The sequence below is a fragment of the Typopeltis vanoorti genome, chromosome 13 (genome assembly GCF_054136105.1).
Source record: "Typopeltis vanoorti isolate ZY-2024b chromosome 13, IOZ_Tvanoo_1.0, whole genome shotgun sequence".
Classification (NCBI taxonomy): domain Eukaryota; kingdom Metazoa; phylum Arthropoda; class Arachnida; order Uropygi; family Thelyphonidae; genus Typopeltis; species Typopeltis vanoorti.
In genome coordinates, this window is record NC_143561.1 from 29,029,695 (window position 1) to 29,257,546 (window position 227,852).

At 35.8% G+C, this 227,852-nt stretch overlaps 1 protein-coding gene across 3 annotated transcripts; it reads left to right on the forward strand.

Moving 5' to 3' along the window:
* Positions 1-22,737: 22,737 nt before the first annotated feature.
* On the forward strand, positions 22,738-227,220 carry LOC150100019 (uncharacterized). 3 transcript variants are annotated; one of them, XM_090402543.1, is made up of 17 exons: positions 22,738-23,112; positions 24,413-24,607; positions 30,232-30,492; positions 33,202-33,459; positions 36,183-36,440; positions 187,386-187,589; positions 190,927-191,130; positions 195,837-196,040; positions 198,207-198,329; positions 198,573-198,770; positions 212,354-212,509; positions 214,932-215,054; positions 215,488-215,613; positions 216,854-216,976; positions 221,076-221,285; positions 226,120-226,316; positions 226,414-227,220. In XM_090402543.1, exons 3-17 carry the CDS (start codon positions 30,420-30,422, stop codon positions 226,438-226,440), a joined length of 2,484 nt encoding a protein of 827 aa, XP_090258669.1. In that variant the 5' UTR covers positions 22,738-23,112; positions 24,413-24,607; positions 30,232-30,419; the 3' UTR covers positions 226,441-227,220. The 3 variants fall into 3 exon arrangements, with proteins under 3 accessions (XP_090258669.1, XP_090258670.1, XP_090258668.1); XM_090402544.1 differs by lacking the exon at positions 33,202-33,459; XM_090402542.1 differs by lacking the exon at positions 30,232-30,492 and having other exon boundaries at positions 226,414-227,219.
* Positions 227,221-227,852: the final 632 nt, after the last annotated feature.

Sequence of the window (227,852 nt, forward strand, 5' to 3'; positions counted from 1 at the left end):
TTAAAAAAATCAATAGTGTACTTTGTTATCTTGATTAAACCCTGTAAATTAAAATAAAACGCCTTTATTTAAAGGCGTTTTATTCTGATGAACCACCTTTGCAACCAGCTGCCCTGGTATTGTACTACGTACTAGGATCACTTGCATTGGCTAACGCTAGTGTCGCCGATACTTTATAGTTTACTATATTCGGCAAGAAACTCTCTGATTCCAATCTTTGAGTTTCTTATTCGGTTTTAAAACTATGTGGGATTTAATATCCCTTTAATTTAAGTAATAAAACGCCTCATTGATGAGTTGAGTAACGTATAGTTGTATAAGGTACGGCCTTTGGCGTTGATTGACGAACTGAACCAGGCCTTATGTTTGGAGTTAAGGTCTCCAGCTATAATTATGGAATCCGTGGATCCGAGGATGGAGTCTAAGTCTGCTGTCAATAGTGGAATACTGGGAGGGTTGTACGCTGCGTAGATTTTGAATTTGCCTGCGTTATTAGTGTGCACCTCCACACCTCAAGGTTTAGAGTTTGGAGGTTGGTCAGCGAGTTGTGGCTTAAATAATGTTTGATAAAAATAGCTGTGCCTCCTCCACTAGAGTTAAATCTGTTTGTCCTGTATAAAATATAACCTCTTAGTTTTGGATTGTTTAATGGTCTGAGGTGGGATTCACTGATCAAGATTATGTCTAGATTGTATCTTTTTGCGAATTCTTGCAGCTCGAGAATTTTATTTGTTAAGCCATTGGCATTCCATGCTGTTATCATGAGAGAATTTGGTTTAAATTTTATAAACATTATAGAGAGCTGTTAATATGGATTGGGTTTCCATTTAGAATCTTTTTCTGGAGGATGGTGAGGTGCTTGCTTTGCTGAATTCATGCAGCATTGTTGCAAGTGACGAGGTTAAAGCTGATGTGAGATTACAGCTTGTTCGCTCTTGCGATGAAGTTCTGGGTTCTTACCGCTTCCGCATATGATTTGGACATGGATGAGGGTCGAGTGCCTTCCTGTGTTGTCGAATGTGAGGTTTTATGATCTGGAAGGCGAACTGCTCGGTTGTGTATTGTGTCATTACTTGGAGGAGCGTGGTTAGTTCTTGTTGATCCACAGTTTTTTGGATGGAAAAGGCAATCCTTGTAATTAGAGGGATGTGGTCCTCTACAATTAGCACAGCAGGCAGGTGTCGACCTGGGTTTGGTGCAGGAGTTGTTTTGATGACCATCACCGCATTTTAGGCATCTATATGCAGCTCTGCACAGTTTTTGGGCATGCCCGATCCTCTGGCATTTGTGACACTGCCCTGCCGATGCCTTCTTCCTTAGAGGTTCGGTTGTGATTTTAAGCTAACAAATGTCCGTAACTTTATAGAAGCTTTTTTGTGTTTTGGAGATTTCGACCAACACCAGTGGCATTGATGTTTTATCTGACCTCGACATTCTACTGACTTTGGTTGGAGTCAGTCCTTGATTGATGAGGTCAGCTGTGATCTCATCAGTTGTGATGCCTTCAGCCACTCCTCTTAGAACTACCTTTAAGTTCTTCTCGCTTGCTAGCGCAAAGGTGTGGGAGGGTTTAGAGTTGTCAAGCATTTTCGTCATCAAGGGACAATGAGTGACAGTGGTAGGGTGGATCTTTACACCCTCTTCAGTATTTCTTGCCCAGGAAAAATTGATATTTTGTTCTCCTAGGGATCTAGAGACAGAGGTCCGTTTGTCTTTATCTCGAAGGATAACTGGAGGGACCTTTTCTTTTCTATCTTGGGAGATCTGATTTTGTTCAGTTGTTACATCATCTTCCAATTCACCTCCAGATGTTCTGCTTCTTTTATTAGATTGTTCCTCCTGTGAACAATCGAACTGTCCGGGAATCATTGTAGGTAGAACAGGTGTAATGTCCTTTTCGATGTCCAAATTATCATCTTCAGTGTCATTTAGTTGAGTTAAGAGATTCAAGCAACCAGAACAGTCTGTATCAAATTTCTTAAGGATGAATTTGAGAATGTCAAGTGACATCTTTGCTTAACTGTTGAATGGCGTTCTTGATGTTGTTTACATTCTCCATTCTTGTGTAGGAAATATTATGATATATTTAGGATAGCTATGATGGCGAATAGAACGGGCTAGGGCCAGAAAATTGTATCAAAAGTCAAATTCTTACCTCGTATTCCGCAAACAAAGCAGATTCACAATATCTAAAACTCACTAATCACCACTGAAATCAAAAACATTCTTCGCAACAACAACCATTATGCGAGCCGCCATCTTTTTTTTCACCCTCAAGTCCTTAGTCCTTATAAGGACTGGCTTAAAGGGGCGAAGCAAGAATGCTTTTCATCTTCCCCGTTATCTGCAGAGGAGAGTGTAGGGATAAGGTGTTATTGAACTATTAAAGCTCTGATCAGAGTAGGAGGGTAACAGCAATATCCGAACCTCAGTTAGAAGTTCATTGGCTACAGCATTGCAATCCATTATCCTCCAAGAGTATTGAATGAAACAATCACTGCATTTGACGGTCGATTAATTCCATTCACTCTCAAGTCCTTAATTTAGTGCTTATAAGGACTGGCTTAAAGGGGCGAAGCAAGAATGCTTTTCATATTCCCCGTTATCTGTAGAGGACAGTGTAGGGATAAGGTGTTATTGAGCTATTAATTAAAGCTCTGATCATGGCAGGAGGGTAACAGCAATAGCCGGGCATCAGTTAGAACTTCATTAGCTACAGCATTGCTATCCATTACCCTCCAAGGGTATTGGATTGAAAATCAATCACCGCATCTCACGGTAGATTGATTCCAATCCTCATCACACATACATTTCATTTTATATTTAAATTATAATATTATCTATTATAATGAATGGTGTACTTTGTTATCTTAATTAAACATTGTAAATTAAAATAAAAACGTCTTTATTTAATTTATAATTATAAGTTATTATAATTAACAATTTTTTTTTATATTTAAGATTATTATAAATTAGAATACATATTTGGATATATAAATTGACAAACAACGGATTCATTATTATTATAAATTCTGGAAAGTAATCGAACAGTCAAAATGATCATTTAAAATGTAATTGATAATATTCTCCTAAAACATAACACCAGAAGAATTAATAAAGCATTAACAGAAATTTTTAAACAAATGGGAAATCAACAGGAGAATACGAACTCCCAAAAAACTTATAAACATGCACGAAATAAAGAGATAATTAAAATTTAAAAAAAATGTAAATTTAAATTAAAAATAAAATTAATAAAATAATAACTAACTAAATAAAGGGAAAAAAATTAATTCTCCACATTAAAGTCTACATTTCTTTCAAATAATCTCACAGAATCTTAAATCATGAGGTTGGTAATTGAATTTCACGATAGATGGCACGACTACCACCTATCAGATGTCAAAAAACCCCTGAAAGATTTGTGATTTTTGTTGATTTATTAAGTGGTTTCTTAGATTTAATTGTGTATTTTTAGTATATTATTGAAGTTTTTTAGCGTAATTATTGCAATAAAGCATTTTATAACATAACTTCAGAAATATTATTATTTTTACTAATCTTAAAAAAATGGCTCCAAAAATTCGTCGTAACATGCCAGTGACTGAAGCCAAAGTTGTTGCTACTGAGGAGCGCGTTTATCCTGAACAAAAGCACTGCTGTAGTGACGATAATAATTTATCTGAGGACATTGACATTGGAAATAGCTCGGTTAAAAGAAATTATTAGGAAATCGACCAGGGAATTGGAAACGGTGGACAAACATTTGTCTAAACTTCGACAGGATAAGAAAAATGATGAGAACAAGAACAGGCAGAGAAATACTGAACATGGAAATCAAAATATTAATAACAACAAGGTAAGTCAGTTAATATCTACGAAAAAAGAGGTAATATGGTATGGTGACTCAATTCTAAAATTTGCGCTTGCCGAGGGAGTCACCACTTCAAGTTTCTCTGGAGCGAAAATTAAAAATATGACAAACGTAATTGAAAACCAAAAAAACAAATGTAAAAGAAATGGTAGTGCTGGGAGGTACTAATAATTTAAGTAGTGACAAATATAGTATAAGAGAAGATATGAAAGGTCTGTTGGAAGAAGCGAGAAAGAAATGCGAGAGAGTAAAAATTGTAGGATTACTACCTAGATATGATAGTACTGAGTTAAGAAGGAGGGCGATGATAGCAAATGATTTCACGCGCAAGCTATATAGAAGATATGGATGTGAGTTTTTAGATGTGTGGGGTGAGTTTGATGGTAGAATAGATTTGTATAAGAAGGGTGATCTGTACGTGAGTCCATTTGGCAACAGACGTGAGTCATTACTTCTTGGTTATGAGACCTAACTCAGAGAGTCAGTGCAACAAGATCGCCAAAGGAGAAATTGGAAAAATATGTGTGAAAGTTCAGCTGTGGTATGCAAACGTGATAAAGATATGAATGCCTTTGAACATGATTATGTATGTGGCGAAGGAGTGGAAAAATATGGTTTGGTTTCCGACCTTTTTAATATGTCTGGGGAGGGAAAAGAGAAAATACTAGAACAAGACTAAATAGATCGCATATCTAATTATAAGAATAGGCTAGGTCGTAATTTATTATGTCTATACAAAAATGCCAGGAGCATTAGAAACAAAGGGGTTGGGTTTTCTGGTTTATTGAATACGATGTGGCCTAATGGCATTAGTGAAACCTGGCTATCAGAATCAGATATGGTAAGTGGGATCAAGTGTAATGGGTATACTATTTTTAGGAATGACAGAAGAGATAGGAGAGGAGGATGCTACTAACGATATCAGATGACTTAAGTCCAATTAGCGTAGAAATACAAGAAAACAATGATAGTAACAGTGTCCCATGTAGCAGTGAGTTTGAGTCTATCTGGTGTGAAGTGGAGGTTAACAGAATGAAATATGTGGTGGGTGTTGCTACGGACCTGGCGGCTCAGTTGTAGGGGACGAAGAAATGCATCTTCAATTTAGCCTTGTGGGTACCAAGCGAATGATCATTATGGGTGACTTTAATTTTCCAAACATTGATTGGGTAGAGAAGAAATCTCATGATCAGAAAGAACAGGAATTTATTGAATTGTTGCAAGAAAACTTTCTCAAGCAGCATGCGAAAGAAGGAACTTGAGGTGAAAGAGTATTGGATTTGCACATACCGCCAGAAGGGGTCTCTGTCAAGAATATTGCTATTTACCACCACTTGGTGACAGTGATCATGCTGTTCTTTCTTGGGAAGTATCTACTTGTATTGAAGCTCCGATTAAAACAGGCTACATGCTGAACTACAAAGCTGGAAATTATGAACGATTTAGAAGACCTTTGGTGCCATGCTATCAGTTACTGAATGGAAAAACTGTCAGCAATGCATGGGAATCTTTGAAAAAGTGCTTGAATGAGGCGGTATCTCAATGTATCCCTAGTGTTCGAAGAAAACATAGGTTGAGAGTGAAATGGATGTGCAGCCTTATTAAGCAAGAGATGCACAAGAAGAAGATGATGTGGAAAGAATATCGTGAGAATAAGTCAGAGGAGTTATGAAATATATGAAACTTAGGCCAGCAAAGTAACGAGTATTGTAAGAAAAGCTAAAACGGAGTATGAAAAGAAATTGACCAGGCAAGAAGCTAAAGGAAATTTAAAAGAATTTTATCGTTATGCGGAAAGCAAAAGAAAGAATGAATGAATGTGGAAGAATAACTTTATTTACAGATGGTACTCGAGTATCGGAAACTAATGAGATCGTTCGGTTAATGAGTGCTCACTTTGCTAAGATATATCAACCAGGTGCATGATGCTACTGGTACACTGGATGAAGAGTTAGAGGTCCATGAAAATAATGAGGTTGAAGAGCTGCTGCATAAGAATTTTTCAATAGAAACAGATGGAATATCAGCCCATTTGCTAAAGGAATGTTCAGCTTGGCTAGGCCTTTCAAATGTTTGTATAGCTTGAATCTCATCTCCGGAATGATACCACAGGAATGAAAGGAATGTATGATATACAAAAGATTGTGCAAAAGCTGATGTGTCTAACTAACGACCTATCATTATCTCTAGTGTGGTAGTCAAGATTTTAGAGAAGTTGGTAAGAACTCGCGTACAGAAATGGGTAAACAAACAAGCTATACTCTTCGAGGAGCAGCATGGAGTTACAAAAGGAAGGTCATGTTTTAGAAATTTGCTCATATTTTACAACAATGTCATGGGAGAGTTGAATCAAGGGAATGGATACACTATGATAATCTTGGATTTTTCTAACACATTTGATAGGATACCACATGAAAGGCTGTTGAATAAACTGGAGAATATGGGATTGGAATATGAATTCTTAACGTGGATCAGGTGATGGTTGACAGATAGATATCAAAAAGTGGTATCGAGTGGGTGTGAATCTGCCATATTTAAGGTGACCAGTGGTGTACCTCAGGGTTCAGTCCTTGGGCCATTATTGTTCAATCTATACATTAACGACATCAAGCATGGTCTATCATCACGTTTGCCATTATTTGCTGATGATGTGAAGATAGGAAGGGCAATCAGGGATGCTACTGATATTCAGCACTTACATAATTATTTGAATAGGCTGAAAATCTGGGCAAACGAAAATGGCTGTCAATTTAATGTTAGTAAGTGTAAGTTATGCCCTTTGGCGTGATTAGAGTTCCAGCGGCATATTACATTAGCGAGGTTATGCTACAAGAAACTGAAGAGACAAGGGATCTTGATGTATTGGTGGATTAAAATTTAAAATTCAAAGGTCACATAGCAAAAGTTGCAAATACAACACAGAGGATAATTGCTATGTTGAAACACCTTCACATGTTAGGATAAGGAAGTAATTTTGCCTCTTTATAAGGCTTTGATAAGACCACACCTGGATTATTGTGCGCTGATTTGGTCTCCCAGGTTCCAAGGGGATAAAGAAGCTCCGGAAAGGGTGCAAAGAAGAGTTACAAAGATTATATCCGGATTATGGGATTTAGATTATGATGACAGATCGCAAGTATGTGGATTGCAGTCTCTGGTCAACAGGAGAAAGAGGGGTGATATGATAGAGGTCTATAAATGTTTGAATGGGTGTTATAGGATATTAACTGATGAAAGGTTTCGTTATATGGAAGGCGGGGAGAGAAAACGGGGGGCATCCATGGAAGTTAAGGTTGTTCTCAGTCAAGAAAGGGGTAAGAGCTAGGTTTTTCTCCCAGAGAACAGTGAGTAAGTGGAATAATTTGCCCTTAGGGATAGTGATTGCATGTAGTGTGAATGAATTTTAGGGAAGGTATGATAGCTGGATTGGGGAATTTACAGCTTCTCTCGATGAGTCCTTGACTACTGGAGGTCTCAGATAATAATAATAATAATAATAATAATAATAATAATAATAATAATAATAATAATAATAATAATAATAATAATATTCTTAGATTCTTGGGTTGAATCTGAATTGTTCTGAATCACCAGTCAAATTTTTATTTATATGATATCTTGTTTTGAGTGTGGATCAATTATGTGAATAAAATAATAATAATAATAATAAATCCGATTAAAAAAAAAAGACCTGAAATACAAATACATGGTATCTAGAGATAGATTTGCATTTTAGCACAGAGTTCGTAATTTTACTATGAACCACCAGTTCGTATTTCAATACTGAAGTAATTTACAGTACTTTATAAAGTTATTATAGTATGTAAACTGCTTTTAAACTAATTTAAAAGCAATTTAATGAGATATGGGAATCCGGCATTAACTATACGAATGACGTGTATATTTGATTGCAATCTTGCAACTGCAACTTCACAAGCTTTTAATTTATAAACAATTGAGCACGCATCCTACTTCGATGTTGTTTTCAATGATCTCATTAAGAATACGTAAACTCGTAATAACAAGATATAAAGCAAATTATGTTCATTGCACGCAACCAAGCGTGCGATAAGTAATCAAGGTTTTTTATTTATACTGTATTATGTACGCATGCGTAATAGAAACGGAAAAAATATGAATTTAAATAATGAAATTGCGCTTCGCTTTCTGTATAAACAACATATGGTCTATAAATTGGAAGATTTTTCATCGCTGAAATGATGATTAGGAACAGATGGAATGTCTATGATGGTTCTCAGTTTAGTTTGCGTCGTTACTGTAATCGATAAAATACTGTAGATATTTCTGAACACTTGTGTGTGAACGTAATTTTTTTTTTAACCGTAATTTTTGTCTGAAACGTCATCAATGTGCAGAAGGAACAGATGGGTTTATTTTTTATTCTCCTTCCTAAGTTTATGTAACTTAGGAAGGAGAACTTCCTTAGGATATATAAAAGAATACAAACTGTATTTTTGCTTTCGTCTGTATTTTTATTAAAGCATATCCTCAATGTGTCTTTTGATCTTGTTAGATTTAAACTAATATTATGCACACAAAATATTTTTATGTAAATATTTGTATATAATTTCTGGTATTTTCTAGTATCCTAATTAATTAATTTAAAAAAGTGTTTTATATTTTCTGAATTTCAGAAATTAATCAGAATGTATTTATATACTACTTTGATTTTTATATACAAATACATGATTTCGATTCTTTTAGGCAAAATAGGAATGTGAATAGTAAGAAGTCCTTTTTAGGACTTCCAGGGTAACAAATGGCAATGCTGTAGCCAGTGAAGTTTTAACTGAGGCTCGGCTATTGCCGTTACCCAGCCATGACTAGAGCTTTTTAGCTCAATAACACTCCATCCACACAGATCCTCTTCATTCAGATGACGGGATAAAGAGTCAAGGACTCAGTCCATCGCCCAGTTCTTTTAAGAAATAGGAATGAGTGTATCAGGGATGGAATAAATCAGTCGACCGTGAGATGCGGTGACTAATTCATTCAATCCAATACCCTTGGAGGATACCCTTGGAGGAAAATGGATGGCAATGCAGTAGCCAGTGAAGCTCTAACTGAGGATCGGCTATTGCTGTTACCCTCCTGCCATGATCAGAGCTTTAATAGCTCAATAACACCTTATCCCTACACTGTCCTCTACAGATAACGGGGAAGATGAAAAGCATTCTTGCTTCGCCCCTTTAAGCCAGTCCTTATAAGGATAAGGAAGGAGTGTAACAGGGTGAAGTTAGGTGATTAATATCCTTGGAGGGTAATGAACGGCAATGCTGTAGTCAATGCAGTCCTAACTGAGGCTCGGCTATTGCTCTTACCCTCCTGCCATGATCAGAGCTATAATAGCTTAATAACACCTTATCCCTATATGTACCTATATTGACCTCTACAAATAACGGGGAAGATGAAAAGCATTCTTGCTTCGCCCCTTAAAGGCAGTCCTTATAAGGATAAGAGTCAGGATTGCTGGTGGTAATCTGAAGGAAAAGATGGCGGCTCGTGTGTTGCTGTAATCAATGAAGCTCTAACTGAGGCTCGACCATTGCTAATATGAGTACGATCTCTTAAGGTTTTTGCCTTAAGGGAGCAATTTGAGTCACCGGGGAAACTGTTTTCCAGCACGGCCCGGTGAGAGGCTTTGTTGGTGAATGTTTTTCTTCGGAATATGACCGGTTCTGCTCGGTGGTGGAGGTGGTGGTGGGTGGAAGGCCATCACTGAGTGGAGCCAATGCAGAAATGGACGAACTTTCGCTCACAACTGAGTGGCCTAGGGATCGTCCGAATTTTTAGAGACAGCTTTACTTATTCATAAGGCTCGTGTTAGTGTTTCGTGTCGTGTATTATCGATGATGAATTGTGAATTTGATTGATATGTTTTTAGCTATTTATTTATGTTTATTCATTAGTAATAGTAGTTAATTGCTTGCTACCATAAACAGTCACTTTCTTTTCCATAGTACTTTATCCAGGTAAGTCATTTGTAATTACAAAGGCAATACGCTAGGCCTACTGCCGCTAGTATCGCCTTTGTTTCTTTTAGTGACATTTTATTGCTGGTTGACACCTAAGAGTGTCTACGGGATTTGCTAGTGGACCCTCAAAAGTCCACAGGATTATCTTTACCTGCTCGGGACACCTGAGAAATCTCTACTCTTTCTCCATCTGTGTTTTAACACATTTTAAATTATTGAAATGGAATCGAGGAAGTATACATGGAATTCCTCCGACTAGGAAAGCTGTTGAGTGATAATTGGCCGGGAAAAGTGAAATTGTGTGACACGTTTTCCCCGAATGTGTCTCAGACGTTGTCGCTGAAGCTCATTTAGAATCGGTGCCTTCTACTCGTTCAGACTTTGTAGAAGTGCGAGCACGCAAAAAGCGAAGAACAACAGATGAACCACACAATGACAGTACTGAAATGGAACAGGATTCTCAGGGTTGGAAGCCGCTACTTCTCCCAAAGAAAAGGTGCCTCCGATCATCCTTAGAGAAAAGCATAAGTGGGTAGCTTTAAGATCCACAATGTCCAATCTGAATATTGGCTTCATTAATGCCAAATGTCATGGATGAAGGCATAAAGATCCAGCCAGCAACACTGACACACTATGGAAGGTTGACCAAAGAACTGGACGACAGAGGTATCCAGTATCATACCTTTGCGTTCAGCTTCGAAAAATAACTTAAAAGTGGTCCTTCGTGGTGTCCGTGAAGGCATTGACACAGCAGAAATAGCTTCTGACCTAAATTCTTAGGATCTGCCTCCAGTCAAAGTCAGCAGAATGTACAAAGCAGACAAGACTCCCATGTCATTAGTCCTTGTTGAGATTCATAAAATATACAAGGATATCTACAACTGAAAAACAGTCTGTGGTATCATCATCACACCGGAACCACTCTGTAAAAGATCATCTTCTGGGCAGTGCCACAGGTGCCAGAAGTTTAGCCATGCCCAAAATCTATGCATAGCTGAATATAGATGTTTCAAATGTGGAGACAGCCACCCAACCAATACCTGCACAAAGCCAAGGACCACCTCGTCCAAATGTGCCAACTGCAGTGGCCCTCATCCTGCGAACTACAAAGGATGTAATTAGCACCCAAAGAACAGACGGATGGAGGCAGTCAATCAGCCCTCCTCCTACAGTACAAAAACACCAGAGGCCCAGACATCAAAACCGGAGACTCAGCGGCCACAGTCGGAGATCTCCAATAATAGAGACACCCATAAGCAAACAAGAAGTTATGCCGATGTGACCCGTACAATTACACCAATTCCAGAACAAAATCAACCAACAGCACCTAAAAAACTAACAGCTGTTATTACGGCCTCACTAGCAAACATGCTACAAAATTTCAGCCTATCAAACACTACTAAAACCTCCACTAAAAGATTTCTTTGTGAAACGCAGGTCATCCTCACAGCTCTCTGAAATGTGAAACTCCGAGATTTCACATATAGGTATCAACCAGATGTTATTTTAATCAGTGAAACTCATTTAAGACCCTCAGACAACCCTACAATAAGGGGCTATCACCTATACAGAAATGACAGACTACTCTACAGACCACTCTGTGAGCAATCCCTCAACAACTAACCTTGAGATCACAGGAGTGGAAGTAGTCACCAGCTCCACTGGCAAACTGATAATCTACTCAGCTTACAACCCTCCCCCAAAATCTCTACTTCACTCTGATCTAAATGCCATTTTATGCACCAGAGAGCCCACCATTATTGCCGGAGATCTGAATTCCAAGCATCCTGCGTGCAATTGTACAACCACAAACAAGAATGGTTGTATCCTTTACAATTACTTTGGATCAAGCAACGCTGTTGTGGCAGGCCCCACCGAACCAACTCATCCCAGTACGTTCGGCACTACTGCCATCCTGGATATAGCTACCCTGCAGGATATTAAACTTCAATACAGCATCATATCTATGGATGAACCATATTCCGATCACAATCCAATTCTACTACAGCTGGGAAATCAAGAATACCCGTGTCCTCCTTCTCACTCCTACATTGCATGGGAAAGGCTGTCAGCAGCACTCAATGATTATATTGGACGTGTTCCTCACATACGCACAAAAGAAGAAGTAGAAACTGCAGTTACAAATCTCACACAACAAATCAATTCTGCTATAAAGGTAGCTTCCTCCTACAAATCTGCCCGCAAACCAGATCGTTTGCCTGAAGCCATCATGAACTTGATCAGAGACAAAAACAGAGCTAGGAAAAGATTCCATAATACGTGTGCATCACAAGATAAAATAAATATAAACAGATTAAATGGGGCAGTAAAAGATGCGCTCAAAACTCATAGAGACCAAAAATGGGAAGAAAAGTTAGCCTCCATTTCACTTACTGATCACTCCATCTGGGGACTACTGAAAAATATCAAAAAACAGATCCCTTCCCCCAATATTCTATGACCAGGGCCTTGCTCACACAGCTGTAGACAAAGCAGAAGTTATAGCATACAACTTAGAGGAGCAATGCAGGCATTCGTATGGAAACCTTGACTTTGACCACATATATAAGATTCACAGCAAGGTCAGACACTCACTCAAACTTCCTATCACCAGCACTGACCATATTGCACCAACATCACCTGCTGAGATATATGACATTATTAAAAAATTAAAGAACAATAAAGCTCCTAGGCCAGACGGCATTACTAATCGGGTGATTAAACTTCTGCCCCGAAAAGCAGTAGTGAACCTGACGAATATAATAAATGCAATCTTAAGATTTCACTATTTTCCTTCCACCTGGAAACTGGCTGGCGTAATTCCTATACATAAGCCAGGCAAAGACCCACACCTAACACAATATTATGTCAAATCAGTCTCATCTCAAATCTGGATCAGGTTGCCGAGAAGGTCATCCTCTCACGACTCCAAACCTCAGTAAATTACCTAAACATCCTCCCTAAAGAACAGTTTGGTTTTAGGCAACACCATAGTACTACCCCGCAAATCCACAGAATTGTGGAATACCTCACCACAAGATACACCTGGCTCCATTGCCCAAGCGCTGTTTTCCTAGACTTATCCAAAGCATTTGACAACATCTGGCATTTTGGACTCTGCACAAACTTATCTCAGCCGGTACCTCACTAAAAATGGTACATTTAATCCATTCATATCTTCAGAATAGATCAGTGCAAGTAAATATCAACGGCTCTACATCCTCCCATCCTTGCAGGATTGTCGCAGGGATCTCTACTGGCTCCATTGCTGTTCTCTATATACATGTCAGACATCCCGCACAATCCGATGACTTCCATTTTGGCCCTGTATGCGGACAATACGGCAATACTCACCAGATCTCTCAGACCCCATTTCATTACCAGAAGCTTCAAGAAAACCTTCTAAAGCTGGAGGGTTGGTTCTCCAAGTGGAGATTGGAAGTCATCCCCCTGAAAAGCTCAATGGTTCTTTTCTCAAAAAGGCCAATGTCTCCTGCAGGAGATGAGTTACTATTTAATACTAAAATTCCCTGGCAGACAGAAACAAATTACCTGGGTGTGATTCTCGACAAAAAGCTATCTTTCAATCAGCACACCAAGTCTGGGTGCACAAAGGCACCTAAAGCCATCGCTCAGATCTACCCGATAATTAATAGAAATAGCCAGCTCAGGAACAGAATGAAATTGCAACTATACAAGATGACGATTCGTCTTATAATCACCTATGCTTCTCCAGCCTGGAGCCATACCTGTAATACTAATATTATCAAAATACAGCGAGTGCAGAACAAGTGCTTGATAATGATTCTGAACGCCCCGTGGTATGTTAGAAACAACCAACTCCACAGAGACACAAATATTCTCTATATTTTCTCTTTTCTACAACCCTTAGCAACCAAGTTTTTCCTAAAGACGTCCACACATCCCAACGATTTGGTTCAGCAAGCTGCAGCATACGATCCAACGGACATATTCAAATATAGAAGACCAAAAGCTATATTAGCCTCTTATAACGATGCATAATCTCCATGCCCTTTCAGGGCGAGCAACCTACTCATAAATCGTACCCTCAATGTAACCACAACAGATAGCAGGGAACATGAAAAGCATCTTTCTTCACCCCTAAAGACCTAAATGTCAATTGTCAATTGTAGTGTATCAGAATTTTGCTGTCCTTTGTATTGGTGTTAGTTTGAGTGTTCAGGTGTTAGAGTCGAGGATGGCGTATCAATGGTAGTGAATTTGAGTTCGATTAGATGCAAATTAATTGCTATTGCTTTATTTAGCCTACGATTGATATTGCTGGCAGTCCTTTGCAGCTGCAGGATATTCTACAAAAAAAAAATTCTGCGGGATTTTTATTAACGCACGTACGCAGTTAAAACGATATGAGCGTACCTGAACTAGATGTATTCACTGATTTGCTCGATAAAGAGCCGGCTCTTGTACGTATTGATAAACTCCAAAAGAAGTTCAAGCTGACATGGCCTACTGGCATGATCGACCCCGGCATCATTATCGAGTCATTAGATAAAAGGCTAGCACTCACTTTTAATAAAAAGCTTCTCAAAAAGTTTGAACGGAATTGGCCCGGCTACTTAAACTTATATTCTTCACCTGAAGTCGACATTGAGGAAAACGAAGACTCTCCTCAAATGGAGGAAAAACTCAATTTGGTTGTCTCTACCTCTAATTCTTCTGATCAAGGAGAAATCCACGCTCGAAAGAAGAGAAAAACTCTCGTTGCTGAGCCAACAAATGATGTTGGTATGGACGAGGATGTTCCCATTATAGATCCCTCTGCCTCCCCCAATGAATAGTTGCCGCCGATTATCCTAAGGGAAAAGCAGAGATGGACAACACTTAGAACCATCATGGCTAACTTACAAATAAGCTATCGATCTGCTAAAAATGTAGACGAAGGCATAAAAATTCAGCCCACCACGGTGGCTGATTATAGAAATCTTACAAAGGAACTGGACGATAGAGGAACTCAATATCACACATTTTTACTTGCCTCCAAAAAATACCTGAAAGTGGTCCTACGAGGAGTCTCCGAGTATATTGACACGGATGAAATAGTTACTGACCTTAACTTACACGATCTACCTCCCATAAAGGTCACTAGAATTTTTAGATCAAATAAGACATCTATGCCTTTAGTCTTAGTAGAAATTCATAATATTTACAAAGACATCTATAATCTAAAATCAATCTGTGGACTCAAACTAATCCCAGAACCACTGAGAAAGAAAGCATCTTCTGGGCAGTGCCACAGATGACAAAAATTTGACCATTCCCAGACGCCATACAAAGCTCAGTTCAGATGCCTAAAATGTGGCGAGAATCACCCCACAAACACCTGTGCTAAGCCAAAATCCACCCCGGCTAAGTGCGCTAATTGTGGGGGTCCTCACCCTGCTAATTATAGAAGGTGTATACATCACCCCAAAAACAGATGAAGCTATCCAAATAATCAATCTACCTCGTCATCTAGTGCGAGAGTTCCTGACGCTGAGGCTCCTCAGTCCTCTAAGAGTGAGAACATGACAACAGGTGCTCGCCCATCATTAACTGAGCCCCTTAAGAAAACGAATCTTCAACATCAAGGGAGAACATATGCTGATGTGGCTCGCTCCAAACAGATAGTACAAACCCAGAACCTGACTAATCCACATTCAAATCTATCAGCTATTATCACCTCTTCTCTTGCAAACATGCTGCAGGATTTCAGCAACTCAAATCCATCCTTTAGTGTCACAGAAAAATTCTTACAGCAAACCCAATCCATATTATCTGCACTCTCTGATGCATTGATTCGCCCCAAATTCTCTTAGGATTATTGCTTGGAATGCCAACGGTATCAAAAATAAACTGTTAGAAATCCAGAAATTCAATAATAGATACAACCAAGATATATTACTAATCAATGGAACTCACCTGACGCCTGCTGACACCCTAAAAATCAGAGGGTATCAGTTTTACAGAAACGACAGACTTGGGTATAGAGGTGGAGGTACAGCCACCCTTATCAAAAACTATATCAACCCTCATTCAATAACCAACCCAATAAACACCAACCACGAAATCACAGGAATTAATGTCCTTACAAACTCAATTGGAAACCTAAAACTTTTTTCTGCTTTCTGCTTAAAACCCTCCATTAGAGACATTATTCACCTCAGATCTGGATGCCATCCTTGGAGTAAATGGACCGGTTGTCATCGCTGGAGATTTCAATGCAAAACATCCTGCTTGAAACAGTTAAACTACCAATAAAAATGGTCGCCTCCTTTCTAGCTACACAACATCAAACTATGCTGTTGTGGCTGGGCCTACCGAACCAACTCATCTCAGAACGTCTGGCACTGCTGACATCCTGGATATAGCTATCCTGCAAGACATTAAAGTACAGTACAGCCTTAAATCACTAAACGAGCTGTCGTCGGAACACAACCCAATTCTACTCCAATTGGGAGAACAGGAATGCCTGTTCGCTCCCTCTCATTCAGACATATCGTGGGAGAGATTGTCTAAAGCACTCAGGGATCAAATTGGACCTGTCCCTCACATATGCACACCAGAAGATGTGGAATCTGTAGTGACTAGCCTCACCCAACAGATTAAGTCCGCCACAACGGTTGCAACCTTCCACAAACCTGTTCCCAAACTTGGTCGTTTACCTGAGGATATTATGGGACCTGATCAGAGAGAAGAACAGAGCCAGGAAGAGATTTCGTAACACTGGCCCTCCGCAGGAAAAGACAGTGCTTAATAGATTGAATGGAGCAGTAAGAGATGCATTTAAATCTCATAGAAACCAAGTTTGGGATAAATGTTTAGCCTCTATCTCACCTATTGATCACTCTATCTGGTGGTTACTGAGAAACAGCAAAACTAAAAAACAGATCCCCCCCCCCATAATCTCAAACCAAGGATTAGTCCACACAGATGCAGATAGGGTAGAAGCCATACTAATGAATCTTGAAGAGTAGTGCAAACCTTCCTATAACAACTTAAATTTCAATCACTTGTACAAAATCCACAGACAGGTCAGGCATGCATTAAATCTCCCAGATACCAGTGCTAACCATATTGCACCCGCATCACCTGTTAAATTATATGATATTATTAAAGAACATAAGAACAATAAATCTCCTGGACCAGATGGCATCTCAAACAGGGTGATCAAGCTGCTGCCTCGAAATGCTGTGGTGCACCTGACCAGTATAATAAATGCAATCTTATGACTTCACTATTTTCCTTCCACCTGGAAACAGGCTGATGTAATTCCTATACATAAGCCAGGCAAAGACCCACACTTACCGTAAAATTATCGTCCAATCAGTCACATCTCCAATCTGAGTAAGTTTGCGGAGAAAGTCATCCTCTCACGACTCCAAACCTCAGTAAATGACCTAAACATCCTGAATAAAGAACAGTTTGGTTTTCGGCAACAACATAGTACTAGTATTATACTATGTTGTTGTACTATGCAGTACTATGTGTAGTACTATGGGTAGTACTATGTGTGTAGTATTCAAAATCATTAAAAATGGTTCATCTAATCCATTCATTTCTTCAGAATAGATCAATGCAAGTTAAAATCAACGGTCTACATCGTCCCAGCGCCATATCTTGATGACTTCCATTTTGGCGCTGTATGGGGACGATACGGCAATACTAACCAGATCTCTCAGACCCCATTTTATTACCAGAAAGCTTCAAGAAAACATTCTAAAGCTGGAGGGTTGGTTCTCCAAGTGGAGATTGGAAGTCAACCCCCTGAAAAGCTCAGCCGTTCTTTTTTCGAAAAGGCCAATGTCTCCTGTAGGAGATGTGTTACTATTCAGTACTAAAATTCCCTTGCAGACAGAAACAAATTACCTGGGTGTAATTCTCTGCAAAAAGCTATCTTTCAACCAACTCATCAAGTCTGCATGCGCAAAGGCATCTAAAGCCATAGCTCAGATCTATCCGCTAATTAACAGAAATAGCAATCTCAGCTACAGAATCAAATTTCAACTATACCAGATGTCAATTCGTCCTATAATCACCTATGCCTCTCCAGCCTGGAGCCACACCTCTAATGCTAACATTATCAAAATACAGCGAGTGCAGAACAAGTGCTTGAGAATGATTCTGAACGGCCCGTGGTATGTTAGAAACAATCAACTCCATAGAGACACACATATTCCCTATATTTTCTCTTTTCTGCAATCCTTAGCATCCAAGTTTTTCCTAAAGACATCCACACATCCCAACGATTTGGTTCAGCAAGCTGCAGCATACGAGGTAACGGACATATTCAAATATAGAAGACCAAAAGCTCTATATTAGCCTCCTGTAGCGATGCATAATCTCCATGCCCATTCAGGGCGAGCAAACTGCTCATAAATGTTACCCTCACTGTAACCACAACAGAGAGCGGGGAATATGAAAAGCATTTTTCTTCATCCCTAAAGAAAATGTCAATTATCAATTGGTAGTGTATCAGTCAGCAATCACATAAAATTCGAAGATAACTCTATCCATGATCAATAGCAGAAGTAAACTGGATATACGTAACAAACTACTTATATATGGTATATAAGTATACCATCTCGTTTACGCTTTTTATTATTCATCTTCTTATTCTTACTTCCTTGACCTCTCTGAAGTAATCGGCTCTGAGCTTTATCAGCAATGGTTTTCCCAGCTTCAGATGCTCTGTTTATAATGGCTCGACGTACAGGTACCGCTTCCAATCCATCTCCTATCATATGCTGACCGACGTTTAAGGCTTGACGACCGACAAACTGATCTGCCGGTTTTAAAAGTGGACTTAGAAAGGAGAAGGCACTTCTGAAAATGCTACCTAATCCGTACCCACGCTGTATCGGTTGACCCTGTAAACATTTGAGCCCCACCTGCCTGCATTGGGTAATATCTGAGATAATCAGTCATCCTTCACTTGTCGTAAGTGTAATTTAACTCTTGTCTTGCCGCCACAAAATTGGAACAACTAGCCACTGTCAAAAGGAATTTCAATGCTAATTGACTGAATGTTTGTTTTCGTAAGCAGGGTGAGCAAAAACGAAGGAATACTTGGTGCTGCACGAAACAACTCGTACCAATGGCGCACGTGTATCACCAACTATCTGTTCTTGGATTAAATCAGAATAAACAAATATGCGGCTACACCCCTCTTTATATCAACTGGATATTTCCCTGTGATTGTGCCTTTCAGTTTCACAGCAATCTGATTAAAACTCAGAAGAAGGCCCAAACCCGGGGCCTCCTTGGGAAACAAAAGGTTATAATTTTTGGAACAGTCAGAAAAATGGTGTTGTTTGGGTTCTTTTTTCCGGTAATCACAGAACTCACATCAAACACTGCTTGAAGAAGTTCAGAGGGTGAATTGTAACTACCACAAATTCTAATACTACAGGGTTTCTATTAATAACCTGTGCAATAGTGACCAATTCTCGTGTTCAGTTACCCCAACATCTCTTTTCTAAATTTGTGAGTATCATCGCTTAAAACTAAATTATCGCCTATGTGAAAATTTGGTTTGGTAGGCTTCTCTTGGGTTCTGTACAAATATTTCCAAACACGATCCTCGCTGTGAACGTTAACTTCCCAAGGAGCCATACCGATCGTGTGATGTGGTGTGAGGTTATAAGTACGTACAAGAGTCGGCAAAACGTTCGTATAACTTTTACTTTTAGTATACGTCATCCATTTGTTGATCTTTGTTTTCAATGTTCTGATATGCAATGGGTGCTTTCATTTCGCTCCTGGTCGTGTAGAAAAGAATATTATGATTCTTAAATAATGCACGAACTTTCTTGTTGCAAAACTCTTTTCTTTGATCTGTGTTTATGTAAGATGGTCACTTCTTTAAAAATAGACTCGAAAGCATTAGCAACAGCATCTGCTGATTTCTTCTTTAGTGTTCGGACCCACGCGAATCGGGAAAAACAATCGATGCATACAAGAAGGAAACACGCCCCCATTCTCTTTTGCATGGGATGACATATCTGCCAAATCGCTTTGAAATGTTTGTAAAAGTGTCGGGACTTTGGCTTTGATTGCGTTTAAACTTTCTTCTAATGGGTTTATGTCTCACCCAAGTAGGCTGTGTTGCTAACCAATTTTTCACAGTTTCATGTGGTAATTTTGTATGTTTCTGTAAAGCTTTGATACTTCCAAAACTACCTATTATATTAGGATTATAGTAATCTGCTAACTTTGACCATCACTAACAATAAGATTTTTTTCTTTGCAGGTGAAAATCAACGACCATCCCCAAAACGCCAGCTGATTTTTTTTTTATAGTACTACTGCTCATGTTAGTGAAATATGCATTCTCGTATGGGAAGACGCAACAAAAACAACCAATAGGACATGTCTCATGAGTTAAATGTTACGACAAGAAAAACATCACAGGCAATGGTGATGTAAAAAAAAAACCCTATTGCTATGTTAGCCGGTCTTGAACGTGGCTGAAGAAGATCCTTAAGCTCCTCACGAATCGAACTTAGGACACTCCTTCCCCAGGCATATGGTTGTGAAGCGCACAGCCACTAGGCTAACCGTGCGTACATAAAGTTAACATTTAATTAGAAAAAGTAATGAACTTTTTACGATCTTAAACATGACGTAGAAGCATTGATTATAGACAAATCAAAATATTTGGATGAGTTATTATTATGTGACACCTCCAGGGATTCCAAAGACTCATCGAGGGAGAGTGTGCCAACAACATCGAACAAAAACTCCTTCCAACTACTAAGCGCGTTCAAACTTGCTTAACTTTTTGCGTGAGTCATTAGTATCCGAGGCTCTACCAATCGACCAACGTTTGTTTTATATATATATAGGATAATTGGAAACATATAGATTTCCGGTTAATTATGCATGCAAAAATGGAGAAAACAGATATTCCAGTAACTAATTATTATTTTAGAAAATCCACTGCTAGCTATCGATAAGAAAACGCTGAAAAATGAGTGTATGCGTGTGTGTGGGGGAGGACACCACTGAAATCCAGCAGTTAATTATTTTAGAAAATGTCTAATTGGTACCTAATGACAAGAAACCTGTGAATGTAAAGAAAAAAAAACATTGCTGGCGCCATCTCTTGACTCTAAACTAAAAATTCCCATAGTCAATATTAGGAACGAAATACCACACACATTTATACTGGAATATTCGTGCTACCATGTATAGACAAATATTCTTACATAGTTCCACAATCGAGTCAAAGACTCTAACACTTCACCAAATATCTTCCTAGAATTCCAATCTCTAATCATTACCCATAATGCCACACTCGAACCGAAGGATCACCTCATGTCACTTACGGCACATCTCAGAACTCCACGCTCTGACCATTACCCAGAATTTCATGCTCGAACGAAATAAACAAAGTGACGTCATCGGCAACTGGGTTCAACAAACCATCACTTATGTGATATATGTGCGGAATTAGACGTTAAGACCATTATTTCTAATTTTGTGAATATGAAATCAAAATTCCTAAAATTTTAATTTAAAAAAATTTCAAGTATATTTATGTAATTGAATTTATTTTCTGTATTTCTGTAAAGATGTCATTTTTTGAATACTTATATTAAATGTTCTAATTATTTCTGAATTCTTTTCTTATTTTCTCATCTATCTTGAGTTTCTTTTATTTTCCTAAAAGATAGTTCCACTTATAAAAATTGTTAAAAAATTTTTTACGAGTTACTAAGAATTTAGTAACTTGTAAAATGCAAAAATTTTTACAACTTTAGTTCAAATAAATTTTAACTTTAATTAAAATTTATTTTAATTTTGTTAGCGATTCGGGTCGGTGAGAAGGCTATAATCCCCGTATTATTATATTCAACGATTAAAGTGAAGTGGCTTTATCAAAGTTTGCTTTAACGTTTGAGAATTTTTTGAATATTCGGGTTTTTAACGATTATCCTGCCTAGTCAACATCCCCTTGTTCGTTACATTTAGCAAACCAACGTGTGGCTGTTCTGTCAAAATATATTTAATTTTGGTTGGAAAGACCTGGGTTCGAATCCCTTGTAGGACGCAAAAAACCTTTATCAAGCTTTTCATCTGGAGGAAAGCTATAATTTAAAACATTCAATTTCGAAACTAAGATTTATAGCTTTACCATGTTAATATATATATATATATATATATATATAAATGTTTGCACCTCTCAAATGTTTGCTCTCAATCACTATCTTATGATAAAGTATTTACACGAAAAGTATTAAAACGGAATTCAAAATCACGCCTTTTATTGTATGTTAATCGAGTCATATTTAAAATCAATATTTATCAATTATTTTTTTTCTTATATGATTATAAATTCTCTTATTCCAACAGTGTCGATCAGAAGTATTCATCGTCAAAGCTATGAAACCAGATTTGCCAATTCAGTTAGCAATAACAAATCTAAAGGTTAGATTAGGTCGAGATGTGGACAATATAAACACTGATAAAGAACGATTGGAGATCATGTTTCATTTTCTGGAGAAGGAAGGAAGTGCCACTTGGCTTTCTTTTTAATAACATTCGTAATGTCCCGTGACGAGCCACCAACGGTAGTTCAGAGAAAACATAGATACGTTCGTCGTCAGCTTTCAAATTGTCGGAATCGAAAACAATTAGCTAAAGCCTCGGTTGATCTCAGGATTGAGAATGAACTAAAATGAATTCTGTTGCTATTGTTAACCCTGTGTAAGAACACGATATAATGCATCAATTAGAAAAGAAAAAGAGAGAGAGAGAGAGAGAGAGAGAGAGATTTAATTAAAATAATTTGAATTACATCTCTCATTTAAAATTAATATTAAAAGTGAGCTGGGTGGTCGATCTGTCATGTTCTCGTGGTGATGAGAGATGTGTCGTAGAAGAAACGGAAAAGAAGCACTGTTAAACCATACAAGGCTGTTATATGGTTTAACAGTGCTGACCTGCAGTGCCCCGACCAATGTCTATGAGGTCGTAGGGTCAAGGACAGAGATTACGCCAAAAAGACACCGAGAAGAGCAATAAGCTTCAGTTTGCGGCCCACTCACTAGCGTTTCATTTAATCAGGACGTTTGCCAACAGAAAACAGAACACCTAAATATCATCTCTTCGGTTCGTTAGAGAAAGTAACCTCACTGATTGTCAACTGTTGCAGTGCATGCGCTAATTACAGAATGAAGACGATGGCAGTCTTGATCCTGTGGCTAAGCCTTGCCTATGGTAAGCATGTGTTCCATTTCTTACTTAATATCTGCTGCATTATTGAGTGTTTTGTCTGTTAAAATGGTCCAACTTTATCATCTTAATATTCATTAAGATGTAATTCAAGCGAGAATGCACTATTTAAATGTTTTGTTTACATTTTATATTGTTCATCTGAATTATTTTTTGAAAATTTATTTTAACTGTTTGTCTGCGCTTATAAACCAGCACCAATCAAAATGAAATAACAGTCGAACTGACTTATTAGAAAATGAGTTATCTTCTGCTGTTGAAATTTCAACAGCAGAAGATAGGCAGTAAAAGCTTATAGCAGCTTATTGCGTAGCGTATTATAATGAACTTAGTGAATTAATTTAGTAAAAAAAGTGGCAGCTATGTTTATTTTGTAACATTTGAGGGGAAAGCTTTTGAAAAATAGGCTATGTATTTAGAATATTGAAATAATACATAAATGAAATTACAGAGTAAGTCTTTAATGATTTCGAAAGCTATTATTTATAACATTCGACTTTGAAACTAAGAATTACTTACAATGTTAATATTCTACTTACCCGTATGGCACTTTACATTGTTACAATAATAATATTTGCAAACTAAGTTTAATATTTACTTTTTTTCAAAATTCAAAAACTATCGTCTGTTCAGAGACTAAATCTTGTATCTCTCGTTAATCGCATTAAAGCGAATTCTAGTTTAAAACAATGTGAAGTGTAAGGTTAAAATGCGTTTTATTTGACAATATTATAGTGTGCAAAGTATTTTATGGTTTATAGTTAGTTGTTATTCTGCTATTATGTCTGTTAACTGCGCCAAACTGCAATCTACTGTTTGTTTTGCAGAGGGGGAAGGGCACCTCAGTTGTCGGAAGAGCAAACTCTTCCACTACCATCTGAGAACGGCTAACTTCGACTCGCATAGAAAATTTCTCCCGACGCACGTAGCATTTGTGCCTATGTATCACGATCTGTAAGAGATACAAACCAACCTTATAAAACCAATCTTAGCAGAATAATATGAAGACATCAACGCTGATGATATTATCATGATCAGTGTCGTAACTGACACTGAACAGTCTTTGCTATTTCGTGTGAAATATTTAGAGGGTTAAGCCAAATCTACATTATAGTTAATGCCTAGATAAGCAAAATTTTAATTATGTAGATTAAGCAGAATTAGTCTTTTTTTTTTTTTTTTTCTTTTCCGGATTCAGACAACTTTTAACAGCCCTGAAAACGAACGTTTCTTAAAAATAAAATAAAATAGATCAAACCAAAAAAAAAATTGTTTTAACTTACAGATTCTGTTATGGGAGAAGACGACTGTCCTGCACCCAGGTCTCCAGAAAACGGACAAGGCTTTCTGTTCGATCGTGGAGCAATGGTTAAATACATATACCAATGTAACCCGGGATATATCCTCAAAGGAAAAATGATTGTAGTCTGTAGAGGCAAGAAATGGAGTCATCCACCTCCTCAATGCGTTCTTTCTGAAGGTAAGTGTAAAGTATGCTTAAATTTATATGTATGGTAGAAAAACTAAGTTCTTTTAGAACTAGATTGGCTTCTCAGATAATAACACAAGAAAACATTATTGTGCTTTCGACGGTAATTAAGAAGCTTTTGGCAAAGCATGTTCCACGGAAATGAAGCCTTTGAAAATGTATACCCACAGCCGTAAATTAAAGCAATAGCGGATGCTTGTGGAAAAACCCTGTCGCTGCAATCCATCTTTAGGACGACAGATTAAACAGTTCGCTAAAATTTAAAAATGACATTACACCACTGCTTAATTTCGCTATTAAATCTCAACCAACAATGACTATTTAAAAATAGCGAGTAAAGAATATATTAAATAAATCCTGAATAAATAAAACTGAACTAACAATATACTAAACAGGAATTAAAAGGTTGGACCTAAACAGAATGCTAATTATAATTTAGTAATTAAAAAACGTAATAAAGCATTATGTTAAATTATAAGAGATATTAATACTATAATTACTCCATTTAATGTTTCTTTTCTATTCTATAATACATTTTAAGTCGGTGTAAAAATGCGCAGAATCCTCTTTTCTGTAATTTGGAACTTTACTCAACAGTCATCGTTCGTTTATATGAATAAAACACAATTAGGTAATCCAACAAATTGCTTATACAACATTATAGTTAGTTAGCTGTTTATAGCACTTTTTTTTTTCTATATAAATGTACAGATCATTCCGATAATTTCTGTATGAATTCCAAGACTAAAAGCGAAATGTGAAATGTTATTGAAAAAAAAAAGTCTAGAAGAAACTCACGAATTTTAATTAATCAATTTTAATATTTTATTATTAAACTAAGAATGAATAGCAACTACATACATCTCACAACCTTTGCTTATTCGAGATTACTATAAAAAATAATTTACATATTATAAAATTTTAATAATTTTAATAAACAGAACTAAAATTGAGCGACTAAATAGATCTAAACTGCTAATTAAAATCTTAGGTTGCTGAACATACGCATTATACATACATTAAAAAAAATAAGCTTTTACCTTCGTGTCAGAAGCCTTTTGCAATATTTGGTTTAAAAACGAGATATCTCATTGAGAAAAATACCAATTATTAAATGATAATTCTAAAAGTGAAGGTCTGATAATGTTCACAAATGATTTGAGTGATTTAAGCTAGTTAGCTTTGACACAGTGCTAACTAGCTTATCATAGAATTATGGTTACGATATCCAAGAATACTTGGAAGGTTGTGGCAGCTTAATTGACTGTTGGAACAACGGATGTTGATGAATACTGATGACAGACTGGCTGGGGAAAAGAGAAGAAGAAATTATTTTTTGACAATTACAGAAAATACAAACTTTCGCTAACTGTAGTCATAGTGCCGTATATAAAGCATAGATAGTTCGATACAGTTAAGGGCTCGTTTTGCATATGGTCTAATATGCAGGACGAACTTGGGGGTAGGGATTTATATACTCGTATATAACATTATAAGAAGCAGTCATGTGTTGCTCAAACAAAATCCCTCCTTAGTTGTTAGAAAATGCCAAGATCAAGGAGTGTACAAGAAAGATTACTATTTGTAGAAAAACAGTAGGATTTCAATGCACACAAATCCTTCAGATACCACTAGTCTGGGATTGCTAGATTCTTGCAGAATTTTTAATCAACGAATGGAAACATGTTCTGTGGAGAGATATTCTAACCACCTGTGATTTAACCTGCAGAAACATTCCTAGTGGACTTTTATCATGTCAGGTGCTAATGACGCAATAAATTTTGTATAGAAGATGGGCGGGTGAATCATTGCTCGTTGTAGAGGAAAACACATGCCAATTAGCAGTCATTCGTTTTTCCTTCACAAGCGTAATAGAAGTGTAGAGCGAAGACTCATATTTGTTTTTCAGCACCGACTGAAATATGTGCAGTGTTCATGGAGGTCAAATTATTTTCCTGAATCTTCAAAAGGTTGCATATTTCATTTGAAGTTGGTCAAAGGTTTACTATAAGTTATATCTTTGCTGGGTCCTTAATGCCAATTAGGCATTTGCTTTGGTGGTTCAGTACTTTGTGCTAAAAACAGTGTAGACATCTTTGTGTGATGGCCATTTGGAATCCCATTTTTTAAATTTAAATGAACGAAAATATCAGATTTATGAATAGGCTTCTTAGTCAGAGGACCGTGATTACAATTTTCAATATCATATAGCATTTATATGATAAAAGATGACAATTATCGCAGATGTATCATCACAGGGAAGAATCGAACCAATGGCTATTAGGAGACAATTTCGCAGCAAGTGCTTTTTTTTAGTAGAAAAATAAACATAGAGCTTTGGAAATAAATAGCAGAGAATTCAAGGAGAGGGACCTTCAAAAAATAGAATTTATTGTTTTTATTATTATTATTATTATTATTATTATTATTATTATTATTATTATTATTATTATTTACAGTCTATTAGCGATAAGCAATAAAATTGCTTAGTACTACTGAAGAAACATTTCCAAATTTTTCTCAATCAGATATAAAATTAAGTTGAAAAGATTACAGGCAGGTTTTCTGCAACTTCGGTTTACTGTGTGAATTTTCTTTATTCTTTTTTTTTTAATGAACATTTAAGCTAGTGTTTCAAATTTATTAAACGTATCTTCAGCAAACCTAAGGTCAATTATCCTAAACCAAGTCTTAATCCATCATTTTGATTTTTCTTTCTAATATACTTTCTTTTTCATCGGACTCCGATAAGTCTGAGGACGAAGAAGATGAAACTAAAAATGAAAATATTACTGGCACTCCAAGACTCCCTTTTTAGTTGGGAAAAACAAAGAAGACGAAACTGAAGCGATGCAACAAGATCGTCCCGTGCAGGTTGTTCTGTATCCGAATCACAGACGGAGTCGAGTGCCTACGACTAGATCTCCAGCAAGGAGAGGAGAGGTAGAAAAAAACAAAGAAAAGAAAAGTGAAGCAGCCGTACTTCCTTCTACCACTTATTTACCACAGGTATTTTACACCCCTTCTGCAAACAAAGTGATTAAGACCGAAGATGCGCTCATGAATCGCTACAGACTTGCTCAAATACACGAACTCAACGATCCAAACGTTGTCGTCATCGAACCACACGTAGATGAAGACGACAAACGGTCTCAAACCAATGAAACCTTAAGACAAACATACATCTTAGCCGAAAAGAAACGACAAGAGGAAGCCCGGCGTAGAACAACCACCGTCACTGAACTCACTGAATATCGCCGAGCTGCAGATCCCGTGGTCCTGAACTTGTCTGAATTCCAACTAACATGGATCAACAGTCTCTATCCAGAACTCCGAGATAGATATCTACGTGATCTTTACGTTTCTCGGGCTAAGGAGATTGAAGATGCTGTAAGGGCTCGTCAGTTCTTAGAGAGATATGAGGATGCCTACCGTTATGTGTATGAACCGCATTAGGGCGACCTATCAGATGTAAATATGACTCATGATAACATTAGTGAACTAAAATTATTCTTTATAATTAATGGATATTAGACAGTCACAAGTACTTCTAGTGCTAGTATAATTTCTCGATTTACAAGATGGGGGGATGGAAGAAAGTTCCTGCAATATATCATTATGAGATTAGATTCGTAACACACAAGATTCTATTTTAATAGCATCTCTTCACTCAGCACCTTAATCCTTTGAATCGTACAGTCTGGAAAACCAACCTCATTAGCTGGATATGCATCCGAAATATCGCGTTTCCAACCTAACCATTTACCAGCATTAACCGTGGGTGGGGAGATGAAGCAGCCAGAAGGTACACTCGCATTGTTTGTATTAATGACATCTCTACGGGTCTAGTGCTAAATTAGTGCAATCATGGTCCTGAAAGATGGGAAGTCCAAGGTTCAAAAGGTTAAAAAAAAAACACTAGGTTGGACCGAACCAGAACAACGAAGTTATATGAAGTACTTCATATTAAACCAAATACCACAGAGGAAATAGGTGTTCTTATTCGAAAGAGCTTAATAAAGTATACCAAGATTCGAAAGAGATTTAAATGATGTTCCAAGGAGGAAATCTTACTGTTTCAGGTCTTGTATGCTTCAAAGAAAATCACTCTTTTCTTCTATACGATGTGTTCTATACGTAGGATTTCTGCCTAGTCCCTGACGAGAATCAGCAGTTGAAGCAACTATCTGGACAGCGAAACCCTAATAAATATGCAGGTTCCTGGGAAGAATTAGTCATCTTTTAGCTAATGCAATGCCAAGGCAACTCACATGCCATTAGACTATTACGGTTTCAGAGACGAAAATTTTCTACTTTGTGTCAAGCGATACTGGACATTTATTATTCTTTCTTTCACTTATTCTGTTTTCTGAATTTTCAGATATAATCATGATTGAAGTAGCAAAAACCGATCTGTAGAGTTCCGATTTCGTTGGCATATCGAAAATTTTTTGCTTTCATTCTTGATTTACTGCTTCAGAGCTGTCACCAAGTAGGCTTCATTTTCATTGTGACCTCATAATTATTTCAATAAGTTACTCCGTTTTTTATTTTTTTTTAGTTTTTTCGTTTTTTTTTTAATCATTGAATGCAGTGTGGGTGTGGGTGGATGGACAGTTCAAGTTACTTTTACATCGCTCGAAGTTCACACAAAAGTTGAAAAGTGACATTGTTTTATGTGAAATGGCTATCTTTTCAACAACACTGAAGAGATACGCCCGATTTTCAGTATGGCTCTAACAGCAGATTGATCCAGTTGATATTACACCATGTTTGGTTCAAGTCGACGTGAATGTCCTTTTCCCGTTATTCTATAATCGATCTTTAATTTCGCAAATGAGCGCAAAAGCTTATTTTTATTAATATTTTTCGAGTTTTATATACTGACGGGTTTCTACACTCTCTCTCTCTCTCTCTCTCTCTCTCTCTCTCTCTCTTCTGAGATTTGATATATTTATTTCTGCCAAAAGAGACTGATAAAAATAAACGAAAAAGTACAAATGCATCATTTTCATGAAATTTTATATTAAAACCATTTAATTTCATCACTATGTTTTTTAAAAGTAATAAATTCTATTTTCAAATTCCCAGCATATTGTAGAAAACATCAGATGGCTTATGATAAACAGAAAGAAACAGTGACGACTGTTATAGTTACTTAAATTACAAATTTAAACGAAATAAATCCTCTAATGCCTTTTATTCACAACGGGGTAGGCAGAGCTCTTCTATTTAACGAACGGAAGATTGTTTGGCAGCCAGGCTCTGCCCGTAGCCGTTGCTGATAACTGACGTGATTTCACTGCTCAGCTATCATTGACTGCTAAGAGTTGCTTATGAATTCACCAATAGCCCTACAAGGCTATTGGTGATTTTATGGGCATCAAGATAGAGAGTACGACGAACATCTACCGCCACCTTATGCTCCTAAATCCTAACAGCTTTATATCGCCCGAAATAATGTGAGTTCTATGGTCGCATTTAGTTTGGAATATTCAGAATTAATTTAAGTTATCTGACATGTATACTGACAATGTTTTGCATGCGTAGCTTTAGAAACTATGTAGGTAGTAACTTATTAGTTTTGCTGATATGATTGCTTTCTATTTGTGTAGTGGAGGAAAGCGAAGTTGCCGCTTATGATTCCTCCTGTCTGGATAGATCAAATCATTTCAACAAACCACCGAGAATACCCAACGCAAGAGTTTCACTCTACCGACGTCACAACTTTAACTATCCAAGAAACGAATACATCGTTGTTGGCTAGGAATGCATCCCACGATTCCGACTGAAAAATTTGCGGATGAAGGAACTGTACTGTCAAAATGGAAGCTGGGTAGGCGAACTGTCGTATTGCATCCGTGAAGGTTGGCAAAGTAAGTGAATAACACACACACAACAGAACAAAATATCCTGGAAATCACACAACGAAATGGAAATATTTTATATCAACGCACAATTTTCTATAAAAGCTTAATGAAATTTAGTATTTCTCCCCTTAAATCTTGATTCTAAGATGTTCCACATGTCTTCTTTTACTTGTTCAAACTGACATCTAGTCATTGAAGATACGACAACAAAGAAGAAATCTTCAACACACTTAATATATTTGTTTATCCTTTGCTTCTACTCAATTATTTCTTCCAAGCTATTTTTCTAACGGTTTTTTTTTTGGAAAGCATCAACGCACAACATACGGGTCACTGGAAGAGATGTTTAAATGAAAAACATCCCACAAAGTCTGCTATTAATTTTTGTTATATTTACAATTGTTTCAGATTATTTTGTTCTGTTGAAGCCAATTAATATTTTATAATGGTCGTTAAATCAGCAATATTAATTAACAATAATTAACAATTCCTTATTTTCAATTAAATAATTCAACTGGTCATAAAACGAATTGCATGGTTCTTCAAAATCAGGTGTACAATTAATATCGAACTTAGTGTTTAATTTTATTGTTTCTATCATGTTTATAGCCTAATTAAAAACATTGAAGAAATGATAATGCTCTACTCCCGCTTGCCTAATGCAATTTTAGTCACGCTATCATACTGGCTAATTATTAGCTATCCGTAGCAGTATATCTGGTTTTGGAGAACATCATATTTTAATCTTGAGAACTAAATAAGCACTGTGGTTCTTTAGCATAATTCCGATGAAATGCTTTAAAATTTTTATAATTAAGAATGTATAGTCTTAATTAAAATAAGTAGGTTATATACAGCTGCTTATTTTTTTGTTCAAAATGAAGGATCGTAAAGGCGATTCATTATGCTGAAATTTGATAAAAAAATATGTCTCTAAACCTGGTTTTTTTCGTGCAATAGCATATGCGGAATTAATCTTGTACCATAGTTTCATCCGATGTGTTGTTTACTAACATCTTCGCTGTAAATTTGTACTTAAGTTGAAATTAAAGCCTTTAAAAATGAACTAAATGTGTTTTTGTGATCAGCTAAGCTAAACTAACGCCTATGTTGTTCCCGTATAGGCAGTAGGCGAGGCCGTTTACTCTATCTAACTTGAAGAGAGGGCAGTTCAATCTCCACTGGTAGCCGGCCCAAGGCTATCACTGATTCATCGGTACACAGTGAAGAAGGCGACAAGCTAGTGCCGCCATGTCCTGGTCTCTAACCCTAACAAAATATTTTTAATGTCTGAAAATAGTGTTGGTTCTACGGTCCATTTTTCTTGTGTTTATGGGACAAAAAACCCGAGTTTCCGGGAGAAAAAACCCTCTAGTCCGTGCCAAAGATTGACTAACTCGGGAACCGGACGAAAAAATGCGATTAATCTCTAAAATTCTAAACTGTTGTACAGTCAACAATAAATTTTTCACTAAATCACATTCCAAATCATACTAAACTAGTATAAGCAAGATAAACGAGAAAAAAAAGTAACAATTTTTATTCAGGTTAATTCGAAACCAAATAAAAGGGATATTTATTAAAAGTGGATTATTGTATTTCTAGATGGAACTTGCATATATCGTCTGATGACATAGGATCACGTGATACTAGGACTCAACGTGTAATGCCACGCTAAATAAAAATGAAAGCCTTAATACCTTAAATAAGGACTAGGAGAATTTCACTGATATGAAGGAGAATTTTAAGGAATATCTCTTATTTATCTGTTTCGTCTCTCATTTATCATAAATGCAAAACACAACAAGGCAATCCGAAACGTTTACCCCTCCCCCTCTCCCAATACAGTTAATACTTTTAGTGCAAAGTGATGCTGTAATAACAGAAAAAGTAAGTCGTACATTGATGGAGGAGACGTAATCAGAAGGCGAAACCTAAAAACAAAACAAAAGCAAAATAAAAGGGAAGGACGTTTCTGTTCGATAGTGAAACTCAGCTCAATAGCGAATCTAGATTTCTCTCTCTCTCTCTCTCTTCTGAGATTTGATATATTTATTTTATGCGAAAAGAGACTGATAAAAATAAACGAAAAAGTACAAATGCATCATTTTCATGAAATTTTATATTTAAACCATTTAATTTCATCACTATGTTTTTTTAAAGTAATAAATTCTATTTTCAAATTCCCAGCATATTGTAGAACACATCAGATGGCTTATGATAAACAGAAAGAAACAGTGACGACTGTTATAGTTACTTAAATTACAAATATAAACGAAATAAATCCTCTAATGCCTTTTATTCCCAACGGGAGTAGGCAGAGCCCTTCTAGTTAACTAACGGAAGATTGGTTGGCAGCCAGGCTCTGCCCGTAGCCGTTGCTGATAACTGACGTGATTTCACTGCTCAGCTATCATTGACTGCTAAGAGTTGCCTATGAATTCACCAATAGCCCTACAGGGCTATTGGTGATTTCATGGGCATCAGGAGAGAGAGTTCAACGAACATCTACCGCCACCTTATGCTCCTAAATCCTAACAGGTTTATATCGCCTGAAATAATGTGAGTTCTATGGTCGATTTTAGTTTGCAATATTCAGAATTAATTTAATTTATCTGTCATGTATATTGACAATGTTTTACATGCGCATCTTTAGAAACTATGCAGGTAGTAACTTATTAGTTTTGCTGATATTATTGCTTTCTATTTGTGTAGTGGAGGAAAGTCCAGCTGCCGCTTATGATTCCTTGTGTCTGGATAGCTCAAATCAAAGGCATTTCAAGAAACCCCCGAGAATCCCCAACGGAAGAATTTTACTGTACCGACGTCACGACTTTAACTATCCAAGAAACGAATACCTCGTTGCTGTCTACCAATGCCACCCAGGATTCCGACTGGCAAATGTGCATATCAATGAACTGTTCTGTCAAAATGGAAGCTGGGTAGGCGAAATGCCATATTGCATCCCTGAAGGTGGGTAAAGTAATTGAATAACACACACACAACAGACCAAAATTTACTGGAAATCACACAACGAAATGGAAATATTTTATATCAACGCACAATTTTCTATAAAAGCTTAATGAAATTTAGTATTTCTCCCCTTAAATCTTGATTCTATGATGTTCCACATGTCTTCTTTTACTTGTTCAATCTGACATCTAGTCCTTGAAGATACGACAAAAAAGAAGAAATCTTCAACACACATAATATATTTGTTTATCCTTTGCTTCTACTCAATTATTTTTTCCACGCTATTTTTGTAACGGTTTTTTTTTTTTTGGAAAACACCAACGCACAACATACGGGTCACTGGAAGAGATGTTTAAATGAAAAACATCCCACAAAGTCTGCTATTAATTTTTGTTATATTTACAATTGTTTCAGATTATTTTGTTCTGTTGAAGCCAATTAATATTTTATAATGGTCGTTAAATCAGCAATATTAATTAACAATAATTAACAATTCCTTATTTTCAATTAAATAATTCAACTGGTCATAAAACGAATTGCATGGTTCTTCAAAATCAGGTGTACAATTAATATCGAACTTAGTGTTTAATTTTATTGTTTCTATCATGTTTATAGCCTAATTAAAAAGATTGAAGAAATGATAATGCTCTACTCCCACTTGCCTAATGCAATTTTAGTCACGTATTCATACTGGCTAAATATTAGCTATCCGTAGCAGTATATCTGGTTTTGGAGAACATCATATTTTAATCTTGAGAACTAAATAAGCACTGTGTTTTCTTTATCAGAATTCCGATGAAATGCTTTAGAATTTTTATAATTAAGAATGTATAGTCTTAATTAAAATAAGTAGGTTATATACAGCTGCTTATTTTTTGTTCAAAATGAAGGATCGTAAAGGCGATTCATTATGCTGAAATTTGATAAAAAAATATGTCTCTAAACCTGGTTTTTTTCGTGCAATAGCATATGCGGAATTAATCTTATACCATTGTTTCATCCGATGTGTTGTTTACTAAAATCTTCGCTGTAAATCTGTACTTAAGTTGAAATTAAAGCCTTTAAAAATGAACTAAATGTGTTTCTGTGATCAGCTAAGCTAAGCTAACGCCTATGTTGTTCCCGTATAGGGAGTAGGCGAGGCCGTTTACTCTATCTAACTTGGAGAGAGGGCAGTTCAATCTCCACTGGTAGCCGGCCCAAGGCTATCACTGATTCATCGGTACACAGTGAAGAAGGCGACAAGCTAGTGCCGCCATGTCCTGGTCTCTAACCCTAACAAAATATTTTTAATGTCTGAAAATAGTGTTGGTTCTACTGTCCATGTTTCTTGAGTTTATGGGACAAAAAACCCGAGTGTCCGGGAGAAAAATCCCGCTAGTCCGTGCCAAAGATTGACTAACTCGGGAACCGGACGAAAAAATGCGATTAATCTCTAAAATACTATACTGTTGTACAATCAACAATAAATTTTTCACTAAATCTCATTCCAAATCATACTAAACTAGTATAAGCAAGATAAACGAGAAAAAAAAGTAACAATTTTTATTCAGGTTAATTCGAAACCAAATAAAAGGGATATTTATTAAAAGTGGATTATTGTATTTCTAGATGGAACTTGCATATATCGTCTGATGACATAGGATCACGTGATACTAGGACTCAACGTGTAATGCCACGCTAAATAAAAATGAAAGCCTTAATACCTTAAATAAGGACTAGGAGAATTTCACTGATATGAAGGAGAATTTTAAGGAATATCTCTTATTTATCTGTTTCGTCTCTCATTTATCATAAATGGAAAACACAACAAGGCAATCCGAAACGTTTACCCGTCCCCCTCTCCCAATACAGTTAATACTTTTAATGCAAAGTGATGCTGTAATAACAGAAAAAGTAAGTCGTACATTGATGGAGGAGACGTAATCAGAAGGCGAAACCTAAAAACAAAACAAACGCAAAATAAAAGGGAAGGGCTTTTCTGTCCGATAGTGAAACTCAGCTCAATAGGGAATCTAGATTTCTCTCTCTCTCTCTCTCTCTTCTGAGATTTGATATATTTATTTTCTGCGAAAAGAGACTGATAAAAATAAACGAAAAAGTACAAATGCATCATTTTCATGAAATTTTATATTTAAACCATTTAATTTCATCACTATGTTTTTTTAAAGTAATAAATTCTATTTTCAAATTCCCAGCATATTGTAGAACACATCACATGGCTTATGATAAACAGAAAGAAACAGTGACGACTGTTATAGTTACTTAAATTACAAATATAAACGAAATAAATCCTCTAATGCCTTTTATTCCCAACGGGAGTAGGCAGAGCCCTTCTAGTTAACTAACGGAAGATTGTTTGGCAGCCAGGCTCTGTCCGTAGCCGTTGCTGATAACTGACGTGATTTCACTGCTCAGCTATCATTGACTGCTAAGAGTTGCCTATGAATTCACCAATAGCCCTACAGGGCTATTGGTGATTTCATGGGCATCAGGAGAGAGAGTTCAACGAACATCTACCGCCACCTTATGCTCCTAAATCCTAACAGGTTTATATCGCCTGAAATAATGTGAGTTCTATGGTCGATTTTAGTTTGCAATATTCAGAATTAATTTAATTTATCTGACATGTATATTGACAATGTTTTACATGCGCATCTTTAGAAACCATGCAGGTAGTAACTTATTAGGTTTGCTGATATTATTGCTTTCTATTTGTGTAGTGGAGGAAAGCCCAGCTGCCGCTTATGATTCCTTGTGTCTGGATAGCTCAAATCAAAGGCATTTCAAGAAACCCCCGAGAATCCCCAACGGAAGAATTTTACTGTACCGACGTCACGACTTTAACTATCCAAGAAACGAATACCTCGTTGCTGTCTACCAATGCCACCCAGGATTCCGACTGGCAAATTTGCATATCAATGAACTGTACTGTCAAAATGGAAGCTGGGTAGGCGAAATGCCATATTGCATCCCTGAAGGTGGGTAAAGTAATTGAATAACACACACACAACAGACCAAAATTTACTGGAAATCACACAACGAAATGGAAATATTTTATATCAACGCACAATTTTCTATAAAAGCTTAATGAAATTTAGTATTTCTCCCCTTAAATCTTGATTCTATGATGTTCCACATGTCTTCTTTTACTTGTTCAATCTGACATCTAGTCCTTGAAGATACGACAAAAAAGAAGAAATCTTCAACACACATAATATATTTGTTTATCCTTTGCTTCTACTCAATTATTTTTTCCAAGCTATTTTTCTAACGTTTTTTTTTTTTTGAAGGCATTAACGCACAACATACGGGTCTCTAGAAGAGATGCTTAAATGAAAAATATCTCACAAAGTCTGCTATTAATTTTTGTTATATTTACAATTGTTTCAGATTATTTTGTTCTGTTGAAGCCAATTAATATTTTATAATGTTCGTTAAATTAGCAATATTATTTAACAATAATTAACATTTCCTTATTTTCAATTAAATAATTCAACTGGTCATAAAACGAATTGCATGGTTCTTCAAAATCAGGTGTACAATTAATATCGAACTTAGTGTTTAATTTTATTGTTTCTATCATGTTTATAGCCTAATTAAAAAGATTGAAGAAATGATAATGCTCTACTCCCGCTTGCCTAATGCAATTTTAGTCACGCTATCATACTGACTAATTATTAGCTATCCGTAGCAGTATATCTGGTTTTGGAGAACATCATATTTTAATCTTGAGAACTAAATAAGCACTGTAGTTCTTTAGCAGAATTCCGATGAAATGCTTTAAAATTTTTATAATTAAGAATGTATAGTCTTAATTAAACCAAGTAGGTTATATACTGCTGTTTATTTTGTGTGGAAAATGACGGATCGTAAATGCGATTAATTATGTTGAAATTTGATAAAAAAATATGTCTCTAAACCTGTTTTTTTTCGTGCATTAGCATATGCGGTATTAATCTTGTACCATTGTTTCATCCGATGTGTTATTTACTAACATCTTCGCTGTAAATCTGTACTTAAGTTGAAATTAAAGCCTTTAAAAATGAACTAAATGTGCTTCTGTGATCAGCTAAGCTAAGCTAAGCTAACGCCTTTGTTGTTCCCGTATAGGGAGTAGGCGGGGCCGTTTTCGCTACCTAGCTTGGAGAGAGGGCAGTTCAATCTCCACTGGTAGCCGGCTCAAGGCTATCACCTATTCATCGGTACACAGGGAAGAAGGCGACAAGCTAGTGCCGCCATGTCGTGGTCTCTAACCCTAACACAATATTTTTAATGTCTGAAAATAGTGTAGGTTCTACGGTCCATTTTTCTTGAGTTTACGGGACAAAAAACCCGAGTTTTTGTGAGAAAAATCCCGAGTTTCTGGGAGAGAACACCAGCTAGTCCATGCCAGAGTTTGACTAACTCGTGAACCGGACGAAAAAAGCCGATTAATCTCTAAAATAGTACACTGATGTACAGTCAACAATAAATTCTTCCCTAAATCACATTCTAAATCATACTAAACTAGTATAAAGAAGATAAACAAGAAAAAAAAGTAACAATTTTTATTCAGGATAATTCGAAATCAAATAAAACGGATATTTATGAAAGGTGGATTATTGTGTTTCTAGATGGAACTTCCATATATCGTCTGATGACATAGGATCATATGATACTAGGACTCAACATGTAACATCATGCTAAATAAAAACGAAAGCCTTAATACCTTAAATAAGGACTGAGAGAATTTCACTGATGTGAAGGAGAATTTTAACGAATATCTCTTATTTATCTGTTTCGTCTCTCATTTATCATAAATGCAAAACACAATAAGGCAATCTGAAACGTTGACCCCCCCCCTCTCCCAATACAGTTGATACTTTTAAAGCAAAGTGAAGGAAGAGTCTGCATTAAAAGGTAATACTTTTAATGTGGACTCTTCCTTCAAAAGTGAACCATTTGCGCAGGTGACTCAACGACATGTTTTCGCATGGTGTTGGATATACCATTGGTGTGTTTTTATCTTACTTTGTGTGGGGAAAGGTAATGTTTGTATTTGTGTTATCTGGAGAGTACAAATATTTTTTCTATACCAAACTTTAATTGTTTGTAGGGTTTCGGGGTTAATTATCTGCTGTCACTCTCTGTAAAACATTTAAATTCTAACAGTTCGGATTTTCGATTATGTGAACGAATTGTTTTCAGATAACTCAAACAATGTCAATAGATAGCATTAGACAATTTCAAAAATAACCAATACATGGATATCAGTTTTCAACACTTTTTTCTCCCATTTCTGGCATTAATTTCACAGTAGTGATTTTTTTTTTACAATAATTATACAGAATTTCATTAAGGTATAAAGTTGTGGATTTAGATATCAATTTCTAATCAGAATAATAGTAAAAATTCACTGTGGAAAAACACAACAACAAAAGCACACATCTTTGTTCATTTAAGTTTACAAATGCGTATTTTATTTTGCTGAAATACTTTTTACAAATGTAATTCACAGAGAAAAAATCGAAACATGTACTTACATAAATATTTCACAATATTTAGTTTAGACTCTTAACATTTTCCAAAGAGTTCAATGAATAAAATTTTTGTTATGCACTGTTTCTTGGTTACATTACATCAAAATAGCTGGTCATGCAAAAGAGTTTTTAAAGAAGATACCATGGTAACCACACTTCCATACGTTTGATATTGTGTCAGTCTGGAAATGACACCATGCCTCCCTAAACATTCTGTGTATTCTTTTGTCACCAAATATACAGAAATCATTTTCGTAAAATGTTCCTAATTGTCCCAAAATAAAGAATCTTTATCAAATTGGATAAAACCTTGAAAGACTAATTTTACCATTGATGAATTTAAATGATTAGCAATAATTTTCCCCATTATACGAACAGATGGTAATTCAGTTTCCAAAAATAGTAAATGATTATCAATGTTGTACATTTTTGGTGAAAATCTCTCATCTTCTTCACAACTAATAGAAAAACTTTACTTCAATCAGCTCCTGTATCATCAAGAATTAGTTCCCTATCTTGGCATTTCAGAATATAACACTCACTGAGGTCCATTTCGTAGTCAACTCTTCTTTGCATGTAGCTGAGAATATCAGACCACTTCCTGCTTAACTTTTCCCAAGTGGTCCTGGATAAATACATCACAATATACGTGCCTTCTAAAATAATAATCAGTTTCCATCCCTTTAGAGCTATGTGAAGAGTTTTGTCTCATGCTATTTTCCTGAAGAAAGAAAATTTCAATGAATTTTGTGGCTCACCCATTATTTTACTTTACTTTCCTGGACACAAAACACCATAACACAATACGATAGCTGCACTATGAATGAATTGCTGTAACTGCAAAGACAATTGACTCGTTTGTTTTTTTCTTATAGTACTGTTTACCTGACCCTTAACCCTGACCATTCCTTCCAAAATGAAACTTTCACACAGATGATTCATGGACATGTTTCTATATGATGTTGATATGAGATTATCTTACTTTGGGACATCATAGGACAAATCTTATCTCTGTGGCTCGAAGAATATTCTATAATATTTGTCCTTATGTTAAGTATTTTATCCTCAAAAAGTGTTTTTGATGTTAGACCATGTGACTAGTTCTCTTGCTCGTATATCCGAAATTGTTGTGATGGGGAAAAAAATAGCATTATGAGATGGAAGTGAAAAGATAGTCAAGAGGTAGACAGAGGTCTTCCCTGCAATGCTCCCCACCCCACCCCCGAACCCCATCATCCCTCTATTCTCCCCCTCTCCTCCAGAAGATGTCTGCTCAGGCTAGTGGAGATGAGCGAGCTCATCATTTGCGGATATGTTTTAGTGATGTCACCTCCAACTGACTGATAACTTTGGAGGGAAAAAAAACGTGTTTTTTTTCCATTAAATTCTTACGTTATATTTAAGATTTCATTAAATGTTATGAAGAAAGTGTGGAATGATTAACATCGGTTCGATACTTTTGTCATTAAAAATGTGCCGATCTAAACCCAAAATTAAACCACTGAGATATTTTCTTGCGTATACGCTCGTATTGCTATGGTATTTTTATTTTTTTATATGTTATGGTACTTTTATTAAAATTAAATTTAATAAAATTTTACTAAATTTTATTAAATTTATTATATTATTTAACCAGACTAAAGTGACTTGAAATTTCGACACATTTTGCTCCTTTGTGTGTCGGTAAGTGGTCAGATTAAAAAGCTGTGAGTTGGAATTCTTACAATATTGGACGACAACTTTAATACCTCAACCAAGTAAAGGTTTTTAAAAATGTTTCTATACCTGTAGTCAAAAAAAAAAAAAAAAAGAAATGTTTCATACAGCATTGAATAACCTCTAGTATAGGATTGATTATACTGTATGGTATAGAATTATATCATTATAGTCGACTGAAAGTTTATCCATATATAACATTTTTAATATAATATTTTAAACTTACGAATATTTAAATTTATGAATGGTAAGCATATTAAAGGAATAATCACGAGCTGAAAATCATCGACTCTGTGTATGTGCATGCGCGCGTGCGTGGTTGAAGCAGAGTGAAATTACGGTTTTTTGGAAGTATGATACGGAGTCGCTTGTTTATAACTGCGAATTTTTTTTTTTGTTTTTGTCCTTGAAGAAATATGCCCAAATTATACTATTTCTTTAATATAAACATTTCTTTCTTATAGTCACTTCACATATTAGGAGAAATAGACTTCCAGCTTATTTATTTGATGAATTTTGATTTTTCCATTAATTGACTTTCAATGAATTGCTTTTTTTCGGTTAACAGCTGTTCGAATCGTCTTATCAGTTAAATTTTCTTCGCATCTTATTTAATTTTTTTGGTAAATTAATATGAAGAGTTAATTTTCTACAACTATATACACACTGTATGTATATTCCCTACCTCGCAGAGAAGATCTGAACAAGAAGAGTAGGTGGCGCTGCTAACGAGTATAGCAAAGTTCACCGGCAGCAATTGGAAATGACTTCAGTTACAAAAATTCTTATTACCCGAATTCGTTTGCTCCTAACGTATAACAGAACTTCATACGTTCTTCTAAAGCAAACTTTAGAAAAAAATATAATAAACAGCTTGAATTTAGCATACAAATACTATGCTGTAACATTTCAAACCGCTTTCTCAATAAAGATAAATATTTTTTTTTCTCGCAAAAGTTAATTAGCTGAAGATATTTTAGATGTCTGGAGTAATTACTTTGAAAGACTGTTAAACGAACCAAGCAGTGACAGAACAATACTAAATTTGTTGAGGTTTGGGGAGTTTCTTAGGGCTGAGGCTGATTCCATAAATATTATTTCGAATTTGTATTTGCTCCGGTGTATTATTGTAGCTTTCTTCCACCGTATTCTGTGGCGAGTATCCAGAGGATGGTCTGCAAGACCAGAATGGCTGTACTTGTGAAACCGGAATGTAGTCCTTGTGTTCAGAAATTCTGATATTCACTGTCCTGCCTGTTTGGCCAAAGTACGACAGATTACAACTACAAGGGACCTGGTATACACCGGGTAGGTTTAGGGGAAGTGGTATGTCTTTGATGGAGCGGATAAAGGATGCCAATTTTCTGTAAGGCCTGTAACAGGTGGTGAGGTCATGTTTTTTTAAAATTTTGGTAATTTTTTCCGAGGTGCCTCGGATGTTGGGAATGGTGATGGATTTAGAGTAATCTTTGTTGTGGAGGGGGGGGGTGAGCTGTGGTTTGTAGGTTTAAATATTTTTTGGATTTTTCGGGGGGTAGCCATTGGCTGAGAAAGTGTTGAGGATGTGATTTAGTTCAGTGTTTAGGGCCATGCGGTTAGAACAGATTAGTTTAGCTCTGTTGTATAGTGTTTTCACCACTCCATATTGTTGTGAGGGGGGGGGGTGAATGTATCTGCCTGTATGGGTGGGTTTTCTATAAAATGAGAAAACCAAGGTTCCATCAGGCTGGCGGGTGACTAGTGTGTCTAGGAAAGGGAGGCTGTTGTTTTCCTCTTTTTCCAGGGTGAACTTGATTCTGGGGTGTTGGTTGTTTAAGTGTATTAAGAAGGAGAGGAGTGTTTCAGAGCCATGTGGCCAAATAGCGAACACATCATCAACGTAGCGGAGCCATATGGTTGGTTTTTGTAGGACAGAGGCTAAGGCTTTTTCTTCAAAGGTCTCCATAAAGAAATTGGCCAAGGGTGGGGAGAGTGGTGAACCCACGGCTGTCCCCTCTATTTGTTTGTAGAATTTTCCTTGCCAAACGAAATAGCCTGAGTTCATTGTGAACTGAAATAGGGCTGAGATATCGTGTGAAAATTTAGCTTGGATTAGCTCTAATGTTTTCTTGAGTGGGACATTTGTGAATAAGGAGGAGACTTCAAAGCTGACCATTATGTCAGTATGTCGAGTGTAAGGTTTTCTATGCTTTCTTTGAAGTGGGCTGAGTTTTTTATCTGTGATGGTTTGTTGCCAGTATAGTGTGTGAGCTCTTTGGCCAAATGTCTGGCTAATTTTTATGTTGGGGAATCAATGCCATCCACTATGAGAAGTAATGGCAGATTTTCTTCATGTATTTTTGGGAGTCCGTAAATACGGGGGGGGGGATATAGAGTTAAACGGCTTTAATCTGTTGGTAACTTCTACAGGCCAAGAAGTAACTTTCTTAAGGGGCCTGTGAAGTTTTCTGATTTGTGAGTTGGTGGGATTATATTCGATAGGGAGGTATGTAGCCCGATTTAATAGAAGAGCATTAAGCTTTTAAGTACTACAGTTGCATTTCCCTTATCCGTTTTGGTGATAACTAATTCTTTATTATTCCTCATTTCCTGCAGAGCTTTAAATTCCTTGTTGGATATGTTGGTTTTTGGTGGTCTTGTTTTGGAAAGGACACAAGCTACAGAGAGTCTTACACGGTTGGCGGTTTGATGTGGAAGGTGGCGGATTCCCCTTTCGATCTGGATCATAATATCCTCACTGGGTTTTTTTTTGGGAGCAATGGCGAAGTCGTGGCAACGTGCAAGCGCGTTGAGTGTTTCAGGCTTCAGGGTTACTGAAGAAAGGTTGATTACGGTGTTGGTTGCAAGTTTTGGATTGACGGTAGAATTCTTTTTTAATTTTTCGAATTTTTTCATCTGTCGGCCTCGTATTTTTTCAAATTCTTTGAAAAAAATGGAAATATGACAAAGCAAGAATATACTACAGTAAATCAAAAAGTAAAAAAGGGATCAGCTCCTGCTGTTAGCACTAAAACAATCTGCAGTGACCAATATCAACAGTAATTTATCCCACTCTGATTTTTAGTAGTTAATCTAAATAATGATCTTTTACATTTCATAAAGAAGTACATTAAAAACACCCAGAAGTTAAACTCCGTGAAAGAGAAAAGCGACTTAAGAGAATTAGCTAACTATATTTAAATCATAAATACAAGATGCCATTTAAATAAGAATACAAAGTATATGACATTTCCGTGGTAACGCTATCACGAACTCTAAAACAGTTTCAAATGCCTTGCAGACGACAAGAAGTCTTGTGTGGGTAAGTCCACTTCCTGTTCAGCTATCAAGCTATAAATCAAGCAGTTATTAACGTCTATTTATTTCATTTTATTTTTTTAATAACTCAAAAATATTAAAAACATATTTAGTTAGCGCGATGACAGTTGTTAATTAAATCTCGACTGATTTATAGTTTTATGTTTAAAAGTTTTTTAAAATCCTATTATTGAATCAAGAAGCGAGTATTCTAACTCTGGAGGTGAATCATCGGTAAAGACACAGCAACCTGATCTCGGAGATGACAAGCAACAAAAGCAATCATGTTTGGTGAACAATGGGAAGTGTACTCACCAATGTAAGTTGGTGGATGATAAAGTTAAATGCTTCTGTAGGCCTGGATATGAGCTTTCAGAAAATGGGAAAACTTGCATTGGTAAGTTGATTAACACTAAATACAGGAATGAGTCAATTTACTATTGCAATTTGCCAAATCTGTGTGATCAAAATCCCCTCCCCCCGAACGAATGGTGTTTAGCTATCCTCCTACATATTCACCCCCAGCAGTAGAAAATGCTTGGCCCAATTAAGATCATTTTGGCAGGACTCCTTATTTAAGATAATTAAGTATCGGGAATGTATGCTGTTACACAATATTACATATTAATATTGTGATTAATAGTATAATTATAAGTAAAAAGTATAATTAATATTATAACAAAAATGAAAAGCCAAACGGCTATTTTTCTGGCGACCTTAATTAAAATTAAGGAGATAAAAATGCCATGTTGTTTTATAGCCAGTAAGCGAGACTCTAAGATCGAGAACTACGATCTATGAGTTTCATGCCGAACAGCTATCGGCGAATCCAAGTGTAAGTGACCACTTGGTACAACACCAAGGCATCTCGAAGCAAAGGTGAAGCAAGATCCCTCACTGTCTTTGATATTTTCTCATAATGTATAAACACAGCTCGTAGGAGATGTAATACTGTCATTACATTATGAGAAGAGGTCACTACCCAGACCGGTTTCAACCTTTTTTGAGGTCTCATCAGTGAGTAGGTAGACCTGGTGTTGTACCAAGTGGTCACTTACACTTGGATTCGCCGACAGTTCTTCGGCATGATACTCATAGATCGTAGTTCTCGATCTTAGAGTCTCGCTTACTGGCTGTAAAACAACATGGCATTTTTATCCCTTTTAATTATAATTAATATGATTTTTTAATTATACTCTTACCAAAAAAAACCCACCTAATTATAAAAAATCTTAAATTTCTTGTTTCATCAGAAGGCAAGAGATGATTGAGATCACTTTAGTTTCGGGGCGAACTATTTAACCACCTAGCACAGTTCGCTTCCGGGTCAGATCTGGGAAGTACGAGGGTTTAGAAAACAAATCGCGACGTTTTTATCAACGCGTTGGATGTTAAGATCGTATGTTAAAATGCTTCGACAGGATCGAAATGAGATTTCCAAATCATCTAACTCATCTTCATACCTTCGTTTATGTATATTTATTATGATGCTAAGATCTCTCTTAGCATCATAATAAATATTCTTCTGTGAAGGACATTTATGTTAAAATGTCCTTCACAGAAGACACTGGCTCTATTCTTGAAAACGTAGGAGGTATTGCATAATTCAGAAATATTGCATAATCTCCGGCTTTTATCTTCCTAGTCTACTCTTACAAGTCCGAATCTATAATAGGAGCAACACCTCAGCCATCATACGTCAATGTAAGGACGATGCACTAGAGTATTCTCTGTATCCACACTCCTCCTTCAGACTGGTAGGTCATATTCGTCGTTCCACATCACGATGTTCTTTACATGTTGATGGCCATGGTTTTTGTATGACTTATGTGCAGCTGTCCTTTTGCAGCAACCGAGACTGCGTAGATTTTTACTTGACCATTAACCTGAATCCTGTTAACTCCTCGAACTGTCACTCTCCATACTGGCTTGCCGAGATTTCCGTACTAGCCAAGGAAGTTCACACAAAAGGTCATTGGTGTTAAGATCCTGGGTCTTCCTTTACATTCTTAGGCTGAAGCAGCACACTCTCATATTTCCATGTTAATCATGTTGCCTATATGAAACAAGAAATGCAAATATCTTGTTTCATTCTAAACGTGTTTTCCCAATACTCATTTCCACAACACAGTTTATTTCGAGATTATGTTTCCTGTTGCACGAATTTTTCTTTTAATTTTTTCCGTTTATTTATTTTCAGATATAAATGACTGTGAGAAGGATAATTTCGGATGTTCGCATATATGTCAAAAAGTGTATGGAAGGGCATTTTGTGCATGCAAACAGGGTTATAAATTAGCAGACGACAACGAAACATGTATAGGTAAGAAGGAAAAATTATAAACTTTATGGCTTCCATGAATATAAATGTTGTCTTTTTAAAAAATATAATTTTAATTTTTTTGTTATTTCTATTTTGAACTGCGACAGATAATTGTAGTCGAACTGAAAAATATTCATACATAAGATATCAAAATTTAACTTGTTCTCGAATGTACCGATAGCACTACTATCCTTTATGTTTAGTGGATCTGACTCTTACTATCCTCTTTCTCCCTCTTTACAGATTACAACGAGTGTGAAATTCCGGAAATCTCACGAATGTGTACAGGAATCTGCGTAAACACAATTGGTAGTTAGAAGTGTATTAGGGAAAGTGAAGGATCTAATCGAGAAGAAACAGACAACCATACTTCAAATGTGGGAACATCTGTAGTTAGCAGATGTAGTACCGGATTTATACTTCGTGGAATATTTTGTGTTGGTAAGTTCAATGATAAGGCATTGCCTACTGTCGTTAAATTTTTGTGCAGTTAAAATTTTCATACCAATGTCATTAACGAAAATGTACGCGAAACAGGATATCTAATTTGTACGACATGATTACCACAATAATTTTGCTATCTTCAACATATTTAGTACTTAGGCATTTCCAGATCCTTCAGTTTCAGAAAACACAGCTTTAGAGACTAAACAAGAACCTTTTTCAAACCCAGTTCGGGTTTCCAGTAAGCAGGGCAATGTCTTCACAATAATGAACATCATCTACTAACTAAAGACAATCAAACACATCCATGGCACAATGAGATTTAAATCACCAGACGGTTGTTGATTTGAATTTCAATCTCCAGCTGGAGAACGAAGCAGTTATTCATTCAGCCCGGCAGTTAGAAGAGTGTCTTCATTTGAATTTAAATCTTTCGAACCAAACACATCGTTGAAACAGACTGAGCTAGGGAGATTCAGGACAGATCTAAAATATGAAATTTCATTAAATGCTACACAGAAAACGTTTCAACCATTTCTCTTGATTACAAGAGTGATTAATTTGAAATTGACATGGCTCAGCAATTTTGATAAAACCTCAGTCAAAATTTAATAAAAATCTGTCTAGCAAGAATGGAGTTATTGAATTATTTGAGGATGAAAGGATGAATGGACAAAACGAGTCTAGGTGCTGCGTAGTTTGCGTAATGCACCTAAAAATGAATCTATAGGAATCAGAGTTACAAGTCTTATATGTTCCAGCAACATTTAATGCAGAAAATAGAGAAATTTTGAAGATTCTTTCCAATTCGGAATTGAATATTCGAAGACTGAGAAGTCTTTCTAAGTCTGGTTGTCACATTCAAACAATGCGAATGAACACGCGCGCGTGCGCGTGTATCGTGATTGAGCTGAAAATGTAATTAAAGTTTTTTTTTTGCTGATCTCACAGAACATTTCAATTTTTATGTGAAAAATTGTACTGTAGTGAATATGACAAGTTTACCAATTATAGTAATCACTTTCTTATCGCAATCTTATTCAGGAAGGATTGTCAATGCAGCATATTGGTACCGTAGATAGGCTTAATCTGAAACACTGCTGGAGAGACCAAACTTTTTGAAGACGCTACGGACCCCAAATAATTAGAATAGGAGCCACACAAGATAATGAAATTCATCTATCACATAGCTGTAGTGAAGTAATGTTATTGAAACTACTCTACAATGTGGAAATTGCAACGAAAGAACAATCCTCGTCTGTCTTTCAACCATACTTGAAATCCACATATTTTTGCATGCTAGCAAACGAATTAATTATCATTATTAGTATCTTTAGCAATAAATGAATTCTTCAGATAAAGACGAGTGCAGCATCCCGGAAATTGCTGAACGTTGCCAGGGTACTTGTAAAAACACAATTGGAAGTTACACTTGTTCCTTCACCCGAAATCCAAACTGGTCTGAATTTCTTACCACAGAAGATCCATATGGAGAAAAGAAACGAAATAAAGAAACACAGAAGTTTCTTTACAATATCTTTTCATTCTCTTACAAACGATGGGCAATCTTTTTAAAGTTCGTGAAAAATTAACATTGAAACAGCCGTCAATAGTATGGTAGGCATTTTTGACTAGATCAAGATCAAGATAAGATAAGGAATCGTGACGTCATTTGATGACATCATTGTGGGCGTGACGTCATGAGATTGGAATGTAAGGAATTTCCCTGGGGCACATGTGTCAGTGACGTAAGTTCTTCTGTATGGAATTATGGGTGATGGTAGAGATAAAGCTTCGTGTTGTGATTGGTGATGCACTTCTGACCAGATCAAAATCAAGATAAGATAAGGAATCGTGACGTGAATGTTTGTTGTTTTCAGATGAAGATAAGTGACGTCATTTGTTAGTTATAAATAAGTGACTTTGTTGTTTTGAATGGAAACGTAGAATAAGGAATCGTGTCGTGATTGGTGGGACACTTTTGACCAGATCAAGATCAAGATAAGATAAGGAATCTTGACATGAATGTTTGTTGTTATAGAGTTTGGAATTACGCTGTTCTGTTACTGCATTGATGGTGATATTTAGAGATAAGAATCGTGACGTTATGTGTTTGGAAATTTCTGGGGAACATATGTCTCTGTATGGATGGTGTTTTGGTTTGGCTATGGAATTGTGGGCGATGTTTTTGTGATAATATATCTCGGAATTTTCCCAGAGTGACACACATCCGACATTGTCGTCATGTTTTGTTGGGTTGTCTATAGATGGGTGTACTAATTTCCAATACATTATGAGTTATTCCTTTCCTGTTAAAGGGTGGGAATTCTTAGAGTAGAGTAGAGTCGTGATGGCGTCGTGTTTAGGGTTTTCTGAATAATTTAATTATATATACTAATGTCACTCAAACATAGAGTTTAGTTTTCTTCTATAGATGCTGTGCTAATTTTAAATTCCATTTTCGGGTATTTCTTTCCTGTTAAAGGGTGGGAATTCTTAGTAAAAATTGTGATGATGGCAGTGTTTCAAGCTTTTCTGAATAATTTAATAATATACTGGTGTGCCTCAAACACACACACATTTTTTTCCATAGTGCATCTGTATTTTCTTCTATACTCATATTCTAATTCAAATTCATATTTTATTCATAATGCATCCGAATATTTTGATTTGTCTAAAATTAAGATCTTAAAGTTCAATAAATAAATAAAAAAACACATTATGTGTGTACTCACGGCAATTTCGAAAGTGATCTTACTTAAACATGCATAACATATCAAAGACACTGTTTGTTCTTTTAAGTTTACATATTTATTTCACAGATATTATTTACAATGCAATATGCAGAAATAGGAATTTACAGATATCACGAATGCATAAAAACTATTCAGTATTAGAATTACGCTTACCGAAACATACGAGCATTGATTATTGAAATTACAATTATCAATTGTCATCTTTAATTTTAAAAAAAACTTAACTTACATTTCTTTCCAGAATGGGCACATCTTGGTACTATGCTTTTCTGAATAATTTAATTATATGGTGGTGTCTCTGCAGCATTTTTAAATAAATAAATTAAAATAAACGGACAGTTAAACGGATTACAAAACCTTTTGTATGTATTCTAGAAATTCTAATTATACTTTAAAATTACTTACAGCTTTCCAGAATGGCTCTTCTAAGTACGAATATTCCAAAAAAAATATTCCAAAATAGTTGAATTTTATATCCACACCACAACACAAACACAAAACCACAAAGAATGAAATTTATGTAAATACTGTAACCTGAAATAGTTGAGTACTTCTTTCTTTAGATTTCAGCCCGTAGATGCCATGTTATCATCATGAGCAATATCTCCCAGCGAGCATTTTTCTTCAAATGGGTCTTTCATGAAGATGATCAAATCCATAAATTGCAGTATTGTTCAAAAGGTATCATTTTCCCAAGTTTGGATGTTTCTCAAATACTTACATATGACTAAGTGATTAGCATTCACAAGTTTGTGATGACACATATCCTAAAATTATTCATTCTTCGTTTCCATGGGAAATTATTGGTGTAGTATATTAATGCTTACATTTAATTTTTTAAAACCAATATTGACTATTAATTTTACCTGCGATTCCTTGTGCTCTTAACCTATTTCTGTAACTGAAATTTATTTATTTTATTTATTTTTTCTTTAGCATTAGTAGTTTTAACTAACGGATATGAGACAAACAAGGTTTTGAACTCGCTGTAGCGTTTTCTTTTAGAAATTTCTTTTGCCAGCACAACAAATAAATAGTTATTTCTTATTATTTCAAATGAATATTAGCTCTGTAATATATACTTTGTTAATTTCTATGTTACCTTTTATTTGACTGTAATATTATTTACAAATGGCTCTGTAAAATAGCCAAATTCTTACAGTATTGTAACTTTTCAGTTGAAAGCTTCTCCACTAAAATTCTGGCTACTCCTTTTGCTTCCAAGATTTGGCAGTTTCTTGAAAAATTTCAGGGCTTGCATGAACAAAGAAGACTTTTAATTCAATGAATCAAAAAAAATCTCTGGTTACTTTGTGGCATGAAATTTCACAAGGAAAAAATATGTTACTCTCCTGCTTAAGTTTGTATAATACATCAACGACACCCAATTTGTTCATTTAAATTTACAAATTTTTTTGAATAAAATATTATTTACAAATTGTATTTAATGAATCTAACAATATAGAAAATAAATAAATTGAAAAATAAATCAAAGGTTCTTCTCATGCTTGTTGAATTGCCATCATGTGGTTTTTTACAATGTGATTCTCATCTGAAAGTTAATTTTTCATTTGGTGTTCGTTGGGAATTTATTACTGCAGTAAAATTAAGGGTTGCATATTTATATTTTTGAATCCAATAGATATACTTCTGAGAATTATTAAAAGCACAGAATATTTCGTTATTTTTCTAAAAACATTTAAAAGTACATGTTATGTTTTCATGTTTTGGGCATCCAATTTCATTTAAATCAAGAACGGGCCTCCCTATTAACCTTGTTAATGTTTTTGATTTTTCTCTTCCTTTGGCAATTAAATTTGATATTTGCATTGTTGATTCTCTCATGCAATTTCTTAGTTTGTCCAGAGATAGTGAACCAATTTCCCACTTCAACTGATGGTTATATTTTATTAACCAAGAATTCTGTTTTTTAACTCTTTCAGGTAATTCTTTCCAACTACAAGGTGATTCGTTGGACTTCTTTCCAAGCAGTATATTTGAATGAGATAAATATGCGATAACTGTTAAATTGAAATTAAACTGAAAATCGAAGTTTTAATATTGTTTTAATGCCAAGTAGCAAGACAGTTTATTCCTGTGAAACGTAACCAAAATTTGAAAGTGAACAGAATGAATTTTGTGCATGAGAGTTGCCTTGGTATTCACTGCCCTGACACTATGGGGGGTCCGTTGACTTCTTTCCATGCAGTGTAAAAGGAAGGGTGGAATTTGGCTTTTCCCCACTTTCACTAGTTAGTTAGGGATAAACGACGTCGCCTGCTCCCTTTGGAGAATAAAAAGGCGATTCCTTTATTTATGAATATCCTTATTTTTTTTAGAATTACAAAATGCCTAATTTTGTTATTATTATTATTTTTTTTTCAAATAAAGTATAACAACTGATTGCTCCGTTATTATCATTATTATATTGGCGCTATGGTTCTTGAACGAATAAAAATTTCTGACTTTTCTTCAACACTTAGATTTTCAGTTCGGAGTCCGCAGTGTCCTGCACATACTGGACACAGAATTAAAACCCTTTATGTATGTACATAAACGTCCCTTACGCAGTATATATGCAAAATACTTGGTGAAATGCATCACTACGTGTTCAAGCTACTTAAAAATGCTGCTGGTCAGTCATCGTGAATAGTGTTGATCACAATAGGAAAAACAAAAGATCTTTCAGAGTTCGATAAAGGGCTTATCATGGGTGCCCATCTGGCTGAAAACTGCAGCGCTGACTTGTTTCTCAAAATGAGAGATGCCAAGAACTGGAAAGTTCGTTTACAATGGTGTCAGGAACCCTGTGACTGGACACTGAACTGGAAACAAGCAATGTGTTCAACGTCACCGTACACCTTGTTATGTACCGATGGAAGACGGAGAGTTTGTCGGGAGCCCCCATGAAGCAATGACTCCAACTTAACTTGTTAACATAACTCAAGTTCTGGAGGTAGTGTCATGGGATGGGGCATGTTCTGTTGGTATGGAAAGGGTCCAATGATATTACTGGAAGCTCGGGTGTGTTCCAAGGAATATTTGAGCATTTAATGAAGGTTGATCAAATCCATTCTGCAATGTTGACTTTTTATCCAGAAGGTGACGGTTGTTTCGTGGACGACAATGCTACTGTCCATCGTGCAAGCAAGAATTGTTCAGCAAGCATGAAAACGACTTTCACCATATTTTCTGGCCAACACAAAAGTCCGGATCTGAACCCCCACTGAGAATGTATGGGATATGTTACTAAAAGAGATTCGGGAGCAAAGTTCTCTTCTCAAATCTGAGCCAGTTAAAGGACTGTCTGCGTCTTGTAGACACAGATGCAATCCAGAGTCTTGTGGAATCCTAACCAAAAGAGTCTCCTTCTGCAGCTTTCCCGATCAAGTGTAAGTGATGCTATTGTGAAGTGGAAAGGCCTACGAGCAGCTACAGTGCAGTTGCGACTTGGTATTTCGCATACCCCCAGTTGAAACTAGCTACCGGGATCCGAAATGTCTCTGTAAGCAACGCCAGTATCACAACTATTCACCTGGAGCAGTGTGAAGAACATGAGCTTCTATTGCTGCGCATCTGCGCTCAAGCCTGCCATCAGCAAGGGCAATGCCAAGTGCTGGTGGAGTGAAGATCGCCTCCATTGGATTCTGGAGCAGTGAAAACGCCGTTATAGCAGCAAAAGATGGGCGTCCGGATATTTTTGATCAGGTAGTGTACGTACACTAGAAAAAATTGGCTACATCAATCTATTTAGTACTTATATGCTGTTGTGAAACGCATCTAAAATATAGCACTTTATGTATTTTACGTGACACTATTTTCTTTCTTTATTTTTTTCTTTTTCTTTTATCTCTTGCTGTCTTTTAAATTTTGGATGGATATTGCATTCTTCTATTTTAGCGGAGTATAAAGCGAGTCTCTAGATGCCTACTTTACTTTTTTTGCTTATAGTTTCATAATGAACAGATTTTGTGAATTTCTTATTCAATGTGTAGGCACGCGTGTGTTACAAGCAAAAAAAAAAAAAAACACTCTAAAACGATTCAACCTTTTGAAGCAGACGAACCTCTTAAACTTTTGATTCTTTCATTGCTGTGTCCCTTGAGTAATCACTTTTATCGTCTGTTGCAACGCACTTTTAAGAGTCCTTTCTATTTTTAGGTTACTTTTAAACCCATTTTGTTTTTTAAACGAATTGCAAAGAAATGCCTTTAGATGAATCAAAATGTTACGTTTTTCCACACGAAAGTGAAGTTTTTGTGATAAATAAAGGCGCCCCCTATCGGTATGAGATGTTAAATCACTTATCGAAATAAGTAACAGTATTTAACGGAAGCGGTTGGAAGCGTCAAGCTTTGTCATCTGTCGAATACAGTATTATACGTCTAACTGTCGTCTACAATGCAATTTAGGATTTATTGTTCACAAGTGACACGTTTCACTACATTGGCTTATTACTATCATTAATACCAATCACAGTCGACAACAGATTTAGTGAATCGTTTGGAGAGTTTCCGCAGTCACTTTATATTCATCGTAGTGCTTTGCTAAGCGGTTAGTTTTGTCATCAATCATTTGTTCGCTTCTGTTACATTCAGTTGATGACCTACTGGCATATCCCATAATTCTATTCGGTTAATAGAGTGTATGACGGCTGAGAAATTTTGAGAGAACCTAAAATTTTATCGATTATTAAAGTATCGCTTTCATTTTCTTCCCCCCCCCCGTCTTGTTGTCCTGTATTTAATTGTTCAGTTATTTACAATTCATAGCATAATAAAAGCTTAATTATTTTATGATTTTAAATTTAAAATATTCTTTAAAATTTTATATAAATTTAGAGATGTACATAAGAAAATTTAAAAAAGTAATGAGAAATATGAAAAATAAGAATATTGTAATAAATTATTTATACAAAGTTAGAAACACCAATAAGTAAATTAAATACTTAATTTCAAATAAAAAAATTAATAAATTTAAAATATAATGTTATGTGAAAATACAAAGAAAAGATCACTGGTTGGAAGATGGCGGAAGATGAATACCGGCACGATGGTTGCTGTTGCGAAGAATGTTTTTGATTTCAGTGGTGATTAGTGAGTTTTAGATTTTGTGAATCTTCTTTGATAGCGGAATACAAGGTAAGACTTTGACTTTTGATGCAATTTTCCGGTTCTAGCACGTTCTCTTCGCCATTATAAATATTTCTTCTCTCATTGTACACAAGGATGGAGAATGTAAAAGATATCAAGGATGCCATTCAACAGTTAAACAAAGATATGTCACTTGGCATTCTCAAATTCATCCTAAAGAAATTTGAAACAGATTATCCTGGTTGCTTGAATCTCTTCACTCAAGTAAATGACACTGAAGATGATGATTTGGACAACGAAGATGACATTACACCTGTTCCACCTACAAAGACTCCCCGACAGTTCGATTGTTCACTGGAGGAACAATCTAATAAAAGACGCAGAACATCGGAAGGTGGAATGGAAGATGATGTAACAACTCACCAAAATCAGATCACCCAAGATAGAAAAGAAAAGGTCCCTTTAGTTATCCTTCGAGATAAAGATAAACGTACTTCAGTCTCAAGATTCCTAGGAGAACAAAATATCAATTTCTCCTGGGCAAGAAGTATTGAAGAGGGTGTAAAGATTCACCCTACAACTGCAACAGATTATCGCATGATGACGAAAATGCTGGACAACTCTAAATTGCCCTTCCACGCCTTTGCGCTTACAAGCGAGAAGAACTTAAAAGTAGTTCTAAGAGGAGTGACTGAGGGCATCACAACTGATGAGATCACAGCTGACCTCATCCATCAAAGATTGACCCCAATCAATGTCTCCAATCAAAATCAGATAAAACACCAATGCCACTGGTGTTGGTCGAAATCTCCAACACACAAAAAAGAATCTATGAAGTTACCGACATTTGTAAGCTTAAAATTACAACCGAACCTCTAAGGAAGAAGGCATCGGCAGGGCAGTACCACAGATGCACAGTTTTTGGGCATGCCCAAAAACTGTGCAGACTGCCTACAGATGCATAAAATGCGGTGAGGTTCACCAAACTAAATTTTGCACAAAGCCCAGATCCACACCTGCCAACTGTGCCAATTGTAGAGGTCCACATCCCTCTAATTACAAGGGATGCCTTTTCCATCCAAAAAACCGTGGATTAACAAGAAATAACCATGCTCCTCCAAGCAATGACATAAACAACGAAACAGGTCGCCCTCCAGATCATAATACCTCACATTCGGCAACACAGGAAGGCACTCAACCTTCTTCCATGTTCAAATCATATGCGGAAGCGGTAAGAACCCAAACTCCTTCATCGCAAGAGCGAACAAGCTCAAATCTCACATCAGCTTTAACCTCGTCACTTCAACAATGCTGCATGAATTCAGCAAAGCAAGTAACTCACCTTCTTCCAGAAAGAGATTCTATCTAGAAACCCAATCCATATTAACAGCTCTCTATAATGTTTAAAAATTTTACACCAAATTCTCTCATGATAACAGCATTGAATGCCGAATGGCTTAACAAATAAAATTCTCGAGCTGCAAGAATTCGCAAAAAGATACTATCCAGACATAATCTTGAACAGTGAATCCCACCTCAGACCATCAAACAACCCAAAACTAATAGGTTATATTTTAATTATACATATTTGGTCGTTTTATAATAGAAATAAAATTTTATTAATACAGACCAGATTACAATAAAACTTATATTAAAACCTACCAGTTTCGCTAGCAAACTGTCTGGCTTTTTCAAGGCGTTTACGGAGATATGAAAACTAGTAAATGCAAATTGAAAGGAACATAAAAAACGTTGTAAACCAACTAGTAGCTATGGTTACACGTTTCGCGTGACAGAGATGACTTACTGTTCTTATTGATTATCACGCATGCGTTGTAGACGTCTAATGTGATTACTGGCTAGCTGTAGTTCAGATTGATCGAGAGAGAGAGGATCAAGTTTTTCCACGAACTGTTTCGAATTACACCCTGATTTCTGTTGAGGTTTCCGTCGGTTATCGACACTATTGTGGCTTCCTTAAATAAACGATGCCTGTAGTCGTCATCGAGATATGGCATGGCGCTGTTTTGGCAATCTATCTTGTGGTTAGACGTACAGAACTGATGTGCTAAACCGGAAGAGATGCTTCTGTTGTGGTTTACATCACCAACATGTTCTTTTTGTCTAATTTCTAAACTTCATGAAGTTTGTCCTATGTAGGCAAGACCAGAGAAACAGGGAATGTAATATACTCCTGGATATTTGTAGAACGTCACCTTATCTTTTGGGGATCCTAAAACTTGTCTGATGTTGGTGGTTGGTTTGAAGACCACTCTGATGTTATGGGCTCTTTGTATTCTTGCTATTTGATAAGAAAATTGATTTGATGAAAGGTATCACTACAGTAGAAATGTGCTGACAATGGGATTCTTCTTGTCTGGGGTTGTCATTGTATAGATATTTTTTGATGATGCTTTGAGGATATCCATTTTCTGATAATGTGTTGGCTATTAGTGAGAGTTCAGTCTGTGTATCTTCCTCTTCTGATATAAACTTTTTGGCTCTGTGTTTCAACATGTGGATAATGATCAGTTTCTGTGTCTTGTGATGGTTTGAAGCATAATGAAGATATCTTCCAGTATCTGTGGGCTTTGTGTAAATCGATAATTTGACACTGTTCGGTTGTTTAACTTGAAAAAGAATATCTCTCTGCAATCTCTCCGAGACCATCTGCATGGTGGAGATATGTGGACGATATCTTCATCATATGGCAAGACAGCTTAGATAACTTAAAATCGTTTGTGGATAAAATCAACTCAATGCATAGCAAGATAAAATTCACGTTGGAAGTGGAAAACAACACCCAACTGCATTTTTTAGATATCTTGATAAAAAAACAACCAAACAGTGTCAAATTATCCATTTACAGAAAGCCCACAGACACTGGAAGAAATCTTCATTATACTTCAAACCATCACAAGACATACAAACTGATCATTATCCACATTTTGAAACAGAGAGCCAAAAAGTTTATATCAGAAGAGGAAGATACACAGATTGAACTCTCACTAATAGCCAACACATTATCACAAAATGGATATCCTCAAAACATCATCAAAAAATATCTATACAATGACAACCCAAGACAAGAAGAATCCCACTGTCAGCACATTTCTACTGTAGTGATACCTTTCATCAAATCAATTTCTTATCAAATAGCAAGAATACTAAGAGCCCATAACACCAGAGTGGTCTTCAAACCAACCACCAACATCAGACAAGTTTTAGGATCCCCAAAAGATAAGGTGCCGTTCTACAAATATCCAGGAGTATATTACATTCCCTGTTCTTGTGGTCTTGCCTACATCGGACAAACTTCAGGAAGTTTAGAAATTAGACAAAAAGAACATGTTGGTGATGTAAACCACAACAGAAGCATCTCTTCTGGCTTAGCACATCATTTCTGTACGTCTAACCACACGATAGAGTCGCAAAACAGCTTCATGCCATATCTCGATGACGACTACAGGCATCGTTTATTTAAGGAAGCCACAATAGTGTCTATAACCGACGGAAACCTCAACAGAAATCAGGGTGTAATTCGAAACAGTTCGTGGAAAAACTTGATCCTCTCTCTCGATCAATCTGAACTACAGCTAGCCAGTAATTACATTAACCGTCTACAACGCATACGTGATAATGAATAAGAACAATAAGTCATCTCTGTCACGCGAAACGTGTAACCATAGCTACTAGTTGGTTTACAACGTTTTTTATGTTCCTTTCAATTTGCATTTGCTAGTTTTCATATCTCCGTAAACGCCTTGAAAAAGCCATACAGTTTGCTGGCGAAACTGGTAGGTTTTAATAAAAGTTTTATTGTAAACTGGTCTGTATTAATAAAATTATATTTCTATTATAAAACGACCAAATATGTATAATTTAAATAGTTTAATGAAACACAAAGTTCGGTGCATGTAAAGAGAAAAATGCAGAAAGGCCAAACTTTTGAACCACATAACGTTCCTTAAACGTTGCAGGGAATTCTCCATCATTCCCAAGTTCCTCATAGTCAGAGATCATATCAACTCTATATCAGCTAAAAAAATATATCTACGCACTTCATTGGCGCTTGTAAGAGAAAGGATTCAACACACGAGATACGAACTTAATAAAAGTGATATTAATTGCCGCAAGTTCTTTGATGAAATTTCCAAAAATTTAGAATACACCATATGGAATCAATTAGATCAAATGATACAACGCAGTTATGAAAAAACTTTCAAACTTTATAAGTACAAACAAATAAGGTAATTCAATGAACTTTACAAGAAAAAATATCGGACATAAAACAACCTCCCGGTTGACAAAGTCTTTTTCAAATTTTCAAATCATAGCCTCACAAAAAATGAATCTGACATTCTCAAAAAAGGTTTTAATTTCGCGATTACGCCCAAACACATTCCTAAAATGGATTTTATGTGTGGAATTGAAAAAGGCCTATATCCACTACCAAAAAACGTGGCCGACACTATTAGATACAAAAGTACAATAATCCTAGCCAAAGCGAAACAACCTGTTCTCAACACGTCTCCTTATGATAGAAAGGCAATTCTCAACTTGAAGAAAAACAAAGATATCATTATTACAAAAGCTGTTAGGGGAAATTCTACATTTATTCTCAACTCTAAAGATTATTATGATAAGTTAAACGTATTACTATCAGACAACTTCACTTATAAGATCCTAGACAGAGATCCCACAATAAAAAATCATAATGAAACAAACCAAGTAATCAGAAATTGTAACATTTGGGCCGAAGAAGTGAAGAGAACATTAAAATCCTCACATCCTATCACTCCAAGACTATATCGGACACCTAAAATACATAAACAGGATATACCTCTCCGTCCAATAGTTGATGGAAGATCATCACCAACCTACCTTTTGGCAAAGCATCTTGCAAACGTATTAAATAATAAAATAAGATCAACAGAATCCTATATCAAGAATAGTCAACATTTTGTAAATAAACTCCAAGCCATTAAGATTGCACCAACAGACATGCTAGCCAGTCTATATGTTGTATCCCTTTTCACCAATGTACTAGTAGAAGAGGTAATAAACATCATCCAAGATCTCTTTCCTTTAGACATCACACAGATGTTTAGACACTGCGTTCAATCTAATTTCTTCAAGGTTAACAACACCATATACCAACAATTAGAAGGCCTAGCAATGGGAAGCCCACTATCACCATCTTGTGCAGACCTTTTCATGGAAAAACTTGAAAAAGAAAATCTCTCTGCAATCTCTCCGAGACCATCTACATGGTGGAGATATGTGGACGATATCTTCATCATATGGCAAGACAGCTTAGATAACTTAAAATCGTTTGTGGATAAAATCAACTCAATACATAGCAAGATAAAATTCACGCGGGAAGTGGAAAACAACAACCTAACACTGTCAAATTATCCATTTGACACTTAGATATCTTGATAAAAACAACAACCTAACAGTGTCAAATTTTCCATTTCCAGAAAGCCGACAGATACTGGAAGATATCTTCATTATACTTCAAACCATCACAAGACACACAAACTGATCATTATCCACATGTTGAAACATAGAGCCAAAAAGTTTATATCAGAAGAGGAAGATACACAGACTGAACTCTCACTAATAGCCAATACATTATCAGAAAATGGATATCCTCAAAACATCATCAAAAAATATCTATACAATGACAACCCCAGACAAGAAGAATCCCACTGTCAGCACATTTCTACTGTAGTGATACCTTTCATCAAATCAATTTCTTATCAAATAGCAAGAATACTAACAGTCCATAACACCAGAGTGGTCTTCAAACCATCCACCAACATCAGACAAGTTTTAGGATCCCCAATAGATAAGGTGCCGTTCTACAAATATCCAGGAGTATATTACATTCCCTGTTCCTGTGGTCTTGCCTACATCGGACAAACTTCACGAAGTTTAGAAATTAGACAAAAAGAACATGTTGGTGATGTAAACCACAAAAGAAGCATCTTTTCCGCTTTAGCACATCATTTCTGTACGTCTAAGCACAAGATAGATTGCCAAAACAGCGCCATGCCATATCTCGATGACGACTACAGGCATCGTTTATTTAAGGAAGCCACAATAGTGTCGATAACCGACGGAAACCTCAACAGAAATCAGGGTGTAATTCGAAACAGTTCGTGGAAAAACTTGATCCTCTCTCTCTCGATCAATCTGAACTACAGCTTGCCAGTAATCACATTACAAGTCTACAACAAACACGCATGCTTGATAATGAATAAGAACAATAAGTCCTCTCTGTCACGCGAAACGTGTAACCATAGCTACTAGTTGGTTTACAACGTTTTTTATGTTCCTTTCAATTTGCATTTACTAGTTTTCATATCTCCGTAAACGCCTTGAAAAAGCCAGATAGTTTGCTGGCGAAACTGGTAGGTTTTAATATAAGTTTTATTGTAAACTGGTCTGTATTAGTAAAATTGTATTTCTAGGTTATATTTTATATAGGACCAACAGACGTAACTCTAGTGGAGACGGCACAGCTATTTTTATTAAAAACTATTTAAGCCATAACTCGCTGACCAACCCCCAAACTCTAAACCTTGAGGTGACATGTATTGAGGTGCACACTAATAACGCAGGCAAACTCAAAATCTACGCAGCGTGCAATCCTCCTAGCATTCCACTATTGACAGCAGACTTAGACTCCATCCTCAGCTCCCCAGATTCCATAATTACAGCAGGAGACCTAAAATCCAAACACACTGCCTGGTTCAGTTCGTCACTCAACTCATGAATAGTAGCTGAACCCACTGAGCCCACCCACTATAGCCCATCAGGAAGTTCTGATGTATTAGACATAGTTATCCTCAGAAACATCAAATATCAATACCAGCTGGAGACATCAGAAGATTTTAACTCAGATCATAATCCCATCCTGCTCAGGTTAGGACTTCAAGATCAGCTCTCTCCCCATCATTCTTTCTTACCATGGGACAAGCTTTCTAACGTTCTCCTAGTCTACATCGGTCCACCCCTGTCATTCGTAAAAAAGAAGAAACAGACCATGCTGTTAGCAATTTAACTAGGCAAATCAACACGGCAATAGCATCAGCTCAAAACACTGTCTTCCACGCTCCCTACTGGATCCTAGAAGAGATAATAGACCTGATTACGGCCAGAAATAAAGACAGAAAGTGATATTACAACACCAGACAAAACAACCTTAAACAACCTGAAGAGACAGGTTCAAGAAGTCCTCCAGATGCACAGGAATTCCAAATGGGAACCCAAACTCAGGGAAATCAACCCGGAAGATAACTCCATGTGGAAGTTTGTAAAATCTCTTCGTACAAAAGACAACCACTTCCCCGTTTGAAGACCAATCTTGGAATTTCGCACTCAGATGAATGCCCTAATTGACAATCTGGAAAATCAATGCCATCTTTCGTAAACTTAAATATCAATCTTATTTACAAAGTTCATCGTAAAGTTAGAAATGCACTAAGACAGCCTAACAATCCTTCAGAAACCATCATTCCCACATCTCCAACAGAAATTATAAATATTATTTCCCAACTGAAGAATAAAAGGCCCCCGGCCCTGACGGCATTACCAATAGAATAATAAAGCTTCTCCCACGGAAAGCCATAATTCATCTAGTTAATATTACCAATTCCATTTTAAGATTCCAATACTTTCCTGCAGATTGGAAAATCACGGACATTATACCTCTGAAAAGCCTGGTAATAACTCACAACTTCCCCAAAGCTAGAGGCCCATCAATCTTCTTTCCTGTCTTGGCAAAGTAATAGAAAAGGTCATCCTATCTTGACTATAATCAGTAGTGGACAAACAGAAAATAATCCCAAATGAGCAATTTGGGTTTCACAAAGCTCACAGCACAATGCAGCAAATTCACCGACTAACAGAACATATCTCATGGTTTTAACTGGCACCTTCACACTGCTGCTGTATTTTTGAATGTTGCCAAGGCCTTTGATAAGGTCTGGCATCAAGGCCTTATCTGCAAACTAATTGAAAACAATATCCCAATTAAAGTAGTGAAACTCATATATTCATATATTAATGAAAGATACATGCAAGTAAAACTCAACGGAATCGAGTCATGAAAGCGCAAAATTCTGGTGGGAGTACCTCCGGGTTCTCTTCTGGCCCCAATACTTTTCACAACTTACATGGCAGATATTCCTCTCAATTCGAGAACAACTACTACGGCACTTTATGCCGCCGACACCGCTATTCTAGCTAGATCGCTCAGCCCTCGCCTAGCAATCACTAGACTCCAAGGAAGTATCAATGAGGTAGCAAACTGGTTCACCAACTGGAGGATTCAAGTGAACCCCCTCAAAAGCTCAGCCATATTGTTTTCAAGAAGAAAGGTCTGCATTAAAAGAAGACATCCTGCTCACTGGTCATATGATCCATGGCAATCAGAGACCAAATATCTTGGGGTATTAATGGATAAGAAACTCCTTTTGAACAAGCACATCAATCTCATTGGCTCCAAATCTTCGAAAATAATAGCACGGCTCTACTCATTGATCAACCGTAAGAGCAAATTGAACCTACATAATAAATTGCTTCTTTACCGGATGGTAATACGTCCAGTCCTTACCTATGCCTCGCCAGCATGGAGTCACACGTCAAGATCAAACATTTCGAAATTGCAGAGAACCCAAAACAAATGCCTTAGGATGATCCTGGATGCACCGTGGTTCATCAGAAATTCACAGATTCACAGAGAAACCGGTATTCCACACATCTCCTCCTTTCTTCATAATCTTGCAGAAAAATTCTTCGTGAAATCAAGTTCACATTCAAACCCACCAATCGTGCAAGCTGTCAATTACAATGAGACTGATTACTACAAACACAAAAGACCGAAGACTATTCTTCTCTCAACAGATCACAGCTAACACAACTGCCCTCAGAGGGCGAGCTTAACTGCTCACAAACCTACCATTCCCAATCAACTCTCATTACAGATAAAGGGTAATGTGAAAGGCACTAGTGCTTCAACCATCCTGTCAGTAATGTTAATGGTTAAAAAAACGCGTTAGGAAATAAGAAAATTATGTTAGTTAAATAAACGAAATAATGAAAAAAAAATGAGATTTAGAGGTAGCAGTAAGAAAATATTAGATAAGTAACTGATGACATCATTATTAATTAAATAAATAAGTAAACAAATCGGCCAAACTGATTGCCCGACTGGGTAGCAGTTTCGACCCGTACATAAGCACTGCGACACTGCAGTACCCCAAGGAAAAAATGAAAAATTTAAATTTTGTTTGTGTTTATAAATAATAACAATACTTACAACATTATATAAATGCAATCCAACGTGTTAAAGGTTACAGCTTATGTTTCGACATTGATTGAATAGTTAATATTTGGGATTGTTCGATTAACGCTTTAGATTACGAAACAAATGCACTGCGATCTAACGCCGATATTCATTTTCGGTTGTCATTGCACGTTACGTCATTCCCAGCTGTAACTGCTTAAACGCAGTATTTTTAGTATGCTTGCGCGCCTTATTTCTGTTAGATATGAAACGTTTATTATTGGTGCGTATTCGTGGTGAACTATTTTTTGCAAATCTTATTTTATTTTGTTAAAATAACATATAATTATTTATTTATTATAGATACAAGGCTGAATTGTGACGTGTGTCACTATTGAAAATATGAAAAGAATAATATTTTTTCAATCATCGTTACACGAAATAAAAGCACTGCGATCTAATGTCGATATTCGTTTACACTTGTCATTGCTATTGATATGAAACATTTATTATTGGTGTTTATTCATGGTGTGGATGAAATATTTTTAATAAAGCAAGCAATTTTTAATGTATAAATTTATTTATTAATAAACTCGTTACTGATTAGGAAAAAAAAGTTTTTTTTTTTTTTTTTTTGTATATGCAACACTCACACTTAAAATTTTCACTGGCCGCCACTGCTGGGTAGTGAACCCGCTCTCCAACAGGCTGTGGTTTCGAATCCCACAGTGACATAGTTGTTTGTGAATTTTTACGTGGTAGATGAATGCATTAACCGGTGTGAGCAGGACCGAGCCTCATCTCCTTGAGAACTATAAAATTTTATAATTCGCAAGGAGATGAGCATGTATAATCGGGATAACAAAAATATGACCCACCCAGTCATCTGCTGTGAATGAAAAAAAAAAAAAAAGAATCTAATAACTAATTTTTCTACTGCGGAGATGAATTCCTTATTCAGTAAAAGAAGTTTAGATTAAAAATCATATTTTATAATTTGATGTGATTTTTTAAATTAATATTTTCAGTTAGATTCTTTAGTCATCTATTAACATCCACTGCTATCCACAATAGGTTGCCCAGATTCTGGTTTATGGAATTATTATTAAAAAAAGAAACGTTAATCGTTTATATAGATTATTAACATATGTATTATTCTATAACTTTATTCACGATATCGAATTTGCATATAGTATCCTTTTGTCGCATATTTATTATTCTGTATTAAGTAAAAATATTTCATTAACTGATTTTTTTTTCTTTTAGGAGGGAGGAGATTAGCTAAATTAATCTGGAATTTTATGAATCTATTTCGATCCAGTTTACTGATTTCTAAAAGCTGGATTTAGAATACGAAACTGCCGCAATTAATGAAACTCCAGGGCATGTTAATATATTTAGAGTCTTATATTTAATATTTGGCTATTACGTACATGAAACTACAAAGGCGACCTCTCTTGGTATTCGTTTGAGTTTCATGTGATATTTATCGCTTTAGTAAATTGAAATGCCACAGAATTTTATTGGTCTGCTTTTAACATTTTAGGAGAAAAATTGAAAGCATTTTTGAATAATAAACTATTTTTTTTAGGAGGGAGGAATTTAGCTAAATTAATCTGGAATTTTATGAATCTATTTCGATCCAGTTTACTGATTTCTAAAAGTTGGATTTAGAATACGAAACTGCTGCAATCAATGAAACTCCAGGGCATGTTAATATATTTAGAGTCTTATATTTAATATTTGGCTATTACGTACATGAAACTACAGAGGCGACCTCTCTTGGCATTCGTTTGAGTTTCATGTGATATTTATCACTTTATTAAATTGAAATGCCACAGAATTTTATTGGTCTGCTTTTAACATTTTAGGAGAAAAATTGAAAGCATTTTTGAATAATAAACTATTTATTTGGATGAAACAATGGAAAGATTCTTTGAAAATTAAATTGCTTTCGATGTTTCAGAAAACTGCATAGACTGATATAAATATATTTTCCTCATATAATAAGGCAGAGAATAAGTCAATTTTGTGTGTTATTGGAGAATATTTCCTGAACGGTAGTTCTTTCTACTGCGAAGTCTCCTTTATTTTATTTGCTACCTTTTGAAATTAAATTTATGTAAATCGGTGCCCTTTCATTTTTTTTTTAAAAATCAGTTCAAATGTTCCACTTATCTTCTGCTTTGCCTCAAAACAAAAGGGGGATGATGGAGGCCGTTGTACGTTTATAGAAATCTGAAGATATTCCTGATCTTCGGAATATTTTTAATGATAATAATTTGTGGGTAGGGAGAAGGTTTAGGTCACGAATATGATATCATTTTGTGAGAGAGAAGGGAGGGCAAATCAAAACAATGATGTCATAGAAGAGTTTTATTTTATTTATTTATTTTTTAGATTCCTAATTTTTTTTTAATTTTAATGAAATATGTATTAACATTGAATATTAATTTAATGTATGGAAACCTGTAAACTACTGATCTGGGATTAATTACACACCTACTTGGATTCTATGATGGGATAACGCATAGAAATATTTCCAGGAGTTCTTTCAAATAGTATTACTCTAAGCGTGGAATGGGATTTGTTCGCCTCACGGTGCCCATCTCATCCATCACTTTGTAGACCAGAAAGAGAAGGAATGCAATTTTATTCACTTCTATAAGAAGTCAGTAACTTCGATTTAACTTTTTTTTTTTTTTTTTTTTTTTATGGAGTCAGAAAATGCGCAGTGCAGCGTAGAAGGTCGCCTTCGTATGCTCTGTTTGCTTCTCCTTCTTCTTCTTCTTGCGGTGGCTAACGATGTCAAGTGGGTGAGAATATGTGGAACCTGTCTTATCAGGAATCCGTTTAAGCAAACAATGGGGATAGCTGGGGATGTCAGCAGTAAAACGCTTTATCACCCATAAGATAAATACAATTGTCTTCGAGGTGTCGCATTCTTTAAAACACCAATGAAGAAAAAAAAATTGTGTATTGTAAACGAAAGAAAAAAATTATTATCTAAGATATATTTAATGTCAAGTTAGTGAAAGAATTAATTTAACTTTATGTTTTATTATTTAGTTTTAAGTTTTTCTTCCTTTTTTTTACTTTTTAGTTTGTTACTATGGTAACTGAAATGTACTTTATATTTAAAGAACGACATAGATTGCAATCTTTATTTCATTCCCCCTAGCGGTGAAATTATTGTAATAATTCAGCTTTCAGCAATGTAGTCATGTTTAGTTCTGACACGAGTACGTATTAATAGTTTATTAATTATAGTTTAATAATGAATATTGATAAGGAAGCGAAATGAATGATAGCATTACATGTTTTTTAATTGTTCAAAGTATTTATTTCCATTTATTATTTTTCGTGTTATTTATTTTATTTTATTTATTAATTTTTGCCTATAACTGCTGTGTTTTTGGAAATGTAGAGAAACTCAGCAACTGCATGAAAATTACAACAGAGCGGAATAGTGCATGGTTAGGTCTCCATTAATAAAACATTATAATATACTCATAAAAACAATTTAAAAATCGATTTCATATTTTGCAAAAAATAAAACTCGCACCTGATTTATTTCTACATTTTGAAAGAAATCCAATTATGTTCAACTATAGACTGAATGCATGAGAAGAAACGAGATATCAATATTCTGTATCCTAGCAATTTAGGGAGCAAAATCCCACCAGAAAAGAATCTCAAGGTTTCAGAATATCATTTGATACACTTACTGAGATAGAATTGCACTACGAAATTTCCACAAAAATGAAGTCTTTATAAACCTCTTTGTATGGAAAAATATATCGCAATTTTGTTCACAAAGAAACCATTTGACCTTAGTTCAGTCGGAGAAATAACTCAACGTACGTTTTTTTATTTGTCTGTTTTTATTCAATAATTTAAGAAACATTTTTGTAAAACAAAAGTGGATTTTATTATGCAATTGCTAGCATTTTTTTTTAAATTCCTCAAACCGACAAACCAGCCTAAGAACACAGCGGATGGTGTTCTTCACGTACTAGAGAAGAACCGAACTCAGATCTTTCCAATCGCAAAGAGTCATCACCAAATATGCCACGCAGGACCTTTCAGCTACGCACAATTTATAACTAACGTATCCATATCGCTCCTTTATCTGAATATACTCCCACTCTTGAACCACCCAAATATAGCTCCACCTACGCACAACGACATCTCATTGTATCTCCAGGGAACTCCATATCGTAAGAAGAATGAATAGCCTTACTTTACTGAAAAAGAGTTAATTAGTAAATATAAAAAAATTAAAACAATATAGATAAACGAGAAATAAAAGAAGAACAACAAAGGAAATAATACACGGGCATAGAACGACAGAATAAAAGAGAATAATTTACAATCCATCTCCTCACTTTTTTGGGGGGGTAATTAAATCCCATCCATTGTTAATGAAGGAAGTAATGAGCGGGTGATATGAGTAATACGGGCAAGTATACATTCCCATCTTATTAAATCGATATATTGCTATTGGTTGTAATGTATTTCGGTCTGTGAATTGCATTCTATTCTCTTGTCGGGATGTCAAATCTTGCTACCTCCATATGACACCGTCTAATTCATCTTAAGCTGAAAAATTTTAATTGATTTCATGAAATGCGAATCCAGGTCTTTCCAAAGGCATCGTCGTTACTTATTGAGATACAGAGGCTCTTGTTTTACTGGACTGGCTTCTTTGAGAAGGAGATCCAGATAAAGATTTAGAGTTTTGAAACTTTCAATGTGTGGTGTCCACTGCCAAAATCTTCGTCATTTTATCCCATCATCGTTGTTTACGTTATCTTTTAAAGCACCCTCAAGCAACCGTTTAGATAAATGTTCATCTGTGTACTGGAATAGTTTGTGAACCTGGTCTTCAAAAATCCATAAGTTCGTGGATAGTTCCGATCTGATTTAATACTGTTTGACTGGTTCCTTTTAAATAGGAAAGTACTCAACTTATTCTGGTGAAAAACTAAGAAGTCTCTCAGCGTACACCTACCTCTCTTTGGTATCCTTTTAAGAGATTTTTTTAAAATCTTATTCAAATCGTTTGTGCAAAGGTGTTAGTATGTTCAATTCATTTTGCAACGCTGCACTGGAAGTAATGGGATTTCTTGCCAAGGAGGCCAAGAAGAATCATTAATGTTTGAGATGGAAAACGGGTTCCGTGAACTGTCTATGAGAGAGAGAAAACCTAAAGAAGATCGAGATACTTTTGTCAACTTGGGCAACACTAATTGGACAAATGAAAATTCCGATTTGCAAGACTGCGTTCACGAGACTGCAGAGTTACTAAAACATTCCATTAGTATTAATAAAGAAGATGGCAGGTATTCTTACACAGGGAAAGAATCAAAGCTTTAGATCACCATTGAAGGTCATCTTTATAAAGAAGCCACTCACAGCATCTAAGAAACAGTGTTTAAGTATTGATCGCGATCTTACAGCTCTGGCTGTTAAGTGTGCAGATGATATCGTGATGTATTTGTAATCTTGATAAATGAAACAAAAAATAAATAAAGATGTAAATAAAAGATATAAGAAGTAATTCTGGAAGTATCTAGGTTAGAATTTTTAATTATTGACACTTCGAGAATTAACTGAATCAGCAGGTGGGCCCAAGGAAATATTAGTGTTGGGAGACTTTAATAGTCGAGTTGGGTAGAGTGGTAATCAGAGTGTGGTGAGACGTCATGGGGGAGATCATGTTAATGACAACGGACACACGTTGAGTCCAAAATGTGAAAATGAAAGGTGTCAGAAGCTAAATGGCTATTGTAAACACAAAGATATACAATACATTTACAGGGACTCAACTAACTAGAGGTCTGAAATCAATAATTGATGTGGTAAGAGTCAGAAGAGAGATAGAAAGAGAGAGAGAGAGAGAGAGTAGATGAAGGAATGGCAGAGAATGCATTTAATTCAATCTCTCATAAAGATTGGTGACATTTTCAGTAGAATTTAATACAAGCAAGGAGATCAAGCAAGGATGTTGTATATTACCAACGTTATTTAAAATCTACTGAGATGCGACCTTGGAGGATTGAAAATTGACAATGCTGTGGAATGGGTGTTCCCATAGGAGAACAATTCTTACATTATCATCTTTTTTGCTGATGATCAAGTAGTCTTTGCTCAGGACAACAAGGATGTGGAATACCAGATGGAATAATAAAATAATATATTTTATTATTGTTATAAGAGTCCTGAAGGAAGTCAGGGAATCTTTGAAAATTCAAGAAAATAGACATTTTCTTCTCTCACCACTCTATGAGGGAAACAGCGCACCACTCTATGAGAGAAAAATCTAGCTTTTATCTCTTCTTCATTGAATTCATTCTCAACTTCCATGGATGTCCTACAGTCTCTCCGCCCTCCATAAAATGAAAAATTCCATCGATTGTATAAACCATTCAGAAGTCTGTAAGTGCCAATCACATTACCCCTCTTCGCTAGTGGATTCCAATCGGTATTCGTAATTTTTTACTGTTTTCCACTATATCAACATCATCATGGAAACCAGGAGACAACACCTAGGGTAATGAGGCAAAATTATGCCATTATCCTACATGTCACGGTTCGTTTCAATATTGTAATTATCCTAGAATTTGTATTTGCACTCATTGCCCTTGAACTTTCACTTCCTGTCTACTAACACTTCAAGATTCCTATCTTCATTCAGTTCCTGTTAGCCTAATCTCAACAATATGATATGACATTGGATATCTAATCACACCAAAGTGAATGATCTTACATTTAGTTACATTAAACTGATGTCATTTTCCCATGCCCACAATTCCAGCCTATTCAAATCATTCTGCAAGTACTGCATTTCAGCCATTCCTGATTATTTCAGCATCATTTATTTCCTAATGTATTTATGTAACCTTCAATCCACATAAAGTTTTCTATACTATGTAAACTGATGTTATCAATAAGAACTTACGTCTATTAATATTTAGATGGTACTTTATTTTTAAGCTCTGATCATGGCAGGAAGGTAACAGCAATAGCAGAGCCTCTTTGTTGGGGTGTACAGATGCTTTTGAAAAGAACTTTGTTGCTACAGTTTGCAGGAAAGTGTAAATATAGGGGACATCTGTGTCTGGATGGAGTTGCACATTTCTTATGAACTATGGAGCGTTTAGGATCATTCGTATACAAGACCTGTTGAAGCCCTTTTTCTTAAGAGTTCTGGGATGATTCTCAGTCCACACACATAAAGGTCAGGTCATATATATATATATATATATATATATATATATATGTTTGAAATCTTGACTGATCTCAATTAATAGTAGTGGCATCGGAGTGTTGTCTTTTTTGGTCATTCAGCTGACCTTGATGGGTGGTAAATCCTACTGGTTTAGATCAGCAGCCACTTCTTCTGTAATATGTCTTCAGACACTCCTCTGAGATTGACGAATTGGAAGTTCGCTATTGATTGACTTTTGATGTGAATGGAGGTGTTATTTTAGGCTGATTGAATTTTACCTATTTGTTTCGGGAAACTCGTATTGCACTGCAGTTAACACAGTTTGAAACCTACTGTCTCCCCCTTTTCATGAAACATGTAGGAGATCCGATGGCTGTGTAGGCCCCACCCGCTATGACGACCAGTGGTGGATGTATGGTATTTTGGGGAGGTAGGTTTTCACTCTGTTGCCAAGTGAGTTCTTCACACTCCTTTTCCCATTTTATTAGGGTACTATAACACTAATAATTGCAGTTATTTCAAGCGTTTTTCCAACGCTTGGTTTTGCTGGCAATCTTTTGCGGCTGTGGGATTCTCTTTGCGGATAGACCACCGATGAGTGGGGTTGACGCTGACGCCTTGGTAGAGTCTCTGGACAGAGGACCAGTGATAAATATTCTGAAAAAGATTCTCAAAAAATTAATTTATATTCTGTGTCGGTGGATGGCGACGAGGACGAAGACAATGCAACAGCAGATGAGTGGAACTTGGTGATCTCCACCCCCTCAGATTTCACGGAGGTCTGAGCGCGCAAGAAGAGAAAAACCACGGTCTCCTAACCAACAATAGAGGATGGAATGGAAGAAGACGGTCCTTTTCGGACTCCTCTGCCTTCACTACAGAGAAAAGATACCTCCGATTAGACTGCGCGGAAAACAAAGATGGATGTCTCTAAGGGCTACCATGTCCAATCTACGGATCTCTTATAAAACTGTAACTATAACCATACAAAAAATGTCACTGACGGCGACTCAGCCCACCACAGGAAACTCACAGGAGAAATTCATTTCAACATGCCTTCAGAGAAAAAATCTGAAGGTAGTGGTTTATTGACAATTGACATTTATGTCTTTAAGGGTGAAGCAAGATGCTTTTCATATTCCCCGCTATCTGTTGTGGTTACAGTGAAGATAAAGTTTATGAGCAGATTGCTCGACCTGAATGGGCATGGAGATTATGCATTACTAAAGGAGGCTAATATAGCTTTTGGTCTTCTATATTTGAATATGTCCGTTGGATCGTATGCTGCAGCTTGCTGAACCAAATCGTTGGGATGTGTGGACGTCTTTAGGAAAAACTTGGTTGCTAAGGATTGTAGAAAAGAGAAAATATAGGAAATATTTGTGTCTCTGTGGAGTTGATTGTTTCTAACATACCACGGGGCGTTCAGAATCATTCTAAAGCACTTGTTCTGCACTCGCTGTATTTTGATAATGTTAGCATTAGAGGTGTGGCTCCAGGCCGGAGAGGAATAGGTGATTATAGGACGAATCGTCATCTGGTATAGTGGCAATTGGATTCTGTTGCTGAGCTTGCTCTTTCTATTAATTAGCGGATTGATCTGAGCTATGGCTTTAGATGCCTTTGTGCACGCAGATTTGATGTGTTGGTTAAAAGATAGCTTTTTTGTCGAGAATTACACCAGGTAATTTGTTTCTGTCTGCCAGGGAATTTTAGTATTGAATAGTAACTCATCTCGTGCAGGAGACATTGGCCTTTTTGAGAAAAGAACGGCTGAGCTTTTCTGGGGGTTGACTTCCAATCTCCACTTGGAGGACCAACCCTTCAGCTTTAGAAGGTTTTCTTGAAGCTTTCTGGTAATGAAATGGGGTCTAAGAGATCTCCTTAGTATTGCCGTATCGTCCGCGTACAGGGCCAAAATGGAAATCATCGGATTGTGCGGGATGTCTCACATGTATACAGAAAACAGCAATGGAGCCAGTAGAGATCTCTGCGGCATTCCAGCAAAAATGTGGCGCTGGGAGGATGTAGAACCGTTGATTTTTACTTGCATTGATCTATTCTGAAGATATGAATGGATTAAGTGAACCATTTTTAGTGAGGTACCGGCTGAGATAATTTTGTGCAGGATTCCAAAATGCCGGATTTTGTCAAATGCTTTGGATAAGTCTAGGAAAACAGCGCCTGTGCACTGGTGCCAGTTGTAGCTGGTGGTGATGTATTCCACAATTCTGTGGATTTGCTGGGTAGTACTATGGTGTTGCCTGAAACCAAACTGTTCTTTAGGGAGGATGTTTAGGTCATTTACTAAGGTTTGGAGTCGTGAGAGGATGACCTTCTCTGCAACCTTACCCAGATTTGAATTAAGACTGATTGGACAATAATTTTGCGGTATGTGTGGGTCTTTGCCTGGCTTATGTATAGGAATTACGTCAGCCAGTTTCCAGGTGGAAGGAAAATAGTGAAATCTTAAAATTGCATTCATTATACTGGTCAGATGCACTACTGCTTTTCGGGACAGAAGTTTAATCACCCGATTAGTAATGCCGTCTGGCCCAGGAGCTTTATTGTTCTTTAATTTTTTAATAATGTCATATATCTCAGCAGGTGATGTTGGTCCAATATGGTCAGTGCTGGTTATAGGAAGATTGAGTGAGTGTCTGACCTTGCTGTGAATCGTATATATGTGGTCAAAGTCAAGGTTTCCATACGAAGGCCTGCATTGCTCCTCTAAGTTGTATGCTATAACTTCTGCTTTGTCTACAGCTGTGTGAGCAAGGCCCTGGTCAGAGAATATTGGGGGAGGGATCTGTCTTTGTTTTTGATATTTTTCAGTAGTCCCCAGATGGAGTGATCAGTAGGTGAAATGGAGGATAACTTTTCATTCCATACGTGGTCTCTATGGGCTCTGAGTGCATCTCTTACTGCCCCATTTAATCTGTTTAGATTTATTTTATCTTGTGGTGCACACGTGTTGCGGTATCTTTTCCTAGCTCTGGTTTTGTCTCTGATCAAGTTCATTTTTTTTCAGGCAAACGATCTGGCTTGCGGGCAGATTTGTAGGAGAAAGCTACCTTTATAGCAGAATTACTTTGTTCTGTGAGATTTGTAACTGCAGTTTCTACTTCTTCTTTTGTGCGTATGTGAGTAACAGGTCCAATATAATCCTTCAGCGCTGCTGACAGTCTTTCCCATGCAATGTAGGAGTGAGAAGGAGGACATAGATATTCTTGATTTCCCAGCTGTAGTAGAAATGGATTGTGATCGGATGATAGTTCATCCATAGATATAATGCTGAATTGAAGTTTAATATCCTGAACGATTGCTATATCCAGGATGTCAGCAGTGCCGAACGTACTGAGATGAGTTGGTTCTGTGGGGCCTCCCACAACAGCGTTGCTTGATCCTAAGTAATTGTAAAGGATGCAACCATTCTTCTTTGTGGTTGTACAATTACACGCAGGATGCTTGGAATTCAGATCCTCGGCAATAATGGTGGGCTCTCTGGTGCATAAGATGGCATTTAGATCAGAGTGAAAAATAGATTTTTAGGGAGGATTGTACGCTGAGTTGATTTTCAGTTTGCCATTGGAGCTGGTGACTACTTCCACTCCTGTGATCTCGAGGTTAGTGGTTGAAGGAATGCTCACAGAGTGGTGCTTAATGTAGTTTTTTATAAAGATGGCAGTGCCGCCGCCTCTGTAGAGTAGTCTGTCATTTCTGTATAGTTGATAGCCACTTATTGTAGGATTGTCTGAGGGTTTTAAATGAGTTTCACTGATTAAAATAACATCTGGTTGGTACCTAGGTGTGAAGTGTCGGAGTTCCAGAATTTTGTTTTTAAGGCCATTTGCGTTTCACGCAACTATCTGAAGAGATGCTGGAATGAGTTTGTTACTATTCATTTATGAGAGCTGTGAGGATGACCTGTGTTTCACGAAGAAATCTTTTAGTGGAGGTTTCAGTAGGGTTTGATAGGCTGAAATTTTGTAGCATGTTTGCTAATGAGGCCGTAATAACAGCTGTTAGGTTTTTAGGTGCTGTTGGTTGATTTTGTTCTGGATTTGGTCTAGTTGTACGGGTCACATCAGCATAGCTTTTTGTTTGCTTTCGGGTGTCTCTATTATTGGAGGTCTCCGACTGTGGCCGCTGAATCTCATGTTTTGATGTCTGGGCCTCTGGTGTTCTTGTGCTGAAGGAGGAGGTAGTCCTCAGCTGATAGTCGAGGACTACCTCCTCCTTCAGCGGAATATAGATGTTTAAAATGTGGCTGTCTCCACATTTTAAACATCTATATTCCGCTCTGCATAGATTCTGGCAAAACTTCTGGCACCTGTGGCACTGCCCAGAAGATGATCTTGTACGGAGTGGTTCCGGTGTGATGATGAGAGCACAGACTGTTTTTAAGTTGTAAATATCCTTGTATATTTTATGAATCTGAACAAGGACCAATGGCATGGGAGTCTTGTCAGCTTTGTGCATTCTGCTCACTTTGACTGCGGGCAGATCCTGAGAATTCAGGTCAGCAGCTATTTCTGCTGTCAGTGTCTTCACAGACACCACGAAGGACCACTTTTAAGTGTTTTTCGGAGCTGAGCGCAAAGGTATGATACTGGATGCCTCTGTCGTCCAGTTCTTTGGACAACCTTCTATAGTCTGTCACTGTTGCTGGCTGGATCTTTATGCCTTCATCCATGTTTTTGGCCTTAATGGAGCCAATATGCAAATTGGACATTGTCGATCTTAAAGCTGCCCACTTATGCTTTTCTCTAAGGATGTTCGGAGGCACCTTTTCTTTGGGAGAAATAGCGGCGTCCGAACCCTGAGAATCCTGTTCCATTTTATTATTGTCATTGTGCGGTTCATCTGTTATTCTTCGCTTTTTGCTTGAGCGCACTTCTACAAAGTCTGAAGAAGTAGAAGGCACCGATTCTAAATGATTTTCAGCGGCACCGTCTGAGACACATTCGTGGGAAACGTGTCATACAATTTCACTTTTCCCGGCCAATTATCACTCAGCAGCTTTCCCAGTGTGAGAAATTCCTTATATACCTCCTCGAATTTGGTTTCATTCACAAGTTTAGCCATTGAAAGAGACAGATGGAGAAAGAGTAGAGATTTCTCAGGTGTCCCGAGCAGGTAAAGATAATCCTGTGGACTTTTGAGGGTCCACTAGCAAATCCTGTAAGCACTCTTTGGTGTCTACCAGCAATAAAATGTCACTATAAGAAACAAACAAAGGCGATACTAGCGGCTGTAGGCCTAGCGAATCGCCCTTGTAATTACAAATGACTTACCTGGATAAATAAAGCACAATGGAAAATAAAGTAACTGTTTATGGCTGCAAGCAATTAACTACTATTACTAATGAATAAGCATAAATATAAATCGCTAAAAACATATCAAACCAATTCATAATTCAACATCAATAATACACGACACTAAACACTAACACACAATCCGCCATTTTTTTTCGAGATCCGTAGTGGTAGTGATTTATTTCTTGTCTTCAAAATACTTAAACAAAGATAAGTTAATAAATAAAAGGTGGTTATGTAAATTTTTCATATTATTCAAAATATTTTTAAATTAAACAGAATATTTTCGAAAATATCAGTTATTATATAAGTTTTCATTCTAACTTTATATTTAATAAATTATTTATTTTATTTAAACACAGTTGATTACAATACTCTTTAACAGCGCAGCAGATTATTGATATACACTCTTTGTGAAGCAGACAATTAGAATGTACTCATTTAGTCATAAATATGCAAGTCGTTTAGATCAAATTATATCATTACATGGCAAACTTATTCCTTACAATTATAGTAAATTCATAAATCAAGTTCATTTTTTAATTTATTTCCGATTTAATTTTATATTACTTGAGACAAAGTAGAGATTTTTTTTCAAAAAAAATTCAGTTTTCTTGAAATTTAATTGATTAACGAATTTTCTTCATTAAATCGAGCATTTAGGAAATTAACAATAAAAAAGACTTGGAAATTAGCATGGATTTTGCGTATGATGTGAATTCTCCTTAATAAGTTCTTTTAAATAAATGAGATAATTTCGTTCTTTGCAAACCACAGCTGGTTGCTTAATGAATTTCATTAACACGTTTCCTTCTATTCGTGGCTTCGCAGAGTCCATAATCAAGACGTCCGAACTCGCTACTCATTGGTCATTTTTTTTATCTAATATGTAGAGATCAATATAAGAAGGGAAAAAAAATCCTAGTATAATTTTTCACCTGACCAAGAGATGGCGCTGAGTATTTCTCTCCAGAAATTTACATTGTTTTAGTTTTTTTGTATTATAGACTTAAGGACGAGAATGAATGTGCATATTTGGACAATTCTAGGTCTTAAAACATCGAAATATGTTCTAAATTCTTCTTTTAAGTAGTCGTATCTGCTATAACAAAACCATTCATTACTTTCTTCAGAGAAGTGTAGATTTTTATTTCCTCAAAACGTATTAAATTGATCACGCACACGCGGGCGCGTATTTCTTACAGTGTAAAGCAAGGCCTCAACTAAAAGACGTAGTCTTGTCGATTAGAAGTCTGGAAATCGAATGTTATTATTAACATCACGTGACACCTCCAAGGACTCATCGCTGGGAGAGTACTCCACTGTGCGCTACTTCTCTCTATTCACAGCACCTTAATCCGCCAATGAAACAGCGCCATCTACCGCCACTAATAGAAATTTTTGTCTATAAAATGAGTGGGTACTAGAACTGATTAGTTTGTATGCGGAATGAAAAATTCGAACAACCAGGAGAAAACGCCGAAGAACTGTTATCAGTACGTTTTCAACTGGAAGTGAGTTAGCTGGTCTCAAAAATAAATAAAATAAAATAAAATAAATTAAATAGAAACGGCTGTAAATCCAAAATAACCAAATATCCAAAACAGATTGGCTAGCCCACCTTCAGTCGAAAAGTCCACATCAAAATTCTCGTCACGACGAGAATCAAACGCATGTCTTTTCCACTCGAAGGGTGCAATGCCCAGTCGTTCCAAGGAGACAGTGCAGTGAAGCTAATTAAAAATTTGAAGTACAATTTCAATAAAGAAAAAAAAAATGCGTGGAAAAGCGATTTTAAAAGCTTTCTAATATTTTGTCAATTTAGTGTATACTTTTATCATTGACTAGCGAATATTTATGGAAATCCATTTCCACCTTGTCGGAAGAAATTCATTTTAAGGCAACGAGTAAACCAACTCTTAGTGGACTCAGATGGCCTTCAATTAGTGTGTATTCCCCCAACGAGTCGGCGGCTTACGCATTTTTGAACCTTGGTATCAGAAATCACAATCTCCGAGGAGAATGCACTTCCGGAAATATCGAAGACTGCGCATTAGTGGATCTTCGTTGCTTCAGTCTCCTGGGTAATTAATTTTCTGTTTCCTCACCGAAACAGCCATTTTTGTACGCATAACTCTTTGGAGAATGCGATAGATAAAATTTCGTTGAACGAACGAAGCGTATCGATGTCGTTTTCGTAAACATGCGGATAAAAATAGACGGAATTTAAGAAGATAGACACCTGGAAGGATGAAGAAGACTGAAGAGAATCAAATCGAAACGGAATAAACTGAAATAAAGCACAAAAACAGTGAAAGGATAGAACGAAAAGTAAAAAAAAAGAGAGAGAGAGAAAAGACCAGAGGAAGAACAACAAGAATAATACAAATATTAAAAAACAAAAATGGAGTAAAAAGAAAAACGAAATGAAACACACAAAGTTAGAGAGAGAGAGAGAGAGAGAGAGAGAGAAGGGTTATTAGCTTCCTCTTTCCTTCATTTTTTCTTACGACGCTATCCTACTCTGAAGTTATCAGTTTCTTTTAGTAACTTACCAACGTGACCTTCGCTTCCATAATTCAAAAGTTTCCTTCTTCACCGCTGCCCTCTTTATTCTTTATTGAGCATTTTATCAGAATTCGCCTTTTTCACAACACACTTTTTCATTCCCATTCTTCAGTGAGTAGCATCATTATCATGGAGCGTAGGAAAGAGTCAAAAAATAATCTCAGTCTGCTGTCGAGAACACTTGACGAAAAATAAACTCTCATTCACTATAAAATGAATCTTTTACCCACCCCCATCCCCTCCCTTTTTTGAAAAAAAAAAAAAAGAAGAAAATTGTGCAAAATATTGGGACAGCGAATAATTTTAACAAACTTAATTATATTCTTTTCATAGAAAATTTAGTGAGTTACGTTAAAAAGAATATATACAGTGATTGGAAGTCACACCATAATATCTCGTGCATTTTTTTTAATTATCCAATAAAACGAAACGAGAACTCGCAAGCATTCAAAATACATGTAATTTAACCTTCTCCTTATAGTCCTTATAAGGACTGGCTTAAAGGGGCGAAGCAAGAATGCTTTTCATCTTCCCCGTTATCTGTAGAGGACAGTGTAGGGATAGGGTGTTATTCAGCTATTAAAGCTCTGATCATGGCAGGAGGGTAACATCAATAGCCGAGCCTCAATTAGAACTTCACTGGCTACAGCATTGCCATCCATTACCTTCCAAGGGTATTAATCACCGCATTTCTAATTCATCGCACCACGCAAGACGCAACGCAAGAGGCAAGACGTTGCTGACTATAAGGGTGAAGCAAAATGCTTTTTTAAACCCTGCTATCTGATAAGGATTGCTGTGTGAGAAAAGTTTATGAGCTAAATGCTCTGCCTGAGCGAGTGTGACTTAGAGATCTTCATCGTTCCACCATTCTCTACATAATCTGTTATTCATTACTTATATATTTATTTATATAGTATAGGAAATATCTTTCAGTAAATAAAATTTACTCTCATATTTATTTGCAAATTTCCATAATATGTTTAGTTAATTTTTTATATAAATCTCATGTTAAATAAATAATCTTCTTTGCTCTATTTAATGTTGCTGTCGTGAGGTAATCCTATTATTTTCTTCTACTTAACCAGTTTTATTGACTAAATTTCATTTTAATGTTTAATGAGCAAATGCCACCGCTCATCAGCTGGAAGACTGCTTAGTAAGTTATTAATGTAGAAAAGTGTACTATTTAATCCTGGAATAGATAGATGAAAAAACTATTTCAAGTCGCAATTAAAAATAAATAAATTATTGAGTTTTAATGAGTTTGTTTTTTAAAACACGAGAAAGATATTCTTCGATTGCTTTACTTTTATTAAATAACTGCCGAAGTTCAAAGTAATTAATAAGAAATCAAACATAAATTTACAAATTCTATAAAACACCAAATATTTTCTAATATATTTTGATTATTAAATAATAAATAAATACATCCAACCTTCATAATGAGTTTTCGAGCAATGCTAAATACAGGTAACCCTCGTATAACGCGGATGTTAGGCTCCGCAGAAATGCCGTGTTATGTTATATGTTATATATAAATATAAATCGCGTTATGCGTGTATCAGATCACATGAAAAAGTAGTTCCAAAATCGTTTTTTTTAATTATATATAAACAACAATGACATATCCAACAAAAAATATATTTTTATTTAATTCATGTAAGTTAAGAAAACATATAATCTATGAAATAAATACATAGTATGAAAGTATAAAAATTACAAACTGTACGTAAACTTCATTGCACATAATGCATAAATATTTTAGGTAAAATAATGCATATTTTAATTTTTCATAGCACGAGGATTTGAGGATTGGTTAATAAACACTGGTTTTGTCATGTAATCACCTGATGCATTACTACAAAACAGTAGAGTAATTCTATCTTTGGAAACTTTGAATCCAGGAGCTGATCTTTCATTTTTCGAAATATAGGTGTGTTTTTGCACTTTTTTCCAATATAACCCGGATTCATCCGCATTGAACACCTGGTCTGCACTAGAAATGTTTATAAACTTTGAGAGCTTTTTGTTGAATAAGATTTCCATCCATAGGAATTTTCTTTTGAGGTGCAATCTTCTATCGAAATCATTAGAGATTTCTCCATTTTTCCATTAGAATATCGCGTACACGAGCAACGCGCTTTGCACTTATCGTTGACCCAGCAATAAACACTTTCTCGGATTTTATGTTCATTTTGTGTGATTGTTCGAATTGTTGATTCATTTAAATTCAAAGTCCCTGCAAAAACTTCTGGTTTTTCTCCATTTTTCAACCTATCCAAGATTTTGAATATTTTTCTTCGAGAGAAATTAATTTTGTTTTCAAAGTTGGTTTTTCCCTTGCGTTGCAGTTTGTGGCCATTACTATAAAAATAATTTTTTACACAAAAAAAGCAAGCATTACATATTGTATGTAACTCACCAGAAAATAAAGTGCTCAGCTTGAGATGAACACACTTATGATTTTTAATGCACTTTCCCTGGCAGAAACGAGGACAATTTTCAACAATAAACGTTTTATACGGTAAACAATTGAGGTACATGCGTGCTAAAGGGTATTTCCCCTAATATAAATTTGCTACTTATAATTACATGCGGAATACAGACAGACACAAATTTAACGAAGATACAATTTGATTTTTAAGTCATGCGGTGAAAAACATATGAAGAGGTAAAGGGTTACTGCAATTTGTAGACCATGTTTTTATCGGAACCGTGTTGTGTAAGTACGCGTTCAACAAGGGTTACTACAATTTTATACCGCGTTGTATCGATACCGTGTTGTATAAGTACGTACCGCGTTATACGAGGGTTACCTGTAAATGCATTTTAAATAAAAATTAAATAATAATAAATAATAAAAATTAGCCATTAAATAGAAATAAATATTACTATTAAGTAAAATAAACATTAAATTTAAAAAAAGTGGTTACCATTGACTTTTGATTTGATTTTCATTGATCAAAGCTTACTCCACCTTTACCACGAGTTGCCTCAGACCTGAAAAAAAATGTCTTGGACATTGAGCATATTGCAGCACTATAATACCAATTAGCCAAGATTTATTTTCATGAAAAATACGTTATATGTTTTATAGAATAATTTTTGAGACTTTCTAAATATAATAATTTTAGAAATATGATTAAAATTACTTTTTTAAGATTGAATTTTATAAAATTAATTTCGAAACTCTTCTTGTCGATAAAAGAAATCGACATGTTTAACTTTTAACCGAATATATCGTTACACGACTACGATAATTGTGTTGTCATGGAAACAAGGTTTCTATGACAACCGCTAGTTCCTCACTTAGCATTTTGTTTACATCAGACGATGCTATTTTGTCATTTTTTTGCAATATAACTCGTGAATTTATCTCGTGATAAGTTGCTTTTAATATTTTTATTTTTTTAGTTCGATAAATCCACCGATGCCAAATAGGCGAAGTTTGTATACTGTTGTTAAAAATTCCTTTTATGACAAACATTTCTGCACAATTAACTTTTGCTACTAATGGCTAGAAAGGAATTGAACTTTAGATGTAGAGATGCAAAGCAAACTGAAAATATGACCCATAAAAGACAGGAGCAATGTACCGTATCTAAACATATTTTCTGTTTATGAGTAAAGTTTATGCGAGAAGGATTTAGAAAACAGTTTTTTGTAACCACCGAACGTACAACAAACAGATAAGTTTACTTATTACTTTGTAATCAGCTGATGTAGGAGGAATAAAATGTGGGGAAATTTTAGCGTAATTAAAGAAAATTAAAAGGAACTAAATTATTGGTTTTTCTTTAGCCATTAAAGCTGAGTGCCAGGCATCAGAGAATGGGTTATGAAATTTATGGTATGCAGAACCTCAATATATCCTAGAACTAATTTTATTTAATTAATTTAGTATTATTACTTTATTCACATAATTGATACACAGTCAAAACAAGATATCATATAAATAAAAATTTGACTGGTGATTCAGAACAATTCAGAGTCTACCCAAGAATCTAAGAATAGTCCGTCAGGTAGCGTCATAAAATATGGAGTGTTCCAAGTAATGCTGTTTTTTGTAGGTCATATGTGGTCACTTCATTGATATTTAATTGTGTAAATAGTTGGACAGCTTCTTTGAAGTTGCATCAAGTGCACCGATAACTATTGGGATGACTTTGGTGTGTTTAAGCCACAGTCAGCCCAACTTCAATTTCCAGATCTCGATATTTAGTAATTTTTTTTTCAGTTCTTTGTTGTTAATGTTATTATCACTGAGTACTGCAATATCGATAATCCAAACCTGTCGATGTTCGATAATTGTAATGTCAGGTCTCTTGTGCTCCAAATGCGGATCAGTTTGTATTCAAAAGTCCCAGAGAATTTTTGCTGTTTCGTTTTCCAATACTGTCTCTATTTTATGCTGCCACCAGTTATCAGAAGAAGGAAAGCCATATTTTTTGCATACATGCCAATTATTTTGGCCACTTGATCATGGTGGTATTTATAGTCAGTTTGAGCTATTTTACTGCAGGCGCTGATGCGATGCTCTACATCTAATCAGTGCCTGCAGCAAAATAGCTCAAGCAAAATTGTGTCATCTTTCTGATCGCATAATCTGCATTTGTGGTTATTATTGATATTCAAAATTTTTGCTTCGATTGCATTAGTTTGTAATGCCTGTTCCTGAGCTGCTGGAATAAATCCTTCTGTTTCTTTTGGAATACATCGATATCATGGCCATTTCCACGTCTCGTTCATGTCAATTTTGTCCTCAGTATCTCAAAGAAATTGCCATGCTAGGGTGTATTTACCAGCGCATACAAATCGGTTACTTTGCTGTTCTTTTTTGTAATCGGATTTGTTTCCTATTGCTTTTAGAAGGCCTTCTTGTGTAATTGCTCGAAACATTTGCTCAGAGCAATTGTCGATGTAACTTTTTAAGCTAATTTCTTTTTCTTCCACAGTCTGTCTCACTTGCAGCAGACTCCTTTCACCTATTCTCCTCGGTGGGTACAACCGGTCAACATCACCACGTTATTATTATTATTATTATTATTATTATTATTATTATTATTATTATTATTATTATTATTATTATTATTTGGTAATTATTTTTGGCATTTCATCTTTACTGAAATCAATTTCTTTGCTGTCAAAATATAATATTTTGTTTTAAACTATCCTGATGGTCGAATGTTTCCCATTGAATTCTCCTGGTCTTGATCGATTAAAGCATAATTCGGGGTCTGCATCAATTTTATATTGAAATCCATTTTCCAAAATCCAAAATTCAAAATAGAAAAAGATTGAAAATACAGTATATCACGATCTGATTAATAATCTAAAAACATTGCTTCCTTTGACAAGTCAAAGTTTTCTCCTCAAACTTTTACTCCTCCCTCTTTTCTCCATACAACAGCAGAAATCGATTCTTGTTTGGTAATGTGCAGCTTTCAGTTCACGAAGCAACTGAATACTCCGTATGTAAGTCGTCTACAAATGCACTTTAAACGGAAACGGAAATCCAGACTGGGTCGATGTACACGCATGGGTGGATGTTGATAAATGCTTCGTTTACATGTTCAACATTATCCGTTGTTGACTAGTTCGTTGCCTTTTGATGAGCAGACGACGTGCAGTTCTTCGTAACCATCTATTTTTTTTTTTCACTCTAAATTAATCACAAGAATTTTGAAATAATTTGATAAAATAGAATGATTTATACGTTTGCAAGTAAAACATTAAAAGAGTATTAAAATAGTAAAACAATGTTAACTTATTAGCATTTGAATATTAACAAATGTCAGTGATAAAGCAGTTTTTAATATGGAAATAATGTTCCGATAATTAAATGTCATATGTAATTTATAAATCTGTATTTCTTGAGACATGTGCAGTTTAGCATATTTTTCTAGCAGATGTATCGAACAGTCATTTGGTAAAAAGGCTTATATTCTAGGTTATTTGGAAAGAGGAATTTAATTATGTTTAAAATATGCATTTCTATATAACGAAAGTCTTTTATACATAGTATGGTTCTTTTATATATAGCTACTTTGAGAAATGATATTATTATGCAGATATATTACAACAACCTTCAAAATTTTAAAGGAATAAGACTAGCTCACAGTACTTTTGATTAATATTTCTCTTTTTTCTTCTAAAATTTCGTAGCACATTCTCATAAAATTTACACAAGTTTAAGATAAATAAATAAAATATAATAATATTATAGTTATATATATATATATATATATTATAATTTAAAATAACTTTTTTATATACAAGGAGTAATGGACTAGATAGATAGATAGAAAGAGAGAGAAAAAATATTCTTCCTGTTTGTCATTCTTTCTGATGTAGTCGCTATTATTAAAAATAAGTTGCCATCACGATAAATCTCGTGTCAACTGACAAATTTGTCAGGTAAGCTCGACATATTTTACTGCAAACATATCTTGCCTTTCACGCCAGACATAAATTTATTGGATGGACAATAATAACCAAAAGCGGAAATAAATTTCAGTGAGCCCTGAACCAAACGAACTATCTCGAGAGAAAGACTACTTAAACGCAGCCGATGAAAATTGAAGATCGTCTAGTTTACGACATTTATTTCGTGATATCTAAATAAATCTTATGGTGTTAGATTTTAAAACATGATTTAGTAGACAGCAGAGAATATACGTCACATGTCTCAAATCACTTAAGATATCTGAGACAACAACATTCTGCTACCAAATCATAACGGAAGTTAAAAAATTTTAAAATTTCCCAACTTCCATTATGATTGGCGTTGGATGGCTACCAATAAAAAAGTGAGGTTTTGATCTTATTGGATTGGAGTTATCTAGGAGAAATAATAGAAAAAACAACAACAACAAGATAACAGTGTTAATGCTATAACGTTACAATGTGTCGTACAACAACATTACATTAGTACAAGAATGTGAATGCAAAATTACATTCATTGGGTGTATTTGATATTCAAAGGAAGGGATCAAAATTACCCACACCCAGGTGGAGCTCAACTGCGTCCATTACCCGCAATAAGTTTCTTGTAAGCAATGAAAACGTCTTTTCTCATTCAATTTGTTCAACGATTCCTTTCTCACCCACTCCAGATAATGATAAATGAAAACGCATTTAAAGATAAAGATTTCTTGTGAGACCTAGCATGCAAGAAACAAGTATGTGTATCTTATAAGGACTGGCTTAAAGGGGCGAAGCAAGAATGCTTTTCATCTTCCCGTTATCTGTAGAGGACAGTGTATGGATAAGGTGTTATTGAGCTATTAAAGCTCTGATCATGGCAGGAGGGTAAGAGCAATATCCGAGCCTCAGTTAGAACTTCATTGGCTACAGCATTGCCATCCATTACCCTCCAAGAGTATTGGATTCAATGAATCAATCACCGCATCTCAGGGTAGATTTTCATCCTCGTCCCACAAATTAGTCGCAGGACGTTGCCGACTATAAAGGTGAAGCAAAAGCTTTTATAATCCCTGCTATCTGATAAGGTTGCTGTGTAGGGAAAAGTTTATGAGCTAAGTGCTCTGCCTAAGTGGGTGCGATTTAAAGATCTTCATTTGGAAGTGCGATGGCGTTGGGTCTCCTATATTTGGAGAAGTCTGTTTCATCATAATTTGCTGCTTGTTGCACTAATTCATTTGGATGTGAAGAGGATGCTGAGAAGAACTTTACTGCTGAAGATTGGAAGACTGCACGAAAGAGTAGATGTAGGGGATATTTGTATCCCGGTGGAGTTGGACATTTCTAATATACCATGGTGCGTTTACGATCATGCGGAGACATTTGTTTTGCACTCTCTGTAGTTTGAGGATATTTGTACTTAAAGTGTGGCTCCAGGCTGGGGATGCATAAGTAATAATAGGTCGAATCATCAACTGATAAAGGAGCAGTTTTATTTTGGTATCCAGCTTGCTATTTCTATTGATAAGAGGGTAAAGCTGTGCAATGACTCTTGATGCTTTTGTACATGAGGTTTTTATATGTGGACTGAAGGTTAGTTTTCTGTTCAGCAGTACACCCAGATATTTGACTTCTGCTTTCCAGGGAATCTTGGTATTAAATAGGAAGATGTCATCTTTAGGAGATATTGAGTTTTTAGTGAAGAGCATGGCGATACTCTTCTGAGGGTTTACTTGCAGTCTCCATTCCGAGAACCAGTGCTCTAATCTATGCAGGTTTTCTTGCAGTTTCTTGGTGACAAGGTGCGGTTTAATAGATCTGGTTTGTATAGCTGTGTCGTCTGCGTATAGAACAATGATGGATGACATTGGATTGTGAGGAATGTCCGCCATGTAAATCGTGAAAAGTATCGGTGCCAGTAGGGACCCGTGAGGCACTCCTGCCAAGATGCGTCGCTGGGTAGATAATATATCATTTAGTTTGACTTGCATTCGTCTGCCACTAAGAAATGACTTTATAATACTTTATAATTTGGACTAGATCTAATGGAATGCCAGCTAAAATCAACTTGTATAGTAGTTCAAAGTGCCATACTTCGTTGAACGCCTTTTCTAAGTCAAGAAAAACAGCTCCGGTGTATTGGTGCCAATTATAACTTGTGGTAATGAATTCGATTAGTCTATGAATTTGTTGGATGGAAAACTGGCGAAAACCAAACTGTTCTGAAGGAAGGATGCTTAATATTTTTACTGAATGTTGAATTCTGGAAAGGATAGCTTTTTCTGCTATTTTGCCCAAATTAGAAATCAAGCTTATAGGACGATAACTTTGAGGCTGCTTTGCCAGGCTTGTATGTAGGAACTACGTCTGCCACCTCCCATGCAGAGGGAAAGTGCTTAAACCTGAACATAGCATTTATTGCTGTTGTAAGATATACGATGGCCTTTCTAGGTAGCAGTTTAATAACTTTGTTGGATATGCCGTCAGGCCCTGGAGCTTTTTTATTCTTTAAATTCTTTATAATGTCATAAATTTCAGCTGGGGAAGTAGGTGTGAGTTGGCTGGTACAGGTATCAGGCCGTTTTAACATATGTCTGAGGTGGCGGTGGACTTTGTAAATATGATTGAAATTTAGATTATCATACGAAGGGCTACACTGGTTTTATAAATTTTTAGCTATAGTTTCGGCTTTTTTCTGCATCTGTGTAAACAATGTTCAGGTCAGATTTGAGAGGAGGAAGAGATTTGTTTTTGTTTTTGATGTTTCTCAGGAACTTCCAGACGGTTTGATCGCCAGGTGATATGCAGGCTAATTTGTCTTCCCATAGTTTGTTTATGTGGGCTTTAAGTGCATCTCTCAATGCACTGTTCGTGGGGTGCTCTGGTGTTGCGGTATCTTTTTCTTGCTTTATTTTGTTCCCGGATTAAGTTCATTATGTCATCTGGTAGTCGTTTAGGTAGTCGTTAAAAACAATTGAATGTGAGATGACAGATGCTATGGCTGTGTTGATTTGTTCAGTAAGTTTAATGACTGCAGAATCAATTTCTTCCTTGGAATTGATATGAGGGACGGGATCAATGTAGTTTGGAAGCATTTTGGATAGTTTTACCAGGGAATGAAGGTGTGAGGCGAAGGGGGAAGTCCCCTCTGATAACCCATTTGGAGCAGAATGGGATTGTGGTCTGATGATAATTCATTCAATGATTCCAGGGTGTACTGCAGGTTGACATTCTAAAGGACAGCTATAACCAAGACATCGGATGAGCCAGTCGGACTGTGGTGAGCTGACAGTGAGGGGCCTGCCGTAGCTGCTCAATTTGAGTTTGTGTAGTTAAAGAGGATGCGGCCATTCCTATTTATAGACCTAGTGCTCTAGGGGTGATATTTTGCGTTTAAATCTCCGGCGATAATAACCGGTAGTTTAACGCCGAGGATAGCATCCAGATCTGTGGTCAGCAATGTTTTTGATGGTGGGTTATAAGCAGCATAGATTTTTATGTTTCCGACAGAGTTTGTGATGACATTGATAGCTGTGACTTCGAAATTAGTGGTTGTAGGAATGGCTACAGCATGATGATTGATGTGATTTTTGATGAGGATGGCTGTACCATCACCTCTATAATCCAGCCTATCATTCCTGTAAAGTTGATATCCTTTGAATTTAGGATTGTCAGCAGGTCTCAGGTGAGTTTCATTAATTAATAATATATCCGGATTATATGTCATTGAATTCCTGCACTTCTAGTATTTTATTTTTAAGGCCGTTGGCATTCCATGCAATAATCATTAGAAAATCTGGGGTGAATTTTTCCCTATGCATTGGGGAGTACAGATACAAAGGACTGTGTTTGCTGTAAGAAACTTTTTGTAGTGCTTAGTGATGGATTTGCGTTACTGAAATCCTGTAACATATTTACAGGAGAAGCGGTGATGATGGCTGTTATATTTGAATGTGGATTTGGCATATTTTGGTCATGGACTGCTTTTTTGGGGGCGAGCCACATCAGCATATGTTCTTGTTTGGTATTGAAGATTTATTTTCTTGAGGGATGCTCAGTTGATGGTGGGTGAACACCTGTCATCTTGTTTAAACTAATAGGAGCCTGATGAACTTGAGCTTCTGGGGGCTCTCGTTTCTGATAGTAAGGTAGATTGACTGATTAACTCAGTTTGCCTGTTTTTTGTGTGGAAAATGCACCGTCTGCAATTTGCTGGGTGGAGGCAACCACAATTAGCGCACTTAGCCGGTGTGGTTTTTGGCTTTGAGCAGGTATGTGTGGGGTGGGTGTCACCACATTTTAAACATCTGTATTGAGCTTTGCACAACTTCTGGACATGACCAAATTTTTGGCATCTATGGCACTGCCTAGAAGTGGCCCTCTTCCTAAATGGCTCCGGTGAGATCTTAAGCCCACAGATTGTCTTCAAGTTATAAATATTTTTATGTTTTTAATTTTATTATTTTTTTTTAAATAACGAACCCTGTGGTGCGATCATAATTAAAAGAAACACACGTATTAACTGCAGTGAAAATTATTTAATTGTAAATATTTCATCCTAAGTATCTTAGGACATCATCAGTACAGTAGTTTTAAACAATAATAGGAATAACATACAGTTAGGGCGCATGATTACAATAGAATCTCATTAACCGTGCATAACGTGCTACAGTAGTATAAGAAAAATAATTATTTAACACAATTTTGTATGACAATTTCCCATAATTTAGGAACGGTAAGAACTTCGTTGCGGTTTAAGTTTGGTCTGTGTAGTAGGACTTCAGAACTTTCTTTGTATAAACGTTCATGTTTATATAAAGATCTATGTAAAAGTTTAGCCTTTTCCCACTGGATCCTATGGTTTGGATTTTCAATTCCGTGTTGAGAGAGGCCAGATTTCTGCGATTTAATAACACGAATGTGGTCTTGATGTTCCGAGATGCGTTTCTGAACAGACCTACCTGTCTGTTCAAAGTAAGATAATTTGCATGAGCATGGAATCTCATAAACGCCAGGCAACATCAAAGGTGAGAGTTTGTCCGTAGGAGAAGGTAACAAGTTGTAAATTTGATTGATATTTTTGTGCCAAAATTGTATTTCTTCATAATTTTAGAAAGACGTTCTGAGATGCCTTTAACGTAAGATATGGGAATCCTATGGACTTCTTCCTGTCTGGTTTGATGTGTGGAGAAGTGACCGATGATTTTTTGAGTTGTTTTAGGATTATATCCATTTAGGATGGCTGTATTTTTGATTACTTCTAATTCCTGGTTGAAATATTGTTCAGAGGAGCAGAATTTGTGTGCTCTGGAAACTAGTGATTTAATAATGCCAGATTTCTGAGATGGATGATGAGCAGAAGAATTGTGAATATAGCGACCTGAGAATGTAGGCTTGTGAAAGACAGACGTAGCGATGGAACCGTCTTCTTTTCTTTGAATGTGTAAATCCAAAAAGGAGATACCCTGTGGAGATTCTTTATCTAACGTAAAGTTGATGCGATGTTGAAGAAGGTTAATTTTATCTAGAAACAGTTGTAATTCATGTTCGGGATGATCCCAGACTGCAAATATGTCGTCGACATATCTTAACCAAATTTTTGGTTTGGGTTCAAAAGTGAATATGTTTTCCTCAAGGTGTTCTAGAAACAAGTTTGCTAGGTTTGGTGAAAAATGAGATCCTATTGCTGTTCCTTCTTCTTGCTTGTAAATTTGACCTTTCCAGGTGAAGTAACCTGATGCAATATCAAACTTGAACAATTCAACTATATCAGACGGAAAATTTTGAGTTAGTAATTCTATTGTTTCTTTATGAGGAATGTTTGTGAAGAGGGAGACAATGTCTATAAATATTTTTATGGATATTGCGTATTTCCACCAATACCAGAGGCATATGGGTCTTGTTTGATCTGTACATTCTGCTGTCCTTTACGAGAGGCAGATCTTGCTTGTTGAGGTCAGCAGCTATTTCAGCTGTTTCAATGTCTTCAGATACTCCTCAGAGTACCACTTTTAAATTTTTCTCCGAGGTAAGTGTGAAGGTATGGTATTGCATACCTCTTACATCCAACTCCTTCGTTAAATTTCTATAGTCCGTCACTGTAGCGGGCTGAATTTTGATGCCCTCCTCTGTGTTCTTGGCAGTGGAGTAATTTATCTGCAGGTTGGCCATGGTGGTTCTTAAGGCTGTCCATCTCTGCTTTTCCCTAAGAATGACTGGAGGCACCTTTTCATTGGTGGAGGCAGAAGAATCTGTGTTGGGTCATCTTCAACCATGCCATTTTCATTTGCTGACTCCGAGGCGAGAGTTTTGCGCTTTTTGCGCGCGTGCGTCTCTCCTTGATCTGAATGAGTAGAATCCTAGATTACTAGATTTAATTTTTCCTCCATTTGAGGAGCGTCTACATTTTGATCTTCATCAGTCTCGGGTAAAGAGTAAAAATTTAGGAAGCCGGGCCATTCAAGCTCAAACTTCTTAAGGAGTTTCTTTATGAAGCTGAATGCCAGCCCTTTATCTAGAGAGTCTATAATGATGTCAGAATTTATCATGTTTGATGGCCATTTGAGCTTAAACTTCCTTTGAAGTTTATTTACAAGAATAAGCGCTGGCTCTTCATCCAGAGAATCTGTGAGGGCGTCCGAATCTAACACATTCATCATTAACGATTTGCGTATAAACGCAAGTAAATCCTGCAAATATATGGATCTGAAATTGATGTACTAACAATGGTGATTCTAGCGGTGTTAGGCCTAACGAATCGCCCTCGTTGCAATACGGTCCACTTACCTGTGCTGCTGTTCTTAAATACAGTATGATACGCAATTTAATAACTTTAATCACCTCTCTGCTAGTGAATCTAGCAGCTACACTACAAAACCAGAATTTCTCATATTTGATTAACACGTTCTACAGAGAAGAAAACCCACAACCAGAATTCGAACCGCACACTAGGAAACGCTTCTTGCTGATCCCTCAAATTAGTCCTTATAAGGACTGGCTTAAAGGGGCGAAGCAAGAATGCTTTTCAACTTCCCCGTTATCTGTAGAGGACAGTATAGGGATAAGGGGTTATTGAGCTATATAAAGCTCTGATCATGGCAGGAGGGTAACAGCAATAGCCGAGCTTCAGTTAGAACCTCATTGGTTACAGCATTGCCATCCATTACCCTCCCAGGGCTACATTAATTTCTCTGTCAGTTTCTGCACAATAAGTATTCCTAAAATACTTATATATTGAAAACAATAATCATAAATTTTAATGGTTTATCGGAGTACTTTTAAATACAGCAAATATTTTCAATTAGAATTTTTAAAACGTTTTTCTTTTAATATGCAATATTAAAACCAAACACATTTTAAATAAATGAAAAAAATAAATATATGCGTGTTGTAGTAGTAAATATAAATATATATTTATTGGAATTTAATATAATTATGGAGCTTCTTTAGCTCAGTTGGTATAGAGAGCCGTTGGATTGGAATCCTGTCTATGACGGGAAAAACCTTTATCAGATATTTTCAATCAAATGGACGGTTTTTCGTCTTAATAATCAGAAAAACTTTCCCTGCGAATCAACAGATCTACAGGCACTTCTACAACTAAATAAATACTGTTTAAATACCACTTAATATATATTTACATATTTAATAAATTTGATTACTTTTAAATAGTGTTTACTGTTTTTATGCATTTTCAGTTGATTATCTGAAATAGTATAAAATCGAAATCACGAAATTACATCGAAATACACTTCTCATTTAATTATCTCATGAAGAGAACGTAGATTTCTCTCTCTTTCTCTCTCTCTCAATGTGCACATGCATTTGTATCAGAAATGCTTTTATGAAATTTACGCTTTGTCCATCAATGCTTCACCTCGTTTATATGTACTATGTCGGAGTGTAGCAACTACCTACAATAGTTAATTGCTGTCGAGGATAATAATAAAGGTGTTGAATCTTTTATAGTGTATAATGAATAACTGATGTTCGTAGAATCCCATATTATCGAATCCGAGAAACTCAGAGAATGTCAATAGTACATACTGAATAGACGAGCTTATGATAGAAATTAACTTGAATAAAACGCTATCGAATATTAATATTAAATTATAGATTTTAATAATTTTTCCTCAATAATAAATTAAAAATAAAAATAATAATATTAACTCCTTAAACAGAAAATTAAATTTTAAATATTCGAGTAATAATTATTAGTAATCTAAGTACACCTAACTTTATTATATAATAAAGAAATATAAAATATTGCCATTATTGTGATTGACTAACACTTGGAGAGATGAGATTTTTGGAAAACATAGAATACAATACCTTTGGAGGGCAATGGATGGCAAATGCTGTAGCCACTGAAGTTCTAACTGAGGCTCGGTTATTGCTGTTACTCTCCTGCCATGATCAGAGTTTTAATAGCTCAATAATACCCTATCCCTACACTGTACTCTACAGATAAAGGGGAAAATGAAAAGCATTATTGCTTCGCTTCTTTAAGCCAGTCCTTATAAGGATTGACTAACACAATTAGTATTTCAAAAATAGTAGGAAAAAAAAACACCGGCGTCTTGCTATTACATTTTATCAGCTTTTGTTAATGCATTCCTAATTGCATGATTCCACTTATAATCATGGTCTTCTTCTTATTATTTTATTTTATTTTTCTTATAACTACTTAGCTAATGGTTCATGTCCATTTTGTTAAAGTGAATTAAATACATCTACTTGTTTGTAATTTTTGAATATTAATATGTTAAAATCCTTTCTACTATCTTCATTTTTAACATGATTTACCATCTGTTAATGATTTACCATCTGTTTAATGTGGGTTTCTCTATATAATTGGTTATCTTCCCTAAAATTAGTGCGTAAACATCTGGGACGCGTAATCTCTTTTATAGGTTTGCTTCCAAGATGTTTTCAGTTTCCCCTGCCTATTATGATTGCTTTAACTATTTGGCATAAAATAAAAATTTCGGATTGGCGAATTTCTTGCGCATGTGCAGTAGGAACTTGCCGAGTCTACATTCTGCTTTTTCTTTCTTTTTTTTTTTTTTTCTAATGTTGGGCCTATATACGAGAGGTTAGCTCAGATACCTATAGTACTTTAGCACCGTATATGGGAAAGTCGGTTGGGATATGTGAAACTTGTTCACAATCGATTTAAAAGCCTGTATATTGTATTCCTTAGGAAATACATCAGGGGAAGACTGTTCTACAGCACAGCAGTAGCAGGAATGAAGGAGGAGGAGGAGGAAAAATCAGACGAACATTTTCCTAGGAAATATTTATAGAATACACATATTGCAAAGACTAAACGTCAATGTGAAAGTGAGGGAAGTGATTTGGTAAGAGATGGGTCATTTAGCAGTCTAATTAATCTCTTCTGTATTGAATCAAGCATTTTGAGGGAGCCCAACTCCAAATGTGAGAGTAGTATTCGATAGCTGGGCGGATTTGTGATTTGTATAAGATTAACAGCTGTTTTGAAGTGAAGTAACGTCTTGAGAGAAAGAGAAAGCCTAGTTTTTTGGAAGCCGAGGATGCAGTGGTTGTGATGTGTTTATGCCAGGAGAGGCTTGATGTCATGGTAATTCCCAGAAGAGAGATTTCATCTTGTCTGGGAATTTGAGTGTGATCAAAAATAATACTGGGGAAAATGGTTCTGTTTTGTGAGAAATAAGACAGAACTGGCTTTTACTAGCGTTGAAGTTGACGAGGTTATCTGCACCTCATTGCAGGATGGCTTGGAGGTCAGAATAAAGAGAAGTTGTGGTTGATGTTCTGTGAGTTGAAGTGAGTTTTGTAGGGAAAGGTTTATCAAATGAAAGGGAGGAGTCAATATCAAGATCCGAGAAGTCCTGAGACAGTCCATATGATGGGAGTTTGCTTAGTAAGCCTTTGTGCCAGACCCGGTCAAAGGCTTTAGAGATATCAAGTGCAACCACTTGGGATTCGCCAAATTTCTCCATGGCATTTGTCCAGAGATGGGTGATATATGAGACCTGTTGATCGGCATCGACGGAATCCATACTGGTGGTCGCTTAATTGCTGGGTACCTTCAAGGTATCTCACTCACCTCAGTGATGGACTGAGGTGAGTGAGATAGGGCGGTAGTCAGATCGCAGCGATTTGTTACTCTTTTTAGGAATGTGTTGAATATAGGCCAATTTCCAGTCTTTGGGATATATATACCAATGGAGTAAGAGAGTGTGTACAGGCGGCATAGGATAGGAGGACAGGTTTGGTGCACAGACCTTCAGGATAATTGGAGGAATGCTATCAGGGCCAGGGGGCCTTTTTTGTGTGTAATTTAGACAACAGGTTTATGATCTTGTTAGATCCTGAATGCAGAGCTTTACAAGTAAATTCTTTATTCAGGATTTAACATGACAAACTACTACTTATTAAGGAGATATCTGCACATCAACTAATAATTATAAAGTGTTGTTTTATGTCTTGTAATAATGTATAGTCCATGTGTGCGATATAGTGAGAGTTATTGCTAGGTTATTTGTAATTCCCAAGTAAGCTGTCTAGTACATTGCGATATTCTGAGAAAGTTAAAAGTAGTAATCCAGAATAATCGCGTATAATCTGTACGAGTTGAGCGTAGCGATAGAGGCTATACCTATGCAGAAAAATGACGTCAGAGCAGCTACCTAGAATAATGTAACCTGACAGGTTAGGGAGAGTGTAGGATCACCCAAGGGACATGAACGATGGGGTTCGTGGGTGAAAACCACATCGAATAGAGGGCGCCCGAATAGGGCGAATAAAAGACGAAGCACGCTGTTTTAGGGGGCTTTTTGACCTTTTTGATCTTGGGGTGCCAAATTCGAATTTTAGGGGGGGGGGGTAGTTGGTCGGAGGATTCGTGAGAGAGCGGTGGGTCGTCTACGGTAATGACGGACGGCAGGTTCTTTTCTTGAGAATGCTTGAAGATTTTCAAGCAGAGCTGATCGCGATATGACGGCCCATGTGGAATCGAGCCTTAGCAGAATGTCCCATTGGAGAAAGTTTCCTGCCTAGCGGTAGACAGCACGCAACAGTCGGAAACGATTAGAAGAAAAAGCGTAGTACATCGCCTGGCCCAAAGATAGCCGAAGAATATGCAGTATGGTAATCCAGACCTAGATGAGATGGCGGCATGAAATCTGAAAGGATCCGGTAATGTAAGAGTTTTCGTTCTATGTTAAAATTCGTTTAGAAGAACAAGAGATTTGTGTGTGTTGTAACTAAAGGACACTAGTAGAGAACTTTTAGCGAGAATTTCACTGAATTAATTAAGCCCTTGTGGAACAAAGAAGAGTTGTTAAATGGGCAGTGATTTGTGAATGGCTAGAATTGCTTAGATAAAATTTAGAATTAAGGTAATCATTGATAGAGTATTAATGAAAGTGTTCAATAAGTATTCTGTGAGTAACTTGTGAAGGGAATTATATAGTAGTAGTACTTTGCTTAAAGCTAATCTTATCCTTTCATAATCGAAGGATTTCACTTGCTCTGATTCATTGTGACTTAGTATAACCCTTAACTTAGAGTGAAGTTTGATCCATTGAGTATTTAAGCTTACATAACTGTAAATGTTTTGTGTTTTCCAATAAACATGCTTTGTACCTTATACCTGAGTTTATGTCTGATTACGAATTCAAGCCACCATTTATGAAATTGAACCTTTTGGCGGGAAGGAATTTAGATATAATTGCTTAAGTGAGATTCGGTCTACGACTGCTAACTGAATCCGCACAGCGCTAGCGTGAGATAAATTATTGTGTGTATCCTTTTAAATTTTGAATTATTTCCCTGAACAAGAGTCTCTTCTATTATAGGATATTGGCTGGTGCAGCGAAATATAAATTTTGCCGATATCCGAAGAGAAAACAAAATCTGAATTAGTATTTTAGGAGCACGACAATAGATTAGAAGGAGAGTTATTATAGAGGTAGAATAAGATATAATATAGAGAGAGATAGCGACATAACAATAAAGTAGCCGGTAGGACTTTGATTGTACAAAGTTCTGAGTAAGCAAAAGGATAGATTCTAGAGACAGTAAGTTAATGTATAATAGGATTGAACTTACGATTTACGATATAACATTATATGAAAGTAACGATATAACAATAACCCAGCCGACGAATTACAGAATATAACAATCTCTTTCTCACAAAAGGGTAGTGGGGGTCATTGTATGTTGGACAGTTGGAATGAGTGGGGGAGCGTTTGCCATTGTCAGTTATGCGTGAACTGGAGGCAAAGTGTGAAGCCAGGAGATTAGCTATTTCTGTGGGTGATGTTGCAATTGAGCCATCTGGGTATAATAGGGGTGGGAATAGTGTAGGGAAAAAGTTACGACCAATTGCTTTAGCAAGAGACCAAAAGGCATGGTGCCGTTTGGACAGGCTGCAAGTTTTCTGTGCTTTTTGCCCGTTCAAATTCTGTTTTGGAAGCATTGATGGTTTCCTTGCATCTGTTTCAGACTTCAGTATAGGCATTGAAGGAGGATGAAGTTCTTGATTTTAGCCAGTTGTGATATGCCTGATTTTTCATTTGTACAGCCTTGGCACATCTTTTGGAGAACCAGGGTTTAGATAGGGGACAGCAGTTCAGAGTAGTGTGGGAAAATGTATGTTTTAATGCCATTGAGGATTACTTTGGTGATATATTCGGTGAATTTGCATAGTCTCAGAGGGTGTCCCATTTGGCACTGTTTTATGCCAAACAACTCTTGTGTGGGTGTAACTATATAAGCAATGTTGCATGCGGAAGGAGATGAGCACTAGGTTGTTGTCAGAAATACCTAGGGGACTCAGTACATTCATTGCATATTTGGAAGGATCATTGGTAAGGAAGAGATCTGGGGTATTTCATTTGAGTTATATGGTATTCTGGTCGGATTGTGAACAAATTTTGTAAGGTTGTTAGTAATGGCAAATGGTTCAGTATCTCTGCCCACAGGATCTATACAACTGGAAGAGGAAAGTCAGTTGGTGTTATGGGCATTAAAATCACCGAGGAGGATGACTTCACTGTTAGGTGAGTGGGACTGGAGAAAATCAACTTTTAAAGAAAGGAAATTAAAGAGCTCGGAGTGGTTGGTATTAGGAGAGAGTAATATGGGGGTCACTTCTGACAAGATCACGATCAAGAAAAGGAATCGTGTCATGGGTGTGTGTTATTATCAGATGTAGATAAGTGACATCATTTGTTAGTTGTAAATAAGTGACGTCATTTGTTAGTTGTAAATAAGTGATGTTATTATTTTGAATGGAAAGGGAAATATATTAGTGGATATGGCTTCGTATCGTGATTTGTGGGACACTTTTAACCAGATCAAGTTCAAGATAAGTAAGGAATGGTATAAAAAAACGCATTTTTTCCCCTCCAAAGTTATCAGTATCAGTTGGAGGTGACATCACTAAAAGATATCTGCAAATGATCAGCTCGCTCATCTCCACTAGCCTGAGCAGACATCTTCTGGAGGAGAGGGGGAGAATAGGGGATGATGGGGTTAGGGGGTGGGGTCGGGAAGCATTGCATGGAAGATCTCTGTCACCCTCTTGACTACCATTTTACTTCCACCACCTAATGCTATTTTTTTCCCTATCCCAACATTTTCAGACATATCAGTGAGAGAACTAGTCACATGGTCTAACATCAAAAACACTTTTGAGGATAAAATACTTAACATAATAAGAAAAAATAATATAGAATACCCTTCGAGCCATAGAGAAGATTTGCCCTATGATGTCTCAAACTAAGATAATCTCACATCAACATCATATCCAACAGCATGTAGAAACATGTCCGTTAATCATCTGCGTGAAAGTTTCATTTTGGAAGGAATGGTCAGGGTTAAGGGTCAGGTAAACAGTACTATAAGGAAAAACAAATGAGTCAAGTGTCTTTGCAGTTACGGCAATTTGTTCATCCAGTGCAGCAATTGTATTGTGTTGTGTCCAGGAAAGTAAAGTAAAATAATGGATGAGCCACAAAAGTCATTGAAATTTTCTTTCTTCAGGAAAATAGCATGAGACAAAACTCTTCACTTAGCTCTAAAAGGATGGAAACCGAATAGTATTTTAGAAGACACGTACATTGCGATGTATTTATCCAGGACTCTTTCGGAAAAGTTATGCAGGAAGTGGTCTGATATCCTCAGCTACTTGCAAAGAAGAGTTGACTACGAAATGGACCTCGGTGAGTGTTATATTCTGGAATGTCATGATGGGGAACTAATACTTGATGATATACAGGAGTTGATGGAAGTAAAGTTTTTTCTATTAGTTGTGAAGAAGATGAGAGATTTTCACCAAAAATGTACAACATTGATAATCATTTACTATTTTTGGAAACTGAATTACCATCTGTTCATATAATGGGGAAAATTATCGCTAATCATTTAAATTCATCAGTGGTAAAATTAGACTTTCAAGATTTTATCCAATTCGATAAATATTCTTTATTTTGGGACATTTATGAACATTTTATGAAATCTGTTTGTGTATATTTACTGACAAAAGAACACACAGAAAGTTTAGAGAGGCATGGCATCATTTTTCAGACTGACACAACATAAAATGTATGGAAGTGTGGTTACCATGGTATCTGATTTAAAAACTCTTTTGTGTGACCAGCTGTTTTGATGTAATGTAATCAAGAAACAGTGAGTAATGAAAATTTTCTTTATCGAACTCTTTGGAAAATGTTAGGAGTGTAAACTAAATATTGCAAAATATTTTTAGGTATTTACCTTTTTCGATTTTTTCTCTGTGAATTATACTTGTAAATAGTATTTCAGCAAATTAAATATGCAATTGTAAACTGAAATGAACAAAGATGTGTGTTTTTGTTGTTGTGTTTTTCCACGGTGAATTTTTTACTTCAGTTATTCTGATTAGAACTTGATATTTACATCCATAACTTTATACCTTAATGCATTCTGTTTAATTATTGTAAAAAAATCTACTGTGAAATTAATGCCAGGAACGGGGGAAAAAGTGTTGAAAACTGATATCCATGTAATTGATTATTTTAGAAATTGTCTAATGCTACCTATTGACATTGTTTCAGCTATCTGAAAACAATTCGTTCACATATTCAAAAATCCGAACTGTTAGAATTTGGTTATTTTACAGAGAGAGAGAGAGAGCAAATAATTAACCCCAAAAAATGTGACTTAAACTCTTAAAGTTTGGTATAGAAAAAATATTTGTATTCTCCAGATAACACAAATACAAATTTTACCTTTCCCCACAGAATGTAAGATAAAAATACACCAACAGTATATCCAACAGCATGTGAAAACATGTCGTTGAGTCATCTGCGCAAAAGGTTCATTTTTGAAGGAACGGTCAGGGTAGGGGATGGTAAGTGTAAACAGTACTATAAGAAAATACCATAGAGTCGAGTGACTTTGGACTTAAGGTAATCGTTCATCCACTGCAGCTGCTGTTTTGTGTTGTGGTATTTTGTGTTTGGTAATTTAAAAATAATGGGTGAGCCACAAATTCTTTGAAAGTTTCTTTGTGAAAAGTTCTAATTGTTCAGAATTTTTTAACAGAAAGTTACCATAAAGTATATGATCAGAGCTAATAATCAGTGAAATAATAATACTAATTATAATAAATAATTATTTATTTGTGGTGCCAAATGAGGTAATCTAAGAAGAATGAAGGAAAACGAATATGCAAAATCTATAGTGGGTGAAAAATACGAATTTTCGGTTATCATTGCTATAATTGATGTACAATTTGTTTTGAATAAGAGTTCAAATTTATTTCCTAAAGAAATTTGTATTTCTGATGGAATTATTGTAAGATATGCATTGACAAAATCACCTTGTAGTTGGAAAGAATTACCTGAAAGAGTTAAAAAACAGAATTCTTGGTTAATAAAATATAACATCAGCTGAAGTGGGAAATTGGTTCACTATCTCTGGACAAACTAAGAAATTGAATGATAGAATCAACATGCAAATATCAAATATTACTCGCCGAAGGAAGCGAAAAATCTAAAACATTAACGAAGTTATTAGGGAGGCCTGTTCTTGATTTAAATGAAATTGGATGCCCAAAACGTGAAAACATAATGTGTACTTTTAAATGCTTTTGGAATCATAACGAAAAGATTCTGTGCTTTTAATAATGCTCAGAAATATATGTATTATTTTCAAAAAAATAAATATGCAACCCTTAATTTTGCTATAGTAATAAATTCCGAACGATCACCAAATGAAAAACTATCTTTCAGATGAGAGTCCCATTGTCAAAAACCACATGATGGCAATTCCACAAGCATGGAAAGAACATATGAACAACAGTGCAAATTTAACAATAAGAAGATTAAGGAACAAAAAAAATAGATTGCATTTTTCGCTTTATTTATTTTCTGTATGTTAGATTCAGTAAATACAATTTGTAAATAATATTTCACTCAAATAAAATGTGTAAATTTAAATAAACAAATTAGGTGTCGTTAATGTGTTATACAAATTTAAGTAAGACCATAAAATTTTTACCCCTTGTGAAATTTCATGCCACAAACTAATCAGAGACTTTTTTTTTTTTGAAAATTCACTCAGTGAAACTGTGTCAACTCTTGGAAGCAAAAGGAAATGGGTATTATATTAATAGGCAGAATTTTAGTGGAGAATATTTCACATGAAAAGTGACAAAAAATAAAAAGGTATCGTAGCATGCAGATAACAAGTGAATCAACATGCATATATCAAAAAATATTCACCATTGGAAGAGAAAAATCAAAACACATTAACAAACTTAATAGCAGACCTGTTCTTCATTTAAATGATACCAAATGATGAAAACAATATGTGCATGAATTTCAAAACTTTGAAAAAGCTGATGAATTTCTTGTTTGCTGTGATCATAAATATTTATTTGAGGGTAAATATTTTTTTTCTTTACAATTTTTCATTCTTTCTTTCTTCCTTTCTGAGTTTATATATATATATATATATATATATATATATATATATATATATATATATATATATATATATATCCATATGGTGAAATAAATGTTGGGCTGAGAGGACAATAGTCAATGGGACTAACGGAAATGAGTTTTACATATTTGAACTATGTAAAAACCATAGTTCAACTTGTTTTGAAATGTTACATGGAGAATAATCACATGAATTACACGTAAGCACAAGTAGCAAATCACACTATGAACATCAGCGCAAATGTTAAAGCAGAAGAATAAGAAAAATAAATAAATACTGTCTTTTTCACTTTATTTAAATTCTGTATGCTAGATTCAGTAAATACAATTTGTTAATAATATTACAGGCAAATAAAAGGTAACATAGAAATTAACAAAGTACATATTACAGACCTAAGATTCATTTGAAATAATAAAAAATAACTATTTATTTGTTGTGCTGGCAAAAGATGTTTCTAAAAGAAAACGTTACAGCGAGTTCAAAACCTCGTTTGTCGCATATCCGTTAGTTAAAATTACTAATGCTAAAGAAAAAATAAATCTCAGTTACAGTAGGTTAAGAGCACAAGGAATCGAAGGTAAAATTAATAGTCATATTGGTTTTAAAAAATAAATGTAAGCATTAATTTACTACAGCAATAATTTCCCACAGGAACGAAGAGTTCCAAACTAAACACACGATTTCTCACCTACGTACAACAAAACTGGCAACCGGATAAGAGAGATATCTTTAAGATAAGACTTAATGAGAAAGCTACAGTGTTGGAAAATAAATTCACATACATTTTATTTATTTATTAATTTTGCTCAGTTATTCTGTTAGAATATGTAGTTAAACTGAATTTTAAAAGTAAAATAGAAAAAATAACCTATCCATTTAAAAAAAAATCGTTTCACTTGTCAGAATTCCATACTCTAACAGCACTCTGAATTCGAAACCGGAAATAACACTTATCCTAAACAAAACGGCGCATATACTTTCCCACCAAGCTTAGGAAAACATAGCATGAGCAACTGTGGGAAGGAATTAATACAGAGAACCAGTCGGATAGTAATCAAAATTAAGTAGTCATCTAGCCTTTCTGGTTATTTAGAGAAATATCTTTCAACTCCTATGTTTTGTGTGTTTTTGTGCTGTGAATATATGTAAGCCACAGTAACCTATAATGAAAAAGTCAACTGCATTTTCAGACCTGTGTTTGTGTTCTGTGCTGTGAATATATTTTAAAAATCAACAATTTGGAATATTCAGAAAACCTAGATAGTATCAAGATGTTCCCATTCTGGAAAGAAATGTAAGTTAATTTTTTTAACTTAAACATAACAATTGATAATTGTAATTTCACTAATCACTGCTCATATGTTTTGGTAAGCATAATTCTAACATTGAATAGTTTTTTTTTCATAAGAATAATCAAAGGGTACATATTAGAGTATCAACATGGATACATTAGCGACTTTTCATTTCTAATATGTGAGTGTGTGTGTGTGTGTGAGGGACACCAGCATATAATTAAATTATTCAGAAAAGCCTAATCACAGCCAACATCACGACTCTACTCTAAGAATTCTCACCCTATAACTGGAAAGAAATACCCCAAAATGTATTGGAAAATTAGTACAGTGATCTATAGACAACTAAAGACAAAACATCACGACAATGACGGATGTGTGTCACCCTGGGAAAATTCCAAGATATCTTATCTCAAAAACATCGCCCATAATTCCATAGGCAAACCAAAACACCATGTGATATCACAGAGAGACATATGTTCCCCAGAAATTTCCAAACACATAACTTCACGATTGCTTATCTCTAAATATCATCCACAATGCTATACGCAAACCCAAAACACCACGTGATGTCCCTGACAGAAGGGGGGGGGCAGCGAAATTCCAATCATTCCAAACTTTCTATCTTCATCTGAAAACAACACACATCCATGTCACGATTCCTTATGTTATCTTGATCTTGTTAAAAGTGTCCCACCAATCATGATACAAAGCCTTATTCACTAATATATCTCCCTTCCCATTCAAAACAATAACGTCACTTATTTACAACTAATAAATGACGTCACTTATCTACATCTGATAATAACACACACCCACGACACAATTCCTTATCTTATCTTGATCTTGATCTTGTCAGAAGTGTCCCACCAATCACGACACGAATCCTTATCTCTAATCATCACCCATAATTCCATACGCGAACAAAACACAAGAACAGAAGCCATTGACACATATGCCCCCAGGGAAATTCCAAACTCATGACGTCATCATCTTATCAACCAATGACGTCACGATTCCTTATCCTATCTTGATCTTGATCTTGTCAGAAGTGACCCCCCATACTACTGGAGAGCGATAGAGACCACAGATGAATTTAACTGAGTGGGGGGGGGGGATATTTTCAACCAAAGAAGGTCGACGTCGGGAGATTCTAGGTTAGGTGCTCTCTGGCAGGGTATGTCACAGAGGGTATACGCACAGACGCCACCCTTGTGTCGAAAGGAGTTAAGCAGTGCATAGTTTGGAAGGTTGAGATGGAGAGCTCTGGGGGAGATGAGATTTGAGTTTTTGTTAAAAAGAGTGGGTGGGGTTTGGTGGACTCCAGATGGTAGTGGACACTATTAAGGTTAGAGTTGAGACCACGGATGTTAGTGAAGTGGATATGCAACGTTCTGTGAAGCATGGCCTTGATTGCAAGTTGGGGGGGGAGAGATCTTGCACGCGTCCTATGCATTTGAATGTTTAAGTAATGCCTTTTTAAATTAAACTTTTACAAGTGTAAACTGAAATGATCTTTTTTTATTAGATTTTTGAAAACTGGATTTTTTAATGTCTTTTAATAGTTTAATTGTACCTTTTTTTATATAAGCGGATAAATATCCTACTAACCTATCTGTAGAGTCCGTATGGGTATCTTTCGTCATTTCATATTTTTAATCATTTTAGTGGGAAAAAAGCGTGTAAGTGTTTTTCGAAGTAGAACCCTCTTGGAGAGTTGTCGTAAACAAATATTGGAAGCAAATATCTAAAGATCGAATAAATTTGCGTGTAAGAATAAGGCAGCATGCTACAGCGCCTTCTCAAAATCAACACCAATTCTTGGTTTTCGTTGGGTCTCGTGTAGTTCGGGGATGAATACAATAAAATATTTATTATTTATTTATGTATATTTTATTTATTTATCATTTTATTATTTATTTATTTATTTATTTATTTATTTATATTTTATTATTTTATTTATTTATCATTTTATTATTTGTTTATTTATTTACGTATATTTTATTATTTATTTTATTTTATTTATATATTTTATTTATATTTTAATAATTTGATGTATTATTTATTTGCTTAATTTTATTTTTTACTATGAAATCCTGGAGAACAACAAGGTGGATTTCCAGAACAAAATCTAAAAAAAAAAGTAGAAAAGGTCGGCAGAATGATCCAAAGGAATCTCGCTTTGTTTCAGAAATTAAATTTTTGACTGATTAATGAACTTCGTTAATTATTCAGATGTCAAAAAGCGCTTAAGAAAATAAGGTATGTCAAGATAGTTCACCGTCGAGTCGTTAAGAATGACAAAAAAAAAAAAAACATTTGTTAACTAGATCAGAAAAGTGCACATTCCATTCTAAATCGCTGACGGATAAATTTAATTTGCTTTCAAAAAGGAAGTCAAAATGCCATTCTTTCACTTTTTTTCTCCCAGAAAAAAGGAAAAAAAAATCAATTGAAAAAATAAAAGAAAAGAAAAAAGACCTTTAAAGTCTGTGAAAGTCATCATTTTATTAATTTATTTTTTCTCTGCCTCAAAAATAAAATCTTCATATGATGACATGCACTTATTTACTGTATATATCAAATAAAGTATTACTGTATTGAAAATAATGCACCTCAAAAATTATGTATAATAATTATATATACTTATAATTATATACTTTATATGTGCTTTTATATCAATTAAAAGTGAATTAGTTGATCTAATTCCGCTGAAACAGGTTTCCCCCCTCTTAGAAACTGAGTTTTTCATTCCGAATACACACAAGTCGGTCAGAAGAACACACGCAATACAGACAAGAAATGCTAGAGGTAGTGGGCGGTAGATGGCGTTGTGTTTAAATGATGGTAGTGGAATTATGAGGAGTTGGTGGAGACAGAAAGTTGTAGAGTAGAATGCCCTCCCTCGATGCATTGTTGGAGACGATGCTATGTAATAATATTATGCGAACTTTGACACTCTATTCAACTACTATGCCTGTAATTTTTACTGTAACAGAATACATGTGAAATTCAATCATCATAATTGGAAATAATTAGTATTTATTTATTAATTAAAGATTATTACATCTTATTAACGTAAAATATTTTAATATCCTATTAATGATATTAAAATATTTTAATATTTACTATTTGGAATTTTTTTGGTCAAATATATTTATTAAACTCAGTTATGCCAACTAGTTTCGCCAACTGCTGTTGGTTTCATCAGGGCTAATATATAAATGTAAGAAGGTCAATGTAACCACCTTGTGCTGATCTCTTTATGCAGAAATTTTAAAATAAAATTTTATCTTAACTGGACCCTAAACCCACAGTTTGGTGGAGATATGTTGACGATATTTTTATTGTTTGGAAAAATACGGAAAAGGATTTGTTCGATTTCCTAAGCAAGATCAACTCTTTACATCACAAAATTAATTTCACTCTAGAACTGGAGAAAGATAACCAATTACCATTTCTGGATGTGTTAATTAAAAAACAAATAAATGGACGCATCAGCCTTACAGTTTATCGCAAACCTACCAATATAGGTAAATACTTATCCTTCACTTCATCACACCATATTTCTCAAAAACTTAGCATTGCACACATGCTAAAAAATAAAGCCTCTCTCATTGCAACTGATGATAAAGACTTCTAAGATGAACTATCCCTGATATCAAATAATCTTACAAAGAATGGTTATGTTGGATTCTGATTATGTAGAAATTAGAATAAATGATATTTGATTCAGAATCCAACATGATTTTCCGTCACAAGAGCTACATTTGTAAATATTATTTAATGTAAATAACATAAATTATAATTTGATATCATATAACTACCTTAATTATATCAAATATTTAATTATTTAATCAAAGGAATGTGTTAATGATAATAAGATTCTGTATTAAATATTATTAAGCTATTTTATTTATTGTAATGTCAATATTATAAGAACTTATATTTGCAATTTAACTACGCATTTATTGAAAAGCAAATATTCTAATTATTCCTATTTTGTGAAAGCTTAACGTTATGTAATAACTCAATGTAGTAGTATAGCCTAATGTAACATTGGCGAGAATGTTTACGTTTATCTGTTATCATGGAGACGCGTGAAATAAACGAGCGCGAGTGGAACAGAGCGTGGACTAAATAAAAAAAAAGATATAGAAGGAAAAAGGGGGAGAGAAACTTTGAAGTGAAAGGAAGCAAGGGGATAAACTAGAGAAGTAGAAGTGAATAAAAGATTCTTAAGGGTAGAAGTTAAGTGGATAATTTTTATAAGTGAGCAAGGACGAAACGAATTTTATAGTTAGCTGAAAGTGAAATCAGCAATAATAATAGAAGGGAAATTAATGTTACAATCGGATAAAATAAAAAGCTGGACGTTCAAGGAAGAATTCTGAATAAACCCAGCTGGTCTAGAATTGCGGCTTATTTCCGATTTGCCCTAAAGAGAACCTCACAGTGTTTTAATTAGTTTATGAGTGATAACAAGGATAGTTGAAGTGCCCTGTAATTGATGTCTGGAATTCTGAAGTGCGATTGATAGTGCTTTAAGTATAACTGTGGATAAGTCTTGTAGGTGTGTTTTTTTTAAGTAAGATAAATAAATTCCAAAAGTTTGCTCACAACATAATTGATGTACTAGGAACTATTTCCGGTAAGGTCTATCATAGTGTATTATTTCATTGCTTGAAGAATTGTGTGTTAATTACGCTATGCTTAACCTAACTTTAACTGTGGAAACTCTTCGTGATTGAGAGTTGGAGATAAGAATTGTTTGAAAGATATTTTTCAGCTATTAGTGCCTGTGATATTTTGAACTTATAGCATGACTGAGAAATGTGTGAAAACTGATTAGATTGGATGTTCTATTATTTTTATTTAAGTGTAGAAACTTTGCGATCCAGAAGCTGAGAAAGTGCATGTGAAGACTTGGAAGATTATGCTAATGTGATTAACTTGACTTAATGTTTGACTTGTTACTACTATTAAGAATTAGAAGTAAAATTTATGTATGTGTTATATGACCTGTATTAAATGCCTTTTTTGTTAATCTAACTATTGTATTTGCCTGAATTTCTTTTTACTGCACCGTTCACAAAAATTCGAATCTAGCGGGAATCCCAGAAAGAAAATAAATACTTCGGCCTGAATGAATGAAAAGACTGCTAACTAACTTTGAATTGATCTTACTATTTCATATAGACTTATCTAAGGATAGAGTGGTGCAGTATAATAGAAATTTCTCTACCCTTGGATTAGTGATCAATTTACAATTAGTTGTGTTTTATTTTATGAAAGTGACTTGTAACAAGATGGCGGATTCGAACACAACATGAAGAAAACAACGTCACAACAGTTATCCTAGGAATGGTAATCCTAGAACCCCCCTACAAAGACGAGCGGAAGATATACACGACAATTCTACTATTGTGATTCCGTTCACAGGAACAGTATCTAATAAGATTGCTAAACTCCTTAAACCACATGGAATACGAGTAGCTTTTAAACCTTCACAGACCATTCGCTAATCCTTAAGATCTCCAAAAGATAGTCATCCTTTTTTTCAAATATGCCGAAGTTTACAACATACCCTGCTCGTGCGGCTTGAATTATATTGGCCAGACTTCAAGAAGTTTTGAAATCAGAAAAAAGGATCATAGGAGACGTCAATAATAATAGAGAAGACAAATCGGGGTTAGCCTTTCATATTGTTAGGACTAATCATGTTATACAATGGGATAAAAGCTCCCTGCCCTACTTAGAGGAGAATTTCCGCTCCCGAATGATAAAAGAAGCCACAACAGTTCTCCGTTCAGAAGAAAACCTAAATAGAAACCAAGGATTAATTCTGCCCGAGATCTGGAAGACCCTCATTAGATCTTTCAACATGCCAGAATTAAATTTTGCAGCCAACTACAGAACGTTCCTACATAACTAGTAGATCATACACGTGGGATGTACGCATTCTTCTGCTTTTATAAAAATGCAATTGTATTTGGTCCAGTTATGGTTTCAGTGCTAACAATTTTTTAGCATTTAAGTGTTCTTACATTTACATAATTTTAATCCTGATGAAGCCAACAGTCACAGTTGGCGAAACTAGTTGGTATAACTTAGTTTAATAAATATATTTGACCAAAAAAAACTCAAATAGTAGTCACTCTCTCCTATAGTTCTCGTGGTTAAAAATAACCATTTTATTATCATATTTTAATATCATTAACTAAAGAAGTCACAAGTTCCTTGTCATGAAACTAATGTCTGAGTTTCCTGTATACTTTTAATAACCAAATAAATATATAAAATATAAAAATAAATATATAAATATAATAAGTCTGAGTGTTTCTGTATATTAACAACCAAATAAATATAAAAATAAATATATAAATATAATAAGTCTGAGTGTTTCTGTATATTAACAACCAAATAAATATATAAATTATAAATATATGAATTATATATATATATATAAATTATAAATATAATATAATAAGTCTTAGTGTTCCTGTATACTTTTAACAACCGAATAAATATCCCAGTTTGTTTAAAAATCAATGAGGTTCATGAAATCTCAATATTGAAATTGAAATTAAGCCAACTCTCATCCTAAGAATATATGCATTAAATACTAAACTGTCATAAATAATATTACGGTGTTTTAATAAAACTATAAATATCTAAAAGAATTCTAAAAATTTTTAATTTTATAAAATAAATTACATATATTATAGAAAATTCAGAATTATTTTATAACAATTATAAAATTTTATTTAAACAATATAAAGATGCTTGCAAGAATTTTCTCAGCCTCCAGAATTCCTTTTTTTATTTGGAATTTTCAATAGAATCAGAGTTATCTGGTCAGATACAAAATTGGCAGGGATTTTTCTCTCAGAAACTCGGGATTATTATTATTATTATTATTATTATTAAAGATACTCGGAAGACATTTATTCAGTTTTGGATAACGCCATAGTATCAAATAATAAGAAGTATTGTTAACTTTCATCTGAATTGAATAATTTTTTTTAAATAACAATTAAACTGTTATATGTGATTGGTTGTAAGTTACGGTGTTATTTAATGGTGGTTAATCAGAATCCATTGCCAAAATGCAATCATGTGATCTGTATTGGTTTCAGAATAACCTTACGTTACCATTAGCATTGACACATACTTCCCCAATTGTAAATCGAGGGTGATGCTAACAGTTAAAGAAATTGCACAGTGTTTGCTCTAGTAATGCGTAATGTTATTACGAATACTGTACAGGGGAGAGAGAGAAAAAGAAAGAATGGGAGTCCTAGAAGTCAACATATAGGATTTTTCTTTTCTTTTTAGATTAGGACATATAGCAAACGATACTAAATGCATTTTGGTTTTCATCGATTCACAGATCGAAATTATCGAAATACGAAACAAGGCGAAAACATTGGAGTGATGAGACAATAACTTTCAAAATAAGAATGTCTTTAGTATTCAAAGGGTTAACCCATGAATCCTTCTCTTAACTCTTTTTTTTTAAATATTTTTCAGTGGCGATTTGTGCTACACAATTTCTTTGCCAAAATTTTCTGCTTTTTTTTTTTTTTTTTTGGATGATTACTTGATTTTGTCTGTTAATGCGATGCCTTCCACCACATTTAAGAATTTTAACGCTCCCTATCGATGAAAGAACTGGGTTAAGACCATGGAGTGAATTCCAAACCTTCCAATGTGTGAATGTGCGCGAGCAATTATAAATAGTCTGAAAGAAGTAGGGATTATTTATAAGTATTTGTACAACAGATGAAATGTCAATCGTTTTCATATGGAACGCAGAATTTTCTTTCCTGAAATCGACTGTTTCGTCACGAAGAGACAAACCTACCACACAAGAACGCACGTAATTAACAGACAAATTTAGCTGCCTCAGAGCGTTTACTGTTTTCGCCGCAGGTCAGAACAACCAAACCATCCGACTACACTTCTGATTGGCTGGAATGAAGAGAAAGTATATTTGCTGTTGACCTGAGGGAAATACACTGAAAGCAGGTCTTACGTGCTACATCCTTACATTCACTTCTGAACATAAACTGTCGACACAACACCAGTCAATATTGTAAGTGATCGGCAACTTTCATCAGTATTCAAACACCTAAGGAAGGAAAACAAACTTCAGTAGCCAACCTGTGCTAATCGTTTGAGCATGCGCAGTGTGTCTACGAACTTATTACCTTTCGTGTCCTAATAATATATAATTTTCGAATTTACAGTCTTCATATATATTTAATTTACTCACCATATTTATAATGCACCTCTTCTTTCTCGTTATGAATACATGTATTTATTCATATCACTGTTAAATGCCTTTAACAGACATATTTAGTGTTTATATTTTGTTGACAATGAGTAAATTAAATACCTTGGTTCACTAACAAGACAAGACACAAACAATATGGCCATGTTATTATCATATGTGCGTCATTTACTAGGAAACTATCTGTTATATTAAAATGAAGGATATTACTGATTCAGTTATATTTTATAGCCAAATATAGAAATAAGCTTTAAAAATTCTAAATTTTTTCAGAAGTTGGTGACTTGCCCAATAAAAGGCGAACATATATGGACTTTGTGAATAGTTTGCATTAAGTAATGCAAACCGACTCAACTCCAGAGGCCAAAGTTGTATCCTCATAAGCACTCTGGTAAAATTTTGAAGCTATTTTAAAGTGTATTTCTTCATTTGATTATAAAATATGAATGGATCCATAATATTCTCCATTATAGCATCCTATCTATGCTTAATTAAAATATCTGGCTTAATATTTTTATCATAGGCTAGGTTCACACGGTAGCTGTTCACAGATGTTGCTAGTTGTAATTTGAAATACTGCAGCCGATAACACACAAGAATATTCGAATTGGAAATAAGCTGGTGTGAATTTTTTGGCGAAAAAAAATGGCGGCCCGTGTTTTGTGTAGTGTATTATTGATGATGAAATTAAAGAGTCAGCTGAGTCATTGTGTTGTTAATTAGTGGCGATAGTTTTGAATGATAAATGATATATACAGAGGTAAGTGTTCTTCATTTTCTAAGGTTTTTTAAGGTGAAATACTTGCTACCGTTGCTGGTAGATCGATTTGATCTACGGGATATATATATATATATATATATATATATATAATAGAGTAACATTTTATTGCTGGTAGACACCTAAGAGTGTCTACGGGATCTGCTAGTGGACCCTCAAAAGTTCACAGGATTGTCTTTGCCTGCTCGGGGCACCTGAGGGACCTCTACTCTTTCTCCATCTGTGTCTCAACACATTTTTATTTCTTGAAATGACAAAACTTCTAAATGAGACCCAATTCGAAGAAGTCTACAGGGAATTCCTCAGACTGGGAAAGCTACTGAGTGATAACTGGCCGGGAAAGGTTAAACTGTATGACACGTTTCCCCCCGAATGTGTCTCAGACGCTGTCGCTGAAGATCATTTAGAGTCGATGCCTTCTACTCCTTCAGACTTTGCAGAAGTGCGTGCTCACAAAGTCGTCGCTGAAGATCATTTAGAGTCGATGCCTTCTACACCTTCAGACTTTGTAGAAGTGCGTGCTCGCAAAAAGCGAAGAACAACAGAAGAACCGCACAATGACAATACTGTAATGGAACAGGATTCTCATGGTTCGGACGCCGCTACCTCTCCCAAAGAAAAGGTGCCTCCGGTCATCCTTAGAGAAAAACAAAAGTGGGCAGCTTTACGATCCACAATGTCCAATCTGCATATTGGCTTCATTAAGGCCAAAAACATGGATGAAGGCATAAAGATTCAGCCAGCAACAGTGACAGACTACAGAAGGTTGACCAAGGAACTGGACAACAGAGGCATCCAGTATCATACCTTTGCGCTCAGTTCAGAAAAAAATTTAAAAGTAGTCCTTCGTGGTGTCTGTGACACAGCAGAAATTGACACAGCAGAAATCGCTGCTGACCTAAATTCTCAGGATCTGCCACCAGTCAAAGTGAGCAGAATTTACAAAGCAGACAAAACTCCCATGCCATTAATCCTAGTTGAGATTCACAAAATATATAAGGATATCTACAACTTAAAAACAGTCTGTGGTCTCATCGTCACACCGGAACCACTCCGTAAAAGATCATCTTCTGGGCAGTGCCACAGGTGCCAAAAGTTTGGCCATGCCCAGAATCTATGCCGAGCAGAATATAGATGTTTAAAATGTGGAGACAGCCACCCAACCAATACCTGCACTAAGCCAAGGACCAGCTCGGCCAAATGTGCCAACTGCAGTGGCCCTCATCCGGCGAACTACAAAGGATGTACTCAACACCCAAAGAACAGACGGATGGAGGCAATCAATCAGCCTTCCTCCTACAGTACAAGAACACCAGCGCCCAGACATCAAAACCGGAGACTCATCGACCACAGTCGGAGACCTCCAACCAAAAGCAAACAAAAAGTTATGCCGATGTGACCCGTACAACTAGGCCAATTCCAGAACAAAATCACCCAAGAACACCTAAAAACCTAACAGCTATTATCACGGCCTCACTAGCAAACATGCTACAAAATTTTAGCCTATCAAACCCTACTGAAACCTCCACTAAAAGATTTCTTCGTGAAACACAGGTCATCCTCACTGCTCTCATAAATGAATAGTAACAAACTCATTCCAGCATCTCTTCAAATAGTTGCTTGGAACGCAAATGGCCTCAAAAACAAAATCCTGGAACTCCGTGCCTTCACATCTAGGTATCAGCCAGATGTTATTCTAATCAGCGAAACTCATCTAAGACCCTCAGACAACCCTACAATAAGGGGCTATCACCTATACAGAAATGACAGACTACTCTACAGAGGTGGTGGCACTGCCATCTTCATTAAAAACTACATTAAGCACCACTCTGTGAGCATTCCTTCAACCACTAACCTTGAGATCACAGGAGTGGAAGTAGTCACCAGCTCCACTGGCAAACTGAAAATCTACTCAGCTTACAACCCTCCCCAAAAATCTCTACTTCACTCTGATCTAAATGCCATCTTAGGCATCAGAGGGCCCACCATTATTGCCGGGGATCTGAATTCCAAGCACCCTGCCTGGAATTGTTCAACCACAAACAAGAATGGTTGCATCCTTTTCAATTACTTAGGATCAAGCAACGCTGTTGTGGCAGGCCCCACCGAACCAACTCATCTCAGTACGTTCGGCACTGCTGATATCCTGGATATAGCTATCCTGCAGGATATTAAACTTCAGTACAGTATCATTTCTATGGATGAACTGTCATCCGATCACAATCCAATACTGCTGCAGCTGGGAAATCAGGAATTCCTGTGTCCTCCTTCTCACTCCTACATTGTATGGGAAAGACTGTCAGCCGCACTCAAGGATCATATTGGACCTGTTCCTCACATACGCACAAAAGAAGAAGTAGAAACTGCAGTTACAAATCTCACACAACAAATTAATTCTGCTATAAAGGTAGCTTCCTCCTACAAATCTGCCCGCAAGCCAGATCGTTTGCCTGAAGACATCATGAACTTAATCAGAGATAAAAACAGAGCTCGAAAGAGATTCCGTAACACGTGTGCACCACAAGACAAAACAAATCTAAACAGACTAAATGGGGCAGTAAGAGATGCACTGAAAGCTCACAGAGACCATGTATGGGATGAAAAGTTATCCTCCATTTCACCTAGTGATCACTCCATCTGGGGACTACTGAAAAATACCAAAAACAAAGGCAGATCCTTTCCCCCAATATTAACTGATCAGGGCCTTGCTCACACAGATGTGGACAAAGCAGAGGTTATAGCGCACAGCTTGGAAGAGCAATGCAGGCCTTCGTATGGAAACCTTGACTTTGACCACATACATAAGATTCACAGCAAGGTCAGACACTCACTCAAACTTCCTATCACCAGCACTGACCATATTGCATCAACATCACCTGCTGAGATATATGACATTATTAAAAATTTAAAGAACAAAAAAGCTCCTGGACCAGACGGCATTACTAATCGTGTGATTAAACTTCTGCCCCGGAGGGCAGTAGTGTACCTGACCAGTATAATAAATGCAATTTTAAGATTTCACTATTTTCCTTCCACCTGGAAACTGGCTGACGTAATTCCCATACATAAGCCAGGCAAAGACTCACACCTACCCCAAAATTATCGTCCAATCAGTCTCATCTCAAATCTGGGTAAGGTTGCAGAGAAGGTCATCCTCTCACGACTTCAAACCTCAATAAATGACCTAAACATCCTTCCAAAAGAACAGTTTGGTTTTAGGCAACACCATAGTACTACCCAGCAAATCCACAGAATTGTTGAATACATCACAACCAGCTACAACTGGCGCCAGTGCACAGGCGCTGTTTTCCTAGACTTATCCAAAGCATTTCACAAAATCTGGCATTTTGGACTCCTGCACAAGCTTATCTCAGCCGGCATCTCACCTAAAATGGTTCATTTAATCCACTCATATCTTCAAAATAGATCAATGCAAGTAAAAATCAACGGTTCTACATCCTCCCAGCGCCACATCTTTGCTGGAGTGCCGCAGGGATCTCTGCTGGCTCCATTGCTGTTCTCTGTATACATGTCAGACATCCCACACAATCCGATGACTTCCATTTTGGCCCTATATGCAGACGATACGGCAATACTAACCTGATCTCTCAGACCCCTTTTCATTACCAGAAAGCTTCAAGAAAACATTCTAAAGCTGGAGGGTTGGTTCTCTAAATGGAGATTGGAAGTCAACCCCCAGAAAAGCTCAGCCGTTCTTTTCTCAAAAAGGCCAATGTCTCCTGTAGGAGATTTGTTACTATTCAATATTAAAATTCCCTGGCAGTCAGAAACAAATTACCTGGGTGTAATTCTCGACAAAAAGCTATCTTTCAATCAACACACCAAGTCTGCATGCACAAAGGCATCTAAAGCCATAGCACAGATCTATCCGCTAATTAATAGAAATAGCAAGCTCAGCAACAGAATCAAATTGCAGCTATACCAGTTGACGATTCGTCCTATAATCACCTATGCCTCTCCGGCCTGGAGCCACACCTCTAATGCTAACATCATCAAAATACAGCGAGTGCAGAACAAGTGCCTGAGAATGATTTTGAATGCCCCGTGGTATGTTAGAAACACTCAACTCCACAGAGACACAAATATTCCCTATATCTTCTCTTTTCTACGATCCTTAGCCACCAAGTTTTTCCTAAAGACGTCCACACATCCCAACGATTTGGTTCAACAAGCTACAGCATACGATCCAACGGACATATTCAAATACAGAAGACCAAAAGCTATATTGGCCTCCTTTAGTGATGCATAATCTCCATGCCCAATCAGGGCGAGCATTCTGCTCATAAATTTTACCTTCATTGCAACCACAACAGATAACGGGGAATATGAAAAGCATCTTGCTTCACCCCTAAAGACATAAATGTCAATTATCAATTGATAACACACAGATATGAATATATAGTAACTTATTTGTTGATATTAACATCGAGGTTGGGTTGTTGGATTTATTGATATTGAGGCTGAGTTGTTGGATTAATACCCTTGGAGGGTAATGAATGGCAATGCTGTAGCCAATGAAGTTCTAACTGAGGCTCGGCTATTGCTGTTACCCTACTGCCATGATCAGAGCTTTTATAGCTCAATAACGCCTTATCCCTACACTGTCTTTTACAGATAACGGGGAAGATGAAAAGCATTCTTGCTTCGCCCGTTCTTTAATTCTTTAAGCCAGTCCTTATAAGGACAATAATACACATATAACTCAAGTCCATGTAACTCGAGGACTCGAAAAAAAACACGAATAACATCACTGGTCTTCTAAGTCATTTATTATCATTTCTACTAATTTATTAAACTATTTAAGCAGGGCTGTTTACTCTGACATTGGAAAGCATCATTCAACTGTCGTTTGTAATTTATTATCTTATATCTTAATTATATATTTAAGATATAAGATAATAAATTGCAGGAATATTTAGGAATTTTAAATAAGCCCAAGAAGATTTCATGCCCGTGGATGAAATCTTCTTGGGCTTATTTGATCTATATATGAAACATTTCATCCAATGTGGAACAGCTGTTAAATCCTTCACAACTTACAGTTGCCGTTTTCATTGTATCCGGTGGAAGATATGCATCCATTGGTATAGAGAAACGCATACCGGCGTATAAAGGTAATATGCCTCTGCTGAACCCTTTGAGTCAGTTAGAAGCCAAAATATTTTTATCATTCTCTTTTTCATCTTGTCCTTTTGAGTTTATGTAATATGTAAGTTTCATATGAGTGCTTTTTTATGTTGCACGTGTGCGATGCTAAGATAGTAGGAAAGAGTCCAAGAAGAAAACCAAGCTCTACTTTGACTGATATAGCGCTTCCGTAGTGCAATTGGAAGAACGACGGTACATTTACGCCCTTCGATTGGAATAGGCCTAAGTTCGATTCTCGTCGCGACGGGAGGAATCTTTATCTGAACGATTTCAATCGAAGGTGAGTTAGCCGATCTCATACGTAGGTAGCAGGGTTTTTCTCCCGGAAACTCCGGTTTTTCATCCCGCATACAGACAAATAGGCCCTTCGGAACACACGCAATTTACAGACAAAAATACTAGTTGTGGTGATGGTGGAGGAGGGCGGTTGATGGAGATGATTCGTAGTAGAGGTTCGGTGTAGTGGTTGAGACAGTTGTAGGTGTCCTCCTGCGATGAGTCTTCGGACTCCTTGGAGGTGTCAGGAATAATAATAATAATAATAATAGAAGTGCCCTAGAAAACAGAAATACAATATATGACAACGCCGAAGTCCTGAGAAATGACAGACTAATTTGGAGCAAAATTGTTGAGAGGAGATTAATAATATCCTGATTCACGCTGACACGTAGACCCACATATTACTGTATAGGCATTCGAAACCGAAATCCCTACGAAATAGGTTGGTTACTCCTAATTCCAGGAGTGTCTTATGTTTGTAAAAGTGTGTGTTCACGGGGAAAGTTTACCTGTTCTGAGGGACGAAAAACCCTAGTTTCTGGATGAAAAAACTCGCTACCTCCGTATGAGACCGGCTAACTCGCCTTTAGTCGAAAGAGACCAGATAAAGGTTCCACATGGACGGGAATCGAACCCAGGTCTTTCCGACTAAAGGGGATTCGTCTATACCGACTGAACTACGGAGGCTCATTAATAATAATGTAAACTTAATCATGTTGTGTTGTCATAGGAGCCTGAACACCCCTTGAGAGTAATCAGGAATTCCCTGATGACTATGAGCAACTTATATCCAACAACATCTGAAGTGGCTGATGTCCTATTTGGTCTCCAAAACAAGGTCTTTATTTTCCCACTCCTCTCCAGGGACACTACTGAAAGGTGATATCTTTGCAAGTGACATCTACAAGACCATGTCTAACGCATTACACGAAGCTAGAATCTTTACCATTCAAGACCAAAAAACATTTTGGCGGAAGATGAATTTTTTTTTTCTGGTTAGCTAATTGAAAGATTAAAATACCATTGTGGATTATTATTTGTGTATCTTAATCCTAATCTCACTCTCGTTACTGATCCAAATGTATTGTAGGTCTTTTGACAGTGAGATTAATATTAAAAAAAAGAGGCAGTTCTGTACGCCAACCGTTAGTAATACACCAACCAAATATGGTTGTAACGGAGGAGATTGGGTGTAAGTGGAGGAGATTGGGTGCTCTCAATATCAGAAACGTGTCTGATATATTTTTTTAAACTTACCCACGATAACCTTCCCTAATTAACTTTAAGTCATCACCAGCTGTGATAGATACACAAACTCCAACGAAAAGAAATATAAAAAAAAATATTGTCTCATCCACTTCATCAAGATTCACGGCCCTTAACACGATGATGTGCAGTGTTATTTCTCACAGAATTTCAACATCGACAGTCCACCTCAACTATTCAAAGCACCTTTTACATTACCTTCCGTATAAACAGGGTTACACTTGCATTCATCAGATCCGACATCCCATATCAGAGAACGCCAAATTTGGGATCCCCTTCTTTTTAACTAAATACCGAAAGTGTGAGGTCATTGGTAGTGGGTCTTCACAACTTATATTGGCTTTATTTTCTAGTCCTTCTGATTAAGCTGGAAGAAATGCTCAATTATTTACTATTAGCAACGATCCAACTCAAATGTCCATCTATTAAACTTCTCATCAGATATTCCTTCACATACTCCATGGTAAATATCTTTTCTTGATTACATAAAGGCTTCCCATACAATACCTATGAATATTGACTCATCTGTTTGCATCTGAGCCTTGTCAAATGGGATGATCTTGGTCATTTCTATTCTTTTACTCTGATTAATGTTGTAACTCGTCCGAAGAGTGAAGATCCACTCAAAATCTGACATCAAAATATGTCGTTGGATTCCCCACAAGTATCAAAGCGATTCAAGAAAAAAACTCACCGTAACTCAAACACATCAATCTATACTGTACTTGACAACATTCAAGAAAAAAAAAGTCACCAAAACATGCAAATCCAACTGTGAAAGGGCACGTAAACCTCTTGAACTCTTAAACCCCTCCTAGGTGAACAATATATACATGACAGACATCATAATAGATATAAGATTCTATCCTCTCTTCAAGGAAAAAAAAACTCGAAGACTTTGAACTGATATGTAAACTCCTCATAAATCTCATTTAAAATATTGTAGTCCCAATGTTTTTGATAGAAACTAAACTTAAATAATCATGCAGATACTTTAATACTAAAACAAGTGCTGCAATGCTATACCTTTTATTTATCAATGGCATACATTCAAAAAATTAATTAGGTTGGTTAAGTAAAATATTATTATTTATTAATAGTATGCCATCAATAAAATTAATTTTTTTTTCTAATACATTAATATATTTACACTTTTTTTATATTTATTTTTAGAAGTTAAATTTAGATGAAGCCAAGTATTTATGGGTGAATGTTGGTGCTAAGGAGTTGAAGTTTGAATGCATATTCAAGTAGCCACAACTAGAGATAAACAGGCGATTATGGTGAAATGACCTGTCTTAGTAACTGTCCTATTACTTTTGGGCCACCTTTGTATTTCATTTCTGTTTTCTATATGCCATATATTAATAATAAGGACATGATAAAATAGGCTGTTGTTAATAAGTTTTCTTTATTCTAACCTTCTCGAAAACTTATTAACAATAGCCTATTTTATCATGTCCTTAATGTATGGAATATATTCTTAGTAAATGCACACACGCTGACTTCTTATTAAGAAATAAATTGCTGTTCTACATCTAACGAATGTTTCTGTGCCTATTATACAACCAAAACATGGATTTTACTTTATTTTATTTTATTTTTGAAACAAAGGACATGTTCCAGCCTTGTTAACATAACTTGACAACAGCGTATTAGATTACAAATACTGTAGATGTTTGGTTTCCATAGTAACTAGTAGTTGTAAAAAAAAATAATAAAAATAGATATGCACTATTTTCGATGTAGATTGCCAACTGATGTTTTTGAACTGACATAGTAATGTTCATATAATCTGCGTTTAAAAATCGAAAGCTTTTTAAGGCAGATTTTTTCTTTCTTTTTTGTGATACATGTTTGGAAAATTAAGGAATTATGACGTTTAGGTACGTCAAGTCAATGAATGAAAATAAAAAGTGAAATAAATAATCAAAATAATATAGAAGACATACAAAACTTAGAGGGGAAAAAAAAAACGTCCCCAAACTAACAAAAAAAAACCATTTTTCTTATTTTGCTTCAAATGTATTATGTATGTTGGTTTGTCTTTTTTCATGTGTGTGTGAAATGTGTTATATGATTTTGTACGTGTATTAAACTATTTTATAGCCTTTCACTTAAATTTCGCTTTTTTAATGATATTCTTTTAGATTATACAAACTGAATTAATAGACTAAAAAAAATCAAGTTTTCACACCTGCAGCATCAATTTGCATTATTTTGCTTGCAAGGGGATTTATATATGGAAATTTTTGCAAATAGTTTTAAAAGAAGGCTAAACATATAGACTAAATGACCTGAAACATGCTGTGTGTGTGTGTGAGAGAGAGAGAGAGAGAGAGAGAGAGAGAGAGAGTGAGAGAGAGAGAGAGAGAGAGAGAGAATGAATTTGAATGTCATCCTGCTCATCCATCATCTCTCTCTCTCTCTGACAGTCTCACCTCCCAGTTGAGGGCCATCACCGACACCTGCCATCGGTAAAAGGAAGACTATGGAGAGATGTGTAGCACATTGAATTGTATCACCCATTTCCCACACAGAGCTGTCACTTTGGCAAGTTTTGTAGACGGAAATATTCCACTGAATTGCATCATATGGATTACTTTCAGAGATATTTGTCCAGTTGCAGGAGCTCTATGCCAATGGAAACCAATGCTGAGAGCAGTTTTCGGAAGAATTTTATTTCTTTTCGATCTCACTATCTCTTTATCGAAATGGAACGTTTCACTCAGAATTTATTGCAGAAAGATCTTTCACCTTAAACCCATGGCTGCATTTCATATTTGGTTGATGTTATATACCAGGGGTGACCAGAGTTTTGGCAGCAAGAGTCATAGTTATCTACCAGAAATTATTAAGAGCCAGAAATTTACTTTTTTTGGAACATTTTTAAGGGCAACATCAAAAGCTTCCTTCCAACACCAGGAGTGTACTATCTTTTAATGCTATTAAATCTAATAATTCTTCTCGCGTCACTGCGTCCTCAAGAACGAAACGAATAAAAATTGCTAATTGTGGCTGGTCTGTAATGTCAGTTGATTCTTTTGTATCTGTTAATGTATCTTTTTAAATTTTCTGACAAGGTAATATCAATATAACTATATTGCTGCTGAACAGCAATGTAGTTAATTGAAAAATTAAATTAAAAACAATGAAAATTATGAAAAATTATAAATATTTTTTATTTGTTAGTTAAGCCGCAATAAAACTTAAGAAGAGCCACATGCGGCTCATGAGCCGCAGTTTGGCCACTGTGGTTATATACGACAATATCAAGTGTTTTTTACAGAGAACTAAATTATTGATAACTTTACATTATACTGTTTGAATATTTTAATGAAACGTTTGCGTTAATATTGTTCCATGTACATATTTATATATATATATATATATAAACATTACTGGTTAAAAGAGTGAAGCAAATGCTTTTATATAACATATTTATATATATTTTGGGAGTTCATATCTCTCATCATCGGCCTTTGGAGTATAATGAGTGCTGAGGGTCAGCAAGTAGTGAGAGGGAAAGAAAAGAAAGATAGAGTACGATAGTAGGAGGTACTAAAGAGGCCTCAGTCGACTGTTTAGCTATGTAACCGAGAGAGGGTGTGGCTAAACGGTCCCCAGAGATCATCTCCAAACCCTGTCCTAAAAAAAAAACTCAATTTGACCACCTAAAAAAACTGGAATAACCATATAGGAGAACTGTGATAAGTTTTGAAATGGAACCAAGTAAACGGAAAAATGGAAGAAGAACCTGGCTCGAGTGATGCAGCTGCACCATCTCGATGTAGACCTTCACAGCTCGGGTTTAATCAGGCCGACCCCTTTCTGTGTGAACTATAAAAAAAGAAAGGCAAGCGCGCTAATTTGCCTCTAATTTCTTGACCTTCGAAATCCATGAACAGAACCTCAATATCCTCCTCTGCCAGCCTGGACAAAGTGCTACACAGCGCCACAACCTCTTCCTTGTTTAGGTCCAAAAAAACCCTTTAGCTTCTTTGGAGCGGCCGCACTTATGTCCTCGATGTTGAGGACATAAGTGTTGAGGTTTCCCCGTTTGAAACCAATGCTATCAGAATTGTCCTTACCAGAAAAATGGAACACAGGGTCCTCTAGTTTGTCTATTGCCGTTAGGAGTTTCTCTGAAGTCTCTGGGGATCCGGTAAAGGATCTTATGATTGTAGCTCTGCCTTTTATGCCATGATTTGTAGAGATACTGTTGTCCTCGGTTAGTTCTGATTGGATTATGTTGACCGATTTTGGTTTTTTTTTATCTTCTCCTTCTAGGTCTTTTGGACGTTTTGTTATAGCACTACTGATTTCCATTTCTTCCCCTGTTCTGTCTTCTCTGGTTGTTTCTGCAGTCCCATTGATAGGAGCTTCTTTATTTGCGTTGCGATTCTTCTTCTTTGTTTTCCCTAATGAAGTGTTCTAGTGCATGCTCTGCTACCAGGCAGTTTCTGCATTTATTTTTTGCGCACTTTGCACCCAGATGTTCGAATGATCTGCATCTAAAACATTGTCTTCTAACTCCAGGGTAATTAATCATTACCCAAGCGGAACTCATGAAAATAAAGTTGGGGATAGGTGATTTCATCTCCATCGAGATTATCACTTCTCCAGACTTCCATCTGGGTTGTCGATGTCGTTCGATATTTTTTACGTCACGGACGACACCCCACTTTGCAAACACATTACGAATAACTTCGTCGCAATTTTCGATGTATTCTAACGGGAAACCTGTCGATCTTTAAAGTTTTCAAGATACTCCCTATCGTGATGGGATAAACCCCCCCCCCCCCGCATTCGAAACCTTCAAGTAGTTTATTCAGGTTTCTACATCCTTCACAACAACTTAGTATCTACCTCCCCCATAAGGAGTAAATCCATATATATATGTATATACATTCCGATCCTACACAGACTATTAGCGCTTTCGAGACTGAACGTTTTTCCACCTTTGAGTCAATTTCAAACCAAAGAATTTTGACTGTGGGCAGAAAGGAAGCGTAATTTAGAACTATAAAAAAAAATAGAACTAGTAGAACTAGCCACAAAAAAAAAAAAGAAAAATAAAATAGAACTAGCCAGAACTGAAAGAAAGCAGACACCTCCATTCAAAATGGAAATGGATGGACATTTTTAAAATGCCAATCGTTCCGCGTCAACAGCTACAAAGCAGTTAACTTATATTTATATGTTTATATAAAGAAAATGGTGTGTTTAAAAATATATATATTTTTTTAATTTTAAATTAAAAAAAATTTTTTAATTTTAAAATTTTAATATAAATATAAACTGCTAAAATAATTTTAAATAAAAAAAGAAAATCTTCAGCCTCCGTTTCCATACTTTTTGTATTTCATATTCGATTAAATCCAGCCTATTCTTAATGAAATCAAATTACTTTTGAATTGATGTTAAAGAAAAGCAAAGAAATGAAAATACTTTTCCCTATCGGCATGAAGGGGAAATAATATTATCTGATGTTTCGTAATTATGTGATTAAAGGCTACGTAAAACATTTTTAATATTTCAGAATTAATTATTTTAAAAATTATTAAATCTTTAAATATCATTAAAAATTGAAATAAGTTTTAGATTAAAAAAATCGGAAAATGAATGTTATTATTGAGACAACTACAATTAGAAATTATCATTAATATTTATCAAATAAACGCCGATGCAAATATTGAAGGTTATCGTTTGTTACACCCGAAATTGTATATTACATACAATTTCTAATTATGTATTAGAAATTATGTATTATGTATGTATGCTATTGCATTTTACATTATTTGCAAAAATGACAAAAACGACTCAAAGTTATATATCGAGCATGAATAAACTAGAAATAAAAATATGTAATTTTACAATGATTACTGCTTCACACTGTAAGAAGATAAACTTTACGGCAGTTCTTTAAGTTTAGTCGCACGTGCCAAATATAAATTTATAATTTAGCTTCTATCACCTGATGCTGCCTCTTTTGGAACATTAATGAAAATAACTTATAAAAGGAGATAGAAAATAGGTTTACATGATTTTTTGTTACAGGATAAAATGCGCCTGATAATTTGTAAATTTCTGGAAACAGAAGTACGCGTGGGAGTGGCCAAGTTTGACTTTTGTTTCTTATTGGCTAATAAGAAATATCTTCGTAAATATTCTGAAATATTAGAAAATTCTTTCTCTAATATTTCAGATTTATAGCTATAGTTTTTGATTTGTAGTGTGCAGTGAAATTTCAGCATATCCATAATAAAAAAAAATATGGGAGTGACTGTTTTGAAGATAGATTTAGTAGTCGCAAAAAATAATACAGGAATTTAGTCCAAGTTTTGTAATTATATTTTAAATCAATTCGTGTCCTAGACAGAATTCGAAATTAGAGCTTTCCCATCAAAGGATCAAAGGACGTAGTTGAAACCGACTTGGCTACGGAGGCTCCGTTATATATTTTATTTAGTTATAATTTTTAAAATTTATTATATTTTAAAAATGTAATCGTTAATTGTTTTAGAATTTAATTAATTAAATCAACAATAAAATAAAATAAATATATATTCACCATCAATCAATAATCTCTCGAAAATGAGTATGATTGTCTTTCAAAATTAATCTCCTCTTGTGTATTTGAAGACGGATTGAGTGACTATTTAATGTGGGACACAATACTGTGAGACAAGGCTACCAATATTATGCCAATGAATACGATTGAGAATCCCCATTGTTTTGGAGCCTTCTAACCCCCTATTCCGACATTGAAATACAGAATATTTTTTCTGTCTATTAAGCCATGATTTCACAGGCCACTTCTTTGAAAGGCCGTGAACCACTTCTTTGAAAATGTATTCTCTTATAGGCGAGAATAGGTGGATGGATTTTTTTTCCCCTTTAATGGTTTAACTATATATAGCAGCACATTCAAATGTGCTTCATTGCAGTAAAACCCATTCACCCTATCGTGTTTTAAGTTTATACTTTAGTCTCCAGAAACTGAATCACTGTACGCTGTTCTTTGGTTCAATTAGTCAGTAAAATAACAAAAATGCATGACAAACCACTGTAAATAGTCAGAAAGTATCTTGAAAAAAAATTATAGATTGCATATTGTCTCATTAACCGTGTGAGAAGGAGGGGACATGAAGATGTTAAGCTTTGTGAGTGATGTGCAGGCTAAACACAAGAGCAATGCATGTTTAGATTTGAAAGCATGTTATGTGAATCTTCATATTCTGGAGACGATGAGGCTCTTATTAACGACCACCATGGTGGACCAGCAGATTATTAATTTTCTAAATAAACACGTTCTTAATTATTGCAGCTCACAAGGATTGTCTTCCTTTGTCCAAACCAATAGAAGCAAACAGATCTGCTAAGCAAACCGGAGTTTCTACGTTGAATTGCATTCATAACAATACTGTACTAGGAGCTACGACTTATCTATGAAGTGCTGTAATATCTGCTATACGCTAAAGGTAGCCTCTTCATTGAAAGTTTCTACTAGTGGGTAGCTGTGACATCCATCACTTAGAACACAGCGTGGAATTACAGCTGTGATGCAATTTTGAAAAAAAAAAAATACTGAATTATATATTACTTATATGTGTATATAAATATCTTTTATTAAAATAAAACAATAAAAAATAATGTCCTTATATTGCAAGTAGCCCTTTATAAGATAGGCAATTTCTAATTTTAATTTATTAGCAGTTAGAATTCCTCAACTAGAAAACGTAATTACTTGGTTGCTTTTTTTCAAAGATGCGACAGTCAAAGGCGAGTTAAATTTCTTTACTTTGATTTACGAAGTTGAATTACGCTCAATTTACAAAGTAATCTTTTTTTTTTACACTTTCATTTTTCCTGTCACTTCATTATATTTTACTTATTGAGAGTCTCATTTATATAAGTACGTTCTTGAATGTAATGTACAGGAAAACCTCGCTTAACGCGAATTCGATACACGCGATAATCAGCGCGATTGAGTGACACTATTCCCCGCTTTAAGCGAGTGATAAATCGGTTAACGCGATTTTTTTACGTTATGCGAAGTTTCTTGTGGCCAATCTGCAGCGAGCGGCGGCACATGTCAATGTAACAACTAGTGGGCAGGGGCAGTGGTGTGGGTAGTGGCTGGCGACACTAGGCAGTTGATTTAAAGCTATCATCACAAGCGCACAGGCAAACTCTTCTCTTGCTCAATCACTTTTCCTTCATTTTGCTTTAACTTAGATACCTATAAGGCTTTATTATATTAAGAGACATTTAAGGAAGTCATTAAGAGACATGAAAGTGGAGCTAGTAATACAATGATTGTGCGAGACTTGGGATACAGCGAATCTACAGTTCGGACTATATTAAATAAGAGTAAAGAATAGAAAGAACAAGGAAAAGTTGCTGCTGCTTATTTAAGCATGCACCCGAAATAGAAGTCATTTAATGATCGATATGAAACGTCTTCTATCATCTGGATTGAGGATTATAACCAAAAAAGGAATACTTCTTAGTACAAGGAACATTCAGGCCAAAGCTCGCAATATTTTACCTCATTGAAAGATACCACATTTCAAGAGGCATGTGAAAACGTTTCTGCGAGTTTAGGATGGTTTGACTGTTTTAAAAATCGAACTGGATAACGTAAGAATAACTGAGGAATCTGGTAGTGCTGATAAAGATTCTGCAGCCAAGTTTCCAGAAGAATTGCAAAGGAAAATTCAGGAGGCTGATTATGGAGATCGTCAAATATTCAACAAACTGGTTTCGTTTGGAAGCGTATGCCAACAAAAACTTTCCTAGCTAAAACTGAAGCATCTCAACCAGGATACAAAGTATCTAAAGATTGTCTTATGCTTTTATTAGGAGGCAATGCAGAAGGCGACTTTAAACCTCAAGCTTTCCCTTTCCGAACAGTTGAGCAAGAATGATCTACTTCAACTAGAAGAAGAGCGTGCATATGAAGAAGAAAAAGATTATGAGTGCGAACAAGAAGAGAATGGTACAACTAAGAAGCTAACTGCAAAAGAACTTGAGCTAGTTTTCAATCACATTGAGCATGCTAAGGAAATTATGTTCAATGTTGGTCTTGATATGAAACAAAGCTTCAAAGTTCGCCGATTCAAACATCTTTACTAATTTTTTTCGTAAAAAAGTAGCTCAATCATTAAATTAAAAAAAATGATGCAATTGATATTTATTAACTTTGATGATTTTACCCTCTAATGTAACTTGTAATTTTCCCCCCCAAATTTACGCCAACTGATGGATGATTTTAATTATTCCTATTGTGTGTTGTATTCACTTAACGCGACTTCGCTTAGCGCGCATTAATTGACGGATTAAATAGCGTTAAGCGAGGTTTTCCTGTACTTATTCTCAGATATTCCTATACTGTTTGAAATACAGTTGACCCTTGAACAATGCGAGAGTTAGGGGCATCGACTCCTTTGTTGTTCGAAAATAGTCGTATAACTCTTGACTCCCCAAAATCTTAACTACTGTCGAGCGGAATTCTTACCGATAACATAAAAGTTGATTAACGCATATTTTGTATGTTATATGTATTATATACTCTATTCTTACAATAAAGTAAGCTAGAGAAAAATCAAAAATAAAAATATAGTAGTGTGAAAAAGAAATGATTGATATTTATTTACAGGTATAACGATTCATGCATTGATAACGAAGAAGCAGCAATACGATTGCTTCGAGGCAGCCTAACCTAAAAACACTAATGAATGAATCCTTTTTTTTTATAATTTTTTTTTATTTTATGCCAATTAATTAATTAACTCATTAATAACAGTTAATTTTATGCAGCTATGATTTAACACAGCATCTTTACGTTTGTTTACATTTCTCTTGACTGCCATGTACGGTCTGTAAGTGTTTGTGTAAGTTTGGATAAATTTTAACTTTTTTATAATAGATTTGTGTATTCTTTATGGTAGTAAATGATACAATAGACTAGTATGTACATATATTTTAGGCATTCATGACATACCTCGCTTTATCTTAATTGTTCAATGAGCTACGCGGTTCATCTGCGAGTTTTTTCAAATTGTCGCAAATCTTCAAAAAAACTTTCCAACCTATTTATTCATAAAAAAACCCGCGTATAAGTGGACCCGAGCAGTTTAAACACATGCACTTCAAGGGTCAACTGTATAGTGTCTTTTTAAACATTCATCTAAATCCAAATACCAGAATTCATATTATTACCTCCATTCTGTACTCTTTATTATGCCGAAAATATATAGCGAATATGTATTTCCAAAATCTACTTTCCTACAAAGGGTTATAAATGATGGAGTTTATATACTATCCTGATCTTCAGTGTATAATGAGCATACCATACAAGGAATGAGCAAACGGCTGCACGCACAAAAATGTTACAAGAAAGATAATGTTTAGTGCAGTAGAATACAAGATTGTGTATTGGAGTGTGTAATGTGAGTAATAAAGCAGAATTTATACTTTCTGGGAAAAGCTATGAAACCATCGCGTTACCATTTAAGGACGCAGTAACTGAAGCATATAAGCACAGATCAAAGTCACCGATGCAGTTCTAAGTACGGTTGAGGTTCAGATAACGGTCATTAACTAGCGAAATGCGTTTTGAAGTGTGTAGTTGGTTTACTTCTTTTGATTTCAGAGATTACGCGATATCATCAATTATAATCTTCCCAAAGGTGGAGGACATTATGAAGTATCTGGAATGTGCTTAAGTAGAATTATTCACTGTTCACTTCGTTATTTTATTTGTTTACTTGATAAGAAATAAATAAGATGTCTAATTTAACGTGTGTCACTTTCCCCGCTTCAAATGATAATGGGAAAAATAAAGGACTCTGTGAGGATCTTACCATATTATTGTTTAATTGTAACAAGCGAATTAAAGCTATTTAAAAAACAACATTGGCATTTTTTATTCACTTTATGTAATTAAAAGATCTCGAAATTTAATATAATAAATATGTAAAGTCATGAGTTGTATCTGTGGTGTAGAAGCTATCACATCCGGATTCTCAGGTACGTAATTTTTGCACCTTTGTAGCTCAGTGGAAGTCATCTGTGCATTCCACGGCGCTAAATCGCGCGAAAAAAAGTGCGTCGTAAGTTCTATTCTAGTCTAGTTTTTAATCTCACGTCTCCAAAAAATGTACAGTAGAATCCTCGCTATTGCAGACAATAATATATATCGTTAGCGGAAACGGGATGGCATCTATTGTCTGCCGTCCTTTCCTCCCAGGTTGGCTACTAAAATCATTGATGGTCTTGAACCAACTTCTGAGTGGTTGAGAATGGCTGTCTTAATATCCAGAAGTTAGAAACATTCCTGTATACTTCCTTTAGAGAATAATAATGGCATCAGCGGATTTTTTAAAATAAATATGCATTAATATTATACAACATACTTTTTCTCATAGGGACATAACTGAAATTAGAAGTTACAATAGTCTAGTTACACATTAATTACAGATCAATTAAATGAATTTTCATTGATCTGTAATGTGATAATATTATGCTAAGTTAGCTTTACATTAAGAACGTCCACCTAATAATGTGTTGGTCCATCTTTCTGTGCAATCACGGCTCGCAGACACCTAGGAAGATTCCACAAGGTGTCGAACATCATCCGTGCATATATCGACTCATGTTCGTTGTAGCATCTTCGTTAGTTCACACTCATTCCGTGGAGGATGATCAGCAGTTCTCACACCCCATTCTAGCATATCCCACACATGTTCAATTGGGTTACAGTCAGAGGAGTTTGGGAGCCAAGGCAATGTGGCGAATTCGTAGTCATGTTCCTCCGACCAATCAGTAGTTGTACGAGCCCAATAACAAGGTGTTTTGTCCTGTTGAAAGATGGCACTGTGGTCGGGGTAGACCTCCTGCAGATATGGATGGAGATGGTTGACTAACAGGACCCTGTAGCGTTCACCATTCGGATAGTTGGGGACGGTAACCAACGGGTTTAGGGCATGCCAATAAAAAGCTCCACAGAACTTCAATTGCCTGTTGAATCCCAACTATGCAACTTGGGGATAGCGCTTCATGCTGTTTACACCAAACGCGAACCGGCCATCAGCATGGTGGAATGCGAGACGTTGTTTGCAATGCCTTGCCGTCATCACGGGCACCCTTTCGTCTCCAGCTGTGGAACTCCCAGACGAAGCAAGGTGTGTCACATGGTGTATGTGGAAATGGGTCAAACTGCCCTGCTGTTGTACTTGTGGGTAAGCGTGACATGTACGTCATTGCTGAGACACCAGCACCCGACGCTCAACTCTAGGATCTACCATCCGTGGTTGACAAATGTGAGTCCTTCTGCTAGATATCTGTTCATGGTTAACCCAGTCCTGATACGCCTTTAATACAGTAGTACGGTAGCAATCAAGTTCGGCTGTTTCCGAAATACTGGCACCTGACTTCCGGGCCCCAACTATCTCCCCGAGACCCAATTGGCTTATTTCGCCACGTTTCCCCATTACTGGCAAACGTTTACTGATTACGTTTAGAGGATAGGTGTGGCCATTTATAGTAACCGCTCGTGACGTCGATATCACGTGATTCTTCGTTACGTGCGGTAAATCGGGGTAGATGTTCCTAATGCAAAGCTAACTAAGTGTATAACAGCGATAGCATATAGTCATATATAATATTATATAATGCATATAATTTATAATAATATAGAATCTGTATATAATAATATATACATTATATATTGCTTCTCATTTTTGATTTTGACGGTTCAGTACAATATTTTGTATATTTTCATTTGAATAATATATAACATGGGTAGGATAGCATGGATTGTGAAATATTTTCTTGTGAATTACGTCAGCGAACTGATTAAAAATATTGAGTGACTTTTGAGTAGGACGATGTAATTGCATTACGAAATGATTAAACTTTCATAATTTTGGGTGTATTAAAATTAATAATATTCCCTTTATTTTTAATGCTTTACTTCCTGCAAAGTTATTTATTATTTTTTGTTCTATTTTTTTTTTTTTTTAATTCCTGAACAGACGTGATCATTATCAGGCAAATATAACGTATTAAAGATTTCTAATTGGTTTGCTTTGAAAACAGGATTTTCTATTCCCAGTAGATATGTTATCGGAAACTTGCTGGCTCACGTATCCTTTGGAGAACTATTGTTTATGGCCTGAGGACACTCATTTTATAACAGCGCTTTCTGTCTTGTACCTTAAAATAAAAATAAAAAAAATCACGAAAATAAAAGTACTTTAAAATAAAAATAAAAAAAAAATCATAAAAACAAAAGTAAAGACCTTTCTACTAAGACGTGAAAGTTAATGATTACTGCTTTGGGATCTTTGTTAAATAATAGCCTGTCATTGGTTGATAGCACTAAACATATGCATTTGACACCAGGCTGTCGTGTCCGATAATCAGAAGGTTAAAAACTAGGCTGTTGTTCTTCTGTAATTAGCACTTCAAAGGTTTCTAAACTCTTCACAAGTCACGAGTATTTTTTAATTTTTTTCCTGTTGTTTTGCATTCCAACAAGTTTTTACTTACTCTTTAGATATGGTTATGGCAACTGCAGTAAACACACTAAACGTACGGATAACATTTGTAAAAGTATATTTCTCGTTTAAAGTAAATTTTTAGAATTATTATTACTAACATATCTTCTACACGTGACGTTTTCCAACACGTGTATGTAATTAAGCACATTTATTATTATTATTATTATCAATTGTTTTCTTTTTTTCCCCTACAAGGTGTATGACGTACTTTAATTCTTATAGTGAGAATCTCTTTCTTTTAAATATCTATTTTTTTTATTAGGTCTAATAATATATTTTTCGATATATTTTATATAGCTTTGAAAATAATAATGTAATTTTTTTTTTGAAAGCCTTATTTTTATACTCGACGTTTTCATTTCACTAAAGTGCAGTTATTGAAAGAAAAAGTTTCATAGCGAACAATGAAACTTATACAGACGTGTGTAGCCATAGCAACAGGTTCATGGCGAAGTATGTTATTGCTTCTTTTGATGGAAGAAGCTACTGAACTTTTTTTTTTTTTTTGAAGTAGCGAAATGAAAAAAATAGACGTAAAATGTATTTACACATCATCCCTGTTCTTTATAGTATTTTAGAAACAGACAATATGCCGTATGATTTTTTCATAGAAAGAAAACAACACAGATTTAACTGTAACTCAGTCATATACTTCTTTATATTTAACGACAACAATAATATATTTTTTAAATTTTTTTCGTGAATCTTTACGGGATTACTGCTATTATCTGATGACAAAGAGATTTTTATTCTCAAAACAATTGATTTTTGCACTTTTGACGTAAATCATTAATTATTAAAGAATTTCTCTGTGATTTTTAATTTTTATATATTTTTATTTTAATTTAACATGAAGCTATCTTCTGTTGTTATAAAACTCAAGAACACCACTATAAATAATTTATACGTGTCTCTTTAATGAGTATCTTAATTTATCTTTTATTGCTGATTTTTAGAAGATACTAAAAATAGGAAACATCGTCTTCTTCTTCTGTAGTTTCCTTTGAACTTTTATTTAATTAAAACAGATAAACCCGTATCTGTTTAAAAAAAACAAAAAAAATCTTTATTGTTTTTTTGTTTTTTGTTTTTTTTACTGAACTAAAAAAAAGCTAACTTCAACCGTTCTGTAGTGTATTTCAACATGTATTTGTTTAAACCGAATATCAGCACATTAGGAGTGACTGCTGCGCCATCTGCATTTTAATCAATACTGATGCGAAAAATAATTTCTATTTTAGCAAAGAGTTAGGCAGCGACATCTTTACAGATTGTTTTGTACTTTTGTTAAATATTTATTTTTCTCTATTCTTTTTATTTTCCGTTAAAATAAATAAATAACAGAAATTTAAAAAAAAAATATAAATAAAGTTAATTATACTTTAAAAAAATCTGTATTTTCGGTCATCTCACAACGATTTATTTAAGGTACAATAAAATTATCATTAGTGGCTTTCTTAGAGTGCCTAAGGCATTATATTAAATCACCGAATTTAAGCTAAGTAAGCCTGTCCATTTATCTTGTGTGTGCGCTTGCGAGAGCGCTCGTTTACAAAAGATTATTAATTCGTAAAAAAAATAAATAAAAAGAGGTGATGAGCATTTTTTGACAAGATAATTTAATAATCTGTTGACTAGTTGAAAGAAGTAATTTTGAGATGAGAACAAATATTTTTTAGTCGTCTATACCTCTGTAATTGACGATTTTTTTAGAACACAAGTGTAATTAGAAAGATACCAGAAATAGCTGATAGTACTTAGCGTTACATTTTTGCTTTAGAAGACACACCTATCTTCAGGAAAAAAAAAACAAACTTTTTAAAATATTTATAAAATGCAATTAAGAGAAACTAGAGAGATAAAATCTCCCATCTTTGTTTTTGTGTCCAACACTTAAAGGACGAACATTAATAATTCTCTGCCTTTAGATAATTAGCAATTTTGTACGCATACTGTAAACAGATATTCATAAAGAGAATACTAGCACTTTCTGGGTATGTCTTGTAGTATTTAGTGCATAAAATGTGGCCCGTATTTCAATTAAATCATATAAAGAGAGTAATTCCAGTTGAATTGGTTTATAACCATTTGTAAACATTTTTGTTGACATAAAATAGTTCAGTATCTTTAGATGGAAAGAATTTAGCTTATTTGAGATTCAAAAAAAGAAAAAAAGGGAAAAAAGATTTTTATGAAGCTTGTCTTCTGCTATAACCCTGCAGTTTTATTATTCCAGTTTTAGCGTCGGATTGCAAATTTACACGAACATTTCCAATATCTTTGATTGCCTGCCTACAAAAGTGCGAAATGACAATGTTGTCAACATTGCCAATATTTTAAAATATGTATTTATCAAATGCGGTTTCGTTGTATAGTACAAAACATATTGACTTACATAAAGTTTCATGTTGGGCTACAGATCCATTATTGCAAAGCGAGTCATTTTGCGTTTCCATGACAACACGCCATGGAAATATTCCCATCAAGAAAAATGAATAATTTTCATATACATTCTCTTTCAGTGATCGTCAAGGAAGATCGCTCTTATTTAAAGACTGGATGGGTAGCTGGGTGACAACAACATTAAAATGAAACAAACAAAAAAAAAATGCATATCTAAATCTGATTTACCAAGTAGTGACATATACCCTCTGTCCAAAAAAAGTAACCGAAATTTTAGAAAACAGAAGAAACTAGTGGCGCCACCTGTTGTATCTTTTTGTTGTCGAAAGCGGCAACCTTAATTAGTGTTGTGTCAACTGTTTTTTTTTTTTTTACATTAGTTTCATTAGAAACCGAGTTATTGTGCCAAGAGTGGCAGTGTGTTTTGACGAACGGTCGGAAAATGAGTTTCAAACAGAGAGCTGCGATTGACTTTTGTGTTAAACTTGGTAAACGTTTTACCCAAACGCATCAAAATGCTTCAAAAAAGCATATGATGATGAATGCTTATCCCGTACTCAAGTTTACTAATGGTTTATGCGATTTCAAAGTGGGCGTGAGACGCTTGAGAACGACAAAAAGCCGGGCCGTCCAAAAACTGGATTAAGCGAAGTTAACATCCAAAAAGTGCGTGATTTCATCAAAGAAACCCCGAAATCGTCCGTGAGATTCATTGAAGATGAATTGGGGATTCCAAAATCAACTGTGCATAACATTTTGACCGAGGGTTTTGGCCTTCGTAAATTGAATTCGCGATTTGTTCCCCACAAGTTGACCGACGGCCAAAAATGTATCAAATTGAAAACTTGTTTTGAAGAATTGTTTTGAGTATGAGCCCGAAACAGAGTGCTGAGTGGAGACCACCAGAAGAGGGGCATCTGAAAAAAAAGTCGCTTGGAGAAGTCAAAAGTAAAGACAATGCTGATTTGTTTCTACGATTCCAAGGGCATTATCCACAAAAAATTCGTTCCGCTTGGCCAAATGATCAAAACTCAATGGTAAGTTTTATCTCGAAGTTTTTAAGCAATTGATAGTGAGAATTGGTCGCGTACGGTATGAATATCATGACGATCGACCGTTTGTCAAAACACACTCTCACTCTTGGCACTATAGCTCGACTTCTAATGGAAACAAATGTCATAAATTGATACAACACTAATGAAGGTTGCCGCTTTCGACAACAAAAAGCTATAGCAGGTGGTGCCACTTGTTTCTTCTATTTTCGAAAAGTTCGGTTTCTTTTTGGACAGAGGATGTACATGAATCTCAATCTCCTTACATCCTTTTTTGTATAACCATCAGCAGATAATTATTACATAATTTTTGAGTATTAAAATAATTACATAATAATAAATAAAAGAACAAAAATTTAAAAAAATCAAACAGTGCTAATAGAAGAATGTTTATATTCCTGTTGACCAACATAATCTCATGAGCATGTTATCCATTAAAATTGCAGTACGAAATAGTATTCATTCTGAACTACACGAGACCCAATGAATAACATGAATGGGTGTTGAACTTTGAGAGGACTCTGTAACGTGCTGTATTTTTCTTATGCGCGCTTCCGTAGCTTAGTCGATTTCAACGATGTCCTTTGATTGGATAGATATCAACGTGATGTGTCCCTAAAAGTGCCGTTTTCTATAGTTGAGATGGTGTTACATAACATCCAGGAGACTCAACTTTTCTAGATGTTTCATAAATGTTCTTTTGGTATTGCTCTTAGCGCTCCTATGATAATTGGAACTCCTGTTGCTTTCTTGTTTCAAAGTCTTTGAATTTCAATCTCCAGATCTCTATACTCGGTCAATTTTTCATGCACTTTTTCTTCTACTCTACTATCTCCTAGTATTGCCACATCAATCAACCACAGATGTTTTTCGACTACAACGATATCTGGCATGTTATGTTCAAGATGTCTGTCTGAATTTTAAAGTCCCATAATATATTCGCATTTTCAACAACTTTTTCAACTATATGTTTGTTCCCAAGAGATTTTGCAAGTCCGGAAACCGTATTTCCTACACAAGCTCCAGTGTGCAGCTTTTGCTCTCCGAGCATGCCTTTGTTTATAGTTTATGGGCAATCTTGCTTCCAGAACTAAGTAGATGATCCACTGTTTCATTATCTCTCCACAGTCGGCATTTGCTATCGTTATAGATCTTTTGAACCCTTCTTTCTTGTTGAAGCCATTGCGAAGTTAAGCTACTGTCAATTGTCCCTTTAATATCCTTCAAACACTGATCATGGCGTGCTTTATTTTCTCAACTTTCTGATCTTTTTGTTATTTCTTATTATTAATGTGGTCCGCTAAGATTCATTATAGAAGGATAGTGTACGCCTTCATCTACAAGCAAGACCACTATCGGTCATCGATACACAACACCGTCTACCACCCACTAGTAGTATTTTTGACTTTACATGGCGTCTGTTTTTTAGCCTATTTGCTTCTAATCTGTATGAAGAACCCTCGTTTCTGGAAGGGAAAAAAATCCACACTAGCTTTTGGTGTGTTGGAGCCGATTGTTAAACCGACATGACCATAGACTCTAGAACGAGAGTTGCACCCCACAAAGACGGTGGCATTTGGGCAATAAGATTGTATATGGCAACTGGAAAAATCAAAATCCAGCCTGTGTTCCCTTATTTCGATACCTTTTGCGGTTGCTTTCCTCATCTCATCCCTTATCTGGCAGCCTGTATAAAGTGGACCCTCCAGCTAAGCTATTTTACAAGAATCTTATTTTTTTTATTAATCATTCCCATACTTTGGATGGGTAACAACATTTCGTGCACCATGTCTGTTCAAAAACGTTCCCTATTCTAAAGGTCTTGAGCATTCGTATATTAGTTTCTATGGAGCCCTTTGGTTGTAAAGACCTGGGTTCAAGTCCTGTCAATAACTCGAAGAAAATCGTTTATTAGGGAATTATTAATTAAAGTTGGATGGTGGGAGGTAAATGTTTTGTGTTGATGGTAGGAGTGACGTTGGGTATTGTAGTTGGAGGATCAAGTAGGGGGAGATGGTGAGTTGGTTGTAGTAATAATAATAACAACAGTATATTTGTATAGAAGAACTGAGGCTAAAATAACTTTTAGTTAGTCATTTTAATTTATTTGATTTATTATTATGTTTATGAGTTGGTGACAGTGGGAAAATTCCATTTCCATTATGATTTGCTATAGAATTATTACTGTTATCTTTGAAGATTCACGATAAAAATCGATTCTTCTACAAAATTTAGTAGATCCTTTTGGAGTAAAGTTGATCAAGCTTTTATTTGGATAATCACTGAATCGTATTGGACCCGAATAATCATATGAAGTTTCTGAAATGATGCTAGAAGAAAACAAAGCGTTCATTCATAGCAATAAAATAGAAATATGGAATTTTTCAAAGAATGGTCTATAAAGAGGTCATGGTAATAATACAAACAACAATATATATAATATCATATAAACACATATTTATGAATTTTAAACTCAATGTCTCCGAGGTTAAAATTTCCCATAAAACTAAGAAAGTATTGCAAAATATCAAAAATACAAAGACTAGAACAATTCAGGTCTTCAAAAACCCTATTAAATTAGTCACTTTTTCTCTCTAATCACATACCATACATGTTGTATGTGATCTAATCACATACCATACATGTTGTATGTGATTATAGAGAACCATAACATGTTGTTATGGTTCTCGAAATTTCTCATGTGGGAGTGATATAATCAATGCTTTTCTTGAGATGGTATAGAACGGTACGTTTATCGATATATCGGTGTACACACACACACACACACACACACACACACACACACACACACACACACACACACACACACACACACACACACACACACACACACACACACACACACACACACACACACACACACACACACACACACACACACACACACACCGTTTCTCTGTTTCTAGAGCAGAGTTTTCGGACAACATAAAACTCAATTAAAAATACAAACAGACATATATAAAACTGATAAAAATACGAAATAAATATCCGTATCCCACCCGCGCTACAAAGCGTACTATAGATTTGTTAATAACTTTTCGTCGGTGGGAGCGACATAACGAAAAGCGCGCACATGAAATTTACGTATTACATAAACTCGAAGGGATAAGATGAACAAGATAATGATAAAGAGATAAGAATATTTCGGCTTCTAACTCACTTGAATGGTTCAGGAGTGCTGTTTCATGCTATTAGACCTAAGAGCATGAAACGACCTGTAATTGCAGTATAGACAAAGAAAAGGGAGAGCCTGTGTAGTTCAGTGGATGTGGTGTTTTTAAACCACAGCGCTTGACCGCACGAAGGAAAACTTTGTTTCGAATCTAGTCGGCGACCAGAAGAAATTTTTCTAACTTTTTTTTTTGACCGGTTCCTGAGTTAGTCGATCTATGACACGGACAAGCAGGTTTTTTCCTCCAGGAAACTCGGGTTTTTCGTCCCGTAAACTCAAGAAAATCGGCCGTAGAACCCACATTATTCCAGACATTAAATGTATTGTGTTAGGGTTAGTGACCACGAGATGGTGGCACTTGTTGAGCTGTCTCTCTTCACTGCGTGCCGCTTAATTATTGATAGCCTTGGGCCAGCTATCTCTAATTAGGTACCAGTGGAGATTGAACTGCCCACTTGGTCTCCAAAAGTTAGATAGAGCTAAAACAGTCTCGCCTACTCCCTATATACGGGAATAAAAAAGGTGTTAGTTGATTTCTTTTTTTTTACAAAGAAAAGGTAAAGCTGTACAGTAAGTCCTCGAATTAGATGATTTCGACTTAAGCGGATTCATAGCTATTCGGTTGCAGTACTTCAAATTTCGACTAGCAACGACATCTCCCAACAGCTACCTTGTGAACCTAACCAATGACTAAAATATTAAATACTAAAATATCCTGCAATGGAAAATATTATGGATCCATTCATATTTTATAATCGAAAGTAGAAATACACTTGAAAATAGTTTCGAAATTTTACCAGACTGTTTATGAAAATGCAACCTTAGCCACTGGAGTTGAGTTATTTTGCATTACTTAAAAGACTCAAGCTGTGCCCAGAAACCAATCCACTACGCCTGATACCCTTAACGTACAATTTAGAAATTATTAGTATAGCCAAAAAATAAAGTTTATTTTACTTTATTTAGGAAATAAAACAGTTGATTTTATTCTAATCAGAAGGCAGTTGCTTCTTATTATCGCTGTGCATATAGGTTGTTATGAGATAAAATTACATCCACAGAAATACATTTTTTCTTGCGAGATCTTTGCTTTCTCTTTTTTTAAAAAACCTTTTCTCTTAGGCTTGATCCAACTAGAGAATATTAATACCATATGACGTGCTAAACCTGCTTTTTTATTTTAATAAAATAAATGAAAATGAAATAAACAATTTTTTGTAATTTTTTTATTTATTTTTACATAGTCCAGAAACCCTTCTTTTGTCAATAAACATGGAACTTTTTCTAGCCACTTCAGGCCTCCAGTAAGAGGATTGCTGGTCTCACACCGGACTATGAAACTAATTTCCCACCTAAAGACAATCACAATCATCCATGCCCAAGATGGAATTCGATCTCACAGACTGTTGGAGTGCACGTACACTACTCGATGGTGAACTATCTTGACATACTATATTTTCTTAAAGGCGTTAGACATTTGAATAATTAACCAGCCTTTCATATTCCCCCAAATTTAATTTCTGAAACAAAGTCAGCCCTTTTTACTTTTTTTTTTTTTTTTTTTGAGATTTTGTTCCGGAAAACAGCCTAGTGGTTCTCCAGGACTTCATACAAAATAAAATAAATAATTAAAAATCAATCACTCAGTCAATAAATTCATAAATAAATAAAATAATAAGAAACAAAATAATAAAAATACAAAATATATAATTTCAACCAGCGCTAATAGAAAAATGTTTATATCCTTTTATAAATATTGGAGGGTTGATCATTTCAACCACACTCTCTATCCAAAAAAGCCTCTTCGATAGTATGTGTAGACAACTAAAGTTTTTCCCACGTCAATTTTTGAAACAACGTAAAGGTGCATTGCAGATTCAAATTCTGCCTTGAGCATAGATGTTTTTGATTGTCTTGAAGTCGGAGATGAATTTCCTTTATCTCCTGCTTACTTATATTAGTTTAATTAAGTAATATTGATTTCCGACTTCGTCACTACATTCATAAGTGTTAGTATTCTTGATGCTGGTGTAGTCTTTTGTTAACTATTTTTAGTTTCATAATACGAGAACCACCAAATGAAAAATGTTTCAAGTTTGATTGTAATCACTGATGAGAGGAGCCTATATTTCTGCAGCTTCTGGTATTAGTCGATCTTTGTCAGTAGAGCATTTTAAATCTCTGATTTTTTTAACTGGGATTTTTAACCCTGCATCTCATAAACTGCACCGTAAAACCCACACCACCGCGGACAACTGCACTATCTCGCGATCCTAAATCCTAATACTTGTATCGTTGTCTGATAGAGCGTGAGTTGTATTGTTGATTCTTCTAAGATGCGAGGTTACAAACTGTATGGTAAATCATTTATTAATTTTATTAATAAATGATTATTAATATTATATATTAATATTATATATTAATAATCTACATATATATTAATATAATATTAATATATATATAGATTATATTAATATATAATAAAATGATTATATATTAATATAATCAATGCGTGGGATGAGTGCTTATCATTATACGTAGGAAAATTAACTTCTCTTTTATGATCGTTGTAGTTTTTAAAGTGGTAACTATTTTGCTTGTACAACAGTTGGAAAATTTTACGTATAACGCACGTGATTTCGCGTGTTGATGATGAATTCGTACATCTCCTGATTTCTTTCTTCTCTTCAACATGAAGTGACTCTTCTTGGCACATTGCCAGCCGAGGGTCTCGCATCTGTGGTCGCACAGTATACATTGTTATTCGGTATTGAAGATGTCATTTACGTCTTATTTTTATGTGTCCAGTACTACAGGACCGATTTTTATCCTTTATTAATTCTGAAACTGGCAATGGCTTTGTTTTTTATTATTGAATTGTATTTTATATTCGCATGAGATATATGATTAAATATAATAACGATATCTGATATTCACATACTTTAAATATTATCCATATTTTTATCAACGATGAAGCGTAGCTCCAGTCTGATATCTGCTACAATTAAAAGAAACGCTATTACAGTCATGAAAAACATTAAAAAAAAAACACATAATGGTGTATTGACGTTGTCTAGCTTAACCAAAGACTGCTTTTATTGCAAACGCTTTATGCATGTTGGTTAATGGACATCTTACATAAGAGGATAGTTCTGGTGATGATGGGTTTTATTAAAATTAAGAGACATACACGTAGAGATGGTGACAATTTTCTTAACGTGTAATTCATTTAAGAAAGCCATGGCAAAACACTTCTAGATATTTGAGAAGCTCTCTTTCCACTGTCAACTGCACCAAGAGAGAAGCTGACTCCCAATATTGTGGGTGTCATGCGTGAACCATCTGCGCAAGAAAGATCCCCGATGCGAAACTAATTATGGCGTATCTATTCATTACGACTTTAAAGTGGACTGAACATCATCAAGCATGAAGGACATGCCTTAAGACTACAAGTAGGACCAGAGTATGCATATTGATTAGACATGTGAGTCAACTTATAACCCTTTGCACAAACTTGTTACGGTGTTTAGCAGACTGCTAAATAATACTGGTTAGACAATCAACAGCCTTCATCCGGAGTTTCTCTAACACACACACACACACACACACACACACACACACACACACACACACACACACACACACACACACACACACACACACACACACACACCTAATTAACACGTTCCATTCTAAACGACACTGCAATCGCTTCTAATTTACATAATGAATTCTCGGTTCGGTCTAACTCTAATCATGTGAGTCTTATTTTAGAACGGAGAACGGACCAATAAAAAGTAAAAAAAAAAATCTCATCTCTTTCCAACCAACGCCAAAAATTTTTAACGTTTACTTTTTATTTTTTATTTTTTTTATTCCGCGGATGGATGACGCAATATATGCCTTTCAGATGGAAAAAACCTGAGCTCGATGTTTATTGTTCAAGTAGGGAACATTTCCTTGCCAAAGAAAGGCTTTTTCTAAGGCATCGAATCAAAGATGAGTTTAACCACGTATCATATGCAGGTGGCACCATTTTTGTCCGGTTTAATGACTTGGATTTTGCATTCCCAAAATAGAGAATTTCACTCGAAAATATAAGATCGGACAAGAATATCTGTGTAATAAATGTCTCTGCTACAGACGGCCTGAATGTCGACTTCTCCTAAAGGGGATGGGGGATTTAGATTTAGATTTCATGTTCCAAATCTGGTGGATTAGGAACATTGAAAGTTCAGACGGCTAATCGGACTCGAGTTTAAATTCCGCCTAGGATGTAAAAAATCTTTATATTTTTTTAATTAAAGCTGAATTAGCTGGTCTCAGACGGTCGTTGCAAGGTTTTCTTTCCCCTCCCCTAAACTAGGCTTTTTTCATTTCATTAATGGCTACAAAACAGACAAACTGGCTAGAAGAACACACGCAGTTAATAGACATAATACGCTTGCCTCGTAGCCTTAGTTGCATCGGCCATAACTCCACCTAGCAATAGCCAATCAACGGATTGGCCAGTGGATTACTTCAGAACTGACGGCTTCTAGTGCAATAACCAATTCTCCCTTTTGATAGTATGCAACACAACAATAATACTCCCTTATACTAATGTCCCTATAATTGCAACTTCTTTAACCCATTATTTGCTACAATTATGATTTTCCGTTTAAGTAATATAAGACATTTCACACTATTTTAGGCAATAATATACAGTGTTATGGGCCATGAAATGTCAGCAGTTGTCTACCATACTCTCTTCCCAGAAGGCCTTCGAAAATCATTGATAGCCTTAGGCCAACTGTCAGTGAATGCTAAGAATAGAATTTTTCTATCTTCCAGAGGTGAGGAATTAATGGAAATTTATTTATCCAATAGGACGTATATTGAATTCATTCTGTTCACAATTCAGGGATATGTGACTGCTGTGTATGTATACGTTACGTCACTGCATTTTTTTACCTCAAGCATTACTGTTTACTTTATTACTGACTTTTGCAATGTTCGACAGAAGTGTCAGTTGTCCAGGAGACCCTTTTCTAATTCCTACATCACAGTTTTGATCATCCTTCCTAATTTTTAGTATCATCAAACAAGATATTCAAAGCCTCCACAGATCGTTAATGGTTATTTAGAAACAAACCGCCTTGATGCATTCCAATCGTTGGCTGACAGTATTTCAATTATTGACTCTTACTGCTTTAATTGTTTGTATCTCACGCTAACTTTCACTTAACCCAGTGTTTCTCAACGTGGGACATACGCCCCACAGGGGGAAATTTGAATATTTTGGAGGGCAATTAGAAAATGATGTTGCATTCGTCACTCCATCACCGATAGAGTCAAGAAATCGACTTTGTCGGTGATAAATTATCGATGTTGCAACCCTGATTTCCCTCCCCCCCCCCAAAAAAAAGCTGGCAACACTAGTAGAGTACGCCCACAGATAAGAGACCTTTCGACACTTCTGCGCACTTCAAAAGAAAGAGAATCCATTCCGATAATAGGGAAATAAATCCGTATTGTGGGATGAGTGTTTAGTATTACACGTCGGAAAATTGAATTGACTCTTCTTGGCAGTCTGTCAACGATAGCTCTGGCATTTGTGGTCGGACTATACAGCAGCCAACATAAATAAGTTTGTTTCATTTATATATATATATATATATATATATATATATATATATATTTTTTTTTTTTTTTTTTTTTCCCTTTCAGTTGCTAATCCCATGCATAAAATGAGTAATGCAAGCAAGAAAAAAGTTCGTCAGTATTCAGATGAGTATTTGAAATTCGATTTCATACCCGCCCCTCAGGATGAACGGTCACCACCCTGTCTATTGTGCGAACATTGCTTGACCAACGATTCAATGAAAAAAGGTCGTCTCGAAGTACATTTGAAAGCAAAACATAGTGCTTATTTGAACTATGATTTGAACCCATTTAAGTCTCTAAAGGAGAAGTTTGAGAAAAGATCAACAATAGATTAATTGTTCTCTGTACGAACTGCTACCCAAAATCGTATTGTTGAAACTAGTTATGAAATTTCTCTGCTCATAGCTAAATCAGGAAAAAATCATACTATAGGGGAGGATTTAATTAAACCAGCGATATCAACTTTTCTCAAAACAATTCTGCAGAAAGATTACAAAGTTATCAAACGAATTCCACTGAGCAATGACACTGTTAGCAGAAGAATAGATGAGATGGCTAAAGATGTGGAAACACAACTTATTGAAAAGAGTAGAGATCAAGAAAATTCTCAATACAGTTGGATGAATCAACTGTAAGAGACAGTGAGGCTGTATTGATGGCCTATGTTAGATATATTGACAATGGTGAATTTACTGAAGAGATATTATTCTGTGAAGCACTGACTGAACCTAAAAAACGAAACGATGTTGACCTGTGTTCTCATATTATAGGGAAAGCAAGACATCATGGTCATCCTTAACATTAATTATCTCAGAAGTTGGTCCAATAATGTACGGTATAATTTCGTAACATTTGAATTTTTCTATTTTAATTTAGGGACTTAATTTTGGTATTTTGGTATTTATTCTAGGGATGAACAGACACAGTTAATCTAATAGGTGCTTACGAATTTTTGCAAAACGTATCTAGAAGAATCTTTGCGCAATTGAAACTTCATCATCATAATTCCTTTTTTAACTCCCATCTTTCCCAATCTCTCCTTCGATTGTAAAAGAAATGTGTTGTGCTAAAAGTAACTGAAAAAAATTCGTGTTCTTTTTCTGGAATCACATGGTAAAGGAGTCATCGTCACGGGAAAAAACTTATATGAATAAAAAGTCTATTGTCCTTCCTTTATGTTTTTTATATCGCAATCTACTCATTGATATGTTTTCAAGTCGTACTAAGAAAAGGCAAAAAAAAAAACAATACAAGAACAACTTTATTTTTGTTATTCCTCGCTAACAGTAAAGGCTGAAAGAAAACAGAAATATAACACGAAGCATTTGGCTGCGTCATTCTCTTTTGTGAAAAGGTTGAGAGACCCGAACATGATCCTTCTCATTTCAGTGGATTGTTTAGAGAGGACTGCTAAAGGAATTGATGTTGAAATTCAGAGTCTTGACATTTTTAACCTCTCTCGTACAATGCGTTAAAATGTTGAGGAATTTCAAAACTTGTAAGAAATCTTAAAATCATTCTCTCTCTATCTATCTCTCAGTCAAGACCAGCTGATATATACTGCATTCAGATCCACTTAGAAGCATTCACAATAACATTTCAAAATCAAATGTTGTAAAAAAAGCTTTATGATTTAACTATATTAAGAATTATTGTGCGTCAATTGTATTATAGATTAGTAAACTTATTCTCGCGTACATTTCAAATATTTATTTTGCTCTCATTAGATGGCTGTATACTGCCACCAGCACAAGATTTTTATCTCACTGTTGCTAGGCTACAAGGTTATATTTAGAGCTGTTTTCATGACACCGAATTCAATTTAACGAAGTGTTTTGTTTATCTATTATAATAATTAGAGTTTCCATCGGTGAATTGTTTGTGTCTAGTTATTCAAAAGATACAAACTATAATCGATCGAAAGAGAGAGACTGACATAAGGAAATTATTAATTTCGTTTATAATATTCTAAGTCGAATATATTCATTTTAGAGTATTTGTTAAGTAATAACAAAAGTTACGAATTTCACAGTAGATTTAGAAGCAGCAGCAGCATTATAAATTCGACCTTTTTACGTTTCTTGGAATGACACACACACACACACACACACACACACACACACACACACACACACACACACACACACACACACACACACACACACACACACACACACACACACACACACACTCTCTCTCTCTCTCTCTCTCTCTCTCTCTCTCTCTCGCTCTCTCTCTCTAATAATAATAATAATAATATTATAATAATTATTATTATTACAAACATTATTGCGTGACAATCATCATGGGAGGGTACTCCAACTCAATCAACCGTCTCCGCTATCCATCACCTACACACAGCGTCATCTATTGATCATCAATAGCAATTTTTGTCTCTTAATTGAGTTTCTGACCAGATTGCCTGTTCTATGTGACGAAACACCGGGTCGGTCCAAGAAAAGAAACCTCGCTATGTCCGTAGGTAAGCGGCTAACTCGCTCTTAATTGAAAAAAAAAAGCCATATAATGATTTCTCTAGACACGAGAAGAATCGAACGCAGGAATCAATGTCAAATACAAATACTTCAATCGTTTATTGACTTGCTATGTGCACAGTGTATTATGTATGTTTAATGGTGTGATATGCTTCAGTAGATTTGCCTATTTTTCGAAATGAAAAAAAAAAACAAACAAGCTGTGTTTCCAGAAGAATCCTACACTTTCTGAATGTGACTAGCTAACTTAAAAAAGTCCTTATAAATGTTTTGAGAATTCTTGACGATATAGGAATGCAGGCCTTTTCAGACAAAGATCAAATCTCAAGTACTGCCGATGCACTAACTATCTTCAATCTCCAAACATACGAAAGAAACTAATCCAAAGAATCAATAAAGTTTCATGACCTTAAAAAAATCAAATAATAAGCCCAAGCAGTTGGATTTGCAGAAAAGGAAAAATATAACTCGTTTACTCTGGAGTTTGTAAACAAAATAATTCACTTGACAAGAATAAGGTATGTAATACACATCCTTATAAACGTAACTAAAGTTTTTTTTTATAGAGTAAATTAGATCAATCTGATTAGATAACTAACAGCATTAAGAATCGAAGGAAAATGAATTAAATGTTCCCACACAATTTAATATTTGCATCAATGACGTTCGTACACTTCCTATAAATGGCCACCTACTTCGGTATGCAGATGACACAGCACGCACTGATTGTAGCTTATACCAATCTTCAGAAAGCAGTAGAACAAGCACAAAAAGATGCAAATCAACTTCCAATGTGCATTCCGATAATTCCATTCACTCCAACGAGGAAAGACACACAGGATGTGGAATAAAATCCTAAACTTTAATTATCATCTATTGAAATGTCGATAATTTGCATGAAACAGATCGCAGCATTGTAGGAGCAAACCGCCCATCTACTTCCATAACATAGATCCCAACAGTAAAACATATCAGCCTTCACATAAATCAAGATATGAAGTGGACTAGCCATATTAACTACCTTCAAAACAATATCTGCGATGTTAAATGCACTTCCAGTGAAACGATCTTTTTATAAGACTCTATGGGCTCCTTTATACAGAAATTATAAATAGGTGTGACATCTTGGAAGTTATATTATTAATAAATTCCAATTAATTTTGAACACTAGAATAAAAAATTAATATCGAATTGAAACTCGTTATATGTATAGCTGAAGGCAGGAATAATTCTTATTTTTGAATTCTCAAGGTAATTCTGTCATTACTAATGAATTCAGTCTCAGAGTTTATTCATAAGATTACTTGTGACTTGGTATGAGATTACTCCTTTCATCGTTTTTCTTTTTCCATGAAAAGCATTATAATAAGGTTTACTTTTGGGTTTCTCCCTGATATGCCCGCTAGCTTTATAAAACGTCTCAGCCATCGTACAATTTTTGACAGCTTCTTAAGAAAAATGACTGTGCCTCTGAGATTCTTTTTTTTTTTTTTTTTACTGTAATCTTTATTTCTGCATCAGTAAAATAAAGGCACATAGGTCGCAATTTTTTTTATCAAAAAAGAACAGTTAGTTTTTTTTTTTCAGTATTTTTTTTATTTGGTTAATTGGAGTAATTGGCTACAAATTGGCTTGATTGTTGTTTAAAATAGATTTACAGCTAAATTTACAAAAGTTCCACTTGGTGGCGTAATTTTCAAATTTTAACTATTTAGTCTAAGGTTTGTTGTCTTGCGAAAAAAATTATCTGTTTATACTAGTTTGTTTAAAATAATACGCTTGCGCTAAAAATCTTGTTGTACACAGTATTGAAAATAATATACTATTTAATTAGAAAATGAAATTGTCTACGATTAAATATTATATGATTTTTAACACCATAACTTTTATTGAATAAAGAAAATACAATAATTGTAATATCTTATGAAATAACTTGTATGAAATAACTTGTATCTTATGAAGGAATGAATCAATCGACCGTGAGATGCGGTGATTGATTGATTCATTCAATCCAATACCCTTGGAGGGTAATGGATAGCAATGCTGTAGCCAATGAAGTTCTAACTGAGGCTCGGCTATTGCTGTTACCCTCCTGCCATGATCAGAGCTTTAATAGCTCAATAACACCTTATCCCTACACTGTCCTCTACAGATAACGGGGAATATGAAAAGCATTCTTGCTTCGCCCCTTTAAGCCAGTCCTTATAAGGAAATAACTTGTAATAACTTATGAAAATATCATATCATAAGTGTTTTATTTATTGACATTATTAATAAAAGCTGTTATGTAATTAATGAGTAGTGTAAATTGTGATTAATATTTTGCAATATTGTGATTAATATTGTGAACCATAGCAACCCACAAGCATTTCCAAGGACGGCAATGACCCCTAACCAGCAACGGAAGATTGTGGGTTCCAGGAGGTGGGATTCTGTACGTACTTGGTATGAGAACTTAAACGATTTAAGACAACACTTGAACAGAGACCAAGCGCTTGACCTATTCAAGAAGCTATTGAAGAAGTTCGAGACCGAGTGGCTGGGTCCTGTATGCACAAACAAACGATCCTGACGGTGAAGAGGAGGATAGAGAAGGTAAAAACACAACTGTCTCCCCACCTAAGGAACCCTGTCAGATGGACTCCCAGGAGGAACACACCAGCAAAAGACGTAGGTACTTGGTGATGACCGAAGATGACCACATGGAGGAGGACTCATCTGCACAAAACGTCCCAAGCTACAAAGAAAAGGTCTCCCCAGTAATTCTACGAGAAAAGGAAAAGTAGAACCTGTCTCACTGATCCTCAGGGAACAAAATATCCTCTGCCAAAAATACAGATGAGACGATAAAAATGCGACCTACCACTGTTGCCAGTTACAGAAAGATGACCAAAATAACTGGACAATTCTAAACAACAATACCACATCTTCGTTCTAAGTAGCGAAAGAAACTTGAAGGTAGTGCTCCGAAGCAGTTGACGAGGGCATCACATCTGATGAGATCATTGCAGACCTCATCAACCAGGGCCTGACCACCAATCAAGGTAAGCAGGATGTACACAACAGATAAAAAAAACAATGCCAATAGTGCTGCTCGAAATTAACAACACCCACCCAAAAACAGGTTTACGAGCTAACCGCAGAGTACTGTCTCAGGTTCACCATACAACCAATCAGAAAAAGAGCTTCAGCATGGCAATGGTATAGATGCTGAAAAGTTGGCTATGTCCAAAAGCTATGTAAAGCAGAATTAGGTACCTAAAATGCGGTGCAAATCATCAAACCATCACCAGCACCAAGCTAAGAACCACATCGGCCAGATGTGCCAACTGCAGCGCGCCTCATCCTGCGAATTATAAAGGTTGGCCTACATCCGAAATATCGTGAGGCAGTAAGAACTACCCAATGCCACTCGAAGCAACCAGAGTGATCATCCTCAATACAAAGAAATACAAACCCGATAACTCAAGAAAGAAGCCAATCCTCCAATGAAAACCTGTGCAGAAGCGGTGCGATCAATGAGTACACCTCCTAATGACCAAAAGAGCCCCAACTCAGCAGCAATCTTAACTGCCTGGATAGCCACCATCCTTCATTAATTCAGTAAAACCAGCCCATCACCATCTTCCACAAACAGATTCCTGCAAAGAACCGCCTCCGTTCTGACAGCCCTCAGTCATGAATAAAAACAAAATCCAACTGAACTCCCTCCTGATCGCTGCCTGGAATGCCAACGGTTTTACCATCAAGATATTGGAAGTACAAGAGTTCGCACACAAATGCAATCCTGACATAATAATAATCAACGAAACGCACCTCCGACCTGGAAATAACCCACAACTAAGAGGATACTCCATGTACCGAACAGACAGACTCGACACCAGAGGCGGAGGCACCGCCATCTACATCAAAACCTATCTAAAGCAGAATGCCACAACTAACCCACAAACCATCAACCTGGAGATAACCAGCATAGAGATGCACACCAACAACGCTAGAAGACTCAAGATATACGCAGCCTACAATTCACCATGCAACCCCTACTGGTGTCAGACTTAGGCGCCATCCTTGGCCGGCACTACAGACTCCACCTTCATAGCAGGAGCCTTAAACGCCAAGCACACAGCATGGTTCAGCACCACAGTCACAATAATGGTCGCACACTAAACAAGTACAAGACACTCAACTCCGCTACAGTAGCAGGACCCACTGACCCATCCATTACAGCCCTCAATGCAGATGTACTAGACATCGTTATCTTCAGAAACATCAGATATCAGTATCAACTAGATATAATCAACGAGTTATCGTCCGAGCACAACCCATCCTGCTTAAACTAGGCCGCCAAGATCAACTCTCTCACCTCCCCTTCTTCACAGCATGAGAAAAGCTATCCAAAATTCTCCCAGAACACATCGGCCCAGCACCCATCATCCACAAAAAGGAAGAGATAAATGATGCTGTGAATAACTTAACAAATAAAATCAACAAAGTACGAGCCCTAGTCATTAAAGTCACAGTCATCGACTCGACCAACCTGGATCCCAGAATGATATGATGGACCCAATCAGAACAAAAAACAAAGCCAGGAAGAGATACCACAACACAAGAGCTCCACAAGACAAGACAATTCTAAACAACATGAACAGCGAAGTCAGAGAAGCACTCCGAAACCACAGTACCAAACGCAACCCCCACCCATGCAGGCCAAGCACGGGATTGCACACATGGATACAAAAAAAAAAAAGCCGAAGCTCTCGTTGACAACTTGGAAAAACAATATAGCCCGTCATACGGAAACTCAAACATCAGCCCCATTTACAAGGCTCAGCAACAGGTCAGACGCACCATAAGGTCACCCAAGGATAACACAGAACGCATCAACCCCACTACTCCTGCAGAAATAATCAACGTCGTAAAGCATCTTAACAGCAAAAAAAACACCAGGTCCAGATGGCATCACCAACAAAATTATAAAGCTACTCCCACGAAAGAGTATAGTGCACCTAGTCATCATTACAAACGCAATCTTAAAGATGCAGTACCTTCCCACAGCATGGAAAACCGTCGACATCATACTCATAAGGAAGCCAGGCAATGATCCCCCAACCCCTCCAATGTTACCGACCCATCAGTCTACTATCCAACCTAGGAAAATTCAGAAAAAGTCATCCTCTCAAGATTTCAAGAAACAATAGATAAACTAGGAATCATACCAAATGAACAATTTGGCTTCAGACGAGAGCACAGCACAGCTCATCAAATCCACCGATTAGTAGAATACATCACAAGATGATATTATTGGAATCTGCACACGGGCGCGGTATTCCTAGACGTCGCAAAGGACTTTGACAAGATCTGGCACCAAGGCTTTCTCTATAAACTCATAAAAGCAAACATGCCAATAAAACTAATAAGACTGATAAAAGCATACCTCCGCGAAAGAACCATGCAGGTAAAAATCAACGGAACAGTCTCAACTAGGCGCAGAATCCTAGCAGGAGTTCCACTGGGCTCCCTGCTGGTCCCTCTACTATTCGCAAATCTACATCGCGGACATCCCATAAAACACGAGGCCATCCATCACAGCCCTATACGCAGACGACACGGCAATACCAGCAAGATCTCTCCCCTCCCCCCCAACCTGGCAATTCGACGCCTCCAGGACAGTATCACTACACTGGTAAAATGGTTCTCGGACTGGAGATCCAAGTAAACTCCCACAAAAGCACAGCCATACTATTCTCCAGAACAGCACCCACCAAAGAAGACACCCAGCTCTTCGGAGAAAAGATTCCATGGCAGACAGAAACCAAACATCTCGGAGTACAACTCGATAATAAACTCCGTGTAACAGTCACATCAAACTCATAGGTGTTAAGACATCCAAAGCCATAATTCAACTCTACCCCATGATCAACCGCGGCAGCAAACCAGATACAGAAAAACAAGCTACTATTATACCAGAGAGCGATACGCCCTGTAATCACATACGCCTTTTCATCATGGATCCATCCATACCTCTAAATCAAACATTCTAAAATTACAACGAATACAGAATAAATTTCTAATAAACCATGGAGCGTCCAGTGTCATCCTACGGATGACACTGGACGCTCCATGGTTTATTAGAAACACCCATATCCACCGAGAGACCAGAATTCCATACATCTCTTCGCTCCTTCATGACCTAGCGGAAAAGTTCCTCTCAAAGGCAAGCACACACCGAAACCCACTAGTCAGATAAGCTGCCAACTACAATGAATCCGAACACTGCAAACACAAAAGACCCAAGAAAAAAATTGTGCTCCCAACTAAACACAGGTAACTTATTGAATGAATTTAAATAAATTTAAATTAGGAGTTGCTCTCATTTCGCATGGTTGTTTAAATTGTTTTCCTTTGAATTTAATACCAAACTATTTAAATTCGTTTGTAGTTGCAGCTCTTTACTCGAATGTTTGGCCTGATGATGTATGCTGAAAAATTCTGATGATCTTAAAAGCATCATGAAAACGAACATTAAAGTTATTTTCCATTTTATCGTAGCGTTCTTGTTCATAACGATTTAATTATAATTACATTTGTTGACAAACGCCTCGATGTGTGCATTACACGAACGTAGCGGAGCGCCCCCTTTAGTTTCCTTGTTAGTGTTAACTGAAAGGATACATTTGAAATTTACATTTTTGATGTACCTTACTAAAAAGCTGTTTTTGGCAAACTCAGATTTAAAAGACAGGATATTATTAAGTACGAAGTTTATATTTATGCAGTTTATATTTTATGCAGTAAACTCTTTTATACAGACAAATCTTTTATTCCAATTATTCCACATAAATCTTAAATCTCTTGCTGTTTACTAATATTAAGGAGTCTTCCAATTGTTGTTGCTAGTTTATTAGGTATATTTTCCGCAAAGTTTTTTTTTTTTTTTTTTTTCGCTTGTATGCGCTTGCTACTAGGATATTTCTTAATAAACTTCATTATGTTGTATTCTGTTTCATGTGCAGTTTTCTTATTACTGTTATTTACGGCAAAATGAGTTTCCGGCTAATGCTAAAGAATTGAACTTTTTGAATAAAAATTCCAGTTATTTCTACAATTGAAATCCAACTTAAATATATCGAAGTCACAAATACAAATTCCAAATATACAAATAAATGCAAAAAATATTACAATAAGACCGATACTCTGGACACATTACTCTGTATTCCATACCGCTAACACACACACACACACACACGGTTTTCAAAACTGTTTGTGTGTGTATGAAAACTGCAATCTTGTTAAAGCTATACTTACTTTCATCTGTGTTTGTAACATGGTTCCTAGAAGCCATATTAAGTTCTGATTAATGTCTTTTCGAATTTTAGACTTGTATTGTAGAAGGGGTAAAAACTATGTTAAAAAAATATTTTTAACATAGTTCTGTTGTTATATAAAAATCCAGGTAAGAGTAGGGGGACATCAGTCGTACATTTTAACTTTGTTCAAAGTAGTTCACAATAAATATAACTCTAAATAGGAATTTAAGAAGTTCCTGCAAGATCGGCGATTTTTGTTGATTTAGTGAGTGTTTTCTTAGATTTATTGGTGTATATTTAGTATATTATTCAGTGGTGGCTCGTGGCTTGAAATCGTGGGGTTCTGCAACTTCCGAAATATACATACACACTGTGAGTAGTGTGTACGTGTTTGGATCAAATATCAAAATTATAGTAAAAATTTAAAAAAAAAACACTTAAACATGAACAAATATTGTTTATTATCGATAAAATTATACAGTTTAGTATAATTCAACATTACTTAAAAATAAAATCCATTATCATAACCCCAATAATGTTCTAAAATAAAAACAAACAAAGGTTATGTCTTTAATTGTAATGTCCAAATATTTAAAGAGACAGAGGAAACACGATGAGCACTACGAACACTCTCCTACTGGCGTAAACAACAGTGGAACTGCGCGATGGACAGTGCCGCATTACGCTAATAGCTCGCATCTCACTATGACGTGTATATGCTTGCGCGTGAAGCAATATGGCACTGTGGTAAACCCAGTGCCGCTAGCTTCCTTCGCTCTCCTAAGTGCTACAAGATGGATTTTTATACAAAATTAAAGAATTGCATAGGATTGTTGATGATAAATTAAATATTACAAGCAAATATAAATAAATTAATAAATATATTTATACATCGAGAAAAACTTCGGGTGCTGCAGTTCCACAGTGCCTATGCACGAGCAGCCCTTGGTGATGATGATAATTTATCTGAGGATAATCTGACATAATAAAAATAACTTAAGTATCAACAAATATAGTATGACAGAGGATATAAAAAGTCTGTCGGAAGAAGCGAGAAAGAAATATGAGAGAGTAAAAGTTGTAGGATTACTACCCGGTAGTAATCCTACAACTACGACAGTACCGAGTTAAAAAAGAAAGGCAATGTTGGCAAATGATTTCTGGCGCACTGTGTCGAAGAAATGGATGCGACTTTTTAAATGCGTGCAGTGTGTTTGATGGCAAATATAAGAGGAACAGTCTACATTTCAATTCATTTGGTATCAGGAGCCTGGAAAATACATATTGGTATGATAACTAATAAAGAGAATCAGGGAAACTAGATTATCGAGGGAGGAATGGGAAAAATGTGTGTGAAAATGTGTTCAGTTGCAGTAAGCAAAAATGCAGTAGAAAAATATGCTTCCGGTTTGGACCTTTTGGGGATGGCTGGGGAGGGAAAAGAGATGAGTACTACAAAAGGACCAAATGGATTGCATATCTGATTATCAAAATAGGCTAGGTGGAAAAGTGTTATGTCTATACGCAAATGCCGAGGGCATTAGAAACAAAGGATTGAGTTTGTTTATTGAATACGATGTGGCCTAAGATTGTTGGCATTAGTGAAACCTGGCTATCAGAATCAGATGATAACTGGGATTGAGTGTAATGGGTATACTATGTTTAGGAATGACAGAAGAGATAAGAAAGGAGGAGGAGTGCTACCAATGATCGTTTTCTTGATTGCTTTCTTTGTTTTCCTGTGTTTCTACTTAGGGTAAAAACACAAGAAAAACAATGATGGTAACAGTGTCTCATGTAGCGGTGAGTTTGAGTCTATCTGGTGGGAAGTGGAGGTTTACAGGATGAAATATATGGTGGGGGTGTTGCTACAAACCTGTCGGCTCAATTGCTGGGGACGAAGAAATGCATCGCCAGTTTAGTCTTATGGGTACCAAGCGAAAGATCATTACGAGTGACTTTAATTTTCCAAACATTGATTGGGTTGAGAAGAAATCTCATGATAAGAAAGAAGAGGAATTTATCAATTATTACGAGACAACTTTCTTAAGTAGCATGTGAAAGAAGGAATTCAATCTCAAGGTCAACGAGTATTGGATTTGCTCATGGCGTTAGAAGGCGTCTCTGCTATGAATATGGCTATTTCAGCATCTATTGGTGACAGTGATCATGCTGTGCTTTCTTAGGACGTATCTAATTGTATGGATGCTCAGATTAAAACAGGTCATATGCTGAACCACAAAGCTGGAAATTGTGATCAACGTTGGAGAATACTATCTTTGGTCCCATGGTATCGGTTACTGAATGGGAAAAATATTAGTAATGCATGGGAATCTTTGAAAAAGTACTTAAATGAGGCGGTCACTGATTGTATCCCTAGTGTTCGAAGAATAAACAGGTTGGGAATGAAATGGACGTGCAGCCTTATTAAGATAGAGATCCACAACAAGAAGATGACGTGGAAAGAATATCGTGAGAATAAGAGTGAGAGAAGTTATGAAATATATAAAGCCCAGGACAGAAAAGTAACGAGTAGTATTGTGGGAAAAGCTAAAACGGAGCAGGAAAAGAAATTGGCCATGCAAGCTAAAGGCAATCCAAAAGAATTTTATTGTTATGCCGCAAGCAAAAGAAAGAAAGAATGAATGTGGAAAAATAACTTTATTGAATGCAGATGGTACACGAGTGTCGGAAGCTAAGGAGATTGTTCAGTTAATGAGTGCTCTCTTTGCTAAGATATATCAACCAGCTGTATGTAGCATGGTGCTACTGCTACATTGGATGAAGTGTTAGAGGTCCATGACAATAACGAGGTTGAAGAGCTGTTGCATAACCTCAATCTCAAGGATAAGAATTCGTCAATAGTGACAGATGGAATATCAGCCCGTTTGCTAAAGGAGTGTTCAGCCGAATTGGCTAAACCTTTCATATGTTTGTATAAATTGAGTCTGAGCTCAGGAATAATGCCACAGGAATGCAAGGAATGTATGATAGTTCCATTGTACAAGGATGGCAAAAACTGATGTGTCTAACTACCGACCTATCACTATCTCTGGTATGGTAGTGAAGATTTTAGCGAAGTTGGTAAGAACTTGCATACAGGAATTGGTAGACAAACATGCTATACTCTGCAAGGAACAGCATGGGTGTACTAAAGGAAGGTCATGTTTTAGCAATTTTTTCATATTTTATAAAAATATTACAGCCTAGTTCGATACATGAAATGGATACACTATGATAATGTTTGATTTTTCTAACGCATTTGATAGGATTCCACAAGAAAGGCTGTTGCATAAACTGGAGAATATGGAATTGGAATATAAACTCTTGACTTGGATCAGGGGATGGTTGAGAGACAGATATCAAAAAGTGGATTTAAAGTGACCAGTGGTGTGCCCCAGGATTTAGTCGTTGGGTCATTGTTGTTCAATCTGTACATTAATGATTTTAAGAACGGTCTAACAGGTGAGGTGTAATTGTTTGAAGATGATGCGAAGATAGGCAGGACAATCAGGGATGCTACTGATATCCAGCACTTAACAAAATGATATGAATAGGTTGGAAATTTGGGCAAAAGAAAATGACTGTCAGTTAGTAAGCGTAAAGTTATGCATTTGGACATGATGAGATTTGCAGCGGCCTACAAGTAGATTAGCGGGGTTATGCTATAAGAAACTGATGAAACTAAGGATCTTGGGGTAATGGTGGGTAGGAATTTGAAGTTCAGAGGTCAAATAGCAAAAATCTGAAATACAACCCAGAGGACAATTGCGATGTTGATGCAAACCTTGACATATAAGGATAAGGAAGTGAGGAGATTCGTGTGATATGAAGCGTGTGATGTGAGAATATCCGAGATCTGTTTCGGCCAGATTTTTAATGACAGATAACTGAACGCGATATAGGATCATGTCTTGTGTCTGTTTACATTGATTACGGTTTTTAACATTTCACTATCCATTTCGGATTAGAAATTCTTATTTTGAGTATAGATTATGACAGCATAGATTAAGATTATTTTGAAATTTTTGATGAAGGAATTATTTAGTGATTTTTTTGCTGATCACAATTCCGGTAATCTCTTGAATAGTTACTGCTGCACACGGACATCAGCTGGTTCCCGAGTTAGTCGATCGTTGGCAAAGGCGAGTAGGCTTTTTCCTTTCGAAAATTCGGTTTATATAACCCCACAACTTAAAAATCGACCATACAAGGGAGTGACGTCATTCGTTTAGAATTCATTATGGCTATACAAAAATTGAGATAGCCATATTGCTAGATGCTTCGCTTCTTGTGTAAAACACATCTGAGATGGAATCGTGCTATAAACGTTTATTTTCTTTTCTTTATTTACACAATTTCTCTATATAATGAAATAGTTTTGTTGGACTAAGTCTTGACATGGTTTCCACCAATGATAGTTTTCGTCTTTCTTCCACCAGATGGTGGAAATAGTCCATTGTCTTAACGATGGGTTTATTTAATTTTTCATCAGTGAATTGAAGTAATGTTGTAATCAATAACACAATAGATGATCTTAAAAGAAAAGAAAAAGACAAATAAACAAAAGATTTAATATGTCAATAAAATTTCATTCCTATAAGTTTTTCATTAAATTTAATTCATTTAATTACATTTATTTTTATTAATGTAATTTAATTTTACGCATTTTGCAACACACACTTAATGAAATTTCAATTTTTGATGAAGATGATGTGATGTCGTTTCCATGGCAACATTAGTGTTTTTTCCTATAGTAACGAGTATATTTTCGTCGATAGCTATCTTTAGTAAAAGACTATGAGAAATTTGTTAATTCCACGTAAATAAAAAAAAATTAACTGAGTTGTGTTTCCGATCAGATGATATAATACGCAAGTGTCAGCGTTTCAAACCGTGTCCTTTCAGTGAGTCGCGCCTGTCGCTTTTTTTTAAACTCAATTCATATTATGTTATTGAAAAAATATATCAAAATTCACTATAAGTTCGCGATATCTTAGTTTCGATGAAAATGAGAATATTTAATTTAAAACTAACTAATTTCATTAAAAAAAATGGAATTCTTGTATTTTTTGAACACACACTAAAAAGAAGAAAAAATTAATAATCCTTGCAGTTGGCATTAAAGTAATATCATTCACAGTGTAAAGGACTCCTGGGTAATGAAAGTAAGTAGATTACTTTCATTTTCGTTATTCATTATCATTATTATTTTTTTCCCCGGATCTCTTGTGATCCCTTAGGTAGTTTCTCACTGGTCTAAAGTCTTCACTTACCACTAATCCTTCCATTCTGATGAATATCTTATTAGAATACTTAAATAAAAGGAATATATCGACAGCATGCAGATTGCATGTGAATGAAATTTCAGTTTTTATTTCTCGTGTGTGACGTCAGTTTTTTAATCCTGCAATATTCGGAGTTGGAAGAACGAAGAGACATTTTTACATAAATGACCAACTAAGCTCCATTTCACAGACAAGTAAAATTGCATCGGAGTATTACGAATATAAAATTACATTGCATTATACAGGATTAAGTGAAAGCAGTCGAATTTTTTTCTCTTTTTGAAGACGGAAACGATATCTCTTTATCACTTAATGTATTCCCTTTCTTCACCACAATTTTTTTTTCATCAGAATATGTTAGAGTCAGTGCTATTTTAAAAACGTAAGTATAACTCTATAGTAGTCTACTAATCACGAAGCTACGCAATTTTATCAACTTTTCCCGTGTGGTTGCCGGGATAAGATAATAAGATAATAATAGCTCCACTGCAAATCCATGCGTGTCGTAAGAGGCGGCTAAATGGACGCAGAGTTTCGAGAGTTTTGCTCTCGAAACTCTGCGTTTCGAATACAGGTTTCATCCGGAATTTCGCTTCCGGTGAGGGGGGGGGGCGGGCTTAGACTTCGGGAGGTTTGCCTGGGAGTGCATATTTTGAATCTCTGGGGAGGGTGTCCTCCGGGACTTCCCGCTGAAGGGCTTTGTCGGTGGATGCTTTTCCCTGGAATATGAGCGGTTCTGCTCGGTGGTGGTGGGGGGGGGGGTGCCCCATCACAGAGTGGAGCCAACGCTGAGTTGGACGGTCTTTCGGCCACTATGGAGTGGTCTAGGGATCGTCCTAATTTTTAGAGTCGGCTTTACTTAAAAAAAGCAATTTTATCAGCACAGCAGCTCCCTCAAGCGGGAATTTATATATCTTGTTTTTATCATTTTTAGACAACTGCTATTTTTATCATGTTTGAAATTCAATACATAAAAGAAACCATCATCTTCAAAGACATTTCTTTTCAGTGATGGCTAAAGTTATATATGGATAATCCCTTGAAATGTTTACATTTTCTGCAAATGTTTTGTTAATATTGGGATTTGTGCATATTTTATGCTTATTTACTTCATTTATTTAGTTGCAAATTGGCAAAGATGGGAAAAGGAACAGTTTTTAAAATCATGCCCGAATATCAAGATTAATAGGTAAACAAGAAATTATTCTCTAGGGACAAAGCATGTAACAGTTAGTACTATTACAAGAATCTATTCGGTTTTATATCCAGGATTTTTTCCCTCAAGACATTTCTTATCAAAGATGTTTTTCCGTCTCCTTAATAAGCATTCATTGAGCCCTCTAGTTCCCCCCTTCAATTTTATCTAACTGTGCTTATTAAAGGTACTGCCATTTATTCACAGAGTCAACAATATCACTAAATGTTTGAAGGTGTTTAGATTATCCATCTTTCGATAACTGATAACTGAAATATATGAATGCCTTTATACGGTATGACGTAAAAAAAGTACTGCGTCGATATCCCCTTCAGTACTGCGTTTAAGATACGCTATTCGACTGCATCCACATTAGTAGAAGAGTACGAGTACAGTGTACGCCATTACATTTAGCTGTAGCAATGGTGTTGATGTTGGAAGAAAAGACGTTTATTGTTGAGCATTATTTTCGTTCATACGCAGTTGGGAGAGCAAATGGTCCAATCCTGCGACATGTCTGGGAGTAGTTTGTTCGTCTTTTCTGTAAGCGTGCCCTCAAGCAATAGTGTCATAATTACCTTAATCGAGAGGTTTCGACGTACCGGGAGTGTTCTGCCGCAATGCGAAGGGCATTCGGGGTGACTAGGAATTTGGGTTAACAGTTCGCTGTTAACCCAAATGAGAATCATGGGCGTGTGCTAAAGCAAGTGTTACAGTCTCCGAAACGCAGTCAACGCCGAACAGCGGTAAAACTTTGGATACCGAGGCGGTCACTACAGAGAATCCTTAAGGGGCTGGATACCTTTTCGTACGTCATTCAGGTGGGTCAGTGCTTATTAATAACGGATTACCCGTACCCTTCAAGTTCTCCTGATCTCTTATATCACTTGATCCCTTCGTTTGGGGTATGTTGAAGGAATGGGCATTCCTCCATGACCCACCTTGATGAACTATGGAATAAAATTACACGATATGTCCAGCAGATGTCCCAACCTTTGTTATCCATGATGACAGAGAACCTTCGCATGTGCTATAAAGCCTGTCTTGAAAGATAAGGTACCCATTTTGAGCGAGCACGTAACATACTGTCGTTAATGCTTTATTCGACCTAGATTCTACCAACAGTTACGGATATACATATCATCATTTATAAACATATTTCTTTGTTAATACACCCGTTTACTCCATGACATGCATCATTATAATTGTTTTATAATTATTCAGTGCTGTTTGTTTTGCGCCATACTATGTAAACGCATCGTATCTCCTTTTGCCAACAAAGATTACTAACATAGACAAACAATGAATGCATTGTTTTTACTATCCGATCTTTTTTTTTCTTTTTAATAATAAAATTATTCACGGTAATTATTAGTATCATAATACTATATCAAACATTACTGGAAATTTTGAATAAATTATCTAAATTTGCATTCTGTTTCATGAACAAAATCAATTGCTAAAATGTTTTATAGTAATTATTAATATCTTTATATTATTCATCTCTATCTATATATTATTATTATTATTATTATTTGACACCTCCAGAGAGTCCAAGGACTCATCGAGGGAGGGCACCAGGACTACAACTCTGTCTCCACCATTCAATCCCAACTGACCATAACTACACCAACGCCATCTACCACCTACCAACACTGGTATTTCCACAGACAATCACAAACATCCATACCCACGGCGGGATTCGAACCCGCAGTCCTTTGGGTGGAAAGCGAATACGTTGTTCACTCGGCCAACCAGACCGAGTGGACGCTTAACAACATTGCATATTGTTAAGGTAATGTTAGGTTCGTCTCTAGTTTTCCAAAGATGCAAGTTCCTCCTGACGATGCCATTCTTTCATTTATCTATAATAATTCATTACAATAATTATCGTAATTGTTTTAAAATTTATTCTTGCACTATTCCTTGTGGGATAAATTTTGGAAATTGGGGAAGTACTTTTTTTAACTGCATTATTATCACAGTCATTTTCTTTCCACTGCAGGACGAAGACCTCTATTCAGTTTTATCTTGAGCTTCTCTACGTCACTGAGTTCCTGCCATTTCCTTAAATCTCATCCTCCAACTAACTCTTTGGTCTTCCTGTAGCTCTCTATCCATGTCTAGGATACGATTCTAATATGAACTTTGTCCACTTTTGAGTGTTACGTCTTGCAATATGACCTGCCTATTGCCATTTGGATCTTTTAATGGTTGATATAATGTCTCTCACCATAGTCTAAGTTGTAATTCAATTATTGTGCTTTCTACAGGGTGTCCCAAAACTCACGCAAGAAGTAATTTTGATAGAAAACACAGGTTTTTAATTAAAAATTGTAATTTCTTATTGATTCATAAAGTATACAGTATAGGGTTATGCATGGAATAGCATATCGGGTAAGTGGCCTCCACGGCTTTGCTGGCACATACGCACTCTTTTGCCGAAATTTTCCATGACCGAAAGACCGTTTTGCATAAATATGGCTGAATTTCGCTGATACAGCGCTCAATTTCCTCCTACAAGGCGTGGGTGGTCGTGAGCTTGTTGGAATAAACCTTAGACTTCAAAAAACCCCAAAGAAAAAAGTCTAACGGTGTTAAGTCACATGATTTGGGCGGCCAGTTCTGATCACCAAAACGGGAAATTACACGACCAGGAAATGACTCATGCAGTAATTGAATTGTTTCTCGGGCTGTATGGCATGTGGCACCGTCTTGTTGAAACCACGTCGTCCACATCCATATCTTGAAATTTAGGCACAAAAAAAACTGGATTATCATGTCGCGATAGCGAGCACCATTAACTGTTATTGCCTTACCAGCCGCATTTTCGAAGAAGAATGGACCGATGATGCCTCCAGCCCAAAATCCACACCAAACAGTGACACGTTGTGGATGCATTTGTTTCTCAACAATCACTCGTGGATTTTCTGAACCCCAAATGCGACAATGTTGTCAATTAACGAAGCCATCAAGATGAAAATGAGCCTCATCGCTGAAGATGATTTTGTTCGAAAAATAAGCATCCACTTGTTGTTGTTCCATAATCCATTCAACGAACTCTCTTCGCTGTGTGTGGTCCATTTTTAATAACCCTGAACTGTCAGCTGTCACGCTGTCTTTTTTTCCTCGTTGGCAACATTTTACCGCACAAATGGCGCTAAATTTAAATCTCGCGTGAATTTTGGGACACCCTGTGTATAGAACAGTAATATCTAGTAATGATCTTTCCATATTCCTCTGGATAATCCTCAACTTGTTGGACAATTTTTGTGTCAAAGTCCATGTTTCATTTCCATATGTCATGACTGGAATTTTACAACTGTCGAATAATTTTCTTTTAAAAATAGCATACTTTTCCATATTTTCACATTTGTTGAATTTCTTCTTCTTTTACCCTTTTCCCTCTTTAAACTTACGGTATAAAGGATTTTCCATTCATTTAACTGCAACCTTACACAAGGATAAGGTAGTTAGCCCTATTCCTCCCGGTGTCTCCTATGTCTGTAGAAGCGTTGAACTCTCATGACCGGTTTGCTTGCTTGTGGGATGAAAAACTCCAGATAAACTGGTGAGAAAAACCCGGCAGTCCACGCCTAAGACCGGCTAACTTGGCTGTGTCTGAGAATGATCTCCTCACGTCAGTGACGGGAATTGAACCCAGGACAGGACACTCCTTTCTCAGGCATATGGTTGCGAGGCGCATAGCCACTCGGCCAACCGCGCGGACTTTGTTGAATTTCATAGAGTTAAATGTATACGAATATTTATTTTGCGTGTGCATGTGTGTGTGTGTGTGTGTGTGTGCGCGCGTCAGTGTGCAAAAGTCCATGCAAATTATAAATTTTGTTTTTTCTATCTGTATAATTCATTTTTAGACTAAAAACATTATCTCATTAATACAAAATCTATAAACGATCAGCTGTTTATGAATCCGATAGCCTACACTTAAAAATTCCAAACAAAATAAGCATCTAGTTACTGCTGTTAGAAGTAGTCAAATTAATATTTTTCTCAAATACCAGAAAAATAAAATAGTAAAAATACTTTTAGAAAAATCAGAAAAAAAACTTTATTACATTCTTCTATTCTTCCTTCCATTTTTTTACTATCGCACAATCTCATAATATGAATCTCTAATATTTAAACTGAAGCATTCGTTTTCTTTCTGCATGTCACACACACACACACACACACACACACACACACACACACACACACACACACACACACACACACACACACACACACACACACACACACACACACACACACACACACACACACATTTTGGGGATGTAATCTGAGACTCAAAGCGTCCCTGCTAATTTGTGTAATGTAAGCCAAAACTGTTCTTTTTCATTACTCCAGCTATGTATATTATCGCAAGAGGTTTATAATGATTACGTGCACTGCATATATTTTGCCAAACTTAGATGATTTAAGCGCATTTCACATTCAAATAGTAAGACTCCCTCAAACAGGTTCCGGCTTTCTCTCTCTGACCATGTTCCTATAACCTTTGAACATATGAATTTATTTTTATGAATCTTTGTGTTATTCTTAAGCCACGTACTTGAGATAAATATTGTCTTAAAATCTCTATTTAAAAAAGCATATTGTATACGGTGTATTACATCCAATATATTCAAGATAGTCAAGATAATGATAGGGGCGCTAGGCAACAGCATAAAAATATAGACTTCACATGATAGTCGCATATTGGCTTGTTAGATAGTAATCCGAAGTCAAATGAATTAAAATGGTCACAAAAATCACAGAAAAGAAAATGTAACTTCTAATTGTGCTGTGCATTTATTTAGTAAGACAGGATCTTTTTTCCATCACGTTGTTTTATGTTTATGGTATTGTTCTTTATTTCGATAATCATTTTATTTATTTATTTAATATTTCGATAATCAGCTTATTTATTTATTTAATATTCCGATAATCACCTTATTTATTTATTTAATATTATTATTTATTTTGAGTGAAAACCAGGTTATCCGGTTGCCTTAATTCTGCCTATTAATATTAATCATAAACCTCTTCTTATTAATAATTCTGCCTATTAATATTAATCATAAACCTCTTCTTATTAATAATTCTGCCTATTAATATTAATCATAAACCTCTTCTTATTAACATACATTAACATCCAGACATTAGAATTCAAACAACGCCAACATTGAAATTGCAATTAAAATTTTAATATATCTTCCTTATACAAGACAAGAAAAGGTATATTAGTACATATATATATAAATTATATTTGCGATTTTAAATTTTCTAAAAAAAATCAAAACTAATAAGAATAATATAGATTCTTTATTATAATTTAAAGTAAATATACTGAATATGGAATATAAAAAGCTATATAAGAAATATGCAGTCTGGTGAATATACAACATTCAACTATTCGCTAACGCTGGACAATGATATCTGGAGACAAATGAAAACCAAAGTATGATTTGAAGATGGAAACATCTTTCGCAGAGTTTTTATTATTATTTAATAAACGGTTCCGAACATTGTTGAATGAAACCAAGAATGGAAATGATCCGAGATTATATTAAAATAATGCTTTCCGTATTAGCATGCTTTTACAGTGGCCTTAATTATGTAGCAACTGGAGCTGTTTTTGGCTTATACTGTAGAGAATTCATAACGCTTAATATGTAGCATATAATTTGCATTGTTTTAAATCGTGCTTTCAAACATTTCGAATAAAATGGTCCTATTGGAATGAGTATTGAGATCAATCATTAAATTGTAATGATCCATATGAGAAATTTAATTAAAGTTGGTCAGACGATTTGACCAGAACGGAATTAATGAAAGTGTGTACTGAAGGAGAAAACGACTTAAATGAATTCATTCGAATTTTGTGAAACACAAAATCGAAACACTAAAACAACCAGTGGCGGCTCGTGGCGTGAAATCGTGGGGATGCTGCAACTTTCGAAATATACATACACACAGTAAGTACAGTGTATACGTGTTTGGATTAAATATCAAAATTATAGTAAAAATTTAAAAAAAAATTAAACATGAAAAAATATCGTTTATTATCGATAAAATTGTACAGTTTAGTATAATTCAAAAATAATAAAAAATAAAATCCATTCCTTTAATTGTAATTAAAGGAATGGAATTACAATTTTTGGACAATCAGCTAATGCCTATTTGTTCCCGTATAGGGAGTAGGCGGGGCCATTTATCCTATATAACTTTTGGGGACTTAGTGGGCAGTTCAATCTCCACTGGTAGCCAATCAGAGAGATAGCTGACCCAAGGCTATCACTGATTCATCGGTACGCAGTGAAGAAGGTGGCAAGATCTCGTGGTCCCTAACCCTAACACAATATTTTTAATGTCTGAAAATAGTGTGGGTTGGACGGTTGATTTTCTTGAGTTTACGGGACGAAACACCCGAGTTTCCGGGAGAAAAAACCCGCTAGCCCTTGCCAGAGATCGACTAACTCGGGAACCCGTCGAAAAAAAGGCTTAGAAAAATTTCCTCTTAGAAAAATGTCCAAAAAGAATTCCTCGTTTTGGACATTACAATGAAATCCTTTAATTGTAATGTCCTAATATTTAAAGAGACGGAGTAAACACGATAAACACTACGAACACCCTACTACTGGCGCAAACTGCATATAAACAACAGTGGAACTGCGCGACGGACTGTGCCGCATTACGCTAATAGCTCGCATCTCACTATGACGTGCATATGCTTGCGCGCGTTGCAATATGACACTGTGGTAAACACAGTGCTGCAAGCGTCCTTCACCCTCCTAAGTGCTACGAGATGGATTTTTATTATTTTTTATACAAAATAAGAGAATTGCATAGGATTGTTGATGAGAAAATTAAATATTACAAGCAAATATAAATAAATTGATAAATATATTTATATATCGAGAAAAATTGGGGGTGCTGCAGTTCCGCAGTGCCTATGCACGAGCCGTTCCTGAAAGCAACACTGACATTTCGGAAGTTTTCGGTTTTTTTTCATGGTCAATATGTAGTATTTTCGAGGAAAAAAAAAACAATTCCTGATGACTTTAGGTTTTTTTTTATTCACTTGTAATCCATTATATCCACCTCTAGGAGAAAGCTGGATTTCTCGTCATTGATAGATATTCGAGAACCTTCATTTCCGGATTCCCAGTGTGTTTCCAGTTTCTCATTAGTTTCACTTCTTTGATGGAAGCAAGCTACAGAATGTTGTAAATGTCTCCCCAAATACTTTCACATAAAAAAGATTTCTCATTAGTGATCCTTCACTGACTTGTTTACCGATTAAAAGGACCGATTAGTATGTAAATATCGTCTAGGAGGAAAGAGAAAGATAAGATGAAAAAAGTTTGTTTTCACACCAGTCAATATATTTTCGCTTGAGATTACCTTGCTATTTAAAAATCTAAACACAGCACACGGAGATTGATTGACTTCTTGGTTTAAGGGATGAAGTTGTTTGATGATTTTAAAACAATAGCAAAGTTCTTAAAGTCGGGGTGTTTAAATAACCAAAAATTTTCTTTATTTATATAATGTCCTAAAATATGGCAGGGCTCTCCTATCACACATACTATCAATTTAAAAAAAAAAAAAAATATATATATATATATAAAAGACAAAAAAATCGTCAAAATCGAACAGATATATCCCTGCAAGTGTCAAAGTTGGAAGCACTCATAGTTTAAGGCCATTACAAAGTTAAATATCTTTCATACAATTGTCATAACTTGATAGATTCAAGATGCGTGCAAAAGAGCGATTTACTGCAATGCTCCAGTGCTCGCCAGAGAAGCGACTAATACAGGGGAACACAGAGAAGTTTTAGACGTACGAAAAATGAATGTTATCATAATGGAATCGTCAAAAGTAATAAAGCTGTGGAAAGCAATTTTTTTATAGAGAAAAGCTACGAGTGAGATCCCCCCAACACACACACACACACACACACACACACTGAGCCTACGTAGTATATGTTTTAATACATAATGTAATAATATGATTTTATGCAATGAATAAAACAGAAATATGAAGGAAGGTTATATTTACTAGATGTACAATCTCTTTCTTGACTCTATGAATTACATCTCTCAGTCCGGAATCATAGACGAACAGTGGAATAAATGTTTACTTTTATCTGCCATTAACAAACAGCTTTTGCTTTAGTGTAAGCTACAGAATTTTTTTTTAAAAAAATTAAGAAACCAATAGGGAAAAAAATGGAATAAGACATGTGAAAGGCAGCATTATATTGAACATCCATATAGCAACTTAATAGCGTATCTAGGGTGGAGGGAGGATCAGGTTAAAGTATGGGTCTAAACATAGCTTACTTAAATTTTTCTTAGCCAAAAGAGAGTAGGAAATATTTTAGTTTTATCAGTCTAATGCACAAATTTTAATATCTTTATCATCTATAGGACACAAACTCAAAAACACGAGCAAGCTACATTTCTTCAGTATACAATTAGTTCGTATTTTCACTTCAAACTTACCTAACCAAGTGTTGGTTCTTTTTCTTTCATCCTCTTCAGTACTCTCTAAGAATAACTTCTCGCCTTTATCATTTCCGATGGATGTAGACGCTGCACTAACATTTTTTTTACTGCATGTAGGAACTGCTATATAAAGAAGTCACTCCTTTGTGACATAAATCCCTGGCGATTTATGGCTCTCGGTTGACCAGATAAGTGATATGTAAACCAGCTTTTTTATTTTATGAGTTTTTCTATAAGAAGTAAGAAATAAATTGGAAACGCTTACTCAGATTTCCTTTCCTGACAACCATGAGATTTTCCCCCCATTCTTATCCCGATATTATCTGTTTATCCGCAGTCGAAGTCCTTCTCCCCCCTTTAGGATAGAATTCTTAAAAAATCCCATTGTCGACGACATAAAGAAATAGTTTTTTTTCCCTTTCAACACCTACATAAAATACTTTTCAAAGAAATTGCTCAAATCTTAGGATCTATTCTTGGACCTTAACCTATTGGAATTAAAATTTATACGTCCAAGTCGGCAACTTTCAAAACTGTTGAGAAGCTACATTTGCTATGCATTATCTTTCAGCATAATATCCAGCTTAGCACCGTAGTGAGAAAAACTTGTAACACAAAATTTTTACACTAAATTTCCTTTATGTGATACTTTTTCCTCAAGGATGCCTCTTCACACATTTCACAGAACTCATGAGAATGGATGGCAACATGATTTTTCTAAAGTTATGTTCCCCATTACCAGAAAAGGAATTACAATAAACCGCGAATTTTCCAGTTGGTTGAATTCTCCTTGCAGCCACGCACTCTTCATAATACAATCTAATACAATCTACAGCTTACTTTGTGGTAATGCAAAGCATTTACTTTCATACTTTTCCACGACTGGTGTTGGGAATGCATGTTTTATAAGATATTATCAAGTCTGTAAATGGGTGTATTGTGTCACAATTTATTAATTTCATAATTTTTAATTTATAGAATTCTTTTTGATAACAAATGTTATTACATATAAATAGCTAAAATATTTTATTTCAATTTATATCAGTACATTGTAACAAATTTATGCGTAAAAATGAAAAGTGACATATTAAATCTATTATATTTAAGTCAAAATTTTAAAAGAAAGTATGTTCAATAAACTTCATAGTTAGCGTAATGCTTATATCCCAATTTCTGTAAACGTCAAGTTAATTGTTAAAATTGATTGCTGAAAAGTTAAGATCAAAAAAATTAAAAAATTAAAATTTCTAATAAAAATAATATATAAAGAATAAAATTATAAAGTAATTTAAATAAAAAATGTAATTTAAAAAATTATTTTTATAATTAAAATGCAATACTTAATACAGCTTTTATTTTTTAGTATAACGTTTCTAAGTTATCCACTCATTGGTGGTCTAGTGGGATTAAAAAAGCGCCACCTAGGAAGCCTTTAATCGCTCGTTATAGGAAGTTTAATAAATTCAATAATAAATAATATTATAGAAAGTTTAATAAATTCAATAATAAATTATATATATAGAAAGTTTAATAAATTCAATAATTACTAATATACTAATATAATTTAATAAATTCAATAATTACTAATATACTAATATAATATATATATATATATATATATATATATATATATATATATATATATATATATATATATATATATATATATATATATTATATATATATATATATATATATATATATATATATATATATATATACACTACGACCACAGCGCAGATGTAAGGTAAGGAGTTTAGTTTCTCTTGCGCGTTATTTTATATATTTTTTTTATACTTTTCGGTATAAAAAGTATACTTTCGGGTCTATAGGATTTTTTCTTGGTTGGCCTGGTTCCTACCGGAATACACTGTAGTGGTTTTTAACCATTATACTTACATTCTTCCTTCTTTTTTTTCTCTTTCATAACAGTTTAAAATTAGTTATTGCTTCACTCTTACCTATGGCAAGAACGTTGGGCTTTGAAATAGACCCTAAAATAGAAAAAAAGAGTAGTATGCCAAGCTTTATGCGAGGCAGCAGGATTTGGCAACAATATTTATGGCTTCATCCCCTATGGCGGAGGAAGCTTTCAGATAGTAGACAAGAATGTAGAAACGTGAGACTAGTTACTGCAATATTTTAAATGCGCCGGGACCAAAATAACTCCGGTCATGATTGGAAGCCTGCTCAGAAGACTCGAAATAGATTTCTTTTAGAGTACGTTGAGAACAGCGACGGCGTCATTCATAAGATCTTCTAGAAATGGGGAACTGTCAAAGACAGCAAGAAAGATACTGACAACGATAAACGGAAGTAAAAATCTGGAGAGAGAGATTAGCTTCACTATGGAAATGAAGAGCCCTGTTCTCAATTTCGTGCTAATTGGTTCTGCTAAGGTTATGGTTAGCTACTCGGGTGTCAGGAGGCAGTGCTTTAAGTGTGTCTTCTATGACCATCTGGGAGTGGAGTACATAAGAACAAACGTAATGATGACGAATCTGGACATAACCTGGAGCACTGCAATAGCCCTTGCAGAAAATGCCAGCATCAAGACCTGGTAGATGATAGGTAGACAAGGTAGATGATAACAACAATTCTGGTACCGGTGGCTCTAGGGAACTGCAACTCTGCGGCGATATGTCGACCTTATTGACATCTGGAGGGAGCAGAATCCAGGCAAAGTAGGTACTACATGGTCCCGGAGTGGAGGAGTCTCAACGAGACTCAACCGCTTTTACATCTCCAGAAACTTAGATCCACGAGTTGTTACAGTAAGGCATATAGCTGTTCGCAGTTCAGTAACAGACCACGAAATGGTTTCTGTTAACTATCGAACTACCTGAGGTCGTTGAAACAACCAAAGGACCTGAGAAACGTCTTCCAAACTTCCCGAAAATGTATTTACCGGAAGTTTGAACGAGGATTTACGACTTTTGTGCGACAAATGGAACAACGCTCACTAGGACTGGGACTCATCATGGGCCTCTTTTAAATACGAGGTCAAACAGTTCTTTCAGAATTGTTCGAGAGAAAGGTCTTGCGCACAAAGGCAAACGATGAGAAATCTGTACCGATGAGAAATACGATGAGAAACAGTATTCCCAGTGATCGAACTAGAAGCACATCAACGAAAAAAAATGTCGCTGAGCTCGATTTCTGCGCTACGTTGTTCCTCCATTATGCGGAAACACCCTCGGCCGCGTATTACAATAGGCTGAGGATAGCATCATATGAAGATAAAACAATTCTGCAAATCCAAGTCAATGTGCCCTGCTAACTTTGTTAGTGGGTACACGATTTTTATCCCCTAAAGGTAGAGAGACCTGAATGGTGTGGGTAGCTGGAGGTCCATTTCTTTCACCAATACGGATTACAAGCTATCCACAGAAGTGGAGTGTAATCATTTGAAATTGAGCATAAGAAATGTGTTTACCAGCGCTCAGGTGTACGGAGTTCCTGGTAGATCGGTTGGACTCAACCTATTTCTGATAAGAGATGTTCGCCTCGTGACGAACAAAGAACTCGCACTCGTGTCAGTGGATTTGGTTTGACAGTGCAAAGCACAACTTCCGGCATTAGATCCTAGAGAAAGTGGGTGTGGTTTCTTGCGTAAGGGAGATACTGTAATCAAAAGCATCTACAATAGAACAAAAACAACGACATCTATCAGAATGAGTTCAGAGAGGAACCCATTAATGGGTTCGTCTCTGAACTCATTCCCGTTCGCAGAGGGGTTCGGCAAGGCTGCACGCTGAGTCCCCCCTCTTCTTTTATCTTTAGTACGAACCTTTTTTAAATAAAATCGACGACTCTCACGCAGTGAGAGGAACACCGCTGCCCACAGGCTCCAAACAGAGCAAGACTGTCGTGTATGCTGATGATATTGTTGGAACCCTTCGGGATTCTGATTCCATTTACGTTTTCTTCTGCATACTGCGATAGTTTAGCGCTCAGTGGTCTTCGTGCAAATCCAGAAAAAACGAAAATCAAAACCTTTGGAAAATTCGGCTTTGGTACTTTCCGTATGGTTTGACACCATTAACTGGACCATGAACAATATTAGGAATTCCCCTCCTTGCGAACCTTGTGTTACCATCACAAAAACTTCAATTCCTGTCGTGACAAACTCACCCCCCCCCCCTTCAAAGCAATTACCTCTCTTTCAACGGTGTCAAACCATTGAAATGTGTCTGTGATGTCTGTTAAAGTAATAGTTAGTCATCAAAATACCAAAGTTGATTGTCTGTAACATAATTACATTAACAGACATCACAGACACATAAAATAAAGTTATTTACAGGCAGCTCATCGACTTCTTCTTCTGTAGCCATAGGAAACACGAAGTACGCAGAGCTTTTCTCATCTCACCCCTTCCGCACGCAAGGAGGGTTTGCCCTGCAGATCTTGACATATTTCACTAACACTGTACGAACTACACGGAAAACATTGGCATCAAATGACTCTATCAATCTAATTAAAAACAACGTCCTTGGATATTTCCTACCCTGTTTTGGGATCACTGGTCAAGCTGGACTATGTGCGGAGATGGTGCCACAGTGGTACTATACAATATGTAAAACACTGAAACGATTTGTTACAGATGAGGTTCGGGTACTGGAAATGTTTCATTTGTTTGGTTTTGAGATGCCTGATCTGGACACAAATGAACAGGTGCTCTTTACAAATATGAAAAACAGCTGGGGAGACAACCTTCTCACCGGGATTTGGCTTGGATAATCGCTTACGGCTGACTCCCGGTGAAACTGGTGAAATCCCAATATCGCCCAAGACCTTGCGACCCCCTTTTGCGAATAATGTCATGCAATTGAAACTGTATGGCAGCTCTTCTACCAGTGCAGTGCATTTAGTGAAGGCTGACTGAAGTACTTAGGATCCCAATGCCCACTTTCTCTGAGGTGGTACTATTACAGTCCCCCCTCCAACACACTGATGAGAAAAAAACAAAAAAAAAACCCAATTTTTTATCATCAGTGTTATAAAATATCACATATGGAAAATACGTAAAAAACATCTCCTCACTGAAGAAGACAGAATATACCATCGAATTAGGAACTTTTAAGAAATAATTATTTTCTCTAAAAATCGCAGAATACATAGCATAAAAATAAATAGCAGTTTGAATTAGAAACATAAGGTGGTAGGTCATTTTTGGTATTCTCCAAAATCCCGAGAATGTGGAAAGCAAGTCATGATGGTAGTCTGTTTACGCATTCATGAAAATTTCATTCTCAATGTTCCTTCAACTTTCAGTAGAGTGTATTTCACTGTTTGAATAGTCATACTGGGCTTCAAAAAGAAGAATAGGTCAGGTCGTCCTGAAAACAAAAACATACGACAGTAAAAACATCGATGGAAGCAGCTGTGAACATGTTCCTGAAATTGATCATATATGAACAGTGGATGACTTGACCAATCAAATTGGTATTTTGATTTTCTTCTCAAATTTGTGAAACAATCAATATCGGTTTAAACCAACAAATTTTACCCATCGTATTCATTTTTATCTACGCATAATTAAAATACTAACATTCCATTGTTAGCGTAGTGCACCGATGCTAGTAGAGATGTGCCCATCACGAAGATAGTTTTTATACATCAAACGTAGAAGCGTTATTATTAATTTTATTCCTTTTAAACATTTATTTTTTACATATAAAGTAGCTCCTAATAGGAGCTCTTGTAGTTTAATTAGAATTATTAGTTATAAAAGAAACATTCATGTTGCACAATACGTTGAAATCGTGCATATTTGTAGAAGGATATCTTCTACCGATATTTTCTTTTAAATGATTAGACTGGCATTCTAAAGTAGTATTTTGATCACATTAAATCATATTTATTTAAAATTGATCATATTATTCGATAGTTAACAGACTTGTAGAATTTTTCGAAACCATATTTACAAATACTTCTTATTTCAGTAGCGAACCAGTTTAAATTTGGTGAATAAACATTTGTTTCTTTACATGTCATGAAGAGATCGTTAAAGTACTAATTTGCATAGAAATTAAGTTTCCAAAGCGTCACTCTACATTCAGAAAAGAATCGCTACGTCCACAAAGTTGCCTTTTTATCTTGAAGTATATAAAGCTTTCCTTTGTATTTAAGCTCCTATATGTTCCTGTGTTACAAACCTTGCTTAACTTTTACAATGAAGCTAGCAGACTTCACAGTAAAATATCAAGCTTGACCTTCCGAAAGAATTTTTCGTCGTGTATGTGACTTCGTTTTAGAAATCAATTGGAGTCCATGACATCAGTAACAGAGGGCTGCCATTCTGCACAAAACTTTCAAAGCTTTTTTGGATTTGTAGCGGTCTCAGTGAATGTGAAGCAAGTACAGAATTTTTCTAGTTTATTTTAATAATGATTATTTTATTTTATTTTATTTTTTATTATTTATTTTGCTGTTATATAGAATATAAATATAATGCTAATTTTGTCGGGTTACTTCTCAATTCTTTAGAAAAAAAACAACATTATTTAAATTAAGGGGATATTTAATCCCACATTATTTCAAAGCAGAATAAGAAAACTCTAAGATAGAAATCAATCAAAGAGTTTCATGCCGAATATAGCAAACTATAAACGTTCGGCGAGTCCAAGCGCGAGCAAACACCTGGGTGGTATAATACCGGGCAACTGGTTGTAAGGGTGGATAAAGCTGGGATCGCTATTCTTAGTATTTGCCCTAATGTAAAACTCATCCCCTAGGAGATGTATGTTGTTTTACATTAAGGGAGGTAGGTCACTATCCAGACCGGTTTCAACCTTTGAAACCAGTCTGGGTAGTGACTACTCACTGAGGTCTCATCAGTGAGTAGGTAGACCAAATAATACCAAGATTATAGTGATACTAGCTTTAATAATTTACAGTACAAGTTGTCAAAAAGGTGCACAGATAAATTAATGAACTCTTACTGAAAAGTATTAAAGCTCTGAGCTCTATATTACCCCATCCATACATTTTCTTCTGCAGATAACGGGGAAAATGAAAAGTATTCTTGCTTCACCCATCTAGGGGAAATAAAAACATCAGTGGCATTAAGCTAGCAAACAACCTAAGGTTGTGTGCACTAACAAACATGCTAAAGTACTTTATGGCTAATGCCATAAGGTCTAATATATTTAATAAATTTAAGCAGAACTGTTTTAATAAAGATATTACAAATTAATTTTTAAATTCATACTTTATAGTAAATATATAACTACACAGAGAAAAAAAAAAGATGCCTGTAAATACCATTGCAAGAGATCATATTGCAACTCCTAATCGATTAACTAATTACATTTTCTTAAGATAAACAATCTCGTAACTGCCGAGTAGTGATTTTTAACCTCAAGCGATAATACATATGAAAGTAAGTAAGAACAGTAAGCATTTGTTTCTTTTTGATGCACGCCATAAGTCATGTCATCTGTTACTAAATTTCCAAGCTAAGGAACAGATTCTGCGGACAAGAATTATATTCTCTATTTGATTATCTTGCGTTTTTCCCTTAATGAATTACCAAAATCTATTGACTCAAATAGCTCCAGAGCGATGATGTATGATGTAGAAGAACCAAATTATTTTTTCTTATTTCATTACTAATATTGTTAGCGTTGTAACATCGTCAGGCAATGTGTTATCTAAAAGAAGCCATAAAACTTAACCATAAGTAATATTAGTATATATATATTATTTTTTTAAAAATTTTTTTTTGTTTCAATTACCGGAGAGTTATGTATTCTCATTCAAGACATTTTAGGAACGAAAACACCATTTATTTAAATATTTCTTGAAAAATCAAATCACTTTTGTTAAGCTTACTTTTTTTAAAAAATAAATACGTGATTAATGATTTGTAAACGTTTTTATCTTAAAGTGTATGCTAACCATTATTCTCTTTAAGCAAGTAGAATTTTATTTCTTTCATCGTTTACTTTGGGAAAGGAATCGAGCAAGACATTTACATTAAATTAGCAAGTAGCAGAAAAGCACTTTAATTTAAACCTAGCCTTCCAATAACACCAAACAAATCATTTATTCCATTCGTCTCCTAGCGGTACTTTTCAGTACTAAGTTTAGTTCGTTTTTGTTTTTGAGTTTTGATTTTTTTTTTTTTCTAAATATGACCACCAATCGTTTGGTAAATATAAATTTGTTTATTTCAAAACGGAAATTTTATTAAAAACATTTTTTAAATAAATTTTTTATTTTGTTATTTTCTGCTTATTGTCTGACTAACCTAGCCTTCCAATAATAACAAACAAATCATTTCTTCCATTACTCTCCTAGCGGCACTTTTGTGTACTAACTTTAGTTCGGTTTTTGAACTTTGATTTGTTTTTTTCTAAAAATGACCACCAGTCGTTTGGTAGATATATATTTGTTTATTTCCGAACGAAAATTTTGTTTAAAACATTTTGTAAACAAATTTTTGTTTTGTTATTTTCTGCCTATTGTCTGACTAACCAAGGAAATCATTGGTTATCTAGTTTATGCTTATCTAACACGTATTGTTAAAGGCATCTGAAGAGAGGAAATGGTTTTGGTTGAGTATCCACAATTAAGCACCACATTCTTGGAAACCACGCTGACGTTCTAAGCATGTTGAGTTCCAAACTTCGTCACATTCATTTAGATTCTGTCACTCAAAGCGAAGTGCTTTTCACTTAAGAGACCAACGAAAGACAGTGCATGGAACATTAATGATTGTTGGTGCTCTACAAGAGTAGTAATTTGAATACGGGATTGAAGTTCCTTGTTCTGTGTGTGTCAAAATCATAATTAGAACATTCTTGACAAGCTGAGTAAGGTTATAATAGTTAGAAAATAACGATACTTAGAAACAAAGTATATTTCCCTGGTCTCTCTTTCTTTGTACTGTACACCAGTTAAGAGAATGGCGTAAGATCAAAAGAGGTGGAAATGGAGTAACAGTGTTGATTGTTTCATATTGAAGATAACAGGCACATCTCATCGATTACGTATGAGTAACAATTCTGCAGTTTTAACACATTATTTGTATATTATTTATATTTATATAATAAATATAATTAAATTATTATACCTTTTAGAAATGTTTCAAAATAATTTTTTCTAAAATTTAAAGAAAAAAATTTAATTCATTAAATACACCTCACAATATTTCATATTATAGGAATATAATTATTTACCAAGGTTCTGTTTACTATCTAAATTGAGGTGGAATGAAGATGGCGGCTCGCGTGTTAGTGTTTCGTGTCGTGTATTTTTGATGGTGAATTGTGAAAATTGTGAATTTGACTGATGATATGTTTTTAGAGATTTATGCTTATTCATTAATAATATCAGTTAATTACTTGCTGCCATAAACAGGCACTTTATTTTCTACAGTGGTTTATCCAGGTAAGTCTATTGAATTTACAAGGGGGATACGCTAGGCCTACTGCCGCTAGTATCGCCATTGTTGTATTTTATATCGCCACATCTTATTGCTGGTCGACACCTTAGTGTGTCTACGGGATTTGCTAGTGGACCCTCAAAAGTCCACAAGATTATCTTTACCTGCTCGAAACACTTGAGCAATCTCTACTCTTTCTCCATCCGTGACTTATTTCCGAATATTATCATGGCAAAACTTCTAAATGAGGCCAAATTCGAGGAAGTTTACTTTGAATTCCTCAGACTGGGAAAGCTGCTGAATGATAATTGGCCAGGAAAAGTCAAGCTCTTTGACACATTTCCTCCCACAGCAGTCACAGATGATAATATGGTTGACATGAGTGAAGAGCCCATAACTCAGACGCAATCAGATTTAGCCCACTCCCCGAGTATGGAAGATGCTACATCCAAAGACAGCAGACATCATACCTTGGAAACTGATATAGAGTTCCAATTGGTGAAAAAGAAGAAGAAAATCTCCACCAATGTGGAAGAACCCAAAACATCAGGGATAGAAGCACGCAATGGTCCTAAAGAAAAGATGCCACCTGTCATATTAAGGGATAAAGAAAAATGGATCCCTATCTCATCAGCACTAAGAGAGCAAAACATCTCATTCTCATGTGCTAAAAACACAGATGAGAGAGTTAAAATAAACCCTCTACAGTCTCGGATTACAGACAGATGACCAGATTTCTGGACAAAGCCAGCGTCCCATACCACACCTTCTCTTTACCTAGTGAAAAGAACCTAAAAGTTGTTCTACGTGGGATAGCTGAAGGTATCACTCCTGAAGATGTGTCCACTGATCTCTCCAGACAGGGCCTGTCCTCAGTTAAAGTGAGCAGAATGCTCAGATCAGATAAAAGGCCAATGCCTTTGGCTGGTGGAAATAAACAACACACAAAAGCAGATCTATGAACTGACTGTAGTATGCGGTCTCAAAATTACAACTGAGCCTCTAAGGAAAAGAGCATCTTCAGGTCGGTGTCATAGATGCCAAAGATTTGGACATGTCCAAATATTATGTAAGGCAGCCTACAGGTGCTTGAAGTGCGGCGAGAGACACCAGACCATCTCTTGCACCAAACCTCGCACAACTCCAGCATGCTGTGCAAACTGCAGAGGACCTCATCCCGCCAACTACAAGGGATGCCTTTCCAATCCAAAAAACCGAGGACCAACAAAAGTCAATCTTGTTCCGCCACGTAAAGACGTTTTAAGCAACCAAACAAATCGCCTTCCAGTCCGAAACACCTTGCCTTCTTCCTCACAAGAAGGAACAACCATGACCAAAACATATGCTGAGGCTGCAAGAACTAAGCCTCCTACATCTCTTGAGCTAGAAAGCTCCAACATAACATCCGTTTTAACAGCCTCACTTGCCACTATGTTGCAAGAATTCATCAAGACATGCCCCTCAACATCTTCCAGAAAGAGATTCCTGCAAAGCACTCAAAACATTATAACAGCCATCTGTCATGAATAATAAATTCAAACCAAAAGCTCTTAAGATAATAGCATAGAATGCAAATGGATTGATGAACAAGATTTTGGAACTACAAGAACTTTCAACTCGTCTCAGTGCTGATATCATCTTGATTGGTGAAACACACCTAAGACCAGCTAATAACCCAAATATCCGTGGATACACTATGTACAGAAACGACAGAATTGGCACAAGAGGTGGAGGCACAGCCATATATATTATAGAGTTATTTGAATCATAACACAATAGACAAGCCCAAAACAGTAAACCTGGAGGTGACTTGTGTGGAGGTACATACCTCCACATGCTCTCTTAAGGTTTTTGCCTTAAGGGAGCATTTTGAGTCTCCGGAGAAGGTGTTCTCCGGCACGGCCCGCTGAGGGGCTTTGTCGGTGAATTATTTTCCTCGGAATTTGAGCGGTTCCGCTCGGTGGCGGGGGAGCCCGTCACTGAGCGGAACCAACGCTGAGATATGGACGGTCTTTCGCCCACTATAGAGTGGCCTAGAGATCGTCCGATTTTTTGTGATTTCACCTTTACTTACATAGTCGGTGATTGATTCATTCAATCCAATACCCTTGGACGGTAATGGATGGCAATGCAATGCTGTACCAATGAAGTTTAATTGAGGTTCGGCTGTTGCTGTTACCCCCCTTGGGCGATGAGTTTTTGAGTTCGCTCTCTTAAGGTTTTTGCCTTAAGGGAGCAATTTGAGTCTCTGGGGAAGGTATTCTCCAGCACGGCCCACTGAGGGGCTTTGTCGGTGAATTATTTTCCTCGGAATTTGAGCGGTTCTGCTCGGTGGTCTCCCCCCCCACCCCCCCCCCCCCCCACCCCCCCCCCCCCCCACCCCCCCCCCCCCCCACCCCCCCCCCCCCCCACCCCCCCCCCCCCCCACCCCCCCCCCCCCCCACCCCCCCCCCCCCCCACCCCCCCCCCCCCCCACCCCCCCCCCCCCCCACCCCCCCCCCCCCCCACCCCCCCCCCCCCCCACCCCCCCCCCCCCCCACCCCCCCCCCCCCCCACCCCCCCCCCCCCCCACCCCCCCCCCCCCCCACCCCCCCCCCCCCCCACCCCCCCCCCCCCCCACCCCCCCCCCCCCCCACCCCCCCCCCCCCCCACCCCCCCCCCCCCCCACCCCCCCCCCCCCCCACCCCCCCCCCCCCCCACCCCCCCCCCCCCCCACCCCCCCCCCCCCCCACCCCCCCCCCCCCCCACCCCCCCCCCCCCCCACCCCCCCCCCCCCCCACCCCCCCCCCCCCCCACCCCCCCCCCCCCCCACCCCCCCCCCCCCCCACCCCCCCCCCACATATCAATATTTGAGGTAGAAAAAGCTTGAAATTGTAGACAAAACTTGAAATGTGGAAAGACAGTTGGAGTGGATGATATTCGACCAGAAATACTAAAATATAGGGGTATAAAAGTTTTGCAGTTGCTATACTGCATAATTCGGAGGGCCCTGGTCAGAAGGTGAAATTCCTGATGATTGAGGCAGAGCTCTCATAGTACCCATGTATAAAAAAAAGGAGTAAAACTGAATGAGAATTACAGAGGAATTTCTCTGCTAAGTGTTCCAGGTAAGATTTATGCAAGCATATTTGAAAAGAGATCGAAAAAGATCGTGAAAGAGAAACGGAGAAGAACACGCTGAGTTCAGGCCAAATAGAGATTGTCACGATCTGATTTTCACTTTATGACAAATAGTTTAGAAATCATGGGAATATGACAAGGATCTGTACTTAAGTTTCATGGATCTGGAAAAGGCATATTAAAAGGAGGTGCCCTAGAGAAAAGCTTTTTAAAACACTACAATTATATGAGGTGAATAAAATATTATACAGGGCAATACATAGTCTATATTTAAGTTGTCAGTGAGCAGTTCGAAATGAAGGAAATGGTTTGATGTAAAATCAGGGGGTAAGACAAGGATGTACCTTATCTCCACTCTTATTCATCATCTATAGGGATCACATTATGAAAGAAAGTGGCTTCAAGACTGATATTAGAATTGGAGATTTCAAACTTAGCCCTTTGCTTTATACAGATCATTTTGTGCTTCTAAACACATCCAGTGCAAGTCTCCAGGATTCATTAACTAAACTGAATAACAGCTGTAACAAATTGGCATGAAAATCAATAATAAAAAAAAAATGAAAATAGGCAGGAACACTGAATTTCCGTTGCATTCTGAATGGAGATCCTATAGAACAATTTGATAAATATTTTCAGCTATTTAGGCACAGTTTTCAGTGAAGATGGTAGGTTAAATCTGGAAACAAACAACACAATAAGCAAAGCTGGTATGGTGGGTAGCCAGATGAATAAATTTATATGTAATAAGAGAGAAATTAGCCCAAAACATCGAACGAGCAGTATACAAGACAGTGTTTAAACCAGTTTTAAGTTATGGATTTGGGAGATGCGTTATAAATAAAGCACTTGATCAAAGACTGGGGACCATAGATTTGAGAGTTCTGAGAAAAATTAGGAGAGTGAATCGATGGCATCAATGGCAGAAGCATATTAAAAATGAAGATGGTTAGAAAGGAAGTTGACATTATTAGCATTCAAGAATGAGTCAGCAGAGCTAATCTGAGGTGGTATGGCCACTTAAATAGAATGGGAGAGGCAAGATTATAAAACAAGTGATTGATGTCAAGATGGCTGGAAAGAAACCCAGAGAAAAACCAAGGTCTAGGTGGATTTATTGGGTCAGAAGTTCCTCATAAGCAGGAATTGCTAGATATGGTAATATTGCAGTGCTCACAAGTAATAGATTGATTTGGATAAAAATTGTTGATAGGAGATTAATAATACTGTAAACTTAATCATGTTGCTGTTATAGTAACCTGAACATCCCTTGGGTGTACATATGAGGAAATTGATGATAAATGATGAAAAATTAATTATCAAAACTTAGTAAGAACTTCAGTTAATTTTATTTACCAAATTCCAACCTCGTATTTTTAATATCCTTTTCAATAACAAATCTGACTCAAATATCTGTTTGAAAGAAACTACACATTTAGCAGTGTTTGAGAATCTTTTTAACAAATACAGCCTTATTGCAATTAAATGGATTAATCTTAACAATTCTTTACTAAAGATAGAGTGTTTTTTTATTTTTTTATTTTAATGAAGACTCCTGTTTATCAGACCTGCATCGCAAACCGCCAAAACTAAAGAAGCCATTAAATTCCACACAATCCTTGCTGAATGAATCTTCTCAAATACGCTGACATCTAATTTTTTAGCGCCCTTTAGATTTTGACAGTTTCGATAATTGGTAAAATATTCTGATATTAGAAACCTTTTAGACATCACTGCCCTAGTAAACTGCCTCAGTGGCAAACACTTCCCACGCCTCTGGCTGGACAAATGAAACCGCCATTGCAGAATCTGCAATAATAATTCTGCAGTAAGAATCCTTTCTTGCTTGCTTTCTATTTTACTTTATGAGTAGATCATGCAAGCTTTCGAAATCAGATTGAAGAGAATAGGGTGTTAATCCTTATTCTCATGGTATTCTATTCTCGTAGACAGGCTTATACGTTGGATATGCATTTCTAAATCACTTACGGAATTGAACAACGGAGATCCGAATATAAATTAAATTATACTTTAATAAATATTTCCGATATTTCGCAACGTCACGTTTCCATGTTCAAAAGGAACTTGCAAAAAGGCACGTGCACACAGGCACTACAACACAGTAACTGAGAATGAAGGTATGAAGCTATCGTTCTTCTAGAAGTCCTGATGGTACCCTCTAGCGGGCTAAGTAGGTGTTCTTGGACGTTGGGCTGCTGATCTATGCATCCCAAATTTGGAGCAGTCGTATACAACCAAATTTGTTGAGGTTTGGGGAGTTTCTTAGGGCTGAGGCTGATTCCATAAATAGTCTTTCGAATTTGTATTTGCTCCGGTGTATCACTGTAGCTTTCTTCCACCGTATTCTGTGGCGTGTATCCAGAGCATGGTCTGCAAGACCAGAATGGCTGTATTTGTGAAAACGGAATGTAGTCCTTGTGTTCAGAAATTCTGATATTCGCTGTCCTGCCTGTTTGGCCAAAGTACGACAGTTTACAACTGCAAGGGACCTGGTATACACCAGGTAGGTCTAGGGGAAGTGGTTTTTCTTTGATGGAGCGGATAAGGGATGCCAATTTTCTGTAAGGCCTGTAACAGGTAGTAAGGTCGTGTTTTTTTAAAATTTTGGTAATTTTTTCCGAGGTGCCTCGGATGTTGGGAATGGTGATGGATTTAGAGTAATCTTTGTTGTGGAGGGGGGGGAGCTGTGGTTTGTAGATTTTAATATTTTTTGGATTTTTCGGGGGGTAGCCATTGGCTGAGAAAGTGTTGAGGATGTGATTTAGTTCAGTGTTTTGGGCCATGCGGTTAGAACAAATTAGTTTAGCCCTGTTGTATAGTGTTTTCACCACTCCATATTTTTGTGACGGGGGGCATTGTTGGTGAATGTATCTGCCTGTATGGGTGGGTTGTCTATAAAATGAGAAAACCAAGGTTCCATCAGGCTGGGGGGTGACTAATGTGTCTAGGAAAGGGAGGCTGTTGTTTTCCTCTTTTTCCAGGGTGAACTTGATTCTGGGGTTTTGGTTGTTTAAGTGTGTTAAGAAGGAGAGGAGTGTTTCAGAGCCATGTGGCCAAATAGCGAACTCATCATTAACGTAGCGGAGCCATATGGTTGGTTTTTGTGGACAGAGGCTAAGGCTTTTTCTTCAAAGGTCTCCATAAAGAAATTGGCCAAGGGTGGGGAGAGTGGTGAATCCATGGCTGTCCCCTCTATTTGTTTGTAGAATTTTCCTTGCCAAACGAAATAGCCTGAGTTCATTGTGAACTGAAATAGGGCTGAGATATCGGGAGAAAATATTGCTTGGAATAGCTCTAAAGCTTTCTTGAGTGGGACATTTGTGAATAAGGAGGAGACTTCAAAGCTGACCATTATGTCAGTATGTCGGAATGTAAGGTTTTCTATGCTTTCTTTGAAGTGGGCTGAGTTTTTTGTGTGGTGATGGTGTGTTGCCAGTATTGTGTGAGATATTTGGCCAAATGTTTAGCTAATATTGAGGTTGAGGAATCAATTCCATCCACTATGAGAAGTAATGGCAGATTTTCTTTATGTATTTTTGGGAGTCCGTAAATACGGGGGGGATATAGAGTTAAACGGCTTTATGTTGGTAACTTCTACATGCCAAGAAGTAACTTTCTTAAAGGGCCTGTGAAGTTTTCTGATTTGTGAGTTGGTGTGATTATATTCGATAGGGAGGTATGTAGCCCGATTTAATAGGAGAGCATTAAGCTTTTAAGTACTACAGTTGCATTTCCCTTATCCGCTTTGGTGATAACTAATTCTTTATTATTCCTTATTTCCTGCAGAGCTTTAAATTCCTTGTTGGATATGTTGGTTTTTAGTGGTCTTGTTTTGAAAAGGACACAAGCTACAGCCAGTCTTACACTGTTGGCGGTTTGATATGGAAGGTGGCAGATTCCCCTTTCGATCTGGATCATAATATCCTCACTGGGTATTTTTCTGGGAGCAATGGCGAAGTTGTGGCAACGTGCAAGCGCGTTGAGTGCTTCAGGCTTCAGGGTGACTGAAGAAAGGTTGATTACGGTGTTGGTTGCAAGATTCGGATTGACGGTAGAATTCTTTTTTAATTTTTCGAATTTTTTCTTCTGTCGGCCTCGTATTTTTTCGAATTCTTTGAAAAAAATGGAAATATGGCAAAGCAAGAATATACTACTGTAAATCGAAATGTAAAAAAGGGATCAGCTCCTGCTGTTAGCACTAAAACAATCTGCAGTGACCAATATCAACAGTAATTTATCCCACTCTGAGTTTTAGTAGTTAATCTAAATAATGATCTTTTACATTTCATAAAGAAGTACATTAAAAACACCCAGAAGTTAAACTCCGTGAACGAGAAAAGCGACTTAAGAGAATTAGCAAACAGTATTTAAATAATAAATACAAGATGCCATTTAAATAAGAATACAAAGTATATGACATTTCCGTGGTAACGCTATCACGAACTCTAAAACAGTTTCAAATGCCTTGCAGACGACAAGACGTCTTGAGTGGGTAAGTACCACTTCCTGTTCAGCCATCAAGCAGTTATTAACTTCTATTTATTTCATTTTATTTTTTTAATAAAACAAAAATATTAAAAACATATTTAGTTAGCGCAATGACAGTTGTTAATTAAATCTCGACTGATTTATAGTTTTATGTTTAAAAGTTTTTTAAATTCCTATTATAGAATCAAGAATCGATTATTCTCACTCTGGAGGTGAATCATCCGTAAAGACACAGCAACCTGATCTCGGAGATGACAAGCAACAAAAGGAATCATGTTTGGTGAACAATGGGAATTGTACTCACCAATGTAAGTTGGTGGATGATAAAGTTAAATGCTTCTGTAGGCCTGGATATGAGCTTTCAGAAAATGGGAAAACTTGCATTGGTAAGTTGATTAAAACTAAATACAGGAATGAGTCAATTTACTATTGCAATTTTCCAAATCTGTGTGATCAAAATCTCCCACCCCCCGAACGAATGGTGTTTAGCTATCCTCCTACATATTCACCCCAACAGTAGAAAATGCTTGGCCCAATTAAGAACATTTTGCCAGGAATCCTTATTTAAGATAATTGAGTATCGGGAATGTATGCTGTTACACAATATTACATATTAATATTTTGATTAATAGTATAATTATAAATTAAAAGTATAATTAATATTATAACAAAGATGAAAAGCCAAATGGCTATTTTTCTGGCGACCTTAATTAAAATTAAGGAGATAAAAATGCCATGTTGTTTTATAGCTAGTAAGCGAGACTCTAAGATCGAGAACTACGATCTATGAGTTTCATGCCGAAGAACTATTGGCGAATCCAAGTGTAAGTGACCGATTGGTACAACACCAAGGAAACTCGAAGCAAAGGTGGAGCAAGGACCCTCACTGTCTTTGATATTGTCTCATAATGTATAAACACAGCTCCTAGGAGATGTAATACTGTCATTACATTAGGAGAAGAGGTCACTACCCAGACCGGTTTCAACCTTTTTTGAGGTCTCATCAGTGAGTAGGTAGATCTGGTGTTGTACCAAGTGGTCACTTACACTTGGATTCGCCGATAGTTCTTTCTTCTAAAGCAAACTTTAGAAGAAAATATAATAATCAACTTGAATTTAGCATACAAATACTATGTTGTACCATTTCAAGCCGCTTTCTCAATAACGATATTATTTTTTTCCTCGCAAAAGTTAATTTACTGAAGATATTTTAGAGGTCTGGAGTAATTACTTTGAAAGATGTTAAACGAACCAAGCAGTGACAGAACAATACTAAATTTATTGAGGTTTGGGGAGTTTCTTAGGGCTGAGGCTGATTCCATAAATATTCTTTCGAATTTGTATTTGCTCCGGCGTATTACTGTAGCTTTCTTCCACCGAATTCTGTGGCGAGTATCCAGAGGATGGTCTGCAAGACCAGAATGGCTGTACTTGTGAAACAGGAATGTAGTCCTTGTGTTCAGAAATTCTGATATTCGCTCTCCTGCCTGTTTGGCCAAAGTACGACAGTTTACAACTGCAAGGGACCTGGTATACACCAGGTAGGTCTAGGGGAAGTGGTATGTCTTTGATGGAGCGGATAAAGGATGCCAATTTTCTGTAAGGCCTGTAACAGGTGGTGAGGTCATGTTTTTTTAAAATTTTGGTAATTTTTTCCGAGGTGCTTCGGATGTTGGGAATGGTGATAGATTTAGAGTAATCTTTGTTGTGGAGGGGGGGGGGGCTGTGGTTTGTAGGTTTAAATATTTTTTGGATTTTTCGGGGGGTAGCCATTGGCTGAGAAAGTGTTGAGGATGTGATTTAGTTCAGTGTTTAGGGCCATGCGGTTAGAACAGATTAGTTTAGCTCTGTTGTATAGTGTTTTCACCAATCCATATTGTTGTGAGGGGGGGGGGGTTGTTGGTGAATGTATCTGCCTGTTTGGGTGGGTTTTCTATAAAATGAGAAAACCAAGGTTCCATCAGGCTGGCGGGTGACTAGTGTGTCTAGGAAAGGGAGGCTGTTGTTTTCCTCTTTTTCCAGGTGAACTTGATTCTACGGTGTTGGTTGTTTAAGTGTGTTAAGAAGGAGAGGAGTGTTTCAGAGCCATGTGGCCAAATAGCGAACACATCATCAACGTAGCGGAGCCATATGGTTGGTTTTTGTAGGACAGAGGCTAAGGCTTTTTCTTCAAAGGTCTCCATAAAGAAATTGGCTAAGGGTGGGGAGAGTGGTGAACCCATGGCTGTCCCCTCTATTTGTTTGTAGAATTTTCCTTGCCAAACGAAATAGCCTGAGTTCATTGTGAACTGAAATAGGGCTGAGATATCGGGAGAAAATTTAGCTTGAATTAGCTCTAAAGTTTTCTTGAGTGGGACATTTGTGAATAAGGAGGAGACTTCAAAGCTGACCATTATGTCAGTATGTCGAGTGTAATGTTTTCTATGCTTTCTTTGAAGTGGGCTGAGTTTTTTATGTGTGTGGTGTGTTGCCAGTATAGTGTGTGAGCTCTTTGGCCAAATGTCTGGCTAATTTTTATGTGGGGGAATCAATGCCATCCACTATGAGACGTAATGGCAGATTTTCTTTTTGTATTTTTGGGAGTCCGTAAATACCGGGGGGATATAGAGTTAAACGGCTTTAATCTGTTGGTAACTTCTACAGACCAAGAAGTAACTTTCTTAAGGGGCCTGATAAGTTTTCTGATTTGTGAGTTTGTGGGATTATATTCGATAGGGAGGTATGTAGCTCGATTTAATAGAAGAGCATCAAGATTTTAAGTACTACAGTTGCATTTCCCTTATCCGCTTTGGTGATAACTAATTCTTTATTATTCCTCATTTCCTGCAGAGCTTTAAATTCCTTGTTGGATATGTTGGATTTTGGTGGTCTTGTTTTGGAAAGGACACAAGCTACAGCCAGTCTTACACTGTTGGAGGTTTGATGTGGAAGGTGGCGGATTCCCCTTTCGATCTGGATCATAATATCCTCACTGGGTATTTTTCTGGGAACAATGGCGAAGTTGTGGCAACGTGCAAGCGCGTTGAGTGCTTCAGGCTTCAGGGTGACTGAAGAAAGGTTGATTACGGTGTTGGTTGTAAATTTTGGATTGACGGTAGAATTCTTTTTTAATTTTTCGAATTTTTTCTTCTGTCGCCTCGTATTTTTTCGAATTCTTTGAAAAAAATGGAAATATGCAAAGCAAGAATATACTACAGTAAATCAAAAAGAAAAAAGGGATCAGCTCCTGCTGTTAGCACTAAAACAATCTGCAGTGACCAATATCAACAGTAATTTATCCCACTCTGAGTTTTAGTAGTTAATCTAAATAATGATCTTTTACATTTCATAAAGAAGTACATTAAAAACACCCAGAAGTTAAACTCCGTGATAGAGAAAAGCGACTTAAGAGAATTAGCTAACAATATTTAAATCATAAATAAAAGATGCCATTTAAATAAAAATACAAGGTATATGACATTTCCGTGGTAACGCTATCACGAACTCTAAAACAGTTTCAAATGCCTTGCAGACGACAAGAAGTCTTGTGTGGGTAAGTACCACTTCCTGTTCAGCCATCAAGCTATAAATCAAGCAGTTATTAACGTCTATTTATTTCATTTTATTTTTTTAATAACTCAAACATATTAAAAACATATTTAGTTAGCGCGATGACAGTTGTTAATTAAATCTCGACTGATTTATAGTTTTATGTTTAAAAGTTTTTTTAAAATCCTATTATAGAATCAAGCAGCGAGTATTCTCACTCTGGAGGTGAATCATCCGTAAAGACACAGCAACCTGATCTCGCAGAGGACATTCAACAAAAGGAAACATGTTTGGTGAACAATGGGAATTGTACTCACCAATGTAAGTTGGTGGATGAAAAAGTTAAATGCTTCTGTAGGCCTGGATATGAGCTTTCAGAAAATGGGAAAACTTGCATTGGTAAGTTGATTAACGCTAAATACAGGAATGAGTCAATTTACTATTGCAATTTGCCAAATCTGTGTGATCGAAATCCCCCCCCCCCCCCGAACGAATGGTGTTTAGCTATCCTCCTACATATTCACCCCCAGCAGTAGAAAATGCTTGGCCCAATTAAGATCATTTTGGCAGGACTCCTTATTTAAGATAATTGAGTATCTGGAATGTATGCTGTTACACAATATTACATATTAATATTGTGATTAATAGTATAATTATAAGTAAAAAGTATAATTAATATTATAACAAAGATGAAAAGCCAAACGGCTATTTTTCTGGCGACCTTAATTAAAATTAAGGAGATAAAAATGCCATGTTGTTTTATAGGCAGTAAGCGAGACTCTAAGATCGAGAACTACGATCTATGAGTTTCATGCCGAAGAGCTATCGGCGAATCCAAGTGTAAGTGACCACTTGGTACAACACCAAGACAACTCGAAGCAAAGGTGGAGCAAGCTCCCTCACTGTCTTTGATATTTTCTCATAATGTACAAACACAGCTCCTAGGAGATGTAATACTGTCATTACATTATGAGAAGAGGTCACTATCGAGACCGGTTTCAACCTTTTTTGAGGTCTCATCAGTGAGTAGGTAGATCTGGTGTTGTACCAAGTGGTCACTTACACTTGGATTCGCCGATAGTTCTTTCTTCTAAAGCAAACTTTAGAAGAAAATATAATATACAGCTTGAATTTAGCATATAAATACTATGCTGTACCATTTCAAGCCGCTTTCTCAATAACGAGATGTATTTTTTCTTCTCGCCAAAGTTATTTAAATGAAGATATTTTAGATGTCTGGAGTAATTACTTTTAAAGACTGTTAAACGAACCAAGCAGTGACAGAACAATACTAAATTTGTTGAGGTTTGAGGAAATTCTTAGGGCTGAGGCTGATTCCATAAATATTCTTTCGAATTTGTATTTGCTCCGGTGTATTACTGTAGCTTTCTTCCACCGTATTCTGTGGCGAGTATCCAGAGGATGGTCTGCAAGACCAGAATGGCTGTACTTGTGAAACCGGAATGTAGTCCTTGTGTTCAGAAATTCTGATATTCGCTGTCCTGCCTGTTTGGCCAAAGTACGACAGTTTTTCAACTGCAAGGGATCTGGTACACACCAGGTAGTTCTAGGGGAAGTGGTATTTCTTTGATAGAGCGGATAAAGGATGCCAATTTTCTGTAAGGCCTGTAACAGGTGGTGAGGTCATGTTTTTTTAAAATTTTGGTAATTTTTTCCAAGGTGCCTCGGATGTTGCGAATGGTGATGGATTTAGAGTAATCTTTGTTGTGGAGGGGGGGACTGTGGTTTGTAGGTTTAAATATTTTTTGGATTTTTTGGGGGGGTAGCCATTGGCTCAGAAAGTGTTGAGGATGTGATTTATTTCAGTGTTTAGGGCCATGCGGTTAGAACAGATTAGTTTAGCTCTGTTGTATAGTGTTTTCACCACTCCATATTGTTGTGTGGGGGGGATTGTTGGTGAATGTATCTGCCTGTATGGGTGGGTTTTCTATAAAATGAGAAAACCAAGGTTCCATCAGGCTGGCGGGTGACTAGTGTGTCTAGGAAAGGAAGGCTGTTGTTTTCCTCTTTTTCCAGGGTGAACTTGATTCTGGGGTGTTGGTTGTTTAAGTGTGTTAAGAAGGAGAGGAGTGTTTCAGAGCCATTTGGCCAAATAGCGAACATATCATCAAAGAAGCGGAGCCATATGGTTGGTTTTTGTAGGACAGGGGCTAAGGCTTTTTCTTCAAAGGTCTCCATAAAGAAATTGGCTAAGGGTCCCCGGGGAGAGTGGTGAACCCATGGCTGTCCCCTCTATTTGTTTGTAGAATTTTCCTTGCCAAACGAAATAGCCTGAGTTCATTGTGAACTGAAACAGGGCTGAGATCCTTAAACGTGTGGACAGACTTATGTGTTCGTTGAACATGTTGTTTATTATTTTAACGGTATAATAGAACACAGAAACTAAGTAAATAATTAATTTATTGACTTGATGCTGATACTTCGCTGGTATTATAACCAGCATCTTCAGAGCACAAAAACACTGTTTGTCACAATACGCGAGACTAAAACAACATGGTGTACTTAAACAAAATTGTAGCAGCAACACAAAGACTAGAGTCCTGATTTTGGCGCCCTCTATCTGAAAAAAAAAAAAAAAAAAAAAAAAACGCTATCATATATTACTAGAGTCCTAGAAAAGTGCTAGTTTTTTCTTAATATGACTGTCTCCCAGATCTTCGGCAAGTTAATACAGCCATATTTGTTGAGATTTGGAGTGTGTTTTAGGGCTTCTGTCGCCTCTAAGAACAATCTCTCTGATTTATATGGGTTTCTGTGTAGTACTTTTGTGTTTTTCCAGTTGATCCTGTGTGCAGGGGTATCCTGAGTATGGTCTGCTAGGCCCGACTTCCCATAATGATATTTCCGGACGTATCGTTTATGTTCGCTGATGCGGATATTCACAGTTCTTTCTGTTTGACCGTAGTAGGCTTGATTGCATGAGCAGGGTACTTGGTAGACTCCTGGATGTGATAAAGGAGGAATGCTGTCCTTGGGTGAGCGGATGAGTCAATCATCCGCTCAAACCAATCATCCGCTCACCCAAGGACAGCATTCCTCCTTTATCACATCCAGGAGTCTACCAAGTACCCTGCTCATGCAATCAAGCCTACTACGGTCAAACAGGAAGAACTGTGAATATCCGCATCAGCGAACATAAAAGATACGTCCGGAAATATCATTATGGGAAGTCGGGCCTAGCAGACCATACTCAGGATACCCCTGCACACAGGATCAACTGGAAAAACACAAAAGTACTACACAGAAACCCATATAAATCAGAGAGATTGTTCTTAGAGGCGACAGAAGCCCTAAAACACACTCCAAATCTCAACAAATATGGCTGTATTAACTTGCCGAAGATCTGGGAGACAGTCATATTAAGAAAAACTAGCACTTTTCTAGGACTCTAGTAATATATGATAGCGTTTTTTTTTTTTTTTTTTTTTTTCAGATAGAGGGCGCCAAAATCAGGACTCTAGTCTTTGTGTTGCTGCTACAATTTTGGTTAAGTACACCATGTTGTTTTAGTCTCGCGTATTGTGACAAACAGTGTTTTTGTGCTCTGAAGATGCTGGTTATAATACCAGCGAAATATCAGCATCAAGTCAAAAAATTAATTATTTACTTAGTTTCTGTGTTCTATTATACCGTTAAAATAATAAACAACAGGGCTGAGATATCCGGAGAAAATTTAGCTTGGATTAGCTCTAAAGTTTTCTCGAGTGGGACATTTTTGAATAAGGAGGAGACTTCAAAGCTGACCATTATGTCAATATGTCGAGTGTAAGGTTTTCTATGCTTTCTTTGAAGTGGGCTGAGTTTTTTTATGTGTGATGATGGTGTGTTGCCAGTATAGTGTGTTAGCTCTTTGGCCAAATGTCTGGCTAATTTTTATGTGGCGGAATCAATGCCATCCACTATGAGACGTAATGGCAGATTTTCTTTTTGTATTTTTGGGAGTCCGTAAATACCGGGGGGATATAGAGTTAAACGGCTTTAATCTGTTGGTAACTTCTACAGACCAAGAAGTAACTTTCTTAAGGGGCCTGATAAGTTTTCTGATTTGTGAGTTTGTGGGATTATATTCGATAGGGAGGTATGTAGCTCGATTTAATAGAAGAGCATCAAGATTTTAAGTACTACAGTTGCATTTCCCTTATCCGCTTTGGTGATAACTAATTCTTTATTATTCCTCATTTCCTGCAGAGCTTTAAATTCCTTGTTGGATATGTTGGTTTTTAGTGGTCTTGTTTTGGAAAGGACACAAGCTACAGCCAGTCTTACACTGTTGGCGGTTTGATGTGGAAGGTGGCGGATTCCCCTTTCGATCTAGATCATAATATCCTCACTGGGTATTTTTCTGGGAGCAATGGCGAAGTTGTGGCAACGTGCAAGCGCGTTGAGTGCTTCAGGCTTAAGGGTGACTGAAGAAAGGTTGATTGCGGTGTTGGTTGCAAGTTTTGGATTGACGGTAGAATTCTTTTTTAATTTTTTGAATTTTTTCATCTGTCGGCCTCGTATTTTTTCAAATTCTTTGAAAAAAATGGAAATATGGCAAAGAAAGAATATACTACAGTAAATCAAAAAGTAAAAAAGAATCAGCTCCTGCTGTTAGCACTAAAGCAATCTGCAGTGACCAATATCAATAGTAATTTATCCCACTCTGAGTTATAGTAGTTAATCTAAATAATGATCTTTTACATTTCATAAAGAAGTACATTAAAAACACCCAGAAGTTAAACTCCGTGAAAGAGAAAACCGACTTAAGAGAATTAGCTAACAATATTTAAATCATAAATACAAGAAGCAATTTAAATAAGAATACAAAGTATATGACATTTCCGTGGTAACGCTATCACGAACTCTAAAACAGTTTCAAATGCCTTGCAGACGACAAGAAGTCTTGTGTGGGTAAGTACCACTTCCTGTTCAGCCATCAAGCTATAAATCAAGCAATTATTAACGTCTATTTATTTCATTTTATTTTTTTAATAACTCAAAAATATTAAAAACATATTTAGTTAGCGCGATGACAGTTGCTAATTAAATCGCGACTGATTTATAGTTTTATGTTTACAAGTTTTTTTAAAATCCTATTACAGAATCAAGAAGCGAGTATTCTCAATCTGGAGGTGAATCACCGGTAAAGACACAGCAACCTGATCTCGGAGATGAAAAGCAACAAAAGCAATCATGTTTGGTGAACAATGGGAATTGTACTCACCAATGTAAGTTGGTGGATGATAAAGTTAAATGCTTCTGTAGGCCTGGATATGAGCTTTCAGAAAATGGGAAAACTTGCATTGGTAAGTTGATTAACACTAAATACAGGAATGAGTCAATTTACTATTGCAATTTGCCAAATCTGTGTGATCAAAATCCCCCTCCCCGAACGAATGGTGTTTAGCTATCCTCCTACATATTCACCCCCAGCAGTAGAAAATGCTTGGCCCAATTAAGATCATTTTGGCAGGACTCCTTATTTAAGATAATTGAGTATCGGAAATGTATGCTGTTACACAATATTACATATTAATATTGTGATTAATAGTATAATTATAAGTAAAAAGTATAATTAATATTATAACAAAGATGAAAAGCGAAACGGCTATTTTTCTGGCGACCTTAATTAAAATTAAGGAGATAAAAATGCCATGTTGTTTTATAGCCAGTAAGCGAGACTCTAAGATCGAGAACTACGATCTATGAGTTTCATGCCGAAGAGCTATCGGCGAATCCAAGTGTAAGTGACCACTTGGTACAACACCAAGGCAACTCGAAGCAAAGTTGGAGCAAGTTCCCTCACTGTCTTTGATATTTTCTAATAATGTATAAACACAGCTCCTAGGAGATGTAATACTCTCATTACATTATGAGAAGAAGTCACTACCCAGACCGGTTTCAACCTTTTTTGAGGTCTCATCAGTGAGTAGGAAGACCTGGTGTTGTACCAAGTGGTCACTTACAATTGGATTCGCCGATATTTCTTCGGCATGAAACTCATAGATCGTAGTTCTCGATCTTAGAGTCTCGCTTTCTGGCTGTAAAACAACATGGCATTTTTATCCCTTTTAATTATAATTAATATGATTTGTTAATTATACTCTTACCAAAAAAAAACCACCTAATTATAAAAAATCTTAAATTTCTTGTTTCATCAGAAGGCACGAAATGATTGAGATCACTTTAGATTCGGGGTGAACTATTCAACCACCTAGCACAGTTCGCTTCCGGTTCAGATCCGGGAAGTACGAGGGTTTAGAAAACAAATCGCGACGTGTTTAGCAACGCGTAGGTTGTTAAGATCGTATGTTAAAATGCTTCGACAGGATCGAAATGAGATTTCCAAATCATCTAACTCATCTTCATACCTTCGTTTATGTATATTTATTATGATGCTAAGATACCTGCACAACACAAAACCTCATTTTAATCTTCATTTAATGATCTTCATTTAATACTTGGCAATGCTTCTTAAACTTAGAAAGTTAGTTTCAATCTTTGCTAAAAAATGTTTTTTTTCCCAACAGTTATTTGTGTTTACCATGTTAAAATGAGTATTGGAAGAACATTCTATTTCAGAAAAACCGACGAAACTTCAACTGTGCTTTGGTCCTCCTTTGAACTTGATCACACGTTCCACTCTTCTTAACATACTCTCCATTAGATTGTGAAAACGCGTTTACATTTTGGGCAATTCTTACTTCAACAGCACCACTTTGTACAACACTCTACAAGACTGAACGTAATGCTCTCACTCGGATACAATACTCCGTTTTATTGGATTGGATCGGAATTCTGCGAAGGACATTTATGTTAAAATGTCCTTCACAGAAGACACTGGGTCTATTCTTGAAAACGTAGGAGGTATTGCATTATTCAGAAATATTGCATAATCACCGGATTTTATCTTCCTAGTCTACGCTTACAAGTCCGAATCTATAATAGGAGCAACACCTCAGCCATCATACGTCAATGTAAGGACGATGCACTAGAGTATTCTCTGTATCCACACTCCTCCATCAGACCGGTAGGTCATATTCGTCGTTCCACATCACGATGTTCTTTACATGTTGATGGCCATGGTTGATGTATGACTTATGTGCAGCTGTCCTTTTGCAGCAACCGAGACTGCGTAGATTTTTACATGACCATTAACCTGAATCCTGTTAACTCCTCGAACTCTCACTCTCCATACTGGCTTGCCGAGATTTCCGTACTAGCCAAGGAAGTTCACATAAAGGTTATTGGTGTTAGGATCCTGGATCTTCCTTTACATTCTTAGGCTGAGGCAGCACACTCTCATATTTCTATGTTAATCATGTTGCCTATATGAATCAAGAAATGCAAATATCTTGTTTCATTCTAAACGTGTTTTCCCAATACTCATTTCCATAACACAGTTTATTTCGAGATTATGTTTCCTGTTACACGAATTTTTCTTTTAATTTTTTCCGTTTATTTATTTTCAGATATAAATGACTGTGAGAAGGATAATTTCGGATGTTCGCATATATGTCAAAAAATGTATGGAAGGGCATTTTGTGCATGCAAACAGGGTTATAAATTAGCAGACGACAACAAAACATGTATAGGTAAGAAGGAAAAATTATAAACTTTATGGCTTCCATGAATATAAATGTTGTCTTTTTAAAAAATATAATTTTAATTTTTTTGTTATTTCTATTTTTAACTGCGACAGATAATTGTAGTCGAACTGAAAAATATTCATACATAAGATATCAAAATTTAACTTGTTCTCGAATGTACCGATAGCACTACTATCCTTTATGTTTAGTGGATCTGACTCTTACTATCTTGTTTCTCCCTCTTTACAGATTACAACGAGTGTGAAATTCCGGAAATCTCACGAATGTGTACAGGAATCTGCGTAAACACAATTGGTAGTTACAATTGTATTAGGGAAAGTGAAGGATCTAATCGAGAAGAAACAGACAATCATACTTCAAATGTGGGAATATCTGTAGTTAGCAGATGTAGTACCGGATTTATACTTCGTGGAATATTTTGTGTTGGTAAGTTCAATGAAAAGGCATTGCCTACTGTCGTTAAATTTTTGTGCAGTTAAAATTTTCATACCAATGTCTTTAACGAAAATGTACGCGAAACAGGATATCTAATTTGTACGACATGATTACCACAATAATTTTGCTATCTTCAACATATTTAGTACTGAGGCATTTCCAGATCCTTCAGTTTCAGAAAACACAGCTTTAGAGACTAAACAAGAACCTTTTTCAAACCCAGTTCAGGCTTCCAGTAAGCAGGGCAATGTCTTCACAATAATGAACATCATCTACCACCTAAAGACAATCAAACACATCCATGGCACAATGAGATTTAAATCACCAGACGGTTGTTGATTTGAATTTCAATCTCCAGCTGGAGAACGAAGCAGTTATTCATTCAGCCAATCAGGCCGACAGTTAGAAGAGTGTCGGCATTTGAATTTAAATCTTTCGAACCAAACACATCGTTGAAACAGACTGAGCTAGGGAGACTCAGGACAGATCTAAAATATGAAATTTCATTAAATGCTACACAGAAAACTTTTCAACCATTTCTCTGGATTACAAGAGTGATTAAATTGAAATTGACGTGGCTCAGCAATTTTGATAAAACCTCAGTCAAAATTTAATAAAAATCTGTCTAGCAAGAATGGAGTTATTGAATTATTTGAGGATGAAAGGATGAATGGACAAAATGAGTCTAGGCACTGCGTAGTTTGCGTAATGCACCTAAAATTGAATCTATAGGAATCAGAGTTACAAGTCTTATATGTTCCAGCAACATTTAATGCAGAAAATAGAGAAATTTTGAAGATTCTTTCCAGTTCGGAATTGAATATTCGAAGACTGAGAAGTCTTTCTAAGTCTGGTTGTCACATTCAAACAATGCGAATGAAGACACGCGCGCGCGCGTGTATCGTGATTGAGCTGAAAATGTAATTAATAGTTTTTTTTTTGTTGATCTCACAGAACATTTCAATTTTTATATGAAAAATTGTACTGTAGTGAATATGACAAGTTTTCCAATTATAGTAATCATTTTCTTATCGCAATCTTATTCAGGAAGGATTGTCAATGCAGCACATTGGTACCGTAGATAGGCTTAATCTGAAACACTGCTGGAGAGACCAAACTTTTTGAAGACGCTACGGACCCCAAATAATTAGAATAGGAGCCACACAAGATAATGAAATTCATCTATCACATAGCTATAGTGTAGTAATGTTATTGAAACTACTCTACAATGTGGAAATTGCAACGAAAGAACAATCCTCGTCTGTCTTCCAACCATACTTGAAATCCACATATTTTTGCATGCTAGCAAACAAATGAATTATCATTATTAGTATCTTTAGCAATAAATGAATTCTTCAGATAAAGACGAGTGCAGCATCCCGGAAATTGCTGAACGTTGCCAGGGTACTTGTAAAAACACAATTGGAAGTTACACTTGTTCCTTCACCCGAAATCCAAACTGGTCTGAATTTCTTACCACAGAAGATCCATATGGAGAAAAGAAACGAAATAAAGAAACACAGAAGTTTCTTTACAATATCTTTTGATTCTCTTACAAACGTTGGGCAATCGTTTTAAAGTTCGTAAACAAATTAACATTGACACAGCCATCAGTAGTATGATAGGCACTTTTGACCAGATCAAGATCAAGATAAGATAAGGAATCGTGACGTCATTTGATGACGTCATTGTGGGCGTGACGTCATGAGATTGGAATGTAAGGAATTTCCCTGGGGCATATGTGTTAGTGACGTGAGTTCTTGTGTTTTGGTTCGGGTATGGAATTATGGGTGATGGTAGAGATAAAGCTTCGTGTTGTGATTGGTGGTGCACTTCTGACCAGATCAAAATCAAGATAAGATAAGGAATCGTGACGTGAATGTTTGTTGTTATCAGATGAAGATAGGTGACGTCATTTGTTAGTAGTAAATAAGTGACTTTGTTGTTTTGAATGGAAAGGGAGAATAAGGAATAGTGTCGTGATTGGTGGGTCACTTTTGACCAGATCAAGATCAAGATAAGATAAGGAATCTTGACGTGAATATTTGTTGTTATAGAGTTTGGAATTTCGCTGTTCTCTTATTGCATTGTGGGTGATATTTAGAGTTAAGAATCGTGACGTTATGTGTTTGGAAATTTCTGGGGAACATATGTCTCTGTATGGTGTTTTGGTTTGGCTATGGAATTGTGGGCGATGTTTTTGTGATAAGATATCTTGGAATTTTCCCAGAGTGACACACATCAGACATTGTCGTCATGTTTTGTTGGGTTGTCTATAGATGGGCGTACTAATTTCCAATACATTATTAGTTATTCCTTTCCTGTTAAAGGGTGGGAATTTTTAGAGCAGAGTAGAGTTGTGATGGTGTCCATGTTTAGGTTTTTCTGAATAATTTAATTATATATACTAATGTCACTCAAACATAGAGTTTGGTTTTCTGCTATAGATGGCTGTGCTAATTTTCCATTACATTTTGGGGTATTTCTTTCCTGTTAAAGGGTGAGAATTCTTAGTGAAAATTATGATGACGGCAGAGTTTTAAGCTTTTCTGAATACTTCAATTATGAACTGGTGTGTTTCAAACACACACACTTTTTTTTCCATAGCGCATCTGTATTTTCTTCTATATTCCTATTCTAATTCAAATTCATATTTTATTCATAGTTCATCGAAATATTTTGATTTGTCTAAAATTAAGATCTTAAAGTTCAATAAATAAATAAAAAAACAACTCGTGTGTGAATTCACTACGATTTCGAAAGTGATCTTACTTACACATACATAACACATCATGTTTGTTCTTTTAAGTTTAGATATTTATTTCACAGATATTATTTACAATGCAATATGCAGAAGTAGAAATTTACAGATATCAGGAATGCATAAAAACTATTCAGTATTAGAATTACGCTTACCAAAACATACGAGCATTGATTATTGAAATTACAATTATCAATTGTCATGTTTAATTTAAAAAAAAAACTTAACTTACATTTCTTTCCAGAATGGGAACATCTTGGTACTATGCTTTTCTGAATAATTTAATTATATGGTGGTGTCTCTGCAGCATTTTTAAATAAATAAATTAAAATAAACGGACAGTTAAATGGATTACAAAACCTTTTGTATGTATTCTAGAAATTCTAATTATACTTTAAAAATGCTTACAGCTTTCCAGAATGGCTCTTCTAAGTACGAATATTCCAAAAAATATTCCAAAATAGTTGAATTTTATATCCACACCACAACACAAACACAAAAACCACAAAGAACAAAATTTCTTTAAATACTGTAACCTGAAATAGTTGAGTACTTCTTCCTTTAGATTTCAGCCCATAGATGCAATGTTATCATCATGAGCAATATCCCCCAGCGAGCATTTTTCTTCAAATGGGTCTTTCATGAAGATGACATGAGTCAAATCCATAAATTGCAGTATTGTTCAAAAGGTAGCAATTTCTCAAGTTTGGATGTTTCTCAAATACTTACATATGGCTAAGTGATTAGCATTCACATGAATGTGATGACACATATCCTAAAATTATTCATTCTTCGTTTAAATGGGAAATTATTGGTGTAGTAAATTAATGCTTACATTTGATTTTTTAAAACCAATATTGACTATTAATTTTACCTGCGATTCCTTGTGCTCTTAACCTATTTCTGTAACTGAAATTTATTTATTTTATTTATTTTTTCTTTACCATTAGTAATTTTAACTAACGGATATGAGACAAACAAGGTTTTGAACTTGCACTTGCATTTTCTTTTAGAAATTTCTTTTGCCAGCACAACAAATAAATAGTTATTTCTTATATTTCAATTAATATTAGATCTGTAATATATACTTTGTTAATTTCTATGTTACCTTTTATTTGACTGTAATACTATTAACAAATGGCTCTGTAAAATAGCCAAATTCTTACAGAATTGTAACTTTTCAGGTGAAATCTTCTACACTAAAATTCTGGCTATTAATTTAAAACCCGATTATTCCTTTTGCTTCCAAAATTTGACAGTTTCTTGAAATATTTGAAGGCATGCATGGACAAATAAGACTTTTAATTCAATGAATCAAAAAAACGTCTCTGGTTACTTTGTGGCATGAAATTTCACAAGGAAAAAAAATGTTATTCTCCTTAAATTTGTATAACACATCAACGACACCCGATTTGTTCATTTAAATTTACACATTTTATTTAAATAAAATATTATTTACAAATTGTATTTACTGAATCTAACAATACAGAAAATACATAAAATGAAAAATAAATCAAAGTTTCTTCCCATGCTTGTGGAATTGCCATCATGTGGTTTTTGACAATGCGACTCTCATCTGAAAGTTAATTTTTCATTTGGTGTTCGTTGGAAATTTATTACTGTAGTGAAATTAAGGGTTGCATATTTATTTTTTTGAAACCAATACATATGCTTCTGAGAATTATTAAAGCACAGAATTTTTCATGATGTTTCTAAAAGCATTTCAAAGTACACATTATATTTTCACGTTTAGGGCATCCAATTTCATTTAAATCAAGAATAGGCCTCCCTATTAACCTCGTTAATGTTTTTGATTTTTCTTTTCCTTTGGCAAGTAATATTTGATATTTGCATGTTGATTCTATCATCCAATTTTTTGTTTGTCCAGAGATAGTGAACCAATTTCCCACTTCAGTTGATGTTTATATTTTATTAACCAAGAATTCTGTTTTTTAACTCTTTTAAATAATTCTTTCCAACTACAAGGTGATTTTGTCAATGCATATCTTACAATAATTCCATCAGAAATATAAATTTCTTTAGGAAATAAATTTGAACTCTTATTCAAAAGAAATTGGCAATCTGAATAATAACTGAAAATTCTTATTTTTCACCCACTGTCGATTTTTCATAATAGTTTTCCTTCATTCTTCTTCTTCTTAGATTACTTCATATTGCACCACAAATAAATAGTTATTTATTATTATGATTATTATTTCATATTTATTATGATTATAGCTCTGATCGCATATGTTAACTCTCTGTTACTATATTCTAAACAATTAAAATTTTTCGCAAAGAAACTTTCAAAGAATTTGTGGCTCACCCATTACTTTTATATTACTAAACACAAAACAGCACCTGCAGTGGATGAATGATTACCTTAACTCCAAAGTCACTGGACTCTCTGGTATTTTCTTATAGTACTGTTAACACTTACCATGCCCTACCCTGACTGTTCCTTCAAAAATGAACCATTTGCACAAATGACTCAACGGCATGTTTTCACATGCTGCTGGATATACTGTTGGTGTGTTTTTATCTTACTTTTTGTGGGAAAAGGTAAAATTTGTATATGTGTTATCTGGAGAGTACAAACATTTTGTGATTTTTTAAAAATAATTAAACAGAATTGCATTATGATATAAAGTTGTGGATTTAAATATCAAGTTCTAATCAGAAAAACTGAGTAAAAAATTCACTGTGGAAAAACTCAACAACAAAAGCACATATCTTTGTTCATTTAAGTTTACAATTGCATATTTTATTTTGCTGAAATTCTATTTACAGGTATATTCACTGAGAAAAATTTGAAACATGTACTTACCTAAAAATATCTCACAATATTTAGTTTTGACTCTTAACATTTTTCCAAAGAGTTCAATGAATAAAATTTTTGTTACTCACTGTTTCTTGGTTACATTACATTAAAAAAGCTGGTCACACAAAAGAATTTTTAAATCAGATACCATGGTAACCACAGTTCCATATGTTTGATACTGTGTCAGTCTGGAAATGACACCATACCTCCCTAAACATTCTGTGTATTCTTTTGTCAGCAAATATACACAAACAGTTTTTGTGAAATGTTCGTAAATGTCCCAAAATAAAGAATCTTTATCGAGTTGGATAAAATCTTGAAAGTCTAATTTTACCATTGATGAATTTATATGATTAGCGATAATATTCCCCATGATACGAATAGCTGGTAATTCAGCTTCCAAAATTAGTAAATGATTATCAATGTCATACATTTTTGGTGAAAATCTCTCTACTTCTTCACAACTAATAGAGAAAACTTTACTTCTATCAGCTCCTGTATCATTGAGTATTAGTTCCCCATCTTGGCATTTCAGAATATAACACTCACCAAGGTCCATTTCATAGTCAACTCTTCTTTGCAAGTAGCCAAGGATATGAGCCTCTTCCTGCATAACTTTTCCCAAGTGGTCATGGATAAATACATCACAATGTACGTGTCTTCTAAAATAATAATCAGTTTCCATCCTTTTAGAGCTGTGTGAAGAGTTTTGTCTCATGCTATTTTCCTGAAGAAAGAAAATTTCAATGACATTTGTGGCTCATCCATTATTTTTCTTTACTTTCCTGGATACCAATCACCACAACTATGATAGCTGGACAGGATGAACAAATTGCCGTAACTGCAAAAACACTTGACTCATTTGTTTTTCCTTATAGTACTGTTCACCTGACCCTTAATCCTGATCGTTCCTTCCAAAATGAAACTTTCACAATGGTTATTCACAGACATGTTCCTACATGCTGTTGGATATGATGTTGATGTGAGATTATCTTACTTTCAGACATCATAGGGCAAATCTTATCTCTGTGGATTGAAGGGTATTTTGTATTATTTGTCCTTATTATGTTAAGTATTTCATCCTCAAAAAGTGTTTTTGATGTTAGACCATGTGACTATTTCTTTCACTCATATGTCCGAAATTGTTGGGATGGGGGAAAAAAGCATTAGGTGGTAGAAATGAAAAGGTCATCGAGAGGGTGACAGAGATCTTCCCTGCAATGCTCCCCCCACCTAACCCCATCATCCCCATTCTCCCCCTCTCCTCCAGAAGTTGTCTGCTCAGCCTAGTGGACATGAGAAAGCTCATCTTTTGCAGATATCTTTTAGTAATGTCACCTCCAACTGATACTGATAACTTTGGAGAAAAAAATAGCATTAGGTGGTGGAAGTGAAAAGGTAGTCAAGAAGGTGACAGAGGTCTTCCCTGCAATACTCCACCTCACCCCCTCTCTTCCAGAAGATGTCTGCTCAGCCTAATAATCAGTGAAATAATAATAATAATAATAATAATAATAAACTATTTATTTGTGGTGCCATATGAAGTAATCTAAGACGAAGAAGAAGAATGAAGGAAAAAGATTATGAAAAATCGAGAGTGGGTGAAAAATACGAATTTTCAGTTATCATTGGGATAACTGATTGCCAATTTCTTTTGAATAAGAGTTCAAATTTATTTCCTAAAGAAATTTGTATTTCTGATGGAATTATTGTAAGATATGCATTGACAAAATCACCATGTAGTTGTAAAGCATTACCTGAAAGAGTTAAAAAACAGAATTCTTGGTTAATAAAATATAACCTCAGTTGAAGTGTTAAAGTGGTTCACTATCTCTGGACAAACTAAGAAATTGCATGATTGAATCAACAATGCAAATATCAAATATTACTTGCCAAAGGAAGAGAAAAATCAAAAACATTAACAAGGTTATTAGGGAGGCCTGTTCTTGATTTAAATGAAATTGGATGCCCAAAACATGAAAACATAACATGTACTTTTAAATGCTTTTAGAAAAATAACGAAATATTCTGTGCTTTTAATAATTCTCAGAGGTATATGTATTGGATTCAAAAATATAAATATGTAACCCTTAATTTTACTACAATAATAAATTCCCAACGAACACCAAATGAAAAATTAACTTTCAGATGAGAATCACATTGTCAAAAACCACATGATGGCAATTCCACAAGCATGAGAAGAACCTTTGATTTATTTTTCAATTTATTTATTTTCTGTATTGTTAGATTCAGTAAATATAATTTGTAAATAATATTTTATTCAAAAAAATGTGTAAATTTAAATGAACAAATTGGGTGTCGTTGATGTGTTATACAAATTTAAGCAGGAGAATAACATTTTTTTTCCTTGTGAAATTTCATGCCACAAAGTAACCAGAGATTTTTTTTGATTCATTGAATTAAAAGTCTTCTTTGTTCATGCGAGCCCTCAAATATTTCAAGAAACTGCCAAATCTTGGAAGCAAAAGGAGTAGCCAGAATTTTAGTGGAGAAGATTTCACCTGAAAAGTTACAATTCTGTAAGAATTTGGCTATTTTACAGAGCCATTTTTTAATAGTCAAATAAAAGGTAACATAGAAATTAACAAAGTATATATTACAGAGCTAATATTCATTTGAAATAATAAGAAATAACTATTTATTTGTTGTGCTGGCAAAAAAATTTCTAAAAGAAATCATTACAGCGAGTTCAAAACCTTGTTTGTCTCATATCCTTTAGTTAAAATTACTAATGCTAAAGAAAAAATAAATAAAATAAATAAATTTCAGTTACAGAAATAGGTTAAGAGCACAAGGAATTGCAGGTAAAATTAATAGTCAATATTGGTTTTAAAAAATTAAATGTAAGCATTAATTTACTACACCAATAATTTCCCATTTAAACGAAGAATGGATAATTTTAGGATATGTGTCATCATATTCATGCGAATGCTAATCACTTAGCCATATGTAAGTATTTGAGAAACATCCAAACTTGAGAAAATGCTACCTTTTGAACAATACTGCAATTTATGAATTTCACTCATGTCATCTTCATGAAAGACCCATTTGAAGAAAAATGCTCGCTGGGGGATATTGCTCATGATGATAACATTGCATCTATGGGCTGAAATCTAAAGGAAGAAGTACCCAACACTTTCAGGTTACAGTATTTACAGACATTTTGTTCTTTGTGGTTTTTGTGTTTGTGTTGTGGTGTGGATATAAAATTCAACTATTTTGGAATATTTTTTTTGGAATATTCGTACTTAGAAGAGCCATTCTAGAAAGCTGTAAGTAATTTTAAAGTATCATTAGAATTTCTAGAATACATACAAAAGGTTTTGTAATCCGTTTAACTGTCCGTTTATTTTAATTTAATTATTTAAAAATGCTGCAGAGACACCACCATATAATTAAATTATTCAGAAAAGCATAGTACCAAGATGTTCCCATTCTGGAAAGAAATGTAAGTTAAGTTTTTTTTAAAATTAAACATGACAATTGATAATTGTAATTTCAATAATCAATGCTCGTATGTTTCGGTAAGCGTAATTCTAATACTGAATAGTTTTTATGCATTCGTGATATCTGTAAATTCCTATTTCTGCATATTGCTTTGTAAATATTATCTGTGAAATTAATATGTAAACTTAAAAGAACAAACAGTGTCTTTGATGTGTTATATATGTTTCAGTAAGATCACTTTCGAAATCGTCGTGAATTCACACACAATTTGTTTTTTTATTTATTTATTGAACTTTAAGATCTTAATTTTAGACAAATCAAAATATTCGGATGCATTATGAATAAAATATGAATTTGAATTAGAATATGAGTATAGAAGAAAATACAGATGCGCTATGGAAAAAAAGTGTGTGTGTTTGAGGCACACTAGTATATAATTAAATTATTCAGAAAAGCTTAAAACACTGCCATCACTACAATTTTCACTAAGAATTCCCACCCTTTAACAGGAAAGAAATACCCCAAAATGGAATGGAAAATGAGCACAGCATCTATAGAAGAAAACCAAACTCTATGTTTCGGTGACATTAGTATATATAATTAAATTATTCAGAAAACCCTAAACACGGACGCTATCACAACTCTACTCTAATCTAAGAATTCCCACCCTTTAACAGGAAAGGAATAACTCATAATGTATTGGAAATTAGTACACCCATCTATAGACAACCCAACAAAACATGATGATAATGTCGGATGTGTGTCACTCTGGGAAAATTCCAAGATATCTTATCATGAAATCATCACCCACAATTCTATGGCCCAACCAAAACAGCCTGTGATGTCACAGAGAGACATATGTTCCCCAGAAATTTCCAAACACATAACGTCACGATTCTTATCTCTAAATATCACCAACAATGCAATAAGAGAACAGCGAAATTCCAAACTCTGTAACAATAAACATTCACGTCACGATTCCTTATCTTATCTTGATATTGATTTGGTTAAAAGTGTCCCACCAATCACGACAAGATTCCTTATTTTCCCTTTCCATTCAAAACAACAAAGTCACTTATTTACAACTAACAAATGATGTCACTTATCTTCATCTGATAACAACAAACATTGATAGTCACGATTCCTTATCTTATCTTGATCTTGATCTGGTCAGTAGTGTTCCACCAATCACGACACGATTCCTTATCCACTAATATATCTTCCTTTACATTCTAAAGAATAACCTAACTTATTTACAACTAACAAATGATGTCACTTATCTTCATCTGATAACAACACACACCCACGTCATTATTCCTTATTATATCTTGATCTTAATCTGGTCAGAAGTGCACCACCAATCACATCACGAATCCTTATCTCTACAATCACCCATTATTCCATACGCGAACCAAAATACAAGAACTCACGTCTCTAACACATATGCTCCCAAGGAAATTCCTAACATTCCAATCTCATGACGTCACGCCCACAATGATGTCATCAAATGACGTCACGATTCCTTATCTTATCTTGATCTTGATCTGGTCAAAAGTGCCTACCATATTACTGATGGCTGTTTCAATATTAATTTTTTACGAACTTTAAAAAGATTGACAAACGTTTGTAAGAGAATGAAAAGATATTGTATATTTCTTGAAGAATTGCAAAGAAACTAATTGTATCTGCATTCACTTTGGCTGCATCGTTAATGATTGAATTTAGAGTATGAGCAGCATATGACACGTAAAAAGCTCGAGGATTTTTGTTTAAAAGCAAATTTTGGAGCCAATATTTTTTCCCTTTCATATTTGCCCCATTGTCATACCCTTGACCTCACATATCTTCAATGTTCATGTTCCATTTTTCCAGTTGTTCCATTATTGTTGCACATAAACCACATCCATTCGAATCTGATATATCTGTAAAACCTAAAAGGTTTTCTCTGATCTTGCGAATTCCATTGTCACAGGAAACAAGGCTAATAATAATGCTCGTTTGTTCTGTTTTACTTACATGAAGTGTGCAGTCTAAAATTATGGAATAATATTTAGATTTTCGAATTGATACTAAAATTGTATCCCTGATTGCGTTACTTAAAGTTTCCAATATTTCATTTTGACTGTCTTTACTCAAATAGTGTACCCTATTGTATTCGTTGTAGGGCCCGTTTAACATGATTTTCCATAACGGGATCAAACTTCGCAAACAGTTCGACTAATTTTAAAAAATTGCCGTTATTGCTTTCATATAATTTATCAGATGATCCGCGAGAAGCTAAATTTTGGCTACCAAGGAATTTTATAATTTCAATCAAGCGTTCTAAAATTCTTTTTCCATGTTTCTTTTCCATTGTGTCTCTCAATCAATAGTAGTTTTGTTTTTTAAATTTTTATCAAGTTCCTTCCATTTTAAGAAATTTTTCATGTGAGTTAAACTAGTCTCATGTCTATGCAAAGTTGTACTTACATTTCTCCAATCGTTATAACCTTCTACAAGACTACTTGATTCGGTAGGTGGGAAAGGTTTGCAACAAAAGCAAAAAACAGAATTTAAAGTTTCGGAATAAATGAGCCATGTTCTTGGCACGAGCTCCCGTTTTCCATTTTTCTATTATAATATGTGTCGCCAAATTTACGGCCATATGCATCTCTGGGATATATCATATTTTTCTTTTGAACAGGTCCCATTTCAATTAAAACTCGTAATTTTTCATCAATATTTCCCCATTCACCTGGATCTTCTAAATTTACAGAGACTAACAATGTGTTAGTGTTAGGTCAACTACAACTAAATCTTCACCTAACTATTTTTCACTTAAATCATGCGTCTTGTTATGTTGTGTTGTTCAATAGTTGCGGTAGTACTTTCATGCAAATTGGATAATGTGCACGGTTCTTCAACTCTGATTTCTGATGTATCTAGTTGGTCACAATCTGCATCAGAATATTTTAATATGTTATCAAATTTATTAAGAGCCCCAGTTTGTTTCTTAACATCTGCTTCTTTCGCAGTATGACGCTTACGATTTTGTGCACCGGATAACTTTTTTAAATTTTTGATTCCATTTCTATTTTATTCCCACAAGAAATTATTACACAACACGACACAGAGACGAAATAACAGTCCGCACTGCGCTACTGTCAGTAGCCTATTGAGATGCGTACCATATGACTGGTTAACTAGCAACAAATGTTTTGTACGAAAATTTGTTTCTGCACATAAAAGCTGTTCACCGTTTCACTTTAGTTAGACTGCAGTAGACACAACATTCTGTAGGCAAGCATTTAGCCTGCTCTTGCTGCAAAACTGTAAATAGCCGGTTGATCAAAGAGGCAGCGATATACAATTTTTTAAAATTTTTATTCGGTGGTTCCGGCCTTATTTATTTTAATATTGATCATTGTAAGAATTTTTTGTTTTCATGATAAAAATTTTGTTTCTTAAAAATGAACTTATGAACGGTTCCCGGGCGGCGGCGCCCCCTTCGTAGCGACGCCCGCATGCACTGCACATGCTCTGCATGCCCGCTTCCGCCGGCCCTGCCTGTCAGCATAAATGTAACAACACTCCCGGAAATTACCGTTGTGAATGTAGACCTGGATATATACTACCGAGTAGCGGCAAGTGCGAAGGTCAGACACAACTCTATTTTATTACTTTTTTTATAATACTTTTAACTAATATCAACTTCTCTGTAATTTGTTCAGTCCTCTGTCTCTATCCCCCTTTTTTTAAAAAAAGGAGAAGAGAGTACGTAGACTTATTTACAGCTAATTCGGAGCTTTCATTTGAGCAATTCTGAGTACTTGGAGTGACAATATCCCAAGTATCAGGCTATACCAACTCACATCCTACAGGCTCACATAGAAATCAAGACTTAGCAAATATTAAGCAATAGTAGAAAGAATTATATACTTTTATGTTTGAAAATTTATTACATTCATTAATTTAATATTATTAATAACAAGTTCAAAAAATCGTTTTAATTAATAACAGGACGTGAATGATCTGAGTACGGCAACTCTCAGAAAGAAAATTTTTGCATGAAACGCCTTCATATGCTCCTGCAATTCACATACTTATAAGGTAATTACAAGCAAATGAAGTAACAGCATATTGTTTATAATAGCTTTGATTATTATTAATGTCTGATATGGTAAAAAAAGAAAAAAATGATCTGTATTGATTTACTGTTCGTTCAGTGAAGTCTTGTAAACAGTATGAAGCATATGAAACATATATAAATCTTGAATAAAATTATTTTTTAAAAAAATGCACATATTGGGTATATTCCTTGATTTAATTTAGGACAGTCAAATCTCTCGTAAGATAATTTTAATTATCTGCTTTGACACGTTTCTACCCTTTCTTCTACACCTTACTTTCTCGATCGCTTAGCTGAGTGATGAATAATTTTTACTTCTAAGATGCATACCATATCGACTAATTTAGTAAGCTAATTATTTGACTTCCTGGATCGTCGTTACTAAAAATTATTATTATTTTTTTTTTGTGGTGTAGGGTGTCGGAAGAATTCCTACTGGTCAGTATCCGAACAAACTTGCATCGAGTGTCCACCGAACTCGTACACTAATGGGGACGGGAAGAACTCCATTTCTGACTGTTTCTGTGAAGAAGGCTACACCGGGAATCCAGCTCTTGGACAAAGCTGTCAAGGTACGTCATTCTGTTGTATGTAATGAAATAGTTCTGTTTGACTAACTATGACGTATGTGATGGGAGAGATACAGCAGCGAACAAATTAATCCGAACGAGCCAAATTATCCTCAAGTTTTGGTTTCCGTTTACTATTCTGGTTGAGTGGTGCGTGTTTTAACTGTCTAAAATGAATAAAACTAGTGCTTTATTCATTTTGTGTAGCTATAAAATGGATACATCTCCAAGAAAGCGTTCAAAAATCTGTACTCTTTCTAAGTGCACATCCGTGACTGAAAGACAAATTACCAATGAGTGTGGTGTTGGTTTGGGTACTGTTAATGCAATTTTAAAGAGATTTTGGGAGACAGGTACTTTTTCTCCTGACAGAAAAGGAAAATGTGGGGGGGAGGCAAAGGGAAACTACTTATTCAAGATCGTTTCCTAGTTAGGAAACGAAAAATGAATCCAAGATTGTCTGCTGCAGACTTAGAGACTCGGCAGCTAGTGGGATTAATATTTCTAACATGACCGAACGTAGAAGATTGTTGGAAGCAGGAAGGACTGCCCATAGACCAAGAAAGAAACAACTGTTGACGAACGCTATGCAGAAAAAGAGACAAAAGTGTACAAAGATTGGACTATTGAGAAGTGGAAGAAGGTCATATTCTCAGATGAGGGCCATTTCTTCATCCAAGGAGAGCGAGTATCTCATGTTCGCAAATCAGCGGCTGATGAGACTTCCACTGTCCACCTTCAACAAGTTCCTAAACAACCAGCTAAAAAGATATTCTGGGGTTGTTTTACACATGACAGTCCAAGATTACTTGTTCTCGTTCGACAGTATGATGAAAAACGACGATACATAATAATATTGGAGAAATGTACACTTCAAAAAAGTGAAAGAGTTCTTCAGAAATCACAACATCCAATTGCTTCAGTGGCCAGGTAACTCTCCTGATATTAACCCAATAGGAAATTTGTGGGTCATAGTGAAAAAGAAACTTGTTGAAACTCTGATTGAAAATACTACACATTTTTGTTCCGATTTTACAATTTTTTGATGACTTTAAACTAACATATTCGTGGTACAGTGAATATAAATGGAAGGTACTTGTGATTTTTTTTCCCTTCTATTACTACTGCTGCTCAGATTACTGAATTTTCGTTCTACGATATCACTTAAGGATGGTTTCCACATTTGTGGAGCGGAGTGTAAACATGGTTCTCGACATCTTTTTATAATTTTAGACAAGCAGTGTTCTATAATCTGCAATAATAAAGAGAATGAAAGTGCAATAATAATAATAATAATAATAATAATTCGCGGTACTTACAGACCCTAAAACCCACAATCTGTCAAGTATCCTTGGTTTATGAATTTGGAGATAATCTTATCTTATCTATAATCGTTAGTCTTATGCCTGAAGATATATTTTTGGTGCAAATAGCGTGTATTCTGGTCGGTTTGCTTCGCTGGGTGGATGGAAAATCCGAGTTTTCCTGAGGAGAGGGGGACCCTTCCACTTTAGTTTGAGATCGGCTTACTCACCTCCAATCAATCAAATGAATACTCAGGTGGTCATGTGACCGTGAGTTTGTGGGTAGATATGTTTGTTTTGAAGGAGTCAAAATCCTATTTTGCAGAATAAGATTAAAGTTCTGCCACCGTCTTTGCGGAGCACAGTTGCATACTGTGGTGACGTGTGGCTTTTGTAAGGACTACATCCAAATAATTGTATTTCAAGTTAAATAATGAACTGTTATTATTGTAATTAAAGGCAAAACAGGCTTACCAAGTGTGGTCATAACTTCCATGCGCTATGTATGCTGAAGAAAGACTGTTAATAGGTTCGAATCTAGTCACCGCTGACAGGAACTTTTTCTACTTAAGTCGATCGAGCTAAATATATGCAAGGAATCATTTTTTTTTAACCCTTGGAAGAAAACTGAGTTTTTAATTCCACAATTTAGAACAATATAACGAAGAATACATATGAGTACAGTGCATACAAATGAATACTAGTTAGGATTACGAATAATGACTTTGATCTAACACGGCTTTGAAATGCACTCGACCTCTGCGACATACGTAATACTTATGTCGTGTTACATACGTAATACGACATACTTTTTGGAAATACGTAAGAAGCAGATACCGGCTTCTTACGTGTTTCCAAAAAGTCAGAACTAAAATGAGTGCCACCTGTTCGCTTTCAGGAACGAAAGAAAGAAATCCGAAGGATTTCTTTTTTTCTTTCAAGAACAGGGAAAATATTAAATAAATAATTCATTTGACATTTTGTCTCTTTTCAGTAACTTTAATTATGTAATACTGGAAATTTAAAATTTTACCGAAATTTTAAAAGTTTGAGGCACTATATCATTTAATTAATAATTTGTTGTTAAAAAAAAGGCTAATCTGTTAATTTTTCATTTACAGATATTGACGAATGTGATGTTGATAATTTTGGATGTTCTGACACCTGTGTTAACACACCCGGTAGTGCACATTGCATTTGTCTGGATGGCCACGGTCTGGAAGAGGATGCAAAAACATGCCAAGGTTAGTAACGCTGAAGAAAGGGCTTTCTCAAACTATAAAGCCACGACTTCATAAATTATATATATATAATATAATTCAATTCCTGTTCCAGTAATATATTTAATTAATTCAAAAACTTTATTATTATTAAATAGATTCATAACGTTTAAATCAGCGTGCTTCTTTTCAAATTTGTACTCATATTGATTTCCAAACTACGTCAATTTGATAACTTTCACTACACAATGTTTTTAGTTTACACTGATACTCTATAGGTAAATACAAAATGTACTGTAATAATATATTTTACTTTGGGAACACAGCAAGAAACAAACAAACGCTGAATTATAAATATTTGTTATTTATGACAGAAAGGTGATTGATTTTTTACATGTTCTTTTAAAATGAATAAATAAATCATTGCATTTATTTCCTTTTCCTGTTTCTCTTCCAGATATTAACGAATGCGACATCAACAATGGTGGGTGTCAACACGGATGCGAAAATAATAACGGAAGTTTTCGATGCTTCTGTAATGATGGGTTTTATCCTTCCCCTGTAGATAGTTATGCTTGTGAAGGTAAGTAATGCAAAACTACTGAAGACACATTGACTGATTAAACGAGTATGCATAAAGATACATAAAATATGACTGAAATGAGTAAAATTTTACTCAAAATGAATACAGTACAAATTTTTGAGTCAAATGAGTATATAGATTAATGACGTTATAGAGGACAGAAACCGCACGGGACGTAATTTTTAGCCCAAACCGATTAGGGCTAATTTTTGCAAGCAAAGTGAGTCCGATCTCCTGTCAAATGTAACTAACTAGGTTAAATGCATGTCCATCAAAAAGAGTGAAAGAGTCAAAACAGTTTTGTTTTGTCACACACAAGGACTGAGTTTTACTTATACCGACTTGATCCCTTATTTTTGGATGTTACAGGATGCTACATAGATTTTAAAGGTACCAATCATTCCTTTATATTTTGTTGGCTTAATGCTTAGGTTTTGCATATTAAGAAGGCGAAATGAAGTATAATAACGAATTCTTTAAATGAGAGAAGAGCACTAAAAAGCAGAAGAAAACGAACGGGGAAAGAATAGAATCCTGATGTGTATTCTACCTAATGCAAGAACGGATTAGGTGGAAGACCCCCAAAAAACAACAACTGCCCATATGAAACGCAGTAAGTGATGACGAGGAAACTGGCCACCCTATTGCACAGGTTTGAAAGGTGAGAAAGAAGGGCTTAACTACCATATTCCTCGCAGTGGAGTGGGATCAAAAGCTTAGGTGGACCTCACGAAAAATCTTTGCAACTTCATTCAAAATTTCTCAAGGTCTCAAAGGAGAAAGCCCAAAGAAAGTTTGTTGCCAAGGTGAGCAAAAAAAAAAAAAAATCCTGATTACATTAGTCCTAGGAAAAGTTCAATCAAATGTCCCAGAAAGAAAATAGCTTCAAATCAAAAGGAGAAAATATTAAAATTTCAAAAATTTAATGTTAGATTTTATTCATTGAGTTATTATAACTTTTTAAAATTGCAGTGGTCTAACGAATACGTGTAAAACAAATCGGTGTATTATGACTGTATATTTTCTAAATTCCTTCAACATGAATGTAAAACTATAAAACTATCTCTACTTAGATAAAGTATATGAAAAATAATGAAATATAAATCTTGACTACGTCCAATAAAGAGTCATAAAAACGAATCCGATGCATAGCAGTAAAAATGATATAACGATGATGTTGACGAGTTCTTCATGTTTCACTACTGTACACTTTATAATTGCAATTATCTTCAAATTTCAGATATTGATGAGTGCGAAAAGAACAACGGTGGATGCAGCCATCAGTGCGTCAATTTTAATGGGAGTTACTACTGTTCTTGCAGAGATGGTTATCAGTTATCACACGACTACAGAACGTGTGCAGGTAAGTAAAACCATACTTTTTTTGCATTTTATAATTTTGTTTGTACTTTATATTTAATGTACATTCAAATAAATACACACGGCTTCTAAAGTTCAGTTTTTTGATTCATAATCAGCATTAAAGATATTACGAATGTTCTGGGTAATGTCGATACCCTGGCATCGACTGGAACACAGAATTGAGGCTCACAACAAGGGTTTCGATAAAAAAACCGCAATATGCAAGCCCCACATTAACCGAACCAACATGCAACGCCATTTTCAGTACAAATAGCGTGTACGTGGTGGCTTAGAAAACTGTGTTATGGAGTGACGAATCACGCTAGCCCCTCTACTGAGCAGATGGACGAGTGTAGGTGTGGTGAATGACCCATGAATTACCAGAGTGCGTAATCCCAATTATGTAATTTTGAGTTGGCGGTGTGATGGTATGGTCCTATTTTTCCTGGTTCAACTCTGGACTACTGTTTGTGGTGCCACGAACATTGAACTCCGAGAGATATCTGAACATTCTGGACAAGGCAATGCTTCCTACTTTGTGGCGTTTCTATGGAACTGACCATTGCCCTTTCAGTAGAGCAATGAATCGTGTCAAACGGCTGCTTGCTATAACTCCGTGGTTTGTGAAAATGAATATCACTACACTTAACTGGCCCCCAACAGAGCCCTGATTTCAACCTTATTGAGCATGCATGTGATGAACTGGAGCATGTCAAGCGACATTCGCCCAACAACAGCCCAGGACCTCATTAAGGAAGAATGGTCCAAAATTCTCACTGATCGATATCGTACGCTTGTGGAAATTATGCCCCCGTGGGATTGCTGCAGTCATCGCAGCGAAAGGAGGTCCTACATCGAATTAGAAATTCGCAGAAATTAGCGGTTTCCTCTATAGCCATGCGACTGCCAATACCGATCCTCTTCAATTCTCTGTGTATAGTTCGCAAGATACGGCCAGGAACAGCCTTCATTAAATGCTTCGGTCAATTGCTGCACACAGGAAGTTCTGTTTGTTTGTACGTCTTCTGAGACAACGGCGATCTTGTTCCTGACAGAGTGTCTTAGGACCACAGTTAAGCCTCTTACACAAGCAATATGGGATATTTTTCCACTGATTAAAGGCCTGGAATATCTCACCTTTTGCGAAATCAGTCAGGTCTTCTGTTTTCAAAATCGTGGCTTTAGTCGGACAGGTACTCACAATAAGCCCTTTGTCGAACTCCGAAAGATCCTTTGTTCTTCCCATTGTGATCAACAGTATTGATGCTTACTGTCTAGAACACGTTTGTGAGGCGCGTGAATTGCATATGCGCATAAGGGACGTTTACGTATATCTGCATAACAATTTCTAATTCATCTGCCGTATTATTATTATTATTATTATTATTATTATTATTATTATTATTATTATTATTATTATTATTATTATTACGGGCAACTCCAAGGAGTCCTTAGACTCACCGAGGGAGGCCCTAACATCATGTCAAGAACAATTATTCAACATTCACGCAGTATCTATCATACCTCGCATTGAACACATTCACAGTCATGGCACCCATAACAGACTCTGGCAACTTATTTCACTCATTCACCACTCTCTAAATAAGAAACCTAGCTCTAACACCCTTGCTGATCACACTCTTGCCCAGTTTCCATGGATGGCCCCTAGTCCTCCCACCACCAATCATGTTCTCAAAAATGTCTTCTGAATTAATCTTATGGAAACCCTTCAGCAATTTGAATGTCTCAATCATATCACCCCTCTTCCGCCTATCAACCAATTTCTGCAGCCCACAAATCTTCAACCTGTTCTCATAAGGTTCATTCCATAGACCTGCTATCATCTTGGTCACTCGTCTCTGGATCCTCTCCATCAAGAAGAAACCTTGGCGCCCAAATCTGGGCACAATAGTCTAGATGAGGCTCGATACAGAGGAACAATAACTTGCTTGTCTCTACTCGTCAAAGTATTCTTAAGTAATCAGGTGATTTGATGAGCTGATTTAGCCACTTTTGCGATGTGTCCGCTAAACTTCAACTCCCTATCCACCAACACTCCTAAATCCCTGGCCTCGTCAATCTCCTGGAGTACATTTCCACCAATGTGGTATACTGCTGCTAATCTTTTCACCCAAAAATGCATAACCTTACATTTTTCCACATTAAATTGACATCCATTCTCCTTAGCTCAGTCCTTCGACCTATCCAAATCATCCTGCACATTCACTATTGCTCTACCCAACTTTGCATCATCAGCAAACAAATGAACAGTTCCTCTCAGATCCTTCCCTATATCGTTAATGAACAAATTAAACACCAGTGGTCCAAGAACAGAATCCTGCGGCACACTACTAGTCACAGGCCGTCTTTTGGACTCTACTCCTGAATAAACCACTCTCTAATATCTCTCCATCAACACCCTCCTCTCCATCTCACCAACCCGATATCCGTCCCCATATACTTCAGTTTACTGATTAGAATTCCATGTGGTATCCTGTCAAAGGCCTTAGCAAAGTCCAGCAGTATCACTGTAAACCCATTACCCTTATCCAGTTCAGCCGTCACTGTGTTATAAAACGTGAGCAAGTTACTGAGGCATGATCTACCCTTCACAAAACCATGTTGTCCCCCGTACAGTATCCCATTTTCATCTATCCAATCCTGTATTTTTCCCTTGACTACTTTCTCCAAGACCTTGACAACGATTCCTGATATGCTGATCGGTCGGTAATTTACAACAGCGGTCTTGGAACCTCCTTTATGCAGTGGAACTATTTTCCCCTCTTTTCACCCCCTCGGGACTAACCCAGACCCGAGACTCAAATTAAACAAAATGGTCAAGGGCACTGACAATTCTTTAGCCGCTTCACTTACGACACGAGCTGGTATACCATCCAATCCCACAGATGTATTGACATTGAGGTTATGCAATAGACTACTCACATCCACTTCATTCACCACAATTCCCGTATAATCTATTGATTCATTCATTCCTGCAATGTCACCACCCGGATGATATATTCTTGCAAAGTGCTCGCTCACAATAATGAGAGATGTTTTAGTTAACAACTGGAAAACGCCACACACGTATCACATACGTGGCTTAGTCGGTAAGTTTAACAAATTGTTTCTCATCCATGTTAAGTTGTATATTACGATTTTTTTTTTTAGACGGCTTCACGACTTCCTCTTACATGACTGTCATATACAATGAATTGCAATTTCCTCTCATTCCAGATAGCATTATGCTTCTCTTTCGTATTATGAACATCAGTTCTGACTTTTGTGGCATACTTCTTTTCAAATCCTTTCATGTGTTCGATACTGCGTATTTCTCCGCGTTTGGCTATGTTCGTCACATAGTCAAACGCGGAGAAATTCGCAGCTCTGAACACGTTACAGATGTCGTAAAAAGGAGATAACAAATGTTGCATAAGGAGATTCAAAGTGGTGGAGTGATACAGATTCGGAAATAATAATAAGAAAAAAAAAGGAATTAAGGGATGAGTTTTAATTTCATTTAGTGTACACTGATCGAGAAATTTCCTCTTCTTCTTCTTATTCTTCTTCTCTTCCACTCATGGCTAGTTGAAATGTTTAAATGAAATGTTATCTGCGTAACTCTTGTGGTAAATTTAGATTTTTAGTCAAGTTTTCTAGTCATCAAGTGAAAAACAATTTTTGTTATCTGATAGATTTATATATTTAGCTTTTGATCGACACAACTTCGTATCTGTTGAAAGCAATAACTGTATGTTGCAAGTTTCATTACGCCTATTCTCATCAAGAAACTTAAAGGAAAGGATAGCAACAGAGGTTTTAATTCCCATCATTTAAAAATTCATCAACTAGATGGAGAAATACTCTGACACTTGACAAGAATCTAAATATATTACTTAATTCTTTATTACTATCAAAATTATAATTATAGATTTTTAAGAACATACGTTATAGATAAAAACGCTCAGCAAAAAGCATTACTAGCAAGAATCATCAATAAATGGGCTAGTTCTTTATTATAATCTCGCTTGCTTCGCATTTTTATTTTGAAAGTGTGCATTCTCAATTACAAGTAGAATTTTTCTTTCTAAATCATTTAGTATTCGCCTGTCCTCGACCGTTCATTCCACCCAATAGCAAGTTTTTGTGTAACACACCTGACAGGAAGAATGTTGAAATTAATGACACGGGTGTGGAAGCAGAATCGGAATGTCAAATCAAATGCAATCAAGGATATAAAGCCAGCACTCTGGATACCATGAAATGTAACAAAGATGGAAAGTGGCAAGGACAGATGGCATCCTGCATCGGTAAGTGCAATAATAATAATAATAATAATAATAATAATAATAATAATAATAATAATAATAATAATAATAATAATAATAAAATATCATGAAGCTAACAGATAACATATCTGAAATAACACACACACGCACACACTCAAAATTAAACACTGAACATGAATCATGAACGCATATTCGTGATTTTTTTTTCAGAATAAATAAAGTAAATAAGAATCGAACGAGAAGCAATTTCTATGAAACATTAGACGACTTACATTATTTCTTCAGACTTTTGCATAATTACTCAACAAAAAGCTGAATTCTCAGCTTATGTCTGTAGCTTTCTATTTCAACACGGGAAGCAAAGATAATCCGCATTCGGATAATCTGTTAGAAGGATAACTGGGTTGCTGCTGTTTGGAATAAGGTCGAAGCATGCTGAAGTCAGTATTATGTCGATTTAATTTTATTCTGGCCAGTTTGCCTATTTTGCGAGATTTAAAATCGTGCTGCCTGCATATGATATAGGCTAACTCACGTTAGTTAAAAAAGCGCTTATTAATGTCAACTGAGTCTTAGACAGAAGCAGGACCTAGGTCTTTCCATCCAAAGGACATCGTAGATGCCGACTATAATTATAATTTTGGATCCCCTCCGCTGCAAACTTTGGTCGTATACTCTTGGAGACCTTCAAACCTCTCGATAGATCGCTCAGAATCTTCGCGCAACCCACCCAAAGCTTCATAGTAAAATAAGTACCGAAAAGATGTCTTAAGTTGATGGAAGTAATAAAGTACAAGGATTACAATTGGGCGATTTAAAAATAATTCACTCTAAGTAAGCAAGGAGGATTTACAAAATATTATTACTTTTTTGTGCTTGTGGAATAGTAGGGAGAGGAAAGAACATTATGTCATAAAATATGGCTTACCCGAGAAAATCTATGTTAAAGCCTAGGACAACTATTACCTAATTTTTCATTTTCAAGTGGATTTCTTTTCTGAAACGTTTATTGCAGCGTGCGACGAACAAAAGTGAATATTTTTACTGAGGACGCATATGCCAGTGGTGTTCAACCTTTTTTACTACGCGAGCTACTTTTCTATAAAAAGTTATTCGGCGATCTACTCTCTTATATAGATCACGTTCCCCCAACCTGATATCTGATTACGCACAAATAAACAACTAAAAACTTTATTTGTGTATTTAAAAATTTATATATAATATACAGGGTGTTCGGGATAAATTTGACATATTTATAATTAATTATATTTTTCCGTAAGTTACATGTATTAACACACACTTCTCTTCATTTAAAAGTTTGGACCCTTCTTCATTCATATACAAGATGTCAGAAAGGATGGATAGCTGGAACCCACCTGAATCATGGAAGAGAATAACTTGTATCATGATGATTCGTGTCCGCCATCAAAATAAGGATATTACGACTGCTGCCCAATGCTCCCTGAATACAGTAAAAACAATCAGGCATGAACTAGAGACTTGCAATGGTTACTACGAGGATGTAGCAAGAAGAACGATCCCTAGCAGACGATCTGATTGCGTTCGTACAGCAGAATTCCTCGCAAATCTGCAGGAACAGGTGTTGAAGAACCCTGGCATTGGAATTCGGGCTTTGTTCGTGGAGTTGCTAACTGTAGTCAAGCCCTGGATAACAAGGGTAGCCAATGGTAGGCCGTATGTATGGCAGCAGGATTCGGCCCCTTGCCACACCTCTGGGAAAAGTCAAAAATGGTTGTCTGAAAATTTCTACGACTTCACCAGTCCAAATGTTTGGCCTGCAAACTCCCCAGACCTTAACCCCATGGATTATTTTGTATGGGGCGCAGTTGAAAAAGACACCAATCGCACTTCCAGTAATACAAAAGCCCAGTTAATGGATAAAATTAAAACAGTTTTTGCGGCCCTTCCCAGGGAGACTGTAGCATCAGCTTGTTCGAGGTTCCGAAGCAGAATTGAAGCTGTGATCGATGCTAATGGTGGTTATTTTGAGTAAATCTTGTTGATAGTATTGTAATTAACTCTGCCTGTAATGTTTTTTTGTCAATTCATTAAATTTAATAGATACAAAGAAGATTTTCTTTTTCCTTACGAAACTGTCAAATTTATCCCGAACACCCTGTATATATTGTAATCAATCTATATATATATATATAGATTGATTACAAACTCACAAGTTACAGGAAATGCTGGTTGATTAAAAAAAAAGTTAATGTGAAATTTGGCATTGTTTGGACCTCGCAATATTTTCATAGTCAAGTTGATATGAAGAAGTGGCCAATCGCAGACAATCATCCAAATGATCATTTGAAATTTGGTTTCTTAATTGATTTTTTTATGACGCATATTTGAAAAAGCGGATTCTGACAAGTATGTCGATCCAAAACACGATAGAATTTTTCGCGCAATATCAGTTAATATTGGGAATTTTTCATGTGCATACTTCCAAATGACTTCATTTTTTACTGATTTTAAATGTAAACTATTCTGAATGTTTATTATCTCAAGTTCTATTTCAGCTTGGTTTATATCAAACAGCCCACTAATTTTATTTGAAATTTCTGTGATGTTCAAGTTTTCTTGAAATGGATTATTGATAAAAGATAAAATCATTTCGGTTTTATTAAAATCTTTAAATCTGAATTTATTTCTTCCTCAACTAATTCTATTTCACGAATAAATTCTTTTAAATCATAGAGAAGCATTTCTTGATTTTGTTCAAAAAATTTTAATAAATATGGGAGAAGTCTAAATTTGCGGTCATTTATATTTTTCTTTAATAAAAGTAAGTATTGTTGGAAAGTTTTTATTGAACTTAACATGTCAATTAAATTTTTATCTCTCCCTTCTAACTCTAAATTTAAATTGCTTATTTTCGTACAGAAATCTACTAAAAATGATAAGTGTAACACCATCTTTTATAACTAAATTGTGGATAAATATCTCCTTTTTCATCAGGAAAAATTAATACAAGAAATCTTTCTAAAAATTGACTTCTGCTGAGTCAGCGAACTTTATTGTACAACAGAAGTTCCCTATCATCATCATCTGCCTGTAATTTAAATAACCGCCGTTGCAGGGCTTTTCCTCGGACAGAATTTACAATTTTAAATGTAATATCCAAAACATCTTTCGTGTTTAATCTTTTACTACACAGTACTTGTTGGTGAATAATACAGTGGCACGTTAAAAATATGGATATTTTTCATCGTTTTTGCGTAATGAAATGAAGTCTGATTTATTACCTATCATTGCAGGAGCACCATCAGTAGTAATAGACACAAGTTTAAAAAGTGGAAGTTTGTGTTGTTTCACAAATTCATCAAATGCCGAAAAAATGTCTTCTCCCCTAGGCCTTCCCAATAATGGTATAATTTTCAAAAGTTCTTCTTTACTTGAATAATCTTGAAATACCATGCGAATAAATACCATTAACTGAGCAATATCACTGAAATCGTTTGAATCATCAAATTTTAATGAAAACGCAACACACTGGTGAATGTCTGACATTAACCTGGCCTGGAAACTTTTCTCCGGCAATTGGAACTTTTCCTTTCGGCAATTTGAAACCTTGGCTGCAGCCTAGAAGTAGTCTCTCTCTCTAGCGACGTCTCGAACCGAGAAGCTCCTTTATGGAAGCGGAAAACTCCTCTCTCAAACAACGTGGATCCACTCAGTCTCTCTGACGGCGACTATGGACCGGGCGGCCTCCTCTCTGACAGCAATTCTGGAACCGGGACCCCTTCAGTCCCTTTTTATTAGGCCTCCTCTGAGACCTCGCATGAAGTTTGCCAACCCCCCAAAGAATCGGTATGAGCCTTTCATCTTAAGTTTCAAGTTCGGCACGCCTTTTGTTCTCCTCCGCTTTCTTTTGATCGTAATTTGCCGGCCATCGGAAAGTTGTTTGAACTCTTTCTGACTGACTTCGGAGATGTGTACACTTAGAGCCTGCAAGCCTTTCTCATACGTACAAGTTTCAATAACAATCTTTCTAATGCCGCCATGTACAGCTTCGGCGACAAAAACATTGCCTTTGTTTTGAACATTCTAACATATTCTTATTAAAGCAGTATATACAGTTAGCCTCAAAAGAGTTATTTACAAAAACATATAATACAAGCTATACCGAGACAAACAAAGTTTATTTTTTTACAATATTCACATGGGACTTAACCTAAGTAAAAAATCGATGTAATGTGCTTTGGAATATTTAATATTTAAGCTACAATCGAGTTTTTACACTTTGCTTATAATCGTATTCACTCGGCTCGCTGTTTGACTTCCACTGATCCAAATTAATTCATTTACCCGGACTTATAAGAAAATTACTGATTTGACAATTTTAACGAAAAATAATTAAACAATAGCAATATTTAAAGCGAATTAAAAATAATACAAAATAATGATAAATAAAATATTATATTTTCATTATTTAAATTAAGAGATATTACATCCCATAAAGGAAGCGGCCTTCGGCTCTTCATATATTTAGTAATTATGTTTTCAGTTTTAATTATATTTGTAATTAAGAGGGAATACACAAGAGATCGACCAAAAATCGCTCCGCGATCGACGGGTTGAGCACCCCTATCATATGCTAATGGCGGAACAACCTGGAAAAACGAAATGCTAGGGTAATCTGAGATCACTTTTACTTTTTTCTAAAAAAAGATGCTTTTGAGAGGAAACGAAGTAATTATAAGAACATTTAGATGTGCGTTTTTAACATTTTTTTTTAAATTCTTGTAAATTTTGGAGTCATCTAAAAACGTGCACTTGATCATATGCTAGTAATTCTAACTCTGACCATTTTTTTCTAATGTGTTGATTTATTTAGCGCAGACATGTCCAAAGTTGAAAAAACCCGAATACGGGGTACTTCATCCTAAATCATGTGAACAGGGACGGAGCGAAGTTCAACAGAAGTGTTACTACATTTGCGATCTTGGATATAAATTAATTGGAGACCCTGTGGTAACCTGCTGGAAAAATCTCACATGGGGTGACAAAACAGATTCTATCAAGTGTGAGAAAGTAAGTAACAGAATTCACATTTGAATTTTCGTTTTGTTTCGTTAGATTATAATGATAACAATCTTGCAAACGGCGTTTATTTTCTATTTCTTTCTAGATTACGGACACCTTTTCCTGTTCATGATAAAAGACACAAAAGATAATCTCAACCATATTTTTGAATAGCATAACGTTAGAACAGTCGACAAATTGGACCATGTTTCTGTCTACTTTAACATATTAAAAATTCCCCAAGGCATACCGCTATCCTTCCTGGGTGAGTGCATCAGTAGTGCAAAGAGAAGAACCAACATCGGTTACAAAGACCTAGATTTGAATTCCAAAGACAGTTGACAGAAGAGACCCAAGCCTTAGAAAATCCTCTACACTGTTAACAAAACTGATAGCGCTAACAATGAACAAATTCTGGTGTTGGCTTCACTGCCATTCGACTAATAACAGAAACAGGCTACAAGAAACGTGATAGCAACATATCTATTATCAAATGTAGATGTCGCGAGATTTGTTTCAGATGATTTCACTGTATTCAGGGCCGGCGAATATCAGAATTTCTGAACACAAGGACTACATCCGGTTTCACAAGTACATCCATTCTGGTCTTGCGGACCATGCTCTGGATACACGCCACAGAATACGGTGGAAGAAAGCTACAGTAATACACCGGAGCAAATACAAATACGAAAGACTATTTTTGGAATCGGCCTCAGCCCTAAGAAATTCTCCAAACCTCAACAAAATTGGTTGTATGCGACTGCCCCAAATCTGGGAGGCTTACATCAGCAGACCTTCAGCCCAACGGCCAAGAACACCTACTTAGCCCGCTAGAGGGCACCATCAGGACTTTTAGGAGAACAATAGCTTCATCTCTTCATTCCCAGTTTCTGTGTTGTAGTGCCTACGTGCACGTGCTTTTTTTGTAAGTTCCTTTAGAAGATGGCAATGTGACATTGCCGAAATATCGGATAATATTTATTAAAGTTTAATTTAATTTATATCCTTAACAACGTTGTTCAATTTCCTTAAGTGTTTTAATAATAAAAAATACAATGTAACTTAATTTTAATTTAAATAATATATTTCTATATTTAATTAAAAAAATAGTAGTGTGTATTGTAAAAATACAATACACACCTTTAATAATTTTATATCATAACATTACAATTAATTTCTCACAAAAATCAGAATATGAAAAGGGTGAGGATGGAAGATGGCGAATGCAAATGGCGGCTCGCGTATTAGTTCAATGCGATAGTTTTGAATGATAAATGATATATATAGAGGTAAGTGTTCTTCATTTTCTGAGGATTTTTAAGGTGAAATATTTGCTACCGATGCTGGTAGATCGATTTGATCTACGGGATATTTATATATATATAGAGTAACATTTTATTGCTGGTTGACACCTAAGAGTGTCTACGGGATTTGCTAGTGGACCCTCAAAAGTCCACAGGATTATCTTTGCCTGCTTGGGGCACCTGAGGGATCTCTACTCTTTCTCCATCTGTGTCTCAACACATTTTAAATTCTTGAGATGGC

What these genes read in the sequence shown, in the direction of transcription:
- LOC150100019 (XM_090402542.1), top strand. Translation starts at nt 23,067, where the DNA reads ATGAAGACGATGGCAGTCTTGATCCTGTGGCTAAGCCTTGCCTATG. An exon ending in CGACAACAAAACATGTATAG is followed by an intron (nt 198,330 to 198,572) that starts GTAAGAAGGAAA and finishes CCCTCTTTACAG; the next exon opens with ATTACAACGAGTGTGAAATT. An exon ending in ACAGATGGCATCCTGCATCG is followed by an intron (nt 221,286 to 226,119) that starts GTAAGTGCAATA and finishes TGATTTATTTAG; the next exon opens with CGCAGACATGTCCAAAGTTG.